Genomic DNA, 288,358 nt, shown 5'->3' on the forward strand with positions numbered 1-288,358 from the left:
TAGCAATAATAATAATAATAATAACAATTATTGTTGTTATTATTATCATTATTTAATATTGACATATTATTATTGCCATAATAATGATAATGATAATAATAACAACAATAATTGTTATTATTATTATTATTATTACTATCATCATCATCATTATTATCATCATAACAATAGTAATATATATATTACTATTGTTATGATGAAGATGATAGTAATAATAATAATAATAATAACAATTATTGTTGTTATTATTATCATTATCATTATTATGGCAATAATAATATGTCAATATTTATATAGATTTTATATAGTTTTTAAAGTTAAATAACATTGATAAGGGACTTCCAATATCGAATTGTTTAGTTGGGATCAGTAGACACTGTATAATAGCGCATGACTATGTGCGCATAGCCTAGTACCCCCACAGTCCTGTAGCTAGTGAGCCGCCATTTATAGGAGCTATTCAAGCATGCTTTTATACCCATTCACCTCATCTGGGTCAAGTGCGGCACAATGTGGATCAATTTCTTGCTGAAGAACAATACACCATCATGACCATGGCTGGGATTTGAATCACGGCCCTTTGTTTCAAAGTCTGGAGACTAACCGTAAAGGATCACAAAGCCCCATTTTTAATTAAAGTTCCTCTCTTTGTATAATGCAGAATATTTCAGGATCAATTTTACATACAGTGTATTCTATAGTACTCTTTTTACTATCTGAAACAAAACAAAACAAGAACATTGGAGTCCATTAGTGGACACATGCACATTTTCTCAATACAGCTACCGGGACAGCTATACACAGGTTTGCTCAGATCCCTTATTTATCATTAATTATCTAATTGGTGTCTGCTCTTGAGGGCATCACACATGAACGTATTCAGATTTTGCCAGGGGGGGGGGGGTTACCCGATCAGTCGTTTAAAGAGCTAAAACCTTGGGTGGGTTGGGAGGAAGGGGAGTCATAAATGCTGACGTTTATTTAGCTTTACAAAACAGATAAGGTAGAGTTATAGTGATGGACCATTCTTGGTCACGTGGGTGACCGAAATTATAACAAAACTTGAATTTGATTAATGATAAATGGGAAAAAATTAGAGAATTAGTAATTTACAAGTTATACAGTATAACATTAACAAGTTTAGTCAGCTATTTTGGAAATATTTATTGCTGTCTCCAATATGCAGGTTCAGGGTCGGTTCAGGGTCAGAGGTCAAAAGAAGTAGGTCACGTGTGTGACTTCACAAAGAAGCATGATTCTGAAAGTTTAATTCATTCAAACATTCAAATTCATCATATTAAGTTATAAATCTCTGAAATTTTTAGATTTATAACTAATTAAAGTCAAGATTCGTCATAACTTTGGTCACACACGTGACCAAGAATGGCCCTGATGCGAGCTGAAATGTGTGATATGGGGCCTAAAGGCATACTAACCCGAAAAGGGACATCTCAAGGACTGTTTTGCAGTGATAAAGACGAGTTTTATAATAAAGGACCGTGAGGTGCATTTATCAGCAAAGAGTAATATAAATGTGAGCGCGAAGCGCAAGGCGAGATTTTTGTTATATTTTTGCTAGAACTCATGACGATAATAAATGCGCAGCATGAGCTGAAAAAAAAAGATATTCAGATCAAAGAACGGGTCGTTTTATGATGCTTACCGACAGATCTATTTGAGAGCATATATTTGTTGTATATTGAATTGAAAACTGGATGTGTAAATAATTCCCATGTAATCCTTTTGAGCGGGATATGATATATGTCATTTATTTCATCAACTTTTTCCTTTCTCCCCCCCCCCCCCTTCCTCTACTTTTGCGCCGCGAACGAGGGTTGGGGGTTGCACGGTCACTTCGACGCTTCGACCCCATCCCCTCTGGACCCGCCTATGAACACATAGCTTTGGGAAATAAACATGTTATCAAACTTTATCGACAACTTTATACACTATACTGGTACAAGTGATATGGCGCCCTCCAAAATTTAATGCGAGATATTCTCCCGGGGAGATTCCCATTTATGATAATCAGAAACTTGAAACCAACACTCTTTAAGGTAACTATTTTGTCAAACATAAAGGTTCTTTAAGAAAAGGGTACTGCATCTTGTCAAAATGTATTTTTAGAGAGTTTTTAACGTGTATTTGTGGATTTAATATGATATAAGTTATAGGGCCTATAAGCCCATCCTTTCATCCCCCCCCCCAAAAAAAAAAGTCTTTAGCTTTTTTGCGTTTTATAGATGGGATGATCAGGTCTATAAGGTCTGTGATACTCGAGTAAACTAAGAGTTCACTTTCTCTAAGAGTATGGAGAAAAATCTAATTATCCGGGCTATCAAGAATGTTTTTAGTGAATTTTTACAAATTTGAAATTTTCACACACATAACTATTGAGGGTGTTGATCTTAGCCTTAGGGACGAGAGAATGGGAGAAAGGTGTTGCATATACAGCTTCCGGGTCTCGGAACTAATGAATTCATTCATCACTTTGTCATCTGGAAAATGAAAACATACAAGAACCAAGATATATGCAAAGATGATAGATCCCCCAAAGATCCGGGCTATCGATCAAACAGCATACTTTAGGAGAAACAGAACGGAGATCTATAGCAAAAGTTATAAAAAGATTCTAGCCTAGAGAAGCGACAGAGAAAATGTTGCTACCTTTGTAATAAAAAGGTTTTTAAAGGGATACTCCGGGCTAAATATATTTATATCTAAATAAATAGACTAAAATTCACAAAGCAAAATACTGACATTTCATCAAAATCGGATATAACAAATAACGAAGTTAATGAAATCATAAAAAATTAGCAATATTTTGTGAAAATAGTTATATGCACGTCATCATGAATATTCATTAGGTGGGCTGATGATGTCACACCCCCACTTTCGCTTTACTTATGTTATTACATGAAATCATAATTGCTTCATTTTTTCATACATGTGCAAATGATGTGTCTCCATTATAATGAAATAAGTTGCAGCAATAAATAACTAATGCACTTAATCAGTTGTCAATCCAATTGTTTTAGTTCTTGGTACAATTTTTTTGAATAAACCTAATTTCATATAATAATATACAAAAGAACAAGAGGGGATATAGGACATCATCAGTTTGCTCATTGAATATTCATTAAGACATGCCTAGAACCTTTTCACCGGAATAATGCATATCTTTAAAAATTCAATAACTTTGTAATTTGTTATCCGATTTTGATCAAATTTCCAACATTTTGCTCTGTGAATTTTGTATTGAGATATGAATATCTTTACCCTGGAGCATCCCTTTTTAATAGATTTTCATTTTGACATTAATTCAGAAAGTGAAATAATATCTCCCTTGATCTTCCCTTTCCTTTTCTTTATTTTTTCCTTTTCTGGGGGCGTAATATATTAGGTCATATCCCGGGGCATATATATAGTCCTATCCCAAACCTAAGTACCTGTCCGCCCCCCCCCCCCCCCCTCCTCCGGCCTGCACACCAATTTTGAAAGAGCTTGCTACGATCATAGAACCTCCATGCTACGATCGACTGGCCAGTGTATAATATACATTATGGTGTAAAAGAAATAGGATAACGCCTACAGAAAGAAACAACATATCGATCGTCCCAGTCGTTTACATGGGATTTTTGAATGAGTCATTTGATCCCAAAGCGAAAAACTTTGTAAAGAATATACCACAACACCTGTTGATGGAACCACATCGTGCTGCGTACGCCGCGGTATTGCATGTACGTATGAACACATCCTGCACAGCTGTTTGTTTATATTTCTCCAATCTGTCACCGACTGATAAATCTAAACATGATGTACATGTAGATGATATTCATTAGGAGGACCAGATGATGGCAATTTTACGGAGAGTACGGGGGCTTTTCTGGATTGTTTTGGTGATTTATATTCCCGCGGTTGTCCAGTCACAGAACTCGTCTACGACATTCACAACTTCCAGTAAGTTTTGCCGTAAATTGTATTAACGTGTGCGGTGTAGAAAAATCACTGATTGTATCACAAATTGTGTATAACCAGTGAATGAGGCCTGAGGAAGGTCTTGGCAATTCTTGGCCAAACTTTCTACGTGGTATCGAGTAGCCAGGCGGCTTCTTGAGAGTAAAAATAATTTACTAACGTAGGCAGTAAGCCTACGTTAGTAAATGATTTTTACTCTAGAGTCTCTAACCCAGAGAGCTCCCGTCCGCGCAGCGGGCGGGAGCCCAGAAGCTCACAGTGTATTCTACCATTGCCACCGGACAAGGGTGATTTATGGTCTAAATATTTCTCCAAATGAATTGTGAAAACAAAAAGTGTACAATTACCACGATTATATGGATGAAGGTCTAGCGAGTGGCAGATTCCTGACATCTGAGCACAGTCTGGAACCTCAAAAAAACGAAAAGTTCTCTGCTTCTACCCCGTCTCGATCGGCCATTTTTGTTAAAAATCGTAACAAAACGGCCGATCGAGACTGGGTAGAAGGAGAGAACTTTTGGTTTTTTTGAGGTTCCAGACTGTGCTCAGATGTCAGGAATCTGCCACTCGCTAGACCTTCATCCATATAATCGTGGTAATTGTACACTTTTTGTTTTCACAATTCATTTGGAGAAATATTTAGACCATAAATCACCCTTGTTCGGTGGCAATGGTAGAATACACTGTGAGCTTCTGGGCTCCCGCCCGCTGCGCGGGCGGGAGCTCTCTGGGTTATAGAGTCTCAAGAAGCCGCCTGGCTAGTATCGAGTACTGTAGACCAAAAGCTTCGGTCTCTGTTATGAGTTATGTTGGTTCTTCCGCTGAACTCCATTGGCATTGGCTCCAGCTCCACTCACCAAATACGAGGAGAAATTAAAAATATAAAAAATGTTAAAAAACTCCTCGAAACAGACGGCTACCAGCTGTCTACGAGTACTGGTCCCTGTAGTACTGCTGCATGTGTAACTTTGATTTGAATTGGACAATATTTCAAACTGAAAAATATAGTAATACACACAAGTATGGAAATTATGCTTTAGCATGGCAGTAGTATTCACAATGCAATAAATGTCTGAACATGATGAGGCTGAGAATGAGAAATGTTTTAATTGGAGGTGACTGAGCTGATTGAGTTTTATTTCTGAACTTTTGTAAACGAGTATTAAAGCTGAAAGAGATATCCATTTTTGTCATAGATTTGACAACTAGGAATATATGATGAAAAATTATGCACTAGCTAGGATTTGTTAGCCAAGAATTCAATATTGTAATTTCCTTCTTTTTTTTTTTTTTTTTTTTTTGGGGGGGGAGGCAATATGTCTCTATTTTGACATCTAAGAAATACACTTTAGGGGTTAATTGCTTTCAATAACCTGGGAGGGGGGCAAGGGGAGAGGAAGGGGGGTTCCAGCCCGAGGGGGGGGGTACTCGACCAAAAAAATAGTAGGTATGTGCCGCGGGGGAGACAAAAAACAGGGGCCTTGGAGTGGGCTTATTGTAAAATGGAGGGTCCTCGGAACGGGCTTCGGAACTACAATGTTTGTGAAAACGGGGTCCTTGGAACGGGTCGCTTGCGTATGCATCGCCATCCCTATGGAACGTGCATGCAGCTAGCCCGGCGGCATGGGCGGCGGGTGCGCTAGCGCAGAGGCGATTGTCGGACAGCGCTTTTGGTCGCTTTTCACCAAAATTGCGGCTCATTGGAACGGCTTATTATATTCACTCGCGTTCGTAATCACTCGCGTCGGGTTGGTAATCACACGCGTTTTTGATTTTTGGCGATTTTTTTTTTTTCGGTGCGATTTTTTTTCTAACGGTGTCTTCAATGAGACAAACGTACTGGAAAAATAAAATGAAATTGAAATTCGAGTTTCGTTTTATTTTAAGCTGGTAAGTGCCTTAAATAAAACGTTCTCGACCACTGTTTTAAGATAACAAGCAAATTTTGACTACTGTTTTAACATAATCACATTCCACATCTTAAATCTTAGAGCCATAGGCGGCGGAAGCGGGGGGGGGCTCCCCCTAAAAAAAGAGAGAGGGGGGGGGGGAGAAAGGAAGGGAAAGAGGGAGAAAAGAGAAAGAAAGAAAAAAGACAGACAGAAAGAAAGAAGCAAGGAAAAAAGGAGAAAGAAAGGAGAAAAGGAATAAAGAAGAAAAAGGAGGAAAGGCTACTCTCGATTTAGCTTTGCCTTTGGAGGATTTTCCTGAAGTCTGTGGTATTCTTTATAAAGCATAGTGAGGTGCTACAATTTCATAATATCACTATTTATTTGCTTCTTCCTTTCTTTGTGAATTATTCTACACTAACGTAAAAATCAGGGAGGAAAAAAGTGCTGAAGAAGAAAAGCAAGAAGGAGGAGGAGAAGTAGAAGAAGAAAAAAGAAGATGGAGGACATAAGGGGGTAAAAATAAAATTAAAAAGAGAAAATTGAGGGGAGGATGTAGAAGAAGAGAAAGAGAAGATAAAATAAGGGGAAGACTGAGAAGAGAAAAGGAAGAAGTGAGAAGGGAGATGAACAATAAGGACAAATACAGAGAAATAAAAAAAAAAGAAATACAGAGAAATTTAAAAGAACAAATAAAGAGAAATTTAAAAAAAAATTAAAAATGTTTGAAAATAACTCCTCAAAACAGACTGCTGCCAGCTGTCTGGGGCGGATCAAGCTTGTTATCTATTCTTGGTACTTAAAACAGTAGTCGAGTACATTTTATTTTAAGGCACTTGATTGCCGGCTTAAAACGAAACTCAAATTTCCCTGCATGTCTGTTTCATTGAAGACACCGTTAAAAAAAAATCGCACCGAAATAAAAAAAATCGCCAAAAATCCAAAACGCGAGTGATTACGAACCAGAACGCGACGCGAGTGATTATAAACTGCCATTGGAACGGCGTAACGGAAAATATGCGAAGCTTCGGGGAGGATTTCTTCTTTTTTCTCGATAAGAAGAAAATGCTATGCTTTGAAGCGGCTTTCTTTGTTCTTTTTCTCAATAAGACAAAAATGCTATGCCTTGGAACGGAAATTTGAGTGTAAAAATGGGGGTCCCCTCCGCTTCACATACCCACTATGCATTATATACTGAGTGCCCCCCCCCCCCCCCCCCGGGTTCCAGCTCATTCAAACTCCCGAAGTCAGCACAGTCTGTCCCCCCTTGTTCCCAACCTCCCTGTTACTGGCCTATATACATGTACACGTAGCTGTCTTATGTGTAGGCTTGTACATGATGTTTTTATTCTTATTTCAGTTTCATTTTCAGTTTTCTTTTTTACCCTGCTAGTTAATTAATTCAAATATTAATTAAGAGTTATACTATGATGTTTGATGTTGTGTGGTGTTTGTTGTGTAAATCTCGGAATACGGATGCAGGATGAATCTATCTTTTTGTAAATTATTGTCCAGTCAATGGGCTTACCCAAGCAATATATTGTACAAGGTGATGATTATTTGTAACATTGGAGGCCATGTGATGTATTCAGATTTGGAGTAATTTCTGATGTATAGTGAGTGATTGTATTACTGACCAGCCTTATATACCGAACGCGTGCATCATACGCATCAGAAAAGAATTCCATACATGTACGCTCAAAACTTCCTTCCAAAGGGAACTTGAATAGAAAGATGATGAAAAATAGTCAAAAACGCATTTTCAAACTCTTTATGTTCTCAAAATGATAATATGGTCAACATAGCTCATAAGTGATTATGTTTGAAATTTGCAAAATGTTGTTTTCTCAACTTTTCCAATAGAAAAGACACGTTCAGTAATACAGTACCTTTTTCAAGTGACCAAAACATTTAACATGCGATGAGGGGTCTGATTGGAAGCTGATATCGTAAAAAAATAAGAATGATTTTGGCCAAATTTTTCAAAATTTATATTTTGTAGGTACTTGTGTAGTTAGGCTATGGTGAAACTTTGGTGAATTTCATGAGAATAATGTGTTTGATATGATTGAATTCATGAAAAGTGTTCAGTAATACGATCCACTACCAGTACCATATACATGTACAGTAATAGTTGACTAATGATGATTGATCATCAGCCGCAAGATCAATTGCAAAGCTTTATATTTCAGGGACCAGGAGAAAAAGTAGATCTCTGTCTCTCTCTAGTATCAGCCATACAGTATTACACATCCTGACCATTTATCATGAACGGTTGGTGCTGTAAGAAACAAGATCGAGATGCACTATTACAGGACAGACTTTTGGGGCTCAATGATAAGATTGGCCTGCAATGTACTAGATGTAATATATCATGAAAATGGAATCCTATTTATTGTATTATAATTTACAAATATTCTCAATTAACAATATAGGCCCCTACTACAAAAGATTAAAGTATTTTATGTGTACATGTATGTCACTGTTGCTCATTCTCTTTGCTGTGTTTTACCTCCAAAATAAAATGTCTCTCGGACACCTCCCACACCATCTGTTAGTAGATCAATACTTTACTATTTGATCACAAATCCGTAGCACTACAGTCTACACGCAGCCTCCAACCTTCAAAGTAAACTGCAAAATTAGTATCCACTGTACTATGTGTATGGCCTTCAAATTCGGAAGGCATCAGCTGTCAAAACAGTTCCGTTCCATGTACAATTTGCCTATTTAGGCCTACATGTACATGGCCCCTCTGAAGTGTAAAGCCTAGCAATATTAATCGTACATTTGATTTATGATAAGTCATTATACACGAAGATCATTACAATCAATTGTACATAGTATGCCAGCCCCAAGATCAACTGACAAGCTTTATATTTCAGGGCTTGGGAGAAAAAAGGTTTGCAACTTTTTGATTGCTTGGGAAATGCATTATGAGTAACTTCTGAGCTAATTCTAGAAATATCTGTCTTATTGATCATCATATTGTTTTGGTTATTTTGATAAATTTTGCCCCCAAATAATAATATCTTGCCACTCCTGGCCTCTTGGGGGAAATTTCACAAAATGCCTTTACACTGTACATCCAAATCCAATTAAATTTCATTACCCCTGTAATCAATCCCTGTTATCATGCACATTTTGCATTGTCATACAAAATAAGAAAATTTATGAAATTTAAAACAAAAATTTTGTAAGAATTACAAAATTAATCTTAGGCCCAAGGGTAGAAATTAAAAATAACAACAACAACAAAAAGAAAAAATGTGATCTAACTTTTATGAGGACCACTTTAAGTCTCTCAGTTAAAATGAAACCTCTCTTAATACCAAAGTCCAAATGATTTGAAAAGTTCAATAGCAGTAGGATTGGATTTAGATTTAATTTCTGCCCAACCTCTATTCAAAAGAAGCTAGGGCATTCACACCCACCCTATTAGAAAAATCCCTGCAAATTACTTTGCTTTTTTGGGGACTCAAAATAACATGTTTTGCACTTGTATCTAAATCAGATAAATTGTTCATAGTGATGAACCTGTACTAAGACTTGCTTTTTAATTTTAGGATTACCATTCGCCTTTCCTTGCATCAAAACTGCAAAAATTCTAATATCCCCAAGATTCCCCCACCCCCACACCCTTTGATAAATAAAAAAAGTTAGAATAAAAAATTTACAAGTGGCCTACCTACTACATTACAGGTACACATGCTTAGGGAATCATGTTATGATTCATTTTTTACTGTCACACTGGAAAAATGTTATTTTTTTGTAGTATTTTTCAGAAAATACCAAGTATTTTTTTCTTAACCAGGCAGTGTGAAAGCACCTACATGTATCTTGAAGAACCATTAGAAAACCTTAAAAGTGTATATATAATAACAAGACATGTTTTAAGTCAACATTGTACAAGTCATTGACATTTACTTGACTCTCAGGAATAACCTATCGTGGAGGAGACTGGTAAACAATAAAACATTTCTTATCTTGGGATAGGGAGATAAGATTTGTTTTAAAATTTAGGCTGGGTGCATTTCGCAATTGATGCTGGTACATATGGTGCATGGTCAAGTGGTATATTGGACTCCAATTATTGGTGAGATTTAAAAACTGATTATACTGTGGGTTAGTTAAATTACTTTGGAATAGTTGGTATGTACCTGTATAATTGTTATTATTAGGCAAGTACATGTTTTTATTCGTACAGAACCTGAGCCAAAGTTGAATTTTGTTTGATGAGTTGGGTATGATTAATTTATTCAAAAGATTGATTTGTAATCATTTAGAAATAGAGAAACGATGTAAAAATGAGAAATTGTGTGGTTTTGAAAACAGCATTGTTGAAGAAAACATCTCATGTTTTGTATGATATTGTTTACATATTCTGTAACTATTTTGACATGTGAACTTATTTATCAATGATTTTTTTAAAGAAAAAAAAAGGTATATGTGTACACATTATGGAGAATGGCAATGATATAGATTTGTGCTATTTGAGGGGGGGGTGCACATGATGTACAGTATGCCCCTAACACTAACTCCCGAGGTTTTTTTTTTTTTTTTTCTTTGGGTTTTTTATGCTACCAGATTTTATTTTGATCAGGTGCATGCAAAGGGGGGACCTTTTATATTTTTAAATACTTTTCAGAATATTCAAAAGCCAAATTTTTGTAGTGATGAACATATAGGGGGTTAAAATAGGGATACCTGAACAATTTTGAGAGATTCCTATATGCCCCCTCTTCTGAGAAATCCATTCAGTTTTAAATCAATTATTATTTTTATTGTGTCATACCATTATAGTGATATCCTGTGTCAGCTCAGAATATAGAAAATTAATACTGCATTTATACATGCAGGATGTAATATTTTTATTTAATGTCATTTCATTTCATTCACAGCTTCCAATGAAACAACGACAGTGCCTCTTCCAAATACATCTCAATATTCAACGGTCGTTACTGAGTTAATGACGGAATTTTTTACGGTCTATGATGACATAAACGCAACAACTCTAGAAACATCCACGGAGCTTGAAAGATCAACACGCACAGCTAGAGATACCGATGAAAGAGCCTGTCGCTATGAACCATGTCTAGGGAATGGGGATTGTATGTTAGCTGATACTGCTAGAGGTTATGTGTGTGATTGCAGACCGGGTTACTCAGGTACATTATGTGTTTCTTTAATAATAAATCACTTCAAAATTTCCAGATATGAAATTTAATGTAATTCGGAGTCATTCTAAAGCTGGGTTTTAAAAATAAGATTATTAAATGGCTTTGTATATCCTTCATTTTTCGTTAAAAACTTTTTTTCTTGTCAAATTTTGCCTCGGGGAATATGTGCCACCCCCTTAGGAAAATCCTGGATCTGCCCCTGTTTACATCAAATCTAATTTTGTCTAAATTGATAAATAATTGTAGCTCAATTGGTAAAGTAATGTACATGTAGAAAATGTAAGTAGCGAGTTAGAATTTATTTGTTTCATACCTCAATTAAAAAAAAATGATCACACAAAGAAAGAATACTTCTTTTCCAGAACTTTTTGCTTTCAGTAAATAAAGTACAGTATAGAAGCAGTAATTACATTTATCATTATTCCAAAATTTTAAATGGATTCAAAGAGAATCTGACAAAATAACCCTTCAAGTGTTCTTAAGTACCGTAGAGATGAAACACGTATGCCAATTGAATCTGGTAGAAAATGATTATTGTTAATTATGTAATATCGGAGTAAGCTATTGTTATTCAAGCAGTTGATATTATCACATCACTTATAAAGCTTTCTCTTCTATATATTTGCTCACTGCAACTGCTTTAGTTCAATTGTTTTTTTGATACACCCTGTTCTTCCTCCCGCAAACTGAATATTTTATTGATTGTGCTTTATTTTGATTTGTTTGTAGGGAGAAGATGTGAGGTGTACACAGATCCATGCTCATTGAATCCATGTTATGAGAATGAAATATGTGAGACTATTATTGACGCAGACTACACATGCACTCCCTACAACATGACTACGCCAGCACCTCCACCACCAGTGAGTAAAAACTTTGTCTAAAGTTTAATTCATTTTAGTGATTGAGTAAAAGAATCCATGGTAATTCACTTTCCTGAATAAAAACATTTTCATAATAAAATAGTGAATACCTATTTTTGATTTGCAGTTAAAACAAAAAGTTTTCATATTTGGTAAAACTTGGCATCAAGTGTGTCACTTTGAACCTTCTTTTGTGAAGTTATTTTCTCTTTGAAAAAAGGAAAACTTTGCCTATTTTTATTCAAATCTAAGTCACATTCAATTTTGGTATAAAATACATGCAGTTTTTTTTTTAAAAGATGTTTACCATTTTGAAAGTTTTTTATCATGCACAAAGTTATTCATGCCTCTATTTTTATACTTTTTATCAATACACTAGTACACATTGCAATACATGGGGCATGGAAGACATCTGCCCCCTCTGATTTTTCAAAAAGTTTAAAAGCAAAAAAAAAAGGAAAAACTAAGTGGATAATGAAAAAGAAAGAGGTTTGGATAGTATACATGTATACAGTGTTCTAGCTAGACCCATTTTAGTGATGGTCACTATTTCACAGCATTACAAAGTTTTTTTTCAGGCTAAGTTAGAGGTCTTAAAGCCAAAAGTGAAGGAACATCAATGTAATAACAATTTGACATTAGCAAATCTTTGAAAATATAAACAAATATTCATCAAATATACAAATGTTTATTGTTAATTACTCAAATAAAACAAGATTAAAGATGGAAATTAATGCAATCTGAGAAATATTTCTCCTCTTTTCTAGGAGTTAGTTTTGAAACAGTTTTCATTTGAAATTAGTGGAAGGAAGCAGTGTTTTTCATGAGTGGTGATCAGAAATCTTAGTGTGCTGGTTGGGCCCGAGCACTTTTATCCACTGTAGCTATAAAACTGCAGGTATACCTCAGTCAACAAACAAAACTGATGCCATTTTTTAGTTGTCTCATCAAACACTCTACATGTATAACGCCACTGCTTGATTCAAGCAGGAAAATATCTTTAGAAAGCTACATGTGGTGGTAAAATGACAGAAATTACACTCAGGGTAGCCAGTTTGTGTTGTACAGATATTTGAAAAATGTGTGTAAAGTTCTTAGTATTACTAGTATATAGTCTGCAGGAAATCTTCAAATGAAATTTAGCTCAGAATATATGAATTGTCACTAGAGATCCCAGTCATGGATTACACAAATATTTACCTACAGTTTAATATCATGTAGAATTTGATTGCATGTACATGTACATCCGTCTGAAATAGAATCACTGCATATTTGGATACCATCCATTTATCTAGATGCAAACATACATTTAATATAACTTTTCATGTGTGTCATCAACAATGGGGTTAGTATCGCTTTTGTGCAAAACCAACCCATTTTGTCTGTCTACGGTGTTTTACCTTCTGCCAAATGTATATTGTGTTATTTTTTGTTTGGTCATTACAGCATTAAATGCAAGAGAGAGTTAGAGAGATGGGAGCTAGAGAGAGAGATAGATTCTGCTTTAAGAATCCCAGAAATCACATCAAGTGATGTTTCAAGTCCTCTAGGAAATAATAAGTTACACCCTCGTATACTTTGGCTGATGTGCTGTGAGTTTTATAGAGAGAGGTGAATTACACAAAATATTTGATATCTACTAATGTCACCACCACCCAGTGGCGGATCCAAGGGGGGCACACCCAGCCCATGCCCCCCCCCCCCCTTTGGGAGCTATAATCAAAATTTGTAATTAAAGTATACCATTTTTACCCAAGTAGGGTGCCCCCTTTTAAAAGTGAGAACTTTTTTTGGGGGGGGGAGGGGTTGCTTGTCAAATTTTCCGAGAAAAATTACCTTCAAGTTTAGGTGAAAACCTTTTTTTTTTTCTTTTCTTTTTTTCGCTTGTCAAATTTTCATCGGGAAAATGTGCCCCCCCCTTTTGGAAAATCCTGGATCTGCCCCTGCCACCACCATTACCATCAACACCAGGCACATTCACCATTATCACCATCACCGCCATCAACACCATCACCACCATTATCACCACCACCATCACCACCACCGTTACTATCATCAACATCACTCCTCATCTACATGTACTATACTAAATGGATACACATTTTGAGCAAAGTAATTGCAGCATTGAGACCTCTTCCATATATTAGAAAGTGGGCATACTGATTGTAAATATTGACAATAAAGTGCATATACTTACCTTTTCGGTACAGCTGGCAACCATTGTGTTTATCTTGTATCGATAGTGTGTATTCCTCAGGTATCAAACACACTGTTTAATTATCATCTCTTTTCCACCTTTTGCTATTTGAGAATAGGACATCCCATAATGTACAATGTACGTACAATAAACAACACTGCATGGCACGATGCATCTATATTCATCAATGACATGTGACGATGATAGACCGAAGGGTCTGTAGATTTATTATTGATCAATTTAATGAAGCATCGATGCATGCATACTAATGAGATTGTCGGCCATTAGGGAGTACATATTTAAATTGCAATCATGTGTCGTATTAATTAGTAGAGTTTCACTATGAATACTTCATCTCTCGTGATTATGCAACTGTGCACACGGATGCATGTGACTTATACAAGCATGGTAAGCTTTGTGATATATTTATATATAGTATAACAGATCAAGCACTTATTAAATAATAATTGATATGACATAATTCACACTGCTATCAGAAAAGAATATCTCAAAAACTCTTTTATTTGTAAGAGTCTTTAAAAATATTTTGGGAAAGATTGTGATTTTGTTTTGCTGTTGATATAATTTTGAATTCTGATCTTTGTAGCTTAAATTAAACAAATCATATAAAATGTAATTGTGGAAAGTGTTTTGCTGATACTTGTTTTGGCCATGCAATACTTCATGTACATGTATTCAAGTGGTATCACATTATAACAGTTATCTTTGTCATGCACGAGGCCTACCATAAGAAGCTTATTCAATATATTCAATTCTTATTTGTTTAATTTTCAATCAAACATAATAAAAGTAATATAAATCTGATACATATTTGTTTGTGCTATTAAAATAATAATAATAATGTAGGATTTGTATAGCGCACGCGTCCACCTTGCTAGGTGCTCAAGGCGCTCCTATATTACCCCGGCTAAGCTAGTCTACCGATTCTGGTGCGCACGGCTTTTTGAGGAATTACTTCCTGCCGGTACCCATTTACCCCACCTGGGTCGAGTGCAGCACAGTGTGGATAAATTTCTTGCTGAAGGAAAACATGCCCCTCTGTTTGAAAGGCGAGAGTCAGAAGCACTAGACCACGACACGCCCACAAAATGATAACATATTGTATTTGAATTGTGTTTAATGGGCCCACTTCATGTTTGAGTGGTGCTTATATAGCTAGTACCAGTAATTGACATGGTGACATAGATTGGTGTAATATTTCATTTTTCCCAATATGTTTGTATTCCAGGTTCAGGTACTGATAGCATTCATCTGTGATATTAAAATGCATTTGTTCACTGATGGGTGTTATCAGTTAAACTACATGTACATGTATCATAACAGGGATTTTGAAGTGTCATTGATATTACTATCTACACGAGTTTGATATCGTATACAGCCTGACAACTTTTATGTAAAAAGTGAGAATGAGATAGGGATAAAAGGGAGAAGGAAGAAGAGAGAGGAAGAAAAGATAGAGAAAGAAATGTTAAATGGAAAAGTAAACCAGTAATATCACATTGAAGTGAAAAGTGAAGGAGGAAGAAGAAACAGTAAAGAAATATGTAATGGAAAAGTGATGTTTTGGTATGCTTAATGTATTTGTGTATTAATTCAAAATCACCCTTCCAATGAAACCTGAATGACCAACCTCTAAAAAAATTCACTTATTTTTTGATAATCTTTGATAACCTTCATGTTTATTTGTACATGTACATGTATGTTGCAGTTGTTTTGTATTTTTTGCTGCTATTATTAACCAAGACATCAGGTTGAAATTACCCATGAACCTGGACCCTGTATCATACAGCTTATAAATTCATCAATGGAGCTGTTTTCTTTGATTTTTTTTCCTTGTGTCAGAGGTTCTTTATTCATTCAATCGACAACATGTACATGTATTAACATCCAGGGTCTTTGAGTCAACATCCGAGATGTCATATCTGAAAGAATTTCATTTTTAAACATATAGAATAATATAGAATAACTATGCCATATGGAATAACTGTTGTATGGTTTACCTTGAAAATAATTAATCATATACATCAAATAGATTGCATATTGAGCATACACTAGGACTGTATTCATATCTGTTGCTTTTTCATGTGTGAAATCAAAACCAGCTATTAATAATTTTTCGTTTAAAATAATTTTTTCTTTAAACATTAAATAAATCAAATCCACAAAACGTTTCCAGAAAGGCTTTACGCTTGGGCATTCTAAAACAACATGAACAAAGAATTCTGTCATTTTACAGAAAATAAGTTGTCTGTTACAATTTTCCACCTCCACAAGTTGTATCTAAACTGTTTTCTTTGATTGATTGCATTGATTATTGTGTATGATCAATTGCTAAAGTAAACTTTATATTGTTTCTCCCAGGTTGAGGTGGGTGGGAAAAAATTATGCCTTTAAATACTTGAGCATTTTCTTTTCTTTTCTTTCCCTTTTTCCAGCCAAAACCACTATCACTTGGTACAATAATCGCATTCATGTTACTGAGCGTGCTTCCAATTCTCTTTCTGCTCTTCACCTTATGGTTATTATGGTTGACAACATGGCGTCACATTCACGACGAGCCGTTATGTTCATCAGGAACGCATCGCTCCAATGGAAAATATAGACAAGATAACGGGGATGTCTACTATGATGTATACAATGTAAGTCATGCACACTATGTCATAGCTCCATCTGGGTTATTCTATTGGGTTGGGCCACAAATTACAATGTGGCTAATTTTGATGTGTAAACATGAGGAAGCTACATGTAGTCTCCTGCCAAAGTAATCCATGTTTGATTATTTTTAAATATATTTTATGGATTTATTGCACTTCATAAACATTTCAACAATAGACATCATCTGTATCTATCATTGGCAGTAGTCTTGGGTCTGAAATTGCAATACATCATGTTGAACACAAATGATTTGCTGAATTGATTATTGGTAGATATTTGCCTAATGTAAATGAGACACAGATTCAAATTTCAAACTTCTATCAAATTTAAAAATTAATGGGAAGAATGTCTATTTATTCCTTTCCACTTGATATGAAATATGTTTCATTGTAAATATAAAATTATATAGATCTATATCTTAAACAAACATTGAAACTCAATAGACAGAACAACAAAAAATAAATTGTTTTATAGTTTTTCTCAAAATTTCTCCCTCTCAGTTAATATACATGTACATTCAACCAAGTCAAACATTTAAAGTAGTTGAAAGTGAGTTGTACTCACAAGTTTACAAATTCATCTTTTTTTTTGGGGGGGGGGATCCACACTCAATATAACCCCTTTTCTTTTTGTGGATAATTTTATATTCTCAAATTTTCTTTGAAAAAAGTTATGTCTTTAGTTATTATTTTCATTGTAACATTATTAAAGGGATGGTCCGGGCTGAAAATATTTAAATCTTAATACATAGAGTAGAATTCACTGAGCAAAATGCCGAAAATTTCATCAAAATCGAATAAGAAATAATAAAGTTATTGGAGTTTAAAGTTAAGCAATATTTTGTGAAAACACTCGTCATGAATATTCATTAGGTGGGCTGATGATGTCACATCTCCACTTTCCGTTTTCTTATGTTATTACATAAAAATCATTTTTTTATCATTATTTCATACTTGTGTGAATAATATGTCTCCATTATAATGAAATAAGTTGCAGCAATAAATATCTAATGCACTAAGTCAGTTGACAATCCAATTTTTCTAGTTCTTGGAGGAAAAAAATTGAAAAATAAACCTATTTTCATATAATAAAATGCAAAGGAACAAGTGGAGATGTGACATCATCAGCCCACCTAATGAATATTCATGACGACTGTTTTCACAAAATATTGCTAAACTTTAAAATTCAATAACTTTGTTATTTGTTATCCGATTTTGATGACATTTTCTGCATTTTGCTCAGTGAATTCTACTCTATTTATTAAGCTATAAATACTTTCAGCCTGGACCATCCTTTTAATGAAAATGATAATCACACTACATGTACTTACAGTAAAAATTTATATAATCCTTCTTTACTGTCAGTTTGTATACATTGTATGCATTGTATTAATGTTTATGGTTTGTATATTGTACTGTGTAATGATTTTATGTTTTTAAATTGAGTTGAGTTGCAAAGATATAAAACCAAACTTAAATGAATCATTGAGCTGTTGATGAGATATGTAGATAAGAGAAATCTCGCTTTGATATTGCAGAAAAGGGCATCAAAGATCTACTTAATCTCCAACGGTAACGCTACGCATCGAACACAACACCTTGAAGATAAATGGATCATTCCAGAGAGCGAGGTGGAGATGGGAAAGCTTCTCTACAGTGGAGAATTCTCATACGTATGCGAGGGAGAGCTCAAGCAAGGCAATGATGACCCAATCAAAGTGGCTCTTAAACTATTAAGGGGTATGTAATCCCAGGACTGTTTTATGAAACAGACAGTGATTTTAGATTACTGTTTTTCGCTAAGCCAATCAGGTACACTTAGCTTATAACAAAAAGTATCTGAAAATCATTGATTGTGTTTTTATGAAATGCTCTACAGAAAGGCCAATGGTAACTCGAAAGATGAAAACTTATACAAAATGTTGGGAGTGATAATAGTCTGCAAAGATGTTGTTTGGGGAAAGTATTTAACATTCATTTTCAGAAATCTTTGAAATTGCTCATTAGTTTTTGTTTATGGGTTATTTTTCTTGAAAAAATGACATGTGCATGCATTTTCTTTTTATTGGGGGTGGGGGCTGAACATGCTCAATAATTCTCTATCATATGGTTACATTTTTGAACAAGGAGGGGCTGAATAAAGGAATAAGAGAAAAGTTATCTTGACAATTTTCATAATACAGATTTATGTTTACTTTGAAGAACAATATTAGCAATAATACAATCTTCAGAATACGGCCAGGGAGAGGTGGGTCATTACTTTCTTCTGTTTTCCCTACTTTTTGCATTTTGAATATTCAAGGGGCTATTCTGCAATTTATCTAGGCCAATCTGGACATATGGGAGCACTATTCTGTATACAGTATGTTTTTGCGCAGTATATGAAGTGCTTGTAGCATTTGTGTTTTGATCGGGTAACCAGCACTAATTGACCTTTTGTTGTCAAATCATACAAAAAAAAGGAAAATTTGTGTTTTTTCATGGGTGCATGGAATTGATCTACTCTTCAAAATGTAATCAATTCAAGTGAAAAGCCTGATTATTTTGCTTGAATAAACAAAGTTATATTTGAATGGGTTTATTGTTGCAAATTATTTTGTCTTGTCGCTTTTCAGATGAATTATATAAAGAGTAAATAACAAAAATGAAGGATTTTCAAAGATTAATTTTGTTTGTTTGCTTTTCAGATGAGAATGATCAAGAGTCCATAACTGAAATGAGGAATGAATTCCAAGTTCTAGCAAACCTTGGCAAACATCCAAACATTCTCATGCTACTGGGACAGTGCAACAGAGTCCTTGAACAATCAGGTAAATCTTTGAACAAACATGCGCCACAAAAAAAATCATTGGATTTGAATTCTAGTTAAATATCTCCTCTCTGAAAGAGGGGATTCTGAGCTTTAAAATTATGTATAATATGCCTCCGTTGGATTATCCTAACCATCTTTACAAAGAGAAGAATTTTCACTACCATTATTAGGTGTTATTTTATAATTATGGCATTAAAAGTTTATTGAAAGTCTATTGAAAACATTTACCTACCGGTACTTATGCATATGTGTGAAGGTGACAAAAAGAGGATTAGAAATCAATACAGTTTTTACACAAGTAATGTAATTCTCAAATTAACCCCAAAGTCAGTGCACGAAAGCACATCATGTTCACTATTATTACCCAGAACTAATTTCAAGGGCTTACCTAGTTTAAAACTTAATGAAAGTTCTAAGCGAGGGGAATATTTCCACTGTATGCAGTCAAAATCCATCTCAATTTTTATTTTTGAAGCCTATATGAACCCCTTTGCTTCTCAAAAAGAATCTTGCTGTGCAACTTGTTATGGGTTATGAGTTTGGTGGTCATGTGTAAATGTTTTTGTATTTTACACAACTCTGTATCTGTATGTTTACCTAAATAGTTCAAACCTGTCTGGTTATGGAGTATGTTGCTCGTGGTGATATGCTTCGAATCCTTCGTCGATGTCGAAGTCGAAAGCGAGATCAACCTCCTCTGGATCCGTTGCCGCAGGATGAATTACTTAACTTTGCCTGTGATATTGCGCAAGGAATGCGACATGTTGCTGCTTTGAGAGTAAGTTACAAAGGAATGCTTACCATGGTTGGTACAAGGGTTGCATAATGAGGACATTTATTAGAATATCAAAACCTCAATGTATCAATTATATTGGTTTACAGTACATCAGTTTGCGCAGTATTGTAAAAAAGCAGGGTGTTGATATCTTTTCGACATCAAAAATTGCCTAAATTGGCTGTATAGTCAGTGAAGGAATGCTGTAAATCCAAGGCATTATCTTTATTACTGCAATCGAGCCCAGTAAGGAAAATGGTGATAACCTAAACCAATTTTCCCCATCCAATACAACAAGCCTATCTTTTTAGATTGTGTCATAAGATGTGTGAGAGCGTGTCAGTGAGCAGCATGGTCAAAAAAATTGCATATCCTAGTGAAGAAAGTTAGGGGAATGATTCAACCCATCCCAAAGTGTTTTAGGATTAGTTGCCGAAGAAAAAAATTTATTTGTGAACATTGTTGAAATTGTTGATATACTGTGCAGTCAATATCACACGGGATATGTCTAAAAACTGTACCTATGTATACATACATATATATAAAGAGGGTCATCTAATTGGTAGAACTCAAAACCAATTTTCTACGGCGAGTCTGCACTAGTCTGAAGAAGCTTGTAGAAACAAGTAGGTGAAAGCTCACAAGGTAAAAACCAAATTGATTTTGAAAAGATGAAAATTTGTTTTATTGTCTTCATGTATCTCAAAACAAATTGCTGTAACTTTTGTTATTTTCTTTTTTTAGTATGTGTACATGAACCTGTGTGCCAAGAACGTCCTTATTACCTTCCACAACAAAGCTAAATTGTGTGATTTCAGCATGGCTACCGAGGTTCAGAAGCCGTTGATACCAATACCATTTTTGGAGCCAAGAAATGTAAGTGATTGTATTCTTTGACTGCTTTCTCTGCGTGTTGAATGGATGATGATTGTATTCTTTGACTGCTTTCTCTGCTTATTGAATGGATGATGATTGTATTCTTTGACTGCTTTCTCTGCTTGTTGAATGGATGATGATTGTATTCTTTGACTGCTTTCTCTGCGTGTTGAATGGATGATGATTGTATTCTTTGACTGCTTTCCCTGCTTGTTGAATGGATGATGATTGTATTCTTTGACTGCTTTCTCTGCTTATTGAATGGATGATGATTGTATTCTTTGACTGCTTTCTCTGCTTGCTGAATGGCTGACTAATAATTACTGTACATCATATTGGATATCTCAGAATGGGACACCAAAAATTCTCTACGAGTTTGGGATGAGTTTAATATTGGCACTGATGAGTGGATTATTTCTGGTATCCCACGAAGAAGAGCTATCCAATATTATTATTATCTTTATTGATACTTATTCCTTAGACCTTGCAATACAGAGCAATCTTAGGTAGACAATACATAAGGCAAGCGAGATTATTCCATAGCGCATCACATAATTGTAATCGAAATCTGTATATTTGCCCTGCTGGTCACCTTCGATAGAAATATTGACCAGCTGGTCCAGTGAATATTTATGGTGCCCTGTCATGGAATAGATGTTACATGGATATAACATATGCGGGACTAAGGTAGCGATCGTTTGCAATTGATCAACACTCGATATCAAGTGGAAACAATTTTCGGACCGCGGATTATAAAAAAGTGCAGTGAGTCCGGTCCCCAGTTAGATTTAACGTTAGATCTACAATACTTCAAAATGGAGCCTGGATTTGTGTTGATGAGCATGCAATGAGGAATTTTGGATGATAAGGTTAGGTGAGTAGATCTAGTCCAATTAGGCCCTCAACCTAACGTAGTAAGTTAACTGCTAGGTCTAGCCCAATAGATGTAGGTCTAACTTTTTAATGTTAAAACTAAGAATAGTGCTAGAGTTGGTCCTAGACCCGGTTCGACAACCACCACGTTTGCCGCCACCTATTCCCGCTTGTCTCATCCCAAGTTAGATCAAAATCTGCACCTGATCAAGGCTCAATGTTCTCAGTCTGCCTTGGGTCCTGGAAATGGACCTTTGGAATGTGATTGAAATACCGGTAAGTAGGGTCTATAGGCTATACCCCGTTGGACAGTTTTCCTTATATTTTATTCAAGGCTGGAATAATCTAGATCTATTATTTCTAGAAATCTAATGACTCTTTATCATTCAAGGCTATGTAATATAAAATATATTGACTGATGGGGTGTGTAAAATAACATTCTTTGCCTTTGGACCGCCAAAGGATTTCTATTTTCCCTCATGATCATATTTTCCCTCAGTCAGTGCTGCGTGCTTGGGAAAATATAAATACTGTGGTCCAAAAGATTGTTATATTACCCACTCCTTCAGTCAATTCTGTATAATATTTAACAACTAGTTTGTAAGTAAAGCCTATATGAATTTTGACACCTGGGCTTGTTGCATAAAACTTTTGCATTTAAAAAAAACTCTGGCAAACTAAATTATGCCATTGACACTTACACATTAAAGAACTCTGGCAAAAAGATTGCCAGAGTTTTTTTCTTTTGTGCACCAGGCCCATAATGAGTAAAGCCCATAAAGCTGTTCGTAGAGCTACCCATGACTTTGTGCACAACTTGAACATGTTCTAGGGTGCTAAGTTAATAATGTAGTCATGGTAGGGATTTATCATTTAGTTCAAGACAGGATGATCAGTTATGTGTAAAAATCATTTACAACTTATGAACAACTTTATGAAATGGTCCCCTGAACCTGAACAATATTTGTTAATATATACTGCTTCTTGAATCTTCTTTATCACATTTTATGTTGTTTACAGCGTGGAATGAAGCGATGGATGGCATACGAGGCTCTATTGGAAGGCCAATACACAATGAAGAGTGACGTGTAAGTTTACCGCATTCCTATAAGGAGATGGGTTCCTAGGAGGAGCTTGGAGGTGGGGGGGGGGAGGGTATTACTGGTTGTTCAGATGAATGACATCAAGCCTTTTTTGAAGGCCAAGAATTGCATTTGAATAATATAGTCTTAAATCAGATGGGGGGAGTGCACAAATATAGAATGATCAGGGGCCCGTTTCATAAAGGCCTTGCAACTGTTGTAACTTTGCCATAATGGAATAATAGACTACCATGGAAACCTTGATTTTGATTGGCTGCTGAGCCCTGTTGCCATGGTAGTTGCCATTATGGCAAAGTTACAACAGTTGCAAGTCCTTTATGAAACAGGCCCCTGATAGTATGGATGGAGTAGGGGTTATGGGGGCGAGGTTGGATGGGTAGCTAGTTTGTTGCAAGACCAATGCACAATTATAGAAGTATTGAAAAGTTCATCCCACCGCTGCCACCACAACATTAATCAAACACAAGATGATAAACTAGTATGAGATGATAAACCAGTGATGAGAGAGTTTATTGAACCAACTTCATCAGGCTTTACCTCACAGAAACAACTGCCGTCCGAAAGGGCAGATATAACAATCATTCACAGAGGGCAGCATTACACAATCGTGAAAACATAAACATATTGGCAATGCACATTCTATTCCACAGTCATCACATTTATGGAGTGTGGGTTGGGTTCAGGGGGAGGTGTATTAGCCTGTTCAGGAGGCATGGTAACTTAGTAGAGTGATTGTCTATATCTATCAATAGAAACATCCATCTATTTATCTATTATTAATGTTATGTTGATTATACTCTTCCTATTTCTCTATTCAGCTGGTCATTTGGCATTGTACTCTGGGAGATAGTAACTTTAGGTGAGTATACAAGGAAAGCACAAGTCTTTCTTGATGACGATGACATACAACACACCAAATCCACCCTAACCACCTTGTATAGTGCCCAAGATGTAATGGAATGTAACTTGTTGTAATAACAAACTTTCAATAACAGTTCAAAACTAGAATCATTCACTTTGATTGTCTGCTAGTAAATTTGTAATAGCAATTTTGCAACTGTACAACAAACCTTTATGAAATAGGGCCTGGTTGGTGTTTCATAAAGCTGTTCGTAAGTTAAGAGCAACTTTAAGAATGGCTGGTGAACCTTTCTTACACGCTAAATGATCAACAATGAACATATAATGGTGAACATCATTTACCACAAGAAAGGATTACCAGCAGCTCTTAAAGCAGCTCTTAAAGCAGCTCTTAAAGTCGCTCTTAACTTACGAACAGCTTCATGAAACAGCCCCTGTGGACCTGTAACACAAAGGTTAGCTATTAATAGTTCAATGAAATGGCCTATCAAGATCAATGTTGTATGTGCATTTTGCTCAGTAGATTCACTAGAAATCCATCAGAATTGTTCTTTCAAATTAAAGATTTATTGCTTTCCTTTGTGTTACAAACCTAGGTCATACAAAGGTAAAGATCTAACATAAAACTTTCAAATTCAGATTCTGATAAAAATCTTTCCTTAGTCATTCAAGCATGATTTTTATTTCAGTTTGATTAGAATAAACAATGCATTTGGTTTTATCCTTTTAGGTGGGGTACCCTATGCTAACAAGCGTGAATCAGATGTCATTAATGAGCTTCGTGATCATAATCGTTTAGAATGGCCTAAGCATTGCTCACCAGAGCTGTATGATATCATGTTAAGATGCTGGCACAGAAGACCTGAGAGCCGACCGACCTTTGATCGGATCCTCAAGGATATTAAAGCACTCAAGAAAAGTGGAACGGTAAGAATCATTCTCTTGCAAACTTGCATAATTCAACCTTCCAATAGTCAAATATTTGCCCAGTTCAAGACACTTTTCAGACCAGATAATGCAAAATATGTCTTATATACCTTTTCGAAGTCATAGTTACCTGGTAATGATTTTGGTTAAAAGTTTGAATGCTTATTCATCATTAATGCAGGGTTGAAGTGACCTTCCCACCTCTTCCCATTGTGTTCTCTTTTTAGTTTTCCCTCTAAAATTCTTCTTCTGCTTCCTTCCTTTTTTCTTCTTCATGACCATCTTCATTGTCATTGTTTTCTTGTTCTTATTTTCTTGTTATTTTCCCTTTGCACTTTCTCCTGATCCTATTTCTCTTACTTTCTCTTTCCTCCCCTTCGTGGTTTTTAATTATTTCTTCCTTCTCCTTCTTCATCCTCCTTTTTCTTCTGCTTCTTGCTCATCTCTTTATCTTACTTCTTCTGTTTTCACTTCCTTCTTCTTTTCTTCTTCCTCTTAATTTTCTGATGATTTTTATTGATTTTGATTAAGATTTTTCATTAACATTATATGCACAATCACGACAAACAAGTTTTTATTTTCTTCACTTTGCTTTTATAGATCTTCTGTATGTACAGCCAAGAATCAAGAATCTCAAAAATATTCTCTTTTCTTTAGTCCATTTTCCTCTGCTCTTCTTTCTATCCCTTTTCACTTTTAAAAGGATTATGACTTTACTTCTTGTTGTTTTGTTTTTACAACCCAAGATCGATTTGAGGAATTGTAGTTCTTCACACCCTCTTTCCATTTGTCCATTTTCTACTGTTCTTTCAATCTCCTTTCACTTTTAAAATGATCATGACTTCACATTTTCTTTATTGTTTTTTTCTGTTCAGCCCCAGATAAATCTGAAGGACTACACATATCAGATGTATGCACCGATCAGACTAGACTTAGAGACAAGCAACGGACTGACAGACTCATTTGTCTAACCAACTCATCATCATCATTTAAGGTCTGAGCTCATGTTTTCAAGCTTGTAAGTCAAGAATTTAGGGGAAATATAACAGTAAGGGAAATGTATATTGTCTTTCATACTTAATCTTAATACATGGTATCTTGAAAATAACAGGAAATTTATGAGAGTTCTTTAAAACATATTTTCTTGTTGATGTTGTAATACATTATTTTGTGTATTGACAATTATATATTCTTAAGAACATTTTGGTAGATCCAGAAGAATTTTGAAATTTGAGAGTATTTATTGGAGATAAAAGTGCCTGATTTTATTGTTTACATTCCACATTGTTTTATGGATGATATGAATGGATGTATGACTGATGTCACAGTGATTAATGGATGGGATGTCTTAATTGGTGATATATGTAGATCTTGAAGAAATTATGTAGAAGTAATGTACTTTAGCTGATCAATAGAAACAATTATAGTATTTTGTTACAACTCAATATTACGTATTTCCATATTTACTGCAATATGGTGATAAGTCCTGTGCATGTGCATTGAGTATTTGTTCGACTGTGTCGTCCTGGTGATTAGACCAATTGATTTGCAATGACCGCTTGTTTACTTGGCCACTATTATCATGGTCATTATCCGAATAATGCTTTGAGCATTTATTTAATTGTGTTGTCATGGTTTTGTGTACGAAACATTCAACAGGAAATCTAATTTCCGGAACAAATAGTATAGAAATCAGTTTGCCAAATTCCAAATTCAAAATTGAAAATAACGAGTAGTTAGCAATGCTGTAAACTTTTTTTTAATATAATGAATGAAGAATTAATGGTAATTACATATATGATGTTGATTGATGAGTTCATTTATTCTAGCCGCTATTTTTTGTTCTAATGTAAAACTGAGCTCCCAATATAATTAAATATTTTTCACATATTCATTATTCAAACATAATGTAGAATATATAAATCATTTAAAAAAAGTAAAAGAGCGATTTTTCTTATGTTGAGTAGCAACTACAGTTTATTCCAAACTTTTGAAAGAAATAGTGAAAATGAAATGGTAATCTTCATGAATTGCTGTAATTAGCAACTTTTAATATCATATGGCCATGAAAAATATATAGTATTCAATGAAATGTGAATTAATTCATTTTCTATTAATTCTTGAAAACACACATGGCATTGTTACATTACACAAATGATATTGTTCTATATATAGTATAGTATTTCACATACTAAAATATACATCTTGAACAGAAAACCTATTTGTTGAAACAGCTTACCATACTAGTGCATTGGCATACAATTTGTACGCTGGCTTAGATGTGATAGCCACTATAGTTCCTGAAAAGTTCCTACTACCATATGAATTTTGATGTGAATGTTGAAATTACATGGGTTACAGCGGTATAGCACCATTTTCATGAACGTAAGTCTAGGGTTCAATAATTTGTTGTGATATTTGAAAGACTTACCGTATACATTGCACATGGATTACACCTTGTTCATTTACTCATTGCGATACCTTGTTTTCCCTATACTTTAATCAGTCTTTTGGCCAGACGATATATGCGTAGTATGCATATATATTTGAAATGCGGGTAAGGAACCTTGTCAAAAGTGAAATCTGTGTCGTTCCCAAAGAAATTCTTCAAGCAACCTTTTATAACCAATCCTAACCATAGACATAATAGTGGGGCATGTGTTTTGGAAAACTGATATGACATTGCATAGTCCCTGTATAGCGAGATTCCTGCTAAGTTTATGGTTACAAGTTTGTTCATGTCTTTTGGCTGGAATCCTGCTTTAAGGATGTTATGCATCTCTTCATTGGGGCTTTTTTGCAGTCACCATTGTTTCGTCTGTGGTAACTGTGATTTGTAATGAAAACCTGCTTGCAGCCGGATTTCTGGGGAAAGATGCAGCTCCGACATATATGAAAAGGTGCCTTCAAGAAACAGTACATACAAGCTGCCTTACAGTAGATTTTTTTACAAAAAGACTAGGGCCCCATTGCTTATAAGTTACTATTATGGTAACTTTGCCATCCAATGATAATTACCATGGTAACAATGCTCATCAACCAATCAAAATCAAGGATTTCATGGAAGTTACCATTGGATGGCAAAGTTACTGTGATAGTAACTTTTATGCAACGGGGCCTTGTTGATATTGCTGAAGTGGTAGCCCTGTGTAAATAAGAGGTTTTACTTTCATTGCTTTTATAATATTTATCATAATTATATTCTTGAAAAGAGGCTGATACTCTTTTTGCATTTACTGGTAAATGTGCTTACTTCCATTGTATGTGCCTTGAAAAAAATATTCAAACCTAGTCTTTCATTCACCTTCAATTCATGTCTGTCTTCCAAATACCATGCCACATTATAGAAAATGAAAACTTCATATTTGTTGGATGATAACGTCATGACATTAATCAGTAGATATATCACAATGGTCTTCCACACAAATTGACTTCCATTATGTTAGAATTTTCTTCCAAACTTTGTATTCAAGCAAACTATTATAACTTCCAAATTTGCTATTATTGGGAAAGACTGACATATATTTTTGTATGTAAAATTTAATTATGTATCAATATATTCAATCTCTATTATATATTCAGTTTTGAATAAATGTGGTATGTGGCAGTACTAATCATTGACCATGATCATTTTCACCATTTATTCTGACAGAAGAGTACCTGTATCAAGGAAAAAACAATTTTTTTATGCATGTTTCAGTACTTACCTTTTTAGTGTAGGGTGTAAAAATATGGCCTGTGCCAAAGATGAAAGAAATTGACACTTAATCCATTGTAAACTAATGGGGTGTTGCAAGAAACTTGCGATCAATTGCAAGCCAATTTTTGGTCCCCAACTCAATCATATGTTTTGCAATTAATTGCAAATTAGTGATTGATTGCTAAATTGCTCCTTGAAACAAGAAGTTTAATCTGATTTGCTACAGCTAACGTTGGTCTATCAGTTGTGAATTTGCAACAGAATATTTGCAATTGATCGCAAATATTTTCTTGCAACACCCCCTAAGAGGATAGGAGTGAAAAAAGTTCTGTACATTATCTTATAAAACCCCCAAGCTGTTATACCATGAAAGCTGATCTTCTAAGTTTGTCTACAAAATATGATGTACAATTCATAAGAAAAAGGTTGCAAGAAGCAATTATAGTAACTAGTATCAGTAACCAGTGCAACTGTAATTAAAAGGTGAAGTATTAAAACAGTTTGATTTTATAATATTCCTTTCAATAAGTTTCTCTTTGTTCACCACGTAGCATGATAATATTGAATTATATTATTTCTACTTTAATTGAATTAATGTTTAAAGGGATGGTCCGGGCTAAAAATATTTATATCTTAATGCATAGAGTAGAATTCACTGAGCAAAATGCTGAAAATTTCATCAAAATCGGATAACAAATAATAAATTATTGAAGTTTAAAGTTGAGCAATATTTTGTAAAAACAGTCGTCATGAATATTCATTAGGTGGGCTGATGGTGTCACATCCCCACTTTCCGTTTTCTTATGTTATTACATAAAATCATATTTTTTTCATTATTTCATACTTGTGTGAATAATATGTCTCCCTTATAATGAAATAAGTTGCAGCAATAAATATCTAATGCACGAAATTAGTTGCCAATCAAATTTTTCTAGTTCTTGGAGGAAAAATTTGAATAAACCTAATTTCATATAATAAAATACAAAAGAACAAGTGGAGATGTGACATCATCAGCCCACCTAATGAATATTCGTGACGACTGTTTTCACAAAATATTGCTAAACTTTAAAATTCAATAACTTTGTTATTAACTTATTTGTTATCCGATTTTGATGAAATTTTCGGCATTTTGCTCAGTGAATTCTACTCTATTTATTAAGCTATAAATACTTTCAGCCCGGACCATCCGTTTAACATAGATTCTTGCTTGCTTATTTGCAACATTGGGGAATAGATAATATACTATCTCAGAAATGTTTTAACCAACATATTGATGAACCAACCAAACCTTGTTTAAAATATCTCTATTCGATTTACATTACACTTAACTTTCTATTAAACAACATGATAGTTTGTTCTGGCCCAACTGAATAATGTTTTTTAGATTAGATTGACCTATCAATGTCATTAATAGTATTATGATTATTAATACTGAATGTAATTATTTTTCAAGCCTTGAATGAAGCCTGTATGTAGCTTAAGTGGTTGAAGCAAGTACTATCTCACCTTATACAATGCTATACTAATTTATCGGTCAATAAATATATTTTGGTGATACTGGAACTGAAATGTTAAGATGTGTTTTGTTGCTTTGTATATTTATATCTGAAAAGCTTGCTTGCATACCAACTTAGTAATATAATAGCTTCATTGATAAAGGTCACACACCTCTAATTAGGTCCAGTCATATTCCAGGATTCCCTTTGACCTGTAGCTAGATTGATATGGTAGTCTGGTATTAGAATTCACCCTGGGGTTTGAATATAACACCAAAGAGTGTCCATAACAAACAGAATAACACTATAAAATAAAGACTGGTGTAAAGTGCTGCCCTCTCTGAGTGGTGTTGTGTTAACTCTGCTGTTTGTGCAGTGTATACAGATGAATAATTACAGGTGTGCAGCATGCAGAGTGTAAAATGAAAGCATCTTGTCAGTGATTTTTAGTGTCAAATTTGCTCTCAGCCAATCAGATGCATGGATTTCAGTAGCTTATAACAAATAGTGAACACTACCGACCACAATCGTCTCATGATATATTCCCCAAGAGTTAGAAAAATGGTGATACAATTCTGAGACGTAAATGTACACTCGGCAGAAACCAAGAGGTTTGAATACCAATAATCTCAAAGATAATAATCATGAAGCATGAGTACTCGGAGGTCAAAGGTGAGCAATAAAGGTCACTTTGCCTTTGACCTCGTGTGATGAGGAAAAGTTCATTGATGTGAGATTTGTGTTTGCTGATGGTGCTGATAGTTGAAGATACCATAGGTGTCATTGTAGCTGGTATTCGCCACCAAGTTTCTTCATCTGATTATTCTAAGCAAGAAGAAAAAAACGTATTTCTTGTCAGGTTGTTTGTCATCGTTGTCTTTGAAATTAAATTGCCAAGTGTGTTCAAATCATAAAGATATTTCAATAAAATATTGTAACTGGTATGCATTTCTTAAGTAAGGATCAAGTGCAGTAGTTAATATACAGGATCATATAACTTCCAAATTTGAAGAATGTCACTTCCATCTCAATAGGCATACTTGCTTTTTATTCCTTTTTTAGGGGGAGAGGGGAACCTTGTAATGAGATGTCCCTAAAATTGCAATACTCTGCATGAGTGGTGATTCCAGCAATAAACATGTTGGTGATATATATGTATATACTTTTTTTTTTTGGGGGGGAGGGTGATCTACCCTTGTCCCTTGAAAGGAATGATATCTCAATTCTTCATTCATGATACTTGGAATCCAGTTTTGTTGCTATGACTGACAAAACTCTGACAATCTATCATGTTGTCATTTTTTAAATTTTGTTTTAAAGGTACTTGAAGTACAGTATGTGGATACTATTTGAACACGATACAAAAACAGTCTTTAGCAAAACTTTGTAAACATACTGTGATATACATAACTCTGAAACCTATTTTTAACATTGAACAAAAGCTTGTGTTCTGTATCAAAATCCACATGAAAATTACTATAATTACCATTTGATGAATAAGATGTTTTGGATACCATAAACCTTTCTCTTTCTCTGCCTGTTGGTAGATATGTCGCCCTCTATCGCCGGGTATCGGGACAGGATTGGATTCATCCACCTGTTGAAAATCATATTGAAAAATTCAATAGGATACAAATCCTCGGATCCTCATGGGTTTTTTTCGAAAAAAAATGTAGCAACATAATATGTATCAACCCTATCACACTTCATACGTTTAAACTATTCAATAATTCATCTGCTTAAATGTGAGTTGAAATGCACAACCAGGAACCCAATAACCATACTATTCAGAGAAAAATACTATTCATTCCATGAGTTAAAATATCTGTTTTGCTGATAAATGATACATAGCTTAAACAAATCATTGAACTATACATAAGCAAACCACATAGCACAATTGTGTAATAAGGATGTAACAGTAGAAGTAGTAGTAGTAGAAGTAGTAGTAGTAGTGGTGGTGGTGGTGGTGGTGGTAGTAGTAGTAGTGGTAGTAGTGGTAGTAGTAGTAGTAGTAGTAGTAGTAGTAGTAGTAGTAGTAGTAGTAGTAGTAGTAGTAGTAGTAGTAGTAGTAGTAGTAGTAGTAGTAGTAGTAGTAGTAGTAGTAGTAGTACTAGTAGTAGTAGTAGTAGTAGTAGTAGTAGTAGTAGTAGTAGTAGTAGTAGTAGTAGTAGTAGTAGTAGTAGTAGTAGTATAGTAGTAGTAGTAGTAGTAGTAGTAGTAGTAGTATAGTAGTAGTAGTAGTAGTAGTAGTAGTAGTAGTAGTAGTAGTAGTAGTATAGTAGTAGTAGTAGTAGTAGTAGTAGTAGTAGTAGTAGTAGTAGTAGTAGTAGTAGTAGTAGTAGTAGTGGTAGTGGTGGTGGTGGTGGTGGTGGTGGTGGTGGTGGTGGTGGTGGTGGTGCTAAAATATTTTACAGACTATAAACTTTACTTAGGATAATCAGTTCAATTATACTTACAGGTTCTGCGTTGCGGATATAATCCAGTAGATTTTGCAGTCTCTCGGCGAATCCTCCACCAAAATGATGTGGGTCTATAGCAATGAACGTCTGGCCCTGTAGAAATGAGTGAATAAAATGGATCAATGAAAATATCAATGAATGACTGATGAATGAAAGTATCAATCAACCTGTCAGTCAATGAACGAATGAATTAATTTAACAAAATTGTTTAATTAATTAATTGATTAATTATTTAATGGATGAATGAATGAATGAATGAACGAATGAACGAACGAACGAATGAATGAATGAATAAATGAATGAATGAACGAACAAACGAATGAATGAATGAATCATGAATGAAGTGTAGAAAGAGTTTATTACCAAAAATACAAATGATGAAATACCTATTATAGAGCTGATTTGTTGTATATACATTTTTATTTGGTAGAAAAACAAATTCTACTAGCAAAAGAGAAAGTGGAGAGAGAAGAAACAAATTAGACACGAAAATGTAAAGATCGGAGGTTACGCATGGGTGCAGGTTTTTAAATCATTAATTTCACAACTTTTTCAGCATTATTTTGAGGTTCATGAGCAATTTACTTTCCGCTGAAATGTGTAAAAATCGAAGTGAAAGAACTATATTTTGGATGACGAAGCTAACATTCTATGGAATGAAACTACTCACAAAATCTTTGCCAACATACTCCCCAGACTCATTTCTCCATCCCATGTCTGTAGGAAAGGCCGAACCAGCTAGAACACTCGTTAGAACTTCGACTAAAAGAATAAGACCAAAACCTTTGTGACCACCTGTAAGAAAATGAGAAAAAGAAGAGAGAGAGGGGGGAGGTGGGAGAGAGAAGAGAAGATACCGGTAAGAAAAAAAAGAAGAGAGAGAAAAAATCCTAAGTCTTAATAATGGGGTTACTGTAAACTTTAAATAATTTTTTTATGTCATTGACCTTTGTAGGGTAAACATGGCAAACACGATGAAGAAACATTAAAAAAAAAAACACGTTCACACAAGCTGTCTCTCCATCCTTTCAAAGGATGATGTGATTTTATTCGGAGCTTAATATTGGTTCGAAAGAGAAACTTACTCTTCAGCTATTCATTGATACCAGTAGTTTTGGTACAGTTACACTCCTGCATGTCCCAAATAAAACGAATTGATAAGACAACAGATGGGTCGTTCAGAAAATACCCGAGCTTTCAAAATAGCACCAGGGTCCCGTAACACAAAGGTTAGCGATTAATCGTACACTTGATTTTCACGATTGATTGTACATTGTAGTCAATGCAATCAATCGTAGAAAAATGTTCTACTATCATTGCTAAGCTTTGTGTTACGGGCCCCAGGGCTCCGTAACACAAAGGTTAGCGATTGATCGCTAAATGAAATAACCTATCAAGATCACCATTGCATGCGCATTTTGCTAAGGAGACTGACTAGGAACCAATCAGAATTGTTCTTTCAAATTAGTGATCAAACGCTAATCTTTGTGTTACGGGGCCCAGATCACTTATAATACCGGTATATCGAATTAACTCGGTTCATACCTGTAGCAGGGCTTATTCCTCCAATAGGCAAGAGAGCTCCATTATTCACGATTCTAGCTCCATCTGTTGTTGATTTTCCGTCTTGGTCAACTCCCCAGCCCTCAGGAATTGTACCGTCTCCATCTTTAGTCTTCTCCATAACCTTAACTCGAAAAAAGAGAAATTACCTAGGCCTTTAACAGTTATTTTTCTCTTTAACTCTTTCTATTTATTTTATAATACAAAAATTCGATAGCTTGTCAATACTATTGTGTTCAATCAAGGGCAGAAATCTCTCCCCAAAAGTAAGGTCATCTAGTCCAAAATACATGTTTTATTTCGATTTTGAATGATGTATTTCTTTCCATCATAAAAGACCAAAAATAGTAGGGGGACATTTGATATTGTGTCCCCCTACTATTTTGTGTAGGGGGGGCGCGTCTCCCTGGGATTTCCGCCCATGTGTTCAATTGAAGATAATGGCACGCTACAGGATGTAGGAGTGGCTACATGGTATGATATTTTAAGGAGTATAAAAGGGGGGTACAAAAAAGAGAGAACGGGGTGCTTTTTCGTTGTAAATTTTGTTGAAGTTTATAAAGTGAAAAAGACTAGACATAATGAATCATAAGACGAGAGGTATATATACATAATGTATTAACATTGCACATTTTGGTTCGTATTATAGTCAGGCGCGGATCCAGGAGGGGGCCGAGCCGGCCCCGGCCCCCCCCCCCCTATTTTTTGACAACCTGCAGAAAAAGTGTACTATATCTTTATAGAAACTACGAAAAACAGAAAGAAAAGTAAGAAAGCGGTATTATACCCACCATGTGTAATTTACAGCCTCGTAACGGCCGGCCCGACCCCGAAAGGAAACAAGAAAAGGTGATGGGAAGAATTGGAAAATAGACTTTATATAAAAAATTTCGCCCGCGCTTCGTGCTCGCATTGGCTGTGTAATGAATCCCATTCAAGAGAATTAAATGACACTTCATATATCCAGTTCTGAAATCAAGTTGCACGCAATATTTTAGCTCGCACATCAAGCTTTCATTATTTTTTTGATTTACACAAATTGTTATATCAAAATGTTCAGCTCGCGCTGCGCGCTCGCATTTTTTGATTTGTGAGATACCTATCCTTTTTGGAAATTCTTTCCAAAATTTGTCAAAATGCTCCTTTATCATGTCAGTATATCAAACAATTAAGCTCGTGCTTCGTGCTCGCATTTAATTGTTTAAGACACACAGATTGCTCTTTATTTAAATAAAAACGCGCTTAGACTGTCCAGTTTTCAGGTCGGAATATCAAAAATTTTGAGCTCGCGCTTCGCACTCTATTTTTTTAATTGGTGATACTTGTATCCTCTTTATTAATCACTAAAAACAGTCCTAATTGAGTCCCTTTTCACGTTACTATAATAAAATTTCGGCTCGCGCTTTGCGCTCGCATTGTTTAGTTGGATACTTATCTTTGTTCATGATTATAAAAACTGCTCAGAATCTTCAGTTCTATAAGGACATAAAATATCAAAGAATTTTAGCTTGTGCTTCGCGCTCGCATTATATATGAAGACCACATGAGATACCTTATCTTGTTTATAACAATAAAAACTAACATATATTTAAAACTTCAGTCTTTAGTTAGGACTACCCCCTGAGAAACAAAAAAAAATCAGATTATAGCGGCCAATCGAGAAAAATGTTGATGAAAATATTTTTCGGCCCCCCCCCCCTATTGGCGAAAGCTGGATCCGCCCCTGATAGTGGATGATTTGACCTTTCAACGAGATTTGATATTAATCGGTTTCCCTTACTCATAAAAATTGAACTATTAAAGTAGATTTTCTATTGCTCCCATTCGAGTGAGTGTATGCTTCAATAGGAAATATTCTTGATCAAAATTATGTAAGAATAGGATTTGTCTTATTGTTGTGATGAATTCAAATGAAACAGAGATTGGTCTACACATCATAAGTATAAGATTTGAATCAATATCGGCTTCAGTTTTATCTATTGCAATTCTTTGTATACAGTGCGTCCCAGAAAAAACGAAACCTAGATTTAGCGATTATTTACCATAACTTAATCACAAATACCATAGTCAAATGACCTATCATTGTAAAGCTTAGAGTCTCTTCTATATGGTATAATATAGCAGAATTTTCATTCACGCATCAGTACGTAAAAAAAATTAGAGAAAGGATACAAAAAAATCATTTGGCGGGCGGTATCTGAGTTTAAAAAAGAAAATCAGAATCCTAAAAGTTCAATATCTACTATTAGTTTGATACCTCAATCACAAAAAATGGTCAAGAAATAACAAAGTTCTGTACCTTCGAAATAATGCTTGTATTTCCATAATTTCATTTAACGCGCTTTCACTGGTTTCCCTTCGAAGCTATCGCACGGTTAACAAAAGCCTCTATCATGTTTATGCATGACTGATCGTCAACAAAACGGAGTGTCGAGGAAGTCTGAAAGCTACCCTGTAAAACCTCTTCGTTTTATGAAATTATTGGAATTCAAATTTCAAATGAACAGTACTTTGTTATTTCTAGACCATTTTCTGTAATTGAGGTTGATATAGAATTTTTTTATGTGATTTTCTTTTTGAAACCCAGATACCCCCCGCAAAGTGAATTTTTGGTATCCTTTCTTAAAATTGTTTTTGCTCACTCATGCGTGAACCAAGACTAATCTAACTTAATTCAGTCGAAAGATGAGACCCTAAGCTTTACAATGATCGATAATTTGTCTATTTTATTTGTGGTTAAAATATGATAAATCGTCGATTAATGTCGGTTTCGTTTTTTGTGGGACGCTCTTTATAGGTTGAGCCATGTAGAAGTTGCGTGCTTCGGAACTGTAGCAGAAAAGGGAAAAGTAAGAAATAGAAGTATTTTTTTTACAGCATAAAGGCTATAAAATGGTTTATTCCGTTTCATTATTATCATGAAGCTTGATTAATCTTTATTTGGTTTATTTAAAAAAACTTTGCAATCAAAGACTAACCTTCCTCATCGCGGACACTGTTAGCGCAGAATCAAAGAGAAGGTAGTCTCCATTCAGACCCGCTGCTGCCAGACAAATCGGGTTGGTTCCCAAAACTCGCTGTTTAGAACCAGTCGCTGCAGTGCCGGGATAGGTGTTGGAAATGCATAGACCCTGAAAATGTACAGGTTTTTAAAGTAAAAACAAGACGTATAAAACGGACGTAGACCAAGGCAAGTTGATGATATACGACAGAAACTAAAAATTATTTCATAATTAGACTTTTATAATGATATTCTGTGAAATGGATTCTTTACTGTTCGCGGTCAAAATTTATTTCCTTCCTCGTTGCCAGGAATGGAATATATTTGCACGCTTGATTTCTGAAATTGTCAATAGCTTTCATGACCTCATTAGATTGTTACTCCAATATACATTCATGAATATTTTTGACAGATAAATGGCGCTATAAAATGCTGTGCATCATCATCATAAAGTTTAATTCTAATTTAACATTTTAAATGCTATCAATTGCGATGCATTTGTTGTGATCATGAGCCATTAACTTTTGATATTTTTTTTCAAAGTGCCCTTATGATTTGATTAGGTAACTATTTTCTTAATTTGAATAGATTGTTCTGGGAGTGCACAGGAATCGTTGCGATCCGATTATCAAACAAATTGTAATAACATTTGATATGAACATTCCAATCAATAGCGGTATTTTTTAGGACTACTGAAACCAAAATTCAGTCTAGTTCGAGCCTCCCTATAGGAATAAAAGCATATTCAATTCCAAATCGCAATGGCGTCATCATCTGCTGCGACTTGAAGAAGCTGATTTGAACTCTACTCCGACAACAGGGCTTGCCTCAAAGCAAAATTATGATTTTAACATAACATTATGCCAAACTTCAATAAAGAATTTTTTCTTCTTGGAATTTCATATTCAATGCAAAATGCGAATCATCAAAAATCGCATCGTATCGGATCGCATAGTGTGCGTTAGGTTTTACGATTTTGTTGCATTCAATCACACAAACGAAACAGACTCGAAAACAACCGATGTTATGTCAATGAAATAAATCTAATAGTTTTGGTTGGTTAGGGTCCCGTTTCACAAAGGCAAACGCACAATTTCTATAAAATATTTACCATCAGCCAATCAGATTGAATTATTTCAGTAGCTTTTAACTGTTCAATTTGTTATTATAATAAGTTTTATGAAACTGGTTGAACAATGTATCACGGGTGTGATTGGGGTATTATGTATCCAAAGGAACTGTTGCTGCTCTTGCGCCTTGGGCGTCTCATTATTATTACTATTATTATCATCATCGTCATCATCATTATTATCATCATCATCATCATCATCATCATCATTATTATTATTATTGTTATTATTATCATTATCATTAACATTATCATTATTATTATTATTATTATTATTATTATTATTATTATTATTATTATTATTATTATTATTATTATTGTTATTATTATTATCATTACTATCATTAATGTGATGATTCTTATTTCAAATTATACTTACGATCATACCTTGTTCAACTGCTTGCATGCAGTACCATCCTAAGGCTCCAAGATGGTATGAACCTAGGAGGGGTGAGCAGGGAGGGTTGCATGAAGCAAGTGAATGTGGAGTGCGAGAATATTGTATCCATTTTTTTTTAAATATACAAATCTTTATTTAATTTTCATTCAAACATAATACAAAGTTTTATGAATTGGACGGATTGAACGGATATAAATTAACGGATTAACATAAACTATTACTGGCGTAGTGAGCAAAACAAAATGATAGAGCGTAACAAAGCATATGGGGTAATATTACTGGAAACTTAAGAGCGAGCCAAGCGAGAGGCGAAAAACTTTACCAGTTTAAAATAAAAATCTCATTTTGTGATGGATTCTGACATAATATCAAGAATATGTAATCATATTTTACCATTTTCATTTTCGTTTCTTTCCTTTTCTCCTTTCTCTTTTTTTTCCGGGGGATGGGGGTCGTGGAACTTTTATGTAGGTCCACGTCCCTGGGAATCGGGGGTGCTGCGTGTGTTATTTTCCATAGGCAGCACCCCCTGGAAATCTAAATACCAGGGCCCGTCTTACAAAGAGATACGATTGATCCGATCAATCGTAACTCTATGGAAATCCAACAGTGTCATAACTTTCTACAGGAAATTTGCAAATTGTCCTTTGTAAACAAAAAAGAACACACCAAATTGTCAAGAAATCCATGAATTTATAAGTATACATCATATCTAGATATTTTTTTAACAAACATGCATTTTATATGTTGACGTTGCTGGCCGTCCATAGTTGCGATTGATCATCATTTTCACTTTATGTCTCTCATTCGTGTATTTCAAACGTTATCATAAAATACATGTTTTAAATATGTAATTCCCAGAACAAATTTCCTCATGGAAATAATAAATTGAATTGAATTAAATTGCATTGCATTGAATTGAATTGAAATAAATGGAGAAAACCACTTCATCTAACAATTTATACTCGTTCATGATTCCTTGTGTAATTTCATGGATATTTTGAGGTAAAATATTGTTTTGTATATTAGTAATTGTAACACATTGATTTAATTTTACAAAACACTACAGCATCGTTAGATTGGTAAATTATTTTTTTACAAAATATTATAGTATCATTATGATTGATAAATTTCACTGCATTAATTGGATAATTGTACAACATATTTCATTATTGTTTGATTGGTAAATTATTAACACATTAATAAGTTAATTTAACAAAATTTTACATTATCGTTTGCTTTGTACTTTATTAAGTGGTTAAATTTTACTAATTTTTACTGAGCACGGTAAACCTTCCCCAGAGCGTTACCCGAGGGAGTTGCATACCTTTCGCCGTGACCCATCCTACACCATTTTTAGATGCTTTCTCGATGGCTTTCTTCATCGCAAAGTTACCTACGACGGCCCCTAGGCATCCCTGTCCGTCTATCCATGCTGATCCTTCAGTCTCGTTCAGAATAACGGGTTCAGAGTCCACCAACGTGCCCTCAGAGATATTCGCTAAAATTATCTCTAAATGGTAGAAAAGAAAAATGATTGTCATTGAAACTCACTCAGTTGGCAATTCATATGTTTATATTGAATAGTCAGTGACTTTAACGCCTTTATTCATAGAATAGTTATGATGCTGGTGGTAAAACGACAAGTCATTAAAAAAGATCACAATTCCCGATAATCATATCGCAATGCGACCATAATACCAAATTCAAGATAAAGATAAGCTGGACACTTAATTTGTACGTCCTCTATGACAATGACAATCAACGTGCTTTATATCGGTGTATAATAATGTTATGGTTTATAATCTACAAATATTAGATTATAAGCCAAATAACCTTTCATTTTATACCCCGACAAAATGTTACGAGACCGTGTAAAGGTAAGAAGCTAGAATTTATAATAAAAAGTGTTTATTACACAATTTTATTTTCATCTTATTGAACAAATATTTTGTAATTAGATTTACTCTAACTCTTGGAGGTTGGTTACGGCACAATTTGGTTTAATTTGTGAAAAGGCCTATCAACCAAAATTCTGTTCGTTTTTTACCTTATTCGTCGGTTAAGCACATATTCATCAACGTATTGGTTATTTTGACCAGTTATTTTTTAACAGGGTATTGTTCCAGAAATTCTAGATAAATTCAGATAAATTTGATATTGTTTTCATTAAGAAATGTTCATATTTATCTTTATATCTATAAATATTTATAATATTTGGATTAAATGGTATACTCACGTAATAATGTAAAACCATGGGAGGTCTTGCCTCTGCAGTCGGCATCCAGAAGTACTTCAGCTTGTAATTCACCATGGCTAGCCTTCAATCCAGATAACACTATAGCATCCTTGATGAACTTTCTCACATTTTCAAAACTTAAAAACACCTTGTCTTCCGTTTTGCTATTACACTGTGATGCGGCCATGACCGAAAGTTTACGATTTGCGACGGTTGTTTGCGGAACGTCGTATATGAAGTTTACGATTTGCGACGGTTGTTTGAGAACTATGGGTGGAAAGCAAAATAGCGCACCTTTCGTGCAGTGTGCATGTTTTTTTTATGTGAGTGCAACTGTTAGCTGATGTATTCTTTATGCTCCGAAAAAAAGGGCAGCGACACTCTATTCATGTTTTGTAAACCATGAACAGGATGAGTAATAGGGGATCTTTCTACATTAATAGTGCGAGCTCAAAGCGCGATTGCTATTCCGATCTAAAAAAAGGGTCAATTTCAGTTCTATATTTCAAGCACTGTAGGAAAATTGTGAGGTGGATATGGATCGCACTTAATAAAGAGCTGATATTTTTCATTATTATTATTTTGAGTTTTGACATAGGATCGGGGCATCCTTAGGACATGTCATCATATGAAAATGATGACTATCTTTCTATTCCTCGATCTTGCTAAGCGCGAGATGAAACAAAAGGGACAATTTCAATATTAAATTGATATCTTATTTATTAATGCACAATGAGAGCAAGGAATTAATGCGAGTGCAAATCGCTAGCCGAAATTGTTGATAAACTGTCATAATAAGGGGATTTTAAGTAGTTTGTTTTATGTGTAATCAATATTGACACATGCATAACTCGCCAATCAAAATGCGAGCGTGCAGCGCTAGCTGATACGTTTTGACCAATCAGACCTAAAAAAGGGATATTTTGAAAACTTTATGGAATACACGAAAATAATAAGTACCTGATAAATCAAAATTTGTGAGTGCGCAGCGCGAGCAAAAAATGTTAATATTCAGACCACAAAACTGACATTTTTACAGAGCACTTTATAACAATTTGTAAATCACACAAAATAATGAAAGTTCGATTTCCGAGGTGAAATATGTTTTGTATATTGACTTCCAAACTTGATATAAGCTCCATATTGAACAAGTTATGTAAATCACCGAACGGGCAATGCGAGCGCGAAGCGCGAGCGAAAATTCTATATAGTGACGTGAAAGTTTCTTTTTATTTTCCAAGTCTTCCCCTCAATTTAATTTTTTTTTTCACTCGTCTTATATATATATATATAGAAATAGTCTGCTTCGGCATATGGAATAAAGTAATCACAAAAGGTTAGTAAATGCCGTGGAAATAAAATCGTAGATTTTAAAAGGAGCATAGCTCTAAAAAATGAAAGGTAAAGTCACACTCTTCGTCAGTGCCCATGATATATATATATGTATATGTATATAAATATATATGTATGTATAAAATCGTTTAAAATTTTTGGGGGCATATCGATATGTTTGCCCCCTTTTTTTCACTAGGGGTGATCGCCCCCCCCCCCCCCGCCCCGGGTCGACGCCTCTGTTCCATGATGTCTGCATGTTTTTATTGTGGGTGGTACATTAATGCCAATTCTCTCCCAAGCCCCCATCGGTTCCACGGCCCCTCAGTATTGAAAGCAGGGCAAAGTGATATTCCATTCAACTATGAAATAGTCCTACTACAACTCATCGGACGCATCCGAAAATGAATCAGCAATGTTAGGTCATTATAAGGTTTGCTATCTGACATGAGAGTTGAAATCATACCTGGACTTTGATCTTCCTTTGTTCATCCAAAAATGGAATGATAATGTGCCCTAAAATAAATAAGATGTATAGATCACCGAATATACTGGGCTTCATGGGTACACGGTCGGGGATATCCCGGTTATCAGTGGCGTACCTGGGATTTTTCACAGGGGGGGCAAACCGTCCGCCAAAAAATTTGACAAGCAAAAAAAAAAAAAAAAAAGGTCTTAAATCACAAACGAAGGATTTCGTACCAGAAAAAAATTTGACAAGCAAAAAAAAAAAAAAAAAAAAAAAAAAAAAAAAGGTCTTCAACCTCGTCAGGGGGGGGCAATAAAGGTCTTCAAGCTTGTCAGGGGGGGCAGGGATACGTTCTTTGCATGGGTTGTAGCTCGTCAGGGGGGACAGACTGCCCTAAAATAAATAAGATGTATAGATCACCGAATATACTGGGCTTCATGGGTACACGGTCGGGGATATCCCGGTTATCAGTGGCGTACCTGGGATTTTTCACAGGGGGGGGCAAACCGTCCGCCAAAAAATTTGACAAGCAAAAAAAAAAAAAAAAAAAAAAAAGGTCTTCAATCACAAATGAAGGATTTTGTACAAGAAAAAAATTAGACAAGCAAAAAAAAAAAAAAAAAAAAAAAAAAAAAAAAGGTCTTCAACCTCGTCAGGGGGGGCAATAAAGATCTTCAAGCTTGTCAGGGGGGGCAGGGATACGTTCTTTGCATGGGTTGTAGCTCGTCAGGGGGGACAGACTGCCCCCTCTGCCCCCCCCCCCCCCCGTAGGTACGCTAGTGCCGGTTATCATTAAAAACTTTATTGTCATCATCATCAACATCATCATCATCTGTGCGGGACTGAAGGTAGAAAGTACAGTGCGGGCGTGGATGTCAGATAATTTCAAAATGTTTGGTTGACCAACTTTTTCTGAAAACAAAATCAACATGGGCTTGGGATTGTACTGAACTCGGAAACAAACATTTTGTACAGAGTATATAAAACTTTGAAAGATAGAATCTTGGAGCTGCTAGCTCCATGGCGAAATATTATTACGGCAAATACAATAGGCATATATAATAGGTTAAAATAATATACATGCCAAATTTTTGACTTTCCTTAAACTTATTGCAGTACTGTATTATTTGAAATAGTGCAGTGATTCAATATTTTTAATGATTGATGTGATATCAATCAAATCTCTCTTGGAAAAGGCCCCGCCTTTTTTCCGGGGGGGGGGGATTTGTTTGGCTTTATGAATAAAACTTCATTTTATAAGTGCATGATATTGTGTGTCTATATCAATATAAGCAATTATATAAAAAAAAACCTGAAGCGACTTTCGATACCACCTGCACATTCCCTCTGCACCCATTTTCTTTTATCATTTTGATCGACAATGTTATTTTTTTTTTAAATGAGAGCGATGATTTGCGAGCCTATGAATAATTTGAACCCCCTGCTTCCTGCCATAATCGACAGTTTCGCGTTGTTGTTGTTTTTCTAATGTGTTTGATCTCGATTGAATTAAGAGAATTCTCATTTTATAGATTCAGTCATCATAAATACTTTGCCTTTTGATATAAATTTTGAGTGTTCGAGTGTTTTTTATTAGTAATTTTAAAATATTATCATTACATAAAATTGCCTTTTCGTTATTGACCTGTCTATTGTGATGATTGCGTTTCATGAAATGACCTGTGAGACGTTTTATCCCACAAGTCCTTTTCTATCCGACAGTTACCATAGTAACAGTGCTTCTCAGCCAATCAGAATGAAGGAAAGTTGTCAGATCTGATAATTGCCGGATGTTATAAATTTAATGAAATGCTCCCTGCTAGCGCTGAATTGCTCGATCGATCAAGGCTGGGGACCGAATAATCATAGCAACCATCTACTGAAAATTAATTTGAGCCGTGAAAACACGTATTGTTGAAATCGCTGTTTGCGTCAACGAACGTAGAGGGCAGCAACACACAAGCGTGTTGCTCTAAGGAAGGTCAACTCCGCTCGAATTTTGTGACCACTTTAAAAAATAAGGTGGGGTTTTGGGAAATTTGTCGAGTTGATTTTTTTTCATTTGTTAATTTCAAATATTTTTTAATGAACAATTATTAGATCGGTTATACTGGGTATAAAAATAAAAAATATTGCTTTTATTTTTAAAGAAAATATTTAGCTTAAATAATCATGATTTTGACATTTTTCCTCATTTTGGAATATTAAGCCTGTGACGAGGATACCTCATATCTCTTATTTTATTCTGCTGAATTTCGCTGCACCACTATAAATGCATAGACAACCACCGTAATAATCGAGGTCATTTTTCTGGCTTGGGTGCGCCGAGTCTGGGCCGGTAGCGCAGCTAGCCAGTGACGTTGATGATGCGCTGGGGCTTCAGGCGACTCGTCATAGATCTAGCAACTTAGACAATGACGTCTAATTTGCCTGGCCTGATTTGAAGTGTAATGGCTTCAGGGCTGATGTTTATCAACGATGATTGTTCAAGGTTAGATTTCAAATTTTAAATGTCATTTGACTTTTAAGTCTATAAATCTGAAATAAAGGCGCTGTATCCCCGAAATCCGGGTCTAAATTTCAACTCTGAGTCCGAGACCATGGCATGGACGGCGAAAAAACAACCCATGCATCGGATGCATTGCATTGGCTGCGCGCTGCGCTGCAGCTGCACTGTGATGATGGGTTCAGCGAAGAGCTCAGAGAAAATAAGGTGGTTATATTCAATCCCGAAATGCTTTGCGAGTGGTCACAAAATCGTCTCGACGCAAATCACCTAATACAGCCGTCTGGTGAAATCGCTGATAACAACAATCACCGATTTGGTAATGATTTTAGTTTCCTGAAACTTATATTTGTAAATTTTTAAATATCAAAGTATGTTTTTATATGTATGTATATTCCTCAACATATTTTTTAAGTTATCTTTGATATTGTTGTAGTCATATTCTTTCATATTCGTTTTTTGATCGCTACTAATTTGTTGTTGTATTGGATCGGCATTTGATTTCGTTGGCATGAACAATAAAATACGCGCGCAGCTCAGCTGCATGCGCGTATCGAGTTGACCTTCCTTATAGCAACACGCTTGTGTGTTGCTGCCCTCTACGTTCGTTGGTTTGCGTCAACAAAAGATTTAGGCGCGCAGTATGCGCAGACGGTCAATTTGCTTGGTATCGAGCTGCGGGTATCGATTTAGCCGCTAAGTTCCCATGACACCGCGCGTTTCAATGCGCGCATGAATTCAAACAAAGGAAAAATACACCCAACGCGCTAAGCCCATCCATGTCCACTGCACTACCTCAAAACAACCAAAACACAGGGGGAAGGAATTGAAGCCAGCCTAGCCATCGATATGGGAATTAAAACATAGAGAATAGCGGAATTAGAATAAGAAGAAAAAAAAACATTTTCTTACAAAGTAACCAACACACCTGTGCATTATGGCACATGCACGTCACCTGTTCCTACTTCTGATCGCCTTTACGATCACGATGGTGACTGCGAGATTGGACTTCAATCCAACCATCATCAACCAAGATCGTGGCAGAACAAAGATTAAAATCGGATTGCTGGCAGAATGGACAGATACAGAAGGAAACCAAGGAGTAAGGGGCTTTCCCGCTCTCGGTGCTTTACCCCTGGCAATATCACTGACTAACCAAGATTCGAACGTATTAGATGGTGAGGGTTTCTTTTTTTTTTTTTTTTTTTTTTAGATTCTACACTTAACGTTATATCTAGGTCTATCTTTGTGTGTTTTGAAACATGTTGTTAGAGTCTATTGGTCTCTTTCGTTTTGACAAAATTAGAGTTAACGTTAGATTATCCTTGATCTACATCTAGATTTAGGCCTAGATCTAGATCTAAATCTAGATTCAAAGTGAATCGAAACTCGCAAGTTTGACCCAAGTTTCCATTTCTTGGCGCGGATCCTGACAAAAACACACGAGGTGACGATGTCGATGTGCACCCCTTTCTCCTTTCCCTATCTTTACTTTATCAAACATTGACGTTCTCTCTCTAACGCTCTAATTGCCTGAATTTGAAGTGCCACAGGTCTGCCTTAGGCCTATTGGGAAAAATATGAATCTGAAGCAAATAACCAAGTATTAATATTTCCAGGTTAAAGAGAAATCCATCAATGTCATAATTTTTTCCTAGAGTCTAGATCTAGATCTAGCCTACAGGAATTTTGCACAATACAGTCTTTTTTTTTAATAAAGAGAAGCACACCGAATTGTCGAGACAACGATGATTGTATGAATTCAATATGCATCATAAACATTTAGGCCCTATATTAATCGTTTGTCTTTCTAATTAAGACCGGGGGCCGTTTCATAAAGCTGTTCGTAAGTTTAGAGTTATGTTATCATTATCATTTTTTATGAACGACTGGTTATCCTTTCTTGTGGTAAATGACATTCATCATTGGGGATTATTTAGCGCGTAAGAAAGGTTCACCAGTCGTTCTAAAGTCACCCTTAGCCTTACTTACGAACAGTTTTATGAAACACCCACAGGGCCCATGTATTGTTTAGATTAAATTTTGCTTTGAATTTTATATATCAATTTCGAATATTTATTTTTCAAAAGTTGAACAATATACTGAATAGGCCTACTGTTTATATTTTTTTTATACATTCCAAGTATAAAATTAAAGTACAATTATAAATTCATATCAATTTGTTAAACCAGATTGTTTAACTTTTATGCATTATAATAATAATTATTATAATGGTCTTTTTTAGGCATCAAGACATTTTTGGCAGCCAAAGGCTGAATTGTAAATGTTTGTACACAGTAAAAAGATTCACATATAAATTTAACAGAACAGTATACAAAATATACAAAATACAGAATGTACATATCTGAAATAAATTATGATTAATCAATATACAGAAGAAAGGGCGGACTCCATCCAATCTTGCAAAGATAACTAGAGAAAAGGGGAAACATTTGATTGGTGGGACAGTATGAAGTTGATTAAGCAGTTGTTTAATTTTGTTTATACTGATTATAGTGACTTTTTTTTTTCATTCTCAGGCTATGACGTACAGTTTGAATGGGTCGATACTCACTGTGATGTTAACATCGGAATGCATGCTGTTAGTGATTGGTGGAAACGGGGCTTTGCGGGTGTCATTGGACCGGGTTGTGGTTGTACCTATGAGGGTCGTCTTGCCTCTGCACTCAACTTCCCTATGATTGATTATGTAAGTATTTCAATCTTCCCTTCTCGGACTAACCCGCACTTTCACGACAACTATAATCCTCATATATTTCCCAAAGTTATTTCAGGCTATAGATCTTAAAAATCATAATCAGTGATCATAATTGTGATTGTTCTTTGTAAACTAATATATCTGAACTAACAATAACATTACTTTCAAATGATTTATGAAATATTACTTGCGAAGTTAATGAAATTTCTCCTAAGTCTGAGCAAAAACCGTTCGGACTCAAAATATTCCCACTGGTTCTACTTCTCTAAAGACGTTTGACAGAGTAGGACCCCAAGGAAGAACAGCAGTATTTTGTAAATACAGCTGAATTGGGTGATCCTCCGTTATTGTATATATATCTCTCTTGTATATTGTATATTTTTCTTTTTTTTAATCTGATTTCGGAAATAAAAACAAACAAACAAACAAGCATGAGTAACGTGTCAATTACGCAGGGATGGCAACTGGCACCAGGGGTAGGGATTACCCGAAAAGTGTAAAAGAAAGAAGAAGTAATATTAATAGAATGATAATGATCATTGTGGAAATCCACATGAAAATCATAACAACATATTTGATTTATTCATTAATACATTTCATAACAGCTGTATCAACTTGAAATTTTATTTGCGCTTTGTGAACATGTACCTTGGACATTTTTTCTTTATGTATTTTATAGGTTTGCGACGAAAACCCCGTATCGGACAAAAATATTTATCCAACTTTCCTTCGAACCATACCCCCAAGCATCCAGGTGGTTGAAGCAATTATCCTAACACTTCAAAGATATGAATGGAGTAGGGTAAGTAAGGAGAATCTTTCATAAAACTTATACAGTAGATTTACAATCGAATTTATATGCAAACGACAGAAATATGGCCTGGCCAGCACACGCGTGATATTCCTGAATTAAGTCAGCTACAAAAGTTTCAACGAACAGATTTTAATCAACATTTCTTATGCTAGTATTACATTGGTGTCTGTTTATAACAGCAAAAAAATTGAAATGAAAAAAAAAATGTCAAAACAATAATCAGAATAACACCGATGGGTATTAAATTTTATACAGGTGTCAAATGCTTGGTGCAGTCTTCTCACATCGAAGACGGTTAAATCATGGACCTACTAGGTCCTTGGTTAAATTCAACACGACTAATTTGTAGTGTAACAACTTGAACATGGGCCGTGGAACGGTTTTGAAAATGGGCGGAGGGGGATGACCAAAGACCTTATAATATATTACTAGACCGAAAGCTGCGTGCGCGTTCAGCACAAAACAAATGAGATTAGGCTCCGCCTACCGCGATCATTTGAAGACAAAAATAAGCCCTCATTGACATTCATGAGCATGAAGATATTCATAATCCGGCCTTTTCATTGGCTAAGAGCGTCATTAATACGCGATTTCCCCGATTCTTTGTCATCGATACTAGTGGTATCGTGTTACAGAATTGATTATTCATTTGACCTCATTACGTCATCTAATTTATTCATTCTGAAACTTTTCTTTCTTCACACAAAATGGACCTACGAACACTCCGGTGAGTACGTATAAATTGATATAACCACATGAATTCAGTGGACTATTTACACATTTCACACTGTATTTTGTGATCTTAGGTTATTTCTTTAACAAATTAGAGGGTTTGCTATCATTCTTCTGTAAAAGGAAAGCAGAATTTGGTCTTTGAAATTGAAGTTAGATTGTCATCGTCGCCCAGTGCAGCCTGTATGTTGCTTGCAGTGTTGTGATTATGCCGTTATGCCGCTGTGTTAACCACATGTATTTTGTACGGGCTCCTAGCCGGCCGGCTGGGCATCGAGAGAAAATCGGGGCGGTTTGGACTATGGTTCATCTCCAACAAGGACCAGCCCACGATTGTTTAAAACAAGAAGAATGAAGCTTCTTTTTGTACACTGTAACGTTAGATCTAGATGGAGATCTGCATCTATCTTCAGTAGATCGAGACTCAGTCAGGAATAAACTGTGAATTAAGCTGAGTGTGGATGAAGATAAGCCTGTCATTGAATCAATGTGTCAATTCTCAGTTTCACTTTCAGATATATTTGTTTTGCATAACTTCAGGCTTCTGCATTTAGCACCCACCCATTTTAACTTATTGTCGCCCATTTTAACTTATTGTCATTTTGCCTCCGACGAAGATTCTGCTAGGATCGAAAGCTCAGGCCCCTTTTGACTTTCTAATTTACTCCATTGACTCTCTTTTATTAGATAAGCAGTTTTCAGCAGCTTCTTTTTGCCATTTATGAATATAGTTAGACTCGGTCTTAGAAATAACATGCTGCTCAGCATGTTTGTCTTATTGAGATCTAGGAGTAGGACCTAGATCTAGATAGATCTAATTTCTAACTTGGTTAACAGAGGATCTAGTCTTGCTTCTTAATCCTACTTATTTAGACTTAATTTACTTTTATTCATCGATGCTATCTAGCCATTCTAGGCCTACCTAATTCAAATCTAGTCATCTAACTTATACTTTCCCAACCCTCGAAACTTACCCTCAGGGCTTATGATCTAGGTCTGTATAATTTAGGCCTAGAATAGATCTAGGTACGTCTGGGCCTAAACGACTCCATTTACATGTATGAGTATGACTGTCAGTTTTAGTGGACCAAGGACTAGATCTAGATCTACTCTCGGTCAATAATGGCAATGAAGTTTACTTTTAGCCAGGAATAAAAGTCAGTCAGACATCAAACATTTCTAAATCGATATAGATCTCGGTTTAGAACCGAAGCTTTACTTTCTAGGTCTAGATAGATCAAGAGTCCATCGTTAGTCTAGATCTAGACCTAATTTAGATACATGAATGCTGTCGCACAGCACTGAGTCTCGTTGGACTAGATCTATACTTTCTTACAAATAGATCTAGACCTAGTGCATGAGATTATGAAATTATGTTAAAATCAAATTAAGATTCGGAAATAAAAAGATGCAGATTTTTTTTTTTTTTTTTTGGGGGGGGGGGCAGACGTGAAAAAATTTAGAGAAACCTGAAATTCAGAAAGCGAGGGCCAGAAGCGACCAATATTACCTAGGACCGTTTTGTGCATTTTCTTAAGTAAAATTGAAGGATGTCATGCAATTCTTTTTTTGATGAAGGTTTTCACATTTCAGCTCCCACCCAAACTTCTCCCCCTATACATACGGCCATGAAAAAGATCACTTCTTATTATTGCTCTCTTTTCTTTTACAAACAGGTTGCGTTTGAAGAACACGAAAAACAGTAGAGGTCTACCTATATGGTTAAAGATGATCAGTGCATGCATCATTTTGCAGATTCTCATCCAGGTATAAAAGTTAAACTAATTACCCATACAAAATTACAGATACATTACATGCATTGAATGTTAACCATGTTTACATTAAATAAAGATAACCTGAGCCACAAAGAGGTAGGATCTGTACTGAATATACACTTCTTATATATATAGGCTCTTGAGTCTAAAATAGAACCAATGCCAAAAGTTATGTACCTTGGGTAAATTTATAAAATAAGGTCATGTCCTTGATCTACTAGTAATTAAATGGCCTTTTTATTTCTTATTTGATTATAAACAAAGCAATATTTACTTTTCATGTTTTTATTTCCTATTTGTTTAAAAACAAAGCAATATTTATTTTTCATGTTTTATATTTTATCAAATTCATTTTATTCATTATTTAGTGTGATATTCATATTTCATATTTCTTTTGTAATCTTGTTATTTTACATTTTGTCCAATAGGATGGTGCAGTTTTACAATTTCCATGGAGGTGATTGATGATGATAAATAATTGGTGAAGTAGGCCTAATAGAACAGTGACTGGACCACAAAAAGAAATACAACCTACAGCAGTTATATGAGTGAGTTAATTAGTGATTATTTTTAATAATGGAGGTTTTTCACATTTTTTTTGCAACAAATAGACCTGCCTTTGAAAAACCCATTTCAATTTTGTTTTTAGATTATAGATAGTGTCGTTTTTAATCACAGATCAAAATATTCTGTGCAACAAAACATATCAACTATAATTCTGACTATTTATATAATTTACATATGTTAATTCATATATTCATATTTATGAGAAATCTCTGATATTTGTTCATAGAGTACATGTAGTTATAATGGAGAGTGGTATGTAAATTGCATATAACAGGTTTAAGTAATATTCTTTATAGAAGTACAAGTTTATAATTAGTAGAATAAGATTTCCTATGTTATGTGTTAAAGAAACATATATATGTATAGTCTCACTTTTCTTAAAACATTTATGTTTACAAATCATGACAATTTTAATTTAAATTCATTGATTTTCTTTCTCTATTTTCTAAATCTTTAGGACTGGTATAACAGATGTTTTCATTCAAGAAATCCAACAACTCAAAATTGAAGAGTCTGACTGAGGAACCACTTGATGTAGATGGAAAAGGTTTTTTTTTCAAGTGCAATTAAAAAAATATATATATATTATCACAACCCCAAATTCATGACGAATGAAATTTCAGGTTGATTTTCATTCAAACTGGTTGCAAAAGGAGAAGCTATAAACATACAAATAGGAGCGGCGGAGTGAAGTTGAAAGTGGGGGGGAGGCACAGAGAAAATGCTGTATTATGTGAAATTTTTAAGAAGTTGCGAGCGAGCAAAATTTTGACATTTTTAAAAAGAAAATCCAATTTTGTGATAGATTCGACAAAATATTCAGAATGATATATTTCACCCTTTTCTTTCCTTTTCTCTTTTTTTTTATTGGTCGTGATTTTTCTTGGGGGGGGGGAAGAGTCCTTCAAGCCCCCCCCTCCATCTGTACAAACTGCTTATATACCCCCACTCACATGAATTATTAAACTTAATGCACAAAGGATTTCCTTCATAAGTATATTATAGAAATGAGAATATTGTTTTCTTGTTTCAAAGGGCACTTGACATGGTGACCATAAAATGGGTCCTTCTCAGGTGAAAGGGGCACAGAACAAGTTCTTGAGGAGCACTTTTCTTGGGTAAAAGGGGGCAGTGATTCGAGAAAGAAGGCAAGTGGGCACTTTTTAACACATGAAACGGGCCCTCAGATGAAAGGGCACAGAACACGTTTGGGGGGGGGCATTTTGGGGTAAAAAATTGCATACAAGGAAGAGCACTTGGTAACACCTAAAACAGGTTCTCGTCAGGTGAAAGAACACAGTACACGTTCATGAGGGGGCATTTAATTTTCTTTCATAAAAAGGCACTTTTTCAGTGTTTCAAAAAGTAGGGGGAACTGTGCCCCCCCCCCCCCCCCCCAGGATCGCTGCCCCAGCATACAAAAAAACATTTTCTTTTGGTTCAAAGTATGGACATACGCTTAAGAAAAATGTAAAGCTTAATCCTCTGATAATGTGATATTTTTTTCTGGCTAATTAATAAAATTCACTACTAACCAGAAAATTCTTTATGTCTTTCATTTGTGTTCATATAGTATTTGTACAGAGCTAAAATGAAAGGGATTTGGAATTGGCAAAATTCAAAATGAGATGGAGATCGAGAGAGGGAAAGAGTGATGAGAAGTGGGTTGAAAAGAGATGAGAAAGAAATGGAGGGGCAAATATGAAGAGAATTTAGAGGGGGGGGGGTGGTAAGAGAGCAAGAATGTGAGAAGTAGGAACAAAAGCGGTGGAAGAGAAATAAGACGAGATTTATGGAAACCAGGGGCAGATAACAAGTGGGAAAAGAAGAAGGAAATATATGAAGAGTTTAGTTGCAAAAGGGGTTAGGGGCACTTGTTTTTATTCTCACTTATTGCAATATTCTTATGAGAAACTAAATTGTCATGATGTACTACCCTATCATGTGAACAGTGAACATAAATTGGGTATAAAAAAAATCTACCTGTCTTCAATTTTTTTCTATATTCTTCAAAAAAAAATTATCATTGTGTACCTAACCCCTTTTGCAAGTAAACTGAAATGAATCTAATTTCTTGATTAAATAAGTGATTTTCTTTGCCACTTCCATTCACGCTTTCATTTGAATTTCAAATGTTCTTTGGTATCATCAGAGTGACTAAAAATTTAGAGGTTTAGAGACAGAAAACAATAAAATTTATGAAGAATGGACCTAACCCCTTTTGACAAATGAGTTTTTCAGAAGAGTTTAGTTGCAAAAGGGGTTAGGTCCACTCCAAGAAAATCATTTTTTCAATTCTCCCATATTGCAATATTATTATGCAAAACTGAATTTTCATGATACCCTACCATGAGAACATAAAATTGGGTATAAAAGAAGTCTACCTGTCTTCATATTTTTCACCTGTCTTCATATTTTTTAAGATATTATTTTCCAAAAAAAATCTGTGTGGACCTAATCCCTTTTGCAACAAAACTGAAATGGACCTAACCCTTTTTGAAAAAAGTGATTTTTCTTTGCCATTTTAGTTCACTTTTTAATAAAAACTATACATTAGGACATAAAAATCAAATTTGATGAAAAATGGACCTAACCCCTTTTGAAAGTGAGCTCTTCATATGTAGGAGAAAGGCGGCACAAAAGAACTTGAGTGGGAAAATGATTAAAAAAAACAGAGTAAGAAATGCTGGAGAATAAATGGGACAGGAAACGTATACTGCATGGGGCCCGTTTCATCATGAGGTACCAATCATAATCAAGGTTACCACGGTAATCACAATAATAGCGATGTTTAAATAGCTGTAATTCATTATGAAACGGACGCCAGATGAAGAAAGCAGGCACGGGGGCCATGAAGGAATTTTTTTTTTGCTTCTCGAAATTTGTAACAAGAAATGTACTCTTTTAGTGGTGACAGTTATTTTTTTTCAGTAACCATACTCAACCAGTGAAAATTACCATGAAATTGTAACAACCATGTTTTGCCCCCCCCCCCCAAAAAAAAAAATAAAACTTTTGGGTCAGTACAACAGCCCCCTTTGATCTTTCCGCGGCCTAGCTCTGCCGGCTATTTAGAGTCGAGATTCTTTACATTTGTTAAAAACTAAGATTGCTTTACTTGTATATCTTAACAATAACATATGTGACAATTTGAGAATGGCAACAGCACTGGAGACCTCTTTACCTAATCACGACTTGATCTACTCTTTTCATCTTCCCTTTTAGAATTAGCATAGGCCTATAAGACACAATACAAACGATGCTTTGTTTTTAAGTGATATCGCTTGTGATATCGATACTTTATAGAGCGCAACGTATCGTCTCAGATTTGCGCTTGCTTGATTCGCTGAATCCTTCGCGTCACGAGCGCGTAACAAAATGAATACATTAATGAATTTGCCAAGTTGACCTTTGTCATTGCGCTGATGTGCGTATTGTTTAATACACGTACAAAACCACAGTTGACGAGGGAGCATCGTACGAAATTAATATTAATGAGGGCTTATTTTAGCTTCTAATGGATTAAACAAAATGGCGGTAGCTTCGGGGGCTTGGGGATGACCATGCCAAAAAAAAAAATGAGATTGTCATTTTTACGTTTTCGTACACGGTTTTGAAAAAAAAAATGGGCTGCTGAAGCCCCCCCCCCCCCGGTTCCGCGGCCCCCGTTGAATACACAGATATATTAGCCTATTACCATTTTATCAATTTTTCACATTTTGTTTTCTTTTAAAGGTGTCAGTAGTAGTTGAAAACATCACTAAGTACCTGAACATCTTTGAAACCGTAAAAGAAAAGTTTGAAGAGCGAGACTTTGAGATTCTCCACGAAGAGTATTACCCGGGATTCGATCCATGGGACGAGGAAATGGCTGACCCATTCACTGACATTATCCAACGAACCAAAGTAACATCAAGAAGTAAGTAGGCCCATTAAAAGTATTTGGTCTTTATAAACCTACATGAATAAACGCCAGTTCGTGAAAAAATAATACAACGGGGGGAGGGGCGCTTGCCCTCAGTGCCGCTTTCATTTGTTAGAAGGGGCTGAATAATGACTCCCCACTTACCCTTTCTCTGTTATTTATTGTAATCTTATGTCTTTTACATTTTTTTTGTCTTTGTAGTTTACATTTTCTTGGGCGATGCCAGCGATCTTCGTCAGTTTGCTATGTCTGCATTGGATGATGGGATGTTGGACTCCGGTGATTATGCGATTTTAGGTGCGGTCGTTGATTTAGAAGTGAGAGACAGTCAAGATTATCATAGTCTCGATTGTAAGTCCACAATTTTTTTCATTGTTTTTCTCTGCAAAAATATAACTGTTAATATTCTGATCTGCATTTCCAGACTGCAATAATTTTACTCCACACTTCTAAGGAGTCTAAGGTTGTCATTATTTTAACCTTTTCCATATTATGAAAGATGATGTTCTAACATCTTGATTGACATTCCCATATTTAATTCATCATTTTCGTTCTCATTTCACTTTAATGCATGGTTTCTTTCTTATTCTTTCTTTTATTCTTCGCATTTTTTTATATTCTATTATCCCCCCTTTGTTCTTGTTATTGTTATTTTTTTTTATTCTTATTGTTTTTCTTCATCTTCTTTTTATTCTTTTGTGTCAACCTCCTCTTCCACTCCTGGTTTATCTCGTATTCTTCTCCTCCCTCTTCTTAATAATGCTCTTCTTTTCCTCTATTTTGGATGAGTGTACAGTAATGTCCATAATATATATTTTTATTATTTTATTGTGGTGTGGTAGATATCCTGGATACATCTGAATACCTAAACCAGATAAATCCTGACTATGCACGACTCTATAAGCATCGAGAGTATACAAGAACCGACGACGACCACGCCCTTGAAGCACTAAAGAGCGTTCTCATTGTAACTGGAGCTCCCGTACTCAAAACAAGAAACTGGGATCGATTTTCAACCTTTGTCATTGACAACGCACTCGATGAACCTTTCAATGGCGAATTGCAACTTAGAGCTGAAGTAAGTAACTCAGTTGGTCTGTTGGGTAATTTTTCTTTAAACTCATTAATGTAGCCCATCATATTTTTTTCAAAGGTATTTTTCTAGATTTATTTCTTCCTTATTAATATTTAATCTAAACCGGACTAGCCGATCATTTTTTAAAAACGATTTTCAAGTTGATGATATAGGCCTATACTTTAAATCATTACTCATCTAATTGGCAACAGCTGATGTTTTTAACTTCTTACGAATTTTGTGTAAAAAATCAGATGGAGATACATGTATCATGAGCCAAATAAATTATTACTGCCAAAACAAATATAAATTCCAATCGGTGTTTTAGTAAGTGATTTCCGAAAATTCACTGAATTGTTGAACGTTGAGAGTGAAATAATAAGTTGTTGCGCTCTCCTATTAAGGAAATGGCATCACAAGTTTTTTCTTCATATATTCCTATATATTTTGTGTGATCCTTAGAATGCACTTGTGTTAATCAGGGAGGGAATAGGGACAGAGGCAGAGTGCCCCTGACATTATTTTAATGAACTTTTAAAAACATTTATATCTGTTGAGCAAACTATGGTACTGTTTTTATTTCATAGGCCCTGTATACATTTAACATAATCTCGTTTTAATATTTCTGACAGATTGACTTTGCATCAGTATACATGTTTGATGCTACAATGCAGCTACTCGAGGCATTGGATCGCACATTAGTAGCCGGTGGTGATATTTACGATGGAGAAGAAGTCGTTTCAACTCTCTTCAACACGACCTATCGAAGTAAGACTTCAAAGTTATAATAGTGTGATGATTCAATGATTTTGACAGGAGACAACTCTTGAGAATCATACCAACAAACACGTCAAACAAAGGCTTAAAAAGCGAGACATAATCGCTTTGTAGTTGTAGTAGGCCTATATGTTGGGAAATAACAGTGTTGTAACGGGATATAATTATGTTGATCTTTTAAGGATCATGATTATAATTTATAATAGTAAAAACACTTGAAATTATGAACTTGATACGAATAAGATATAATAAAGTCGTTAATAAAGATGTTCGCATTTTTGTAATTTCATTAATCATCTCTATTTTGACATTTCTAGGTAAAACTGACACTTTCTATCAATTTGATGAGAACGGAGATGGTGTAAAGCCCTATGTTCTTCTTCATCGCATACCTATACCAAAAGGAGATGGCGGGGCGACCGCTGGTTCTCTTGGCATGTACCCGATTGGGACATTTAATAGAGACGATAATGGGCAATGGGTACGTATATTCTTGCAGCATAGCCTACTGAGACTATCTGCAAAATCGTCATTTATACGCGATGGGGTTTTTTCATTTTATTTTATCTTATTTTATTTTGTTTTAGTCGGTCCGATATTATTGATAAAGGCCCTGTCACATCGATCGTTGCGAGCCTTGCGTGTGATTGCCCGCAACTCACCCGCAGAAAATGTTTTTAGCATGTTCAAAACTTTTTTGCGTGCAAATCAGACTTGCGTGTAAAGCCCCTTTCACAATTGACGTACGACCTGTTTACGACCGCCTGCAACAGATTTTTCTTGTTGTTGCACGATCGATCTCTTGGTGTCTTGCGAGCACTCGCAGTGGTTGTAGACGAACGCACGAATTTGAGGTGGTCGGAGGTGGTCGTGACTGGTCGCATCTGAATCTGAACATGTTCAAAATCCAAACGCGATCAAATACGATTGGTTTACTCGCATCAGGTCGTACCATCGGTCGGGCGATCATCGTGTGAGTGTTGTTCAACGTTGTACGACTTGGTGCGAGAGGTGACACAACTACGTATAGTCGCATTTAGTCGACTGGAGGTCGTACAACACTTGCACATGCGCTAGATACCTACAGAGACCAGTCTTGCGACTGGTTGCGATAATATAAGACTGTTGCAAGACCGATCGAAATTACGGCTTACAACATTCCACTACCGTTGCATTCGCATGTATGCGACCGTACAGCCCCTTTCACAATTGACATCCGACCAGTTTACGACCGCCTGCAACAGTTTTTTTCTGCTGTTGCACGATCGATCTCTTGGTGACTTGCGAGCACTCGCAGTCGTTGTAGACGGTCGCACGAACTCGAGGTGGTCGTGACTGGTCACATCTGAACTTTGAACATGTTCAAAATCCGAACGCGATCAAATACGACCGATTCACTCGCATCAGCTCGTATCCGGGGTCGTACCATCGGTCGGGCGATCATCGTGGGAGTGTTGTTCAACGTTGCACGACTTGGTGCGAGAGGTGGCACAACTAAGTAGTCGCATTTACTCGACTGGAGGTCGTACAACACTTGCACATGTGCTAGCGACCTACATGTACAGAGACCTGTCTTGCGACTGGGTGCGATAATATGATGTGCCATAAGACTGTTGCAAGACCGATCGCAACGGCTTACAACATTGCACTACCGTTGTGTGCGACCGTTCCCCTCGCAATCCCTCGTGCAACACTCGCATGTGATCGCACGAGCACAATAGGATCATAATCGACTTACTCGTGCAACGGGTTTTACTGGTTGTTTTTGTTGTACGACAGCTGTTGCAACTGTGAAAGCCTATGTGCGATATTATGAGATGACTGGCGATTGATGCCTGTTGCAGCCTGTCGCACGACCAAAAGGTCGCAAGTGGTCGTACGTCAATTGTGAAAGGGGCTTAAGATACTGTCAATGCGGCCGACCTGTGGGCCTTAACGAGAATGGCAGTGGCGTAGTACGATGCGAACATTCATCATAACTTTTATAAAAACTTAAATTTAACTATCGATATACATGTATAAGGTCCAAATTATGTGGATTAAATCGATCTTAATGATGAGGTTTAGAAAGAGATCGGTTAGAATTAGACTTAAAAATCGATTTCCATTTTAATCTACCCTGCTTCTTCTGTTCCTCCCATTTTATTTTTTGAAAGCTCTCTAATTGTGACGGCTATAATTTGTTTAGATGGAATTGACAGTCACCTTTATAATTTAATTTTCTTTACAGAGCTTTGAAGAGGCCGTTGATGATGATGATAATGTTTTGAGACCTACTTGGTTCAACCGAGATGAACCTCCTCTTGACAGGCCTGTCTGTGGATTCCATGGAGAACTTTGCACAGGTAAATATTATTTGCAATCAATATTTGCAAGCGTTATTTGAAATCAATGTTCACAATTCGCACTTGATTTTTGTTCCTTTCTTCAAAATAGTTACAACACATTTCACAACGTAGCTTACACGGACCCTCCATTTTGTTGTTTTATTTGGTTGTTTATTCTTTTAATCTCCACGATCACGAAGGAGAGATACAAAACTTACACCGATCCTTTCCTCTACAAAATACAATTTTACAAATTTGGTGTACGGCAATGCACAACCTCTCAAATTTATTTGTTGTGCGAAATCATGTTCTGGCCCCATTCTCTCATAAACATATTAATTTATCACTTTCTTACAAACTTCGTAAAGTAAAAAAAGTGTCTATCGTTAAAAATTTTCTTTTTATCATGTTGATGTAGTGGTTGTGGTGGACCAGTTTAAATCAATATACACCCGCAATTTACATTTATTCACGGTTATTTGATTAAGCTTTCTTCATTGTTCTGTTTTTCTTATACCTTAATTTAAAGATTGGGGACTTTATCTCGGAACGTCGATACCAGCTTTCATCATTGTTTTCGGAGGGTTAATCGGGTTCTTTGTGTACAGGTAATTGAATCCTTCTTAAAGGAGAATGAAACCCTTGAAACCAGCTGAATCCATATCAAAGAGAAAAATCAAAGAAACATATTGTTGGAAGTTTGAGGAAGATTGAATGAATAATAAGAAAGTTATGAGCATTTGAATATTGAGATCACTAATGCCATGTAGATCCTCCGATTGGCAATGCGACCAAGATATGTGATGTCACACACGTACAACTCCCTCATTACTTTAGTACTTATTACACCTATATTCTCACTTTTATATAGAGTCTATAACAAGGTGATGTGTTCTCTTTATGAGAGGACAAGTACAGAGGTTTCACAACATTATATCATTGATGAATCGTTTGTCATATGATTAGAATGAGCAAAAAGAGATGTTTTGGGGTATATTTTCAGTGTCCAAAAGGGGAGAGTTGTTCTTCTGTGACATCATAGATCTTGGTCGCATTGCCAATGGGAGGATCTCCATAGCATTAGTGATCTCGACATTCAAATGCTCTTAACTCTTTTATTGCTAGTCCTATTTTACTCAAACTTTTGTTGATCTTATTCTTTGATTTTTCTGCTTTCACAAAAGCTAACTTGCTCCAAGAGTTTCATTCTCCTTTAACTTATTCTTTGATGGCTGCATGTCATTCATCCAGAAGCAGATATAGCTACGATCAGATGAATATTTGAATATAGAGCAACACAAGTTCACATTGCTCATCTTGTACGCAATTCTTGGGGTGTAATTCATATCTCGGATTTCTCAAAACATGAATTAAAATTAAGATCATATATTTATTTGCCTTTTTAAAGGAAACGTGCATACGAAGCAGCACTCGACAGTTTGGTCTGGAAGGTTGACTGGTCGGAAGTTCAAACTAAATCAAACGAAACTAATTCTCAAGGGTTCTCTATGAAGAGCATGGTAGTCAGTGCTATTTCGGTCATATCGAATGCTGAAAAGCAACAGATCTTCGCCACCATTGGAACATACAGGGTACGTCATGAATCAATATTACCTTTTTCTGATAAAAGTTATTTTGTTTGGGGGTTTAGTCCAATAAATTTGCAAAGTCAACTTAATATTATTCAAAATGGGCCTAAAAGAGACGAAAAAGTAAAGTGATATATGTATACCTAATTTGGCAAATTCTAGACTTAAGACTCGGCCAATAATTTTCACTTGTTTATAAATATTTCATGTATTAAAGCACGGTAAAACGTAGTTTTGTTCGAAGCGTCTATAGGTGTTTTTTATTAATAAAAAAAAACAGGGGTGGTATTCTGGAACACTCATAACTTTTGTCATAAATTTTGTAATTTCTCTCCGAGATGTGACACCGCTATGATTGTCACAAATCGGTATTCTGAACATTGTCTTTTCCCTGTCATATCTCTCAAAGTTCCCGCCCATCTTTTCGGAAGCAATCCAATCAAAATCATCGTTAGTTTCCTGTGGGAGCCATTCTAGCCAATAGGAAGGCCCCCTTAACAGATTGGGCGTATCCCCAATACAGTTGCTGGCATCGCGCAACTACGCGAATATTGATGCGCTTCATTACAAATACCGTGTTTACACTTAATCGGCGTTTGGTTCAGAACCAAAAGCCGATGCAGAATCGGCTTTTGGTTTGCGTTTACACGTTGTTACAGCTCGCGGTTCAGAACCGCGAGCCGATGCAAGTTACTCGCGTTTACACGCTATGAAAAAGCCGATGCTGCATCGGCTCGCGGTTCAGAACCGCGAGCCGATTCAAATGCCGATTAAGTGTAAACATGGTAAAAGAGAGACAGGGAGCTGTGAAGGATTTTAGAGAAGTAGAAAAAGAAGAAAAAACAGAGGAAAAAAAGGAGGAATTAATATGTGGGGCCTAACTAATTGTAGCATGAAAAAATATTTAGAAAATTGTCATGGATGACGAGTGAAAATAATACCACAATCTAATCTAAATAATATCATTATATGCTTGACTTCAGTCGGCAGGGCATCGACATATTTGGTACTAAATGATATGACAAAATTTACGACTGCTACCCCCCTGTCATAACTTTTGTCATATCTTTTCCTTGTAAAAAAGGATTACGCGCATTTAAAGCCGCGTATTTTTGGTGCGCGCTAAAGAGAAGAGACGAAATTTGTGACATTTTTTGTGACAAAAGTTATGACATCCACCAGAATACCGATTTGTCATATCTCTGAGATAAGATAAAATATGGAGAAAAGACAATGTTCAGAATACCGCCCCAGGACGATTGGAATGAATGTGAAATTTTATGTATTACCACAATGAGCAACGTTTGATTATAAACTTGCATTTGTAATGAAACTATTTGTGATGTACATGTATCTGTGTGCTATAGGGTACGGTCTGTGCTATCCACGCTGTTCATAAAAACCACGTCGATTTGACAAGGGATGTACGAACTGAACTGAAAATAGTAAGTAACTCTCTCTATAAAAAAAGGAAAGATAAAGATGTGATTTATTACGCTAGTAATAAGATGACAATGAAGTGACGTGAAGTGACCTTGTTTTGTGTGATGGGCGAAAAGAAAAAATGGTTTGACGGCTTGGTTTTAAATTCAAATCCGATTGGGACATATACACATACCCCTGATTATTTTCTTTCTTTTTCTTTTGTCAGGGATATAGTTAGATGCAAATTGAGAAGAAGTAGCCATTTGTAAATTCAATTAAGGACTACGATGTGAGATTATGCAGTGGAAATAAGGACACGGTTCTCCACAAGGAAGCAATGCAGTACGCCAATATCAGGGTCCAGAGTAATCATGGCTCTTCTTGTTACCCTATTTGAACGTATAGATCACGCTTTGATTAGCTTCCTTCTCACAAAGAGGGTGTAATTATCAATATAAATTTGCATGCCAAATTTTTTTTTGCAAGCAACTCACGTTTACTGGCAAATAAAGCGTATATGGAAGTTCCAAAACAAATTACCTTGTGATCAAACGAATTGACACTTGATTTTTGGACGTACGCTTAAATTGGACGTAAGTTTCTTACGATGCCAATTAGTGTATTTTCCATTTTAGTATAATACCGGCGTTCCTAACAAGAAAGTCTTCAATAAACATATTTGTCTTCCGGTTTTTTTCAGATGCGTGATATGAGACACGATAACATTTGTCCATTCATCGGAGCCTGTATTGACCGCCCCCATATCTGTATCATGATGCATTACTGTGCAAAGGGAAGCTTACAGGTGAGCACAACTCAATATTGTTGTGGGTACCCGATTTTTGTCTCACCTGCATAGCAGAGTGAGACTATAGGCGCCGCTTTTCCGACGGCGGCGGCGACGGCGGCGGCGGCGTCAACACCAAATCTTAACCTGAGGTTAAGTTTTTGAAATGACAGCATAACTTAGAAGTATATGGACCTAGTTCATGAAACTTGGCCATAAGGTTAATCAAGTATTACTGAACATCCTGCCTGAGTTTCATGTCACATGACCAAGGTCAAAGGTCATTTAGGGTCAATGAACTTAGACCATGTTGGGGGAATCAACATCAAAATCTTAACCTAAGGTTAAGTTTTTGAAATGTCATCATAACTTAGAAAATATATGGACCTAGTTCATGAAACTTATACATAAGATTAATCAAGTATCACTGAACATCCTGCATGAGTTTCACATCACATGACCAAGGTCAAAGGTAATTTAGGGTCAATGAACTTTGGCCGAATTGGGGGTATCTGTTGAATTACCATCATAACTTTGAAAGTTTATGGATCTGATTCATGAAACTTGGACATAATAGTAATCAAGTATCACTGAACATCCTGCATGAGTTTCACATCACATGACCAAGGTCAAAGGTAATTTAGGGTCAATGAACTTTGGCCAAATTGGGGTATTTGTTGAATTACAGCCATAAATTTGAAAGTGTGTTGGTCTAGTTCATAGAACTTGGACATAATAGTAATCAAGTATCACTGAACATCCTGTGCGAGTTTCAGGTCACATGATCAAGGTCAAAGGTCATGTAAGGTCAAAGAACTTTGGCCACGTTGGGGGTATTTGTTGAATTGCCATCATATCTCTATAAGTGTATTGGTCTAGTTCATAAAACATGGAAATAAGAGTAACCAAGTATCACTGAACATCTTGTGCGAGTTATAGTAGTTTTCAAAATCAGCACTGCTGCTATATTGAATCGCGTGATGCAGGTGAGACGGCCAGAGGCATTCCACTTGTTTTTAATTAAAATTGTTTTATTTAATTTGTGCATTCAGTATTATTATATCATGCTCATCAAAATCATAGGCCACAACTTTAGAGTGATGGTTTCGATTGAAACTATACATTACATGAATTAAACGTTTTTATGTAATGCTTACACGGTGAACGGAAATTACTTACAATGCAACCGCGGCGCCAGGGAATTTTGATGTCTAAGGGGAAGAGGGAGTGGAGGGCAAGAGGACCTCATGATTATGTATTAATTCAAAATACGAAACTTATCTATTTTCACGACCCATCCCTCAGGTTACAATACTCTATTTATTTAGGTCTACATAGTATACTCACTTCACATCTACTCTAGATCTTGAATTCTATGAAAAACGAAGGGGTAGGAAAGTTGTAATATCATCATGAAATAACACAAGTTTCTATAATAAAATGCTAAAAATAATTTGTTACCTCCCATTGGGCGTTAAAAGTTACATGTATGAAAGTAATCCCGAATGTGCTTCTAACGCCGAACTTGAAATCACCCAATGGTCATTCAGAGTCCTTATGGAGTGCGACATTGGTATTTGGTTCGAATCATTGATCCAATTTTAGGATATTCTTGAAAATGAAGACATCAAGCTGGACAGCATGTTCCTCTCTTCCCTGATTGCTGACCTGGTCAAAGGCATCGTATATCTCCACAGCTCCGAGATCAAATCACATGGTCATCTCAAATCAAGCAACTGTGTGGTGGATAACCGCTGGGTGCTTCAGATCACCGACTATGGTCTCCACGAATTCAAGAAAGGACAAAAACAAGATGTTGATCTCGGCGAACATGCGATTCTAGCCCGTAAGTCGAGCTGTTTTTTGTTCTTTTGCTGTTTTCACATTATACGTACATCGCAATATTTTTCCATTTTCCTCACACTTCATGTACTTACTAATATTACTAGTAAGCTTTCGAATGGAGTAACATTGTATGTTATAATTCCTAGATGGAATGCTCCCTGTGGCCCAAGGAGTGGAGATGGTGCACCCATGTCTGAAACAGTAATGTGATCCAAAAGAAGTGCTAAATAAGTTTACATAACTACAGTATGTTTTCTTAAAGAATAAAGATTATTGTTGTCAAGAATAAAGATCCATTCAAGAATTTAGGTCAAATATTGACAGCATCATCAAACTTGGTAAAATAATATTCTTTAGGTCAACTATGGACAGCACCCGAGCATCTGGTACAAGGAAAGAGCATGCCTCCAGGAGGTTCGCCTGCAGGAGATATATATTCATTTGCTATCCTCCTGACTGAGCTCTACTCAAGACAAGAACCATTCCATGAGAACGATCTAGACCTACCAGGTAAAGATAATCTTTTCGACTTAGAGAACGCATGACAACAAAGAAAAACAAAACGTTGTTCTGAGCACGGTCAGACTTAAAGAAGATAACCGAGCATGCTCAGATTTTACATCGTTCGTCCTTTATACCTTCTTTACTGTTTTGGAAATATCCACTATTGATCATCAGTCTAAGCACAAGACTCATTAAAATTCGGTGCTGTGGAGAGGTGTCAAAACGAGAAAAAGAGTTTGGAGGGGCAAGACATTATTTTGTTGCACGCAATGGCTTGTTCGGGGCTTGTCCCTCCCTTCTCTTGTCTCTTCAGAGCGAGCTATCCGGCGCCAATGGTGCTGTAGCTATCGTACCAATCAACCTGACGCCAACATCAGCTGTCACCACCAAACTTGAAATATACAAAATGGTTTTGACGACAGAGGTCTATACTTTATATCTATGCTCACATTGATTCAGAGTCTAATTATACTTTGAGACCTATGAAGAGAAAGGGAACAAATCTCAATGTCAAACATTTTATTTTTGAAATTATTGTGACTGGGTATAGTATTTGGAAACAACAGAATAGAACAGCAATATGATAAAAGTTTGCCCCAGGTGAATACTGACAATTCAAATCAATTCTACCCGTGAAATGTGTATGCATATAAATATAACTGACTTTATTATTTTTCATTAAAGATATTTTCATTACCGAAACACATCGTAATCGTTATAAAAACATTTACAAAGAAGTTAGTTGAGGTGTAGTAACATTTTCTTCATTCCTCAGTTATACTTGATCGAGTGAAGAAAAGGGAAGTGCCTCCATATCGCCCGATTCTAAACGCAGTAAATGCTGCTGCACCAGACTGTGTGCTCAGCGCTATCCGTGCATGCTGGGCTGATACTCCTGAAGAACGACCAAACATCATCGAAGTTCGTTCCATGCTAGCACCGCTACAGAAAGGATTGTAAGTGATCCACTAAGAATGAAAAAAAATTGCCAGTCTATCCTCTTCATGGGTACAAATATGTGAAATCACGATGTTAAAGTGTTTAAGAGTGTAAGGAGGACAGAACATAAGACTCCGCTGCTCGAATATACCAGTGGTCCTTATCCTTCTCTTTTTTTAATCCAAAATATATCCTGGATATTCTGTGTCTCCATTTCTTTTAATCTATACGTATTACCATACAACCTTTGTTTTTGATGGGCTAATGGGCCTTTCTACTACGTTGTACATTCACCATACTCGTAACCTTTAATTCTAATCTAAAGACCTACACTGACAAAATTATGTACCAGATTCCCTTATTGAATGATTGTGCTGACAGAAATCAAGATATATCGTTCATAAAGGAAGTTGATATATGCATTCCTTTCTAACTTTCTCTTTTAGGAAACCTAATATTCTTGACAACATGATTGCGATCATGGAACGGTATACCAACAACTTAGAAGAGCTGGTAGATGAACGAACACACGAACTTCAGAAGGAAAAGGCAAAGACCGAGCAACTACTACATCGTATGCTTCCACCGTAAGTCGTTCGTTTATTTTCGTCATTCGTAAACCCATGGCATGATATGATCAGGGTCTCTTTAAAGTCAGTGTTGATTTAGGTAAATGGTGTTCAACTCTTTTGGTCATTGTGCTAAAATTGTATGTTCTTTATTGATTTAATTTCTTGCGAACATATCCCGTTCCTGAATTTCCGTTTTATGGTTAGGCTTAAAAAGGCCCGAGTATCACGTCAAGTATTGCATTGTGCAGTTTAGAGACGTTATTTTTGTATATACTTTTCTATGTTTCGACATTTTTTTTATGTGTGTCTGTTAACTAGATCGATTGCCTCACAGCTGATCAAGGGTATTGCTGTCTTACCGGAAACCTTTGATATGGTGTCCATCTTCTTTTCTGATATTGTTGGTTTTACTGCCCTGTCTGCTGCTAGTTCACCTATCCAGGTAAGTAACACTCTTCTCCCTTCTATCTGATATTGAAAATGATGCTATCTCTTCTTTTGATAATACATGGAAAGGTGATGAACACTTGAATACTTATAAACAAACTTCATTATAATTAATTAAAAGTAAGTATAAGGCAGTGAGCTATACATGAATATCTACCATATTTTGTGCATGAATTATTTATTCGTTTGAAAAAAAGCGAACCATATTTTAATTTCGAGACCCATTGTCTAAGCCTACTTGAATTCCATCTATTTATCAGAAATTATAGGTTGCAGAGGATAACAGTTGGTGAGAATAATAAAGTGGACGAACATATAAATATTATCATTACTTCTCTCCTCAGGTTGTGAACTTGCTGAACGATTTATACACTCTTTTCGATGCCATTATTGCCAACTACGACGTTTACAAGGTATTTATAATTTGGTGATTGATTACTTTGTACTTTTAATTTCTGAAGTAAATCAAATTTTTGTATTAAACATTATTATAAAGCGAGAAGTCAATAAAACTATTTGTAGATTTCCATTCGAGTTCAGGAATATCCGTTGCTACGAATTAAAAAGCGTGAAATCAAGGAAATGACAAATCTAATTGATCGATGAATGATGAAGAACGTTAGAATAGGACGTTGCCAAGTTATTTAAGTTTCTAAAAAATGTGACAGAACCTTAAGGCGATGTCCTCAAAATGATGACTGAGTTTTGTCTATTTTTAATTTCCGCTGAAAACGATGCAAGTTTATATGTAATTATAAATTAAATTTAAATTATGTAAAGGTTGAGACCATTGGTGATGCTTACATGCTTGTATCTGGATTGCCAATCCGTAATGGAGATCGTCATGCTGGCCAAATTGCCTCTACCGCCCACCATCTCCTAGAAGCCGTCAAGGGATTCATTGTACCTCATCGACCTGACGTGTTCCTCAAGCTTCGTATTGGTATCCATTCCGGTAAGCTTTACTCTATCATCTCGGAGGGACTAGGCCACACTGGCATAATTAGCAAGTTGCTCTGGTGTTAGGGCAAAATACACACCAGGCATGAAAACCCTCAATCTAAAATGGGACTAGAGTTGAGATCTCTGAACTCAGTGTTCAGCCATTAATATAAAATGATTGGAATATATGTAGTTCGTAGAAACGCGCAGACAGTCGTTTAGCTTGTGCGGAAGCCTGTTACTCCAATATATACAATATATTTTTCTTTTTTCTTCCCAAATCCAATGAAGTTGGTATAGTATCAGCAATTAGTGTGTAACAGGTCAATGAAAACTATCCAAATATATAAGTTTGAAATGATACATAATTACGGTAACAAGTGATTAAACTCAGATTCTTTGTTTATAACGTGATATTTATGGGTTTTTTGTTGTTCTTTGTTGTATAGGTTCTTGCGTGGCTGGCGTTGTTGGTCTGACTATGCCAAGGTATTGTCTCTTTGGAGATACCGTCAACACTGCCTCCCGAATGGAATCAAATGGACTGGGTCAGTGAACACTTCGATTAAAAAAAAAATCATTTTAGCTTGGATTTCATATTGATTTGAAAAAATATTCGATTCTTTTGCACCTAATTATGAAACGATAATCTTATCAAACATACTCTTATTAAAGTCCTATAAGTTCTCTTCAAAGATAAATGCCTATATTATGCTTGTTGACCGTTCAAAGGAAATTGAATAATAAAATTTGAGTTATTGAATTGATGTCACATCAGCCCCAAAACTCACTTCCTATAAATTTTCCCAAGACCTCGTGAACTCATTTTATGTTATGTATACATTTCGTGGTATCCCCCTATTTTCTCTGAAAGCTGGCATGTATTAACGCCAACGAAATGCTCAAATCGACTTGATTTTTTTTAATAGCTCTGAAAATCCATGTCAGTCCATGGTGCAAGGAGGTTCTGGATAAACTTGGTGGTTATGAACTTGAAGATCGAGGTCTTGTCCCCATGAAAGTAAGTACGCTGTTCTCTAATATTATTAGAGAACATTTAACGATGTAAAACTTGTAGACGAAGTAGGAGTAGACCAATTGTTAATTAACCCTCTCAAACCAGTATTAGATTAAATGAAATGGGATGACATTATAAGTAGGCGACTCAAATGATGAAAGTATCTCCCATAATATGTATTGATGCGCAATATGAACATTGAATGCTGTGTAAAAAGAAATTTAGATCAATAATTTAAAGATGAACAACATGGGCGGTATTCTGAAAACCGTGTTAGCAAAAGAACGGTGTTTGCTATAAACACGATTGGTATTCTGAAAATAGTAGAGCATTGTTTGTTGTGAAAAAAAAAACCGAAATAAAGTAAGGGTTAACTTGAAAAAAAAAGGCAATAATGGGAAACATTTGTTGGGAAAATAATATAACTGACCTTGGAAGAAAACGAAGAGTGTAAAGAAAGAATAGACGTACTTTGAAACCGTTTACCTTTTATTTTTAACTTTTTAACTTCACCAATGTTTGAGGTTGGTCGAAACCGGTAACTTCGTTTACTTTTTATGTATCAATGAATGTAAGTTCTTTCCTCTTAAGAATCATCATTTTAAAATTGATCTTCTTGAATTTTCATTAATGCTAGCCATTTCGATACTACAAAATTATTTTTTGTGGATAAAATAAATAAAAATTAGGAACAGGTATTAAATACATACAAATTCATCTTTCAGGTATGTTTTTGGAAGATTTATCATAGAAGAACTTTCGCAGTTGTGGCTTTGATATCAGTACAGATCTCGAACTAAATGTTTTGTTCCTCTTTATTCGCAGGGTAAAGGAGAAATCCATACCTACTGGTTGTTAGGACAGGATCCTAGCTACAAGATTACCAAGGTTAAACCACCAGCACAAAAACTTCCCCAGGAGGTCATAGAAGCTGCCGCTAATCGGGTCATACCTGACGATGCCTAACCGAAATACCCGGTTGAAATACCAACTAGAAAAAAAATGAAATAGCAAGGGAAAATACGAAGGAACATTGCCCCCAAATCGTTTCATACCCAACGACAGCTAGAAAGTTGATCAAGATTTCATTGCAAAATTGGTATCCATGGAGATTTAACATAAGAATGGCGGTTTTTTTTTCACTCTTGATTCTTTCATACCAATTCTAATAATGATTGGGTTTTTCGGAGTCTTTAAAATCTGTAGAATTCATATGACATTAACGATAAATTTTGAATTGAGAATTCACAAAATATAATAATAAGTTACAGATTATAGAATTCAATATATATTAACGATAATTAAACAATTAGTATTACAATTTTATTAAAGATAAATATAAATTTAAGAACGCAAATGATAATATTGATAAATTTACTTGAGAATATTCTGGAAATATGAAGACTGAAATATTCAATTGGTTTCTTAAAATTGTGAATTGAAGCAGAGTTTTAACTATTACAAGATTACTTTCCAATTAGCAATTATTTGATGAAACATTGTTAACGAGAATTCCTTTTTAAAATAATATTATTGAAATTATAATAAACCTCTTCCTTATTAGCATCCAAGTACCAATCATGCTTCATCATGACGTATAGATTCATGTGTCTTAATTTTGGCCAATTTATTCATTTTTATCTCGTTAATTTTTCGGAATATATTTATTTACAAATGATTAGATATTAAATTTTAATCGAAAAGTAAAAAATCAGTATGTTGAAAGTCCCGGGTTGTTGTTCATGAAATGTGTGAAGTGAATAAAATGGAGAGTTCTTCAGCTATGGATACTTAAACCTAACCTTACTCCCATGTGTGTTTCCTAGTTTATCGTACCATATATTTCTACCCGATGTATGAACAAAAATTTAGAGCACATTTACACATAACTTTATGGTCTCCCATGTGCACTGAGACGGTGTTAAACGATTTAAATAACTAAGTGAAACCTTGGTCTTGGTAGGCTCGACAAAAATGTGAAAAAATATGGACAATCAAGGTTGTCTAACAAATTACACAAAATTCACTTCATCAAAATTTGTGTGGATGATTCTAATCTTATGGGGTGTTGGAAAAAGATATTTCCAATAAATTGCACATCACTCATTGCACAGCAAATTTACAATTGAGAGATCGATTTTAACTACAGCAAATCAATTTGAACTTCTTTTTACAAATCGGAGACCTGCAATTGTGTGCTAGTTCGAAATTGATTGCAAGACTAATGATTGATCTGTTGACCCGATATTGAATTACCATTAATTGCAAATTTCTTGAAAAGCTCAATTATGATAAACGCACACAAAATGAATATACATTCAGACGTCGAGTTGATAAAAACATCTGCAGTTTGATCTTTATTTATTTTTTTAATTTATTTCCGTTTTATTTCAACAGGGTAGCCCTTTCAGTTACAAAACTGCTCTACCAAGGGGCCCTTTAAATTTATTGATATGATACAAACAGAAAATATAAACATAGTGTTCGTGAACGAGGAGGGGTCTGTTACAGGAAGAAATGTAATTAAACATAACTACAGAAATCAAACGCGACCTGATTGTCAACCAATCAGATGAACATAATGGTGTTTTGGTTTGTGAGTTAAGTTTAATCGCAACTCTTTCTGTAACCAGCCCCAGTACTGATCGGAAGATAAAAATAAACGAGAAACACAATTAAGCTAAATATAATTATAAAATTTGATATAACGTGACTATATTTCAGTATTTTTATAGTTAAAGTATATATTGATGCTGCGAATAGAATATCCTGTTTGGTATTACGTATCGTAAGATATATTTCAGCGGGCCTACTTACCTATTTATATTTTTATAAATATAAAAATAGTACGAATACAAAATCCAATCTTTGACAAAGTAATGCACACGCGTAACATTTCTGTGTATAAAACTCTGATAAAGATGAATACACGCAGTATATACAGTTTAGCAACATGAAATATAGGCAAAAATATGACAACCGATAGACATAATAAAAGTTATGCATATAGCTCCATCAAATTGAAATATTTCATCGATAATTGAATAAGGCTATTTCTCGATGTATTCATATAAATGCAAATATTTAACAGTTGTAAATATAAAGAGAAAACGCCCAATCGTTCTGGTTGTTGTGAAAGAAGTTAAGTTTTAAAGAGTTTATATTTGGTTGAACATATTGATTAAACAATTCAAAATAGTATGCTTCATAAAGCTAGTCATACTTGCAGACTAATATTATATTATTTCAGTGCAATAAACTTATTTCAGTACGAACAAGATCAAATCCCATTTAAGATCCCATTATTCTACACGGATAATGAAATGATTACATATTCACATCATACTTCATTATTTATTAAGGAAATAAACATTTTTCTGCCGCGTGTAATTCAAAAAGATCTATAAAAATAATAATAAGTGCACTTTTGGCATAATATGAAATTATAAATGAATGACTTCTATTGTTTGTTAAAATATACGGAACTTACTGGTTAATATGTTATGTACTTAAGTTGTATGAATAAAATTTCCAATATAATTCCATTTATAAATCTTAATGCAATTGAATCTAAAGGAAATATTGAAATGTCAATTTCAGATTTCACGAAAATGTTTTGATTACATTCCTGTTTAAATGAATCTGCTACAGTGGTACCCTGTGTAAACGTTCGAACCCTGATAAATAAATCCATCTTATATTTCACCATTGAATATCAAAATCATTCATAGCAACATTACAGAAAATATCAATAATTAAAAAAGAAATAAATCTACATCAAATTTCTCAAAAATATTATACAAAAACACTCTTAGACATGTGAAGAAGTTGAAAGTATTCTTTAAAAAAGGATCTTGATATAATCTGAGAATATCACAATTTAAGGCTTTTCAAACAGAAATATAACTAGATAGTCAGAAATGACATAATCTGATTGGTTATAAACGTTTTAGGAGGAGGGGGCTGGGAGGCGACCCTCTCTACAAAATTAGTTATTCGAGGGGTGACACTTCCCCTTTACCTGTTCCCTGGAATGCTACTCATTGACCAAACACAACCGAACGTTTAATGAGACTATAGAAATGCTAATTTACCTCCTGATTTTTCTCGAGCTCATTCAAAACAAAAATGTTAAGGCGATGTGTTTCAAGTGTAACGTTTTTCATGTACTTTTCAAGAGCTTAAAACAAACAATCATAAAAGAGGTGAAAATTATCAACCAAAGAATTCCAAATGCATTAAACTCGACACAGAACAGTGATGTTTTGAATAAAAATAGTTCGATATGGTCATAGGTTAGTGTTAACTTAGGGCCATTTTCTCTCTTCAAAATGAATTTAGATTTTCAAAATAACACACCGTTTTTATTTGGGCACAATAGTGAAGAATAATTTGATCTTAGGAGGAATATAATCATATAGGGTATTGAAATGGAGTACATGTAATATTCATAGACAAGATGCCTATTTAAAGGTTACTAATGTAGGGAACATTAAAGTCTTCATTTGGAAGGAAGTTACTATAAATGGAAATAAAATATTTGAACAAGGCTTTTCAAACGGTTAATAATTTGCGTAAAGTTTTGGAACGCGCAGTCTCTTTTTCATAAGAATCATAATCAAACCAGGGGCCGTGGAATGGTTTTGAAAGGGGCTGAACCAAAAGTGGGGGGGGGGGCTGACCATGCAAAAAATCACAATCAGATGGTCATTTATACGTTTTTTTGTACACCGTTTTAGAAAAAAAAGTGGGGGGCTGAAGCCCGCCCATCCCCCCGTCCCTGTATCCAAGGCCCCCTTCAAATGTGACTTATTTTAGTACAAGACTATTTTTAAAAATGGAGTAATTCCTGCTCGGAAGGGGATGCTTAATTTTTCGGAAAAAACATATTTCAAAGGGGATATTAGAGGTTTGTAAAAAAAAACATTGGGTAATGGATTTTCGTGAATTTCTTCCAAGGGAAACCTAATTTGTTGAATACGAAGGAGGTTGTAGAGGCACTTCGTCCAACGTTGCCACGAAATGATCGTCAGTTCCGACCGATGGACTGCCATTGGTTGTACCATCACCTTCAGGTAAGGCTTCCTTTCTTGGTAAGGTATCTGCTGAAGTGTAGCTTGGATCATTTGAGAAATTCATGTAGCTTGGATTACTCACCCCACCATCTTCAAAATGAACCTATCAAGGAAATGATTTGTAAAAACACCATTATTTATAATTGTCGTTTATGAATTACGATCGATACTTGCAGAAGGCTTTAATTGTTGTCTTACGGGCAGTTTCATAAAATTGATCGTAAGTAACGATATAGCCCTATGTTTTAGACTTCACATCTCGGAACATGTTTTCGTCACGTGTACAGACATGCATAACTTGTACAATACGCTTTATGAAAAAAGACCCAATTGAAGTATTCACACTGGTGGCTTTTAATATTTGCTAGATACTTATACAGTGCGTATAAAAAAAGTTTACACTTTGAAAAAGCTCGGGGAATTAGAAATATACAACATGTGGGTAATTTTTTCACATATAATCTTGTGTTTGGGTCTCATCTATCCAATGAAAGTAAAAGTTTTGACAGAATGTTACACTAAAGTGAGCACTGTCCATTTTTGTAAAGCTCGGAGAAATTTGTTTGCTCAGAAATGCTCGTTTTCACGCTGTGTCAAGGGGAAAGGGCGAAATCAAACTAACCCTGCGAAACATTTCTCATACACTTTGCACTTTTAGTCATTTGAAATAAAACGGATACATTCAAGCATTTTGTAACAATTTTGCCAACCAAGTTGAAATTTCAACACCTAGTAAGCACAATTTTTATACTTTTTGTGCCAGCTGGATCTAAATGACATAACTGAATCTGAACAAAAGTTTATACCAGACATCTCCAGCATTTTTTCACTAAGTTTTTATCATTCAAAGTGGGTTTTTATTTCATTTTTCATTTAAAACTTGTTTCTCCACACATTTCCCAAGCTTGACAATGATTAACAAAATGAAAATCAAGCCAAAGCCATTATATGTAAGTCACAGCTCAGTGTAAAGCAAATGTCGTCACGATGGCCTCGGTGTGTGGGGTGGGTGGGGCGCAATGCACTCTTCGAAGTGTTTTGGGCACGGAAACAATTTTAAAAAGGTAAAAGATATCTTCAAATCAATTTTACTAGCTAATTTCCACGTATTCTTCGTGATAAAGGTCTACTTTATTCGCATAATTATTTCAAAGTTCTGCGCAAATAATTTTTCACTCACTTTTTAAAAGTAAGTGGGGCTCACTCAAGCGGAAATATTTTTCGACAGTTATATCGTCATTTGCTTAAATGGATCTGTACCAGTGTTAAAATGTGGAAAAATATTCAGGATATTACAAATGTATAATTGTAAAGGATTTTTTGTAAGTGTAAACTTTTTTTGATACGCACTGTAGAATTATGGCATGTAGAGGTCTAAATGCTCATAGTACTACTAGTACCACTACTATTACTACTACTACTACTACTACTACTACTACTACTACTACTACTACTACTACTAGTAGAGGTAGAATTATACATGCAGTAATAGTAGTAGTAGTAGTAGTGGTAGTAGTGGTAGTAGTGGTAGTGGTAGTAGTAGTAGTAGTAGTAGTAGTAGTAGTAGTAGTAGTAGTAGTAGTAGTGGTGGTGGTGGTGGTGGTGGTGGTGGTGGTGGTGGTGGTGGTGGTAGTGGTGGTTTTGGTGGTGGTAGTAGTAGTAGTAGTAGTAGTAGTGGTAGTGGTAGTGGTAGTGGTAGTAGTAGTAGTAGTAGTAGTAGTAGTAGTAGTAGAAGTAGTAGTTGTAGTAGTAGTAGTAGTAGTAGTAGTAGTAGTAGTAGTAGTAGTAGTAGTAGTAGTAGAAGTAGTAGTAGTAGTAGTAGTAGTAGTAGTAGTAGCAGCAGCAGCAGCAGCAGTAGTAGTAGTAGTAGTAGTAGTAGTAGTAGTAGTAGTAGTAGTAGTAGTAGTAGTAGTAGTAGAATATCTGACAGAAGGGCTAATCATAACACAAATCCTGTATATTAATCAATATAGTCTAGATAATGTAAATACCTGTCCACCAGTCATTCGAACTGAATTGGAGCCAGAATTATTCATCTTCACAGAACCAGATCGATGACGGCATCTAAAAACAACAATTATTAATATCATTACCCTGAATCATATTTCTGAGGACAGTGACTGTATTTTTGAAAAATATTAGGGTCTAATCCATGGCCGAAAACCGGGCTAAATAGTTTTCGACTTAGTTTGGTTTTCACCTGTATTAATAAATAACTTTATAATACACAAATGGGCTTATAAACATACGATATAGTACCTCAACGACACAGTGGGTTTCATAATAAATACTCTGGTCCATATTTAGATTTTTTTAAAAATCGTTGGGTATCTCAATTCAAAGATAACTTTCTGTACACAGATATCATATAAAGTAATTGACTACTAGCTAGTTATTTCAATTTAACTAGAATAAAATGTTTATTCTTGTTTGAACCTCATAAGCAATACTTACACGATGGATAAAGCACACATGATGATGGAGAAAGCTAGAAGTACACCAAGTATTGCAGCAATGACAACCAGGGCTAAATAAATGACAAGAAAAAATAATACTTGTTTAGTGCATGAAAGAGGTTATGAACCGCGAACGCATGAATGGTAGCATTTTCAAAGATCGGTTTTCAACTGTAGCTGATTGGGAATCAAAATTATTTGACAATCTTTTAAAATGTTTTTCTAATTTTCGTTAAATCCAGATTTATCGATTTGATTTGGAGAGCTGCAAAACATTTTGAATATAAATTTGCTTACTCTGTTTAGATGAGTCTGAGGTACAGACAAGCTCATGTTTCTTCCAATTATTTGAACCGAGACAGATCCAAAGGGTTGATGCCGATGTACCACGACATGAAACAGACAAGGCGTCACCGTAATAGAATAAATTTTCTGGACTGTCGAACACTGTTCCTTCTGGTTCCTCGCTTGGACGGGTACACATGAGCTCTGTATGAAAGCAGTGAAAGCACTGATCATTCTTTGCAAAACAAAATAATTGATATTGTCACATTCAATCATAATGGGCGTTTAGAGAGACATTGTAATATCCGGTATTGTTTACTTTTACAACATTAATTTTATTCATCATTTCTTTAAAAAATAGGATACAATGTCATGGCCAAAATTGTAAATGTTTCTGGTTCATGGACCTATGAAAATTCATTTCTATCTGCATTTTAGAACATCAAAGCAATAGCTGCTGTTGTCTACTCACACAAAATGAATCATGTATATCTACTGATGATGATAATGATGAAAATTATGTGATAATGAGTCTAAGAGATTTGAGAAATAGTTATCTTTTTAACAAAAACTGACACGCCTCAGGTGACGCTCCCTGAGTGATAAATGACATAATGCCGGAACATTCTTAAACCGAAAAAAAGGAATCATTTTTTACAGATAATTTTAACCCAGAATGTCAAAGAACTGACAATAGTTATTGTGATCGCTTCAAAAGTTTCACTAGATAGTCCATACATGCTTACAGTCACACGTCTCCAAGCCTACCAATGGTTTGTCTTCAATAATCACCAAATAGATTTTGTCGGTCAAGGCCCTGTAACACAAAGGTTAAAGATCGATCACTAATTTGAAAGAACAATTCCTATTGGTTCCTAGTCAGTCTTATGAGCGAAATGCGCATGCAAGGATGATCGTGATAGGCCATTTCATTTAGCGATTAATCGCTAGACTTTGTGTTACGGGGCCCAGGGGTCGGTTTCATAAGTGTGACCGTAGCGTAAAATGTTTCGTACTTACTGATATGGCAGTTGCTTCCAGTGTAACCAGTACTACAGATACATGTGTATGAGTTCACCCCATCAACACACACACCATTATCACCACATGGTGAATTGCTGACGCCGACGCTACTGATGCTACAATCATCTATATCTGTAAATAGATAATAATTTGAATTTATTGTGTATAATAATGCTACACGTTTCAAAGGGATACACCTATTGAACTCGGAATATATGAGTAATACTTCTTATGACCACCCCTCCCCCTTCTCATAAGCCTTCGTTAATTAGAAAGCCCTAAAACCATTGATAATTAATTCGTGGGGGTTAGCAACATTACCGTAATTTATGATATCTTGGTTTATGATTAGTTTCTAATAAATTTATATTCATTCATTTGTTCATTCATCAATCCATTCATCTATCCATTCATTCATTCATTCATTCATTCATTCATCCATTCATTAACTCATCCATCTATTCATTAATTCATTCATTAATCTATTCATTTTCATTCATGTATTCATTAATTAATAATTCATTTATTCATTCATTCATCCACCTATCCATTCATTTATCTATTCATTCATTCACTCATTCATTTATTCATCCATTAATTTATTTATTTATTAATTCATGAATGTATTCATTAATTTATTCATTCATTCACCCATCTGTTCATTCAGTCATGCACTCACTCCCATACACATACTTGTCTCATGACAACTAAATTATTCTTACCTGTGTCGCACACAAACCCAGTATAACCCTCATTGCATCGACAAGAATAACTATTATGACGTTCAACACACCGACCATGAATACATGGGTTGCTGTTGCATTCCTTACTACCTGAAAGATTATAACAAGAAAACATCATAAGCAAAATACATTAAATATTTTAATATTCATTCATAAAATGCTTTCACAATCAATGTAGAGGTTTTATGGTAAAGCATGTGCCTTTTGGGGCATTTTATTTGACCTGAAAACCCCTACACAAGCACGGTTCTCCTGAAGATTGCAATAAAATAATTTTCATACCATCGAACATACATGTAAGTGTAACTTACAGGATAAGTCAAGTGTAACTTGACTGGATATTGTAATTGCACATGGAAACAAACACTCTTTATTATTAGGTTTTTTGTTTTGATAAGTAATGCATCTAAACATATATTGCCATTTTATACCGAATTTATTTTCGTATATTTGTAAACCCCGACTAGTGAGGAGAGCTTCATAACAGAAAATAGTTTTTCTTTTAGTCATCCTCAGGCACCAGTCGGTGGTAATTTCTTCCTCTTGTATATATTCTTGTTGTCTTTTGCCTGAAAATAACATAAATAAATAAATAAACGGTCACGATGATCCCATTTAAAGATTTTTTTCTCAACAACCAAGAAATAAACCCCTTAGCGGGGGACCTATATGAGGGGGTGCTAAAATAGTCCAAATAACACAGATGCCCTCTAATTTAGAAGAATGTCTTCAAGCATAATATATTTAATATCATTAATGCTGGTAGAAAAACATGAGAAAGAAAAAGAAATTTAAACTCGCCTCCGAAAGGAGATAATCCACTCGGTATAACCATCCCCCCCCAAAAAAAAAAAAAAAAAAATGAAATAAATATCTGCACCAATTTGCATCCACTTCTCAGTCTCTAACTAAGGTAGCTACTTGAAAAAGGGATTTTGATAAGACAGTTGAAACTTATCATACTTTCATCAGTGTTTGTAATAATGGTCTCTTGTAAATAAACAAGCTATAAATATACAAAAATTAAATCTACAAATTAACCTAAAATCACCCAATGCGAAAGTTACAGGTAATGGTTACATTCTAAATTTGAGAGGTAAACATAACATTAAAACTGTCTTAATGTTTACGATATTTTTTTATTACTACCAAATAGGTGACACGACATTTGCTCCTGCGAAAATTGCTCCGGGCTTAATTTCGTCTTAAGATTGCAATATGATTTTATGTTAGGTATGGTATAGTGTTAAACCTAGGGTTAAAGTTGGACATTCGATTAGTGCGTGGAATTTAGAGCGGACCAAATGTCGCCGAAGCAAATGTCTTGATGGAACCACAAATAATCTTACTTTGTTCACAGTTTTTTCCTACGAATCCCTCAGCGCATAGACACGAGTAGCCACCTACTAGATCGTTACATGTTCCTCCGTTTAGACAAGGATCACCAGAACAATCGTTAATATCTGGAGAAAGGGTAAAAAACAAAAAAACAAATTTATAACTTTGTTTGATTCCTTGTATGCTCGAGCGCTCGATCAGAGTACATAGCTGTGCTAAAACACTGATAAAAGTATGCAGAAACATAAATTCTACATTATTATTTTTTTCATTATTGTAATTATTATTGTTATTATCATTGTCATTACTTTCACATTTTTGGTCTCGCTTTCAAGTCAGGGGTGGTACCTTACGGGTGCAATTACCCAGTGATTTTACAAGTGACAATAGATATCTGGGGTGGTATTCTGAGATCCATTTTATCTCAGATAAAATAAAATATTTTATCTCCGTTAAAATCAGTGAGATAAAATACCCTTAAAATCTCTCCGAATTGGTATTCTGAGAACAATTTTATCTTCATTTTATATCTGTAAGACACACCTATTTTTTAATCAATATCCAATTAGAAACGCGCTTTTATAGCTCTCTCATATCACTCAACCAATGGAAATCCATTCCGCTAGGAGGTGTGGCGAATGAGTGAGATTGCGTCAATTTATTGACTTCAATACGCTTGCACTATACGCTTGTGCGTCTTTACAGAGATTTCTTTTTAACAAAAATGGCAATACTCTCATCTTTTTTTCGAAGTCTATATCGCATCTTTTCAAGCATCATTTCAAAGACAATATTAGTCAAGAAAAGTCTTATGAAATGCTTCCTGATTGTACAGGAATAACTTTAAGGTGTTGTTCTCAATGAAGATATCATTTTTCTTACTTTTCATGCCAACATTTGGAGTTAATTCACTTAGAAATATTGACGAAATGAACGTCGCGGAGATAAAATAGCCCCTACCCTCTTTTAAGTTTATTTTATTTTTTCTTCAAAGTAACTTGGGCGCAAGCACATCACCCGCGTTGCAATGGCCAGATACGCGATGGGTATGTCTACGCAGCCACTGCTCTGTTGCGTATCATCATAAATACGCAAGATAAAATTTATACGCAAGATGAAATTTTAAATTTTATCTGAAAGATAAAATGTCATCTCAGAATACCAATTTCATTTTAAGAGATAAAATAAAATATTTTAAAGATAAAATGACCTCAGAATACCGCCCCTGCTATCTATTGTAAGCACTGATAACTTTTGAAACTGCGCTTATATCATTTGTAAATGTGGAGAAGTTCTTGCTTTGAGTTTCTAAGCATAAGAATTATAAGAGAAAAACAGCTTTACTTACTTGTTTCACAATTGACTCCAAAATACCCTGGAAAACAGTGACAGGTGTATCTATTGATTTCGTCTTGACAAATGCCCTGTCCGGCCGTGCAAGGATTACTTGAACACTCATCGATATCTGTAAATACGTTTTCAGAAACGTAACATATTACTATCATTTAAATTCTAGAGTTTACAACATAGTATGATGGTGGGCCCCAAGTCTGCGCACCTAACAATTTGAGTTAAGATTTAACATGAATTTCTTCTTATTACACAAAATCTTTCAATTAATAATGTTGCTTACATTATTAAGAGTAAGTGTACCAAATTTCTCATTAAAAATGAAAGAAAATATAGGATTTTCTTGAAAAAACCTCGGGCAGTCATTTTCAGATTGAAAAAAAAAATGATACCCCATGTCTGCGCACGCATTCACTTTGCACACGATTCGGGGATTTTGATGAGAAAGGCTGCATTTTGAGGCCGTCACATGAAATGCCCTAAATTCATTATTTTCCACCATTTTGAGTCGTTTTTTTTTTAATGAATACCTGTCTATGTATTGCATGTTTAAAGTTCGTGCTCGTTGCGTATCTTCTTTTATTAGGATCGCGCAGATACGCGTGTGCGCAGACAAGGGGGACTGCGCAGACTTGGGGGAACTTGCCATACTAGTATAACTGAACAACTTAAAAACAAAGAAAAAGAACTTGATTAGCACAGTACAGAAAAATGTGTATATGCTCGGCAAATTGAGAGGGTAGAAAGTATACAGAAGGTCAATTAATGAAAAGAATGGTAGAGTGTACTGATGCAGGAACATCAACGAACCCGGCTCCTCGCCGACAGACGGTATGTCAATAGTTTTTATTGTTGTTTTTGTTGTTTTTGTCTGTTTGTTTGTTTGTTTTTAGTTGTTAGTAATAACATAACTTTGATTGGCCTGGTATCGGAACCACTACGTTTGATAATGTCAACATTAGTCATGAATGCTGGGAAATAGAAACTGCTGACTGTATATCGGTACCGTTTGATGAAAAATTTCTGCACTGACAAACTATCATTATCCGACAGTTACCATAGTAACAATCAGACATCTGTGTTTATCAGCTAATCAAACCCTATTATCACTTGTCAGCCTACATAAGAAATGGCTTCAGGGTTACGCGAATTGCTTCGCGGTATGCCTGAAATCAAGTTTAGAGGGGCTTTTCGTGAACGTAATTTTGGGATGTTTTAGCCGAAAAAAGTATGTTTCGTCCGACAGCTACCATAGGAATTGTGCTCCTCAGCCAATCAAACTCAAAGAAATTTGTTTAATATGTTGCAGAAAGAGTTTCGTTTAAACGCAAGTCAAAAAATAAATCGCAAGTCCCAAATGCGCGCTGGTGATTGGTTGAAAATCAAGTTGCGCGTGATTTTTAGAGTTGCGATTGATTGCAACTCTTTCTGCCACGTGCCCCTGGTAAATTGGCTGGAACTGATAGCAAAGTGTCACAAAATGTTAGACAATCTCCAAGAAAAGACGGTTATTCCTGTCTAGATTATCGATTGCAAGCTGATTTAAACCCACCTGTTATACAACGTGGTCCAGTAAACCCAGGTTGACAGGTACATGAAAATCCATTCTGGATATTACTACACGATCCACCGTTAAAACATGGATTGATACTGCACTCATTGATATCTAGAAAATATAAAGAGTCGTATAATAAACACATTCATTTGTCCTTTATGGAAAGAAATTCCTTTTCTATTGGTTACTAAAATTTCATAACTTATACAATACAAAGAATCCGGTGAATGAATCATTGACCGGGATTATATGAATGTATTTCACATCAATCAAAAACCAATCAATCACTCTAAATGAATCTGACGTAACTTTGAAACCAACGTATTTGGAACAAGGTATCCTGATCAAAATTTTCATTCACCTCTTGAATAATTCCTGTGTATTAAGTGATCAATCTAGGTCATGCATGTGCATGTAAGTGCACAGATTGAATGCAAAATTGTTATTTTTCGAAAATCAAGGGTAATTTTTTAATTTATTTTATGAGCTTTTCTGATGAACTTTTGCTTTATTTCTATGTCACTCATCGCTAGACCAAGTTGGACCTACCCTAATTAAGAAATTGCTTGATAATGATGATGATAGTGTAAAAAAGTGAACTTACAGAGCACGCGCTCCGTTCAAACACGCTTATAACACTAGCTCAGCAACAGTTATAAAACATGTATTTATTCTGCCAAACAGTCTAGCAGCTACATGTATATTCGTCATTTAGCCTTCTTATTTAACTTTTGTGTAAGATATCCATAAGCTCAATGAATGTTTTATATTTACATATCTTGTCACCAAAACAATTATAAAGTAAATTCTGATAATAACTGAAAAAATAAATATTGATAATCATCGAATAAATATGCTTAGAATATGTATAAGTATTATGCTTTTTGTTTCGTATGTAAAAGGCACCTTAAAACGAAAAAACTCATAAGGTCGGCACTTCTATTAGCAAAATTTAATCACAGCGTCTTTCACAGCGGCTTTTCTCGCATTTCAAGTCAATTTGGAAGTTGAAGGATTATCAAGGAAAAGCCATAAAGAGGAATTTTCTCAGAAGGACGATGATTTGACTTTTGAAAAAGCGATTATTCACATTATCTTTATTAGACTTCGCATTCCCTTGTCGAAACTCTCATCTGCTGAAAAACGTTTGCAGTATCAGTTGCTAAGACTTGGTTGGAATGCTAACCCTCTCCCAAGAATAACAGCTTCCAATGTGTTTGGTTTCAAATTCCCCTTGAAACTTTCACTTTTCCTTTAGTACCCACAATTTTCTATGATATTCTTGAACGACTAATTTGGATTATCATTGATACTTTGTATTTGTGCGCGCTTTGGTACTATTTTGCTTTTGAGTATTCATAATTATAGATTATTATCATTATCACTATCATTATTATTGTTATTATCATTTCCATTGTCCACAACTTGATGTTCTGTTGGTATATTAAACAGTAACCGGACTTCTTCCAGAAATCTAGGGTTATTGTTCTATATTCTATCAAATGGGTCCTCTTCTCATTGTTCACTTCTCTTTCTAATTCAAGACCTTCCGTAATATATGAGCTGTTCCAAGCAAGCTTGCCTTCTGTATCGTTTCAAAGGACACCTCGACTCCTAGAACAGCCAGAAAGCTTCTGTGTCTTGTTGTCACTGTTCCTAAGGCTCCGATGACTATTGGTACCACCTTCGTCTTCACCTTCCATATCCTTCTCAGCTTCCATGCCAGATCGTTATACTTCTGTATCTTTTCCTCCTCCTTACGCCAAGCTCTGCAGTCTCCCGGAATCGCAATATCTATGATGAGACATTCCTTTTCCTTCTTCTTTAAGAGAACGATGTCTGGTCGTCTAGCTTCAATGACCTTGTCTGTCTGGATATTAAAATCCCATAAAAAATTTACATCGTCGTTCTCTACTACAGGCTCTGCCCGATGTTCGTACCATTTTTTCCGCATGAGGTAAATGGTACTTCTTGGCCAGACCCCAATGAACTGCAGCTGCTACTCTGTCGTGCCTTCCTTTGTACTCTGTCTGTGCCATTTTGCTGCATTCACTCACCAGATGAGACACCGTTTCGTCTTTGTCATGACACATTCTACATGAGGGAGATGTATGCTCCTTTTCAACTTTGGCTCTTCGGTAATTTGTTCTAATTGCTTGGTCCTGAGCAGCAACTAGCATACTTTCCGTCTCCTTCTTTAAACTTCCTCGTTTCAGCCACTGCCAACTCTCTGGTCCAGCAAACTCCTCTGTCTGTCTTAAATGCTGCCCGTGCATCACCTTCTCTTTCCATCCTTCCAGTCTCATTTTCCTTTGATCAGCCTTCAGCTGTTTCGCTGTCACATCCTTTCCTTTCCTCATCGACTCTTTGACTGCCGCCATGATGCTATCTATCTGGCCTTCAATATAGCAGTATAGGCTTTGTTCCTCATATCTTACAGTCTCCTCTATTCCAGCCAGACCACGTCCTCCCTTCTCTCTTGACACATAAAGTCTATCTACATCAGACTTTGGGTGAAACATCCCATGCATAGTTAGCAACTTCCTTGTCTTCCTGTCCAGGGTTTCGAGTTCAAGCTTGTTCCATTCAACTATGCCAGCATCATATCTCACTAGGGCTACTGCCCAAGTGTTAACAGCCTTCACCATGTTTCCAGCATTTAGTTTGGATTTGAGCACCTTCCGAATTCTCCTGATATACTCTGCCTCAATCTTCTTCTTCTTCATTTCTTGATGTTTCAACTGATCTGCCTCTAATATTCCGAGATATTTATAGCTACCACCGTCTTCGATTGATCTGATCTCTTCTCCGTTCGGCATCTGGAAGTTGTTGTCATTGGCTGGCTTACCTCTCATGAGAGTAATCATTGCACATTTATCCATCCCAAACTGCATACCGATGTCTTCGCTGAAGATCCGCACAGTGTTGATGAGAGACTCCAAGTCACTTTGTGTCTTACCAAACAGCTTCAAATCGTCCATGTATAATAGATGGTTGATTTTTGCCTTGCTCTTGAACTCATATCCTAGCCTGGATCTTCTGAGTACCTTAGTTAATGGTGTCATTGCCATCACAAACAGCAATGGAGATAGACTATCTCCCTGAAAGATTCCTCTCTTGATACCAACCTCTCCAAGCACTTCACCATTACTTTCCAACTTAGTTCTCCATCTCGTCATACTTGTAATGAGGAACCTTCTGATATTGTCTGCTACCCCTAACATTTCCATAGACTCGATGATCCAAGAGTGTGGAACCATGTCGTATGCTTTCTTGTAGTCAATCCATGCCATTGCGAGGTTCGTTTTTCTTTTCTTGCTGTCTTTCATAATTCCTTTGTCGATGCTTAGTTATTATCATTATTATTGTTATCATTATTATCATTATTACTATTATTATTATCATTATTATCATTATTATTATTATCATTATTATTATTATTATTATTATTATCATTATTATTATTGTTACCCTCGTCGCAATTATGACCGGTGAAACCAGGTGTGCACTCGCATGTATATGACTCGATGCCATCAGTACAGTCTCCATTGATACATGGATTTGATTGACAATAATCGTAATCTGAAAGGAAAATAAAGAGTGTACGGTGGCTGATATTAGACAAAAGTATATGGAATTTCTGGGACGGATCTTCAAATGTCAATACTTTGTTTCTTATCAAGACATGGTGGTAAGAATTTATATTATTCGGCAGGTATTCGATTCTCTTTATAGGCATCAGTTGAATAACAGGGCATTGGGGTGGACTTCCAGAATTATAGGCATAGAAACTAATTGTATATAAAAACCGATACAAGGAAGAATAAGAAAGCGATAGATGGAGGGCGACATACATCGATAGTACAATTTGGGACACTGGACTTGAGAATTAATCTGACTTAAAAAGCAAAATGTAACATAGGGCAGCTTGGAGACATTTTGTTTATGACTCCTGAGTTAGCACAAGTAACTTCTATGGTAGATGAAGTACTAGAAGTAGTTATCGATGACAGTATATTTCTAAAGTAAATTCCACACGTTTGACAGGTACGCCCTTGAAAGTATCCCATTAAGTTTACACAAGTTGGTAAGCAAGTGAGTAATTGCCGCATTTTTTACATTCATGAGACTTAGTTTGGTGTATGAAGAAAATTAGTAATTCAAAAAGTAATAATAATCACTTATATAATATGTACCTGTTTCGCACAGTATTCCAACATAACCAGGAAAGCATGCACAGGTGAATTCATTGACTCCATCTACACAAACGCCTTGGTTATGCTGACAGGGATTACTAGAACACTCGTTGATTTCTGTGAACGAAAAGTGTTATAAGAATAATAATACAGTCGTTTATATATCTGTTCATATATATACTCCGCTTCGCTTAATAGAGGTTATTATTAACCCGGCTGTAGACAAGCCGCGATATTGGCTCTTTAGCATTCAAAGAAATAAATCCTTCGGGGTACCGATTCACCCCACCTGGGTCAAGTGCGGCATAGTAATAATAATAATAATAACATAGGTATATTTACACAGGGAAGCCATTTCAGTTCCGAAAACTGAAAACGATTCTCCCTGGGCCAGCGGGCCCTGCTGCTATTATTATTACCCCGGCTTTAGCTGGGCTGCCTAGGCGCTCAAAGCATTCAAGGAATTTCTTCCTACCGGGTACCCATTCACCTCACCTGGGTTGAGTACAGCACAGTGTGGATAGTTTGGACAATTTTCTTGCCGGATGGGAATTACGCATGGAGTAGGATCTGAACCCATGATCCTCTGATTGAAAGGCAAATTCAGAACCACTACACCACTGACGAATCCACATCTCCGTTATTATCAACTGGCTAACAGTGATATTATTTTATGAATACAGGTGTCCACTACTTTTTTTCTTTTTTTTCTTTTTTTTGCATACCACCGATCCACTATACTTATGATAACAGTATTTTGTATAGCAAAAGATGCCTGCGATAAATTTTTAAAAAGAAAAATGCACGGTAAGGTACAAATTAGCGTATATTTCGTCATTGTAGTGGCAGTGAAGTACATTTTTTTAGATCATGTGACCCAAATGCACCAATTATCGAACATGATTTCCTCAGTCGATCAATAATATTGACTATTCACTGTCTAGAAAGGTAGATATACCTGTTTGACATCTGTTTCCTCCATAGCCAGGAGTGCAATCGCAGCTCCACTCATTTATTGAATCCATACAGGTTCCATACCAGCACGGGTTACTAGCACACTCGTTAATATCTATTGACATTTGAAAAGAAGGAAACCAAACATGTACAGAGCTTCATAGTGTATTGATAGACAATATGACAAGTTAGCGCCTACAAAGTACGTTTGCAATTGGTCTAATTATTATCGAAATTGTGCTATGATTACAAAGGTATACACTAAAGTATTTTCTCAGAAAGGTTTCATTTTGGATTTTAACTCATTTGATTCGATTTAATCTGTACATCAAATACTAGTAAAATAGAAAGACTATGCATACATGGTATAGTTGACAGGGTATTTCATAAAACATAGACAGTTTATTACAATGGTCCCTAACGGAACGAAACGATTGGTGTAATGGATATGAAACATAATAATACTAAAAATAATAATAACTGTATTTACAAGCACCGTTTGCCTGAGGATACAAAGCGCTGCTATTATTACCCCAGTTTTAGCTCGAGCTACCATCATCGGCGGTCAGTGCATGCAAAGAATTAATCTTGCCGGGTACCCATTCACCTCACCTGGGTCGAGTGCAGCACAGTGCGGATAAATTTCTTGCTGAAGGAAAACACGCCATGGTTAGGATTCTAACACACGACCCTCTGTTTGAAAGGCGAGAGACAGAACCACTAGACCATGACGCGCCTGCATATTCAAGGCACATATTAAAATTCTGAGAATAACACCACAAGGTAGATAGTACTCATAAATATATTTCAGGGGTGGAATGTGAATATGAAATATAATTTAAAAATCATTGTAGGGTAATGTAAGGTGAAGGTGACTTTCACTGAAATCATATTGGTATTGATTCCAATCTAACTCCTGTGATGATACACCCCTCCCCCTTCCTCTGCCATCAGGCATATGTATGGAGCATATATCACTATCTTATGCTCGAGTCATAACGGCGAAAGCGACTCCAGACAGACCGAATCTATCATGTTATTTTCAATTTCAAACCATCGGTCGGTTTTATTCATGTGACTGTAGCACAACAGATTGTCCCCAGAATCCTCAGATGATTGAAAGATGAATAAAAACGATAAGAACTAACCAGTTTCACAATTAATTCCTCCATATCCGGATAGGCAAATGCATGTGTATTGTTGATGCCCATCCACACAATTTCCGTTCACACATGGGTTACTGATACAGTCATCTTCAGCTGGAAAGCAAAAGGAAGTCGAAAATGATAGATTTATTGATGGGCATTTGCGTTTATTTTGGCTCTATTATTTAATAACCACTTATCTCTCAATGAAGAGGTGATTCGTGCTTTTTGGATGAGCGTGGTAAAATGCACTTTGAAGGGATTGGGGAAATGGGGTTGTATATTTGGTCCTAGGAAGACGCTTCGGGTGAGTCGAGAATGAGTGGCCTTTCATTCATCTGACAAAAAGTTTATAATAGATTGCAGAGGGGATTTGATAGTACTGAAAAATCTCTAGAAACTGATTGACTGCAGGGTTCGTGAAAAATGAGACATATGTGTGGATGTTTGAGTGACGAATGGGCCATCAAGTAGGGTGTGAAATGGTCATTCACTTAGGGTGACGAATGAGCTACCAGGTAGGGTGACGAATGGGCTATCAAGTAGGGTGACGAATTGGCTATCAGGTAGGGTGACGAATAGGCCATTAGGTAGGGTGACGAATGGACCATCAGTTAGGGTGAGGAGTTGGTTATCAGGTGGGGTGACGAATGGGTCAACAGGTAGGGTGACGAATAGGCCAACAGGTAGGGTGACGAATAGGCCATCAGGTAGGGTGACGAATGAGCCATCAGGTAGGGTGACGAATGGGTCATCAGGTAGGGTGACGAATGGGCTATCAGGTAGGGTGACGAATGGACCATCAGGTAGGGTGACGAATGGGTCATCAGGTAGGGTGACGAATTGGCTATCAGGTAGGGTGACGAATGGGTCATCAGGTAGGGTGACGAATAGGCCATTAGGTAGGGTGACGAATGGGCAATCAGTTAGGGTGAGGAGTTGGTTATCAGGTGGGGTGACGAATTGGCTATCAGGTAGGGTGACGAATGGGTCATCAGGTAGGGTAACGAAATGGCTATCAGGTAGGGTGACGAATGGGTCATCAGGTAGGGTGACGAATGTGTCATCAGGTAGGGTGACGAATGGGCAAACGGGTATGGTGGCAAATGTGCCAACAGGTAGGGTGACGAATGGGCATTAGGTTAGGGTGACGAATGGGCCATCAGGTAGGGTGACGAAAAAGTTCAGGTAGGATGACGAATGAGCCATAAATTAGGGTGACGAAAAGGACAATAGAAAGAGTCGCCAAACAGGTAAGCTGATGTATAGTCAACAGGTAGTGCGATGAATGCGGAGTCAGAGTGACAAATGGGCCACCAGGTAGGGTGACGAATTTGCTACCATTTCGGGTGATGAATGGACCATCGGGTAGGGTGACGAATGGACCATCAGGTAGGGTGACGAATGGGTAAACAGGTAGGGTGACGAATGGGTCAACAGGTAGGGTGAAGAATGGACCATCAGGTAGGGTGACGAATGGGTCAACAGGAAGGGTGACGAATGGACCATCAGGTAGGGTGACGAATGGGTCAACAGGTAGGGTGACGAATGGGTCAACAGGTAGGGTGACGAATGGGTCAACAGGTAGGGTGAAGAATGGACCATCAGGTAGGGTGACGAATGGGTCAACAGGAAGGGTGACGAATGGACCATCAAATAGGGTGACGAATGGGTCAACAGGAAGGGTGACGAATGGGTCAACAGGTAGGGTGGCGAATTGGGTCATAACGAGGGGTGAAGATTGGGTCAACAGGTTAGGGTGACGAATGGGCCATTAGGTAGGGTGACGAAAAATATTTGGTAGGGTGACGAATGAGCCATAAAGTAGGGTGACGAATGGGTCATTAGGTAGGGTGACAAATGGGCCATCGAGTAGGGTGACGAATGGGTCAACAGGTAGGGTGACGAATGGGTCAACAGGTAGGGTGACGAATGGGTCAACAGGTAGGGTGACGAATGGGTCAACAGGTAGGGTGAAGAATGGACCATCAGGTAGGGTGACGAATGGGTCAACAGGAAGGGTGACGAATGGACCATCAGGTAGGGTGACGAATGGGTCAACAGGAAGGGTGACGAATGGGTCAACAGGTAGGGTGGCGAATTGGGTCATAACGAGGGGTGAAGATTGGGTCAACAGGTTAGGGTGACGAATGGGCCATTAGGTAGGGTGACGAAAAATATTTGGTAGGGTGACGAATGAGCCATAAAGTAGGGTGACGAATGGGTCATTAGGTAGGGTGACAAATGGGCCATCGAGTAGGGTGACGAATGGGTCAACAGGTACGGTGGCGAATGGCCCATCAGGTAGGGTGACGATTGGACCTACATGTAAGGTGATGAATGGGCCATCAGGTAGGGTGACGAATGGGCTATCAGCTAGAATTGCCAAATTGGTGGGATGACAAGCTTTCGCCAAATTGACTATTTTTTTAAAATAAAATCTTATACAAAGCTATTGATTAATAGAATGCAAGAAGGAAACATTTGACTCTTAATACCGCACCAGTCTTTATCAAAATACTTACATATTTCACAGTGCATTCCCTCAAATCCCTCTGGACAAATGCACTCGTAATCGTATATATCGTCGATACATGTTCCACCGTTTAGACAAGGAGTCGGTTCACATTGATTGATCTCTATAAATGAGAATAATCAGAAGTTCAAGAATCATGATATGTCGAGTATAAAAACATGAGGGCCCAGGAAAACAAAAGTGTGAAATCGATTGTAAAATGGAATTGGCCAATGAAGAACATTATTGTATACGCATGTTGTTCAACGTAAGACTATCCACCATTCAGGATCGTTGTTACATTCATGGAATGTACCACTTTGTATTTCGATGCTACGAGCAATATTAAAATTGGTATACTCGACTCTAATATTTACCTTAAGTTCACGAAAAATTTTGAAAAAATACCGTCTTCTAATATTCTATTCCGGAAACGTAAGTATAATATTTGGTAACCCAATTTTGCGAAAGAGTCCCTGGAGTAATATAAGTTCATTCATTACCTTTAAGAAATCAGCTTTGTATTATATATTCTTGTTATCCCTTATATGAGCTTTGTGGCGATTTGTTAGAGGTCCTAAAACAATTAAATTTTAAATAATAAAGACCCGGTATTTTTATTATGGTTTTCATGTAGCCTTCTCTTTTCCCCTGGCTGCTATTATTTCAAGCTTTCAGCTTACGATAGCTGGCCTCTGCATTTAAATTTATTTGTTATTGTTTACATGAATTATGTCTATATCTACTTAACTACTATACAATTGTCACCTTTGTAACTTGATCATTATGTATGTTTGATTTTATATCATTGTTATAAGTTTGTAATTTTGATTTATTAATAAATGCAGAAATACCTGCTTATAAAAAGAAATATTATTTATATCAACGTCACAGGCAGGTTATTTTCCCGGGAGTCAAAAAGGATCATATTTAGTCTTCCTTTATGATGGGTATCAACGATCAAATCGTATGAAAATGACAGAAAATGAAAATTTAAAAGATATTTCTAAAAGATATCTTTAAAAAATTATGAAGGTTGATTAAAAAAACCGAAATATCTTTACAAGACTTTTAAAGTCTGATTATTATCACATTACATGACTTTTTACTTTAAGAATCTCTGAAACAATTTTAATCAGAGATCAAACTGAGATAATGATATTGAAGAGTTTGAGAGATACCAATATTGTAAAATATTTATGATATTGTAGTATTTTTTAAGTTGAAAATTGATCTAGTTATTTTATAAAGCGTTATTCGTGAGATTTACTTCTTTAAGAGAAAATGACCTAGTTCGTACCTTCATTGCAGAAGATTCCACCGTGGCTAGGGAGACACTCACAGGTAAAGGCATTGATAAGATCAACACAGGTCCCGTTATGACACGGGGACGAGTTGCATTCATTTAGCTCTGCAATAAAAAATATGAAACACAGACCACGAATCATGAGATGAAAGAAACACATTACTTCACTTCATTGTTGATGTTGAGATAACAACATTGATGATGATGATGATAATAAAAATAATAACAACAATAATAATAATGATAATAGATATGATAATAATAATAATTCGGATAACACTACTACTACTACTACTATTAGTACTACTAATAAAACTACGACTACTGCTACTATACTACTACTTCTACCTCCACTACTACTACTACGACTACTACTACTACTTCTACTACTACTACTACTACGACTACTACTACTACTACTACTAATACTACTACTACTGCCACTGCAACTGCTACTACTGCTTCCACTGCTGCTACTACTACTACTACAGTTACTACTATACTACTACTACAACATCTATACTACTATTACTACTACTACAACTGCTACTACTGCTACTACTGCTACCACTGCTACCACTACTACAGTTACAACTACTACTATACTACTACTACTACTACTACTACTGCTGCTGCTGCTGCTGCTGCTGCTGCTGCTACTACCACTGTAACTACTACTACTACAGTTACTATTACTACTATACTACTACTACTACTACTACTACTACTACTACTACTCTACTACTACTACTCCTACATCTATACTACTACTACGACTACTACTACTACTACTAATACCAATAAAACTACGACTTCTGCTACTGCTACTACGCTACTACTTCTACTTCCACTACTACTACTACTACTACTACTACTCCTACTACTGCTGCTGCTGCTGCTACTTCTACTACTACTACTACTACTACTACTACTACTACTACTACTATTACTATTACTACTACTACTATCAATACTACTGCTGCTACTGCTACTACTACTTCTACTTCTATACTACTATTACTAGTACTACGACAACAGCTCGAAAGAAGGCATAGGAAATACATCGTTGAAGGGTTGTAGTCTATTCTAATTATTTATCCCTTTTAGCTAAAAACACGATTTTCACCAAGTCTCCTATGTACATTTAGACGGTGTTTAACCATTGACTTGGTTAAACCCAACATCGTGCAGTGTCACTGTTGAATCGGCACCACCACGAACCCTGATTTCATATTCAACACGTCGTAGTGTAAATGTGACACATACATTTTTACTTGTAACACTACACCGGTAATGTTTCAAATGTGCTTAATACTGAGTTGTGTGAGATTAAACACCAGTGGTATTTAATATGAAACCACTCCCTTTGCAGTGTAAATTGTTTTAGTAATGATGAAACGTACATAACAATAATGATACATAGGTTCTGTACAGTTCATTGACGCAAGTTGTCATAAATTATGCCATATAAAATAAAAATTCAAGTATAGTGTTATACATCATTATTTTGCCTGTCTGGTATTCACAATGGTTTTAAAGGCCATTAATTGTAGGTTTATTTTGATTTTTTTTAAAGAAATTCGCTGCGATATCTCATTCAGAACATCGATTTTGCTGCGTCACCTGCCACGTTTATTGTATTTTTATTATAAATACTGTGAAAACTATTATTGAGACAAATCGTTGATACATCAATACAATGATACGAAACTGATACATGAACGTACATAAAATAGTAAGAACTAGAATGTCTACATTTTAAACGGAAATCAGAATATAAATATTATAATACTATCAGATTATTTTATTTATACTGAATACTTTACAGCGATTTTTTATTGAACCGTTAATTGGATTGCGTGACAACATGCATTGAAATTGATTTCAAAGTTTGCTGATATACTACCTTAATTAACATGCACTCTGAAAATAGGTTGCTGAGTCATTTGCATCATTGGTTTACTCTTCGACATCCACGAGAGAAAAAACCATCACATTTAGGGGAATTTTATTTATTTTATAGCAAGATGTAAACATACTGCCTAATTAAGTGAATATCATCTCTGTTTAGCCAATTGTGGCAATCCAAGAAGAACGATTTGGATCTTATAAATATTTATACTTGGTTCATCCCTTTACAACTACAAAATTATCCAAAATGAAACCAAAGTTGAAGTTTAATCCCGTGACCTGTGTGATGCTGTTCCGTGAGACAAGTCACGTGATTATTTAATAGCCGTCAATAAGTTCACTTCAACATCAGAGGGATAAATTGAGTACTATTTTACTGTCCGTTAAATCAAACCGTGCTCATTTTCGGAGTAGCACCGTAAGACCATCATTTCCCCATGTTGAGAGATCGCTTTATCAGAATGGATCCTCTTAATACGATGCCGACGTCTTACGATCAACCTGATGATGTCAGAGGGTATCATGAGTCGACATCGTTGGTGGTTGTCATTGAGGGTATCACTATTTCCACCATCTTCCTGGGAGCGTTGGCCGCTAACCTACTAGCAATGACAGCGATTCTTCGAGACAAGCTACAGCGAAGAAATCTTCATAACTGGCTCATTTTGAATTTGATTATAAATGATCTCGGCGTTACAATAAAGATAGCTACGGTAATGGTATCCGTGTTCGATCGCGGATACTTTCTGCTTCACAACAAGTTTATGTGCTTGGTGAGTAATACATTTTGCTCAGTCGCTGTGGAAAATATTAAGAATATAAAAGCATCTGGGGTACAAAATTGACATTTAAAACTGACTCTGAAATAATCAAATGCATTCATAAATATTTGAACAGAATGCTATATACTGTACATGCACAGTAACCACGCACCATTTGGTTGAACCCAAAACTCTTATTTCTGATTTTTTTTTTTACATTCCGAAACCGTGGTTACATGTTTTATTACGTTAAGGGGTGATACCGGGGTGATATCAACGATTTTTTTCGCATCTCTACTGAATCAGATGTCCTTTTATGATCCTTTGGAATACGTGATAGTGTCATCATTCAAAAAGCTTGAACAAAACAGGCGAATATATAATTTACGTCTCATTAACCGGATTCACGTAAATGTCCAGAATAACATATCAAAACATTGCCTTCTGTTTGATAGAATAATAACTTCTGTCTTGCTTGTGTTTGTACGCAGGTAAGCGGAAACGTTCTCTTTGTATTCGGTAACTTTGCGACAGTCATGGTCATCTCTGTTGATCGGTATTTGTCCGTCGTCTGGTCAGACCGGTTCCCTCCTTCCAAGCCAAGAACCATTGTTTTCATTGTCATCACCTGGGTGATCGCCATTGGATCTTCATTTCCCTCTTTGTTCGAAGTAGTTTCTGAGATTAGCTACACAATAGACGTCCCACAGCTGCGCGCCTGATTGGAAGGAAAACTGTTCCTACTACACCATCTTGAACATCATCATTTATGCCGTAATCGTACCTGCAATGGTGTTCTGCTATGTTGGTGTGTTCCTGAAAGTGTGGCGTCAACAAGAGTTGATCCGGTCCAATGCCGGCAAGAAGCCAAGCGTCGTAAACACATCCATACTTGAACGACCCGTAGAAGGCAATAACGACAACAGCGATGACTAGGGCAAGGATATACCAACGGATGGAAATGACAGGCGGAACGAAGGCACTACTTCGTTAATTCTTACGCCAGAAAATTCCTTTGATTGTTCTAAATCTTCAAGCACAGATAAACCCGTGGCGAAGCACGTTAAAGGACATACAAAAAAAGGTACGCATCAGGAAATCATGACTAGGGTGATAAAAAATAAAAATCACAGGACCTTGCAGAAGAAACTCAACATTGAGAAAAGGGTTGCCCTAACAGGTAAATGTTCTTTCTTTACTTCCTGATATCAGTTAGCTTTGTTTAACTAGACTGTGTTACCTCGATTTTTGCGGAATAGGTCATAGTGCATTCTTATCACTATACCATTAAGTTATGAATAAATGGATTCTATTACCCAAATTAACAACTAATAGATACATTCATCGTGTATCAAAGTTGATTGTATCTGATAAACACAGCAAAAACTGTTTTCAAATACTGCATTTTTTTCGATGGGATATTATGAAACTGTTAAATAGCAATTACATAATGATATCACAGATATTTTCTTCTTTCCTTTGCTTTCCCTTTTCAGGAACCTTACTGGTGTTAACGATGCTGGTTTGTTGGGCACCGTATTGCATCGTTAGGTCTTGTGTGCTTTCCATCCGCGTTCCACATTGGTTGGTGGTGGTCGTAGTGTGGCTGGGATACTCCAACTCATTACTTGATCCTCTAATCTACACCTTTATGAATAGACGGACTGGACCACTCTGTCGCTTCAAGAGGCGTTGAACAATACGACTAAACTCGATGCTTTGATCGGTGAAGTAGCCAAGGCCAGGAGCCATCATTCCACGACGGAAGAGACCATTTGTTTCCATTAATAATGAATAAATGAAGAAAAGGTTCTTCTTTTCACAATCATAAAAGGTCTAACTATTAATAAAATATTTGTTGAATTACCATCATAACTCTTAAGTATATTGGTCTAGTTCATAAAACGTGGACATAAGAGTCATCAAGTATCACTGAACATCTCATGCGAGTTTCAGGTCACATGACCAAAGTCAGAGGTCATTTAAGGTCATTGAACTTTGGCCATTTTAGAGGTAATGATTAGATTGCTGTCAAAGTTTATAGATATAGTGTATAAAATGTGGATATAGGGGTACTCAAGTATCACTGACAAGTTTTAGGTCACATGATCAAGGTCAAATGTCAATGAACGTAGTATTGTATCATTATATGTATGATGTTTTTTTTTATGAATAATTATTTTATAGTAGTTTTCAAAGTCAGCACTGCTGCTATATTGAATCGCGTGATGCAGGTGAGACTGTCAGAGGCGCTCCACTTGTTGTTGTTAGATGATCGGGTATGTTCAACATGATGTCTGTGTAACTATCCTTATCGTTTTCACATGAGAACGTATTGGGGCAAAGTTTTTACCCACAAGCTGTTCATGAAATGTAGCATATTAACCGGATGGATAAGACATTTGTTTTCCCTTGCACTATGTAAATACTATGAGCAATAATCTATCTGATTAACATGCAGGAATTTTAATAAAAATCTACAAATTAAGAGTAGTGTTAAGCATTTGATGATTGTAAATAATTATCATTTCTGCCTTGAAAATTGGGGGGATTATTGTAAGGCCATCCCCTTCTCCGAAATGTGGGAGGGGGATAATATCCCACATTCCCCTCTAACCGGATTTACGCCATTGCCTTGACATACCGAACCTGGTTTCCTTTTCGGACAAAAAAGAACGAATCCCCACACGAACCTTCGCTATAACGAACGTTACCAGTCTCGATCTCGATACGTCAAGAACGTAACTGATGATCGAAGTCAAAGTTTTCTCAATCTGCATGCAAAGTTACAGTCACAAGAACAATACTGGCCCCAGACCGATCAAAACGATATATTTTGCAATGACATAGCGGTCGGATTAGAGTCTGTTTCATTGGCGGGAATGTAACAGCAGAGGGCGGTTTTTTTTACTAGTCCTTATTCAGACTTACCATCTGAGCATGTCGCTCCGGTGTAGCCAGGGAAACAGAGACATTCCATTGTACCGTTGTTATCATTGCATACTCCATTAAAACATGGCTCAGTCCCATCAGCTTCACAAGCACTACCTTGACGATCTTTGAAAACAAAACAATGCGATTCCATTTATTCGTTATCATTTCTATATAATCATTGATTTCATTATTTATTCATAGGGTCATTTATATCACGTTTTTGTACTTATCTATGATTTCATTTTGGGCCTAAAATTTGATTTTCCATGTCGGAAGCCTCACTTTCAAACTTCTTTAATGTTTCATCATCACTCATTTACATGACATATTATATATTCTTTAATATCGTTTGAAATGGAGAATGCCTTTGTAAAAAAAAAATGGTTGAATTAATCGAATTGAATTGATCTGAATCCATGTACATATTCCAATGTATTTCAGAGCAGAAAAAAAATCGCAATGATTTCAGTCATGGACCAGATTTATTTCATAAAAGATGAATTAGTTGATGCGAGGAACAACTTCTAAAGTTGAAATTATGGTTAATTTCTAACATGGTTATAGACACGACGATTAGATCATGATTATACATGTATATATATATTTCTATGTAATATAATATATTTAAACTATTTCTAAAACTGGCCCAGGTGGGTGTTTTATAAAGCTGTTCGTAAGTTTATTTACGACTGACTGGAACATGTTTTTAGGTGCTTGGTCGGCTACATAGGGATATATCAATTAGCACAATAAAGGGTCACCAGTCGTACATAACATTATTCATAACCTATGAACAGCTTTATGAAACATCCACGGAGGGGGGCGTTTCATGAAAGTTGTTGGCACCGACTAAATTGTCTGCGCAGATTATTTCACCGAAGATCCTTGGTTTTGATTGGCTCAGAAGCTCTGGCCCCTGACTGTTACCATGGTAACTGTCAGAGAAAGTAAACGTTCATGGAACTATCCTCAGGGGGCGCTCACCTTGATTAATCACGATACCAGTTGGGCCTTCAAAAGAACCGATGAACTCAAACTTATTATGTGAACGATCAAGCGCAATCACACGTTGATAGTTAGCATCGGTGAAATATATATCATTATCACTTCCACGGAGTGCTATACCGAATGGATGGATGTCGACACTAGCGGAAGTATAGATTTGAAGTCGACGATCGCTCCCATCGAAGAAAACAGATTCGATCTGGTCAACACTAGCATCACACCAGTACAAACGTGAATCTATTATTGAAACAGATGGACAAAACGATTTTTAATATACTTTTCATAATGATAATCATAATAGTGGCTAATTTTACAAAGCGCACAGCGACACATGTCCCCCTTTTGGTATTCATGGCGCTTCAGTATAGAGTTGAGACTTGAATAACAATTTTCTTTATTTGTAATGCTTAATAACATTACTGTCGGCAAAAAATAGGCTTGGTGGAAACATTCAACGAGCAAAAATGGAATTGATAAAACGACAGAAAGAAAGCTAAAAATTAGCTCTTTTCTTTCAAAGTTTCACAAAGAAACAAAGTATTTTTTCAAGTATTCTTTTGATCTGTTTAAATGCGGGCATGTATTATATTCAAAAGGAGGCGTATTCCAGAAATCTTCATATTCTATAAAAAGTTGATGATATCTAAAGTATTTGTGTTTGTAAGTGATCCTCCATACCCTTGGCTTGAGGGCCAGTAGCGTAGTAAGCCAAATATATTTATATTTTTGGGGGGGTGGGGGGAGTACTGACATGGCGTATGGTGCAAAATTGCTCCAAAGCGAGAAATCTGATTTCGTGATAGATTTAAACATAACATCCATAGAATAATATTTCACCCTTTTTCATTTCCTTATCCTTTTCTCCTATCGTGAAATGATGGGGGTCGTGGGACTCCCCGACCCCCCCCCCCTCCAGTACGCCATTATGTGGAGCATGAAAATGATTTTCAGGCCCTGCCGGTCATCATGAGATGACCGACACTCTATCGTTTAGAACACGAATTATTGATTACCCGAGCCATCGATCGCGACTCCGTTCGGCCAAGTGAGATTTTGAGAGACAATGACTGACCGATTCGTCCCGTCAATGTTCGCTCTCTCGATTTTAGGATTTTCGCCCCAGTCAGTCCAAAACAGCAGTCTAAAATGAAGGATAGATGGATATAAACAACGAGCTGTCTTATAAAAACAAATAATCACAGATAAAGCTCGTCCCAAATATTAATTTAGGTTGGTTGAAGCTTAAAAATTATTTAATAACAGATAATGCATTTTGAGACTTACAACTTAACTTACCTTGAGGCTTTAAAACTGTTTAAGATAATTATGATGTTCGTAATTCAGCAAATCATTCTGTATGCTGAATAAGGCATACTTGAATGCTTGCCAATTTTAATAATTATTATTGACTTTTACCCATGATCCAATACTTCAATTTTAGTCTTATTAAATGTACATCCTTCTTGAATGATGAATAACCTACCCCTATATTGTTTATAAAATTATATTACAATATTTACAAAGCAAACAAAATATCAACACATATCAACACATGTCGTATATAACAGAACAATTTCTGAAAAGTATATGAGGTCGTCCTGAACCCCCCCCCCCCCCTGACGACGCCCCTAGAAAAAAAAACCTAATGGATATAATTTCTAAATGATCCGGTTAATGATTTAATATACATACCCTTGTCTTACGGACAGTGCGATGCCACGCGGTTTATCATGTCCGGTCTCTGCGATAACCGTTCGGTTTGAACCGTCTAAATTGGCGGATTCCACCTTATCCATACCGGAATCGGTCCAATACATGCGATCATTATCAATATCTATCACCAAACCTTGTGGTGCTGCATGGAAAGAAAAAAATATGTATTTTACTCTTTCTAAAACTTTTTTTAATAATCCAAATTGTTTTGAATCATGTTTTGGAAAAAGAAAGCACAAACTTTGATATTGTTTGTTCCGAACGTGGAACGTCTATAAAAGAACAGAAAAAAACCCAGATGTTGTCTTGAAGACAGAATTTTGAAATGATAGCAACCAAAATCATCCTTCAAATTTTTATTCATTTTCACCTAAAATAATGTAGATCGAGATTAAAGAACACCCTTAAATCAAAGCACATAACATACAACATTCTACACTGCAATGCGCAAGTTATTCAAAGGCAAAATCATCCTCAACAAGTTGACCTGAAACTTAAAAATATAAATAAATTGTTTGATAATAAAATTTTTTTTTTCTTTTTTTATGAAACATACATACACACTTGTTATATACGTGTCTACACATTAATGCAATATGGACCAAAACATCGTACAATTTCACATATTGGCTTCATACAGTGATAGCAAAACAAATCTGAAAGTTTACGCTCTTTTGCAAATAAAAAGTTTATTTAAAGTTACTCATATTTTCGAGGTTCCCTACATATTCATCAGGAGTAACATGCACATCAATCATAATCAGAGGGCGCATCCTTTTGGGTCCCAGTAGGTCCCAGAGGTGAGCCCTATATATAATAGCATATACTTAGAGAGAGTGAGATAGATATAGAGGGAAATAATGAAAAAATGTAATTCATGTATGTGTATCTGTAGTTAAAGAACAATAAACTACTTACAACTCAAATCAGATACGACCTGTTCGTTTTGTGATCCATCGATATTAGATCGAAAGATACCATCTAAAGCTACGTCAGTCCAGTATAACGTCCGAGATCGTAAGTCATACTGGATGGCGATAGGAGTCGATACATTTGCTAGAGGAAGCAAGTTGAATTTTGCCCCTTCAAAGCTGCTATCATCATCTACATACGCCATGTAGATACCTTTAGTCGTGTAGTCACAGACAAACATCTCGTCTGAGTGAAAGAAATAGACAAAATGAAATTGCAAGAATCGAATTTACTAATGAATGAGAGATGAGTGCATTTGCTTTGTATATAGACCTACATAAAAGCTACCAATTAATTAAAAAAACACACTTAAAAGTAATAAGGTCAATGGAGTGCGATATTAATTACTTTATTAATGGCAAATTATAGTTATATTATCTGTAAAAGTAATAGGAACTGAATATTTACAAGAATAGTAAGTGTAATTTTGATGGTCACTGTAATGGTAATAATGTTATCTAATAGTTAGTACTGACTGTAAAGATTATATAAAAGTAATATGAACAGGAGTGTCAACTTTACTGGTAAATACAATGGTAACTGATAGTAATACCAACTGTTACAGTGTATAATACGAATTTGGCGGGAACATGAATAGTAACCATGGTAACTGAGGGAGTAAGCCTAATGGGAACTATGACGGTTAATAATAATAATAACAACTAATGATAATACACTGTGAAATATATTGGGTAAAAGTATAACCAGCACGAGGGGAATTATGTGTCCAACCAATTTGGGACAGTATTTTACCCAATGCGGGAAGCATATTATCCAGTAAGGTCAATAAATAAGAAGCTATTACCTTAGCATGGGCAAAATTTTCATCACACTGGATAAATAAAAATGCGCAAAAGAAATGCCCAATGTTGGTTGGACACATAATTACCCTTATGGAGCATTTTTACCCATTTTTTAGAGTGTATCTGTTCAAGTAATGGGAATGCAATGTTAACATGGATAGTAACTGTGATACTGCAATGGTAATAATGATAGTAATTCGTAGTAATAATGATTGTAAAAGTAATAGGAATGCAGTATTAACAAGAAATACAACTGCAATACCAAAAGTAGCTACAATGTAACACTCTTAATATAGTTGGGCAAAAAATGCCCAACTTTTAAGCAACCCTGGGCAACATACTGTCCACACAACTATTGATTAAAATCTGCCCAAATTGGGTAATAAAAAAGTGATTACTAGGTAATAAATTTGCCCAATTGGATAATAATTGCCCAGAATATATATATATATTTTACTAACATACATTATCCAACAGTGGACAGTATGTTGCCTATTTTAAGTGTGTAATAATAACAAATGATAATTATATGAACTGTAAATATAATGGGAACATAATATATACAGGAATGGGAACGTAATTTATACAGGAATAGTAACTGCAATAATAAAGGTAACGACCATGGTAATTATAATGTCAACTAATACAAACGGTGTTTATATTGTAATCATAATGGTACCAATAGTAATACTGACAGTAGAAATAATAGGAATGGAATGTATTGACTTGAATAGTAACTAAAATAGTCATTGTAACTGCATGGCAATAACGATGATAACTTATAGTATTAATAAATACAACGGTAAAAATGTGATAAGAACAGCAATAGCAATTTAATTCTAACTGCAAATGTAATAGGAATATGACAGTTAATGGAATAGTAATAAGTAACTAAAATAGTTTTTTTTCTTATTATCTTTTGAAATTGTATTGATCATAAACTATTGGTGTACATTGTAGCAACATGATCAAATATCAATCAAATACGAACGGTATAATACACCGTCACATTACATACAATGATATATGGTGTGAATGAAGGCAATTATCATAAAAATCATTCCAAATTAGATCTTCAAGTGGGTACCCTTTCTTATAATAAATTTGTTGACCTTGTTGAAGTCTACTATAATTCATTTCTTATCAAGGTCATCTTGTTTTAGGGCGATTCCATACGTGTCGTACAGCATTTTGAGAATAGTCTCTCAGCTGAATGCTTGAGCAATAAAAATTTGTTGGTTTTTTTTTCAATGATAAAGATAAAGTTGGTAGTCACGTGAAAAACTGATAACCAACAAAAAAAATGTTCGATATTGGGTGAACTAAAGGTGTAAATGTTGCGTGTCGTATACGGGACTCAGAAATGTCCCGTACGACACGCAACATTTTCATATCTAATCACCCATGGACAACACATTTTGTTGGTTGTCATTTGTTATATGACTACCCAGTAGTACTTTATCATTACCACAAAGCAAAATTAATGAAAGTTCCTTTTTTTGTTTGACAGCAGATTGAAAAAATGTGGTGACAATTGCTGATTTTTCTAGCATGGAATCACCCTTTTGGATCAAATATGTTGACAAGTCTTTCAACAATTTGCCTGCCTGAATTTCGATGTGATATCGCATTCATAAATACAATAGTCATGTAATATGAATAGTAATGGGTCTTACCAGCGTAAATAAGATGTATTCCTCCTATTGTTAGTAGGATACGGATTGCGATATTCATCATGATCCAAAGTGATGCCATCCTCTCTCAACTAGAATGGTAAATAAACAAGATCAAAATTTTTCATTCGATACTTTTATTTAAATTGATTTCAATTTGCTTATTTCCCTTTACAGCAGTATGAATCATGAAATTGAGATACATTTATCTAATTCACCTATTTATTCAGAAAAGTCTGATTCTGTAATACATAGACCTACAATAAATATGGTATCACACAGACACGACAAAGCCCTGACTTTTATAATACAATTTCACAAATTGATTTTAAAAAAATAATACCGTGTTTATAAGAGTCTAAAAGTAGACTGACCTTTTCAAGATTGCAACCTCGTTTAACTAAAAAACATTATTGAAGAATAGAGTAAAATTATTGAAGAATAGAATATCATTGAATTAAATATAAAAACTGAAAATAATCAGCATACACGCACTAATACACGCTTAGATAGATAGGCCTAGGTTTCAGGTCAAGCAAAGTCCAGTTTCATTCAATAAGAAAGAAACTTTTCACGGAAACTTATACAATAGTCTAGATGATTGGTGAAAAAAACGTTCAGAAAATGGTACAAGCATGAAAGTCGGCACAAAGGTAGAGTAAATTATTCTAATTTATTTTAGCAGGGGGTGCCAACGTGAGTTCACCAAACATAGCAACGGTTGCTAGGTAACATATTTACCTTCGTAACTGAGCTTTATTGGGCTTGAGTAACATTTTCACAAGCGATATGTCATACGAATTTTAATCTAAAGCATGTTCCTTTGTATCACAACAGTTTTTATCCATTTATTCATTGTAACGGTTGCTAAGTTACCCTCTTCCGTAGCAACTAATTCTTTATCTTAGCTCAGATCATTACAATTTACTCAGAATAGCTCAGAAATTAAATCTGGGCCCATAGATTCCTCATGTGATGAATGTTTCCATAGGTAGACCCAATGAGCACCATAGCAACCGTTGCTAAGTAACATTTTCAACGGTAACCAATCATAATAGGGTATCTTTTTTATCATAATTTCTATAAATCGCATCTTTTCTATTAAAGCATTAATCACAACAACCCAAGAACAATTATACAATGTATACAAGCCCATGCGAAGTACTAGTTGCTAAGTAATTATGTTTCTGTAGCAACCAATGGTTAAAGGCCGTAAGGTAAGATTATTGATGTGTGTAAATCATAGAGGTACTAATAGATGCTTATAAAGTAAAACCTTGCACAAATTAAACTAAATCATGATATGGTTCATATTTCCAAAGACGATGTCTATGCGTTCCATATTATTGGTATAATAATACTTATTGCATGTTAAAAGAACCTCACCTTAACACCAATCTTAATCCATTTAGAAACCATAATTATTATGGAATAACCTAAACATAAGTAAAAGACCGACCCTGGGAAAGAATTCCATAATATCAACATTAAGCAAGAGGTCACTCTTGTAGAAGAACGGTTGCAAGAGCTCCCCAGGAGGTCATGGGTACTTACAACCTAAATATCTCTGATCTTGGAGAGATAAAAGAATGATCACCAAGAATCGATTGAGTCAAATAAGTTTAGAATTATTCCTAACATCAAAATCTCGCCAGAAGTTAATTTTCGAATGAGTACTCGGATAACACTTTATCCCTTGTTAACAATAATTTATTTATTTATTGGTATATATGCACATAAAAATTGACCAGCAGCACAAGCTGAAAGGGTCAATTTACAAAAATTCATGAAGTAGAATATACAAATATAACAAAGCAAATGAATAAAAACGTAATTAAAGTATTCTACGTCAAAACTTATCTCCAATTAAAAGATGTATCTCATAAATAAAAGTTTGAGAAAGAGAGAAATAAGCAAAAGGGAGGAGGGAGAGAGAAGAAAAGAGAGAGAAATGAGAGTAATGGAAAGAGAGAGAGGGAGTATGTCTTCCAAATAGAAAGAGAAAATTGAGTGAGGTAGAGAGAAAAACAAAAAGTGGTGAAGAAGTGGAGAGTGACATGGAGAACATAGAAGCCAAAATACTGTCAATTATGATTGACACTACATAAAAATATGAATATCCTATATGAGATACAAAATGATTTATATATATAAATAGATTCAACATAAGAATAAGTAGTATAATACATTTTAGCAAGACAATAACTGTAATCATTTCAAATTTTCCATGTACGTAGGCCTAACCTACAAAAACCGATAGAAAGCTAAAGAAAGGATTAAAGAAAGAAAGAGGGACATACAAGAAAATAAAAAGAGAAAAGTGTAAGGGATAGGACTCAAATAGGTAAGGAAAATAGTACTATAGGAAAGGGAAAGAAAGAGGAAAGAGGGGGAAAAAAAATAAGGTAAGAGAGTAAGTTTACATTGTAACAACACTAACAAAAAAGGAGACAGAAGGATTGTGGGCTGAAATGGTGACAAGGAATGGCTATATAATCAAAATACAGGAATTGCGGAAAACTACTTCAAAATCTTTGCAATGTGAGGAATGGTGGATTTACGGTATCTTTCAGTATTGCATTTGATTGTGGGGAAACCAGTCATGTTGCGTAATTGTCTAGTACAAGAAATGGACCTTGGTGTTGGAAGTAGGTGTTTATGATGATCAGAGTTCATCAATTTCTGTCCAAAGTTTAATAAAAGTGAATCCCTTCTGGAAGATAGTGAAGTGAGTTTGCTAATTACCAGAGCATCAGAGTAATGAATGTCATATCCTACAATTATTTTGAGTGCCCGCTTTTGAACAAATTCCAGTTTATCAGATTCTTTGATTGTGATAGAAGTGTGCCAGACAGGGGAAGCATATTCGAGAATTGGCCTAATATATGTAGTGTATACAGTCACCATATCAGCCAAACTTGCCTTCGATCTCCTTAGAATACAGAGGGTGTACAACCTACGTGATGCTTTGGAAACGATTTCTTCAATGTGTAGGTTCCATTTGAGATCGTTTTGAAGTGTAACTCCTAGAAGTTTGATACTTTCGACAACATTGAGTGGGGTTAAGTTAAGGTGGAAATCAATACGGGGTACAAAGTTTCTGAGGAAGGATATTGGCATAAGGTTACATTTAGATGGTTTGGGGAGAACATCATTATCAGTACACCATTTTGAGAGACAATCAAGTGACGATTGTAAAGAGGGATTTCCGTTACGTTTAACTATTTCTCCCAATGTTAAATCGTCAACGTACTTCCATCTGGAATCCCACTCGCATACAGCATCATTTACAAGTATAAGAAATAAAACGGGACCTAACCTGGTACCCTGCGGTACCCCACAGGATACTTCTACCAGAGGGGAGTAACACTTATTAACCTTGGTACACTGGGTTCGATTAGTCAGAAAACTGCAAATAGTTGGAATGATCGACCTACGAACATTTAAAAGAATAAGCTTTCGTATTACAATGGAATGATTTACTCTGTCGAAGGCCTTGGTAAAATCAATAGTTGTTAAATAGGCGTAATGGCCAGGTTTGTCAAGGCCTTCAAGGACAAATTTTAGTAAGTGAACAAGATAGTGTGCAGTAGAGCAGCCCTTCACATTTCCAAATTGTCTCTTATCAATATGGGTTGATATATCTTCTACTACCCACTTTGCCACAAATGACTCAAGTGTTCTCGAAAATAACGGGGTAAGGGATATCGGTCTCAGCTGATCATAGGAACTTATCACTTTCTCTTTCGGTATGGGGGTTATACATGACGTTTTCCAGTCATTCGGGAAAGTGCCTTCCTGCAGGCACTGATTGAATATATATGTTAGCGGTTCAGCAAGTTCCACTGCAAACTCTTTGACTAGACGAATTGGTAAGTCATTGAAATGGGATGCTTTGTTTGCCTTTAGTTTCCTCAGAGCAGATAGAACCTGCCCCTGGTAAATAATTGGTGGAGGGGAATCTGCAGGTAAATAAGCTGGAAGAAGGTTTAAGTCAAGGGGAGGTAATTGGTTACAAATTGCAGCAAAGTGGGTATTGATGGAGACTGCCGTATCAACAGGGTCATCGTCAGAACCAGGGATGTCAACTTTTTTAGTACTTAGCTTACACAATTTCTTTATGTGTTTGTGCCATTTTCCGGGCTGTGAATTCTTAAGATCATGTACGGTTTGCGCATAATACTTTACTTTTGACTTTCTTATTTCCCATTGTACTTGGTCACGCAAAGAAACCCACTTATCATGATCCTGTTTTCTATAGGCCTTATTCCTATCCTTCAAGAGCTGTTTAATTCTACACGTCATCCAAGGTTTATCATTCTTCTTTAACAAAGATCTAGTCAAGGGAAAGAACTTAATGTAAGCATCATGTAAGGAACTATTGAATACACTGGTAGCTTTGTTACCTGATGATTCATTATAAACATTATTCCAGCTATGATTAACAATCCATTGGCCAAATTCTCTAATTGATGAATCTTTCAGTGGACGGGTAAGTATAGTTCTTTTGTCTTTATTAGATAGTTCATGAACTGGCTTGAGCAAGATGGAACAGTGATCACTGAGTCCTAGGGGAGCCAGTCTCAGTGGTGAGTTGAAATGGTAGGGAAAGTTCGTAAATACTTTATCTAGGATCGCGTTACCTCGAGTTGGAAATTCTATAAGTTGAGTAAGATCCAAATCGCATGATAAGGATCCAGTCTGTAAATCATTAAAATCACCAAGGAGAATGATGGATGCAGAGATATCAACAGTCCTTATATGATCAATAACGTGTTGGATATGTTCCAGGAGTTGTACGCTGTAAGGTGCGGCAGGAGGGTAATATACAACTCCAACGTAGAGACTTCTAATACTGCTTCTGGTTTTCCCTAGATCAATATAAAGCCAGAAACATTCATACGGACAGTTATGGATCGATAGGGGACAGGTTGTCAAGCTATCAGAGGTGTAAACTGCCACGCCACCGCCACATTTATCAGTTCTATTTTTGCAGTGCAGTTGGTACCCGGTTACATCTGCTGCTCCTAGGGAGGAGTCACTGAGCCAGGTTTCAGTGATTACTGCGATGTCAGCTGCATGATGCCTGATGGTTAGCTCAAATTCATCCATTTTGTTGTTGAGAGAACGAGCATTACTTAGGAAGATGGTAGGCAATAGGGGTTTGTCTTGATTAGGTGGCTTTTCTTGAGAACAAACAGGGGTAATTGATTTTAGTACTTTCAGACCACTTCTTTCCTTATTACTATGAAATAACAGTAGTCGTTCGCTTGTAATCCAACACATTTTTCCTTAGTTTACCAACTTTCTTCCGTAGCCTGCAATGAAGATCATATTAGTTCTCCATGTCGTTCCCAAACCAAATGCCACGGGCAGGGGTTGATTTTGACCAGGCATTTGAATTAGATCAATCATGCGCAGCTACGGGATCTATCATGACGTGAACATGGTGAAAGATCTGTTAAAATTGATTTGGACAATTCAGTTCCGTTTCCTGGCCTGTTGTCCTGAATCCTACAGCTCCACGATCTATCATGACGTGACAGATCTTGCTAGAGTTGATTTGGACCCGTCAGTTCCGTTACTATATAGGCATGCTGGCCTGGATCCTGGAGCTAAATGACTTGATCCTACTGAAGTTGATTTGGACCTGTCCATTCTTTTTCCAAGTGTTCATTGACCTGGAACAATTCTGCAGCTCCAGGATTTGTCAACACGTGAAAGATTTCGCAACAGTTGATTTGGACCAGCCAGTTCTGTTTTCAGGCGTGCTGGCCTGGATCCTGCAGCTCAAGGGTCTATCATGAGTTGAAAGCTTGTGCAGAAATTGATTTGGACCTGTCCGTTAATTTTCTAGGTGTTTTGACCTGGATCAATCTTGCAGCTCCAGGACTTAGCATCACTTGAAAGATCTGATAGATTCTATTTGGACCATTTAGTTCCGTTTCCAGGCATGTTGGTCTGGATCCTGCAGCTACATGATCCATTGTGACTTCTGCAGCTACATGATCCATTGTGACTTCTGCAGAGGTTGATTTGGACCTGTCAGTTCCCATTCCAAGTGTTTTGACCTGGATTAATAATGTAGCTCTGGAATCTATCATGACGTGAAAGATCTTGCTAGAGTTGATATGGACCTGTCAGTTCCGTTTCTATGCATGTTGGCCTGGATCCTGCAGCTATGTGATTGATCTATCATGACTCGATCCTGCGGAAGTTGATTTTCCAGGTGTTTCGACCTGGATCAATCATGCAGCTCCAGGATCCATGACTTGAAAGCTTCTGCAGAAGTTGATTTGACCTGTCAGTTCCAATTGCAGGTATTTTGGCCGGGATCCTGCAGCTTCAAGATCGATCATGACTTGAAAGATCTTGCAGGACTATGCGCATCTGACTTTGTCACCTACGTATGTGAAGCACTTGTGATATCAGGTTGGCTTGACGCGATCCACACTCTTCCACAGAACAGTAGCATGAAGTTCTGATATGCTTCTTCCTTCCATATACCTCTAATACTTGTTGGCATGTCCAACTCAGATGAAAATGATTCTGTTGATGGCACTACCACCTTGTCTCGCAATCTAATTTCCTTATGGAGAGAAATGTTTCTTACACTTTGATTGATGAACAATTAATTGTCCCACTGAAGAGGATGATGACTGTAACTTTCTTGATGTATTCCTCTGTTGCCTCTGATATTCTTTGTCGAGCATACTGCATGCTTCACAGTGGTCATGCTTTCCCGTACTTATGATTAACCCAGACAGTCTTAACTTAAAGTTTGGACTAAATATATGCCCTACTTTGAGAAGTCATGTGCGACACATATAATGTACGTTCGATTAATTCGTTAGAATTGTACCCGAAGTCCCAAGCTATTGGAAACTTACCGTGTAAATATAAATCATTTATTTTCCTTCATCATCTAGAAACTATTGCAAAATATCCTGTAAATTATGTTAATGACTCAAGTGCCCAGCATTATGATCAAATAAAAGAGATACATACAATGGCAATTGCGTCTAGTAAACTTGGGATTAGAATCATTTTTTTAAGATGCTCAAATACCCGGTATAATGGGCAAGAATGATGAAAGAAGTCATTCCAAGCAGGTTGGAAAGCTCTGTACCAACACCTTGACACTGCTTTCCATTTTCCAACCATACTTTTTGATGACCTGGGGGGCGTTTCATCAATATTTTCGTCCGACAAGTTGTCAGATCTGACAACTTTCCTGGATTCTGATTGGTTGAGAAGCACTGTTACCATAGTAACTGTCGGATAAAACAGGACTTGTCGGATAAAACGTCCGACAAGTCCTTTCATGAAACGCTCCCCTGATACGACATACAATATCTTGCACATTACCGCTTCATTTTCATGATTTATAGGATGCGGCGTTAATGATTAGTGTCAATTACAGAGAAAACAATTTCTCTTGAAAGATTTTGTTGTATAATCGACACATTAATGTATGCTTTGTGACATACTCACAAGTGGTACATGTACAATCGATGATTTAAGCTGTTTCAGGTCTACTGTCAATGCTATGCATTGAACATATCCAGTCAACGATGCTTGAGGCTGTTTCAGGTCTACTGTGCATGTTATGTACAGTGCACATACAGTTAATGAAGCTTGAGACTGTTTCATTTCTATTGTATATGATATACAGTGAACATACAGTCAATGATGCTTCAGGCCGTTTCAGGTCTACTGTACATGCTTTCCAAGTCAGTCAATGATATCATAACTTTCCTGACAAGTAAGTGTGTGGGCATTAATCGCCATTGCTTCCCAATGAAGCTTTGTCATTTGGGAGCGATTTCAGCTTCCCTTTGCCCTAAAATTTCAGTGTCTTTCCCAGTGTTCCGTGTACATCCACTACAGTACCCTGTCTCATTTTCATTACAAGCGAGATCCTATATAATTATTAAATAGTAAGCACATTCAATGACCCAGTAATGATTTTGTCGGTGTGTTAGCCGTGTGATGTATGACAAAAATAATAAAATCATGTATATCAAAATTAGGTTTGTTACCTATATACGATTATTATGCAGATATTATAATTATTTGGATTGCTTCTGAATTTTTCAGACTTATGAGACATTTTAAACTCCCAGGTTTCATACTTTGACCAATTTTCTAACCATTTTCATTCAAATATTATGACCAGATGGTGTATTCAGGAATATTATCTATAGTTCCCATGGAAAATGTGTTGCTTAGCAAATGTTGCTGTACTTAGTTGGAACGTTGCTTGATATGTGATTGTAAAATTGGCGCTTAGAAGTCAAAATATAGTTTTTTAAATGTAGATAACACCCCAAAATGGTGGTTGCTAAGGTAAATATGTTACCTAGCAACTGTTGCTACACGAGGAGAGATCATGTTGACACCCCCTGCTAAAAATGTTCAGCACTGTTTACTCTACCTATCAGCCAAAGTTCATGTTTGTACCATAATCTGAACAATTCTTGCTATTTTTTGCACCGATCATCCAGACTACAATGGTTTACATCGCTTAACTGAAACGTATTTGTTGGCGGGGTGATCTCTAACAAAAAAAAAGAAAGAAATCATACGGAGGAGAGAGAAATAGAGAGAGAACAAATATACATATAAAATAAACAATGATACAAAATTACAATGGTATTAACCTTGGTATAAGATTTAAAAGCGCTGGGCAAATAAACAACCACGTCGTGGTGATTTATATATGAATTACTGCTGGGGATCTTTGCAAATTTGGCCTGCTTTATGAAAAGTGAGAAAAAAAATGCAGACTCTTTATGAAATTACCCACTCCCGAGTCCATTGTAACTTGTCAATTATTATCAAAGCGACAATAAAGGAATGACACTTCACTCACAATAGTTGAATAATTGTACCTTAATTTATTAGGCAGCTCATGACTTCAACCGCGGCGTCGTCAAGGGGCGAATTACAGTCGTTGCATTGACACTGAAACCAATCCACCACAAGGTGGCGCTATAGCACAAACAACAAACATTGGCGTGACCACTTTGTCTTTTTTCCTTCCCACTGTTAAGACTGTATATGGATTAATGATTACAAATCATTAGCAAAGTAGCAAAGTATTGAACTTCCAATTCCATGTAAACAGGTACTACCTTACAAAAAGTTAAAAACAATGCCATATCCCTACAGAATACATATCTACCAACCTCTAAAAGGTATAGAAATTCCGTATAACAACAAATAATGCTTATTAAAAACCAACCATTGTAATTATTCTTGATACTACAAATATCAAACCCTTACAGTACTAATGTAAAAAACGTTAAATAATTACTATCAAACTAAAATCAAAACCTCTCATCTTTACCTATCAGCAAGGCTATAACATGGAAATATAAATATCACAACCACATATATGCACTCTCCTAAAGATATAAACACATAACATTGCATAAAATGTGTAACATACTGTTAGGGGCACTAACAAGCTTTCTTAACCAAAACCATAAGATGAAACAATTTACATCACAATGCATAAACATGTGTATCTTCAACATCCCCATAAAATCAAGCATTCTAAACAGGCGATAAATAAACATTAACACCAAGTCACAAGCTAAACTAAACCAAAAACAAAACCAAGTCAAATGTCATTTCAAGTCAACCATTAAAAAATGTTATGCAAAACAATAAACCTGCCAACGCTTGTCCCTTAAAAGAAAACCTAACAATCAATGCCTTTAAGTATAACTCATACTTAAGGAAGAAAACCAGCCCAGTTGTGCTAAGGAAATAAAACCAAGTAAGGGCAAACCAAAAACAGCAATACCATACACTACGCCAAGATAATGTAAATAAAGACATTAGTGGCTCAAAATATATCCTGTAAATGAAAACAAATAAAATGACTTAGCTATTAAACTTGACAGCACACATACAGGAAAGGAAACCATAAACAAAGTAAATGCATATTAATCTCAAACACTACTATCAAGTCCCATGTCATCTAAGTTATCTGACCTAAAAACAATAAACTAAACAAATTATAAAATTGCCAAACTATGCAATAAATAAATAATGTTCTTATTAAATAAAGACATCACAATTCATAACCAAAATAGATGCATTGATGAACCTATTACTGTAGAACCATTCCATAAAGAAACAGGGACACTTTGTAATAAAACATCTGCAAAACAAAAAGCCATTAACTTCACAAGCATTAAAATGGACCCTTCCACAACCATCAAAATAACAAAAAGGATTCCATACATAGTTATATACACAAGTGCACAGTCAGGTGAACTGTTGTCACACTGGGTACCACATAGTCACGCTGATTAAATTAAAAATAACACCGTTATCTTGCAGAAATCAATCAAAAGCTAAGGTACAAGGCATACATATACATCCATAAAAAGTGTGTGGTGGAAATAATTATGTGAAATACAGCAAATGTGGAAATATTGAAACACATCCTGGAAAAATCATGTTAGGCACATCAAATACGAATCAATTAAAAAATGGATACTTGTATATGATTTACACGTCACCTCCCCTAAACAAACAAATAAAAGTAGCACACACACACAGCCAGCAAACATTAAAATGTCTAAGCACACAACAAACTTCAGTATAGGAAATCAAATTTAATGACAGACCAGTAGGCATAACATGCACATCAAAATATTAACACAATCAGCTGTACAACTCCAACCCAATGAAAGGCGAATAAAAAGAAATGGAAAAAACATCATTCTTTAAACAAAATAAAGGCATAAGCATCACAACAAAAGGAGCAGTATACAGTGATTAGTACAAAAAGAAAACATATCTTGCATAAAATGTGCAAAAAAAAAACAATCGTACTGTATATTCTAAAACAATACATTATGTATGCAATAAAAATAATCAATTATGCAATAAAAATGTGAAGGGAAGAAAATAATCATAAACATACATAATAAGAACAATACATCATACATGCAATTAGCAGTGTCCATAGTATGCGTCATTGTCCGTGAACAAAAAGGTAAAACAATAGCAGTCAATATAGGATGTTTATCCCAGATTTCACTTTAAAAAGTGCAAATGTCCATCTCTCAGAATCAAAGGGAGGATACAACAGTTCATTGGTACCTTGTATCAATGTCTGGTGGACGACCAGGAGGGGGTCCTATGGACAACCAAAATGTTGAGAGGCCTGGCCGTTGTTCTGAAGGTGGAGCGATGTTCGCGGGCGACGTCCTATGAACAAGGTGACGAAAAGCCAAAGGAACAGTTCCATGGGATGGGTTGTAAAGACCAGTCACAGGAACAAAGGGAGCATACAGTCTATTGCCAACATCCGGCGGGGGACCTGGTTGGCCTATAACCTCCGTGGTGAGGTCATCACGAGTAGGGATACTGCGTCCTTTGCGAAAATCCGGGGGGCGACCTGGCGGGTCCATAACCTCTGTGGTAAGGCCTTCACGAGTAGGGATACTGCATCCTTTGCGAACATCCGGGGGGTGACCTGGTGGGTCCATCACCTCTGTGGTAAGGCCTTCACGAGTAGGGATACTGCATCCTTTGCGAACATCCGGGGGGCGACCTGGTGGGTCCATAACCTCTGTGGTGAGGCCATCACAAGTTGGGTCACAGTGTTGGTAGCAAGGGATCAAGCACTCACCAATGAGAGGAGAATCCATCACTACAGGACTAGAATTAGTAGCCAGTGAAAGCTTGTCAAAATCAGTATTCTGTAGACATCCTGCTTTACTAAGCAGGTTGGCGTGTGTAAGGTTAGGTTGGGTGTCTATACCAATATCCACAGCGGGACCAGATGTTGTGAGCTTCACGTCATAGTCAGGAACTGAAACTAGCTCGGATTGAAGTTGCTGGCATGCAGCGACATCGTTCTGGGTAGCAGTGACTAGGTCAACCGACGAGCTGTTAATGACTTTGATAAAAGCAGTGCCTGATGGTGAAGGGTCACACAAGGGCGTTATAATGGAAAGCACGTATTGCAGTGTCTCAGTGCCACCGGACATATGCGGAACGACTGGAGGTACGTGTGGCAATTCGTCGGTGCCACCGGACATACGTGGAACGATAGAGAGCGTAAGTGGCAATTTCTCGTCGCAACCGGATATGAGTGGAACGCTAGGCGCATGTTGCAATTTCTCAGTGCCACTGGGCATATCGGACATATGGTCATGTGAATTGATATCGCGTATCGACAGCGAAGCGTCAGGACCATAAGTGTACGACGGTCCATCACCTATGGTGATGCGGTGCTTAGCAGGACGGATGGTAATGTCATGTAACTCTATGAATGGAATTCCTGCATGAATTTGAATAAGCGGTGAGTCTACGACATACGCTTCGAAAAGCAAGTGTTCCCCATTCCTACTTAAGGTAAGACTTGTCGTACCAATAACTGGAAGGCGCGAGGAACGGTTAGCATAACACACCGACCGAAGGGTATCTGTAGGCCTGATGACAGCACCAAGACTTTGAACGCTGGAAAGACCAATGAGGTTCTGTGGTGAACCACTGACAAGTTTGACCTGGACGAGCTTTTGACCATGAAAAAGATTGACACTTGGAGACGGAGAGGAAAGGCTGGCCACTGAAAACTGTGGCGAATGTGTAACCTTGGAGTGGTACTCACCTAACTCCGATGAGTCACTCATATCATCGCCGAGAGAATCTCCATGGATTTCATGCGGTCTGCCTGACTCTGGCAAGACCTCGGCACGACCGAAAGAACTATCTGTTAAGCCTGTTCTAACAGGCAAAGCATCCTCACTATCCGAAATAGAACAATCATAATCATCATAGCGGCATTCATCACTCTCAGATAAATCAGAGACAGAGTCAGCATATAGAAGTTGACAATCATCTTGATAATCATCACTTACATCCAAATACTCTGACCAAACTGATTTGGAAGAAGTCAAGCAATTTTGTGTACTGATACTTCTTTCAGACTTTTTCAAGAATGAGCACTCACTTTTGTTACGACTACAATTATATTTAGATGCTGAATAGTAGGGATTGTCACAAGTAGGTCCAACGTTTGAGTAAGAACTAGATCTGTATCCAACACTATTTGTGTTATGTGTACTAGCTTTATGACTGTCTTGATTATGTTCTGTACAATGTAAAACCCTACTTGCTCTAGGAAAGGAATGAGAATGGTCTTCAATGACAGACTCATCATGATCAAAACAATATTCATCATCATATGCATAATCATCATTGTTTAAATCATACAAATCAAGATTGTCACAATCACTCACAATCATATCATTTTCTTTCTCTCTTCCGATTTGGATTAATGTTGAATTATCATTAACAATTTGTTCATGTTGGTTATGTTTAGTGTAGTAGCCTCTATCTTGGGCATGATACTGGCGGCCGCTCTCTCGGGCCTGTGGAAGGTACCGGTACATGTACCGGGGATAAGCCATCGTAAAAGGCTATGTGTGGGGATGAGTGTTAGCCGTGGCGTGAGAAGACATGATTAACAACGAACTACAACTACCTATCACGAAAAATGATGCTTTTCGACCGAATGAACGCTAGGGTAGCAGTGGCCATCCTATTGTGTGGATAGACAGGGATCGAACCTGCTGCCACCACGACAATAAAGGAATGACACTTCACTCACAATAGTTGAATAATTGTACCTTAATGTATTAGGCAGCTCATGACTTCAACCGCGGCGCCGTCAAGGGGCGAATTACAGTCGTTGCATTGACACTGAAACCAATCCACCACAAGGTGGCGCTATAGCACAAACAACAAACATTGGCGAAGGACATATCTACCCCAGCCAATAGTTTATTCGATAGAAAAGAGAAAACGATTATCTCACAGAACAGTTAAACGGGCAAGTGTGGATCCGGGGAGTGACAAAAGGGCCACGTGCCACTTCTCCTTTTGAGGACATGTACATTCTGCTCGATATGCAAATACTGCGGTTAACCAATGGCGTCACCCACTCACTACTCTTGTATTTATTGTACAAAACATATATTTTCCACATTACATTGTAAAACGGGGTTTGATCCCCCTTAGAAATTTGAGACTACCATTGCGGCAACCTAATGTGATTCTTAAGCAGGCTTCCTTGCTATATTGTATTGACAATCATTTTCTTTAAAGAAAAGTGTCCCCTCTTTATTCTAACTTTAATTTTATTTATCTTCCTTTTGCTCCGTGTGAGTGACGACCCCCCCCCCCCCCCCCCTCACCACCCCTTGTTGCCTTTGAGGAAAGAGTTGGGTCAACTTCCTGCCCCCTTCTTTGAAGAAATCCTTGCTCCTTCCCTTTTTGAGAGAATAGCAATATAACACCCCTGAGCCACTAGCGTACCTACAGGGGGGCAGAGGGGCAGACTGTCCCCCTCCCCCCTGACGAGTCACAACCCATGCAAGGGACATATCCCTGCCCCCTGACGAGTCTTGAAGACCTTTTTTTTTTTTTTTTTTTGCTTGTCAATTTTTTTTGCCGACGAATTTGCCTTTGCCCCCCCTGTACGCCACTGCCCTGAGCACAGACATAATGATTGTAGAACTTGGTGTAGAGTGTTCTATATAGACACAAGCGAGCAAGGCAAGCAAAGAAAAAAACGACCCTTTGAAAATGAACATCTAATTTTGTGATAGATTTAAACATAATATTAAGGAAATTATTTCATATTTTGCAGTTTCCTTTTCATTGCCATTCTTTCTTCTTGTCTTTTCTATTTCTTCTCGCTCGTGGAAACTTTTGGGGGCAACGACCCCCCCCCCCCCCTTTTGTCCGCCGGTGCTCAAGGGTAACATGTATACATGATGGTTGAAATGAAACCGGGAATAATGTCAACATAATTGGCATATCAGATCATGTATCAACACAATGATAAGTGCATGCGTGTGCCTGTCACGGTAGTAAACAGTGTGTAGAACAAAAAAAAAAGATACATGTTTTTTTTAAAGAAATATGTCAAGATTATGTTTCTAAACATGAAGAGATTTCTATTACATTGGTAAATGTTTTAGTGTCTCGTTTGTCAGAATGGCACCAGAAAGACATATTTTTCACACTGAATACTAAGCATTTTGTCAATTATTTCAAAACAAAATTAGTTGAATAGCTTACTCCTATTTAAACGAACCTTTCTTTGCATTCCTGTAAGATTGTGTTTTATTTATGTACGATTAATCATTTCCATACTCATAAATGCATGTATATTCTTCAATTGTTTGAAGCAAGATTGAGGAGTACTGAAATATTATATCTTTATTTCTTCAGTAAGAATTTAACAAGATATTTCATTCAAACAAAGTGCAGCAAAAGGAAGAATTAATCAGACATGGAATTTAATGTCAGTCATTCAGTTAAGAAAATAAGTACCAATTAATCAATTATTTTCATTTCAATAATTGTCAATAAAAAATCTGCCAACAAAGGTCGATATAATTTCATTTTTCTGCCCCTTTTAAGAGATATAGGCCCGTATTCTGAAGTCAGGTTGAACTTAGACCGTGGTCTAACCGTGGCCAAAAGTGTCAAAAATTTTATTAAGTTGTATGTTTCTTATGTTTACTGTGCTCTTTCCTGATTCATCGATGGTGCAGACAATAATCTATTTATACTTCCTACACAAATATTAATGATTTGACAGCCAAATGAGGTGAATATTATATCTCTACTATTAGTGATTTATGTAACAATTGGCTATCCATACTTAAACCACAACTTTAAACTTGAGTTTAAAGTTAAACCCGACTTCAGAATACGGGCCATATACTCTAAAAGACTCTCACTAAAAGAAATAAGTTGATAGCCTAACTTTATTCAATTTCATGTTCATTGTCTCTATTCCTTTTCATGCGAACTATAATTCCCAGCCAAACGGAAAGCCAACAAACAATTAAGGCTTAATGGAAAAAAAAGGAATCGAAAGAGAAAATCATTTTCATTAGAAGTACTGCTGACTTGCTTCATTTTGGCACGAAGGGACGTGTGAAACTCCGGAAAAATGAAACAGTGTTTGCTCAAGTATATGAATTCATTATTTTACTTGCTCTATCTGATATAAGAGGCTTAAGAGCGTCAATCGACACCAAAATATTTTTTTCAAGATTTTGATGTTTAAGTTTGACAATTCTTTAAAGTACATGTATGATATTTTGTATACACACTGTAGTGCTATAAATCTGCTAACGATTGTTTATCTTCTGGAATGCACGTGAAGCTGACACGTGATCATGATGAGGAATGTGTTTCATTAAACATGTTTATATATACATGTATATATATATATATATGCAACAAAAAAGTAAGTCCCCCCTTAAACAAACATCAATAATTTCCGAACCAATGCGAGTTTTTAATATATTTTTACATGAGCCTGTAGGTAATTTTATAAGATAGCCTATGAGTAAATGTTATGGACGTATTTTACGTCATGCATGCTTCATTGAGCACCGTCAGAAGGCAAAAAAATTCACTTTTTAATGTGAAAATGTGAACATAAGAAGGTTTTTTTTTGTAATAAACGAGATGCGTATTGACCAAACAATCAATGCGATCCCACTTCTTTTCCCCCGTTCTCCCTTTCTTTATATTCTTTATCTGGCTCTTCCCCTCTTACTCCCTCTCCCTCTCTGTCTTTCTCTGTCTAATCTTTCACAGAGATGGTAAGCGAATTTGCAATACTAATATTACAGAATAACATTCCTCATTATTATAAATGAAACGTCATAAGTGTGTCGCAATATCATCAGCAACACATTCAAAATAAAGAGTGTTTGTAACCCGGGGTTTGTAATCTAACAAAGTGCAACATGAGATAATCAGTGAGACCATACAACGCCTCAAATGTCAAATGACTGGTGAAAATCTATTAGAAAATGTAAATATCAAGAAATAACTTACGAACAAGATCTGCACCTCGTAATGGACACAGCTTAAGGTAGATGCTAATGAATGCAGAAGCGCACCCCAATCACGAACAAAATATGGCCGAGCTATATGATATGGATGGTGGACATCATTGTTTGTCTGCCATTTATACCAGGTCGAGAGATTTGTACCAGGCACCGGTGAATAATATTTGGGGATATACACCGCTGAACGCCAACAAAAGATTTCCCTATTTCATATTTGCAATAGAGAACAGCTCGATCGAATTTCAAAGTAATCATAATGCATTGTGATGTGTGCATTACTATAATAGATCGAGAGCAGAGCAATGGTGGCTGGGGTGGGTCAGGAGCAACATTCACCTGTATTAATAATGATAATCTGAGCATAATGCATTGTCACTCCGATCGTGAAATCGCAATGGTAGACTGCTTTCGGTCATATTGTGCTATAAGAGCAGAATAAAACTAGACCTCATGCATAGCATGCAGGATTAATTTTATAGGAGAGAGAATAAGATGTGCAGGGTGAAATGTTATTGATTAAAACGGTACTGGAAAAGGGAAAGGGGGTTAAACTGATGTAAATATAAGTACAAATATAAGAAGACTTTTTCATGCTTTGTATTCAATGTTCATTAAAAAAAGAAGCGTAAAGATTTTTTTTTAAGAATTCAATAAATAATTTCATGATCAGTGAGTCACCAAAAAAATATCAGACATGTCGGAGTAACTTAAAAAACCAATGTTCTATTCCATGGTAACTAATTTTATAGTGTGTGCCTCAAATTATACACCGTGTACCACAAATATTGCTAATGACACTCTAGATTGGCATGATATTAAAATGACAGTATTACATTGTTTATATCTTCACACCAGTAAACTGCAATTCATTTTCTACAAATGAATGAATTAATGTGATATGGTCCAATAATCACAAAAGTATGATCCTTTTTTCATTACACATCAGGAATTAACCTGTCAATCCAATGTTTGTATTAAGTAGTATGTGTAGCCAGGTTCAGCTAACAAGTTTTTTTATCTATTCAAAACAAACAGGGCGTGGATGAAGCATTTCTAGATTTTATTTTAAAAATATTCTTTTTTACACAATAATTTATTTTTGTTTATGAAAAGAATAAATTTGAATAATGTAAATACGGAATTATTCAAGATGAGATCATGGATTTAAAAAACGCGTTAATTAATTTCCTTGTAGTTATTGTTGATTAAACATATCGTGACAATTTTTCTTAAACCTTCATTTTTATATTCAGTTTGAGTATGGGCCCACAAGTTGTGGGCTCAAAATCTAAAAAAAAATGAAATAAATGAGTGAATGAAGACGTAATTAAACTACGTATTTTTATTCAACGTAATAACAAAAGTTGGATTGAGAGGTATCCTGATCAGTGTTGAAAGAAGGCTCATAGCTCTGTGTTTAATGAATCATATCCCATGAAATTCAAGCCAGTTGTATGAAATGAATGCTAGCTGAAGATGATAGAGTTATGTAAAATATGTTTAGGTAATTTTCATTAAGAGTGCCATTGTGGGACACGATGCATAACATATTAGGCATTCGTGGAATTGCTGTGAATTGTGTTCTATATAATATAATGCTCATTAACTAATTAAACGAAATGGATAACGAAATATATAATTACACAGTAAATTTTATCAACGCTCTCTCCAAATCATCTTAGTTATTCCAATACAATATGTCATGTCATTTTTTTTCCAAGGTCCCATAGAAGATCACTGGCGCAAGGGGAATCCAGCCCAAACAAAGGTTTTTTTTAATAGAGAAAAATAAAAAATCAGACAAGTAGATAGGTCAGAGTTTGAACTATATCAGACAACCAATGAGAAAGTTCTGAATTTTTAAAAGTTGTAAAAATTAGTAATCACTAATTTGAAGTCACCTTGGAGACTTCAAATTGGCCGCATAGGTGATGCCATGGTGATCTGTATAAGCAAAGGACTATATTTTTGTCCAATGACATGAAATGGATAAAATGCATTTTCCAAAAAGTTTACTTAAAATCATACTTTCTTTCATGAGAACATAAAAATAATATACTTCCAGTGTAATATTTTGATCACTGCCCCGGGTGAATAAGTTAGGTGGACTCTGCTGACAAAAGATTAGAAATAGATCTGTTTGCAGACAGTACCAGTGTATTCATGTCGTACTGCCGTGTATTTTTAGTTTCAACAATAAACAGCCAGGACGATGGTCGTTTCGTTTTTTATACCCCGCCCTTTATCGCAGTTTCTTCATTCTCTGCCTCAATCAATATATCTATCTTGCTCTATTTCTCTGGCTTTACCCCTCCCCGTTTCTCTTCCCCTTTCTCAATATCTCGCTCCCTCTCTCTCTCTTGCTGTATATCTTCTCTTTCTCTCTTCACCCTCTTTATCATGACATGTTTATGAATAACTCGAGAAAATATAGTTGTTATGCATTCATGTAAGTGATGAAATAAATGACAGTTTAGGCTGATTCTTCTTGAAATAGTTCAATATATATTCATCAATAACCATGATAACAATCACATCTGATGTGATATTACAGGTTCAAATGTCATTATCAAAATACATCTCTACAGCCAAACCAATACAATTCCATTTCTATCACAGGGTATCAAAGCGACCCTTTAATTGAGATGGTTTGGTCATAATAAGGCTAATAACTACAGTAGCCTTTATAACTAGTCACGCTGGCTCTGAACATGTACACGAATATTTATATTCAGGTGGCAATTCAAGACAAGTTGGCAATTTGCATGTATTCATTTTTTTTGCAAGAATATTCGAGCATAAATACCAATTAACCAATGATGGATCCCGAAGTAACCAGTATGAGGGGACACAGGGGCCAACATATTCATCCAAAATGCTGTGGTGGGCAAACAGTGTTATCACTATCACCCCTCTTGACACAAGGGGTGGGGCCACCAAAAAAATGTTCTGCACATTTTCTATTGTCTTTTCCCAAAATTTTCAAATATACTCCTCAAAGGGCGAGGCAACAGACCTTCCCTACCTGCCTCCCCCCCCCCCCCCCGATTCGCCACTATGTTTAATATTACAAATCACAAATCTTAGATTTTTCTGTGCTAATTTATACATATATTGATACATTTAAAACGCGATTCAGTGGGTTTTGTTTATGTTAAGTGTCCAGACACCAACTCAATCAACAATTACAACATGCAAAACGCAAGTTGGAGTATATCTTACTAATCTATTGCTGCATTGGCATTCATATCAAGATACCAAATATAATTTTGATGAGAGCTTACACAAATTACCCAATACAGGCCCGTATCCTGAAGTCGGGTTTCATTTAAACTCAGGTTTAAAGTTGTGGTTTAAGTATGGAAAGCTAATTGTGACTTAAATCACTAACAGTAGAGATAAAATATTGCAGCTCATTTGACTCTCAAATCATTCTCAATTGTCTAGGAATTATGAATAGATAATTGTCTTCACCATTGAAGAATCAGGAAAGAGCGCAGTTAATGTAAGAAACATACAATGCAATACACATTTTGACACTTTTGGCTTCCCATAATTTTAGACCATTTTAGACCATGGTCTAAGTTAAACCTGACTTCAGAATACAGAGTTTACATTAGACATTTACATGGTACATACTTTTACAAAATACACAAATACTCCAAACATATGACAGCATGTAATTTACACATAAAGGAGTTCACATCAACATCATTCTTCCATTCAGTGCACAGAATGACAGAAATATCTTGTACATCCATTTCTGAGCAAGAGATGTGATGGTTGGATGTTAAAGGCCCGGGGGGGCCAGTCAAATATATTGATGTACACACCCGTGACCAAGTAATTTCCAAACACACCCTAAACGAGTTTTTTTCTGTGTGCAAAATAACCCCCTAAAAACAAGTTTTTCGCGGGCTTTATTTACACATTTTGGCCCCTAAACAAGTTGTCGCCAAAATATGACCTCGGGGAAAAAACATACCCTGAACACGTTTGGCTTGCCTTTAAAAAAAAAAGCTTTGGGGAAAAATATATACCCTAAGTAAGTTTGAACCCACGGTTGACCATTGACCAGTCTTTCAAAACCACCCTTTTTCTTGAAATTGGTGTTTTTGACACCCTTAACGAGTCCACGCGCGGACCGCGTCCAAAACTGAAAAAAACACCCCTTTAAACGCGTTTTTTTTGTGACGCGTGTGTACAGCAATATATTTGACTTGCCCCCCCGGGGTTAAAGGTGATTATCAAACACTAAATATATCAAGATGTACATAAATTGCCTTTTAGAAAGGACATTCTCATTTAACAATTATAAACTATGTATTTATAAACAAAACACAGCAGGAAACAAACACATTAACACAAGCTTAAAATAATTAACATGAATAATCTTTGATCTTATCATTAAGATTTTTAAAGTGAATTTCAGTAAAAGTCAATCATTGGATTCTAGTTACACTAGAGTGAATAATAATTAGAATTCATTCACTATATTGCAACCAATCATAAATATTATATAACAGCTAATAATCACCTCCTATTATGGATAATTACTTAATCTAAAATGTGATAATTTTTGGTCTATAATATTTTGTTTTATATTTAAGAAATACTATTATATCCACTACGTCAAGAAATTCAACATTTTGAACATACAATGTAGTACTTCTACGATACAACTACTAGTAAAAGTCAATTGTTAATTCTATTTTCTATTACCACACTATGAAGTCCTGGATATGAAAAAAATTACAAGTAAAAAAATATGGGTCTATGTATTCTAATGAATTGCCAGTGAATTTCAACATATTGATCCAAATTTGTCAAAAAATGGAACACTTCATATTTGATTTTATGTTATTGTTTCTTCTGCATTCATATTCGTATAATACATTTTTCCATAATTTAACAAACGTATACATTAATAACAAACTGTTTTTGGCATGCATCATAGAGAAAAAATATATCATTCTAAACAAAATATGATCTACTTCCAAATTATTATAATAATTTGGTGATTTTTGGGTTAAGCCACAGTCACAGCAGTGAAACTGACTACAAAGGTTAGTGATTGATCGTATGTTAGATTTTCATGACTGATTGTAAATTGTAGTCAATGGAATCAATCATAGAAAAACGTTTTACGATCATTGCTAAGCTCTGTGTTACGGGTCCAAGACCTTACTTTTATTTTAAATAGCATATTATGAGTTGGTTTCCTTGGTGTGTCTTGAGCATAATCATTCATCTTCAACTCTGGTGGGAGTTTCATAAAGCTGTTTGTAAGTTACGAGCGACTTTACGAACGACTAGTGATCCTTCCTTGTGGTAAGTGTTACCCACAAAATTTACATTGGCATTGATTAAGTACCTAAGAAAGGGTCACAAGTCGTTTGTAAAGTCCCTCTTATCTTACGAACAGCTTTATGAAACACTCATCTGGCACATTTGCTCCAATACCAGTCCTGGTGGGAGTTTCATAAAGTTGTTCGTAAGTTAAGAACGACTCTAAGAACGACTGGTGATCCTTTCTTGTGGTAAATGGTATTCATTGGCGATGGTGTAGCGCGTAAGAAAGAATCACCAGTCATCCTTAAAGTAGCTCTTAACTTACGAACAGCTTTATGAAGCGGCCCCCTGTTACACAATAACTAGTAATTGATCGCATTATTGGCTTTCATGATTGATTGGACATATCAGCAATATCATAAATATCAGTCCTACAGGTATTAGCAATCACTAAACTTTGTACTATGGGGCCCCAGGGGGCTGTTTCATAATGCTGTTTGTAAGTTATGCATGATTTTAGCATGACTGGTGACCCATACTACATATAGGACATATCCTAGGTAGCTGTTTTACCATCTCAGAACATGTTCCAATGCTGCTTAATGTCATGTATAAGCCATAGGTTTACCAACATAATATATATATATATGATTATGATAAATTATCTCGGGTACGTTTCATAAAACATTTAATAATACAAAATTTACAATAACGGTAAAAGTTACTGAAATCCTTCAATCTGATTGGCTGATAGTACATTTGTTGTAGAAATTGTGCACTTGGGCCCCTGGATCAGTATTTCAGAAGAGCACTTGTATGCTTGCATCTTAGGTAGGTATTAGGTGAGATTTAGTCCTGTTTTGATGCCTTAGTCCTGGCTGCTTCGATATCCTCAAAGGTTGGAAGACCATTGGGTAGTGATAGGATAGAAGGTTCTTCGTTCAAGATGCATTCAGCTTCATCTGTTGAAACAAAAAAAAAGCAATCATGATGGGGATCCAGAGTGATGCCAGTGTATTTTGTTATGGGTGGGATGACTTACAAGTGACATCGTTTTTTAAATCAGTTGAAAAAATTGAAATAATCAGTGTATCACAGAGTCACACCACCTAGACTTTTTTAACTCTTTTTCATCCTTTTTCTCTATCTCTTTTCCAAATTTGTTCTTTCATATTTCTCTTTTTTTGGTGAATTATTTTGGTATTATTACTACTTGCAAAAAAAAATCATGGGGGTTACCCCTCCCCCTCCCAATCAAGCACTTCCCTAGATGAGTGTGATGATGAATAATGATAGACAGCATATATATCAAGTCAGCTGCAAAGTGTAATTCCGCAACAACAGCCTCATTATGATTAAAATTAGGAAGATTAAATGAGAACTTACCTGTTTGAAATTTAATCTTTATTTTATAAGTAAGTCGTAGAGAAGAGACTACATGTCTCATCGGGAATAATATGAGATCCCGCTGATCACGTGCGTGTCAATCTTAAAAGCAGTACAAGGCTACAGGTGAATTATAGGAAGATGAAGATGTTGAGAACTTGCCTAAATAAAACTATGTAAGTCGCAGAGTGGGAGAGGAGGGATGTAGTCTCTTCTCTACGACTTACTTATAAAATAAAGATTAAATTTCAAACAGGTAAGTTCTCATTTAATCTTCCTATTTTACTACGTAAGCCTCCGATTGAGACTACATGTCTCATCGGGAATAATATGAGATTTCAAAGCCCTGTAGACTTGTACGTAGTAATACCTCTGTAAGCCTATCAAGGCATCCAACAACAGAAAAACTCCCCAAAAAGTATGGGCCTACATGTACCTGTACAAATGTAGTTCAAGACTAATTCACCTTGTGAAGTCAATGTTTCAAAACTGCCTGCGAAAATTGACCAGTATTCTGCAAAGGTTTGCAATAAAAAGTTTGGAATGTCTTCTCTGACACCCAACCTGCTCTAGACATAATCTCTGATACAGGTACCTCACTTCGTTGTGCTGCCGAAGTAGAAGCTGCTCTCGTAGAGTGAGCATGAAATAACTCTGTGTCGATACCTGCCTCATGCATGACAGTCTTGATCCAACGTGCTATTGTTTGCTTTGTAGCACGATGATGGGGCTTCTTACATGTTACTAACAAGTGTCTCTCCATGCCCCGCAGATTCTTTGTCCGTTGCACATATTCTTTCATATAGTTCATTATGCACAATCTCCTATCAGGAGGGTAAGCTTTAAGTGTTACATTGAGTCCTGTATTTCCAGGCTTATTTTGCTTCAGTGTATTTTCAAACGCAATCTCAACTGACGATTTATTCCACCTCATCCTGTCCAGGTGAATGACATGTAGAGACTGCACTCTTTGTGCAGAAACAAGTGCTATCAACATAGTCAATTTCTGCTTTAGTTGCTTCAGATTAAGTGCCTTAGCTGGAGATAGCTTCCTGAGATAGTTCATTACCACTTTGACATCCCATATAGAAGAGTAACGGGGTGCAGGCGGACTCAGATGGAAGACTCCTTTCATAAATCTGTTAACAAGAGGATGCGACCCAAGAGGTTGGCATCCATCTAGGGCACTTCTAGCTGTATTTAGGCTGCTATAACCAACCTTCTCTTCGTCCAACATAAATGTGAGAAAGGCAAGAACATCACAAACTTTGACTTGTAAATAATTAATGTGTCTCTTGGCACAAAACTTTTTCCATTTCCTTATGTACACCTGGTACTGTGACTTGGTGGATCCTTTCCACGAAGCTGCTATAACATCTATTGTCCTTTGTGTGAGGCCTTGTTTGGCATAGAGTCCGCTCCAAGCCTGCAACATAAAAGTGATAAGTGATTATTCAAAGGATGTGGGGTACCTGTGACTGGCTGACATAATAATGTTTTATTCTTTCGAACCAGCATGGGTTCCTCTACCAGCATACTGTTAAGAACAGGGAACCAAACTTGTGTTGGCCAGTTTGGTACAACCAATATCCCACATGCCTTATCCTTCTGAATCTTTTGCAAACACAAAGGTATCATACTAAAAGGAGGGAAAGCATAAAATTCCCATTGGCCCCAATCAACAGTGAAGGCATCTACGGCCAAGGCCTCTGGATCAGGCCTCCAAGAAATGTACCTGTTAACCTGTTTATTCAGGCGGGAGGCAAACAAATCGATTTCTGGTATGCCAAATCTCTCTACTATTTTTTGGAATATCCTCTTATTCAACATCCATTCTGTACTATCAGAGAATTTCCGTGACATACGATCTGCCTCAATATTCAATCTTCCAGGTAAATGAGCAGCTGTAAGCCAGATGTCATTATTGATACACCATTTCCAAATATTAATGGCTGCTCTATTACATTCCGGCGACTTTGTGCCACCCATATTATTCAAGTATGCTACAGCTGTGGTATTGTCTGTCCTTACCAGTACATGAATGTTCTTTTTCTCTGAGCAAAAGGCTTTCAGCCCATGGCTAACAGCTATTGTTTCTAGCACATTAATTTTATTTTGATTGGCCAGTGCCATTTCTTCACTGTTCCATCTACCACCTGTTGAAAAGGAGAGATCTGTTGCCCCCCAACCTTTTCCACTAGCATCTGTATGAATTTCCACATCTGGTTTTGCCCTCTGCATGGGGTTGAATTGCGAATCAATGTTAAATATCCACCACTGCAATTCATAGATGCTTTCTCTTGATAGTGTCATTTGCCTATCAAAATGTCCCTTGTTCTTTGCAAGGGCAAATATCTTGTCTTTCTCCAACGCTCTGTAAAAGAGAGGACCATATTGTACAGCTGGACAAGATGCTACTAATTGTCCAATTACCCTTGCAACTTTCCTAGTCTGCGGATTCTGATTACCCATCAATTCACGACAAGATTGTTTAATGTTTTCTTGCTTCTCCCTTGGAAGCCTGACACTCATGTCTCGGGTGTTCAGATTGAACCCCAGAAAGGTGATTTCACAAGTAGGATCTAAAACAGACTTTTCAGGGTGAATAATAAAACCCAACTCTGAAAGCAATGTAGTAGTTGCTTTAACTGCTGCCTCTGATTTCTTAGCAGTTTTGGCTATAATAAGAGTGTCATCTAGATATCCAATTACAATATGGCCTTTCTCCCTGAGCGACGCAAAGACAGGTTTAAGCAGTTTTGTAAAAAGCCTTGGTGCCGAGCTAAGCCCATTGGGTAATGCTTGAAATTGCCATAATTTTCCCTGCCATACAAATCTCAGATATTTTCTAGACTCAGGGTGAATAGGTACCGTGAAATATGCATCTCGAAGGTCGACTGAAGCTAAATAATCATCTTGAGAAATGAGGGGTAGAGCTGTTCTAATATTGTCCATCTTAAAATGGCAATATGAAATGCTTTTGTTCAATTCTGACAGATCTAATATGATCCGCAGGCCGCCATTTTTCTTTGGCCTTGTGAAAATATTCGATATAAATTCCCCTTTTATATGATCACATGATTCTATAACATTTTTCTCCAGCAGTTTATTTATCTCTTCTGTAATCACTGCTGTTTCCTCTGAATTTCTTTTAAACTCATGAAGGGGTTTTTCCCTTCTAGGGGGAAATTTTAGTGGATCAAATTCAAGCTTGTAACCCTGTACAGCTTGTAAAATAAATGAATCAGATGTAAGCTCTCCCCATTTATGAGCATAAAGCTTCAGTCGACCTCCGACTGGAAAATCATAATTCTGTGTAGATCTAGGTAGATTGGAAGTCTTTCCTACCTTGTCAAAATCTGGTAGTTTCTCTACTTTCTGCCCTGCCCTTGGCTGGACTCTCTGAACTGTGGGGCTTGATGTCCCTCCCGAGCTGCTGTCGGTGTGAATGTGTGAGGGACCTGTGGAGCTCTTCTCCTCCACTGGGTTCGCTGGCCTAAAAAAGGTCTTGACGCACTGCCTGGTGAGTCAGAGTAGGATGTCCGCGACGTCCAACCAGCTTCTTTATATCTACGTTCATGCCCTTGGCTTGGATAAGGTCTATATGATGGTTTCGGTTTTTTATAACCACCTTTCATAACTCCAGCTGCCGCTTTATGCTGGTCTTGCAAGTCTTTCACCTGCTTGCCCAGATCATCTCCGAATAGGTACTTTGTTACTGGATTTGTGGGCTTGCAAAGATGAGTAAACTTTGTGTTAAGATCTGGCTTTATCAGTTCTTTGCGGAGGGCATTCATCTCAAAATTAGCATTGCATAACAATGCCAAAACGTCCTGTTGTTCAGAGGACATGTTATTTGGATCAAGAAGACTGACGTAAGCCGAGATGCCCCTCGTAAGAGATTTTTGGACCCTCTGAAGTTTGACATCCTTGGTACGGACAGAGGCAGACAAATTGTCCCAAATTGTCTGATTAACTTTCGGAGTGTCAATGACTCTGCAGTTTGACGGGCATGGATATTTGCTGCTGGTCTCATCCAGCACTTTTTCCTCCAAGTGATGGCTCATTAAGTAATTCACAGAGTTAGCCAATTCTTCCTCAAGAGGTTGCCCAATGTCTGATGCTACCGCAAATTTAGCAGCAAAAGCTGGAACTTTTAGTGATTCAGTCATCTCCGTGCAAGACTCCAACTCTGCACTTGTGCTCTCATCTTCAACTTCCATAATTCCCTCTGTATGACTTGCGGTGGAGGCTGTTTCACTGCGACCAAGATCAAAATGTCGCTCTGGCTGTGCATGTCCCATGCCTGCCATATCATCTTGTTTATTGGGAAGAGCCTCCATAAATTGGCAAAGTAAGCCTTCGAGTCTGTCGAGACGATTGTTCACCATTCCAATTTCATCCTTCGACTTACACGTTTTCGGCCGAGCCGTCGCGACCGCCGAGCGATCGCTAGACTTCTGCACCGCCGGAACTCCCCGGGTGCGCTCCGATCCTGTCGTCCCCTTGGCCGCCGCAGCACGGTCAGCCAGACTCACGTTTTCCAACTCCATACTCGAAATTTCCGCCGCTACGCGGTCGGAATTCTTGTCCTTTTCCTTTTCCACGGCCACGCCTGCGGAACGTTTATCCTTTAAATCCTTCATAATAAGTTTGATTATTCCAAGTTTTAGAATTTCTGCGAAATTCTATGGATTTTTCTACGCTGTGAAAAATCTTTTCCGCTCAATCACAACACGCGCCAATGAATTGACACGCACGTGATCAGCGGGATCTCATATTATTCCCGATGAGACATGTAGTCTCAATCGGAGGCTTACGTAGTAAAACAACATATATGTACACGAAGAGAAAAGGGGAAGGGGGGATGATCATTCATGTCAGTTCAAGAGACTAGTTACACCCCACATGCAGCATGGTGTTCTATGCCCACATAACATAACTCTACACCTTAAAGGGGAAGCGAACTGACCAACCCTGTGTTGTGTTCGGTCTCACAATGGCAGATTGTGTGTTATGCATAGCTAGTCTTAAAATATACCTTTTGACATAACCATTAATAAAACATAAGAAATTTGAGATAACCTCTAATAAAACTTTTAAGAAATTAGCCCATGATTTTATTTGTATAGAAAAATTAGAATGTTTTGAGGAAACAAGTGCAAGTACTTTGTTTGCTACAAAGTTTGGTAAAATCGTTGCGGTGTGAATATATCGAGTTGTGAATCAGTGTTTTATCATTCAAGTGGGCCTATATCACAAGACTGCATTGCTATGAATGTTGCATTATGGGTTAGAAACCTGGCCAGATTTGAGTAGCTAAGGACTTCAGATGATGCTTTATGAAGTTGCTGGTTCGCATTTGATTAAAAGCTTATGGAAGATAAAGGTAATTAGAGTTTAATAAATGTACAATAAAGGGTTTATTGAACTTACTTCTTATTCTCTCTACCTTGGTATTAAAGCAGTAGTCCCACTGGTAACCGACTAGGAAGGTAAGAGGTATCAGCGGAACAAGAGCCGCCTTGCTACCTTTAGCAGCGCTGTGTAATTAGCAAATAATAAGAAATTGTCCATGTCATTGAATTATGGATGAAACTACCTCAAACATCAAAGTGATTGGATTTTTTTACATACATAAATACAATACCCAATTAATATGTCCAAGTTTTATGAACTTGACCAATATACTTTCAAAGTTATGACGGTAATTCAACAAATACCCCCTTATTTGGCCAAATTTCATTGACCCTAACTGACCTTTGACCTTAATCATGTGACCTGAAACTTGCACAGGATGTTCAGTGATACTTGATTACTATTATGTCCAGGTTTCATGAATCAGATCCATAAACTTTCAAAGTTATGACGGTAATTCAACAAATACCCCCTATTTGGCCAAAGTTCATTGAACCTAACTGACCTTTGACCTTAATCATGTGACCTGAAACTTGCACAGGATGTTCAGTGATACTTGATTACTATTATGTCCAGGTTTCATGAATCAGATCCATAAACTTTCAAAGTTATGATGGTAATTCAACAGATACCCCCAATTTGGCCAAAATTCAATGATCCTAAATGACCTTTGACCTTGGTCATGTGACATGAAACTCATGCAGGATGTTTAGTAATACTTGATTAACTTTATGTCCAAGTTTCATGAACTAGGTCCATATACTTTCTAAGTTGTGATGACATTTCAAAAACTTAACCTTAGGTTAAGATTTTGATGTTGATTCCCCCAACATGGTCTAAGTTCATTGACCCCAAATGACCTTTGACATTGGTCATATGACATGGAACTCAGGCAGGAAGTTTAGTAATACTTGATTAACCTTATGGCTAAGTTTCATGAACTAGGTCCATATACTTTCTAAGTTATGCTGTCATTTCAAAAACTTAACCTTTGGTTAAGATTTGGTGTTGACGCCGCCGCTGTCGGAAAAGCGGCGCCTATAGTCTCACTCTGCTATGCAGGTGAGACAAAAACAGCACCTCAGTGTTGAACATTAATTCACTGCTTATTGAGTTACATTAAAAATCATTATTCACGAGGTCCAATTTCACAAAAACTAATTCTGTAACCATCATTTTGAATTCACATTTATAAATTGAGGGCAATTTGTCTTACCCAGCCAAGCCTGCTACTGCAACGACACCGTAGAATGAAGCTAACCAATTAAAGAGTTCTCTCGACCCTGCAAGCTGCATCGCCATACCACGTTCTCTCATCTTATTCTGCATCTGAATTTGACGTTGGACCTGGAAAATAAACAAATAATACAACAATTCAATGCATCCAGATCACAGAGTGATATTGGAGTTGTGAGATAAAATAATTGAGAATAATTTTTTCCATATTTAGAGAGTATCATACAAAACGGTCCATTCAAAAGGGTGACTCTTCAAATGCACTTATAGTTAAAAATCATGATGAAAAAGACCACACAGACAGGTCAATTTTTTGTGTAGTCCAATACATTCATTTAGGCTTGCAGTGCATGAGACTCCAGCTGAATTGTGCCAAATCATTATCATTGTAGTGGTTTAATCTAATTTAATATTTGACAGAAATATTCAGGATTATGAATTCTTGAAAGGATGAACCCAAATAGACTCTGCCCGCAAGAGCCTTGTTTCATTCTACATCTAATGTTATAACTTACAGTGGTAACTTGCATTTCCGTCATGAATTCCTTGTTCTTCTTGAAACTCTCATCCATTGATTTAGCCATAAGCGACCCCATTGTGAAGTCTTAGCGGGTTTACAAGCTAAAAGAAAAAAAAAGATAAGTACAAGTTAGTATATAAGGCACTCATTGAATGAACAAGGTTATGATATAACCTTGTTCTCTGTTGTATCTCCATGTGTGGCAAAATAAGGGTGGCAATGTTTGGCTTATTTTCTCTTTTTCTTTGGGATATTTTAATGATTTTTTAAAGTGTGTGCTCTGTACAGCATTGGCATACCATATTCCTACCTGTAGATTCCCCACAGGCAGGATGGTTGCAGTGAGCTAGTGGTATAAGGCTACTTGTTTTCTGAAAACACCCTGTCTGTTTATGTTAAGTCTGGGGAACACACAAGGACACACACAACAATATAGGCCTTTATATCTTAGATAGAAAAATAAATGCGCCACATAAAAACGGTCATTGCATATATACAAAGGTCTTTAAAGGAGAAGGAAACTCTTGGAGCAAGTTAGCTTTTGTGAAAGCAGAAAAATCAAAGAATAAGATCAACAAAAGTTTGAGTAAAATAGGACTAGCAATAGAAGAGTTATGAGCATTTGAATGTCGAGATCACTAATGCTATGGAGATCTTCCCATTGGCAACGCGACCAAGATCTATGATGTCACAGATGAACAACTCTCCCCTTTTGGACACTGAAAATATACCCCAAAACATCTCTTTTTGCTCATTCTAATCATATAACAAACGATTCATCAATGATATAATGTTGTGAAACCTCTGTACTTGTCCTCTCATAAAGAGAACACCTCACCTTGTGATAGACTCTATAAAAGTGAGAATATAAGTGAAATAAGTACTAAAGTAATGAGGGAGTTGTACGTGTGTGACATCACAGATCTTGGTCGCATTGCCAATGGGAGGAACTACATGGCATTAGTGATCTCAATATCAAATGCTCATAACTTTCTTATTATTCATTCAATCTTCCTCAAACTTTCAACAATATGTTTCTTTGATTTTTCTCTTTGATATGGATTCAGCTGGTTTCAAGGGTTTCATTCTCCTTTAATTATAATCTTGACTGCAATTTCTCTTTATTTACAACTAGTGCATTAAAATTATCTTACCTTTGGTAAATTTTTGGGGAGGGCCTTTATTGGTGTAATATATAGAAATGAATTGTGTAATGTTTTTTTTTTCAAATTCAAAAACATAGAATAAGGAATTTTAAAAAAATGGCCAAGGTATATGATAAATATCTGGACTAGGAAGTGACAGAATAAATAAGGATGGATACACCAGAATTCTATTCCGGAAAGAAGTTGCGATCAAACGCAAATCTAAAAAATTACGCAACTTGATTTTTCCTCCAAGCAAAAGAGCGCATTTGGGAATTGGGACTAGCATTTGATATCTTGTCTTGCATTTAAACACAACTCTCTGCAATGGGCCATGGATAAAAGTGGTTAGTATACAAGTAAGTGTAGATTGGATGATTGATCAAGTTCTAGCCCCTGAGGTTATTAAAATGAAGAGGAATTATTATCAAACGCTAATCATTTGATTTATAAACAAAAGAGATCTTTTTTTAAACTTTCATATCAATGCATAAATTTGCATCACAGATGTTCACATTTCTAAGGTAGTCAACTTTAACTGCATTGTTTGGTTAAAAAAATGTTCTTCTCCTTTGTTGTTCAGCCCCCGGGGGGGCCACTTACATTGACGAGTGGATACCATGCGCGACCAAAAAAACACGCAAAAAGGATGTCTTTTTCAAGATAGGGCACGTTACTTACGTAACGTGATAACTGATAAGGGTGTCAAAAACACTAAAATAATGAAAAAAGGGTATCTATTTTCGCTAGGGAAGCTACGTGTTTAGGGTCAAATTTGCGAGGGTGTAAAAAATTAAGACTAAAATGTTTTATAAAGGATGTACTTTTTCCCCAAGAGTCAACACTACGTGTTTAGAGTATGATTTGGGCGAGATGTGGGATGTGGGGCTGTACTAAACCAAATGATGTGGGTGAAGGTAGGCCGACGACCGACGTCCGTGACATAACAATGAAAATATCGCTGTACTTGCTTAGGGGGTCAATTCAGGGAACTTGACAAGAGTATCGTTTTGTTTCCAATACTTGTTAAGGGTATGGTTTCACACGCCAATACTTGTTAAGGGGTGCATTTCCAGAAAATGGAAAATACGTGTTTAGCCTTTAGGGTGCTTTTAGAGACCCCATGGTCGCGCATGGTATCCACTCGTCAATGGAAGTGGCCCCCCGGGGTTCAGCCTTCAGGGCCTGGAGAGAGGAGAGAGTTTTAGCTTTGCCTTGTGAAGTTTCTGTGTTCTTTATTTTGATGGTCAAATGCAAGAGATTTTTTAGTAAGTATTTGTCTACAAACTACAGTCTACTGAGCTGAGATTGTAATAAAATTTAATTAAAGCGCAGAATGTTCCAGAGAAGCAGGGCCACAGAAAATCCAAACATGATTGATAATGGGATTTTTGCTAGTACCCTGCATGATTAGTTTTGCAATAGCATCAAACATTTCATTTTCATTTGTCTCTTTAAAAGAGTTTTGAGTTTCATTTCACTTGGTCTTGACTTGGGCCTGGCATTCCATTTCTAATTTCTTTTTCTATCATTTTTCAAGTTCAATTTAAGTTACAAGTTTGAGTCAAAGCTGGGTTAATAGCCATAACCTCACACAACAGATGTGACAAAGAAAGGGCTTTGGTAATACCTGAAGATCTAGATCTCTCCACATGAGGATACATATCACGGAAACGTGTCGTCTCTCATTTATTTGCGTGCAAAAGAAATCGCATGCACCGGGAATGGAAATAGCCTCCACAGCAGCATTGCCATTAGACAACTTGTTCATTGACATTGGATGTTATTTTACACACTAAAATAAGTCAGTCACTAAATCGAATTATACAGTTTATCTTCTCACGAAAATGAAAATTATCAGTGCCATTCATTTTAAATATCAATTCAATTTACTTTAAAGGAAAACTGCGTTTATCTAAACTTACTTCGAATCTCAAAAATGCTGCAATCTGACTCTCGACTTCGTGAATTAGTTGTTTGACTGCGTAGTCTATCAATAACATCTGCGACAAAGATACTTTGTCCAAACTGCTAAAGTAAACGGCTAAAAAACGTATAACTATCGATGTGTATAAAGCAATAGACTGCACAAAAATCCAAAATATTTCATTTTAAATGAAATGACACATAGATCGCAAATTTTCCGCTGTTAGATCTATTTTATTTTTCAAGTAGATAAATACGATTGAATTTTAGACTAATACATGATGAGTAGGCGTGGCCAATAATTGATGCAGTGCATGATATGCATGCGAGATCGAGATTGAGATAGCCCTAATGATCAACAATAATGATAACAACAATAACAAAAACATCATCATCACTAATCAATAACGGCTATCAGATATTTGTTTTCGGTAATTCAATTTTATGTATTTTCCAATCCATTTTTTCTTATTTCTATGTACTTATGTAATTGTTTATATATAATAAAAAATGTCATCAGTAGGCCTAGTTATTTTCATCGATATCAGACAGCATTATTATTATTATTATTATTTTCATTATTATTATCATTATTATTTTTATTATTAGTAGTAGTAGTATTATTATCATTATTATTATTATTATTATTATTATTATTATTATTGTTATTATCATCATCATCATTATTATTATTATTAGTTCGGTATCTCTCTTAAAAAATATAAAAACAGAGCTATAATATTTAGAATAAGAAATGAGATTATAAAGATCAAATGGGACTATATTAGATTTTAAAGGACAAGTCCTCCCCCAACATATTTGAATAAAAAGAGAAAAATCCAACAAGCACAACACACACAAAATTTCATCGAAATCAAATGTAAAATAAGAAAGTTATGACATTTTTAAGTTTTGCTTAATTTCACAAAACAGTTATATGCACATCCTGGTCGGTATGCAAATGAGGAGACTGATGACGTCATCCACTCACTATTTCTTTTGTATTTTATTATATGAAATATGAAATATTCTAATTTTCTTCTCATTATCAAGTGAACAACATTAATTCCTTCCTGAACATGTGGAATTAGCATTGTTTAATACTATATGGTTCAGTCAAGTTGGTCCTTGTTAGCAAATCTGTAAAAAATGAAATATTGTATAAATCAAACAATAAAAAACAAAATAAATAGTGAGTGAGGGACATCATCGACTGTCTCATTTGCATGTCACTGAGTTGTGCATATCACTGTTTTGTGAAAAACAAGCGAAACTTTAAAATTTCATAATTTTCTTATTTTATGTCCGATTTTGATGAAATTTTCGGCGTTATGCTAGTTTGATTTTTCTTTATTATTCAAATCTACATTTTCTGGGGTGGACTTGACCATTAAAAATGAAATAGTAGCTTATGATAACTTGCAAGGTCAATCGTCACACTTTTTAGTACACACACACACACTCCCTCTCTCTCTCTAATTTCTTTCTTTCTTTATTTATTTTTTTATTTATCTATTTATTCATTCATTACTTTCTTTGATATTCATAGTTTTCTGCAGTCAAATGACTTTTATAAGCCGTTGGCAGTGGCACTTTCACATTTATGTTACATTATCATTACCATTATCGTCATCAGTGTCATCATAATAACTGTCATTATCATCATCACCACCACCATGCATCATCAACATAATTACCATCATCACTATCATCATCAGCAGCAGCAGCAACATCATTACCTTCATCATCATCATCATCATCATCATCATCATCATCATCATCAACATCTTACCTTCATCATCATCATCATCATCAACATCTTACCTTCATCATCATCATCATCATCAACATCATCATCACCACCAGCATCGTCAACATTATTACCATCATCGTTATCATCATCATCATCATTACCTTCATCATCATCAACATCATTACCTTCGTCATCATGATAATAATAATAATCATCATCATCACTATTATCACCATCATCACTTTCATCACCATCACCATCATCATCAACATAATTACCTTCATCACCATTACCATCATCACCCCACCATCACTATCATCACCATCATCATCATCACTATCACAATCATCACTATCATCATCACCATCATCATCACTACCACCATCATCACCATCATTACCATGGTCATCATCATCAACACTGTCAATACCTTCATCACCATCATCATCATCACCCCACCATCACTATCATCATCATCAACAACATCAACATAGACAACACTACCACCAATATTTATTTTCATCGTCATTGTCGTCTTCGTCCAGTCTTTGCTTTTACATTATCATCATCTTTATTTCATCAATAACACCCATCTCCATTGTATTCATGTTTATCACAATCGCCGTCATCGTTTTCGATCTCCTTGTCACCATCTTCATCAATAAATGTATAGCATTATTGTACAGTAGGCCTATTGAAACACTGAGAATAAAAAGTCCAACCAAACGAATGCATTAAATTTCTTGTACAAAACTCATGTTTATTTAAAAAGCATTATCATTATAAGTAGTATACGATCAATCAGTTAATTTTTTTATCATGTCATTATGACGATTGTGTTTTATAAATGGAAATGACTAATTGCGCTTTATCTCTCCTCTTTTTCAGATTAAGCTAACAGTAGAGAAAGGGCAAGTCGTGAAACAGAGGCGTCGATCCTGGGGGGCAGGGGGGCGATCGCCCCACCAATGAAAATATTGGGGAGGCAAACATCGTTTTGCCCCTCCCCCCAATAATTCCGCATGTGCAAAAAATAAAACAAGTAATGTTATACAGAAATCAGCAAGCGAGATTGAGATACACAACTCGTTCTTTATTTAAAATCGTGCTCAAAATGTCTGCTTTTCAGATTGGAATATAAAAATTTTCAGCTCGCGCTTCGCGCTCGCATCATTTCTGTAGCAAAAACCAATACTTTTCATGATTAAATAGGTGAATAGAATGTCCCGTTTCAGTTTTAAACCTCAAAAGAACTCCCGCTTCGATTTGCAATAATCTTTTGTTGGATATATATCTTGTTCTTGATTAAAAATGTCCATTGAACTCATTTACATGTATTTTCAGATCGAAATATCAAAATTTTCAGCTCGCGCTTTGCGCTCGCATCTATTGTTTTTTTTTAGATACCCATCTTAATCATTGGTACCAAAAATGCTTAGAATGTCAAGCTTTCAGGTCAGAATATAAAGAAAATTTCAGCTCGCTCTCAGCACTCGCATTATCTGTGTAGTGAGATATGTATCCTCCTCATGAGTTACCACAAACAGTCCTAAACAGGCACCTTTTTCCTGTTATCAGGTCAGGTCAGTATACTAAAAAATTTCAGCTCGCACTTCGCGCTCGCATTAATTTGTTGTTGAGATATGTGTCTCTATATCTCATGAGTCATATACATGTATATATATATATATATATATATATATATATATATATATATATATATATATATATATATATATATACGTATATAGGCTTATGTATGTGTATGAGTTTGTTTTGTGTGATCGAGCGCCTTTGGAAAGTTGATTCATGATTTTGCCTCCCCCCCCCAATCTGAAAAATAGATCGACGCCCCTGTCATGAAAATGTTACGAAGCGAAACAAGTTAGTATCTACAGATAACTTTCCACTTATTGTCGGTTCTTATTTTCACCAATCAATCTATTTAACTGATCAAGATAGTAATTAATCATATCATATTTGCGAATAGTTCTGAATAATTGCATGAAAGACTTATGATATTGCACTTGGGTAAATTATTTGTTCTATTTTTGCGCGAATACACTGAATGTCCCGTGAAACCTATCCCTCACCGCCAATCATCTTAGGCTATACGGTATATGGGTGCCGGTTTGACAGTCTCTCGAACCGGTGGTTGCATGGTTGTTTGTACTGCTGGCAGAGTTGCAGTGGTTGGTGGAAGCGTTTTTGGTCCTGCACCTGGTTTAGCCTTGCAGGTTGATGGACGAATCTTGCCCAGCTTGTAGCGAGACTGAACTTGGTTTTTACTGAAGCAGATGGCGGCATCCCTGTCGCATTGGCACTTTGCCTCTGCGCATTGAGTCTTCCCGAAAACAAGCGTCCTCTCAATGTCATTGTAACTAGCTGATGCCTCTGTAATTAATGGAATGTTATTAAAAAAAATAATGAAGAATACAATTTTTTATTTATTTTTTCAACGATGGTACATACTTAAACAGACAATAAAGAAAAACAATGTAGTAAATAGTAAAACAAAACGAGAACAGCAAACCGTCAAGGACAACAAAAACAAATGTCAGCTAATTTTAACGCTAAAATGTAAAAAGCAAAAATATGATAATCCAGTAAGTACCGCGGATGGGGGGTGGTCGTGAGGCAGTGGTATCTAAACTGTTATATAATTAAAATGCTTTATTTTTTCATAGAATGACTGGGGTATCATAATAGCTTGCTCATGCAGTCCTTTCTTTTTAACTACTAATACTCATCTTGTTTAATTCTCTCTTCCCTATTACCCTTTTCACTTTTTCCCTCTCGTTTTTCACAGTCTCACCACTTTGAAAATCATGGGGCGTCACCCCTTCCCCAGTGGCGTTACCATGACCCGTAGATCGATGAAACACCGAAAACTTACCTTGACGTTAAATTGTACTGTCTCGTTATATTTTGGAATGAAATTAGCAGTTACCTTTACCTGTTATTTTTTTAATAAAACAACTGGCCGCAAGTTTCACGTCATCAAACTAGTGAAGCAGGGGGTAACGCAAGCCAGGCCTTTTTTATGGGAAGGCGACCTGTCTTTTCTTAATTTATTTACATGGGGAACAAAGAAACACATGATCAATTCCTCTCTTTCATGCTCTTCTTTCTTTATCTTCCATTTTCTTCTCCCGTTTTCCTCCTTTTTTCACTACTCTTGAAAAATGAAAGGGGCGCTTTCCCCTGTCTCACCAAGTAGCAACGCCCCCACGGAAAGGGGCATCGAATGAGATTAATATAATAGCATAGTACTTACTGCAAGTTATATTTGCAGACTGTTTCTTCCCACATCCCTTCATGTCCACGGTGTAGGGGTACATGAAAGCGAGTTTAGTACAGAGACCGGATGTTTCAAGCCTCTCAAGACATACATCGTGATCTTTGCAGCACCTGGAAAATAATTACAGGATAATTAAAACAAACTTTAAACATTATAGTGTTAATGAGTATTGTCGATAGCTCAGTCGGGAGAGCGTTGGTTTCGCCGGGTGACACTCCACTTGGTGTGCTGTAGCACCATGTAGTAAAACATTTGCCCTCACTGCCTAGTCCCTCGGAGAGGACATTAAGCCTTTGGTTCTCTGTTTGCTTGCTTACAAGCAACGCATAGGGACGCTATGGCATAATGTGATATGCGCTGTACAAAAACTGCGTTATTATTATTACTATTTCTTAGTAATCATGTAAAAGTCACCATCATCATAATCACCAAAATATTGAAGTTGCTACTTTCTGGAAGTATTTTATAAGGATTTGTTGGATGTTGTATCCGGCAACGTCTATTTATCCGAAAGTTACCATAGTAACAGCAAGGCATCTGTACTTCTCAGCCAATCAAAATCAAGGAAAGTTTGAGGACCTAACAACTTTTCAGATGACGCTTGCTAAACACTAAAGCATGACATACAACGACACGGAGCATTTATTTTGAAAATATTTAGTCTTTAATTTAGTAATTATCATTGATATTGCCTCATGTGTCACTGTTATCGTCGCTATCATGATTTATTAATTTAAAAAACCGTTCAATGAAATTTATATTATGCACATTTATAATCATGCTTGGGGACCTAAATAATTGTTTTTATTATTATATCTTGTTTGTTATTATTAGTTGTTTTATCGTTACCAAACAGGATGATATTACACACCCTGTAGGGATATAAATAACAGAAATAAATGAATTAATAATAAATGAATCAATTAATTAATTAATAGAATAATAAATCAATTATTAATTGATTACGGAATTAAGTAAAAGTTGAACTTTTGATTAATGAATTAAGTAAAAGTTTAACTTTTGATTAATGAATCAATAAATACATTAATCAATCCATTGATTAATTAATACAAATGTATGATAATTCTTACTGATCCACGCTATCAAGAACAGGTCTGCCTTCTCCTCCGTTGAACAGGCCACAGTGGCATCCGTATCCATGGTAACGAAGAGGATTCTTCTTGGTTGTGCATTTGATCATAAGCCCAAAGTGAACAAACAGGTCACTGGGCGCCAGAGAGCCACCATCGACAAGCTCCCCTGTTTGATGAGCAAAAGAAAGTTATAAAGTATAATTGTTAATTTGAACGTTTACATATAGGTACAAGGTCGTACGATTTTTCTTCGGAATTGATTCTCGTTAAAAGGTAATATGATAGTTTTCCTTTTATGCATTTCACCCTTCTCTCTTTCCTTTCTACTTTCATTCTTTTTTTCTTTGTCGTGATTTGGTTAGGGGTTTTTTTTTGGGGGGGAACAGGCGCCCCAAGCCCCTATCTGTACGCAACTGTACGTATGTACGCCACTTTACGTCAACCACCAAATGGGCATATTTCATAATAAAGAAAGCACGAGTAGGATTAAATTGGATTGGGGTCAATTTCCCTATTATGATCGCTGTCATGCTTGTTCAAGGGGCAGCGACATATTGTGAGTAGGTGCGAGCGAACGCCCCACATCCCGCCCACCCTCAGTGCCTTTTTCAAGTAGTGAAAGTTAAACCAAGAGGAGAAATATGAAGGGAAAATGGAAGAAAGGATGGCTATTTCAGCGAAAATACCAAGAAATTATCAAATTGGCATAAATCCTACTTGTTTTCTTTTATTTTTTCAAGTCATGAATGTACAATCTTGGTTATACTTTTGTTTGATCGAGATTTTTTATATTCTTTCTTGTTAGCCAATGCTTACGAGGTACCCTTTACCTGTTCATATTTGGAATCTACTGAGCACGTTAGGCTTAATTATCTGGCAGAGTCTGACAATTAATATTTCAGGTATTGTCAAGAACAACTTTTATTTCATAAGAGGTGTTAAAAAGAAGATTCAAGGAATTTGAAACATTAAGTAATAGGTCTATAGCAAGTAAAAGGATTTCAAAATAAAAGCTCCGGAACTCAGCCATCACCGACATAGCAACGATGTAGTAACCTTCTCTCTACTACTATGCAATGAGCCAGATGCTTTCCTATTTCAGCACATGGAATTGTCCTTTAGGGCAAATGAGGCAAATCTGTTCTAAATTGATTACTTATTTACAAATTTATGCATGCTTTCTAACAAAGATTTTCTTTATAACATTAACGCTTATTATCCGACATAGCAACAATAAAATGCAGGCAGGTGGTATCTGGATACCAGGTATACGTACAAATTGTTACATGTTATAGCTTGGTTCTGGGAAAGAAAAAACGGTGCATCACAGAAAACATGCTTAAGAAATTGAAGTGCTTATGACTGAATCTACCTATTGTTTGATAGACTGTATTCATACTGGTGAGATATTTTTCCTAATAGAGACCTGTCAGAATAAGACACATTTAGGGGTCTCGGGAGTAAGGAGGGGGTAGAGGGGTAACCATCCCCTATAGTTCTTCAAGTAACAGAAAGGATGAGATGAAGGAAGAAAGAATGTAAGCATAAAGAGGATAGGTCTTGGTCACGTAAGTCTATAGTATACATTCATTCTATTGATAACAAATATGGCGCTACCTGTAAACGTCCTGTACCCCACCGCCTCCCGAATAAAATTATCCTGGTGACGCTCGTTGTCACGCTTTACCAGACATACACATTCCAGACATTGGACCCATTGGTCCTGGGGTGGTTTTGAAAAGAATGCTCAATCCGGTTTCAACATGTTCAATGGGTTACCAACTTTGCGCATAATGCTTTGTTAGGCAAGCCCAAATCAAAAGAAATTGTGGCATGTTGGTAACCCATTCAAACTGGGTTGGCCGAAGTCTCTCGTGAGCCATTTCGTAGTTTCCATTCTGCGCATGATCGTAAGAAGGTAATTGGCTCTAAAGTTTCATGGTGGTTTAATATCTAATGAGATAAGCACCAACTTTGATCTCTTGATTATTCATTTATTCTTCTGAAATGTGTTTTTCATTAGATCCACAAAAAACAACAATACGTCCACTAGCGACGGGTATTTCACAGTTGGCCAAGTACATTGTTATAAGAACATGCCAATGTATTCAAAGTTGAAATGTAACAAATACCTTCATAGAAAGTTCATTGGTGTACTATTCTAGTCACCTGGTCTATTCAATTTCTTCATCCTGCTATGTTAAGGCATGCTTACCTAAAGTCGCGCCTTGAAATCAGCCTATCATAATGAAAGAAATGAAAGGTCATTTGACCAAAACTGCCCATGAAGTAACTGGAAATGGTATATTAATGGCTCGGGGAGGGGGGTACTGAGCCCACTAAAGTAAAGTGGGGAGCAAAAATTGCAATTTCATGGTATTTTTTTTACGTTTCTGTACAGTTTATCGAACGAAAGGGGGTGTATCCCCCCCCCCCCCCCCCCGCCACGGTTCCGCAAAACCTGGTATATAGGCCTACATAACTGCATGATTTTTTTTCTTTACTTTTGGCATGCTTCGTTACTAGGTGCGAAGACAAGAAATATTCTTAACAGGTCTCCTAAAGTACTTGATGAAAAGATTGAAGTATATGCATTGATCCTAATACCTCGGTCACATTTGCTCTGCGACGGCCGTACGGCAAGTCGACAACAGCCGTTTTAACATTTTTTGCACCAGCTACATATACATGATATAGGCTGTTTGAAAAAAAAATGAATAAAACGGCTCTTTTCGACTCACCGTACGGCCACCGTAGAACAAATGTGACCGAGGTATTAGAAGAATCGATTGGAATGTTTTAGTACAGTATAGGCATATGCATGAGGTTCGAGACGGAAGCGAGGGTATAAATACAGGAGATTTTCTTCTTGTCGGCACACCTTGTCACAACGCCTGGCTTGCCGAACGTCTCTCTGCGTCTCGCCCTGCACCTCCAAGCATCCAGTCATGAAGTCTTTCGTCGTATTCTTGGCCGTTCTCGTCGGAACAGCAGTCGCCAAGCCGAAGACGACATCTTCCGATGACCTGAAGCAACGGAACAAAGATATCTCGTCCAAGGAGTACCTGAAACGAATCTTCCAGCAATCTGTGGTCTCTTTCGTCGGAAATGACGCCAAAGACATTGTCGAGAATCTACATGACCTAGGGCTTCACGAGGCAGCGGCCATCGCCAAGCAGGTGGAACTGAAGCAGATACTTCGAGACAGTGACCTTCGTAAGTTAACCCCTGAAATAATTTTCCCAATAAATCGCCTTAAAACGCGTACTCTGGAAATGTTTTTGAATATAGATGAAGAAAAATCATCAAAATCGGACAAGGTGTAACGAAGTATATATACTGTCAATGATTTGCATTATTTCGGTGCAGTCTTAGGCATGTCTTCATGAAAATGTGATAAGCAAACTGATGTCATATCTTCAAATTTTTAATTTTTATGAAGATATGCAGGGCTCAAACTTTCTCACATTTGTTGAATAATTATATTCATTTAAATTTTGCCCTACCAAGAATAAAGAAATGGACTAACAATTTGAAATTTTATTATCCCACGAACTTGGTATGGTGTGCCATTGCTTGCCTAACATTTCGGTCATTTTTCTCACTTTTACACTACAGCATCTGTCACATTGTGCATGCCCAGTGACGAGGCTGTCCAGAAGTGGAGGCAGGAGCTCCCCGGAAGACTGATGCCAGAGAGGGAGATCTTGAAGAACCTGGTCAAGGCTTGGATCGTTCCACAAAGTGTCAGGCCATCAGAGGTCACTAATAACCAGAAGGTGCAAAGCTTGAATGGCGCCAAACTGAGATTCAATATCTACAGTGATGTTGAGAGGGAAAAGGTAATTATGAAGAAACTGAACTTTGATCGTTCAAAATTTACTCTGCTTAAAACCCGAGAAAGGTCTGAAGATCTTAACTATCTTCTAAACATAATACCACTTACAGGGGTATATTCCGGGCTGAAATATATCTAAAGTAAAATTCAATAGAATTGTAGTTTAGCAATGATTTGTGAAAACATGTTGGGCACACCGTCATGAATATTCATTAGGTGGGCTGATATGTCCCCACTTATGTTATTACATGAAGTCGCAATTAACATATTTTCATACACGTTAGCATAGTGGTGTAATAGTCAAAAATTAAGGGGGCCAGATAAAGCGAGCAAGAAAAAAAAATATTTAAAAGTGACATTTTGTGATTTAAAGAATTATATTCGGAAAATGAGATCATATTTCACGCTTCTTCCTTTCGTGAATCTTGGGTGAAGCCCCCGCCCCCATCGGTACGCCACTGCATGATGTCTCCCTTTTGATAAAATAAGTTGTGAATATCTAATCGAGTATATTAGTTGCGAATCCATTTTTATTCTTGGACAGTTGGAATAAACAATTTAATGTGAAATTACAAAAAAGTGGGAATGACACCCGCCATCAAGACATGCCATGCATAGACAAAAATTTTGTTCGTTATCCGAATTTGATTTAATTTTCACCGCTTTTTCAGCGATTATACTGATGTCATCATCAAAATGGTGTGTATGCGACTTTGTTTAGCCAATTTTTTTATCAATGTTTTTACAGGTCATCACCGTCAACGGTGCTCGAGTCACTCAAGCCATTCTGTGTCCCGGAAATGAAATCGTCCAGATCGTCGACAAGGTCATCTATCCACTTCCAGTTGGTAATGTCATCGAGACCTTGGAAGATAACGAAGCCTTCTCCATCATCGTCGATCTCGTTAGGCAGATCGACCTGAGAGAACTTGGTAAGTTTGCATCCAATGAATGGGCACTTATCGTTTTGTAAAACCCCTCTTAACAGTTTAACAATTTGAAGAACTTGGTTTACTTTGTATTATACAAAAGTTCTCACTGTTCTCAAAATTTTACATTCGTTTATATAAAATGACCTACATAATCTAAATTGCTCAAATCGGGTAAAGCATAAAGAGAAAAAATTAAAAGCAAAAGTTCAACCCTACTTTGGATAGTGAAATAAGTAACGCCCAATTTTTTTTTCGATTTCAGAATATGATCCCATAACGGTTATCGTACCCACCAACGACGCCTTCAAAGCCCTCCCATCTGGTGTCCTCGACGACCTAAAACGCGACAACGACAAACTCCGCAACGTTCTCAAATACCACGTGATCTCTGACGTCAGATATTCTGTTTCTTTGTCGTCTGGACAGCGCATCCTTACAGAACAGGGAGATGAGATTTCGGTTACCCGCGATAATCAAGGTATGCATCGATCAACCTAGACTCCTCCCCCCCCAAAAAAAAAAAAAATAATAATAATAAAATAAAAAATAACTGAATATATATATATATAATAAAAAGGACTAATAAATCAAAAAAAATTGTGCAAATTCAAAATTGTTATAGAATATTCTAATCGACCATTTCCTATATAAGAAACTTCAAGTGTATTGTATTCAAGGAAAAGACTGCCACCGAGTTAAGACTAATTAAATGAATGTATAATTGTTTAAAAATTTCATTTCGACCCTACTTAGCATGTATAACGTATTTTCTCCAAGCTCGTCTTTTGAAAAATAATCGTGATAAATTTTTGTTTTCTGTTTTTTCAGATCAAATTATCCTGAACGAGCAGAGCAAGCAGACGGAACCTCCACGAGTGATCTTACGTGATATCCCTACCACCAACGGAGTCATCCAGGTAGTCGATCGGGTCCTTCTCCCACCTCAAAGACACTTCGTTCTCGTCTAAAACCGGACCAGATTGGTGATCAACACTATACATTGATCGTTATCACATAGTCACCATTTATTTCAAATTTTATTTACAGAGCAATTATTGAATAATTCTGTTTTTTTACAGAAATAAAACTACCACTATTGTATATTGCAAAACCTTTTCTATTTTCTGATTTTTCTTATTGTGTACGTGAGAGGTTACTAAAAGGCATTGGTGTTGTAGCAGGGGTCTGGGAACGGTTTAGATTTTCACTCCAAGACTATTTTGGGCCAGAAAGAAGACAGCTAATTTTCAATGAAGATTTCAAATCGAATCTCTGCAATAACATGCCAATCCGATTTTCAGGGGGTGCTGCCTATGGTGTATAACATACGCAGCACCCCCAGAAAAGAATCTTGGTGCCTTTTTAACACCACCGCCTCCCAGAGCCATGCTGTTTCGTTTTGTGTGATTTGAGCTCATGAGGTCCAATTCCCATTTGGAGTTGAAGATAAAAGTGGGGAATGAACTTACCATTTGACTGTCCGGTATTTCTAAACACTGCGATAGGCACAACTATAGCTATCACTGTAGAAAGAAGGAAAGAAAAGTTTAAAAAAAGGAAATCTGTTTAAATCTGTCATTGTGATATTGTGGAATTCTAAATTCGAGAGGGGGATAAATTGGGGTTCACCTGGCAGTTTTCGCAACCACTTCGCAGACGCCTTCTGGAATGTTGAGATTCCTTTTTTTATTAAAGCCCTTCATATGAAAAGGCAGCCCCTTTAAAAACATTTCGTCCGATCTCTCAATCTGTTCAATATAATGCAACGTTCTAGAAAGCGTCCGCGTAGTGCTTGCGAACACTCACTACTGCTGGTTCACCGAACGTGAAATATATTCTGAGGTAGTATAATATGTATATTGCGTGCCAAAGGAAGAACACCAGTACCTGGGATTATGTAATATTACGCTAATGAAGGATAAAGTGTGTCATCATTCAACGCCCCATTTTTCTCAGTTTCCCAAGAGACGTTACTTTATTTACCCTCCCCGGCCCCTTCTTCTCTCCCACGGACTCTTCTTCCACTATTTCAGCACTACCCCCCCCCCCCCCATTTCAGCACTATGATTCAAAGCTCATGACTAATAAATCATAGTAAAAATCAGCAAATGTTTCTCTGTTGCTAATAGGGGTTATGGAGAATGATCAACATTGAAAGGAATAACAATTTAATAATTAAAATTTTGAATCTTGGTTCAATTGGCTATTTGAACCTTAACAGCCCCTGGAATCCCCAAATAGAAGTCCAATGTGGATTCGTCACAATTACATGTATTACACCCTTCAATATACGCATAAATCGAGAAAAAAAAAAACGCCTTAGAAATCATAAAACACTAAGGGTGCCGTATAACGAATATGAAAGGGTGAAATTGGAGGCTATACATTCATAATCTGTGGTCATTTTTACATATTTGCACATGGTAACCAATACCACCCCTCCCGTTCCACGACGGTCTGTTACATCCTGATGTTAACTGATGATTAGCCGGAAGTTATCTAATCTTTCATTTATATCTTTTGATAATTCAACATTATCCAGTGAGTCAAATTAATATCTATAGCCAATCGGTTTAAAATTTGTAATTTGAAACGGTGTTTCATCCACAGCTTTTTATTATTTTTTTAGTTCAACAAATCCAGCGAGTCGAAATGATATTTTAGTATCTATAGCCAATCAGTTTAAAATTGGTAATTCGAAACGGTGTTTCATCAAGAGCTTTTGTTTTCATTTGCACTAGTTTTACTTCATTTCGTCGCATAGATATTAAAAAACAACCCTAACCCTACATTAAAGATGAAAATGTATTTTGACATTTTATTTATTTACAGATCCTTCCTACTGCAAAATGGAATGCCCGAATGTTGTATTTTACAAAACGGGAGAAATCTATGTATTATCGTATCGAATTTTTCTCTTAGATAATTGTTGAGAATTTCAAATTACAAAGATCAGATTCAAACTTTGTGGTCCGTATTCTGTCCGGTGAAACTTAGGTCATGGATTAACTCTGTGCTAAAATTATATGAAGCCGGAAAAGTCATAACTTTGTATAGCATTCAGTCTTTTTATATCCACTGTGCTCTTTCACAATGGCGATGAATTCACTATAAGTTATTCCCGACAGTTATGAAAAAAATGACTGAATGAGCTGGTAAATTAAACATGTAGAGTTATAGATTTCTGTCACTATCGATTATCCATAATTAAACCACAATTTTAGATAAGAGATTGATTCAAACCAGTGTTCATAATAGGCGCTGAGGTGATGGGAATCAACATGATTTAATCCGAGTCATTATGAATCCTTGGTTACCATGGGAACAGACCCTGGATGTCTCTTGTAAAACAGCACATACAGTGATCAATCAAACAATCTATTGTTAAAGGGTACCCAATCATGCCAATGTCGAGTAACAATTGTGACAAAAACCGTAAGGAAGTCATTCATCAAAACTTTCCTGGCCCCTGCGAGGCCCTTGATCAAGTTTATATTTTGGCACACAGAAAATATATAACCTGAAACTATAAATAGAAGTTAAAAGAATCTTTTTTTGCTTATAGCACTTATTTAGGAGAAGGTCACCCTGATATAAAATTAGCTTTAATATGAGTATAGAAAACAAAAGAAACGCGAAGATATGGCAAAAATCCATCAAAGATTAAAGGAATTATGAATATGTAAATTTTGATTTTGAAACGTCATATGCGAGCATCTCTCCTATATAATAGTTGAAAAAAATATATTTTCTAAAGAAAATATAGAAAATTGTTTTAGCTTTGCATTCATTATACCACCAGAGAAATAATTTCATAATCGTTTTTACAAGTTAAATCAGTAATCACCAACTATTTAAAAAAAATGCTCGTATATGACGTCACATAATTCAAAATTTTGTAAGCAATCGATCTCTTTCTTACTACTCGATTGGTAATCGTCAAAATTGACTTAACCAATATTTTCTCGAATTGTTTTGCTGTTATTAAAACACCTCTATAAATGTTCGTTTAGAATGAACATCCCCTGTAATGGTCAGTCTCACTTAAACATAAACTAGATTTGAATAAATAGAGAAACCAAAGAAGAATAAATCTGACAGTTTTCATCAACTTCTGACGAAGTGTAAGAAAGCATATGAAAATAGTAATATGCACACTACCTGAATTTTTTTTTATACTTTTGATCTGTCGTATAACAGTACAAAAAAGATGAGTTTGGGAATGTCTCGTACTTTGACAAAAAGGCCCATGCAAATTTAAAGGTCAATTCCACCTCAGAAATGTTGATTTGAATCAATAGAGAAAAATCAGACAAGCATAATGCTGAAAATTTCATCAAAATTGGATGTAAAATAAGAAAGTTATGACATTTTAAAGTTTCGCTTATTTTTCACAAAATAGTTATATGCACAATTTGGTCACACACAAATGAGAGAATCGATGATGTCCCTCACTCACTATTTCTTTTGGTTTTTATTGTTTGAATTATACAATATTTCATTTTTTACAAATTTGACAATAAGGACCAAATTGACTGAACCATAAAATGTCAAACAATGGTAATTCCACATGTTCAGGGAGAAATAAAACTTTATTTCACAGGACAATGCGGAGAAAATTAGAATATTTCACATTTCATATAAAAGAATACATAAGAAATAGTGAGTGAGGGATGTCATCAGTTCCCTCATTAGCATACTGACCAGGATGTGCATATAACTGTTTATGAACTTAAGCGAATCTTAAAAATGTCATAACTTTCTCATTTTACATCCGATTTTGATGAAATTTTCAATGTTATGTTTGTTGGATTTTTCTCTTTTTATTCAAATCAACTTTTTGTTGGGGTGGACTTGTCCTTTAATATCAAAATTTGGTCGTCATACATTCAATATTCTTTTTAAATTGTTATTTTTGTATATTTTGATAATAAGGGAGTTCATGAACTGATGTGAAACAGTAGAAAAAAAAACGTTCATTACTTTGACATTTGGGGCGTTGCACGAATACGTTCAATTCAAGATAAAAAAAAAGTCCCCTAATCAATCGAAAGTTCTTTGATTAAAAGCAAATATGTAATGCATCAACTTTCTTGCAACGCCCAATTAAGTTTGATTTTAATTTTACCATGTTACGCTTGATTTGAAAATAAATGTGTTTTTTTTCTCGCAACGCGCCCCAACTGTAGTTTAAATATTTGAACCAATTATAACAAAATGGGAAACGAAATTTCTGATGAAGTATAACTTCAAATAATACTCACCCACGATGAAAGATACGAAAACGGCAAAAATTGCCCATTTCTTGTCACAAGCCATGGTTGTTTGTCCTCTTCACTCTCGTCATGAAATGAAAATTATAGAATGTCTTGTATCACTTAAACGTACCTTCATTTATATATACCTCCAAACTAGAGCCCCACTCACACCAACGAAACCGAATCCAAACCGACCGATTGTATTCCATTCCAAGTAACGTAATATCTGTGATCGGTTTAGGGTCGACCACGGTGGTGGGACTGGACATGACTCATTAGAAGTTGGGAAAGTTGGTAATTGAATGAGTGACTAGATAGGGGGCACAGTCGTGATGTCATCCATGATTGGTCGCTGGTTGCTAGGCAACCAGAGGCTGTAATACTAATTCGGAAATGTAGGGGAAAAGCTGACGTGCAGGGGCTCGGTTTTTCTAGGGGGGGGGTTACATTAATAGTCGTCCAAATTTAGAGTTTTCGGTATGTTTAGAAATAAATGACGTAAAAGGCAGACCTTAATTTATCAAAATTAAAACTTTTAACTTAATATTTTGATGAGAAGTTTATATCATATTTGGAATATAATAGTTTTTTGTTGTGTCTGCTTAAAATGTTATGTTTTAACTTTGTCTACTCTATCTAGTAACTACATGTTTGTATTGTTGTGTTTTTATCATCATAAGTAGTATTATGATTATTAATTCTTTTTTATTATTATTATTATTGTTATAATTGTATCATTATTATTATTATTATTATTATTGATGTTATTATTATTATTATTATTTATTATTATTATTAAATAATTCATTATCATCATCTTCATCATTCTCATCATCTTCATCATTATCATCATCTTCATCATTCTCATCATCTTCATCATTATCATCATCTTCATCATCATCATTATCTTCATCATCATCATCATTAACTTTGTTGAACGGTTAATAGAAGTAAAAATACCCGAATGATTTGAGAGATTGTATTGTTTCATAGAAAGATATTTACCTTAATGACTTCTCTTTTCTGTGTGAGGGTACTTTGATGTGGGTGTGCATGTGTCGAGTTGAAATTCATTGCTTTTATTACAAGTTTATACTCCAAGTTGTATCGCATAAGAGTTCAATATGGATGTCTTCCTTATCACGATTCTCTTAAAAAAACTACCCCTTTTCGGGTCCTCTAATTTCCTCTTTACCCCTCTTCCCGATTAACGATGAAATTATGATTCATTAATTACGATGTAGCCTTCGTATTACCTCCTGCGATGATCCCTCTACCCACGTATAAACTACCATGTACACCCACTCCCTACCCCCCCCCTCATATCTCCCTCCCTCCCTTCCTTTACCTCTTCTTTCTTCTCTCACTGTCCCGCCTCTCTTCCTTCTCGTCATGTTTCTCCGTAAAGCTTCTTTTCATTTCTCATTTCCTCCTCCGCGTTCATAATTTCCTGGTTTTTTTCCTTTCCTATTCCACTGTATTTTCTTTCCTCAGTCCTCCCCCCCTACACTCCCCACGCACCCCCCCCCCCCTTCTCTCTCTCTCAATATTTCACACTCCTCTCTCTCTATCGCTCTCACTTTCTACTTCTCTTCTGTTCTTTCTCTCCCTCTTCCTTTCTTCAATCTCATAGGTAAATGAATAAATATCTCTCTATCACGCGACAGGAAAAAAAGTATTCGATGACTCGCATTATTCAATTACAACTTCTAATTTACAAAAGAAATAAATTTTAATCAAAAGTATTTCAAAATATGACATTAAAAAAAAAAGTATTATTTTGGCATAGCTGTCTACCAACATTAAGGCCTAGTGATTACTACAACATACTTTATTTCACTGTGTGATAAATTTTGGGGTTCTCTTCTAACAAAATCTGGTTTATCCTCTTTGATTTATAACTTTCTCATTTCGATATTATTCTGCCATTTTCACTGCTTTCTTTAATTCTTTCTATTTCATCGAAACCCGTCATTTTGCATTCATAATTGTACATTTAATAGACGCCTGTTTCAATACTTTCCGGAAGCCTTTTATTGTATGTTTTATATTTATATCCACACTTCATTTTGATTATTGTAACAGTGCCCACAGGGCTAAAATCACACAAATTAACATGTATATACAATTATGATGGTATCACTCATCCAATACTATTTTCAGGAATATTCAAAACCTTTTGGAGGGAGTTACATGAGCTTTATATTTGATTGGAATCGCAGTTCTTTTTCTGATTTCTATTTCTATTAACAGGAACCCCAAATCAAGATAAAATGATGAGACATTCTCGAAAAGATTTTAAAAATAGGAGTTTCTCTTGATTGTCGAAAATCTAATAATATATATCGATTTTTATAAATATAAAGCACACAGATTGGATGTAAATGATAGCGGCATAAGTCACATTTGTGACAAAAGTTACACAAATTACTGATGACCCTATTACTTTAAAGCTAGTTGCATAGTTAGAATGTAATTCAGTAAAAGAAAAGTATCATACCGCCCTTTCACACGGTAAAAAAAATCTTAATTTGAAAGATGATTCCAGTGAAAAGTAAGGCTAATTACGAATTTTAGCACGTGTGAAACCAAACTAGAATCACGAACGCTAATCACAATCACGAATTCAAATTCTACTTGGAGGTCAATTCCAGTTAAGTTTCACTCAAATTACAATATTTTCCGTGTGAAAGGTCCGATGATTCTAAAGACGAATTGCAATCATCATTACAATGTCTGATGATTCAAGATTCACGTGTGAAAAGGCCCATAGTTATTCCGCATGTAGCCACCGTTTTCCGTACTAATTATAAACATCAAATTGACTATAAAAAAAAATCGACATTGTCTAATTGAGGCTCTATTCAAGGCTCTATCGTATACAATGATTATTAATCTTTTCTAAAAATGGGTGATTTTTTTTTTTTAATAAGTAATTTTGAGGCATCGGTGAGTGTTTTTCGGGGTGTTTTTACTTTCCTGTAGGTACGCATGATGATTTACTCACACTCTTATGTTCTTTGTGATATTCATTAATACCAAAACAATGGGCCACTTCGGCGTCGCATTTACACAGTCTGTACTTGCAATCATCCGAGTGCGATGCTGTAATATAAAACAAGAGGAAAAATTGGATTTTGTAATAAGTGACCAGAAAATGACTCACTAATAAAACACATCAACTGATATAATAATGAAAAAATAAAACAATAATTGTCATCACATGGTCTGCTTTTCAAGTAGACTCAAGGGAGCATCATAATCATATATTTCTTAATTTTGAGTGCCTGTAGCTATAATGAAAAAGGAGGCATTATATATTTTTTGTATGACTCGTTAGGGTATCCCAAAACCTCCCGTTCATGAGAAAGGAGTCCCAGCACTGAATACTCATGACTAGAGTGGCTTAGGGGGGACTTCAGCCCCGTCCAACTTTTAAAAAATGTACAAAATCGTAAAAATTACCATCTGATTGTGTGTTGTTTTTTTTGCATGTTCAGCCCCCCCCCCCCCCCACTTTCAAAACCTTTCCCAGCCCCTGGATGAAATGGGGCTCAATTATTGGTCCCAACACATTTCTGTAGTAATGATCACCAAGTCCACAAACACTTTCCTGAGGAATTCACTTGCAGAGACGAAGAATGAAATACAAGGACTACAGAGTATTAAAATCCAAATAGATATTTCTCCCAAAAAAATCTAAAAATGCACTCTTTGCCTTTGAATGAATAATGTTATTCCCGCTTGAATGTACCCCCTCTATAGTTTTGTCTCAGAAATACTGTAACAGGTCAGGGTGCTCTCAGAGGAGAGGGGAATAGGGGGAATAGATGAAGTAAAAATAGGAAAAGGTTTATTCTTTCGAAGGTTATTCTTAATTAATCAAGAATCTCTGTAGTAAAGTTTTGGAACCCCCCCCCCTTTCATCTGTTATAAGTTATAGTACCTACTTTACAGAATAAAAAAACGTAAAAACAATTTGAAGAAATGATCCAAAATAATTTGGCGAGCCAGTATCTGAATTTCAAAAAGAAAATTACATTGCTTAAAAGGTTATCGTTTATTCGCATGTTTTACTAAAATGAATCAACATGATAACATATTTACAAAATTAGAAATTAGCTCTTTAATATTTTGAAACCTGAACGAAAGAAAATGATCAAGGAATAACAAAGCCCTGTTCATTTATATTGATGCTTGCATTCCGTAAATGTATCAAAAACAAGACATTAAAGAGGTTAAAATAGATCTTGGACCTATTAAAAACTCAATTTTTGTTGACAATCATTGCTCAAAACTCTGTTTTGTTGACGATTATGAGGTAATCCGTGAAAATGCACTTGTTTAATGAAATTATGGAAATGCAACCATCATATCTTAAAGAAACAGGGCTTAGTTATTCCTTGGTCAAGCATATATCCCATTTACACATACCTGGATGTATTTCTTGTACATTGTAGATATTTTATCGATGTCCCAAACAAAAACAAAAAAATAAATATCGGAATACTAAATAGGTTCATTATTGCGGACTAGAGGGTATTCATTTGTCTCGCAATCTACTATCGGAATACCAAGAAGTATTTTTGTTTCTATAAAACTTATCACTTTGCCACTTCCCTTTCCCTGTTACTTCTTGTGTTTATGTGATTTGCAATCATTTATTAATCCCTTGTAAATTTTGTAATTGATTTTTTTTTTTAAAGTAATAAGAATCATACTTACTGCACTTGATGAGTTTAACACCATTCTCTGTGACCTTCTCATATCCGTAACTCTGATGAAGCTTGTTACGTGGGCAGTGATTATCCCTTACCAGATTCTCATAACACTGGTTGTGCCTCATACAGCACCTACAAATAGATAAGCAATCGAGAAGTACATTCAAAAGACCGTCTAAATCCTTGACAAAATAACATGTAAAGTGAATACATATCATTTTAATCCCATGATTCATGAATATATCATTTTAATGTTATTTTTCCTCGAGCGCCATCTACGTATAAATATCATATGATATTAAACAAATTGTCGTCCCGTTCCATTCTTGAGCAGTGGCTTATTTTAAAAAAAGAGAGTACAAAAAGTGATATTTTATTTTGATTGAGTGGTCGGGGTCGGACATGCAATCAGAATAGATTTACATGTAAAACAGTATCCAATGAATTATAATTGTATATACCTTCCAAACCGTTACTGTTTTAGGGCAAGCACTTTTATTGTGGAGGTTCTTGAGTTATAGTCTATAAATATTATGAATGTGAATAGTAAAATGCCCTTTTTTTTGGGGGGGGGCTTTGGTTTCAGGTCTGCTCTGCGGCTGAGAAGGGGGGGTATTGTCCCATAATGATTCATCATGAGGAGAACTTCCACCACCACCCCTCCCCCATAAAAAGCAACAAACAGAAAAGCCCAAAAATATACATCAAGACAACAGAGGAAACCTCGGTTATACCTCGCCTGATCTTAAGATTATTAAACTATTATTCGGATGCGGCGGCTTTGAACCACCCCCCGTGCTCATGGTTTTGCAAGTCATAAATCAACAAGTTTATAAAATTTCGAAGATTTGGCGTAGGGTGAAATGATCAGTTATACTCGAGACATAATGGACTCCTGATCGACAAAGGTTATTTCTTTATTCCAGTGACATGACATCGGTCAATTTGGAGTCGGGGTTCGTTCGTTTGACAGAAGCATTCAAACCTTTCTAGATCATGACCGTACACAGCGTCGCAGCGAAATGGGGGGGGGGGGACAAGGGGGGAGTAACTGTCTCCCCCCCCCCCCGAAATTATGAACACTTACTCAGTATTTTACTCAAAATTTTCACAAAATTCACTTAAAGTATGCATTGAATCCTTCAATTTCACTTCACAAGATGTAAAATGCCCTACTGACAAGCTCGGTAACTTTGCTCCCTCGCTTTTTAGTTACTTTTCGAAAAAATTAACACGTCCTGCTCCCCCCCCCCCCCCCCCAGCAAGAAATTTCTGCATACGGCCATGGTAGATACTGCAATTTGTTGCTTTGGTGCACTGTTGGCATGAATTTATTATCGGTGAACTTGAATGGGAATGCCAGTGACCTAGCATGGCAACAAAACTGAATCTGAATACAATAAGTTCATGTGAGTATTGAATGGGTAAGCGATCACCAGAGGCATGAAAGTTCAACAAACTTTAGGTGAAAAAAAAATCAAGTGACTTCCTGTTATTGAATCCTAAAGCCCCTTTCACAATTGGTGGTGCGACTGCTTACAACCGTTGCGATTGTGTGCAACATATATTGTGACCAAGTGATCGCAAACGGTCGCACGAGCAATTGTGAAAGCCCCTTAACAAACAGCGATCAAGTAATATCATTTGTTTGAGTTCTGTCGGGAATTTCCATTTATGGTAACTTAACACGAGTGTCTGTCTGGGATACACTGACATATTTTAGAACAAACGTAAAAAAAAATAGCAATCTTAATAATCAAGAAGAAGAAAAAACTTTAGGTGAAACGTAATGCATATAGTATGGTATTGAGTGCAACAACTATCAAGGAATATCATAATTGTATCATGTTGGAATTCCATCCGACAGACGAGGAATTGTTTTAGAATAAACCTTAGGAATGGCAATCTAAATAAGGAAAAAACACTTTAGGTGAAACATAATCAAGTACATACAATATGTTATTGAGTGCAATAACTATAATTTTGTTTCCTGTTGGAAATCCCCATCTATGGAATTTATCCATCTAATAGGCGAGGAAGGATAAAGAATTGCGATTCAAATCAATAATCATCAAGAAAAAAATTATGACGCGCAGACAACATACAAAACGGGTAATTGTCGAGATTTCCATTCAGCTTCCATTGGTAAAGCGATAATTGCCGCTTTGGTCTGCTCTTTTATTGGTTTAATCTATTTTAATTCTCATTAAGTCTAATGGCCAGATGGTCTAACTTCGTCTATGATTTATTTACTTTGTCAAATGGAAATTTGGTTCAAAAGCAGTTCATTTTATCATAATGGACTAAGTGGTGATAAACCAAGTACAAGCATCAGATATGGGTACAGCCTAACTGGATAGGGACAGTCCCACCGGGGAGGGGGCACCCTACAGCACCCCCCCCCCTGAAGATGAAGTAATTCGACAAAAGCCCAGATCGTCATCAATGCAAGATTATGATATTATTATTGATCACCCATGAAAACAGGATATACACACCCCTGTATGGCGCGAACGTTATATCAAATTTAAACTTTCTACATTTTCCGGGCCATGCAGGTATGTCATTTAATATAGAGAAGGTATTTTGTTTCTCAATATTGAAAAACCGATGGTTTTTAGACACTACATGCATCATCTACCATATGGAATGCATGGTGATTGCTTTCGATGTACTCTATAAAGTCCATGGATCAGGGGTATTCATAAATAATGAATTAAAAAATACCAGCGCCTATATGACAAGAACAAAAATATGCCGTTTCTTTCCCCTACCATAATTAAGATTCAGGGGTAGCCATGTTTTTATCATCATTATCGTTATTATTCCTCATTATAGTTTCAAAGTAATCATTACCTTACTTTTGCTTTTAAAAAAACTTCGCTGTTTTATGATCTCTGAACAAAAGTGCCCCTTGCCGCCCCATCTCCTGATACGCGCGCCCCTGCCCTTATTATGTTTCAATACGTTTAAGCCTTAAGTTTGCTAAAAATCGACCTTTCTTCGGGTATAGCACGACCTTCAACTGTATGTAGTCATCATTCATGTTTGTTATAGATATCTCCATACTTAATCACACTCAACGTAACTAGTATCATTGTCCTTCTGTATTTTAAATGATATTTAATCATGATTGTAGGGTGGTGGGGAGGATGGACAGCCCCCCCAAAAAAATTTTTAAAAAAATCATGATAATAATGATAACAAATAAATATTTTCTACATATTGCCCTAAATTATTTTACCTCATCAGTGATCTTTGCTCACATATAGATATGAAAAACAATCAAATTCCAACATATCATAAAAAATAATAAATAAAAATGATAATAGTAACTAGTCAGATAAATAAATAAATGAAGTATATAAATAAGAACAAAATCTTTCAAATTTTCGTAAAGCGTCAAAGCTTCTGCGCTCTTGCGGGATGGGGAAGTACCCCCCCCCCCCCTTCCAACCCGCTCATGCGACAATTTCTGCACATACTTCTAGAGCTCAGTCCATCTCGACACATAATACCACTCAGGTACTCAACCCCTTGAAATAAATTCCTGGTTAAAATACTGTCCTTTAACATATTTATTAATCAGTTAGTTTAAGTTACGAACAATGGATTGGACTTTGACTTATCATTTGAGATTTAATTAGGGGTTGGTTTAAATCTCGACATCAAAGACTCCGTCACGTGCGTGATTAAACTGTACTAATTTCACGTAGATATAGCCTTTCTTTCGTACCTAGAAGTAAACTTATCATCACACTATATATATATATATATATATATATATATATATATATATGTATGTATAGTACGGATAAACCCTGTTCTCAACTTTTCAAATAAATATTGCATTAAAAGAATAATTTTCTTAAGAATATTTTTAAACCAATTTTCACGCTGTGGAAGGAGAAGGGGAAGAAGATTGGGTCTGTATTGTTGCTATTTGTGAGTTTCTGGTCGAACTCCGTCATCTCAAGCATCAACTTCACAATTTTCGTCACCATATCATCATCATCATCATGACCTTGGTGGTGATTATGACGAAGATGAGGATAGGAATAACGATGATGATGTTGATGATGATAATGATGATGTTGTTGTTGTTGTTGATGATGATGTTGATGATAATGATGTTGATGATAATGATGTTGATGATACTGATGATGATGATAATGATGATGATAATGATGATGATGATGATAATTATGATGATGATGATGGTGGTGATGATGGTGGTGATGATGGTGGTGATAATGATCATGATGATGATGAGACCATCCATTACCCCTATACCTACTCATCAATCTTGTCTACGGGCTCCATTCCTTCAGTAGGAAACTTTTCATTGCAGTAGCATCCATAATTTTGGAACTTTCGAGCACCGACGATCCACCCTACACTTCGAACCGTCCACGTAATCATATGTCCGATGTCCATATTACTGCTTTCCACTGAAAAGAGAAGGATTCAATTTGATAATATACTCTAAAAATAGGGTTGAGTTAAGACGTACCTTATATTGAATTACTAGGGGAAACATGCATGTTTGTTGGGTACACATTAGATTTTAAAAAATAATTTACACACCATCGAGTCATTTGTATATCACGTGTGTGGTACACAATTATTTTACGAAATTAAGCAATATTTTTAAAATACATTGATGTTTTTATATTACATCATTATGTTAGTACAATAAATGCAATAATAATAATTGTCTGATTTCCTCTATTTATTCTGAATTTCTAATCAACGAAATCTCTCGATATTTTCCTTACCTGTTGAAAGGCATGTCAATGACAGCACAACGAAGACCAATAGCCCCAATCGTTCCATTGTGATCTATAAGGGGGGGTACAAAAATATGGAAAAATATAAAAAACACATTTGGGCATTTTCACGGTAACTGACGTTACACGTCACAATTTTACACACTTTTCATTGTGTGTATGATTATCTCTAAAACAACAAATGATGGGAATTTTTTTTTTTTAATTCGTCGGTTGAAAAATCTTATGGGCGGTACCCTTGTCCCCCTCCTCCTACATTGCGTACAAATATATAGGCTGGCCGACCTATGAACAAGGAATAAAAGAAAATTACATAAATCATCAATTGCTTTCAACCTAGTTGGTAGGCTCATAGTTAAATTTGTCAACAGATGATGATAAGCTGGTTAAAATATATCGCTATTGCGTCTCTGTAATATCGAAATAGAGCTTATTAAAAGACATAGCTTTGATTATAGTTGGAAACACATGGCTGCAGAATTATAGGAGGGAAATGCGGAAGAAAAGACACATATTTTAGTTCTGATCATCAATGCTCGTATATACAGTAGATCTCGTAGGTCTAGTTTGGCTTCGTCTCAGCTCATGAAGCAGGTGGCATCTTTCCGTTTCAACTGGTTCCTATGACAACCAAAATATCATAAATTCATAACTGAGAACTGAAACGGATTAACATAAAGGCATACGTGTATAGTGTTGACTCGTTTACACTTGGCGTAATAAAAATGTCGAAGAGGCAAGAGTAAGTTCTATAATTCACAATTCGCCTTCGTCAGCCAAAAGGAAATTTATTACATATAACCACTTAAATAATGCTGTTTCATAATTTATACACGATATAGCGTTATACGTGATAAAACAGATCATTTACAAAGCGGACAATATCATGTTTTTGGATCCTTTGCTCATACATGCCCAAAGATGAGTAGCTTTTTTTCCAAATTGAATCTCTTTAGACTCTTCTCGACATTTCTCTATAGGCCTACTTATTAACGCAGAGTACTAAAATTGAGAAGTCTACATATTTCGCGCTTAATAAGTCATAATGTGATTATCATTCATTACATTCGGATAGTGTCTTTCAATAATGGATACAAGAAAAACACGAGTCATACAACAACAACAACAATAATAATACTAATAATCATAATAATGATGATAATAATGATAATAATAATAATAAAATAATAATAAATAATAATAATAATGATAATAATAATAACAATAGTAATAATGATAAAAATTATCCAATGGCATTATGAATGTCTGAATAAATGTTCCGATGTCTCATTCAGCTGCAAACCATATGAATTTTAAGTTAAAGGACAAGTCCATCCCAACAAAAAGTTTATTTGAAAAAAAGGAGAAATTCCAACAAGCAAAACACTGGAAATTTCATCAAAATCGGATGTAAAATAAGAAAGTTATGACATTTTAAAGTTTCGCTTAATTTCACAAAACAGTAATATGCACATCCTGGTCGGTATGCAAATTGGCAGACTGATGACGTCACCCACTCACTATTTCTTTTGTATTTTATTATATGAAATATTCTAATTTTCTCCTCCTTGTCAAGTGAAACAAAGTGTTATCTATCCCTGAACATTTGGAATTACCATTATTTTAGCTGTTTATGGTTAAGTTAAGTTGGTCCTTATTGTCAAATCTGTAAAAATTGAAATATTGTATTATTCAAATAATAAAAAACAAAAGAAATAGTGAGTGATGGACATCATCGACTCTCTCATTTGCATATCGCTGAGTTGTGCATTGAACTGTTTTGTGAAAAATAAGCGAAACTTGAAAATGTCATACATTTCTTATTTTACATCTGATTTCGATGAAATTTGCAGCGTTATGTTTGTTTGATTTTTCTCTATCGATTCAAATCAACAATTTTCTGGGGTGGACTTGACCTTTAACAATCTTATGTGTCCATAAACAGACGATAAGATATCATTTCTATGTTTTATCACTTCATTACAAGAACATTGAACCATCATGTTGACATACACAGTCGGTTTAGGTCATTTTAATTCGATCTCGGGAAGATCTAAAGTCTATCTATAATTAAAAAAAAAATAGATATTCTTCGTGCGTGAATATGACACGTTATCGTATCCGTGACTGCATGATGGTTTGTTTTGTGAAGATAATTTCGTTATAAATATTCATCGAACTTCTCCCCCCCCCCCCTACTCTTCTATTATATCTTTTATATTTAAGTGTACAGGCACAGGAAGTTTCAGAGTTGCAAAAAAAAAGAAACACAAACTGCATTGCGGCATACGCTTAGTCATCAAAATGCAAGGCAATTTACGTTAAACATATCTACATCATTAATCATAGTGATCCTACATATATCACAATAACATATCCGGGTTATAATGTTAAAAATATTCACACTAAAAACAAATACACGTAGGAGCTTACGTATACTGGCCAATAACCATGAGAATATGATTATAGTCATTACCTTAATGATCGGTGATCAAATTGTTAATCGTTGAAAAAAATAATTGAAATGGTAATCATCTATATCTACGGTGACGCCATTTTAGTGCTTCACTCCGCCATAAACACTCAACAACTCTCGCATATAGAAACCGAAACATACAAAAACCCGACGTCATAAGAGGTGAACTTACCAATAGCCGTTCTCCCGCAGCGCTGATGAGTTGTGTGTGGACGCAGTGAGGCAGAGACAGGACAATGGACTGCCTCAGATGAATGCAAATTGGCTCAGCTCTCCAGCTCTCTGCTCAGCTATCGATAGATTACAGTGTGACCTTCGAAGACGAACTCTAACCAGTTTCGGTTTAACAATGAAAACAGCAAATATGAAATTGTTGCTAAGTGGCTGAGTTTTCGAGTTTAGAGCAATTATCACGCCTATGGCAAATGGTGTGTCCAGGAGGAAATGTTGGCGAGGGCGAGGGGGTGCGTTTTCTATTTATTCATTTCCCTACAAAAATGACCCCCAAATTAAGAAAAATAATAGTAGTAATAATAAATAATAATCAAACTTCAGCAATGTATGCCAACATGTCCATGGGCTGACACTTCTCTTTGCATGATGCTAATGAATTAACGCTGGACCAAAATAAGGGGACACATGGCCCTTACCCCATTCTACGCCGGTTTGTCGATGACAATTAAAAGAACACTCTAAAAATAGAAATGGAATGAATGCCATCTGCTGGTCGAGATAAGCAGGACAATGTTGTGGGGCCTTTTGTAGAATGGGCATATATAGGTCGAGTTTTTTTTTCAATTCTGCGCGGAGGGCCCAATTGTTTGTAGATTTAAAGGAGCTCATTTTAATCTTTTTTCCAGTTTTTTTTTTTTTGATGTGGCAATAATTGCTTCTACGATGGTGACCTTTGCTCGACATAATTGTTGTGTACACCACTGGACCCCACTAGTCAACACTTGATCCGTCTCACTGAGGTGGGTTATGTACCCCCATCCCTGGCCCCCTCCCTTTCCATTCGGCACACCGAATGCGACAATGTCACATTCCGCCCCTATATACAAACACACAAAATATTTTTTCAGGATATTGGGTGCATGCATATGAGGTTGAAAGTTATTATACTACTAGGGTTATCCCCAGTGGCGAAAGGAGTCAAAAATTTAATTTGAGGGGGCTAGATATGTATCACGTAAAATATATAAGAAGTTGCGAGCAAGCGAAGTGAGCGAGCAAAAATTTCAACATTTTGTTACGAAAATCCAATTTTGTGACAGATTTTGACATATTCAGAAAATAATATCATTTATTTCACCTCTTTTTTCCTTTTCTTTCCATTTCTCCTTTTTTTTCTTGGTCGTGAACCCCCCCCCCCCCCCAGTTCGTATTCCGTGGATATAGCATGAACAATAAAACAATTATTGATTTTGAGGTCATTTTTCCGTTGGCCTACATACACTATCAAAGGTCATGGAAGCCTATTTATCATGATAGAAGAGCATTTGGATAGATTAAATGTCTTGCGCATAATGCTATCGACTCATAGATTGTTTTATATCCCGGGGGCACTTCCATTGACGAGTGGATACCATGCGCGACAATAGGGTCTCGAAAAGCACCCTAAACACGGGCCTAAACAAGTATTTTCCATATTCTGAAAATGCACCCCTTAACAAGTATTGGCGTGTGAAACCCTACTCTTTATTGGAAACAAAACGGTACCCTTGACAAGTATTTCCTGCATTGAACCTCTAAACAAGTACAGCGATATTTTTATTATGTCACGAACGTCGGTTTTACCTTTACCTATACATCATTGGGTGAAACCATGGACATAGTAAAGTCATGGACCTACTAGTACTAGTAGGTCCATGGTAAACTAAGTCAATGCTAAACATCTCGGATACATAGGTCCATGGCTACCTGTGCCTGTCAGATAAAGGGATCATACGATAACCTATACTGTCAGATAATATTCTTATCATTTTGAGCAGACGATGCCCTCTTCACAACCCTACTGTTCAAATATACTTCAGAACTATTGTCAATTCATTAGAAGATAACTAGTATTTGATAGACGACATCGGGATGTCATATGATAAATCATCAACAACTCCACGATGAAAGTTTATTGACCTCAGTGAAAGTTTCTTCACACCGGTAGCCCGTCCAAGGGATGTTCACCTGTTTTGCAAGTGATCAGAAAAAAGAAAAGTTTGATGGAAGGGGTTATCAAACATTAACTCTAATTTGTAGGCCTATTCAAATTGTTGCATTAACTAAATTCTCATTACCACAATAATGAAAACAAAACTGTTGTATTTCATTTGTATATAACATTTCTATAAGATAATGATTAACAACTAATCTAACATTATTTATTGATATACACCCAGCAAGGTGTAGGAGTTTTTAAATATATATATAATATATTTGTATGGTTTATTGAAACAAAAAGTCATATTCAAGGTAAAATCACAATATTCACAACTTATTATGACAGATCAGAGTTATTGTGACAGAAAAGGGCAATAACAATAACAAAACCTTAGCAAACAAAATAACAAAACAATAAAGGTGTACAAAATAGTCTTAAAGGTGTGGTTAAACATTGGGAAGAAAAAAAATAAGCCTACATGTGGCGGTTTTTCCTTCTCTGTCTCCTTTCCTTCTCTTTCTTTAACAATATTGAAATCATAGGGGGTGGTCATCCCTGCCCCCACCTGTAGCACCATCTTTGTTTAGAAGAGTGTTGAGAATGAATCCCCTTCAAGAGAAAAGTCAATAAATCTTTTTGTAAAATTTCCCTGGATTTAAACAGATATAAATCACTTTTATTTCACATTACTGACATGACTAATAAACATGTCGGCAGAAGAGAACAATCCATTACGAATTGTTTACTATACACTCATATGAAACGAAGACACCGATAATGTTGATATAATCTCAAAGTGGAATTCACTCTAACCCTTGACGTTTTTAAGTTTATTTCGGTTGGCATTTCACGTCTGACATATTCCCCTCTGAACCCTTTAATGCATATTTTCCTACACTCGTCTGACATATATATGATATAGGCTTACAACTAATATTTGTACTATATAATCCTCTTAACAGGAAACAGTCGGTTATTCTGTGCAGTAGCCAAAGGATAAAACAAAATTGAGGGGGGCTAGATATGGCGTATAAATAAATTAATATGAATGTGGCGTATGGGGTAAAATTCATTTAAAATTTGTGAGCGAGCAAAATTTTTGACAATTTCATCACAGATATCATATTTTGTGATAGGTTTTGATATAGTTTTCAGAAAATAATATCGCATTTCACCCTTTTCTCTTTCCTTTTTTTTTTCTTTGTCGTGAAAAATTGGGGGCAGGCCCCCCCCCCCCATCTGTACGCCACTGATTCGGTGTACCGTGCTTTTTTACCACTGTTTCTTTTTTCTAATGAAAAGGATGGAATTCACATTCAAAACACATTATCAGTCACGCATTGGGCCGAAGGACAACAAACAAGACACATATAGAAAGAACGAAGGACTATACTAGCTTATTGATATTTCTGTGGATCAGGGACAGTGGCAGCATCAGGATGCTTAAAATAGGGGGAGGGGCAAGTAGGAGTAAAGAAAATTTTGGGAGCAATAGCGGGCAAGAAATTTTGACATACATTTTTTTCTTCAGTTTTCCAAAGTTCTGGGGGCAACTTGGGAAGCAACGCTCCTGACTGGTGTGAAAGTCACATCGATAATTAGAAACAAAGATACAATAGGAATCCATGTAATGCATATACTTTTTGATGAAACAAAGAAAAATAAGTTTAATTTGAAATGAAATCATGAAACAATATATACACTCAGAAAAACCATGGTTAAAATATAAGATATAAATGACGCTCTCAACAATCATAAAAATATACATATATGATAGTGCTCGTAATAACGGTGATATGATGGTGACAAATAAATAATGATATCATTTAATAGTATTGATAACAATAATGAAAGTAATAATAATAACAACAAAATCATGATAATAATAATAATAATGATTATCATTTAAAAACAAAGATGATGATAATAATATGACAATAAATGTTCCTATTTCGTATGATAGTGAATTCCGTACAAACTAATACATTTCACGACTAAAATGTATATCCATCTAACGAATAACTGTGCAAATTTTTCCATGAACATAATCTTAAAATAACCGAGAATATCCGATCAGTGTAATAGGCTGAGTAGCTATTTGAACTACTATTTGAAATTGCTATAATAATTTAAAAAAATCGATTAGACCAGTTCAATGTATGAATACATAATTAATTATGGGGTGTCGCCATAATGAAGGGCAGAAGAACCGACCCCTAGGTTTTTAAAACTTCAATATTAAAGATAGAAAAGGGTGAGCTGTGACCTTTTTTTCATTGAGAAGAAATGACCAAATTCCACCCTCTTGTCCCCATCCCATATCAAACTATACCCTTACACTGAACCTTGCATAATCATAAAAATAATGGCGATTTTGTTTTTAATCAGTAACTATCAATAATTTTAATATCAAGCTCTTGATTAAGAATAATCTCTACGAACTGTTTTATTGCAGTAAAGGGTTCAGTTTCACTCTGCATACAACTACAACTCGAATGTTTGGCTTATTTTCAATTGGTTTAATGCCATTTTGTCCAATTACCAACTCGTCTACGATCATTCGGTCTACCATCAGTTCGTCCACTATCCACATGGTCTGTTATTCATCCACTCATCATTTCGTTTAATAATAAGTTGGTCCGTCCAATAACATTTGGTCTAATTGGACTAAGTGTTAATTGGGCGAGATGAATGAAAATAAAAATGGGTTTCAGACCAACTATATAGTTATGATACGAAATGGTCACAGACGAACTGGTGATTAGGCGAAGTGATTATTGGACCAAATTGTTATTAGACCTAATGGTTGTTATACGAAATGTTGATGAAAGGAATTTCAATAAGACTAAATGAATATAAACCACGTGATGAGTGGACGAGTTGGCAATAGACGAATTGGTAATTTATTGAATGTTATACAGTTACACCAACGAAATCTACTTCAACCGATCGACAGTATGTGTTGGTAACAATTTAATAGCTTTGATCGGTCTGGAGTCGGTTTCATTTGTGTGACTAATGCATAAAGCACACAGTGTCAGTTTCAAGAAGATGTAAGTACTTCAAACATCAGTTTTACTGATTTGAGTTCTTGCGTAAGTAGAGGTATAATACAAAAATATTTCATATCTTTAAATGAAATATAGAGTACTGTATATAGCATCTTTAAAGTCATCATATTGTATTCATATACTCTTGTGAGGTAAATATATTTATTCAATTTACAGCAAATTATAAGAGATCATAACTGAAATAAAATAAAAACGATGAGATAGCAGATAATTCATGTTCTCTTTGAACTCAAAATACAAGATCCCGCTTTATCATCTGTTTGATTTTGTTTTATCCATGCTAATAAAATCTCAATAGCAGTTACTTTGAGTTGTACTATATTGTTTTTATGTTAGTCTCTTCGTCATTTCCAATGTTTTCTGCTTTCGCCTCAGAGGTTTGAAACAATTTGCCTTGGTGTTTAAGTAATCGGACGAAGCCAGGAAATATTTCAGAAATAAAAAGGTAACAAATTGAAATCTAACTACGCTAATGAAAAAAAAAATCGTTTATCGCGTTGTATTCAGGGCCGGCCTCGGTCTCGAGACCGGACTCAAGGACGATTGTATGACCCCGGCCTCGGACGTCTAGTCCTTGGTCTTAGCCTTGGTCCCGGCCTTTGGTCCTTACGGGCAGACTGTCATCGGGCTCGGCTTGACATCACATGTTCTTCTGTTATATTTCTTATTATCCTTGTCGTAATAGCTGTCAGTCTTTGCAAAGCATTCTGCTAGTGCCTTGTCGCATTTACATACCCCCTCTGAACACTTATCCGAACTGGAACCTATAGGGGAAAAAGAATGAAGATCAAGGTGATGGTGAAGGTGAAGGTGCACTGTAAAAAATGAAGTGCTAATTTAGCACTTACAGTGCTTGTATAGTGACCCCGGGATAGTGACTGCACTACGAGTGCTGATTTTCTAGTTCAATTTAAAACTAGAAAATCAGCACTCGTAGTGCAGTCACTATACAAGCACTGTAAGTGCTAAATTAGCACTTCATTTTTTTACAGTGTGTCAGGAAGATGATGATTATGATGATGATGATGATTATAGTGGTTGTGGTAGTAGTGGTGTGGCCGTAATGATGATGATGATGCAGGCTTGCATTTGATAGAACATGTAGCATGTTATATCATTTAAATATAGCCTACTCTTCAGACGAAAAGGAATAAAAAAATAGGATTCAAGTCATGATAGTAATGTCGAAGTATGGCATGCAATGTCATTGAAAATAATAATCAGTCTGGATGCAGTTTCGTTGGAGTGCCTGCGACATTATTCTCAGACTATTTTCTTCATTACGGGATTTCTTACTAATCAGAGAAAGAAAATAATAATTTAAAAAATGGAATGGAATATGAAAAAGCCAGCCAGGGGAAAAAATAAAAATACCTACCACACTGTATAGTATGCTTTCCATCGGCACTAGTCCTGGTGTACTTGTATGCCTTGCTGACCCCTGATTCGTCTTTTTTACAAGCTGCTCTTTCCCCATCTTTGGATGCATGTAAGTCATCATAACATTTATCGTGTACTTGACAACAGCTGAAACAAACAAGCAAATATTACATACATGTACCATTGTTATTACTGTTTTTCTTGTTTTTGCTGTTATAATGATGATTACTATAATGTCCTGACTAATCATCATAATTGTTATGATTATTATTAGTAGTATAGACATAAAGTACGTAGTGGTAGTAGTAGCAGCAGCAGCAGCAGCAGCAGCAGTAGTAGTAGTAGTAGTAGTAGTAGTAGTAGTAGTAGTAGTAGTAGTGGAAGTAATAGTTATAGGAGCAGCAGTAGTAGCTCTTGTTGTTGTAAAAAGAAAGAGTAGTGCTTCTAGTAGTAGTGGTAGTTATCATTATTATTATTATCATTATTATTGTATTATTATTATTATTATTATTGTTTTGTTATTATTATTATTATCATCATTTTAATTACCATTTTATGATCTTCATTATTATTTCATGATTTAAAAAAATGAATGTATCACTGTCGTTCGACTTACCAATCAACCTTGTCGACCGGGAAACCGGAACCACCGAGTCCACAGAAGCAACCATATCCATTGTATTGATTGAAGACTTCAAAAATAGAATGCATATTTTCATTTTCCCATTCAATCAACGTCCCCAAGCCGAACACGTCACTTTTAACTAGAAAAGAAAAAGAAAAGAAAATAATATGTAATGCACCATTTTTTTAAATTTTTATCGCGTTGATATTCTTTTTTTTCGGATGTAAGATAAGAAAGTAATTTTAGAAGTTCTCACCTCCATATCGGGAGTTTATTTTCTCAACATTACAATACTACATCTTTTTGATGACAATCAAATTCGTAATGTCCTACAACACGAAATGTAAAAGGAAAGTATATTTTGAACGGTCTTATCTATACATTATTCATGTAGTTTGCGAAGTTTTCTTACTTTAAAAATTGTTTAGATATTTGTTAAACCACAAGTCGCATTTTTTTTAATAAACAAAGATTTAAATAAAATTGATATAGATAAAAAGCATACTTCTACATGTATATACACCAAGTGACCAAACATGATACCATGGTGTCATGTTTGGTCACTTGGTGTATATACATGTAGAACAGGAAATTGATATAGCTCTATGGTCCAACCATAAGCTTCAACAACTCAACAGTTGTAACACATATAAGAAACACAGGTGTTTCAAAATGACATGGTCATGTTTTGCTACATGTCATCATGATAGTATAAATTCACTTAGGGTTTCATATTGTCAGCATATACCTATTTTGTTGCATACTATTTTTGTATAATATCTTTAACCTCATACGAAGTTAAATCTTAGATTTCTTATCCAAGAAAGTTTTTTTTTCAATTTCCGCGTGGGTTATATAACGCGAAGAATATGATACGAAATGAAGTATTGTTTCTAATATTATAATAGTGTTTTCTTGGTTGATTGCCAATCAATACACGGTAAACCATCTTTGTTCAGTCTGGGGATAAGTAAACCTGTGTGTGTCCATCCAGCTGTCAGCAATTGTATGCTTATGTGATATTTGATAGCTATTTTGTTAATAAGCTGCATCCACAGATGGATGGATGAATGGATGGATAGCTGGATGGATGGACAGATGGATAGATGGATGGATGAATAGAAAGATGGATGGATGAATAGCTAGCTAGATAGATAGATATAGATAGATAGATAGATAGATAGATAGATAGATAGATAGATAGATAGATACAGTGGCGTAATGAGCCCAAAAAATGGTGGGGGCTCGATCTTGCGTATCGCGTAATTTTTTTTTGAGGGGGGGGTCAAGAGCCCCCAAGCCCCCATCGATAGACGATAGATAGAGTGTAACTAATGACTAATTGTTCATTATCAAGGCAGGCTTTCACCTTACTTCTCTTATTTTCACTGCTTTACCTTTTACATTTTGTAATTGCATTTTCAAGTGATACTTAACGCTTAAAAGTCGAGGAGGTATATTTCTTTTAAAAAGTCCTTAACTTAAGGAAAAAGTACACAGTAAAAATTAAAAAAAAAAAGTTGTATAATTTCCTTTTAATCTGGTTTTCTACAGAACTGTCTATTGTTCTTAGAGAGTTTAAAGAAGAGCGTTAAAATAAATATATATTTTTTTGGGGAAATTCCTGATCGGTATATAATAGCAATCCAGTTTTAAGTGTGTTAACACTGTAATGAGTGTTGTATTTAAGAACGATTACATGACGAGGTAAATCGATATTAGTACAAGCCATTTCAGTCGTGTTTAAGTTGTTTTCTATCTTAAATAAGCTGTATGAATTATCTAAATCTAAATTTATAAAGAAGTAATTGAACTATAGTATAATAGAAGACAAAGATAATGACACCACATCTTATGTAACGAAGATGGTTAATGCAGACAGAGTTTTATCAAATTGTATCGAGACAAGATTGGCAAATTCAATCGAACTGAAATTGAGAGAAAGATGCTCACCGAGTGACACGGAGACGGACAGAAGAAAGACGATGCTTAAAATTACACCCGACTTATCCATTTTCCTTTCTGGTCTAGATACCTGTTAGAAAGACAAAATGAACAATTTAGATTATACTAATTGTTATTTATTTATTTATTGATATATTCATATTCCACAATCATCAAAGTCCATTTCGTAATAAATCATTTTTACAATGAAAAAATGGATTGAAACGTAGCAATGAAAAAAAAAAAGTGGAGGGGCCTACTAAAAAGCAAAGCTTGTAAAATGTAGACCCCCCTATCAAAATTTTATACAAGGGTAATATGATATTAAGTAGAGTAAAATAATCAGCAAAATTCTATAAAATTAGATAGATATAAAACACTGTAACACAAATGTATATACACTATATACAAAATTAAATATTGACTTTAAAATAATCAATACTACCGTGGATAAGTATGAAGTTCACAAAATATTTCATTGAATCAATAAGAATTCAGAAGAAATTTTTTGATGAGTAATTTAAATCGGTTAAGATTAGCTGCCTCTTTTATTACTCTGTCCAGAGAATTCCAGAGTTTTGGTCCTGTAGTTGAAATAATAATCAATGATGATAATAAAGTAAAACTCTTCAAATATGACGTACATTCTCTCTATAGATGGCGTGTTAGGCTAGTGTTAACCATAAATGATGACTCCCAAGTCTCAACTAATACGTTCGAAACAATGCCGTAGCTTGATGTGAATTAGGGCACTCCTCTATCAAGGCCTCAAACTCAAAGGGAATAATCATAAGCCTTTGAAAGGTGTAGTCCGAACACTTGGAAATGAACCTAGAGAATAATGTTTCTTTCTTATTAATGTCAACCCTTCGGACTTATGAATAAGGAGTCTGCAGGAACAGACAACTAAATGAAATATTACAAAGGACAGGTCTGGAACATCGAGTAGTAAACAAAGAAACTAGACGAACTAATGATGGGGAGAAGATTTTGACTGAGTCTATAGTTTGTGACTATAGATGATGTTTTTTTTTATCAGGCTAAGGTATTGTAAAATCGTTTTGTTTATATAATTGGTCTATATAGTGATATATAATTTAACCTACCAGATTATATTTGAATGAACAGTTTACTCTTCTATTAAGATAGCAATTATGTAATAAAAACAACAATATTGTTAATGATGATGATGATAATGATAATTATAATAATGTCAACACCAACAAAAGACAACGACAACAATAATAACACTATATTATTTAAAAAAAATAATGATTATTATAACAAACTTTTCTTATCATTAATATGAGCGACAAAAACCCAATATATCGCAAAATCTGCATATAATTTATCTTCAAAAAGAAGATAAGATTCTTCGTCCATTTTATCAATATTTTGGCATTTTATTGAGTAGATCCTAGACATGTAAATTGTCTGTATTGGAAAACGCCGCATAAAATCATTAAACATGCACGCATACCAATCAGTTTGCCTTTAGCCTTTAACGTGTATATACAGACATCCTTTCGAAGAATCTCGATTAGATGTATGATACAGAAACAATAAAAAATTTTATTACATGGTTATGAATAAACAAGAAACTGGAACAAATTATGAAAATGTAAATGCCATGAAAGCAAACTAGCAAGGAGTAGGCAACATCCAATATTCATTTTTGTTCAACCATTGCATATACACCGGCCTGATAACTAGGAAGAATGCCTGCATGCACTGATTTCGAAATATAGTCGGGAAAAATACACATAGGAAAACAAAATGCATCATACCTTATGTGTTTATCGAATCGGAGTTGTAGATGAAATACCAAAGCAATCTTTTTGAGTGAATGGTTGATGAATCTCGAACAGGTCTTCTCAGTGCGACGCCATTTTGCTTGTTGGTAATTCATTCATGACGCCATTTTTAGTTGTATTGAAAGGACGTCGGACAGTTTCGGCTGTATATATATCCCCGTTTGGCTTCGGAGCTTGTATTGATTGTGTTTATTGATCGTGTGTTATGGAATATCGGTGAAGTTCGTCATAAAGCGATTGTGTTTGATCATGGTCTCTCGCGCTGCACCGAAACGAGTACTTTATTCCATAAATCATATATCCTGGTGTGTGGTTACTTTATTTGTAAGTAAAAAAAGGAAGGTATCGATCGGATTTCAGTATCGATAGTGCCAGAAAGAGAAGAGATAATACAATGAAAAAGCGAGAGAGAATGAAAGAGAGATAATGGGGGCCTCGTAGAATGGCATGGAGATAGGAGGAAGTGGAGAAAAGGATTGGTTCGAAAGAGAAGGGGTTAACAGAAAGAAAAGGAAATCAGAGAAATAAAGGAAATGATATAGAAATGTACGAGTGTTAATAGAGGAAAATTATGAGAAGGAGTCAGAGAGCGAGAAAGAATAGATGAGAGAGCCTAGGAAGAGAAGAGGAGAAGAGATAGATGAACAGAGAGAGAAGAATATTAAGGGAGAGAGAAAAAGAAAGAGAGAAGGAGAGGGGAGGGGAAAAAGAGAAGAAAGGAGCTGTGTTGAGGAGGAGAACGACCTTGGTTAATTTTAATGCGAATTAATAGAATGAAAACCAGCATATTTTACGCAGTCAAGTGTATGGGTCAAGTGTAATTCCCACTTCACTGTCAAGCTTAGGAAACAAACTCCATGTGAGCATTTCATAAAACAAATCATCGATAAGCAACTGCAATACTTGCTCCTGATTGGCTCAGAGAAAATTTGTCAGTTAAAATCATTGGCAATTAAGCATGGGCGGAAATCTGTCCCCCAAGGTAGGGGGAACCAGGGGCTGGAAAATTCGGCAAGCCCCCCCCCCCTCCCCCCAAAAAAAAGACAAAAAATAGTAGGGGGACATTTGATATTGTGTCCCCCTACTATTTTTGGTAGGGGGACGCGTCCCCCTGGGATTTCCGCCCATGCTGGCAAGATGTTCCATAAAACACTCCCTGTGTTTAACTTTGCATTATCTGATTACTCCTGAAATATATAGGACCTACCTGCATCACGCACTCATTCATTCATGTATGATTATGCCAATCTATAATTATATTCATATCTTTATTCACTGATTATTAACATAACTTCAACACATCCGCTCCATAAATAATAATAATAACTTCTTCTTCGTCTTCTTTTTTTTTTGATTCAGTAATAAGAGACACACACAATACAATGAAGATGGTATCTTTGCCCTAGTGTCATCTGCCTTCCATTATGTATCCCCGCCCCTCTCTCTTCCACCCCCCCTCTCTCTCTCCCTCTCTTCTCTGTCGGTCTGCCCCCTATCTCCCCATCCTCTTGCTCTCCCCAGCCTCCTTCTATATACCTGTATTTCTCATGTGTTGTATTAATCTACTCAATATTTATTTTATTTTGTATATTTTACTCAACATTGCAAATTTTTCAAATCTGCGTGCATGAAGACAAAAAAAATCACTCTGAATCTGAACCACTTTCTCATTCTTCTTCTCCCTATGCACTCCCATCCCTTTCCTAATTCCCGTTCTCTCACTTTTCAACTCTCCTGTCTTTCTCGCATCTACCCCCCCCCCCCCACCAATCCACACTCCACCTGTAAATAGTCGGGTGATAGTTGAGGAGGAGAACGACCTTGGTTAATTTTAATGCGAATGAATAGAATGAAAACCAGCATATTTTACGTAGTCAAGTGTATGGGTCAAGTGTAATTCCCACTTCACTGTCAAGCTTAGGAAACAAACTCCATGTGAGCATTTCATAAAACAAATCATCGATAAGGAACTGCCATACTTGTTCCTGATTGGCTCAGAGAAAATTTGTCAGCTAAAATCATTGGCAATTAAGCATGGGTTGAAATCTGTCCCCCAAGATAGGGGGACCAGGGGCTGGAAAATTCGGCAAGCCCCCCCCCCCCTAAAAAAAAAAAAAAAAAAAGTTTTTTACCCAAAATGTAAGGTCATTTAGTAAAAAATACAGGTATTATTTCGGTTTTGAATAATGTTTTTTCTCCATCATAAAAGACCAAAACTAGTAGGGGGACATTTATTGTGCCCCCCTACTATTTTTGGTAGGGGGACGCGTCCCCCCTGGGATTTCCGCCCCATGCTGGCAAGATGTTCCATAAAACACGCCTTGTGTTTAACTTTGCATTATCTGATTACTCCTGAAATATATAGGACCTACCTGCATCACGCACTCATTCATTCATGTATGATTATGCCAATCTATAATTATATTCATATCTTTATTCACTGATTATTAACATAACTTCAACACATCCGCTCCATAAATAATAATAATAACTTCTTCTTCGTCTTCTTTTTTTTTTGATTCAGTAATAAGAGACACACACAATACAATGAAGATGGTATCTTTGCCCTAGTGTCATCTGCCTTCCATTATGTATCCCCGCCCCTCTCTCTTCCAACCCCCCCTCTCTCTCTCTCTCCCTCTTTCTTTCTCTCTCCCTCTCTTCTCTGTCGGTCTGCCCCCTATCTCCCCATCCTCTTGCTCTCCCCAGCCTCCTTCTATATACCTATATTTTTCATGTGTTGTAATCTACTCAATATTTATTTTATCTTGTATATTTTACTCAACATTGCAAATTTTTCAAATCTGCATGCATGAAGACAAAAGAAATCACTCTGAATCTGAACCACTTTCTCATTCTTCTTCTCCCTATGCACTCCCATCCCTTTCCTAATTCCCGTTCTCTCACTTTTCAACTCTCCTGTCTTTCTCACATCTACCCCCCCCCCCCCATCCACACTCCACATGTAAATAGTCGGGTGATAGTTGAGGAGGAGAACGACCTTGGTTAATTTTAATGCGAATTAATAGAATGAAAACCAGCATATTTTACGCAGTCAAGTGTATGGGTCAAGTGTAATTCCAACTTCACTGTCAAGCTTAGGAAACAAACTCCATGTGAGCATTTCATAAAAGAAATTATCGATAAGCAACTGCAATACTTGCTCCTGATTGGCTCAGAGAAAATTTGTCAGTTAAAATCATTGGCAATTAAGCATGGGCGGAAATCTGTCCCCCAAGGTAGGGGAGACCAGGGGCTGGAAAATTCGGCAAGCCCCCACCCAAAAAAAAAAAAAAAAAAAAAAAAAAAAGTTTTTTACCCAAAATGTAAGGTCATTTAGTAAAAAATACAGGTATTATTTCGGTTTTGAATAATGTTTTTTCTCCATCATGAAAGACCAAAAATAGTAGGGGGGCATTTGATATTGTGTCCCCTACTCTTTCTGGTAGGGGGACGCGTCCCCCTGGGATTTCCGACCATGCTGGCAAGTTGTTCCTTAAAACACGCCCTGTGTTTAACTTTGCCGCATTATCCGACTTCTCGTAAAATAAATATGACCTACCTGCATCACGCACTCATTCATTCATGTATGATTATGCCAATCTTTAATTATATTCATATCTTTATTCACTGATTATTATCATAACTTCAACACATCTGCTCCATAAATAATGATAATAATAACTTCTTCGTCTTCTTCTTCTTCTTCTCTTTTCTCTTTTTTTTTTCTTCTTCTTTATTCAGTAATAAGAGGCACATAACACAATGAAAATGGTATCTTTGCCCTAGTGTCATCTGCCTTCCATCATGTATCCCCCGCCCCTCTCTCTTCCATTCTCTCCCCTCTCCACCTCTCTTTCTCCCTCTCTCCTTCTCTTGTCTGACGGTCTGCCCCCCCCCCCTCTCCCCCAGCCTCCTTCTATACCTATATTTTTCATGTGCTGTAATCTACTCAATATTTATTTTATTTTGTATATTTTACTCAACATTGCACATTTGTCAAATCTTGATAAAATGGACGATCTGAATCTGAACCACTTTCTCATTCTTCTTCTCCCTATGCACTCCCACCCCTTTCATAATTCCCGTTCTCCCACTTTTCAACTCTCCTGTCTTTCTCGCATCTACCCCCCCCCCCCCACCCTCCACACTCCACCTATAAATAGTCAGTTGGTAGTACATACATATAAACGACCAAATATCAAACTTGAAAGTTGTTTACAACAAAATATTAATTTACATATACATTTTTTACAATTCTTTTATACAATTTAAATTACAACATGATTCTCATAATACATGTATATGTACAGACATAAGGTGACGCTATCCTTTGTCAAATTAAACACAGAGGGAAAAATAGTGCTATATAAAACTAATACTTTTATTGTTTATACTCCCTAATTTCTGTTTTTACTTCTCTTTTTCCTTCCCTTCCCTTTTAACCTGTCAACATAATTATTTGCATAAACTTGTGAATGGGTATAATAAGGTGGCTGAAAAACCAAAGGTGTTAACTACTGGAATTCTCAGAATACACCAATGATTTTGAGAAAAGTTGTGTTTGATGATCCAAGTAAAATGTTGTAAATCATATGTGCGACTGCGTGTTTTAGTAACAAAATATTTACTTCATTAACATGACTGAGATGTGATGAAATCTTTGTCGTTGTTGTTTTGTTATGCAATATGAATATGGATTGAATTTAAGACTTTAGAGTCTTAATTTTAAAAGAATTTGAAGGCTTTATCATTTCCAGTAAGTCCATGGTGCTATATACTGATTAGTTGATGCGATTTCTCAAAATGCCATAAGCAGTGAGTTATGTCCTTCTGTGCCCCGACTTCCGTAAATTACACAATGGTTAGGATTAATCACTAATTTTGAAAGAACAATTCTGATTGCTTCCTAGTCAGTCCACTGAGCAAAATGCTCATGCAACGATGATCTTGATAGGCCATTTCATTTAGCGATTAATCGCTAATCTTTGTGTTACGGGACCCAGACGGCCGATCAAAGCTAGGACGTTATTTCCACCAATGGTATCCACAACCGGTCGATTTGGAGTGTGTTTCAGAGTGGCTGTAGCAACATACTCAAATGTATGAAATTGTCGAACAGATAGGTGGATCGGTGGTATTCATGTTGGAAAGTTTATTGACTGCATATTAGGGGCGGCGCTTAAGGGCGCCTCTATTGTTTTCCAAATAGTAAAAACAAAGTAGAAGAAAGACGAGAAAGACCATAACAGATAAAGAAAGGGAGAATAGAAGACAAAAGAGAATAAAAAAGAGTTTTTGATCGTGTATTGAACTCTTTATTACCACTGTAATTAAAAGAATATATATTATCTGCCCCCCCTCCCTTAAAAAAGTCAAAATACGCTGGTGCCGCTCCTTCTTATTCTAGTGGACAAAAGTCAGCTTGCATCCACTTCCGTCTCTCACATTTTGTCTTCCGGTTGTAATTCTTATACTGAATATCGTATTTGGATTCATGTTTAGATAGACAAATAGCAGCCGATCGATCGCATTGGCAGAGTTCGTAGGCACATGGGTCGTTAGATTCCGCTAAAGAAAAAAAAAGGTAAACAGACAAACTTATTACTTAGTTATAACAATTATATCTCTTAATAAAATAGATTCATTCTTATTACCATTAATTCCCTTTGTTTATTTTTTAGAATAAACTCCTATTGGATAATGAACTATATGGTATCACAATTTAAAATGGTTTGATTGCTTTTATAAATATTATGCAATCGGGAAAAGGGTTTAGAAAATAATGTATAATAATGTATAAAAACCTAAGCATACAAGATATTGCAATTTTCTTGCTAAAATTGTAGATTCAGTGCCACATTATAATTAATAAGGTACAAAAAAAATCATGGGTATAAATATTTTAAACCGGTGGTCATGGGTATATTGTATAGGGGAGAAGAAAGAAGTTAAGTTTTATTTTAAAATATAATAAATTGTTGTGTATTTGCATTTGCAAGTCCACCTGTTTAATATTCTTTCACTTCTTCACTATATATTACTTGGGCGCCCCCCCCCTCCACTTACACCTCCATGCCTGTACTCGATCTGCACTGGATCTTTCCACTCAAATAAGAGAAAATAGAATAATTGATTTTTAAGGAGTTTAAATGATAGATTTGAGTGAATTATTATTCTGAGGATTTTTTTTATGACAATAAGGTAAATTAATATCATCAATCCATGTTAGCTAGGAATTGAAATTTGTTGACCTTACAGACTCAAACACATCTCTTTTTCACTAGGTAAAAACCACCTTCTTTGAAGAAATGGAATAAATAACATACGTTATCAATATAATGTGGATAAAACTATCAATGTGTGTTATTATACCAGATATTACAAACCAAATATTTATCTCATGAATTTCCATTTTGTAGAGTAAATCATCTTTGAGCTCAGTTTAAGTTCGTTTTTATTCTATGCAAAAGCCGAAGTACATTGTAAGAAAAAAAGAAGTCTATATTAAGGAATTTAGAATTTGTTTTACTCACTGCATTTGATGTGAGGTCTTCCATCCTTTGTGTATTTAGTGAATGGATAAAGATGACTGAATGTTCCTTTGTTTGTACACGATCCTTCGTCTGATAAACTCTGATAACAGGCATCGTGCTGCTGACAACAACTAAAAAATAGAATAATATAAATATGGAAATGTCTATAATAATAATAGTAATAATAATAATGATAATAATAATAATAATAATAATAATAATAATAATAATAATAATAATAATAATAATAATAATAATAATAATACCTGATATACTGACGAGTATATCCCTCGATTATGATAAATGTCAGGCAATATACTCCATTAACAAGCAAGCATCTATCTTATTGGCACAACATCGACTGACACTACCCTACGGTGAAAAAGAGAAGGCAAGACTTAAATGCTCCTTTCACAAGAAACTTCAAGAGCAACTTAAATCCAAGCGACTTCATGGCCACCATGAAAAACAGACGCATCGGGAGTTCGTAGACCAGAAAGACACACATCAATGGCTTAAGTCGGCGGGACTAAGAGGTGAAACTGAAGGGTTCGTCTATGCTATTCAGGACCAGGTGGTGAGGACCCGTGCCTACGAAAAATCTATCCTCAGAAGAGACACAGACGACACTTGCAGGATGTGTGGAAAAGAGACCGAAACAATCATGCATTTGGTATCAGCATGTTCGACTCTTGCTGGAACTGAGTACATCACAAGACATGACAATATTGCCAAAGTTATCCATTGGCAACTACTGAAGGATCGCGGTAAAATGACTTGTGATCACGCTTGGGAACATCAGCCACAAACGATCACCACGATCAATAACAGCACCATATATTGGAACTGTGGCATACTAACGGATAGAACCATCAACTGCAACAAGCCGGACATCATCGTCAGAGACAACAACGTAGTAAATATCATTGAGGTCTCTGTTCCCCATGATATCAACATTGCTGTAAAGGAAAGAGACAAACGGCTCAAGTATCAAGACCTAAGGATTGAGATCGAGAGGATGTGGAACGTGAAAGCAGAGGTCACACCAGTCATCATTGGTCACTCAGGAATGGTGAAGAAGGGAATGGAAGCCTGCATAACCAAGATCTCTCCTCACCTTCGGATGTACGACATTCAGAAGGCAGCTATCTTGGGTACAACCAGATTGATAAGAAAGACTCTCGGACATTAGTAGTGTAAAGTTCCTAGTTGCACTTGAAATTACTTGGTGCTTTTTGTTAGAGCAAAGTTATTCAAGAAAAAAATACGGACTTGATCCTGTTTAGAGGAATAATAATAATAATAATAATAATAATAATAATAATAATAATAATAATAATAATGATGATAATGATAATAATAAATTGGAACTGTGGCATACTAACGGATAGAACCATCAACTGCAACAAGCCGGACATCATCGTCAGAGACAACAACGTAGTAAATATCATTGAGGTCTCTGTTCCCCACGATATCAACATTGCTGTAAAGGAAAGAGACAAACGGCTCAAGTATCAAGACCTAAGGATTGAGATCGAGAGGATGTGGAACGTGAAAGCAGAGGTCACACCAGTCATAATTGGTCACTCAGGAATGGTGAAGAAGGGAATGGAAGCCTGCATAACCAAGATCTCTCCTCACCTTCGGATGTACGACATTCAGAAGGCAGCTATCTTGGGTACAACCAGATTGATAAGAAAGACTCTCGGACATTAGTAGTGTAAAGTTCCTAGTTGCACTTGAAATTACTTGGTGCTTTTTGTTAGAGCAAAGTTATTCAAGAAAAAAATACGGACTTGATCCTGTTTAGAGGAATAATAATAATAATAATAATAATAATAATAATAATAATAATAATAATAATAATAATAATAATAAATGGCTTAAGTCGGCGGGACTAAGAGGTGAAACTGAAGGGTTCGTCTATGCTATTCAGGACCAGGTGGTGAGGACCCGTGCCTACGAAAAATCTATCCTCAGAAGAGACACAGACGACACTTGCAGGATGTGTGGAAAAGAGACCGAAACAATCATGCATTTGGTATCAGCATGTTCGACTCTTGCTGGAACTGAGTACATCACAAGACATGACAATATTGCCAAAGTTATCCATTGGCAACTACTGAAGGATCGCGGTAAAATGACTTGTGATCACGCTTGGGAACATCAGCCACAAACGATCACCACGATCAATAACAGCACCATATATTGGAACTGTGGCATACTAACGGATAGAACCATCAACTGCAACAAGCCGGACATCATCGTCAGAGACAACAACGTAGTAAATATCATTGAGGTCTCTGTTCCCCATGATATCAACATTGCTGTAAAGGAAAGAGACAAACGGCTCAAGTATCAAGACCTAAGGATTGAGATCGAGAGGATGTGGAACGTGAAAGCAGAGGTCACACCAGTCATCATTGGTCACTCAGGAATGGTGAAGAAGGGAATGGAAGCCTGCATAACCAAGATCTCTCCTCACCTTCGGATGTACGACATTCAGAAGGCAGCTATCTTGGGTACAACCAGATTGATAAGAAAGACTCTCGGACATTAGTAGTGTAAAGTTCCTAGTTGCACTTGAAATTACTTGGTGCTTTTTGTTAGAGCAAAGTTATTCAAGAAAAAAATACGGACTTGATCCTGTTTAGAGGAATAATAATAATAATAATAATGATGATGATGATGATGATGATGATGATGATGATGATGATGATGATGATGATGATAATAATAATAATAATAATAACAACAATAATAATTATAATAATAATGATAACAATAATAATTATAATAATAATGATAATGATGATGATGATGATGATGATAATAATAATAATAATAAACACAGCATGCATCATCCAGCAAACTATTCTGATACATAAATAGAGAGAAAGATGTAAGTTTAAAGGAGAAAGGCATTACAAAGTCATCCAGCAATATCTTACAAAAATAAGATGAAAAAAATAGGATTCAATTATGTTTTGAAGTGATTTTTTTAAGTTTCGAGCGGTTACGCTGATCAAATTCAAATTCATTTATTTTCACATCTCTAACAAAACAAACAAAATACAGTACATCGTGATCGAAAAAATCAAAATAATGATTCCATAATGATAGAGTAAAATAACAATGAAAATTGCAAAATTTGGACAAAATAACAAAATACCTAAGGTACTGAATGGGATGCGAGGAAGTAGCAAAACGGCAATATATGCCTATCTAGGCAACTCCCTGATTAGCATTCATTACTGATAATAATCAGATGATAGCAATGAAAATTTACTTTGACGACTTTTACTGTAATATTACATTATTTCATTTCTACAATATATATGATTTGATAATAATAACACTGCGCCTCGAAATAGAAAAGGGATATTTACCAGTCTATTTCATCTTTAGGCAATCCTGTCCCACCAATTCCACAGTAACAACCATATCCATTGAATCTTCCATAAGCTCCAAATATAGAATGAAGCTTCGGATCTAGCCATCCGAGCATGCTTCCCAGACTTATTACATTTCCTTCCACTGTAAAAACAAACATATATTAAAATTTTGTGTGAATAATCACTCAATATTTTGGTTAAAAGGATGGAAAATCGATGTTTATTGGGTAAAATTTACTTCATCAGAACCAAAAAAAAAATGAACTATCACTTTCGAATCCATTGTTTGAAAAAAGTTGTGTCAATATTAACCTAATGTTGGGTTAAAGCATGTATGCATGTTTCTTAGGTAATTTATTTCAATATAAACGAGAATAAAAGCAAGCTTATCACATTTCATTCCATTGGGGAAAAGGGAAGAAAAATTAGAGTAATGGTTGTGTCAAAATTGAGTCAATATTGGGTAAATAAGAGGTCATATATGCTCCTATTTTCTGAAAACGTAAATTAACTTAATTTTACAACCTCTCCCCCAAACAATCATGCTGAGCTTTGAACCACATCTTACCACCTTTACCTCCTTTTACCACCCCCTTTACCACTCCTCCCCCCCCAAAAAAAAAATCATATGCATGATCATTGTAATGCAGTATTGTGTAAATTCTAGACCCAAGTAGCAGCAGAAGCAGTAGTAGTAGCAGCAGTAGTAGTAGTATAGTAGTAGTAGTAGTAGTAGTAGTAGTAGTAGTAGTAGTAGTAGTAGTAGTAGTAGTAGTAGTAGTAGTAGTAGTAGTAGTAGTTCATTTATTTTAGATTTATCAATATTATTTAAAAAATGTAATTTCATCTAATCACGTCAACTAGATTTAATTTTCTCTAACTTCCAGTTAACAATGCATGGTTTAAAAACATGCAGTATATATGAGAGAGTTTATGAGGCGGACGCATAATTGTTTAATAGTTGATTAATTTTGTTTTAAACAAGATGTTGACTTACCTATATACAAAAGAGAAAGCCCGATTATAACGAAGATCAGTCCTGAAGATTTCATGTTTATTTCTAGGAATAAAAAGGGCATAAAATATCAACATGAATAGTTAATTTGAATTCCGTTTAGATTAAGTTTCATTAAGAGTTTTGTGTCTTACTCTTCAAATCGCCCCTCAAAACTCACTTATTTCAGCTACACAACCATGACAACGGTGCAGTCTCATCCAATAAGTTCATTACTATAGTAATTAACTTATTGGATGAGACGTACTGTACCTATGGGTGTTTTAACAGAAATATGTTTCAGTGTAAATGTTGTAGATCATCATCATCATATCCAATCACTTGGATTATTTCTTTTTTATAATTAGATGAATGCGAGATATAGGCCTACATATCTCAAGATAATCAACTAGAGCCAAAATATTTCATATATGTTTTGCCATTCTTAAAAAATAAAGGACACATTTATCTAAAATTCTCCACTCCTATTTTTTTTTAATCTAGAATAACATTATATTATGATATTTAGTAGGCCTACCTGAAGCCACGATATAAGTTATGGCTGATCCCCGTTCCATTATTCATTTGCTCATTATTGAGGAGTACAGTTACTTTACTTAGCTTGGTCCTTGCATTAAAACAATGATCAATACATATAAAGTGATCACGAACAAAGTAAAGAAGAAAAATGACATAAAGACCAGACCAACATGGAAACATATTATAATTGCATATATATAGCATAACATTATATGCACAAACTGGAATTGTTGTGCCACATTGAATCTTTCGGTTATTTGTAGGCACATCAAAACACTAAATTTTGTTTAAGTTATTCACTGTCGAATTCAACTCGAGATTTCAATTTATTAGTCTCTTATATAAACATTGAAACGTTTTCTCCACTTATTTTTACATGATAATTTAACCCCCAAAATGCATGACGGTTACTAATTATACATATAAGAAATTGTCGAGTTCTTCAACCATGAAAATACAATAAAATGTAATATAGATGTCATCAAAGCAAAAGGTGGACTATGCCTATATACCCTTTAAAACCGAAACTTGTTTGCACAGTGGCCACACAAGAATGTATCCTAACAAAATAATCTTGATATATTCCTATTAAAGTTCCTGATAAAAAATATCAGAAGTGAAAAATATTACCTATTTTGCACACGATTATACACGACAGCTGCTCGTCATGGCGTTGCAGGTTACAGTGCGATACGTATCTATGCAGGCGCCATCTTAATTAAGGACGCCAAAACCACCCCAAAACATAAAATGATGCGAAGAATATGCACCTGTGTATGGCACTGAGTGGTGTGAGTGCAAATATTGTGTTGGGGATCGGACAATAGGTTAACTTTCTATGACGATTTGTTTAGTTTGGACACTGGCAGGACAATCATCTCTCTACATAACGAGAGAGGTGGGGAAACTGGACATGTATCGATTTTGTGCAGGGTAAAGGGGGGAGGGGGTAAAGAGCCATCTCCATGGGCTTGAAAAGCTGAAGTTCGTGTTTGTAACTCTACATTTTGGTAGTAGAAGAGACGTATCCGCGACAGTCTCCGAGAAATTGCAAGAATTTTTTAGATTTCTTCTTCTTCCGTTGAGTAGGTCCTCTTTAAAGAGTATAGTCGTACTTTACTGAGGCCGCAATCACAAAAACACATGACATTTGGTGCAGTTGAACATAACTAAACTATAGTGCAAGTAAGAAGATGCATCTCAACTGGAGAGCTAAGGGTGAGTGGTTCAAGGTGGCTCCTGAAAGACTCAGTTGAAGGAGCCAAAACCACTTTTATTATCTTATGGGATCTTAAGAGAGTTCCAAGCGGTGACGATTCCATCATCAGTTGCGGAAACTTGTATTCTTTTTCGAACAATTATTTGGCTTAGGGTCAGACTATTTTTGTTTATCATCATTAAAGCAGATGTCTGAGAGACGCCCCCATGACTAAGGAAACTTCTCTCTGATAACCCAAGGAGATATCCCCGTGACATTCAAGCAAATTTATTGATATCTAGCTCCTTATAGAAAATCGAAGAGGTTGGAAAGAACAAAAGGAAGAAGAATCACGACAAAAAGACGAACAATAAGGAGGAGGAGGAGGGAAGTGATGTGGAAGAGCAAGATGAATGAGATGAATAAAAAGAAGAAGTAATGAGAGAGAAGGGGACAAAGAAGAAAGTGGAGAAGAAGACAGAGCAAAAGACAAGGAGGCAGATGAGGAGATAGGAAAGGGAGAAGAAAGGGATGAACAAGAAAAAAAAACGATGGAGAAGATGAAGATTGAGGAGAAAGAGAGAAAGAAAGTAGTCTATTCAATACCTCCACTTCACTTGTGTGGCAAATGTTACATGAAATTCACCCCTCCCTCCACCTTTTCTCCCTCTCTCTCTCTACTTATGTGTATATATCTCTCTCGCCCTTTCTCCGGCCTTGTCCCCAGGATAGCCCCAGCTCTTTTCTCTTTCCTTCCCCCAGATCTCGCCCTCTATCATAAAGATACTGATCGCAGGCTACATGGTTAACCCTGCTTAAGCAAATTGAAGTAAGAAAAAAATTGACGATAGATACAGATTTATCATTAAGATTTGATTTTAAAAGTAGATAATAATTGCATGATATTAATTTTTGTATTTAAATAAATATATCTATATTTATCAAATACTTAATTCATTACACTTGATATTTCCACAAAACTCCACATAAGATAAAACTAATTGAAAATGTGAAATATAATCAGACTAGCATACAATGATTTTTCTTTTCAGCCATTTTTAATTTACATAAATTTGCATGTAAAATATATAATATCTATATTTACAAATGACTATCTTTATACAGAAAGCCAAGGTTTATTACAGAAATTGGTGTCCAAGACCAATATCGATATTATTATTCAACAAACAGACAAATACATAAATGTATGAGGATTGGCAGAGACTTTGCATCTAGACTTCTAGTTCGGCATATTTTTCCCCTTTTGCTCCTATTAGTCATATCCCCCCTTCCCACACAACATCCTCAAACTTTTATAAATATGGATCCATCAGTGTGACATATTAAATATTATAAACTATGAATATATTCAGACTAAAACTCTATGCCAAATTGCATGTTTTGCAGACTTAGAAATAAAAGATATGCACCATACAACTTTTCATAATAAATTTAAGTACACTGTGTTCAAAATATAAGAGTCATAAGAAAACACAGATAGGCACTGCACAGAAAACAGGCAGCAAGTATGACATTCTAGAAAAATATAGATTATATTATATTAATAACTTTAAAATAACAAATCTATCACCATGATTCTTCATAGCTTAAGACCTATCAAAAAATTTTTTTTTTTGAAGAACGCTGATGAAAACAATCAATTTTATATTATTTTCTTGAGGATCTTAAGGTAAAAGGTCATCTAGGGGTCAAAAGATCTTATTGCATCTTTATTGATCGCAAAATAAGGCGAGACTCGTGGTTCATGAGTCAATCTTGTTACTATTATTATAATTATCAGTTTTTATCATTATCATCATCGTTACCATCATTATCATTATTATTATTACTATTATCATTATCGCTTTATTCATCATCATCGTCGTTATCATCATCATCATTACCATTACTATCATTATCACTATTTTCTTTATCTTCATTTCCCTCATTATAATATTAATAATGAAAATGTATTTGACCGGAATACATAAACCAAACACATGATGAAAAATGTGATAAAGGGTTTCAAGATTTGCTATGAAACCCCCAGCTGCCTAAAACGAACAACCTATTACACAATGACTATCATAACAATTACAAGAAAATTATACGACTTGTCAACCTGCAAATGGGCAAACCTGTACTATATGGCACCTTGTCCAAATTCTGTGCCACACTTTTATCAGGGATCCCACTGTACTGGCACTATGGCTTGTATTCGTAACTCTGGTTTAATTTAAACCTCCTGGTCTAAAGTTGGTTTTAACTATGTATAGATAATGGGGACATAAATCTTTTAACATTACAGGTTCGGTTTACAAGCTCATCTCTTACACAGGTGATTCATAACAGTCTGGGATTAGTACTTTAACTGAACCAGATTTATTTGCCATTGTATCATGATGAAAGAGTATTGAGGACACAAGAAACATACAATGCTCACAAGATTTTGACATTTTTGGCTTTCCATAATTTCAACACAGAGTTAGACCATGGCCTAGGTTAAACCAGACTTCAGACTTTTTATGGCACCTCACATCACCCAATGTTTTTCCTATGATGAAATGTGGGCAGATTATGGGTTCCCTGAGAGCAAGAGAGACACAACTTTTACCTTCACAGAGTTGCTTAATAATCAAATTTCTGCTGAGATCTCTTCATATATAACTTAATATTGCACATGACCACTCAATTCTGTTGGAATGTGGACCATTTGTATTAGGGGCAAATTTAAAGATGGGTAGTTTTTATCAATTCATTGATTCACACAGATAACATGGAGGAACGTACATCAAAGATGTCTCAATGAGCCAAGGAAACGGCTGAAAATTTGAAATTCTACATGATTCCAATCAAATTTCTAATCATTTATACATAATTTGTAACATATAAACAAAATAGCATTTTGAAACTTTCACTTACTATCATCGTTTTATGCACAATACATCTTTATAGCATTTAAAATTTTCACTTATCTTTACATTAATGCAGAAATGCAGGATTATGCAAATGAGAGATGACATCACACACAAACACACTATTTCTTTTGTATTCCATTACATGAAAATAGAAACATCAAGTTTTCCCTCCTTCAATGTAAGGCATGGTCAAATAGTCCACCTTTAAAGTAGCCTTAAAGTTATAAAGAAATATTTGCCCCTTTGCAACCATCAAGATGATGAAGTTCTATATCATCAAATGCTCTGTGCCGCTAAAGAACATAGGCAGTTGACAACTTCTTCTGGGTCAAGTTTACTTTTCTTACTTGACCAATGTTTCCTCAGATTGGTTTTAAATGAGTTTGTAGTTGAACTCCCTCCTAACTGAAAGGTCAAAGAGATTCCTCCCTGCTGTTGCCGAGTAACCAATCAACATCAAGATGATCTAGAAGGGGTTCTAGGGTTCCTTACATTTTCGGCGCTGATCCAACGAGCCAATCAACCCCCTCTGAAAGGCCACTCAGAGTAGATATGTCACAGTCAACAACCTGAAGGAGAAAAAAGAAATGTCAGAAACTAAATATTAATGAAAGTACCTGTAGTAAATAAAGATTTTATGAAAAAGTCTGTAAAACCAAGGTTAACTTTAACTATATCATCTTAGATCTAGATCTGGTGCAGTTCCATTAACTGAACTCATGAAATCTAAGGTGAAAAAGAATTACACTGTAGATCGCCAACATAGATAAGATGTGGGGCAGTGTATTATTGCTTGGAAAAAGACCCGACATCTGGTTGGAACATCATTAGGGACAGTGATTTTCCGTTTCTAAAAATTGCCTTTTCCGTTTCAGAAAATCTCAAATTCCGTTTCAGCATGTCTGAAAACGGAAATTCCGTTTCCCCATAGACTTTGTGTACATGAAAAAGTGACAATTTCGTTTACATAGAAAACCAATACGCAATGAGTAGCGCGATGTCAAAATGCTAGCGCTGGTCAAAATTTGCATCTACCAATGTACCAACATCGCTTTAAAATCCATTTCAATCGAAGAGATTCGAGCTCAAAAACTATTTAGAGAAACATAATCAACATTAATACATCCTCACCTTTCATATTATTTTATGGTTACATGGGATTTTATTGCTGATTTGGGGACTTTTTGGACATCGTTTTGAGCAGTCGACGACTTCCGACCTATCCGCCCTTTTGGATTTGTTGAATCACCGTGATCATTGTATTATGACCGAACGCAGAGGGCAGCAACACACGGCCGTATTCTACTTTATATGCGGACGTCAGTGTAAACTAATTTAGATACGATCGAGTGATGGAGGGGCTTGAGTGTAGTTACGATGTGTTGATTGTCATGATTGTTGTTGCAAAGTGAGATCATGTTTTTTTCAGTTGATATTCGTATTTTGTTGAGGATTTGGGATTAATTTCTGTTGATATTTTGTGCATTTTGAGAAAAAACAAGTTTTCTGTGATTTTCCGTTTGAAAAGCCACTTTCCGTTTCAAAAGGCCGATTCCGTGAATTCCGTCCGTTTTCCGCGATCGCGGAAAATCACTGTCCCTACATCATGCTTTTTTTGCTTATTTTCTCAGAATTCCAGAATCCTTTGGCACATAGTTGTGTTCATACCTATAGACACTTGGGTAGTTATGTTACTGGATTCTTAATGAACTCATTTTGAATTCACTACCACAACTGGCATTTATCTACAATCACCATATTATCAACTGCCCCAAAGTTAAGCATCCCAATAATAATCAACTCCCTCAAAAAAAATGTGCACAATATGATTGTACAAGCAGAAAGGCTCACGCAAGTTTTATTTCAGGCTGTATCAAACCCTATTTAAACAATAAATTAATCATATATTTCATAAGGCTACTTTTTTGGTCTTGGGCTATCTGATAATTGGACTATTCTTTAAATCATCGGGGCTAACTTTTGGAAGAAAAATACTCAAATACTTTCATCGTTTACATCTATCACCTGTAAAAAAGTTTTCTCAATGGCAACAAGCAAAACTTACCTTCCAAGGTCGTTGTAGCTTGTCCAGAGAAAGTTGATCCGCTACTCTCACGCAAGGTATTCTGGGTACATCTGGGTTGGCTATGCTGGAAAGAACAAGGAGGGGCTTCCGTTCAGGCGTCCATCTTGAATCCATAAAGGCAAATAGTTCCGGTCTCCCTGAGCTACAAGAACCTGATTTTACAACAAAAAATGAGTTTGATTGTTTAGAAAAAGCTAATGTATACTGATTGGAGTGGTGTTTCATGAAGCTATTTGTATAAGTTAATCTACACATGACTCTGAGCATGACTGGTGACCCTTTCTTGGGCCTAAATCAGACCCTAAATCTTTCTGATTTATCAGCTCAAGATGAAATCTAATGTGTAGATTACATATGTACTGTTTTATTACAAGCATCTGAAAGCAAAGAATTCAATTTGTCAAAATATTATCTGGGATGTAAGAAATTCATCCCACTATGTCAAGCCGGGATAAACTTGGGGTACACCAGATTGGTGCCGAGGTTACGTTTAATTCTTAAGTCGACAATTTTTGTATTCAATTAATAAAATTTGTGTTTTATCTCAGATTTTAAACACCTCTCCAGGAGACATGAAAAACCAGAAAAAAATCTTATTGACTGGTAAAATTTCTTCGCAATTAAAATTGATATATCATTCATAAATCAGTATATGATACTGATTGCAAATTAATATCTTGCAACGTGTCTTATCCTGTCAAAATAGAGTCTTTTACCTTGGTTTAATTGCTGTGCTGCATCAACCACAAATATAAATCCTCCAACCACACGACACATAGACTTAACATGATCATTGGGTTCAAAGTTCAAATAATCTTCATCCACCGTCAAACGACTGGCTGGAGCATCATTCCCATGATCCTCTCCATCGTTAGGACTAGCACCCTCTTCAGCGCCTTGGTTGGGAGGTGAAGTTCGTTTGATGAGTTTGCTCATTCTGGGCTGATTGGAGTCCCGTGCTTCACGTTCCTTCCTGTTGAAGTAATTACATGGAATTTATACAATGGTTGAAAAATAATAACCATCACCTCTATAGTATATTCACAAAGTTTATTTGTACTCTACAACTGAACCCATAAACCAGGATTCATTTAAAAAGGACACAATCCTGATTGTTAATTTCATAGAAATCGGATAAAAGATAAAAACAATAAATATCCGAAAAGGAGCCCTATGACACGACACTTCAGAAAAATGTGTCTAGCTCATGCTAATTCCAACACTAATGTGTTTACCAAGTATTATATTGCTTTGGGGTTTAATTCACAAGATTTGCCACTCTAAAGAACACCAGTCAATGCTAAAAAATGCCTGATATAATTTTGTAAAAATGATCTTCAACCAATTTGTGAAATATTTTATGTAAATTTCTTTAAAGTGCTATTACATCTGTCCTAAAGGCAATTAATATCTGGGTATACACAATATGCAATATGCAAATGCAATAATTGCTGTTGCATCTCTCATGAAAAAACATTTAAAAAAAAGCTTTATTACACTATATCTGAGTAACTATTTACAAGTGATACCAACCTAGTAGCCGAGTACAGGACTACCAGTCTCATTCTGTTCTTGTCATTCACCGTCACTTCAAAACCGGTACCAACACCTGTAGAGATATGATAACAATCTCCATTATTATTCATCATTCACTGACTTACTATTAAAAACTCTATGAACTATATTTAAATTTTACTACCCTTTTTATCTGAAACTTTAATATAGAAAATTGATTTCTTGAAAATTTTCATGAGCAGAATTGGTGCTCAGTATTGTGGTATATGCTGTGTTGCTTTTATTTCCATGGAAACAAGACAAGGGTGGATCCACGATTTATTTGTGCCTAAACTCTTTGGTTAAAGTAATTAACCAAACTTCATAATGCCATATTTTTCTTATTTCATATCCAATTAAGATTAAACCCTAATTCAGGTTTAATTTTTCTACATCCATTATCCACACTTTGTGGGGAAAGATTCCCAGATTTTTTTTTTTTTTTTCACTGACAACTGTTACAACCTACTGAAATACTTGATTGGCTGAGTAAATTTAGCAGTGAATTCACAGATGAGATGCTCTGTGACACACTTCAGTACATAAATTGGGTTTTAAAACTCAAAATTTGGTCTGAAGTTGTGGTCTACTTTCCATTAACCAATTGTGAGACTAATCTTTAACAGTAGAGGTTCAATTCGTCAATATATTTGACTTTTATTCATCATTTTAAAGCATGGGGAAAGAACATAAGCAACATATAATGTAAACACAATTTGGCTTCCAATAATTTAAGCACAGAGTTAGACACTGACCGAGGTGAAACTGGACTAACGAATATACACCTCCCATTCACTTTAATGTAAATTTCCTTCAGCAAAAAATTGATTAAAATTGTGAAGCACTCAAACCAGGTTTATAGGTATTATGGGTACCTGGCTACCTGGAAGGAGTTAATTCTTAGATATATTTGTGTATAGTAAACGGCTGCTAAAGCCTTGGTAATAATATCCAAGTCTTTTGGAAGTGCATAGACGTAGTCATAATGTGACAAATGTGATCTGCGCTTCACAAGAACTATTTATTTTACCCAGTATTATCATTATTATTGAATTGGGCTTAACTACAAGCTACCTGGATACATTGCCGGAAAGACACCGTTCACTTTGATGATGTTGGAGCCATGACCGGTGATGAACTTTCGGACGATGGTAGAGGTGTCGGTCTCTAGGCCGGGGCCGAACATGACGATGATGGGGGTGCGATGCGGAAGGAAAGACCAAAGAAGTCGCGGAATGGATGCAAGGTTGAAGGCTGGATCTTGCTGCAATTCTGGATGACATCTCATGTAGCTAAAAGGCAGAAAAAAAGAGAGAAAATGAAACAGAATTCAACAAAAAATAAATGCTTAAATCTTATTCCTTGAGCCCACTGTTGGCATTTCCATAAATGTACTAATGAAAGAGCATTTTTAATCCATTTGCCTTGCTCATGGGCATAGGTGCTAAGGGAAGGAGATCAAACCTCAAGACTTTTTAAAGCTGGCTTATTAATGCAGTAACTTAACAATCATGAATCAGGCAATCCCCTAAAGATAATTCTGATAAATATAGTACCATAATATATGAATTCTGTTACTGTATAAACCATGGTTACAACCAATGAATCAAAACCACCTTGAAAATTCACCTTCCTTTCATCATACAACCATTTCTACATAAAGAAGACTACACATTTAAAAGTAGCAATCGGGTTTACTCAGGCACAGTACTATCAATTCTCGCTACCCCAAATAGGAACAAAAATCTCATAATGCGCGAGACGAGATAATTTTCACTCCGTCGGGTCGTCATCACCACTTCCGGTTCAGAGTCATGCATGTTCGCGATACTGAGTTTTCCACCACGCTGAAATCGATGCCAATCAGCGTAATATGTACAGATTATCATACTTTTTATTTAATTTGGTCAGTTTTGATTCCATTTGAATTATAAATTAAAATAGAAAATATATTTCACGTGAAAATAATTTTTATTCATGTTTTTATTTGGTTATAAAAAATAAAACAAAAAATGAATATCTTAAAATTTTGCATTTAGTGACCGGCCTGACATCACGATCGTATTCGACTAGACGCTAAATATATACACTACAGCATTCATTCCGTTCAATTTTTCGTCGACCACAAAATGGATAAAAAATCAGTTTCGGAACTTAAAAAATCTTAACTGACAGAGGGATATGGAAAGCGTCGGGCAGAATTAGTGACTTTAGCAGAAAAGGCTGTTACACTGTATCGTGAAAGAAAGGGTTGTGATCACGAACTTTCCGAGCGAAAACGACGTTGTGTTGTTGTGGATGACGGCACTGTTGATCTGAATGGCAAAACAGTGCATTGGACTTCCGAACAGGAAGTTGTAATACCGAAAAGCTATCCCATAATGCAATGCGCGTTACAGGGATTTTTCCCGGATCTCGGCGAAATCGCTATTAGGGGTAGCGAGAATTGATTGTCATGATTGTCCTTTAAATGTGAGAAGATTTGTAGGTTGGCATATGAGGAAATTGGGTGTCACAACATATCCAACTTGACAAGTAGTAGATTTTTATTAAAATGCTCCCATACTCTCCACTTTGCAACTTACATTGATCAGGGGGGTAGTAGAAAGAAAGTAAGGGGATACCTCTTCTTTCCCGGTTTCTCTCCCTCTCAGTTACTCCCCTGGCTTGATCCCCTAAAAGTACATGCACTTACATGTAGGCTAGCTGGTGCCCATAATTCAATAAGGGTTAGAAATTAATATACACTTATTTCATAATTGTTTTGAGCGATCTTTTTAAAGATCATTTCTTCCATCTGTTAAGTGTAAATAACTTACACATCTTTATAATCCACATCCTGTGAAGCAGTGAGGTTTGTGGGATAGGTTCCATGGCTGACCTCTGACCACTTGACCATGTCCTTGTTGAGAACGGACTTCCAGAGATGTTGATCACTGCAGAAGCTATTGCACTGTCTACAGGTAGAACTGAGACTGCAGATGTCTTTGGCATCAAGGTATTGGAGAATGTGAAGAAATGCTTGGACCTAGACAGAGAAGAGGAACAACAACAATTGGACATTGCCCTTCCACATTGTTTTTTTCGTACTGCTTAATAAAATGATAGTTGAATGTAATCTGAAAAAAAATCAAGTTTATTTGGAAAATTTCACAGCAGTCAACTTAGGCAAGCATGCAACAACGAACCTCATCATTTCCAACATCAGGGCAGAGTGGGGGATGACAATCATAGATAATTGTATTGATACTATTACTATGGTAAATAAGCAAAACAATTTTAAGAAAATATTTTTCAATTCACAAGAGAAAAATTAGATCAAATCGTGAATAATGGACAATGACTAATGAAAATTAACAATAACAAATGAATATATAAGAATGATGAATAACAAATAATTTAAAATGAGTAAAGAATGATAAATAATGAAGAATAATAAACACATGAATACAGAATAAAGAAGTATCACAAGGAACAAAAATAGAAAAACAAAAAAGAAAAGAACAAGCTATTGCAGATTGAGATGAGAGTAAAAAAAACAACAACAATAAGTGAGAGCTCAAGTTTTCTCCCTTGAACTAAACCAAAGCAGCTGGAGATATACTCACAGGAATGTTCAGAAGACCAACTTCATCATCATCACCATAGCAACAGCCTCCTTCTTGGGAGCGAGCACCACCAGAATCCTTCATCTCCATCGTGCTCATTCCACCATCACCTAATTCTGCTCCTGGACTTGATGGCTCCATGGTGAAGAAGGACTTGCACTGTTGGGGTAAAACAGATACATCTAGGTTCATCTTTAAGGTCTGGACTTGCTGTGCAAGCTGGTCCAGGTCTAAGAAACTGCCGAGGCCAAATCCAGCTGGTTGACAGGCGTGCCTCGCCAACGCTTCTTCCACTTCACGAACGTTATTCTGGTCCCCGAACATGATGGATCAATATCAATTTAAATAAGCTTGAATTTAAAGCAATTGATACTCGATTAAAAAGTTGAATTGTCGGATTGTTATGCCTTATGCTCTTTTCAGATATAGTCAATCAGTTACTTTTGCCATCCATTCCAACTGGTTATCCGGGCTGGTTATTCACGGGGTTATTCACAAATTCACAAATGGCACAATGTATTTAATTTATTTTAACTTTTGTTACTCAGCTCAGCTCAGTGCAGTGACAGTGTGCAATTTTTTTATTACCGGTAATTCAACTTTAAACAGCCAAGGTAATTTAAAGGTCTATGTGAATTCTGAGAGCTAAATGATTGGATCTTACCGTCGAGATGTCGACTGGTTGATATTTTTCCTGCCTGTTGTATGTCGTGTTGACATTGATTCGTCACTTGCTCGCTCGTTGTAAACAATTACACGTTGGAAGCTATTGCGTAATCGATGTCAAAGCCGATACACTGTACTTCGCACAGACACCGTCGAACTGAAGTTCGACGGCCCGGCGCCGGGCCCGGCGCGCGCTCCCCCGACTCGGCATGGCAGGCCCAGCGAGCTAGCTTCCGGGTAGACACGCTAGCTGCTTTGGAATTGGAGTTTGGACATCGACGACACTGTTGCAATCCGGATTTCGGAAACCACCTGCGGTTTGGTGTAGACTTGACTTTGAAAAATGGCTGCCGCTGCTGGAGATGGACTGATTGTGGAGAACTCCATTAAAGTTTTAACTCAAAATGGAGTTTGTCAGATTGACCTGTGCCTGGGTGATATTACTAAGCTGAAAAAGGAGGATAGTGTTGACGTCCTTATCGTTTCAGCCTTCAGAGGTATTGTGCCATTTGTGGGTTGTGTTTGCATTTTGCAGAGTTTGAAACTGGATTTGGAATTGGAGATTGACTCAATTCTAAATATAAGTTTGAGCAAATTCAAAATAAGAAGAGGTTAATGTTGTTGTTTGTTGGAAATTAATGGCGACCAGTCATATTTGACTATTATCGCCAACTTGTTTGGTCAACTATTATTTTCTTTCTTTTCTTTGACGTGTCCTTTATAATCGTTCCTCTCCTTTCTTTGTTTGTTTTTGTTTCTTGTTTTTTAATAATAATTTTTATTATTATAAAGGCTATCGTATCTTACAGGTTACCGCATGATCCCGTCCCTTCTAACGACACCGTCCAGACATCGTCCTGTCTCTCCGGTGTAGACAGGGGGCTCCCTTTGGGATACTCTATAGTCTTGAAACTCGGAAAAGAAATAGAGCAATAAACTGTTAAAGAGTCTTTTCCCGTGAAATGATCTCGCATATAATTACCAATCAAATACATGTATGTTTGTTTTGTTTTGTAAAGAGAAAATATAAAATTTGATATGGGGAGGTTCGGATTATTCGAAATTTATGGGGGCATCCAAAATGAGGGCTTTAATAAATGAAATGGTGCATTGTTAAATCAAGGTTGTAAGTTAGATGGATATGATCGAGTTAGTAAAAAAAAAAAAATATGTATATACACACACATGCATATACATTTTTTTTTTCCATTTCTTCATCTTTATTCTTTTTCCTTTCATTTCTTCTCCTCTTCCTTCCATTTTCTTTTTTTTCTTTTCTTTTTTCCTCCTTCCTTTCCTTTTCCTTTCTTTTCCTTTCTTTTCCCTTTTATTTTCTCTTTATTTCCTTTGTCTTTCTCAGTTTTTTCTCTTTTCTCTTCTTTTTTTTTTCTCTTTTTCTCTTTTTTCAAAATGATAATGAGCTCTACTGAATACAAGGAATATAACCCAGAGAGAAGAGAGATACATCTTATTCTAAAACAAACAGAACAATAACCATCATCTCATGTGGTCATCATACTCATATAAATGACTGTTGCTGCGACGCAATGCGCGCATTAATTGTTACGTAATCAGTGTCATTTTAATCTTGATTGCTGCGTCATGGTTGCCATGTATATTTGCGCATAATAATAATAATAATCATAATAGTTGCGCGCGTGTTATTAATATTTGTCATGGTTTCAGTATTAACGTTAAAAGGAAAAAGGCTGTGTCAAGTATACAGAAAGAAACAGAAAGCCATATTTGGTAAGTTCGATTACTTTTATTGGATTATTAATTGCACTCTGTTATTACCAAATATTTATTATGAGATTAATGATGAATCGATGTTGTTTTAATGTGAATGATGATGATTAACTAAATTATGTAAATATGAATCTAATGTGTAAACGAGAAGATAATATGTCTGTGTATTTATGATTCTTGTATATCTGTTCTATAATTTTCAGAATGTTATCTGCAACGCTTAATCTACAAAATAATTCTTCTGATCAAAATCGACAATCATCTATTATTAAAGAGTTTTTGTAAATCGTATATGAAACTCGTCCTGTCATTCGTCGTATATTATTGGAAACTCCTCTTGTATAGAGGCAGCCACAATAACATTCAAATTAAGCATCAAGCTGAATAACATTCAAAAAGCTGACAATGGGCATGATGGAGAGAAAAGATAAGCATGATAAGGAAGAATGCGGATCTCTCAAGTCAAAGTGCAGTTCCACGAGGACCGGAGTAAGTCTAGCGGTCTCTGTAGAGCTGGAAATGTTGGAGTTAAAAAAGAAGGCCGCCGCCATGCAAGCAAAATTGTCTTTCAAAGAAAAGGAAAAGAAAGTAAAGGAAATGGAAAGAAAAGCCAAGATGGCACAAGAAGCATACGAAGAGATGCAAGATGCATTAGTCTGCGAGATAGAACTCGCAGAAAACGAAGCTAAGTTAGAAGTGCTGGAAGAATTTGGAAAGGAGAATGGATTGGAGAAATCATCCCTATTGGAAACACTTGGTGTCAATAAAGAAGCTGATATGGAGAGATTTCTGAAGTCATCCGAGGCAGATGTAACGCCTCCTCCAAATCTTGTAGCGGGGCAGTCGCTGCAGAATTTCCAAGTACCTTCTACCCAACAGTCAGGATGGGAGCAGATTGCCAAATCACTGGAAAGATGTGTTACTCAGCTCGGCAACGTAAGTCTCCAACAATGTGCCGCTAATCAGGAAATGTCGGCATCTCTTCAGCTACCTAAGATAGACATTCCCATCTTTAATGGAGACCCCATGACCTACCCAATGTGGAAGCATGCATTCATAAGTATGATAGATGGCAAGCCAATGGGATCTACCACCAAGTTGATGTACCTGAATAATTATGTAACAGGAAAACCAAAGGATGTCGTCCAGCATTTCATGCTGATAGGAAGTGAAGATGGCTATGAAAGAGCGATGAGTCTCATAAGTGAGAGATATGGAAATCCAAGCATCGTTAGCACAGCCTACATGAATAAACTTGTCGCCTGGCCAAAGATAGGACCAAAGGATTGCAACGGTTTGATGGAGTTCGCAGATTTCCTAGGAAAAGTAAAGGCAGCAAAGCAATCAGTAAAATCTCTTGGAATCTTAGATTATCCACAGGAGAATGCCAAACTTCTAGAGAAATTGCCTGTATATCTCGAAGGAAGATGGAGAGATGAGATTGACCGTCAGAGAGAAAACATAGACCAACAAGAATATCCATCATTCTCAAAGTTTGAAGAGTTTGTGAGAAGGGCAGCTAATAAGGCCAACATCCCTGAACTTGCAGGCCTCAGAGAAACCTCGAGAAGTCTTGGAGCATTGGGTCCTAAAGCAAGAACCTTCGCTACAGATGGAAGGAGGGTAAAATCGGAATGGTCGAAAAATGGAAGCTATGCGAAATGTCCTTGGTGTAAGGAAGACCATACCCTAGATGAATGTGATGATTTCGTCACCAAGCCTATGTATGACCGGAAGGCATTTTTCTTCAAGCGGAGACTCTGCATGGGATGTGGGATGACAGATAGTCATCGTATCAAGGAGTGCCAAGATCGACGATCGTGCAAGGAATGTGGCGGTAGCCATCTGTCCTGTCTACACTATGCTACCAAGAAGACTGAGCATGCAGGGTTTGCCAACTGTACTACAGTATGCTCAATCCAAGATCAAAACGGCAGAGATCATAGTATGATTGTTCCAGTCTGGGTGAGACATCAAGAAAATCCAAGTAAAGAGTGCCTTGTGTATGCAGTGCTTGATGATCAGTCAAATGTAAGCTTCATGTCAGAGAAACTGCGTGACAAACTGGGCGTAAAGGGAGCTTTAACAAATCTGCAGCTGACAACAATGCATGGAAGTTCTAACATCGAAAGTAAGAAAATCAAGGGTCTGGAGATACAAGACTATAATAAGGAGCATGTAATTCCACTACCAGTGGCCTTTGCAAGACAGGAAATACCAGCCAGCAGGTCACAAATACCCAAGAAGGAGGTGGTAAATCACTGGCCTCATCTTCGTCAAGTTGCGGATGAAATGATACCCTATGATAGAAACATTGATGTGTCACTCTTGATCGGAAGCGATTGCCCAAGAGCTATCCGGCCTCGACAAGTAATCACTGGAGGGGAGGATGATCCCTATGCTCAAAAATCTCTCCTAGGTTGGGGAATTATTGGAAAAGTCTGCCTGACATCTGAAAGTTCAGGTGCTGTTGTTTGCAACAAAGCTACAAGTTGTGAGAGCGTAAAGTTTGCAGTCCCGTCAACAGCGAAAGAAATCCTCTGCCCGCAGAGTGTCATTGCGATTCTCGAGAAGGACTTTGCTGATGAAAACATGGGAGGGCAGTCTTTCTCAATGGAGGACAAGAAGTTCCTGCGAATCATGGAGAAAGGAATAAGGAAACGACCAGACGGACATTATGAGATGCCCCTCCCTCTCAAGACGCCTAACACATCGCTACCATACAATCGCAAAGTAGCAGAGAACCGATGGAAACAACTAAATGCCAGGTTTAGAAGGAACCCAAAGTTTATGGAAGACTACATAGAATTCATGAAAGATGTGCTTGAAACATGTGCTGAAAGGGCTCCCTCTAACTACAAACAAGGAAAGGTAAACTATGTACCCCATACTGGTGTCTACCATCCCAAAAAGCCAGGGAAAATACGTGTGGTCTTTGATTGCTCAGCAAAGTGTGAAGGAATCTCACTCAATGACAACCTCCTACAAGGACCAGACTTGACCAATGGCTTACTTGGAGTACTGTGCAGGTTCCGCCAAGAAGAAGTTGCTGTCGTTGGAGACATCAAAGGAATGTTTCACCAATTCTTCGTATCGGAGGAAGATCGGGACCTTCTCCGTTTCTTGTGGTGGGAAGATGGTGACCCAAACAAAGACGTGATCGAATACAGGATGAAGGTTCACCTATTCGGCGCTACTAGCTCACCTGGATGTGCTAACTATGGTTTCAAGAAAGCAGCAGATGATGGCGAAGCTGAGTTTGGGTCTGATGCAGCTTCATATATTCGAGATGACTTCTATGTCGACGACGGACTTAAGTCAGTTGCAACCCCAGATGAAGCCGTGAGTGTCATGAAAGCAAGCCAAGCAATCTGCAGTAAAGCTGGACTGAGATTACACAAGATAATGTCTAACAATAAGGAGGTTCTGCAGAGTTTTCCCATCGAAGACAGAGCTAAGGGTATTGCTGACTTGGACCTAGAAGTTGATCCACTACCAATAGAGAGAGCATTAGGTGTATTCTGGTGCGTGGAAAGTGATACATTGCAGTTCCGAATTGAGCTTAAAGATCGCCCTCTTACTAGACGGGGAGTTCTATCTACTGTTGGCTCAATTTATGACCCTATCGGCCTTGCAAGTCCAGTGACTCTGAGAGGAAAGCAGATTCTCCAGGACCTCTGCAGAAGGAAACTTGATTGGGACAGCCCCTTACCCGATGACGTCAGACCACAGTGGGAGAAATGGAGATCTGAAATAAGTGAACTCGAGAAACTTAACGTCCCAAGATGTTACAAGCCTCCAAACTTCGGCAAGGTAAAGTGTACAGAGTTACATCACTTTTCAGATGCAAGTTTTGATGGTTACGGACAGTGCTCTTATCTTCGCCTGGTGAATGAAGAGGACAAAGTGTGTTGCTCTCTTGTGACAGCCAAATCAAGAGTAACCCCACTCAGACAAATGACTATTCCTAGACTCGAACTGACGGCTGCCACTGTATCAGCAAAGATGAGTACATTTATAAGGAAAGAATTGACAGTGGCTAAACCTCAAGAATTCTTCTGGACAGATAGTCAAGTGGTCTTGGGTTACATTCGTAACGAAGCAAGGAGATTCCATGTCTTCGTGGCAAATAGGGTGCAACAGATACATGACGATTCAAACCCCAAAAGATGGTTCTATGTGAACACAGAAGACAACCCTGCTGATGAGGCGTCTCGAGGGATGACAGCAAAGGAGCTCGTTGAAAGTAGCCGCTGGCTGGTTGGACCGAAGTTTCTTCATGAGAAAGGAGAATTCAAGATTCCTATAGAGCAGTATAAAGCCAGCTGTGAGAAAGATGACCCAGAAGTTAGACATGTGTCGACTTTGTCTACATTGACTGCTAGAGCCAACCACTTCGAGATTAGTCGCCTCCAGCATATCTCAAGCTGGCAACGTGCCAAGAGAGTGGTAGCACTATGTATGATGTTCAAAAGTAAACTACGAAAGAGAGAAGTGAAGAGGAAGACAAGCCCTAAATTGAACCGTCCACTCAAACGTGTTATCTTGACGGTTGCAGAAGTCGATGCAGCAGAAACTGAAATAATCCGAAACTTGCAGATAGAACATTTTCGTGACGAATTGATGATACTTCGCAACTTAGGCTCTGGTGAGCAAAAGGACAGACAGACAGCAAGGAAGAGAAACAGTGAAATCAAGCCAATCAGTTCTCTATATCGTCTAGATCCATATATTGGCAGTGATGGTATCATGCGAGTTGGTGGACGAATTGACAAAGCTGCCGTACCTGACGAAATCAAGCATCCCGTCATCATGCCGAGAAATTCTCATATGACGACATTGCTCATAAGACACAAGCATGAGCAGGTTAACCACATGGGAAGAGGAATCACACATAATCAACTGAGACAAAATGGATACTGGGTGATTGGTGGTTCTTCTGTAGTTTCCAGTATCATATCAAAGTGTGTCTTGTGCAGAAAAATGAGAGGACCATTGCAGCAACAGAAGATGGCAGATCTGCCAAAAGATCGCCTAGAACCGGCACCCCCATTCACATATTGTGCTGTGGATTACTTTGGACCTTTCAACATCAAAGAAAAAAGAAGTATTGTGAAAAGATATGGAGTACTTTTCACTTGTATGGCATCAAGAGCCATTCATCTAGAAGCAGCAAATAGTCTCACAAGCAGTAGCTTCATCAACTGCCTCCGGCGGTTCCTCACTCGTCGTGGACCAGTCAGACAGATCAGATCTGATAGAGGGACGGCTTTCGTTGGCGCTAGAAACGAGTTGCGGGAAGCAATGAGAGAGTTGGACCAGGAATCTATCCAGACGTATCTACTAGAGAATGGAGTTGATTGGATACCCTTCCAGATGAACACGCCGAGTGCATCTCACATGGGAGGAGTTTGGGAGCGCCAGATTGGTACAGTACGCAGAGTCCTTGAACCCCTCCTCATGAATTCAGGGTCACAACTAGATGATGAATCCTTCCAGACGTTCCTTACTGAAGTGGAGTCAGTTGTCAATTCCAGACCACTGTCTACAGCTAATCTATGTGCAGGAGATGCCCCTGAACCGTTGACTCCGAACCATCTTCTAACCATGAAGGCAAAAGTTGTGATGCCTCCCCCAGGCAAGTTTCAGCGAGAAGACGTGTATGCTCGGAAGTGGTGGCGTCGTGTGCAGTATCTAGCGAACGAATTCTGGAGTAGATGGAAGCGTGAATATCTCCAAGACATCCAAACAAGACAGAAGTGGGTCCATCCAAAGCGTGACCTCGCGATAGGCGACATTGTCATTGTAAAAGACTGCAGCGATACTCGAAGTCAGTGGCCACTAGGAAGAGTGACAGAAGCCTACAAATGTGATGACGGCCGAGTTCGTAAAGTGAAACTGATCATGGCTGATCGCGATCTTCGAAAAGACGGTAAACGTAAGCATGAGCCTAGATTTTTGGAAAGACCCATACATAAGCTCGTTTTGATCCTAGCAGATGACTAGATTTGTTCTTAATGTGATACTGACACTATAACAGAAAGAGACTGCTTTTCACATGGGCAAGTATAATCCACGCGAAAGACATTTAGGGATTCCCCCGCAAGGAGCCAAACACAAGAACAATTAGACTGTTATATTATTATCGTTTATTTCTATATCAATAGGCAATGAGCAGATTGATATGCAAAGTTATTGATAGCTTGGAAAATTGTTTCTGTGCTATTTGAATATGTGATCTTTTATTTTGTCTTGTTCAACCAAATGAGCGAAACATTGCTTATATTGCAGTGTGCATTTTTTGGCATTATACATATACAAATTTAATATATTATCTTCTTGATGTTTCAAGAATCAAATTGGATCAAAAGAAATGCATTTGAAAAGAAAAAAAAGGCTTGCTATATTTTCAGATATCGTTCAAAATATTGTATTATGCATTCTTTTATTTATCATTTTATGATTTGATCGTATAGTTTTGACCTGAATTTGCTTTCGAACGCTTGAAACTTCGATAATATATTAAAATTATTCACTTATCAAACTGTGATGAGAGCATGCAAGCATAATATTAAAGCATGAATACTTTATTGTTTATTGATATTTTTAATAGTGGTTTATAGTGTTATTCTTTTTATGCAAGCGCTATATATATTTCTAATTGAAGTTTATAAGTATATATAAGTAACTGTTTTGGATAATCAGTTAAAGGAGCCATGTTGCTGCGACGCAATGCGCGCATTAATTGTTACGTAATCAGTGTCATTTTAATCTTGATTGCTGCGTCATGGTTGCCATGTATATTTGCGCATAATAATAATAATAATCATAATAGTTGCTGCGTGTTATTAATATTTGTCATGGTTTCAGTATTAACGTTAAAAGGAAAAAGGCTGTGTCAAGTATACAGAAAGAAACAGAAAGCCATATTTGGTAAGTTCGATTACTTTTATTGGATTATTAATTGCACTCTGTTATTACCAAATATTTATTATGAGAATAATGATGAATCGATGTTGTTTTAATGTGAATGATGATGATTAACTAAATTATGTAAATATGAATCTAATGTGTAAACGAGAAGATAATATGTCTGTGTATTTATGATTCTTGTATATCTGTTCTATAATTTTCAGAATGTTATCTGCAACGCTTAATCTACAAAATAATTCTTCTGATCAAAATCGACAATCATCTATTATTAAAGAGTTTTTGTAAATCGTATATGAAACTCGTCCTGTCATTCGTCGTATATTATTGGAAACTCCTCTTGTATAGAGGCAGCCACAATGACATATATATATATACACAAATACACACATATGTACCTATATGAACAAATAAGTAATTACATACTAATCAAATAGATATATTTCTCCCTTTCCTTCACGGATTTAAAAAAAAAAAAAAACTTTCCTGCTATCGAATTATTCTTTTTGGAAGCGTTTCGTTCTTTGAACGAAACGAACCAGTGCATTTTGGACACCTGGGTCCCAAGAATTCAGGAGCCTAAGAATTTCCTCGGGATCGGCGATGTCTGCCTCGACAAGAAGCATCGACCTTTCAATTATATACTTAGGGCATTTTACAATGTAGTGTTCAATTGTTTCTTTCTCCGGACATGAATTGCACTGTCCCGTTGGGTGTATTTTCATTCGCCAGAGATCTTCATTTAGTCCTATATGACCTAATCGGAGTCGACGAAATATCTTTTCTCTTGCTCGTTCTAATGAGCAAGTCGGTGTTTGTAAGACCGACCTTTGGATTACTTTATAGTGGGTATTAGGGGAGTTTTGCCATCTGGACTGCCATTGATTAAAATAAATTATCTTGAAAATGTTATTCACTTCGGACGTACATAAGTGATTTGTTATTTCTATGGGTTTATTGAGAGCTGCTTTGGCGTGAAAATCGGCACGTTCATTACCCATTATTCCACAGTGGGAGGGGATCCATTCAAAACTAACATCAATATTTTTAAATTTTAGATGGGACAAACTTAATAGTATTTCCGAAATGCACTGATATTTTAGACTAATGATATAACATTTCACATGCGGTGAAAGAAGACACTATTCAACTCGGCTACACCTCGACGTGACCTTGTTGAAGAGAGCATCTTTCACCTATTCAGTATTTGCTATCTGTATATTGAACTAAGTATCATGAATGGTATAGAGTCTACCATCAATTTCTTTGTAGTAAATTAGTTTCAGTGGTATGACTGCAACAAAGGAGTTGCTTTACAATTAACTGTAGTTTTGGTCTAAAATTGTTAGGGCAGTATACGTGTATACAATGTATTTGCTCTCTATCAAAGCAAATTAAGATATCAATAAATATCAATCAATATTCTTGTTAATATCCTGTTTTGTATCAACCAGTTGAAACACTTATATTACGCATGAGTTCCTGTTCATAACAGGCCTTATCGTCATTTTTAGGGCAAGGCCAGTTTGGCCTTGAAATACCTCATATTTTGGAGGGCACCAAGGCCAAAATCTTTTCCAAGAAGGGCATCGAAGGCCATTTTTTTTCGGTATCCTTTTTTTTATGTCAAATGTACTTAGGCATACTCTTGTACAAATTGCTACATAACTTTTTTGAAGCACTTGCCCAATTGGGCAAGTGAATTTCAAAATAGGTGGAAAATACTTGCCCGAATATATATTTCTCTTGCCCCCAAAAAATCATTCAAAACAAGATTTTACCGCTTCAAAAGAAAGTAATGCTGTTATATATGTACCATTGCCCTTTTCCTCTCCTTTTAACATTAACTGACGTACCTTTGTAAAATGGTATTTTTTTTCCAGTAATTTTATCTTTCCTGCCATGACTGAAATTAGTGTGTTGATATGCCATTTGAAAGATTTCCTCTCATATATTTCATGTACATGTACTTTTGTGACCATGGCACAAAATAAAAAAGGGAATCACTGAAAATAATTATAAAGAAAGAAAGAAAAAAAAAGAGAGAAGGAAGGGAAGAGAAGATGAATGGATTTTTGTTTAAAAAAAGAGAGAAAGGAAAAAAGAGAGTAAGAAAAAAAAGGAGGTTGAAAGAATGAATGATGGAAAGAAAATGTTTCCTTCATTCTTTGAAAGAAAGAAGAAAAACAGGTAGGAAGTGAATAGCAAAAAAGTATTAAAAAAAGAAAACAGAATGAAAGAAAGGATGAAAGAGAGGGAGGAAAGAATAAAGGGAGGATCGAGAATGAAAAAAAGAAAGAAAATAATGGAAGGAGAGAAAGAACGAAAAGAAAAGGGAGAGGGAGAGAGAAGGAAGCAAAAAAAAAATAAGGAAAGAAAGAATTAAAGGAAATTAAAAAAAAGAAATAAAAAAAGAAAATAAGAGAAAGAAGGAAAGAAAAAAAACACAATGAGGGACTTAAAAAAGGAAAGAATGAAGAAAATAAATGAATACAGAGGAATGCTAGAAATTGATTATAAAGATAGATAGAATGGAAAAGGGAATTCAGGAAGGATAGGATGAAGAAATGGAAAAGTATTCTTTCATTGAAACAGTGCACTACCAGTCTTCATTGAATTTAGTTCAAGTATTTTCCTGTGTCTTCTGAGTTCTTGCTCTGTGATTCTCCGCTTCCTGTTTTGATTGACGAGTGTGTTTGATTTTCTCCCCCCCCCCCTAAAAATTTTAGCCCAAAATAGGAAAAGTTCACCAGAGTCTCATTTAATTCCTTTTCAGATTTATATTGTTATACTTGAGCACTTAGAGTCGAGAAAGTGGGGAAGGGCTTCTATCTATAGGAGAGCTAGGCCCAAGACAAAGTTAATCAAAGTCTTGTTTTATTCATGCTATTTTCAGGTAGTTATGTCGAGTCTAGGACATCAGTGATTGGGGCGCTCAGCCAGAGTCTCAATGTCTCAGTTGCCAGCCTAGCTCAAGATAAGGAAGAAGACCTCCGTTCTCTTTACTCTTGTTGGTGGTCCAAACCGCTACCCGACCATCTAGCATTCAAGAGAGTATTATGCTTTGAAACCAGAGGGTAGGTACTCTTTATTTTTACCGGGGGGGGGGGGGAGCAGGTTGCACCAAGATTTAAGTCTAACTAACAATCACACTGCAATTCCCTGTTTGGTTGGTACATATGGGCATTATTACCACATAGGTAAGGCTGTGTTCATGAATGAGAATGGTCTACTGCATATTAATCATTGAGATTACGTGTTGTTAGTTATCATGTGAGCATTGGCACATACACATGACTTTGGTTAGTTAACTCTTTCATAATTTCATTGCTCTTGTAGGGATTGATTTTGTACTTTTCTTTCTTTCCACTCTTATTCAGGAATCATCTCTTTCTTCTAATTGAACTTCCCTCATTTATATTCACCCTTTTCATCCTAACTTCCTATTCTTCATCAGGGTGCTACATAACTTTTTAGAAGCACTTGCCCAGTCGGGCAAGTGAATTTCTAAATAGTTGGAAAATACTTGCCCGAAAATACATTTCACTTGCCCGAAAAAAAAATCCTTCAAAATAATGTTTTACCGCTTCGAAAAAAGTACTATGTTTTTATATACCATTGCCCCTTTCCTCTGATTTTAACGTGAACTATTGTACCTTGTAGTATTTTTTTTCAAAGTTATTTTACCTCCTAGGACCGAAATTGGTGTCAATACACCATTTGATTAATTTTTTCTCTCATATATTTTCATGTGCTTTTGTATATGATCGTGACACAAAATAAAAAGGGGAATCACTGAAAATAACTAAAGAAGAAAAAGGAAAGGAAAGGAAAGGAAGGAAGGAAGGAATGAAGGAAGGAAAGAAAGAAAGAAAGAAAGAAAAAGAAAGAAAGAAAGAAAGAAAGAGGGAAGGTGAATGAATGGGTGAAGGAAAGGATGAAGGAGAGAAAGAAAAAAGGAAAGGAAAGAGATGAATGGAGAAGAAAGAAATAATAAAGGAAAAAAAAAGGTTCCTTCATTCTTTGAAATTAATAAAGAAAAAGGGAAAGAAAAGCACATGAAAGGAAGGGAAAATTAATTAATCGGTGAAAGAAAGGATGGAAAGAAATTTAAAAAGGGGGAAAAGAAAGTAAGAAAAAGGGAAGAAAGAGAGAATGAAGAAAAAAGATTTCCTGCATTTTTTTTAAGAAATAAAGGGGAAAAATAGGAAGGAAGGAAATGAGCAAAAAAGGAAAGAAAGAATAAGGAAAAAGAGAAGGAAAGAAGAAAATAAAGAATGAAAGAAAGGATGAAACTTTAGTGGAAGGAAAGAATGAAGTTAAGAGAGAATAAAAAAAGAAAATGATGGAAGGAAAAGAAAGAAAGAACAAACAAAAAAGGAAGGAAGCAAAGAAAAATTAGAGGAAGAAAAAATGAAGAAATTTAAAGAAAGAAGGTACATGTAAGAAAGGAAAGGAAACAAAGAAAAATGAACAGAGAGAGAAAAAAAGATCAGGAAAGAAAGCTAGGAAAATTTGAAAAGATAGATGGAACAAAAAAAGGCAAGCGGGAAAGATAGAAGAAAGGATAGAAAAGAAAAAAAGAAAGAAAGGAAGGAAGGTAGCAAGTAAAGATTAAGGAAGAAAAAGAAAGAGGAAGAAAGCTCAAATTTAAAACAAAACAAAAAATGCAATCATTTAACAAAAATCTTGCTATTTGTTTAAAATATATTTTAAAAATTGTTGGAAAAATTAACGTTTGAGAAATAAATAAAAATTTCACAGAGAAACATTGACAAACTGAAAAATCAAATAATCATCGCGGCATCGTGGACTTGCACGCATCTTTCTTCCCACTACACCGATCACAACACCAAATCAAAACAACGCCTGAAACGAGTTATGAAAACTGAATAACTTGTTCCTCCGATCACATCACCAAATCAGTAATCTGAGAATCCTTATAAGTATAACAATTTCCCGCCGATTTTGTGATTATTTTGTTGGAAAAACGATTTTTCATGTGAGCTTGTTTTTTTTCTTTACTTCAAAACACTTGCCCAACTCTAACTTTTGCTTGCCCCAGGCAATCGGGCAAGCGCTTATGTCGCACCCTGCTTCATGTACAGCTCTCTCTCATTAACTGCTGTACACTCCTCACACAAGGTTCTTTTACTATTAAATCACTCCACCATCCTTCATACAGCTTTCTTCACTCCTCTCTCTCTCTCTCTCTCTCTTACTCTCCCTCTCCTTCCACCTCTCTCCTGATTGGTTATAAAGTTGATGCACTCAAACTTAGATAATAATTTGCATATACATGTAGTTTGAATAGTCAATATATATCTTTTGTTTGTATATTTGAATATTCAGTTATCTTTGTGATACATTATGTTAATTTACATTTATATGAATATTGATGTGCCTTAACTAATTTGCATGAAATGTCACCAAGAATGCAGCAAGGCTTTGAGTCATTAAAAAAACTGGGAGTTGGCCAGTAAGTTCTCAACCTGACAACATGTCTGCTGGGCTGCCTCTGTGTTAAGAGTACTAGGAGTAGGAATATGAAATTGTCAGAACCCCGTACTACACTCTTCAAATCTGTAAAGTGTTTACTAATGTTGTCAATAAATGGCAGTTTAATGTTTTTAATTTTACAGAAAATTTCATGATGGACGCCCTCAAGAGTTGGTTGCAAACGTATTCCGTTGCTTAGTGTCTATACTGAAGAATGAGGATGGATCTGTTATCACCCCGCTTCTCAATACTGGCGATCAGGTGAGAAAACTGATAGAAAGAGCCAATGTGTAGTTTGAGTGATTCATGAATAGAATATTAGGCTTTTTAAAAATAGATATTCGTTTGATGACATACAAGTATCTCTATATATCATAGGGTTTAGATTAATCCAAGACGATCCATGATATAGGCCTAATTGATTTTTTATAATGATGTTATTCTCAGTGGCCACCAGTCTAAAAATTGTGCATCCTTCAAGGGTAATTTCCTGAAATGCTTTCATTTATCGTTTTACATGTAAACCTAATTATACATAAATTTTCACAAGTTGTGATCTTGGCATGTTTTGAGACTTTTATAACTACAAAGTCTGTTTTATCTGAAAGTAACAATAGTTAGAGTCAGACAACTTTGTTTTTCAGTCTTTTAAAAATCAACGAAATTTGTGAGATGTGACAACTTGTCAGATTAACAATTTTGATGAAATGGTGTTTTATATGTAGCATTAATGGTATAATGTTAGATTCATATTTTCTTTTTTAATAATGTTTTTTGAGGTTTTGAAATATAAGATTCCTTCATTCATGCACAGGGATACGGGGAGGTGAGCATGTTAAAAGGAATGGTCCAAGGAGCAGTGAGCTGGATGAAAGCCGGTCTTCCTCTACGGCTCATGAAGCTTGTCCTCTATTGCCGGATCCAGGACGGGAAAATGCAGAAGCACTCGCTGAGAAACTTTGATAGAGTTATTGCAACTTTCAGCGAGCTCAAGGAGCGTTATGAGATGCAACTCCTTCTTCCGAAGGTATATTTCTGGATAATTTCCACTTTACTCTACCCCATAACCAATAAACCACATTTTATTATTATTAAAGATATTTTAGTGGTTTCAAATCAATTATTTTGCTGCCGACAGTGGGATAAGTCAAAAGTATTAGACCCCTCTGGGTTTTTTTTCGGTCATGTAAGTCATTTTATTCTTTTCCAAGTCAAAACTATTTCCTCAGTCCCAGCATATTTGACATGGCAAGTTTGAGATGGATTGATAAAAGTTGTATCATTATCAATTATTTTATTTGTGTAGGAAATACCCCTGGAATTTGACATCTATCTCTCATTCAGTGAGGAGGATGAGGCAGTTGCCAAGGTGATTAAGGAGAAACTGAGTGTAGCCAATGATGGCATCCGTATCTATGACAGCTCCCAGCAGACCTTGGACCGAGACAGCGTCTTCCAGCAAGATATGTACTCCGTCATGATGAAGAGTGCTCGGGTAGTCACAGGTGAGGCGAAAGACAGAATTTGATCGAAAATGGTGCAGCTCACTATAATGCGAAATGGTTCACAGTGCAACACTCTTGATTGCTAGATAGTTCACAGCGCAGCACACTTGAATGCTAGATAGTTCACAGTGCAACACTCTTGAATGCTAGATAGTTCACAGTGCAACACACTTGAATGCTAGATAGTTCACAGTGCAACACACTTTCATGCTAGGTTGCATGTTCACAGTATAAAATACCTTAATGTTATACAATCTTTGCAGTGTAGGTCAACTCTCATTTCACTTATCCTACCAATTTTGTTGATGTATTGTGTAGCTCTAAGGATAAGAACTATTGATTTTGGAGATTACAGTATCTAAGCATGAGGCTTCACCTTGCTAGTGATGGACCGGACTATAATTTGTCACATGACTGACTTTCAACCAATGGGACATTTGTGGTGTATAATTGGTTTATTACATTGGTTCTTTTCTTTTCTCAAAAAGTAACTTCATCCTCCTCACTCCTTTCATATTTTTCTTGCCTCTAGTATTGACACCCAACTATCTTCGGAACAAGGCTTGCATTGACCAATACAACATCGCCCTCTGTTGTAATCGTAGAGCCAAGCGAGATGTTCTAGCTCCAGTCTATGTGCACTCTGTTGATATTATGCCAACTTACATGGGTCTTGTGCAGTATGTGGACTGTAGGTAAGTTGGATTGGTCTCACACACATTTTTGTGTGCTTTTCTTTGGTTTATTGCCATTTTGTCTAATGCCTGTTGATCTAATTCCAACTTTGGTGAAAGCAATTGCAAGCCCATACAAGCCTTCTTTTTTTTTGGAAGAGGGGGGGGGGGGGTCAATATGTCAAAATTTGTTTCTTGTCTATTTAGGTAAGATGAATAGACTTAAGCTGATGCCCAATTGACATTAAAAAAAAAGGTTTTTAACTTACAAATCAGTTGATATGGTTCTCTATGGACTTTCACTGGTCTGTCAGATTCTTCACTAATCTCTCAGTGATTTCCAAAAATGTTTACAGAGAGCGTAGAAAGATCATTGAAAGATTTGTAATAACTTTGACAGTTCCTTGAGAGACCTCTGAAAGATCGCAGAAATAGTCCAGGATAGAAGAGGCATGACTTTGTTTTTTTATATATACAATATTTTTTTATGGTTTCTTGTCAATTCAAGGGTGCTGATTCCGAATCTGAATGATGCCACTCGTGTAACCTTGAGCATTTTCCGCAAATTGGCAAAATCCAATATGGCCGCCAAAATATGCAAATTATCCATGAAAATCCTAAAACTGTCCACACATTGGCAATGAAATGCATGAAATTGTGTGGAAGGAGCAAAATACTCTCTAAAAAAATAACTTTTGACAAAATATTTATTTTCCTGATATTCAAAATGGCCGCCAAAGGCCCTTGTATACTCTATTATGTACAATATGAATAGGGAAAATTAATTTTCACCAAAGTTAGCACTAAAGTGCAAAAAATCGCGATGTATGAACGAAGTAGTATATGCAAATCATCATTACTAACAAGATATATCATTTATTATGTCATATTTGGGAACATTTCTGAATTTTGATATCTAAAATAGCCGCCACTGGCCCAAACAGTATTGCATACAATGGCAATGGGGGCCAAAAAATTCACAAGAGTGATCACTAAAATGCATATTATTAAGATTAAAGGAGTGGAATACTGACTAAAAACATAATTGTTAACGAAATATATTATTATTATGCCATGTATGTGATGAATGTTTTATTTTGATATTCAAAATGGCTGCCAAAGGCCCTAAAAAGTATTATGCACGATGAGAAAGAGGAGCAAAGAAATCACAAGAGAGAGCACTAAAATGCATATATATGTGATAAATTAATGGGATACTGTCTAAAAACATATTTTCTAACGAAATATATCAGTCAGGTTTCAAGTTTGTGTTAAATACTGTATTTTGACTTTCAAAATGGCCGCCATAGACATTAACAGTATCATGTACAATGCAAGGTGGGAAACCAATATTCACAGGAGTGAGCACCATAAATGCACGTAATAGTGATCAATGAGTAAAATATTGTCTGAAAGCATAATTTCTATTAAGATAGTTAGGTGCCAGTTAGGTGATTAATACTGTTATTGGAAAGTCAAAATGGCCGCTACAGGCCCTTATGGTATAATGCACAATGTGAATGGGAACAATTTATATTGATCAACAGAATTTGGCTTTGCTTGGCCAAATGGTGATGTATGAGTGAAATATTGTCTGAAAACATGATTTATAACAAAATATATCATATCTTATGTAATTTCAACATTCAAAATGGCTGCCATATGCCCATTTTGTGAACATTGTTTATCTCCACTCAAATTGTATATGTGGGCCATCCTGGGAAAATGGGTATTATAGGTGAAATTTTGGATTTTGGTTTTTTTATGTTTTCTGGTACATGGACACATGTACAATGTGTATACAAAATATTAGAGTCTAATTCATATCTAAATTAGAGATATGGCCAATTGAATCAGGGGTAACCCCCCCCCCCCCCTGCCTGGCTGTATGGGTCGTCATGGTAGTCGGGCTTATTATTCATCTTTTCATGATAGGGAAATGTTGGTTCTTTTGTAACGCCCAACATACCTGGCATAGGCGAGGTGATCTTTTGTAGTGCAGACATAATTTGTATATATACACAGCTAGGCGAATACAATAAAACAAATTATTCTACATATTCAACCACACCCACACTAGAACCCACACCCACACACTCACATTACATGCAAAAAAAACCTTATGGAGACTATTTGTCATACTATATATAGTTTTAACATGAGAGGAGGTTCCCAGATCCAATGACCAGGGGAAGATGGGATTGGGTTATTCATCTGATTTTTGTTGTTGTTGGGGGGGGGGGGGAGGGGCAGCTTATCATTTTTTGGGGGGGTGCCCACCCCCACTGGCACCGCAGAACATTTTTTGAAAATGGGAGGGGCTGTCCATGCAAAAAAAAAATCACAATCAAATGGTAATTTTTTACATGTTTATACATGCGTTCTGGGGAAAAAAGTGGGGCCAAAGCCCCTGCCCACCTCCATCCTAGATTTGTCCCCGCCCTTAACCCCCCCCCCAAAAAAAAAAAAAAAAGACACCACCATGCTGTTTGTCCATACTTCACTTTCTCGCAAAGTAAAATCTAAAAAAAATCATGCTTAAGCTTTGGAAAATAACCACAAACAAAATTCAATTTTGCAAAACCAAGTTTTTTCGGTGGCAATACACAATAGTGAAAAGCTGATGCGAGCTACATTTCATAAAGATTTAATATGACAGCAACTCTTGATGAAATATCAACTTTCATTGAACTAGCGAATCAGGAAGCAGAAGGTTCACTGTTTTCATGGTAGTTTTCATTCGAGCAAGGGATCATATCCATATTTAATTAAATGGGCCACATTTGGTTTCTTTTTAGGGATGGGGTAGTCATGAAAATATATTTCACAAATTGCTGCCAAATTATCTGGATCACTGAAGGATTTTTTTTAGGTCACTTCGTTTGAAAAGAAGAATAAAACTGTGCATAAAAACTTGGCTCCACATATTAATACGACAGGTATTATAACTAACAAATACTCACAAATACATAGGCCCGTATTCTGAAGTCGGGTTTAACTTAAACTCAGGTTTAAAGTTGTGGTTTAAGTATGGGAAGCCAAAAGTATCAACAATTTTATTAAGTTGTATGTTTCTTATGCTTACTGTGCTCTTTCCTGATTCATCGATGGTGAAGACAATCATCTATTTATACTTCCTATACGATTATGAATGATTTGAGAGCCGAATGAGCTGAACTATGATATCTCTACTGTTAGTGATTATGTAACAATTGGCGGTCCATACTTAAACCACAACTTTAAACCTGAGTTTAAGTTAAACCCGACTTCAGAATACGGGCCATAGTCATCTTTTCTCTGCTACACTCTGTACACGTGTGTAATGATATGCGTTGTAAACATCTTATGCTTGAATAAAAAAATTATATCAGAGTTTAATTCTTGATATGGAAGAGACTACATACATTTACTCTCTTCTATGCAGCAGTATTAGCAAAACTCAGGAATGTGCATCGCTCTCCACTGTCCAAATTTGCACTAAAAATGATATAAAACACGATAATCTCTCCTTAGTGTGTGTGTTTAACATTATCACAAACTTCTTAATACAGCAGCAAACTTACCACATTTCAATTTTCTACAATGACATCCTTCTAATGGGTTAGCAAACGTTACAAATTAAGTTTATTTTTTTTATCGAAAACCTTCAGAGTTTGTTCATTCAAAGTAAAACATGTATTCGTTGTTCAATTTCCTCTCCTACCGGGGAGGCCGCGAGGTGCCTTGTCCTCATCTAAGATCTTTCCATATATCATATTCCCTCTATTTGGAAAATCCAGATAGCTTATCTGGGAGTATCTGAGAGACTATGTCAGCAGGGTTCACCAAAGGGGATAATTTTCTTCCTCTGCATTGTTTGCTTTCTTCATGTTCCAGTCTTAAAAATGCCACGTTCCGATGACTCAAATCTACATGTTTGATGAATGCAATTGAAAAGTTCACCGATATTAATGTGTTATAAAAACAGTCACATTACACTCTCATTTCTTCATGATTCATGGACATTTATCAACAACATGATATTTAAAATACATTAACTTTTCACTCTTTGGCTTTGTGTAAATGTTACTTGTATTTCTAATAAAGGTGGAAGTACTCCCTGATGTCATATTTTTCTACCAAAAATAATAAGATTTAACTATTGTTGGGTAAAAAAATCCCTCCAAAATTCATGAGATGTTCATATTTAAATGTTTAATTTGATATATCACTTGCAAAAAGCTTTCTCTGCATGAGCCTTTATCCAAATTCTATATTTTTTTTCATTTTTTATTGTTTTTATAATTGTATATTTGTTTATATTTTCCATAATTCTAGATTTCATGTATGTACTAATAGTGGTAAAATAAATTTTAAAACAATATCTTATAAAACGGCAATTAATTCGTGGAAAAATCGGTTACAACTGACATGACAAAGTCAAAACTGGCACACTATTTCCATATAGAATATGGATAAAGCATGAAAAGCTACCTGAAGCTGTGGTAATGGTGAATCCCATACTTGAAGGGCTGCTGTCAGCTGTATGTTGGTTCTGAGATGTCTTGTCCTCACTGCACTAATACAGTTGCTCTGTAGAGCCCGTGCCTTTAACATGTTTAACACAACGAAAGAAAACAAGGCCAATTAGTTAACAAATTTAAATAAAAAAACAATTAAAACTATAATTTTTTTTATTTTCAAAAATATGTCTTTTCATTTTTTTTAAATAATATTGAATGATTTTGTGTAGAAAGTTGGCGAACCTCATGTAATGTAGCTCGACCAGATTGTAGAAAAAATAAGAAACACCCCCCACACCCGCCCCCAAAATAAATTGTTATTTTTGAATAAATTGTTTTCTAGTTATAATTTCGATATCATTTCCACAGCTTTGGTGAAGGTCATACCAAATAGACCCCACCCCCTCCGAAAAAAAAAACAAATTTGAAATCAGAAGTCCGACAAATAAGAATTTGTTAGAAGAGGGGATTTGAAAAATGTCCATAATTAACCGATTTAAAAGGGTACTCCGAGCTGAAAATAATTTCATCAAATGTAAGCAAGTGCTGCAAATTTCATTAAAATCTGATAACAACTAGATCTAAAAGGGTTTTTCATGCATTATAAAAACAGTTATATGCACGTCTTAATAAATATTCGTTAGATGGGCTGATGATGACACCCCACTTTAACTTTTCTTATAACAAAACATGAAATCATACTTATTTTATTTGGTCATACGTGTGTGAATGATATGTCACCTTTTTGCATTAATTAATATCTAGTCTTGGGGGGGGGGGGGGATAGAACAAACATAATTTCACGTAACAAGGTGAGACATCTTTGCATCAGTTTGTCAAGTAACTTCATAAAAACATGCATAGAACTGTTTCACCGAAATCCATATCTAAATTATCATAGCTCTTTTACTCCTTGTCCAATTTTGATTTTTTTTTTATATACATTTTTTACAAACTTGTTGCATGTGATAGATTTAACTTAAATGGTTACAAGTATGTAACGAAGGCCTATCTAAGTACGTGCAGATCTAGATCTAGTTGATAGCCTAGGCATACATAAGTTAGATCTTAAAAAGGCCGTCAAAGTCCCGGACAAATACCGCGAATCGCTGCAGCAGTCGCATGTAATTTGACGTTTAAAGTCGTTCCTAAAAAAGCTCTCTCTCGATCGATCCACATAAACACGCAATACAAAATTCACATTCACGTGTTTAGTTGCCATGTTCCTCGCATCGCAATTATCATTGAATTTAACAAAACAACTGAATCTGCAACATAATTTAACTTACCTTCATGGATTTCAGCCAAGGGAATTAAATTCAATCAACATGTATCCGAACCCGCCACCAAATATATCGAGCCGATATCCACAGTTCTGAAAAATAAAAATGCGCCTGACATTTTTTTTTATTTCCCGCGGGTTGTTTGTTTTGTTTTTCCTCGCGACGCGCGCCAGACAAAAGTTTGATGACACGCGTATTTAAATGACGTCTTAGCGCATTTATTGTCTCTCACCAATAGTCTGGTTTTTGCGCGACGCCACACATATTATACAATAAGGGCCTATGGTGGCCATTTTCAATTTAAAAATGCAGCATTTATCAACTTAATTACACATGATATGTATCTCGGTAGAAACCATGGTTTTAGACAATATTTCACCCTTTCACAATTCACAATTATATTATTTAAAGTCAAGCAAAGCCAAATTCTGTCAAAATTATATGTCCCATGTTACAATATACACAATACTTTTAGGACCTATGGCAGCCACTTTGGATTTCAAAGTACAGCATTTATTACCTCCACGACCAATATGTGATGTATTTAGTTAGAAATCATGTTTAAGACAATATTTTTACTCTTATATCACAGTTATGTGCATTTTATGATTCTCACTCTTGTAAAAATTAGTTCCATTCGCATTGTACATGATAAATACCGTAAGTAACGGTGTATTAACCGCACCCGTGTATTAACCGCACCCCCAACTTTGGACTAAAAAAAAAAAAAAAAAAAAAAAAAAAAATCCTTCTCACATTTACTTGCATATTTGAGGTACGAAGAAACAAAAACTAAGTTAAAGATTTCAAAGTATTCAAAGAGATTACCGGTATGCGGAAATCTGCTGTTCTTGATCAATTCATCTACAAAATAAAGAAATTGGCATTTTTTCCAGTTGTTTTACGGCTTCGTGCCGTCTCTCTCTCATGCATGGTGCACGATGTACATGGTATCTTATGAAAAGCAAACAGGAAAGAAAAAAATAAGCTGGCGCGAAACGGGACTTTGAGGGGTTAAAATGAATAGCGCCAGCTCAAGTCGCACTAAAACCACAATACAACGCAAGCTAGCTCTCGGCTCTTGCTCAGCTGTGACAAATTATTACCGAGAATGCTTTGCGTCTCTTTGAACTTAGCCAGCGAACTTCGCTGCTTTGAATCGAGAATAAAGTCGAAATTAGTGTCATGAAGGAGGGTGCATCTGTTATGGACACTATTTGATTCGCTTCCCATTACCCGCGGCTCATACCCCTCTATACGACATTGCCCTGGGCGGCTACGCCCGGCCACTCGATGTGTTGTGAACTGGCAGACTCCTTACATGTTCGGGAGGGTTTACGCGGGTGGGCTCAGACCCGTCACCGTGGATAAACCGCACCCCCGACTTTTGCTTATATCCCGCCGAGAAAAAGGTGCGGTTAATACACCGTTACTTACGGTATAGGGCCTATAGCTGGCGGCCATTTTGAATGTCAAAATACAGCATTTATCACATAAATGGCATATTAATTGCAATGGTGGCAATGATGTTTTTGGCCAGCATTCCACTCGTTTATCTTAATAATATGCATTTTAGTGCTCACTCTTGTCATTTTTTGGGGCCCCGGCCATTGCCATTGTACATACTCTTTGGGCCAGTGGCGGCTATTTTAGATATCAAAATACAGCAATATCCCCATATATGACATAATATACGATATATATCCCGTTAGTAATGATGATTTGCATATATTACTTCGTTCATACATCGCGATTTTTTGCACTTTAGTGCTAATTTTTGTGAAAATTAGTTGTTCCTATTCATATTGTACATACAGTAATCGAGTAAACAATGGCCTATGGCGGCCATTTTTGAATATCAGGAAAATAAATATTTTGTCAAAAATATTTTTCAGAGAGTATTTCACTCCTGCCACACGATTTCATGCATTTCATAGCCAATGTGCGGAAAATTTTAGGATTTTCATGGGTAATTTGCATATTTTGGCGGCCATATTGGATTTTGCCAATTTGCAGAAACTGCTCAAGGTTACACGAGTGGCATCATCCAGATTCGTAATCAGCACCCTCGAATTGACAAGAAACCATAAAAAAATATTGTATATATAAAAAAACAAGGTTTGGTCAGGTTTCTATGGAGCCTATCCTGGACTAAAAGGCTGCCGAAAGACCGTTTCAATAAGTTTTGGAGACCACAAAGACCAAAGCTTCAGTCAAGAACAAACAGGATTATTGATGGCATTGACCACAATGTACTATCGTCCCTTCTAACGATTGTACGATCAATCACTAAGTTCTGTGTTATGGAATGCTGATCCAAGTCAACATTTTCTTCTCCTTCAGGCCTGCTGATTATATGAAGATCCAGGAAGCATGCTCCCAGGTGGGCCTTTCCCTCTCGGTTAAGCTCCACAAGGAGCTATCGGTAGCAGACTTTGATCCACTCCATTACGACGTCTTCCTATCATACTCCCACTGCGACAGTGAGAAGGCCAATCGGTTTGTGGAAACCCTCAAGAACATTGAACCGGAGATGAAGATCTTCTTCGATGTACAGGAATTAAAGACTGGTGAGTTGTACATTGATATTTGTACAGGTATCTTACTGGTGTATTTTTCATACAAGTAGACCAGGGGGTGTTTCACAAAGATTTAAGTATGACTTAAATCGCACTTGACGCGTACATATGCGATGCGCAATCTTATTGATCAATACGCAGTAGTGCCCGTCCTATTGGCATGATCTGACCAGTGCGGTCATGCCTTTTATACCGCACGCAACTACGCATTTAAGTGCGACTCTAAGTCATACTTAAATCTTTGTGAACACCCCCTGGTGGGTGTCTGATGTTCAGAGTTCCACACTTTACATATGACTAGAATATTTTCTCAAGTCTGCTACATAGGGATACATCATTTAGCACAAGAAAGGGTCACCAGTCGTGAAATAAGTCCTTTTTAACTTACCAACATTTTTATAAATCACCAACCAGGGCTCTGGGACCATTAGCGGATCCAGGGGGATGGGCACATCCGGCCCATGCCCCCCCCCCCCTCCTTTGAGAGCCACAGCCAACATTTTCAATGTAAATATGCCATTCTTACACAAGTGTGCCCCCCTCCCGTTTGAAAGTTACATCATATGTTTTTAATTGGATTATGTCGTTCATACACACGTTAAGACCTTATTTTTGCTTGTCAAATTTTACGTGGACGGAATGACCTTAATTTTTTTTTTTTTTTTTTTTTTTGAGCTTGTCAAATTTTCCTTTGGAAGTTGCTCAGCTTTATGTGACTGGTATTGGTAATGGATTTTGTTGTGTTGTGGTTTTTCATGTGCTGGGCAATTAAAGTAAAAGCTTGACTGATCATGTATATGAGGCCTCTGATGGATGTATAAAACTTCAATGTCTTTGAGCATTTTAGATTTTGTTTGTTTGTAACATAATATAACACACACAATGACTTTAAAAACAACAACAATAATACAGGGATGCCACTTTTCCGTATTTATACGGAATTCCGGCTTTTTTCCTGCTATCTGTCTTATTTCCGTATTTCCGACTTTTCCTGTTTTCTGTGTATTAAGAAATACGGAAAGTCCTCCTTTTTTCCCCCCTATTTCTTCCGATTGCGATGCATGTCGATCGACCGAGTGAGAGATATTTCCCCGAGATATTTGCTTTATACAGTACATAAATTATAAACGCGCGCACTGCCTACTACGTTCATTGGGTTATGCTTTTATCAAGGCTTTCTGATTAGAATTATCGATATCCTGGCCAATCAATGCGAGCGACAAGTTCCAAACGCACGCACATAGACGAGCGCAAAGTAGCGGCACGAATCGCGGTATAATAGCGACTGGTAAATACGTCTGTACAGATGATGACGTCATCCAAGATGGCAACTTACGATGACCAACGAAGGAATCGAGGATGACTAAGTTTTGATCATCATTTGAAAGAAATTAGCGGTTACTGCGGTCTAAGGTACGATGTTTCTGAATTTCATATATTTTCTCGTAAGTTTGCATGTAAGTATTTTTTTATAATGTGACATTTTATGTACCAAAAACGATCCGAAAATCGGGTTTCCGCCGAGTGTTAGATCTAACGTTACTGCTGCATGCTGATAAGCTGAAAGCGGGCCTGAGCTCCTTGGGTTACGTATCAGCTAGCCCCGGCCGCGCGCTTTGCGGGCCGGAGCTCCCTTGGTTAGCTGATACGTTGTCTTTATGTACGGGCCAACAACTCTTCAGTCTATGTATTGGTGAGTGGAGCCAACGCGGTTCAGCTAAACAACCAAAATACAGAGACTGAAGCTTTTGGTCTAGCGTTCTATGAGAAACACACAACTAAATGCCATCAGTTTTTCAAACCTAATTGGTCCTCCCCCCTCCCCTAAATTTGAGGTGGGGGCGGACCCCCCCCCCCTCCTAATGACACCTAGTGGCATCCCTGATAATAATAAGACATGATTGGATAGCCCATTTCAGAGCTGTTCAGCATAAAGCTCTGTTCTTCCATGGGGTCCAATATAATGATAATAATATACATGAACAATGGTATAACAAAACAGTTATGACATAACATACAGTATCAAACTTAATCTAAATTTATCATTCTATGGTTGAATAAAAAATATCCCACAGAGCTATTGTAAAGTGACCACTCCCTTTAACCCACCCATCTAAAACTGTTAATTACATAAACACCCAATTTAGTCTCTTATTGCACTGATTAATGTTTATAGCAAAAATAAGAGATTGCAGGTTTCAAATATCAAAATAATCAAAGAATTCCTGAACAAGTTTATGAAGCGTGTCTAGCTGGCAAAGCTTACATGTACATGTAAGTGGTAGTTCATTGTATAATACAGATCCACGATATAAGAATGTACGTTAACATTGATTTGTTCTTGGTTTGGGAAGCATTAGGTTTGAATTAGATCTTGGCCCATAACACTTTTCATTAAAAACAAAAGAGTCGGTCATAAATCGGGTGTTGACATATAGAATGTTTTACACAATGCATATATGTGTCTCTTACGACAAGACTTTATTAAAGTTTAGAATTAAAGACTTTAGAACTTTAGCATGCATAGCTAAAATTGCAATCCAGGAAGAGCATGGAAATTATTATAGAGTTTGAAATATTAAATGAACTTGAGAAAAAATCATTTGAGTGTCGTACTTTTTTCATGATATCATTGAACATCATGCTTGTAAATACATGAAGTATTTGCAGTGTATCCTAAATCACTCCCATCAATTTTTTCCAGTGTATTACATTCTAGATTTTTACGTGCATTGCTAAATTGCAATACAGGAAGAGCATTTTATAGAGATGAGAACATCAAATTATGATGAAAGAAACTAGGAAAACAGAGGGGGTATTTTCTTGGTTCATGCTCTGATCACATTGGATGTGCTTGCCATTACAGGAAAATCTTGGCAACGTACCCTATATCACTCTATCGACGGTTCCCAGTGTATGATAGCCCTTATATCTACACCATACATCAAGTCGGCCGTCTGTCAGGAAGAGTTTGCTTTGGCCCAGGCTAAACACTTCTCAAAAGTGAGGCATGGTTATCTTTACGCATGACAGCATGCCTACGGTCACACTCTGTGTTAGCATGGTCAACCTGGGCCCCGTTGAGGATTGCGATAAATTCTTATTAAAATCCAGCTTAAATTGAGTGATCCAATCTCGTAGATCATTGACTTTTATATCATTCTCAGTTTGAGTTGGATGTGAATATATCGCCTCTCTTTGTCAGATGGGCCTGGACAGCATTTGGTAGTTAAGACTAACCCACTCACTACTAACTCTTGATGTCTACTCTAGCTACCTGCGGATCAGCTGAACATATGCATGGCCTGGGAAAGGGCTCACTCCCCCCCCCCCTCCAAAGAAAAAAAAAATGAATAAAAAATAGTAAATAAACAAACAACAAGAAAAATATCATAACCCTTTAAAATATAAGCAAGCCCTCATAAATTACTTTTGGGCTCAATACAAATTCAACTTAAGAAAAACAAAGGATATCCCCATTCAGAAACTGCTAACTTTGTCCTTTGTAGACCTACCTGATACAGGTATTTGTAGAGAATTCTCAATTCTTGTGAAAAGGAAAGATATATTTTGATTCTCTATCATTATTACTGTAACAGTTTTATCGAGGCTACTGATATGTACTAGTAGTCCAGGATAGGCCCCATAGAAACTTGACCAAACCTTGTTTTTTTATATATACAATATTTTTTTATGGTTTCTTGTCAATTCGAGGGTGCTGATTACGAATCTGGATGATGCCACTCGTGTAACCTTGAGCATTTTCCGCAAATTGGCAAAATCCAATATGGCCGCCAAAATGCAGATTACCCATGAAAATCCTAAAATTGTCCGCACATTGGCTATGAAATGCATGAAATCGTGTGGCAGGAGTGAAATACTCTCTGAAAAAATAACTTTTGACAAAATATCTATTTTCCTGATATTAAAAATGGCCGTCATAGGCCATTGTTTACTCTATTATGTACAATATGAATAGGGAAAACTAATTTTCACAAAAATTAGCACTAAACCGCAAAAAATCGCGATGTATGAAAGAAGTAATATATGCAAATCATCATGACTAACAAGATATATCATTTATTATGTCATATATGGGGATATTGCTGTATTTTGATATCTAAAATAGCCGCCACTGGCCCAAAGAGTATGTATAATGGCAATGGCCGGGGCCAAAAAAATGACAAGAGTGAGCACTAAAATGCATATTATTAAGATAAACGAGTGGAATGCTGACTAAAAACATCATTGCCATCATTACCATTAATATGCCATGTATGTGATAAATGCAGTATTTTGACATTCAAAATGGCCGCCAGCCATAGGCCCTATATTTATCATGTACAATGCGAATGGACAAACTAATTTTCACAAGAGTGAGAATTATAAAATACATATTACTGTGATATACGAGTAAAAATATTGTCTTAAACATGATTTCTAACTAAATACATCACATATTGGTCGTGGAGGTAATAAATGCTGTACTTTGAAATACAAAATGGCTGCCATATGTCCTAAAAGTATTGTGTACATTGTAACATGGGACATATAACTTTGACAGAATTTGGCTTTGCTTGACTCTAAATATTGCATATAATTGTGAATTGTGAATTGTGAAAGGGTGAAATATTGTCTAAAACCATGGTTTCTACCGAGATTTATCATATCATGTGTAATTAAGGTGATAAATGCTGCATTTTTAAAATGAAAAGGGCCACCATAGGCCCTTATCGTAAAATATACAATTTGAGTGGAGATAAACAATGTTCACAAAATGGGCATATGGCAGCCATTTTGAATGTTGAAATACAGTTTTTATCACCTAAATTGCATAAGATATGATATATTTTGTTATAAGTCATGTTTTCAGACAATATTTCACTCATACATCACCATTTGGCCAAGCAAAGCCAAATTCTGTTGAAATAATTTGTTCCCATTCACATTGTGCATAATACCATAAGGGCCTGTAGCGGCCATTTTGACTTTCCAATAACAGTATTTATCACCTAACTGGCAGATTAAATGATATATCTTAATAGAAATTATGCTTTCAGACAATATTTTACTCATTGATCACTATTATGTGCATTTATGGTGCTCACTCCTGTGAATATTGGTTTCCCACTTTGCATTGTACATAATACTGTTAATGTCTATGGCGGCCATTTTGAAAGTCAAAATACAGTTTTTAACACAAACTTGAAACCTGAATGATATATTTCGTTAGAAAATATGTTTTTAGACAGTATCCCATTAATTTATCACTTATATATGCATTTTAGTGCTCTCTCTTGTGATTTCTTTGCTCCTCTTTCTCACTGTGCATAATACTTTTAGGGCCTTTGGCAGCCATTTTGAATATCAAAGTAAAACATTCATCACATACATGGCATATTAATAATATATTTCGTTAACAATTATGTTTTTAGTCAGTATTCCACTCGTTTAATCTTAATAATATGCATTTTAGTGATCACTCTTGTGAATTTTTAGGCCCCCATTGCCATTGCACGCAATACTGTTTGGGCCAGTGGCGGCTATTTTAGATATCAAAATACAGAAATGTTCCCATATATGATATAATAAATGATATATCTCGTTAGTAATGATGATTTGCATATATTACTTCGTTCATACATCGCGATTTTTGCACTTTAGTGCTAATTTTTTGTGAAAATTAGTTTTCCCTATTCATATTGTACATAATAGAGTATACAAGGGTCTTTGGCGGCCATTTTGAATATCAGGAAAATAGATATTTTGTCAAAAGTTATTTTTTCAGAGACTATTTCACTCCTGCCACACAATTTCATGCATTTCATAGCCAATGTGGGGACAATTTTAGGATTTTCATGGGTAATTTGCATATTTTGGCGGCCATATTGGATTTTGCCAATTTGCGGAAAATGCTCAAGGTTACACGAGTGGCATCATTCAGATTCGGAATCAGCACCCTCGAATTGACAAGAAGCCATCAAAAAATATTGTATATATAAAAAAAACAAGGTTATGCCTCTTCTATCCTGGACTATAGGTAGCTTTGTCAAGAATTTAAAAACACATGTATTGCAAAGTATATATATACACATACCTCTATGATTTTTCACCTTTTCTTGGTTTTGAGGGGTAGCATTCAATTCAATTCAATTCAATTCGGCATGACCTGGTATATTAGGTGGAGATATTGATGCTTGACCTGATTCTCATATTATTCTCCTAGTATATTCTACATTTGCATCAACATTGCAGTACTTTCATTTTTTTTATTGTTGGTATTACAATGTACCAGCCATTGCATGTCATATTATTTTCTTCAAATTACATCATTATGATTTTGTCAGGCAGCGTTTACTGCCCCGTTAGGTTACTCCTTAATCACATGTGGAGAGTGTTTTATGAAGCTGTGATTTTCATTCACAAATTGCTCTGAGCCAATCGGATGCTAAGATTTCAGTAGCTTGTAACAAATAGTAAAACCCACTGACCATTTGCGTCATGAAATGCTCATTGCATGAATATGTTATCAGCTTGTTGCAATAAAGTGTGAACATCAACCACTTCTTTGTTTCTTATCAATGCCTTTGAGAATGTGGTGCACACACACAATGGTATGGATGGCATTTCCGTCACAGGTGATTTTCAACACATTGCCTATGGAAATCATATGATCAAGTTGATGTATAAAGCCTATGGTGAAAATTGAAGCCATTTCATCTGTCTTTTTACTCTTTTAAAAGTCTTTCTGTGTATGTTTTAATTTGATTATAATATGATTTTATTTTATTTTAAACATGGTATTAATGGCCCTCGATCAGCCAAGAGATATTTTGTCATAGTAATATTTAAATATCAGCCATGTTATAGATCAATCAAGATAAAGTATGTAATCCGACCCCCAGCGGAACCTAACTGAGATACACAATGTTCAATCTGTCCATTGTGACGTTGCACACTCAGTGAATCATTCAAGCTTTTTTTTATCATCTTAATTCTTCCGCAGGGGAAACAGCACCTTCAACTGATACCCATTACCCTTGAAAACTTGGACACCATGCAACCAGAGTTCACCCACATCCCGATGGTTAAGGGGACACCCGATGTCTTTGAGGATGTCGTCAAGGTTGTTTGTCCAGCAGTTTGCCGGTGGATCAAGAAAGGGGAGCTGGATGACGTAGGTGCGAAGATTGCTTCACTCTTTGACAAAGAGAAGGTATGGAAATTCTTTGAGTTCAAAGGATGCACTTCCTGTAGATAATAATTGATTGGTTTAACACTAGGATAAGACCTGTTCCCTGTAACTCATAGCTTTGCACTTGATGACATAGATCAATATATACAGTCAAGAGTACAAATTAAGTGTACTGTCAATCATCATGCTTTGTGTTATAGGCTGCTTGTAAGTCCATTTTTTTTTGGGGGGGGGGTTGGGGGGGATCTATTTAATAACTAAATAATCTGTCAAGTGGGACACTGTCCAAGTCCCAGGGCTTAATAGCTAAAAAAGGTAACTTTGTCATCTCAAAGAGACTGTGACATTGCATTTGATGGAAATATGGGGGTTTTTTTTCCCCCTCTTTTAAACTTTTTACTTTTTAAAAACATACAAGGCTATGTCTGTCCTTCCAGCAGTGATATGTCACTTTTAAACTCCTCTAGCATAGTATGTAAGAATTCTTATTTCCTCCCTTCAGATTCCTAGTATGTCACCAGATGTTGAGATGGAGGGTCTCAGAAGAGCTCGGTTCCAGAAGGAGTTTGGCGGAACTGACATCCCTCCAGGGGAAGCAACCCCATTTCCACCAACTCTGACTGACATCCTCAAGCCTTCTTATGCACACTCTCCGGAAGACCTTATCTTCAGCTATCACAGCGAGGATGAGAAATATGTTTACTTCCTTGGACAGATCCTCAAGAAGACAGCCCCAGGGTTGCAGTTCAGCGCTGTTCCAAGTAACTTGGAGGACAAGCTGGAAGCCTTGGAGAAGGCCAAATGCATCGTAACAATCCTGTCTCCTCACTACCTTGAGAGTCCTGAATGTGTGCAGGAGTTCCATGTTGCCATCTGGAGACAGAGGATCGCCAATCCAGACGTCCTTCTGATGCTCCCCATCCGGGTCTCCGAGATCCCTCAGAAACCTACCTACTTCCATCTGGTGCGTTGTGACGTGAGTGTGACTGATGCTTTCTGGGCTGAGCTAGCTGAAACCCTTGGTCGGAGGGTGCCTGATATCCTGAAGAAGATTTTATCGACTGATGATCGCCTAGTGCTACCCCATGCAGTTAACTCGTCTCTTGTGATGGCTGCGTACAAGATCTTGCAGAGATTTGCCATAGACAGGTAAGCTCTTACAGTCATTCATCACAGAGCAGTAGAAGCCCCTTTTAACTCTTTCTTATTGATTCAGTTTCATTGAGCATGTCTTTGCAACAACATTTTACCCTTTGATGTTTTGTGGCGTGTTTTTTTTTAAGTCCAGTCTTATTGAAAGTCATGCCAACAGGAATTTTCAGTCTGTCTTAAATTTTTGTGAAATAATACTAAGCCTTAGATCTCAATATATAGAGGGCAATGTCACTTTTCAAAAAGGGCACATTTTTATATTACAGCACAAATGGGAAACATTGAAAGGGCACCGAAAATCTCCAAGGCCAATGAGAGGCATTGAGGTCAATAAAAAGGGTATCCAATACCTTGGCCTTAGTCGTGGAGTAATTCAAGCCCTGAACACCCACCCTTTAAAGAATAGCAAGCAATTATTTATCATTCTAGTGTTTATATATATATATATATATGTATCATGAGACTGTGCATGTACGTGACCAGACTGTTGCATCCTGGGTAATAATACAGGAACTACTTAAGTGAGAAGTTTAAGGTCTTGAGCTGGTGCTGTTCAAATTGGCTGTGACATACATCATGCAATAGCTTTAAACAAAGTGGACTGTAATGGTTATTGCCTTTTCATTAACTTGCAGTCCATCAAACTGTGAGGATTACCCCGCCCAACCTGCCTTGGTCAATATGATGCGACTGAGAGAAGAGACGAAGCAGGTCAACCAAGTAGAATACAGAGATAACATCACGCAGGTGAATAAAGCCGTCTTTAAAGGTCAAGTCCACCCCAACAAAAAGTTGATTTGACTAAAAAGAGAAAAATCCAACAAGGATAACACTGAAAATTTCATCAAAATCGGATGTAAGATAAGAAAGTTATGACATTTTAAAGTTTCGCTTAATTTCACATAATAGTTATATACACATCCTGGTCAGTATGCAAATGAGGGAACTGATGACATCACTCACTCACATTTTAATTTTCTCCTCATTGTCCTGTGAAATAAAGTTTTATTTCTCACTGAACATGTGGAGTTACCATTGCTTAACATTATATGGTTCAGTCAAGTTGGTCCTTATTGTCAAATCTGTAAAAATTGAAATATTGTATAATTCAAACAATAAAAATCAAAAGAAATAGTGAGTGAGGGACATCATTGATTCTCTCATATGCATGTGGGTAAATTGTGCATATAACTATTTTGTGAAAAATAAGCGAAATTTCAAAATGTCATAACTATCTTATTTTACATCCGATTTTGATGAAATTTTCAACATTATGCTTGTCTGATTTTTTTCTGTTGATTCAAAACAACTTTTTTCTGTGGTGGACTGGACCTTTAATAATGGGTTCTGTTGCATTCTCACCAGCCTAAATTTCCCCCAAGGTGTATGGTTACTTGGTCCACAAGAAATTTGTCTCCTTCTCAGAGAGTCAAATACTACATGGACTAAACCCATTTGGTCTACTCTCAATTTGGTCAAATTGCTGTTTGGTCTACACTACACTTCCCTAATTTCCACTTACCTGTAGTCTCATGCATTTCCACTTCATGTACTCAGTATTTTGCACTTTATCAACAAAAAAATTGTTTCATAAACAGTTCATCACATCGTGTAGACTAAAGCAGTATTAGACCAAGTGGATATTAGACAAAATGTGTGTAGCCTAACTAGATATACAAAAAAGACTTGTGGGAAGAAGACCAAATGGTTAGTAGATGAACGTGGATGAGACCATATGGGAAGAAGACCAAATGGTTAGTAGATGAACGTGGATGAGACCATATGGGAAGAGACCAAATGGTTAGTAGATGAACGTGGATGAGACCATATGGGAAGAGACCAAATGGTTAGTAGATGAACGTGGATGAGACCATATGGGAAGAAGACCAAATGGTTAGTAGATGAACGTGGATGAGACCATATGGGAAGAAGACCAAATGGTTAGTAGATGAACGTGGATGAGACCATATGGGAAGAAGACCAAATGGTTAGTAGATGAACGTGGATGAGACCATATGGGAAAAAGACCAAATGGTTAGTAGATGAACGTGGATGAGACCATATGGGAAGAAGACCAAATGGTTAGTAGATGAACGTGGATGAGACCATATGGGAAGAAGACCAAATGGTTAGTAGATGAACGTGGATGAGACCATATGGGAAGAGACCAAATGGTTAGTAGATGAACGTGGATGAGACCATATGGGAAGAAGACCAAATGGTTAGTAGATGAACGTGGATGAGACCATATGGGAAGAGACCAAATGGTTAGTAGATGAACGTGGATGAGACCATATGGGAAGAAGACCAAATGGTTAGTAGATGAACGTGGATGAGACCATATGGGAAGAAGACCAAATGGTTAGTAGATGAACGTGGATGAGACCATATGGGAAGAAGACCAAATGGTTAGTAGATGAACGTGGATGAGACCATATGGGAAGAAGACCAAATGGTTAGTAGATGAACGTGGATGAGACCATATGGGAAGAAGACCAAATGGTTAGTAGATGAACGTGGATGAGACCATATGGGAAGAAGACCAAATGGTTAGTAGATGAACGTGGATGAGACCATATGGGAAGAAGACCAAATGGTTAGTAGATGAACGTGGATGAGACCATATGGGAAGAGACCAAATGGTTAGTAGATGAACGTGGATGAGACCATATGGGAAGAAGACCAAATGGTTAGTAGATGAACGTGGATGAGACCATATGGGAAGAGACCAAATGGTTAGTAGATGAACGTGGATGAGACCATATGGGAAGAAGACCAAATGGTTAGTAGATGAACGTGGATGAGACCATATGGGAAGAAGACCAAATGGTTAGTAGATGAACGTGGATGAGACCATATGGGAAGAAGACCAAATGGTTAGTAGATGAACGTGGATGAGACCATATGGGAAGAAGACCAAATGGTTAGTAGATGAACGTGGATGAGACCATATGGGAAGAAGACCAAATGGTTAGTAGATGAACGTGGATGAGACCATATGGGAAGAAGACCAAATGGTTAGTAGATGAACGTGGATGAGACCATATGGGAAGAGACCAAATGGTTAGTAAATGAACGTGGATGAGACCATATTGGAAGAGACCAAATGGAAAGTTGACAAAGCAGATGTAAGTGGCAGTTTATACATTTTCTGATGGCCTGAAAGTTCTTCCACAAAAGTTTTACTGGGGAAAATGAAACTTGGGTTATTCCCCAGTAAAAATTTTGTGGAAGAACTTTCAGGCCATCAGAAAATGTATAAACTGCCACTTACATCTGCTTTGTCAACTTTCCATTTGGTCTCTTCCAATATGGTCTCATCCACGTTCATTTACTAACCATTTTTTTAACAGAGAATCTTTAGATATAATCCACATGTGTCAAGGATTTGGTAGTCTTGACTTGCCATGTTGCATCAAAATGAAACATGTAATTTTGTGCTATTTATGGCCATTGTAACATAGCAACATTGTTCACAGACCAGTCAAAATCATATTTCATTAAAGCTTGATACCAACATTATCTCTGCCTGTCATTTTCTTATTTTTATTTTTCATGTTGCTTTTACAGAAATTTGTGGAGCTCACAGTAGAAGACAAGGTCTAGTTGACAAGACAACCATCATGGACACAATAACAAAGATTGTGGTGAAAGTTGCGGTTAATATCATCACATTACAGTTTTAATTGAAACTTAAATATAAACATATATGTGTAACTTCATGTTGTAAGATGGAAATGTGGAAGGGGCGTTTTCAAAGTGATTAGAAAATGTTGATTTTACCTCTGCATTACAACCTTGTATATGCTGTAAGGTTTTGTAACCACCAAAATAGTTGTGAATTAACTCTGATTTGCTGTGAGTCCTCTGCATGTTATATGAAAATCCATTTATGGGACTGCACATTAATTTTTGGTCTGAACATTTCAGCTATTTTTATGTAGTATCTTTCAGGTCAGAGCGTCTGAAGAGCATTCACTTGCAGACATTTTTACTCAAATATTCTTCTTAAATAACATGAATAGAATTTGAAAACTCACAATGATTGCCTTCACATTCTCGATAGGAGTCCAGAGTTTCCCTTTAAACTATTAGAGAAGGTTAATTTCGGTGCAATTTTCCAACTAAATGTTTACAAAAGAAAACATTTGATTTTGTTATGTGAAATTTCGAAACAGATTAGCCCAAAAGGTAATTAACAATTACCAGTAATACATTTAATACATTTATTACAAGCTTACTAAATCTTAGATAATGTAGGTATCTAATTTGATGAACAGACTTTGGAGATCAACTTTGAATTTTACCATACATTTCCATATAATATGAATAATGATACTCTCCAGTTCAGTGTTTGTAGTTGGAGACATTCCAAGTACATGCATGTACAGTATGTCCAAATATTCCTAGTGCAATTTAATGTTACTTTCTTTGTCCAATTCCTATCTGTCATTCCAAGGTTCTCTGGTCAGATTAACAATGGAGGGGTTCACAAAGAGTAAAGTCTAACTAAAAGTCCTGCTTATGTGCCAATATACACATAATATTGAACATGTTTGTGAATCACCAGTTTGTAACACAGTCAATTGGTGATTTCAAGTCCGGTGTTGGCCTTGGTGTTTAGGTTTTGATTGCTTCCCCTAGCTCCAAAACTTATTCAGAGTTTGCAAAACTGATCCAGATCACATTATTGACATCTCAACAACTAGTAAGTGACTTTTCGGGGCCATCTTCGTTAAATTATGTTTGGTGTTATAATTGTGTAAAAATTGACCTAACACCAACACCAAAAGGTCAACACTGAACTTGAAACCACCCAATATATAATTATTACTTGGTTACTTGGTTATTGAGACTTGAAGCATAAACCTTATGAGCCCATCTTGACAATCGTGATGTTATTTGCGTTGATAAGGGGTATTTGAGAGGACGGTGATGCCGATAGTTTTCAAAGAGAAATTAGAAATTATCAACAGATGTTGCTTGTACTGCTGCAGGTGGTAGCCTGTTTTGATTATTAATGGACGGAAAAGCAAGGGACCTATGTGGTTTATCAACTTTGAAGATATGACCTCTCGTTCAGCTTTCCTTACTCATAGAAAATAAGCTTTCCTTGTGATTATCTTCTCTTTCACTCATCTAATAGAGAGTTGAATTTGATCAGCTGTTTGTGTCTGATACTCCAGTGTTGGTAGTTTAAGTGCTTGGAGCATCTCAAGATGACTGAGTTGTTTAACCTCTTGGATGAGTTTCATTCAGATTTACAGTCAACTTGGGAATCGGTGGGACATGTTTTGTTGGTTACTGTGCTTTTGTTTATGTGACCATATGATGTCTTCATGTGCATCATACATCGTTTTGAGGAGGTCGCGGAGTGTGTGCGTTCTTCTGAAGGCAACCATGGGGGATATTGGAAAGTTTGGGATAGTGTGAAGTTGTTTTTCTGATTGATATGTGGGATTTCTGCTGTGGTGAGATCATACGTGACCACTAGGGGTGTTCGGAGGAAGGGAGACGTTTAGAGTGCAGTTTTTTTCACTTGGAATTTGGCACATGCTTGGTTTGTTCTTGGGTGGGTTTCAGATCTTATTGTGAAGTTGGAGTTCATTGAGATGGGAGTCGCGTGGTTGGGTTGTAAGCAATTACGGTTATACGGAGGGCCTGGCTGTATGGTATACTTTTGAAGATATGAGGGGGTGGCAGGAGAATGGGAGGAGGTAGGCATGGGAGTCTGTGGGTTTTGTGTACATGTCGGTTTCAATTCTGTTATTTTCCATTTTTACAGTGGTATCTAGGAAGTGGACCTCAGAACGGGATGCGTCGAAAGTGAATTTAATTGTAGGGTGGAGGGAGTTGACTTCATTTTTGAATTTTGTAAGATATCTGGGAGATGTTTTTCAGATGAAAAATGTATCATCAATGTATCTTTGCCAAAAGCTCTTTAGGATAGGTTTTTGCCCATGAAAAGATTCGCTTATGAGGGAGCTCCAAGGGGGTCCATGACGGTGCCTTGAATTTGTAGGTATAAAAAGCAATGAATAGATAACTATACCAATATAAAAGATTGATTTAAATTTATTAGGCAACAATAATCCTAAAAATTAAAAAGATGAGTTTTCAGTTTCATTTAAAATTGGCAGAGATTGTGATTGTTTTATTTCCGATGGCATGTTATTCCAAAGTAATCTTTTTCCTCAAGCTATTCTTTTAAGGCACCAGCCTGAGTTGGTCTACCCTTGAACTTATGCAGTGTAAGTGGACGGGCAGTTAAAAGATAAAAAACAAAAGATCAAACTTAAGACAAAAGACAGTTGGATAACCCATATTCAGCTGCACCAATTATATGTGCAGCTGGTCTTCCATGGGGACCAAATAAAAGAGAGAGTCATAGGGAGAGGAACATGAGAACAGAAAAGAAAAGACAAATGAGGGAAAGTAAGGAAGGAAGAAAGAAAAAAAAGGTAGAAAAAAAACGAAGGAAAGGAAAGGAGAAGAAAAAAATTAACTATCAGTTTGTTTACTCTCACCAAACTACCCCTTCCCCAGAAAAAATAATCATGGTCTCAAATGTGACAACGCTGATCTAAAAGAATTTAAGGTCATAACATTACGAATATTATCTGGGATACTGTTAAACAACTTAGTCCCCTTATAGAAAAATGTGCGTTTGCAATAATTAGTTCTGGGTTTGGGAGGCACAAATTATTTTTTCTAAAATGGTAAGGTCTTGAGATGTAAAATTTGTATTTTGTTAGATAATTGGGAGCCAAATCATGGAGGATCTTAAACATTGTTTGAATGTGAAAGTTTTGCCTAGACTTCAGGGATTGCCATTCCATTATTTCATGAATTGAGTCAGTAGAAACATGTGACCGATTATTAATATTGAGGATAATTCTACCAGCTCTATTTTGCAACTTTTGTAGCTGATCTGTGTATTTGTCATAGGAAGATTGCCATATTACATCAGCATAATCCAAGTTGGGCAGTATAACACTCTGATAGATAATTTTTAAATTATTCCTATTGATAAAGATTCTTATTCTACGGAGGAACGAAATCATACGACCCACCTTTTCACTTAAGTGGTTAACATGAACATCCCATTTCAGTTCTGAATCAATACACACACCCAAGTATTTCAGTGAAGATACTTGTTTGATGGTATGACCATCTATTCTTAAATCTCGTCCATTGTGTTTTTTAGCCTATTTTTAGTCTATTTCCAAAAAGCATGCACATTGTTTTGTCATAATTAATTTTAAGTCTATTCGTGTCCATCCATCTATCGAGAATTAGCAACTCTCTATTTAACGTTGATTGAACTATGTGGGGATCTTTAGGGGAAAAGTAAATCAGTGTCATCTGCATAGAGATGGATGTTGCATGAATTGAAAATAGTAGGTAAATCATTAATAAAAATTATAAAAAGCAGCGGACCTAAAATCGATCCTTGAGAAACCCCTTGCCTGATTGGTAATTCTTCAGAGTTGCAGTTATGAATACATGTTACAATTTTTCTATCTGGAAGGTAGCTTTGAAACCAGTTCAAATTTGTTTTTTAATCCCAGCTCTTGAGTTTTTCAAGCAGACATTGAATGTTAACCAAATCAAAAGCTTTTTGGAGGTAAACGAAGATCGCACCCGTGTATTTTCCATCATCAAGGTCTCTTAACCAATCATCCGTGACTTTGATTAGGGCAGTTGAGGTAGAATGTTTAGGATGGAAGCCTGATTGGTCCAAACTCCAAAGTGATAACGTTATTACAATTTAAATGTTGTACGAGCTGTTTATGGATTAATCTTTCAAGAACCTTCGATAAGCAAGAAAGAATAGAAATCGGTCTGTAGTTATTTGGATTTGATCGATCACCTTTTTTGTGTAACGGAATAACTTAAAGGAGAATGAAACCCTTGAAACCAGCTGAATCCATATCAAAGAGAAAAATCAAAGAAACATATTGTTGAAAGTTTGAGGAAGATTGAATGAATAATAAGAGAGTTATGAGCATTTTAATATTAAGATCACTAATGCCATGTAGTTCCTCCTATTGGCAATGCGACCAAGATCTGTGATGTCACACACGTACAACTCCCTCATTACTTTAGTACTTATTTCACTTATATTCTCCCTTTTATAGAGTCTATCACAAGGTGAGGTGTTCTCTTTATGAGAGGACAAGTACAGAGCAGAGGTTTCACAACATTATATCATTGATGAATCGTTTGTCATATGATTAGAATGAGCAAAAAGAGATGTTTTGGGGTATATTTTCAGTGTCCAAAAGGGGAGAGTTGTTCATCTGTGACATCATAGATCTTGGTCGCATTACCAATGGGAGGATCTCCATAGCATTAGTGATCTCGACATTCAAATGCTCATAACTCTTCTATTGCTAGTCCTATTTTACTCAAACTTTTGTTGATCTTATTCTTTGATTTTTCTGCTTTCACAAAAGCTAACTTGCTCGAAGAGTTTCATTCTCCTTTAAGCAATTTTCCATTTCTTTGGAAAGACACCTTGAACGATGGATTCATTCATAAGATAGCTGACTGGACGTATAATTTCATTTATGGACATCTTTAGGATATGAATGGGTATTCCTTCTTAACCCACGGATATCTAATTTTTCTGTTGTCTTCTTTCAATATATCATTTTGACTTACAGTATAAAGTTTCAATGGATTTTCAACTGCCATACCAGTAAAATTTTCATCATGTACTAAGTAATTTTCTGTCGAAGAGGCCAGGTTCAACCAATTACCTATATTTGGAAAATATTGATTAAATTGGTTGGCCATGGTTTGACTTTTACTAGATTGAGGTTGAGACGAAGAAATGTTCTTGGGTAACAAAGAAGATAGTGTTTTCCATGAATTAGAATTTTTATCTTTGGTTAGTTCTGTATAATAATCTTTCTTAGATTTTTTTATCAGAGATGTTACTTTATTCTTTAATACACAATAATCTTTCCAAAAATTCTAATTTTTTGGTTTTGATAGCCTTTGTATTAGCCATGTCTCTTTTCTTCATTGCTTGAAATATACTTTCATTTATCCATGGTGATTAAATTTTTCGAACCCTCTTTGTCTTAAGAGGCATATGTGTATTTACAACTTTTAGGAATAGCTTTTCAAATTTATCAGTGGCTTTATCGATATCATTTTCCGACTAAACCTCAATCCAGTTTTGCTGAGTTAAATCAGATTTGTACTTACTGATATCAACATCTTTCAATTTCCTGTACGTACACCAGAACCAAAAAGTGTTTAAACAATGGTAATTCCACATTTTCAGGGAGGAATAAAATTTGGTTTCATGGGACAACCAGGAAAAAATGATATTTTATATTTCATATAATAAAATACAAAAGAAATAGTGATTGAGTGACGTCATCAGTCCCCTCATTTGCATACCGACCAGGTTGTGCATATAACTGTTTTGTGAAACTTTACAAATGTCGCAACTTATTTTACATACAATTTTGATGAAATTTTCAGTGTTATGCTTGCTGTATTTTTCTCTTTTTATTTAAATCAATTTTTTTGTTGGGGGTGGACTTATCCTTTAAAATGTTGTTGTTAATTTCCTGTAGCTTCTTTTATCCAAAACCAAACTGCCAGAGGTAATGAAAATTTTGTAAGATGATTTATCAGAAAGCAAACTTTTCTCTACTGGTAGTGTATGGATTATGTGATATGCAAAGATCCTGGCTTCAGCTCAATTTTCATGAAAGTAACTAAAATTGCAAGATACTGTTGTCAGCAAATGGCTGAAATTGTGTCATTTGATTTTATCCAACCTGTCCATACAGCTAGTCCATCCGCTCATAAAGACTATTTTTTATATATCCCTTGGATGGTATAGGTTTTGAATTACCACTTATCTTTGGTATATGGCATTTAAGGATATTTCTTCATTTTATCTGACTGTGATGAGAAATAGTCTTTGAGAAACTATCAAAACTTATGTTGGCTTACCGGTAACCTTTAAGGCATAGTCATCCCCATTTTACTTTCTTTGATATTTAAGAATATTTTTTAAGTAATTCTGTTCCATGATGAACAGTTTGGAGAAGGTACTTTTGTGCCACATGTTAGAGAGTTGATTATTCATTGATTTTTTTTCTGTTGTGTTTTCGTTAGAAATAATTACTGTGCAATAGGATCTATGCAATTTCATTTTTTTACCCAAAGAAAACAAAAGTATTTTGTTCTCACATGAAGATTACGATTGAGAACTCCAGCATATATGTATGCATGTTATATGCCTCATATCTAGTTTAGTAGTGAATTTTTAGAGGAGGTAATTAACGATTTTCATCTCAAGAGGTTGATATTATATTGACAAGTGTGATGTACGTAGAGTTCCAATGTCTGTATGTATGTGATTTATATCTTATGACTTTTGTAATATATTATTTTTTATTAAAAATATGATTATTTGTGTCATGTCTTTGTAATAGATTTTTTTGTAAAACATAGTATAATTTCAGAATATAATTTGTTGGTTGATTAAAGAATAAAGACTGACAAGAAAGAAAAAAAAAACATACCGCATCAGCTCTGTCTTGTGTTTCTCTGTAAATATACACCAGGGGTGATCTGCTAGCAGCAAATATCAATTTATAAAAAAATGTTTTAAGAAATCAAATCTAGATATTTTGTAATAGTGGTAAAAATTGATGTCAGCTGCTGGTGTGAATGGTTGTTGGGGTGTTAAGAGTTAAATTGGACTTTAAATAAAAAATTTGTAAATTCCTAGTTGTGGGGGTTCGATCGTCTCTGCTTTTACAGGTCAGATCATACTCTGTTCATGCTTCCCCCTTGGGGGTTCTCAGTGGGGAAGGGATAAGATAGGGAGGGGGAAGGGGGAGCATGAAAGGGGCATGAAGGGAGAGACAGGGCACAGAGCCATAGATCTTGTGTGAGAGGGGGTATGGCTGAGGCCGTTTCATAAAGCTGTTCGTAAGTTAAGAGTGACTTTAAGAACAACTGCCAATCCTTTTTTGTGGTAAATAATATTTACCATTGGTGATCATTGAGCACATATTAAGAAAGGTTCACCAGTCATTCTTAAAGTTGCTCTAAACTTTCGAACAGCTTCATGAAAAAAAAAAACCCAGAAAGGGGGAAAGAGATGGCAAGAAAAAGAGGAAAAATTAGATTTAGTTATATGAGAATGCTGGAGAGTCAGGAGAGAAAAAAGGAGAGATTGACGGAACCTAATGCTGTTCCCTCAACTTTTTTAAATATGTATTGTAAAGCATGTTAACCAGACTACTAAAAGTCAAAAGTTTGTAAATTCATGTGGGGAAATGGGGTTTTCACACAATCATCTTCTTTGCTTTACCGATTACCTCATTCTGTGGTTATGCATCCCCCTTGGTGGTTCTCGATGGGGATTGGACAAGAGGGGCGTGGCCCTGGAAAGCAGGGGTGCTGCATGTGTGTATTATTCTCCTTATGCAGCACCCCATTTATTATGTGTGCAAATGTAACCAAAATGATCTTCATTTTGTAGGGAAACCCTTTTTTGTGCTTGTCAAATTTCTTTGGACCCTAATGACTTCGATTTTGTAGCAAAAACTTTTTCTTTTCTTTTCAAATTTACATCAGCTGCACCCCCAGTAATAAATCGTTACCAGGGCCCTGTAGAGGGGAGGGGATAAGGGGGGACAGGAAGGGAGGGAGAGAAACGTGATAGAGTACAGAGAGAGTTGGACATTGAAGAGAGGGGCCAGGGGGAAAGATGACAAGAAAAAGAGGAAGGGGAAGTGAGAGAGAGGGAGAGAGAACATGTAAACATATGCCTGAAATCGTATTAAGAGAGATGGAAGAGAGATCGAGAGAGAGAATATATAAACATGACTAAAATCGTATCAAGAAAGATGGAAGAGAGGGAGAGAGAGAGAGAATATATTTATGCCTGAAATCATATTAACAGAGATGGAAGAGGGTAGAGAAAATATATATAAATAATATATGCTTGAAATCCTATTAACAGAGATGGAAGAGAGAACGAGAGAGAGAATATACAAACATAAAGTCTGAAATCATATTGAGAGAGATAATACATTATAATGATATCGTATTAAGAAGGGGGGGTTAGAGCTAGAGGATGAGTATTCAGGCAGGTACAGGAGCCAGTGAGTTGACCCAACTTGAATTGAAAATTTGGGGAAAATAATTCAGACATTTAATGAACATAATTATAGAGATCCGGGCGGAGAAAGGGCTATATAGATTAGGATTAAAAAAATAAATAAACATAAAAGTAGAAAGATGGAAAAGAGTTTATAGCCAGGAAGGGGCAATAAAGCCTGCAGTGATGGACAAGAAACAAAGTGGAGTAATCAAAAAGAAATTGAGAGGGTCTTATTTCACAATTCATGCTTTCTTCGTCCATACATTTTCCTACAGGTAACACACTTTTGAATTCCAATTTAATTCCTCCAGGCCAACGTAGGCCTAATTATTCAAGTCATAATTATGATGATACCGGCACTATTAGATTGAATGATAAACTTTAACCGAAGTAGAAAAACAAACAAAACATAATTGATTTACAAATACAAAGAACAAAGGGACAGCCAATATACTATATAAAGATTTTTCTCGTATATTCATCATTAGATACTAGTCATAATTACGATCTTATCTGATGTATTCTGAAGTTTGAACTTGAGCAGTTTAAAAAAGGAAACTATTGTTTGTTAACCACACTTGGAGATTGGTAAACTTGTTTATATATAGAAACAATTCAAATATTTCAGTCTATCATCCTTATGATAAAGAAAAGGAAATGGATGACCCATATCCAATTATTTGAAATGTGTTGCAATGCAATCATCACCTCCCTCCCACCTCTTGTTCGGAGAGGCCCCGAGAGAGGCCCAGTTATTTACATTCTATACTAGTGATAGTACCCTTTTATCCCTTAGAGGTCCACCCCAGAAAATGATTGATTGGAATTAATAGAGAAAAATCAAACAAGCAGAACACTGAAAATTTCATCAAATTCGGATGCAAATTATTAAAAGGAAATTTAGCCTATTTTTCACAAAACGGTGATCATGCACGATTCAGTGACATGCAAATGAGACAGTCGATGATGTCCTTCACTCACTATTTCTGGCTTGTTTGAATGATACAATATTTCATTTTTTACATATTTTACAATAAGGACCAACTTGACTGAACCATATAGCATTAACAATGCCAATTCCACATATTCAGGGAGGTATCAATCTTAGTTTCACTTGACAATGAGGAGAAAAAGAATATTTCATTTTTCATATTATACAAAAGAAATAGTGAGTGGATGACGTCATCAGTCTCCTCATTTGCATACCGACCATGATGTGTATATTACTGTTTTGTGATCGAAATTAACATAAACTTTAAACTGTCATAACTTTCTTTATATCACATCCAATTTGATGAAATTTTCAGTGTTATATGCTTGTTGGATTTTTTCTGTTTTTATATATATATATATATTCAAACCAATTAACTTTTTTTTGGGTGGATTTGTCATGTTTTTAATATTGATAATAACAAAAATTGACTATAATATAGGCCTAGTTTGAATGTTAATAAAAAATAAAGCCCACCAATTGCGACAACTAGCACCTACTTCAGGTTCCTATAATCACCCCCCCCCCCCCCCCCCCCCCCCAGCTATGTACGTCTGCTGTGAACCCTTCCCTCAGGGAAAGTGGTCTGAATACGTACAAGCCTTATGTCAATGACTTGTGTACAGAAGGTCCATTTGTGCTGGTCTTGTGCGAAGACCCACTTGTTGACCAATGTTTCATCAGGGTCGTCTGGGGGTCGTCTGTGCATATGTGCCTGCAGATTACCCCCCCCCCCCTTCACGTTGCAACCGCTAGCTAGCTAGCGCGCTAGCGACGACTGAGAACAAGACTACCACAATGTGCAACTGTGCAAGCCGCAACTGAATTGAACTCTGTTTTTCGTGGACTTGCTCAACTTATTATCTGGGAATCTCAATCAAAAAGGAAACTTTGTTTGAATTTTGTGTTCATTATTGAAAATTCACATGAATACGTAGTTGTAAACCGAACTGCGTGGTCAAACATGGCAAGCCTGCCTTGTTTTCAAGCCAAACTACATCTACCGAGAGGGCAGCTGGTTTGGACAAAGTTTCAGCGGTTGCACGTATTGGAAGCCGCCAGAAGTACAGGGGTCGGAGCTTCTACCTACCCGCTGGTGGCGATAATTACACGGAGTACAGCAACATCGACTACGTGCGATTTAGGGAGTAGAACAAAGGCAAAGCCACATCAAAATGACAGCCGTTTAATGATTTTTCGTGAGTTCAAACAAAATTTTAGGAGACAGAGCATTAGATCGTACTCATCTTCCAATAAATTTCATGTTTCAAAGGTTCTTGTTGTTCCCAAAACGACAAGATACATGTTTGAGAAACAGCGCTTCGGTGGAGTTGAGACAGAAGAACGAATCAGACAAAGGGTAATGACAAAAAAAGCTTTTAATAAATTTCAAAGTGTTATCCTATGTGGAATATATTGATATCAAGTTTGTTAGAGTTAGACATGGAAGAGAGAGGTATGTCTATCATGTTTCATTAGCCCGAGATCAGGGGGTGTGAGTGGTCACAAATAAAAAGATCTGAAAAAAGCTGAAACTTGTAGAAAAAGTCTGAAATAGAAAGAGCTCCCATACTTTTTGTACAGAGGAAAGCCAAAAATGAGCTGAAATTAAGCTGAAAATCAAAACGAAAAAAATCTGAAATCAGATAAAAATCTGAACTCTCACACCCCTGATCTAAATTTATCGTAAAAATTAATAACATATCATTTTGAAAAACATGCATTATAAAAAATGGCCTCGATCTATATGTCTATCTATGTTTACGTTAGGTAATTATCTCATCCATTTTTTTTTTCTTTCAATAGGTTGAATAGTTTTGTAGAATATAAAACTCTAGTCTAGAGAATCCAGAGAGTAAAAAGTTCTTACAATGTATTTAAACTACATGTATATGATTATGACCCACAACTTTTTCTTTGGAAGAGATGTGCATACAATTACCAGAAGGGGCTTAAAGCTTGTCTTAATTTTATGCACAGCTCTTCCAAAGGAAAAGGATATGAATTGAATTGAATGTACGTGTAGGCTGGTGTGGTAAAATGTACCACAGTCTGGGGCACGCGCGACTGCTCCCTACATACATGTAGTACTGTGGGATGGGTTGGAGCAACTGCCTCCTTGGTTGGAGCATAGAATACACATGTACTATGGGCTAGAGGCTGTGTGCACACAACAATAGACCCAAACCCCCAAGCCCTGTGCATTCATCCATGCTTGGGTGCACAACTCAGGTCTCAGCATAGCTGCATAGTCAGGCCAGCCAAGGGATCTGATCATCACTTGATAGTCGACCGGTGCGAGACGAGGACGTCTGTGTTTACACAAATCTACCTTTGCTTCGCCCTTTCGCCCTTCGAGTTCCAACTAGCTGCGGCAACTATACATCACACCAATAGCCATCTACATCAAGAATACTTCACACCAGTAATATCTACAAGTTACTTTGGGCCTGCTTTTTGGTTATCTTTATTTTCACCGTGCCTTGCACCAACTTTCGTCTGGTGAGTATCTCTAAAGTTTCCTTCTGTTAATCCCACTTTCCACCCTTTCCCTCACAGGTGATATATACTTATTACACCTAAAATTACCACAGTGGCGCTGCGAGCAGGGTTCAAGGCAGGCTGGACCGCCAAGCAGCGAATTAATAATTTATATTTGTGTTTGAAGGGGCAAGCTGCTGAACTTTGCGCGGCTATATTTGAATGCGACCCCAAAATTGATTACTTGTAAATTTGCAATTGATTGCAAATACTTTCTAGCAACACCCCATTAAAAAGGTGCATGTAGAACTATTCAGGCTAAACTGTATATACATATAGCTCAAAACAATCCACTGTTGAGATAACAAATGTCAGTTATTCCAAAAATATCAAAGAATTGATTTCCAACTTCCAAACTCTGTTTTGTCACCAGAATTAATCAAGAGTGCCATATACATGTACATGTATAGGAACACTTGTACGATTATCCATTCATTCCTTTTTTTTTGTTCAATCCATATTTCATTGTTCGAAATACAAATCCTCAGAAAATTTATTTTGCCTCATTGATTGTGGGCCCAGAAGCCACTGTGCAGCGCCAGATCGATGTTGCTCTGTCCCTTAAATTATTGAACGCCAAACAGGGCAGCAGCAACTCCCATCTTTTAACATCTTTTGGTCTGAAGCATGCTTGTGGCAAGGGTGCTAAATTCATGTTTGAATGAAGTGTGCTAAATCAAGAAATATTCATAATCCATGAGCGCGACAGTAGATTAATATATGCGTTCTTACCTTATTTGGAATCATTGCGACCCGTACAAGGGCCATGATCAAATTTTTGGATACTACCCGCTTGAGGGTTTATTTTTCTATCCTTAAATTAAAAGGCGACAACGCTGTCCTAAAGTCGGGGGGAGTGTGGTAAAATGTACCACAGTCTGGGGCACGCGCGACTGCTCCCTACATACATGTAGTACTGTGGGATGGGTTGGAGCAACTGCCTCCTTGGTTGGAGCATAGAATACACATGTACTATGGGCTAGAGGCTGTGTGCACACAACAATAGACCCAAACCCCCAAGCCCTGTGCATTCATCCATGCTTGGGTGCACAACTCAGGTCTCAGCATAGCTGCATAGTCAGGCCAGCCAAGGGATCTGATCATCACTTGATAGTCGACCGGTGCGAGACGAGGACGTCTGTGTTTACACAAATCTACCTTTGCTTCGCCCTTTCGCCCTTCGAGTTCCAACTAGCTGCGGCAACTATACATCACACCAATAGCCATCTACATCAAGAATACTTCACACCAGTAATATCTACAAGTTACTTTGGGCCTGCTTTTTGGTTATCTTTATTTTCACCGTGCCTTGCACCAACTTTCGTCTGGTGAGTATCTCTAAAGTTTCCTTCTGTTAATCCCACTTTCCACCCTTTCCCTCACAGGTGATATATACTTATTACACCTAAAATTACCACAGTGGCGCTTGCGAACCTTACTTTGCGCGAATTGGTATCCCATTGGATTTCAATTCATTTTCATTTTGATTTATTTTGAGTGTGTTTTGGGAGTGTTCTGCTTCCTTCATAAATTTTTGGAAGGGGGTAGATATTGGATATATTTTGAGTGTTTAAAAGATCAAAAATACATTGTGCTTTTGATTTTGTATTGCTTGTGATATGATAGTGATATTCTGATTATATTTCTGAATGCCTATTGTGTTGCATGGGAGTGAGACTCCACAAATAAATTTGTATTTTTGACATTTTGCAAAGCATTACTTTTACATTGGCTTTGAACGTGGTATCTTGAGTTGAGTTAGATGGTCAGTCCATCTTCCTTTTACAGCATTTGTACAACACGTCACAAGTCTTTTATACGCAATTTGTTTGTTTTTTATTCAAAACTTGAATTAATTTTACTGTCCAACTTTAGTGGGATAATTATATCAAATTTGTTTCCAGATTATCCCAGCTATCAATTTTGTAATATTTCCCAAATTGAGCGAAATTGCGATTTTTAGAATAGATTTTCTAGTCTCTTTCCCATGTTTTGTTTGTGTCATTTTTGAGTGACTCTGAGTGCTGAATTTTCATGCTCTTTGCTGTGTTTTGTTTTTTAACTTTTGCCTCGGGCGTGGCTCAGTTAGTGAATGGACCAAGCTGAATTGTGCTTGTTTTCTTTCACTTGTTAATAGTTGAGCATTAATTCAATAGTTTGGTGATTGTTATATTTTATGTATAGTCACCACATTTTCCAATGTGAAATAATTCTGTTTTCTGGATTAAAATAAAATACCCGGTAGGTGGATACAATATTTTCAACCATTTTTCAAGGAAGTTCCTTAAAACAAAGATATAACTGTTTGGATACTTTGCTTGATTTTAGGAATTGAAACTGGATAGAGTCATAGACTATATTTGATTTGCTTGCTATTGAATCTCAAGGTGGGATTAGGAATTTAATTTTCCGCTTTGAATTTTATATTATTCCACGTACAATTTCAAATTGTTCTGTGCTGAATGCAATTTCATAATAGGAAGGCATTTTCTACCTAGAATTTTATATTCTGGAATATATTTCTTGCTTTTGAGCGGTTTGAGTTTTAGAACCAAGCAATTTTGCAAAGAATTTTCTGTTAGGTCAAATTGGGTTTTATGTTTCTGAATTATGGTTGTTTGAAATCAAATGTTACCTTTTGATCAATCTGTGGAGATACCACATGTACTTTAGAAGTCATTGGCAATCGTCATCATCTTGGTTTACTGGGCAGAGAAGTTCAAAACCATCAACTTCACTTATTTATGATGGCATTAATGGGAGCTGGAAGGTTTTCTTTCAACAATTTTCTCGCGATGCAGATAAGGCAGGCTGGACCGCCAAGCAGCGAATTAATAATTTATATTTGTGTTTGAAGGGGCAAGCTGCTGAACTTTGCGCGGCTATATTTGAATGCGACCCCAAAATTGATTACTTTGATTTAGTTTTTGAATTGGGACAAAGGTTTGGACTTGATCCACCCAATACATTCTCTCAAAATGTTCAAACCCATCAAAGAGGGCATAGTTCTTTTGTTAGCCAGTCTTATTCATACTATTTTCCCAACCCCAGAACACAATCTCCAGTTCAGGTTACCCCTAATATTTTGCGGGATTCTACCACAAAGTCCTGTAGCTCTTCAAGGGACTCTGATGGAGTTGGAAAGTCTCAATGGAAGACTGAGATGGCCTCTATCAATAACATGTTAGACAATCTAATTAGCACCCTTGCTACATGTAAACTTTCAAAATCTAATAACCACCCAAACTGGGAAGGGTTGAAGATAGAGGCCGACCTTCAACCTTAATAACAGAAGGCCAGGGTTCCATATCAAGCAAAAAGAAATTAGATCCACCCAAATCTGGTAGTCTGATCTCTGGCAATGGGGAGGGCTTTGACCCAACAGTTGAAATAGGTGTGGCTTTGACCACATCTCTTGAAACTGAGGGCTCCCAATCCAGTGGGGAGGGTTTTGACCCGAAAGTCGAATCAGATGTGGCTTTGACCACATCTCTTGAAACTAAGGGCTTTGACCCTAAAGTTGAATCAGATGTGGCTTTGACCACGTCTCTTGAAACTGAGGGCTCCCAATCCATACCTGACCAGGGATTGACTTCAACCGTAAGGGTGAAGCTTGATCTGAGCAACAAATTAGATGAAGGTGTTTCCTCATTTTCTAGTGAGGGTCCATGCTTAATTGTTAATGCACCTATTATTTCTGAATCTGCAAAGGAGCAGTGCAAAGATATTATTTCTGATCCTTTATTTCTTAGTACTAAAGTGGTAGAAAGAGAAGCCACTCCAGCCAAAACAGAATTGTCAGCTGACGTAAATAAAATGACTGTCAATTCTAACATTTCTGATAGTTCAGAAATTGTCTTTCAATCCAAGTCTAATTTGTTTGATGTAGATACTTGTAAGACTGAGTTGAATCTGTTAACGGGATTGAATCCTAACATGCATAACCGTACAATCCACACCAATGGTGTTGCAGTTACTCAGCATCTCAATCTCAGGCGGAATGACCAGCCAGTGCATCTTGGTTTTGCGCGAGATCACCGTTGCTATCCATTTAGGTTGTACGGTACCACCTTGGTACCACCGTGGAATTGCGTAGATCTATGCTTTATTTTGCTCGCATACATTCAAGAAAATGTATTTTGGCATTGATCATTTTATGTTGCTATAATATGATTTTCCCAAGTTCGATTAGGGATTTGAATGCTGGAGAGAATTCTCGTAACATTCCTTTTACAGTTATTACTTAGAGACAAATTGTTTTGTAATCATTGATCAATTTTTGACTATTAAAGGAATTTACACCATTGCTTGATATTCATATTTTTTACCAAAATTGATTTAAATTTAAAAGCATGGTGTTCTAAATATCCAAACCTGAAGATTGACTTCCAGTTGTGATTAGGAATCAAGAGCTGAGAAGCAGAGAAAAGCATTTCTTTTGCTCAATGACTCTAACCCTAATCATGATTTGATTTTAACTTTATAAAAAGATTTCAAGGGGAAAATATCCTGAAGTGTATTATTTTCATTTTTCGCATCTAGAATGACCATTCATTCTTTTTATGATGCACTAAAACAAGTGAGTGACAACCATTGCTCTGATATTTTATTATTCAAAGCATATTTTTCTGGGAGTATTACCCCTGAATCCTCAAAAATAAAAAGGAGGGGGTAGGGGATAATGAAAATTTCATTAAATATTATTCAGTGATTTTATTAATTTAATGTAAACCGTGTCTGTGAACATTGTTACTTTATCCCTTTAAATTTTAAATGATTATATTGAGGAATGCTTTTAAAGTCAAGTTTCTTCCATCCAAGCTTAACATGCGCATATAACATACAGCACACCCTTTAGGTTTTATCAAAAGGGGTAAAAGGCTTTTGAATTCAAAATGATTCAAAGTTATTTCCATTGATAATGTTTGTAAGCAGATTCCTCAGGTAATTGTGTTCAAAGCTTTTGTACAAAACTATTCCCCTTTTAATTAAGCAGATGCTAGATAATTTCATTCAGTGCTTTCTGTAGAAAGTTATTTCCATTGATCAACAGGAACTTCAATGAATGAAGATCTGCAGAAATCATTCCAAGATAAGCTATTGATCAATTTCCATCAAATAATACAAATGTATTTCTTTTGTTTCTTAAGCAGACCCTCTGAATATTTGAGAGCAGACTTGAGAAACATCCAAATTTATTGTCTTCAACCCTGGTATTGCTTCCATTTAATTGCAGAACATAAATAATAGGTTGGAATTGCTATTGTCTATAGAAAGGTAGGGCAATCTAATTAAAGGTGACCCCAACTTTTCAGACTAAAGGTGAAAGCTTGTAAATAGCTCACCTTTGGAGCAATTCCTCTTCCAGGGCAATGAGTTATGTAATTTGCATTCTTTCTCTTAAGAATCTTCCAGGGCTACAGTAGATACAATAGTTCATAGGAAGCCAAGTCTATCCGAATTAATCTTAATTGTTAATCAGGGGTGTTACCAGGGAGTTCAAATTCAGTTGGTTTATTCAGCACATATTTATTTTGAAAGTACTTGTTATTTCCCATGTGCTTGTCCATGGTCAAAATACATGTAGTTACCTTGGAATATTTTTTGTGCTGATGAACTAACAATGTCTTTGTTAGAGTAGCTGCAAAATTGACATTCATTTTCTAAAATCTGACATTTTTACTATCACTCAGAATGTCATTGAATACAATCAAACTTTTCAAGTAAAACTACATATGTATCTAGAATAAGATGGAATTAGTGTCATAGGACCTTTAACTTGAAAAGCTGACACTGTTATAATATTTTCATGTAATTGGAGACAAGAATTACACGAATGTAAACACTTGTCAATCTATATATCTTTTTGATAGATGGGGGTTTAATTTGTGGTCTTTTATTAAATTAGTTAATGAATAGAACTTATAACTTGAGCAAATGAGTTTCCAGTCCATTGCTTCCAAAATGTTTGAGTAATTTACATATCAGGTGAAAAATATTATGCTACTTAACATTTGGGCGCAATATTCTCGGGATTATTTTAGTACTAGATTATTTAATGTAGGTTAGATGTGTGTGAGGTCTTGAATTTTATGACTTCAGACTTCATCATTTTGCAGGGTTATTCATTTTTAAACTTCACGACCAGAATGTCTTTTTCTTTATTCTGGTTATAGCCTCCTTGGGAATCTGTTAACTTATGGATTTCTGCAAGGAAGATATAAGAATCGTTGAAACTAAGCAAATTGATAGAGTTCAATGAGGTCCTCTTTTTACTGGATAGATGACAAATATTAACAGATTCTCCTAAATCTGATTGTTCGTCTCTTGGCAATGAGGGCGGAGATCCATCGAAGGACTCCAGACCCAATCCTGGCCGAGGACAAGCCCCAGAAATTGGGATTTGTATTTATTCAGTAATATTAATCAAGCCCCAAATCTAAATGTCTAAGAATTTATCTTTATGGAAGGGATTAAGACTAAAACAAATTTTATAGAAATTTTGTCAGACCTTTGGGTCAACTATTTTGCTGGCTGCTGCAAGCATGCGTTCATATGTACATTACAAATTGTAGACATTCCAGTATTCCTGGGATGAGGTTAAGCTTGTCAAGTGAAGTGTTTAACAATCAAAGGATCCTTTCATAAATTCACATTGATGAGCTACCCCATTAACTGTCTGCTCAGAAAGCTTAAACTTTTTCACAAGAATTATTTTTCTGGTTTAAAATTAAATGTACACATCGGCTTTTGTAAACAATTGTTAGGGTGTCTTTCCCTTACAGGAGTAAAGATTTCTAGATCTTGACTTGTGTAGGGTGATAGTACGCCAACAAAGTCATTCTCCCTAGATTTCTTATTTACATTGGTCAACTTCTTTACAATTGACCACGTTTTCATCTTATGAATATGAGATATCATTCCTGGGATTTCCTCTTGGAAGTCAAGTTCCAATAATGATGGGATTAAGACTTGCAACAATTGTTGTAGCAAATCCAGTCGTTTGGCTAGAACTTGCAGTGAAAGTTGAGTCTAGAACCTGCAGAGAAACTCGTGGTCTAGAACTTGCAGGGAAAGTCAGGTCTAGAACTTGCAGAGAAACTTGTGGTCTAGAACTTGCAGGGAAGTCAAGTCTAGCAGTACAATCGGTTGCAGACAATCTAGTACAGAACTAGAGTCAAGACACAGCTATGACTTGTGCTAGACTTCAAATCTCGTACTACATAGTGTTTTTTTAAAACTGGTCAGTTTCTGACCTGTCGCAATACTTCGGCAGCAACATCTGTATTTGACGCAATTGCGTGGAAGCATTAAGTAAGTCTTCCCAAGCATTTTAGAAAATATGCATTTCATGTATTCTTTATATCCCTTGCGGGCGAAAGGCTTGACCTTCGCTCTTCTTGCAGTCCATTTTGATATTAATATTTTTGCAAAACTTTAGAAACTCCCTTGTAGTCTCGGTATTAGCATCAAGCTTATCATGTGGCAGCGTATGTTTGATTGAAATACTTGTATTAAAAAGTCACATTGATAAGTCTCCCCTTGACCTTTTACCTGAGAAGTTGGATAGTTCTTTTATTTAAAATAAATTTGGGCATATAAATATACTGACTAAATGGCATGTTCATCCTCTGACCCTTGCGACTCCAGACAGTTTCTTACAAACATCTGAGAGCGGCAGTGGATTAACATTTATCGTTCCCTCCTTTCACTGAGGACTGCTTAGATCCACATGTGTACATATGACATATGGCCGGACAGTCCAAAAATAGAGGAAGTAACGATGTCCTAAAGTCGGGGGGAGTGTGGTAAAATGTACCACAGTCTGGGGCACGCGCGACTGCTCCCTACATACATGTAGTACTGTGGGATGGGTTGGAGCAACTGCCTCCTTGGTTGGAGCATAGAATACACATGTACTATGGGCTAGAGGCTGTGTGCACACAACAATAGACCCAAACCCCCAAGCCCTGTGCATTCATCCATGCTTGGGTGCACAACTCAGGTCTCAGCATAGCTGCATAGTCAGGCCAGCCAAGGGATCTGATCATCACTTGATAGTCGACCGGTGCGAGACGAGGACGTCTGTGTTTACACAAATCTACCTTTGCTTCGCCCTTTCGCCCTTCGAGTTCCAACTAGCTGCGGCAACTATACATCACACCAATAGCCATCTACATCAAGAATACTTCACACCAGTAATATCTACAAGTTACTTTGGGCCTGCTTTTTGGTTATCTTTATTTTCACCGTGCCTTGCACCAACTTTCGTCTGGTGAGTATCTCTAAAGTTTCCTTCTGTTAATCCCACTTTCCACCCTTTCCCTCACAGGTGATATATACTTATTACACCTAAAATTACCACACTGGTATGGTTAGATTATGTAGCTTGTGTACAATATTTTTAAGTGCATGACTTCAGAAGGAAGTGGCATGAAATAATAAATAAATATTGGTGGGATCATCGCTTTGATCTTCCATGACTACCACTCCTCTGCATGCATACAGTAATAAATTCACCAGACTAAAAGTAAAACCATAGATGGAGTGACCGGGAATTAGAGGCCACCGCCTTCTTCCTGTATCAGATGATGATGATGAAATTCTGAAGTCTTTAGTGTACTCAATCTTGTCAAATCAAGGTGAAGGTAATTACCTTCATTTTGGACTGGCCTAAAAACAGTACCCATGCTTCATTTCTTTTTCTTTTATAAAAGGTATGAGAATGTTATGCCTTTAACAAGATGAGTTGATGTTGAGGGTGGTTTTATCATTTTGTTTGTAAATGTATTTATTTTAGCTGATGGAGAGAGGATCAGACCTTGATTTTCTGAAGGATCGTCATAGAGTTCACACAGACAATACAGAGAGGTGCACAGACATTCTAAAGTAAGTGTTTTCTTGAAGAAATGATAATCCCTTTTGCAGCTCATTCTGGAAGCTAAACTGGGATGGGTGCATGTGCAGTCAATAGCCAACAGTGACGTTGGAGGTTATTTACAATAAAAAGTGGAGGGTGCAATTAAAAACATGGCCATATGAAGTCCAGCAGCAAACTTCTGATAATTGGGAAGGCAACCGCCTTGAAGTAGTGAGGGAAGGTGTGTTGATACATGTAGCTACATTGGGAAGTCTGTTCCAGATTCTCACAGTACGAGGATAGAAGAAATATTTGTAAGCGTCTACGGAAGCATCAGGTATGGTGAGCTTGATAAGAGGATGATCTTGTCTGCATATGTAGTGAGCTGAACTTTATATTGATAGGGAGTGGAATATCCACAATTTTATCATAGATTTTGAAGAACATTGTTGATTGTGCAAAAAGATGCCGAGAGTGGAGTTATATCAAGATTGAGGGTGGAGACTAGTTCAGTTGTGGTGAAGATGAGCTCTTCCTGTAATCTCGGTGCAGCAGCCTTCTGTACCCTTTCCAGATCTTCAACACTGGTGGTTGTGTGAGGGTTCCAGACCTCAGCTCCTTATTTTAGCTGGGGTCTCACAAGTGCTTGGTAGGCTCTGGTCCTTATTTCTGTGGAGCAAGGTGATAGATATGCATTAGTGATAGAGTCCTCCTGAGAAAGCCCAGTGTGCGACTTGCTTGGTTTTTTATTTGCTGACAGTGTGTATTCCAGCATAGATCCCTTGATATTGTCACACCCAAGTACTTGTAGTGATCAACTCTAGGGACGCATTGCTTAATGAGGTGATACTTGCAGATGCTTGTTTTTCTTTTTCTTTTTTGTAACTGAGAACTGCACATTTCCCGATATTGAAACCCAAAAGCCAGGTTTCCTACCATTGAAAGAGGGTGTCAAGATCTTCTTGAAGGGTCTTGTGATTTACTTGGGTCTTTATTTCAAGGTAAACAATTCCATCATCTGTGAATAGGCGAGTAGTGGATTCGATATTTGTGTGAATGTCATTTATGTATAGCAGGAAAAGGGCAGGACCAATGACAGAGCCCTGTGGAACGCCTGATGTGACGTCTTTCCAACTTGATTGTGATCCATTCACTACTACTGCCTGTTGTCTGTTCGATAGAAGTGCCATGATCCAGTGCAGAGTATCTCCACTTATCCCATAGTAGTCGAGTTTGATTTCCAAAAGTTGATGGGGTACTCGATCGAATGCTTTCTGAAAATCCAGAAAGATTAGATCGATTGGGCCTTTCAAATGGAGGTGTGAGCCTGATGGTGTCTTCTTAGTATTTTCAATCAGCGAGTAAATGAACCAGCCATTTCTATTAATTTTTATATTTTATCACCAATTAAAGTGGAATTTATTTGTGATTTAATAGGTTTTTTTGTATGTTTGTTTTTTGTCTTGTCTTGATCATTTTCTTTGCAAAATGTGAGATTTAAAGTAATTTTCCATAAATTCTGGCCATGTTGAAAGGGTTCTCTTAGAAAATGGAAACATTGTATAGTATTACACAGAGTCCCAGGCTCCCAGGTTTATTTTAGTAATATTGTTTGCTCTATCATTTAAATTCAAGGCATAGACAATGTTACATCACACTATTCAAGGGGAGGGGGGCACAAAAGATCAATTCCCCAGCCCCCCCCCCCCCCACCCCTGAACAATAGCTTCAGTGTCCGGATCTATGCCATATATTTTTACCAATTTGAAGAAAATGTGTGTTGAATGGGTTTAGTGTCCAGGTCTATGCCAGTCATTGAGAACAATATATAGTTTTACCAATTTGAAGAAAATGTGTGTTTAATGGGTTCACTGCCTGGATCTATGCCAGTCATTTGCAATTCGAAGGTAATTTGTGTTCAGCTCTGATGCCGGGGGGGGGGGGGGGGGGAGGCCACTTACATTGACGAGTGAATACCATGCGCGACCCAAAAAACATGTAAAAAGGATGTCTTTTTCAAGATAGGGCACAATACGTACGTAACGTAATAAGGGTGTCAAAAACACTAAAATAATGAGAAAAGGGTATCTATTTTCGCCAGGATAGCTACGTGTTTAGGGTCAAATTTGTGAGGGTGTAAAAAAATTAAGGCTAAAATGTTTTATAAAGGATGTACTTTTTGCCCCAAGAGTCAACACTACACGTGATTAGAGTACGATTTGCGCGAGATGTGGGAGGTGGTACTAAACCCAATGATGTAGGTACCGACGACCGACGTCCGTGACATAACAATAAACATATTGCTGTACTTGCTTAGGGGGTCAATTCAGGGAATACTTGCCAAGAGTATCGCTTTGTTTCCAATACTTGTTAAGGGTAGGGTTTCACACTCCTTGAAAATACGTGTTTAGGGTGCTTTTCGAGACCCCATGGTCGCGCATGGTATCCACTTGTCAATGGAAGTGCCCCCCCCCCCCCCCCCCGGGCTCTGATGTTATATTACTTTGTTTTCATTTAATTCATTTTTTATTTATCCAATTCAGAAAACTTGGTTTAGAGACAAGAACAGTTGATCGCTACCACTTCAATGATGATGCGGTCAGGTGGGCGGACCTCATCGTGTCGATGGGAGGAGATGGAACATTCCTCCTTGCTGCAAGTAAAGTTTTGGACCAGACGCCGGTGATAGGGGTCAATACTGACCCTCAGGGATCAGAGGGTCACTTGTGTCTTCCTAACAGATATACCTTTCTATTTGAAGATGCATTGAAGAGGATACTGTCTGGTGATTTCAGGTAATACAGTACTCCCCAAGGAGTGTAGAAAGTGTGCACCTCATGTACATGAAAGCCAGAATATGATAACCAGGACAATACCTGTAAAGCGCTGAGAAACAAATAAATAAATAGATTAATTTACTGATTTTCTACTTAAGTTATTAATAAATGAATAAATAAATAACTAAATGAAAAGATGAATAAATAAACAAACAAACAGATAATGATAATAATAGCTGGATTAGTGCTTTTTGCAAGATAATACAAAGCGCAACTACTTGTACAGTGGCTTTAGCTCAAATTTCCAATAATAAGATAAGATAGTAGTTACTTTTGTTTTCTCTTATTCTTACATGGGGATCCTGAACTCATGAATATGGTGAATATGTATGTAAATTAAGTCATCATACTATCACAAACTATATTTCTTATCAGTGTTGCAGTTTCTGTAATATGATAGGCCCCCAAACCCCTTTCACATTTGAAACAACATGGAAAACCTGTTTGATTTTGTTCACTATTTGTTGAAGAGACAACAAAGTACAGTTTTGTTGTTTCTCTGAATGAAGCGAGCTCCGGAAGCCCCTGTACTTTAAAAACAAAGCTGAAACTCCCTGTATGCTTTGTATACTATACATTGTAGGTGGATGAGACGTCAGAGGATACGAGTGACCGTTGATGGCTGCATGGTGAACAAAGATCCCATTGATCTCCATGAGCTTGAGCTTAGTTTCCCAGAGCACTATCATACCCACTGCCAGCAGGAGAGGCGCATGCATCAGGGACTTGATTGCATGGTCAAGGGACCACGAGTACTGCCTGTTAGAGCACTCAACGAGATCTTCATTGGAGAGTCATTGTCTTCCAGGTATGTTTTCCAATGTGATGTTAAAGGGATGGTCCGGGCTGAAAATATTTATATCTTAATACATAGAGTAGAATTCACTGAGCAAAATGCCGAAAATTTCATCAAAATCGGATAACGAATAATAAAGTTATTGAAGTTTAAAGTTTAGCAATATTTGTGAAAACAGTCGTCATGAATATTCATTAGGTGGGCTGATGACGTCACATCCCCACTTTCCGTTTTCTTATGTTATTACATAAAATCATAATTTTTTCATTATTTCATACTTGTGTGAATAATATGTCTCCCTGATAATGAAATAAGTTGCAGCAATAAATATCTAATGCACTAAATCAGTTGTCAATCCAATTTTTCTAGTTCTTGGAGGAAAAAATTGAATAAACCTAATTTCATATAATAAAATACAAAAGAACAAGTGGGGATGTGACATCATCATCCCACCTAATGAATATTCATGACGACTGTTTTCACAAAATATTGCTAAACTTTAAAATTCAATAACTTTGTTATTTGTTATCTGATTTTGATGAAATTTTTGGCATTTTGCTCAGTGAATTCTACTCTTGTTTATTAAGCTATAAATACTTTCAGCCCGGACCATCCCTTTAAGGCCCTGTCATATCGTTCTGTGCAAGCCTAAGAGTGCCTTACATATCAAAGGGGTGACACGACATTGCTCCTGCGACATTTGCTCTGGTCTTAATATCTCAGAGGTCATAGGGTTGGGGTGAGGATTGTAATTGAATTTTGGCTTAGAATAATGTAAAGATACGGATTAGGGTTCATTTAGTTTTGGAGTTTATGTCATGGAACCATTCAAGGGCATACAAACCAACATCCTAATAGACTCCCTCAAGTCCTCAACCACTCATATCTGGCCATATAATAATTGTGTTACGAAAAAGCAAAACGGCTACCTTTCCTCTCAAAAACATTTAGTTTCTTTCCAGGAATAAAATCATATACAAATTTATTCTCTGTATTAATTTATCGCAGATCAAGATGTGTATTTTATGAGTAGCTTTTTACAACACACAGTCAATAAGAATCACATGCAGTGTTGGTCAGCTCAACCCCCCCCCCCTTTAAGATTCATGATAATGATTCCCCCTCAATTAACATCTTCTGTGAGGATAGTTGAGAGATAGTGTGTGCTTGCACATTCTCTCTGGATCATAGTGCTACACTTTACTGATTTTGAATGTCGTGAACAGAAAGCAGACCATCAATTTAAAGTAGTTAATTAATTTATTAATTCAGTCATTAATTGTTATGATTACCAAATCTGTACAATTTTATTCAGAATGTCTTACTATGAGATGTCAGTGGATGATGGTCCGATGGAGAAACAGAAGAGTTCAGGGGTGACCGTTTCAACAGGAACAGGATCATCGTCATGGTAAGTACGCTCGTAGGGCTGCTACGCCTGCACAATATAGCCAGTGTATTTCAACGTACTTATGACAGGCCATTTCCTCATACTTTTTCTTCCAAGAAACCTTCATTCAAGTCATGATTTCCAGATATCAAATTCTAGATATCAAGAACTTATTTATTGATATCAAGAAATAATTTTGAGTTTTATATATTCAGGGTTAATTTCTTGATATCAAGAAAATAATGAAATAGACAAATATGTTACTTTTCGCTGGCTATACTGTCCAGGGTCCCATTTCATTATTAAAAACATTTTATAATGACAAGTGCACAATTTCTGTAACAAATTTACTATCAGCCAATCAGACTGGAGGATTTTAGTAGCTTTTAACTGTAATTGCAATTTGTTAGCATAACAAGTTTTATGAAATAGACCTCAGGTGTGACAGCCCTTTTAAATGCCTCACCACGCAAGGCTCTGTTTTCTTCAGTATCATTATAGCATAGGCCTTTTGTAATTCTCAATTGGACAAGAAATGATAGCAAAAACTTACTTTACACATGTGATCTTACCAGATATCCAAGACCTAAACATTTCTAAATCATCACAGTTGAGTGATGTAATGCGTATATGCAGATCTGCGTATATGTATTCTGTCTGAAGAATTTTATTTATTTTATATTTATATTTTTTTCCTTCTAATTGTCATTTCAGGTCTTTCAACATCAACAAGCTTTCTTGCCAAAGTGTTAAAGATATTCTAAAAATCAGTAAGTATTGTTTACTTTATAACTAATCATTATTTAAAAAGGTGGCAATATATGCCCAGAGCCCTGTCTTACACAGAGTTACGATTAATCCAATCAAACACAACTATGGACAGCCAGCAACGTTAACATCTAAAATGCTAATTTCAAGGTATGATGTATGCTCATACAACCGTCAATGTCTTGCCAGTTCAGTGTGCTTCTCTTTGTTTACAAAGGACATTGTGCAAATTTCCTGCAGAAAAAAATGATGTGGATGGATTTCCATAAAGTTGAGGTTGATCGGATCAATCGTAACTCTTTTGTAAGATGGGGCCCTGGTGTGAGCATTGATATCCTTCAGGGCCATGTAACATAAAGCTTAGCGATTGATCGTCCAGCTGATTGCTAAGATTTATTGCAAAAGTCTGCTCTATGATCAATCACTAAACTTTATGTTATTTGACCCCAGAAGTAAAGAATTTGCATTCATTTTTCTTGTCTATCACTGCTATTACTTCTGCTTTCAAGTCAAGATTCTCTTTTTTATTATTTTCCTATTTTTCAAATCTTCTTTCTTATTTTACTGTTTGAAGTTTTCGATATTTCCCAATCGTTTCACCCACAATTTGATCTTATGACAAAAACAAAGCAAGTGCCTTCCATGACTCCTTTGTTTCAATGCAACCATATTTGATGGGAATAAACTCCCTGCAGACATAGTAAGCTCATTGTCCTACACACCTTCAAAAACAAATAAAATTTCAATTAATAATACCATGAGCCACTCCACACGTAGCATGCTCTTCAAGTTAGCGTGATGTGTGAAGATCAGACATTTTGCTGACTCAGCAATACAGGTACAGAAGAATATAACTTTGTCTTTTATATTGTAATTATATTTACATTTACATCTGTGAACGTACAGGTACTAGAAGATGATTCCATTTCTTTTGTTGATATATTTCTGATTTTCAGCTAATGAAGAAATGGGCAGCAATCTAGCCACAGAGGATAGCACAGTGGAGAGGATAGCAGACCGGTTCAATTCCTCTCTCTTGTTTGATGGTGCCGACCCTCGTATGGCATACACTGTCAGAGATCCGGTAACAAACAGAGTCTACCAGTCTGACATGCCTAGGGGCTTTGCAAGGAAGTAAGTGATCTTTGATTCTATTCATATCCACAGTCCAGCCTTAAAAAAAAACTGTCAATATTTTAGCTATGTATTATCTGTTCAATGGCATATGTGTTATTCCATGGGGTCGGGGCAAAAATTGTGACATCAGGGTCGAAAAATAGAAGTGTTATAAATGAAATGTTTTATTTATTCTAAGTTTCATGGGACAATTCTTCAACTAAATCCACTCCAGGCGCTTCATACCACCCTGCATATTTGAGTAAACTGAGAAACAAGATTTGACAAAATACCACCGTTACACAGACATCATTTATCATCCTTGCTAAGACTAAATTCTCCCACTGTCAAAAGGGAGTTGATCTCTATTACTCTTAATAAACATTTTGCTAACAACATTGCTAGTCACATTATTCCCTTCCCAAGATGGTATGTATATTTTGAAAGATTTCGCATCAATAAATGGAACTTGATGCTCTGTGTGTATACCAGTGCTGTTCTGTGTTCTCTTTTCTCACCAGTCATGAAAATTCAATTTATGATGGCATGTAGAACAAGGTAGTTGAGAGAAATTGTGCCTCTACAGAATGGAATATTTCTCTTTGGAAATATTCAAGTACTTTTACTGGCCTAACCTTGCATTTTTGGTGTTACCACCATTACATGGACATCATGTCTCTGTAACAGAGGTATAATTTGGAGCATTATGGCCCGAATTCACAAAGGTGGTTTTGAAAACCCACGGTTGAGTCCATGGTTTATGCAGATTTCCTGTATAAATTACGCTTAATTTAGCACGTATATAAAAATTTCCAATGCTGATGCATGCTTTTGTCACAGAGCGCCAAATTGACGCCTGTTACCATGGTTAGATACGCTAATTTATACATGAGTCCACTGTTTGAAGAGTGGACTCATCAATTCAAAACAGTGGACTAATTAATAAAATAGCGTGGATAACCACGGCAACAGACATCAATTTTGCACACTGTGACAAAAGCATGCATCAGCATTAGACATTTTTTAATATACGCAGTAAAAGAAGCGTAATTTATACAGGAAATCTGCATAAACCATGGACTCAACCTAGGTTTTTCAAAACCACCTTTGTGAATTTCGGCCTATCAGTTAAGGTCCATCAATGGTCATTACATACCAAATTACACTTTCTGTCTTAGAATATTTGCACAAGACTAATTCTAAAGATTCCACTTCAGTCTGTCTCTGGAAACATTTCTGTTTCTGTCTAAAGACAACAAAAAAACTGCTATCTTATGATCTCCAAATCTTTGATTACTTTAAAATGTGAATATCTACTTCAAGATATTACTTTGAAATGTACATACCTCTGTTACAGGACATCATGTCCCCGAAATGGTGGTATAATAGTGCAGAACTGTCTAATAATGATATATAAACATTCTGATACATGAATATACAATATTGTATGTACATATATTGTAAGGAAAGATGCGTCAAGGTGGGTGAAAACATGAATAAATGTATTAATGGCTATTTTTTGCATAACTTACACATTTTCTTTGCTCTCTTTAACTATAACCTGCTATCTTGATAGACTCTGAGAGAATTTCCTAATGTCAGTATACATATTAAACTTTAATTCTTACGAGTTGAAGTAGTTTTTAACATGGAAAATAAAATAGAGTAGTAACAGATGGCAGCAGAACACTCTATGATGAAGTTATGCAAAATTTGCTTGTTCAACGTGATTCTTCAATGTGTATTACCACCGTTTCATGGACATCATGTCTTTATAATGAAGGTATAAACAGCACAGAACCCACTTTCTTTCGGTAAGTTGAAAAAGACAGTTTATATATTAAATAATTTATTACACATTAAGAGCAAAACACATCAAATGAAACACGAACTAATGCATAGTGAATAGGTTACTTTTCGCCACTATATCTTTTCTTATGATATCTGTAGACATCTAGATTGATTTCATGGCTTTGTCTGAGCAGTATATTAGATGTGTACAGCAATTTACTATAATTCTCTTTCACATCGCTGTTTTCGACATGGAAAACAAAGGAGAGTAAGAACACACAACAATAGAGTAGGCCTACTCGATGATTGGTGTTTGACAAAAATAACCTGTTCAACTTAACTTTTCAATTTTACTTTTCAATTTTTATACCACCGTTACACAGACATCATGTCCTTGTAATGGTCATATCGAATAGTATTACCAACACACCTAATGCAAGTTTACTCAACTTACTCAAGTGTAGAAATACAATATCTACATGAAAGCTTCTGAAATGCATAGCAATGAACAGGTAAAAGGTGTTTTTCCATACACAATTATAATTTTGATACCTTTGATACATTTCCCAAGTGAAAAAGATGTAGGAAAAAGCTACTAGTTAAGTTCTAAGCTAAGGTATTTCAAGGCAAAACAAGACAAGTGGCATGCAAGACATGGGCAGCACATGGTTAATACCTTACATAAATAACTTGTTCAATTTGATTACTCTATTAGACCAGTTCGTAGTTACTTCATGGACAATTTCATTTCTTGCATTAAGATTTCAAAGCAAGATATTACGTATGCATGCCTTACATAGCGGGATGAAGAAATTGAATAGACCTGGGCCCGTATTCCATAAACGAGATAAGCTTTTTGCTTAAGTTTTAGCAATTTGTCTTAGCATTTTGCTTGTCTAAGAAATCTTCCTTAACGATATTCTATAAACTTTAAGACATTTGTCTCAAGTCAGAGGATATGGCTAAGCCAAAGTCTCAAATTCTATGACATCATGAGAAAATTGCAACGTCGCGCAACTTTTGTCGCGAACCTAACAGCTGCTCCGCAGTAAAAAGTCTATGCATTTTGTGTGTTAAAGCAAAAATCGCATCATAAGAAATATCAAGATGGAGGCTGAGAAAAAAGGAAGGCAAATTTCACTGAAGGAGAGAAAATTACGCTAATAGCAGAAATAAGAGAAAGGGAAGAGATCTTGAGACCCACGCATAATTCACGTATCACGTTTCAGGATAAAGAAAAGGCTTGGGTCGAAATTGCCTTGAAACTAAATCAATTAAGACAGCTCACAACTGTCTTAAAGTTAGGGCAAAATTCTTAGCCATGTTAAATTTATGGAATACAGACTCTGCAGTTATAAGAAAAGTTGCTTAGCCATTCATCCTATATCTGTCTTAGTCACGCAAAAACTCTTAGCCAAATTCTAGGACAAAATTCTTTATGGAATACGCATCTTGGCAAAGAATTTTGTCTATGACAGAAAATAAGACAAAATGCTTAGATTTTTTATTTAAGCATGCTTATCTCGTTTATGGAATACGGGCCCAGGTGACTAGAATAGCACATCAATGAACACTCTATGAAGGTATTTGTCGCATTTCTACTTTGAATGCATATTAGAGGATGTTGTGCAATGTACTTGGCAATCTGTGAAATATATACCAGTCATTCGTGGATGCATTGTTTTTTTGTGGATGTGAATGAAAAACACAATTCAAAAGAATATATGAATAATCAAGACATCGAAGTTGGTGCTTATCTCATTAAATTTTAAACCACCATGTCACTTTAGTACAAATGACCTTCCTCTGATCATGAGCAGAATCTTCTGATCATGCGCAGAGTGGAACTACGAACTGGCTTATATGTTTTACCTCAGTTTATACATGGACATCATGTTCTAGAAATGGAAGTGTAGAAGTGAACATTAATTGAAATATAATCATGTCACTGGAACTTCTATACATTGGATAAAATATTAAGTGTGAACATGCAAAAGACAATTGTATAGTACTTATTGGCACAAATGAATACAAAAAAAAACTTACCACCTTAATATATATCTAATTTTTTCAAGATAAGAAAGAAAGTAATTGTACTAGGCTATTCTAATAAATATTCAAGAATAAAACTGCAAACATTTCCTTTGGTTGAAAAAACTCTGGTAAACTTCTTACGAGCAAATGCAAAAGAAGTATTACTCTAATTCTGACTGAGAATTAACATGCAATATTTCTCTCTGCATTCAGGTTACAACTCAGTTTATGAACTTCAAGAAGACCGGTGACCCAATGACGACTGTTTCAGGTTGGGGGAAGGATTCTGTCAGTGTCACAAAGTGGATGGGGGTAGAATTGTGCCGCGCCATCGGGCCAGGAGTACAGGTCACCAGATTGCCGCTTCATCTACTGAAGACGCACATTTCCACCTTCAACAGAGGCTACCTGTAGTTATTTGAGAAAAATAATGTTTGGAAATTTGACTATTTATTTTAATAAATTTATTAATAAACAAAACTTCTGGATTGTTTCCATGATATTTTATATATTAAATCATTTCTGTCTTTACTTGTCTTGACATTAATGTAAAATCGATCTAATATTTCTCAGAAGGGGGAAAATTACTTGGGCAATGAACAATGCATCTGATCTGTTCTTCGTTGCACGATACACAGGAACCCTCTCTGTGACAAAGTCTCATGCACTGCAGATCCAGAACACAGGTTTTCTGAAAGATAAAGCATGATGAACATTGTATTTTTTTAAACAGAATTTGTCATTTCATAGTTCATAAATTCAATATAAATATGATTTATACAAGGTTTTAATGAAATTCACATCTGCAATATCATAATTTACCTTCCGATTCAAGGTGATAATTTTTTAACATTCATTTTCCTTGCTTTCAAATACTATGTTCACTTTTGTAAATTTAATAACAAACCCCCAATATTGTGGAATTCAAAGCTTGTTCGAAAGATATTAAATGTTTTTGTCATAGAAAAATGGTAAATTACCTGTACATTTTGAAAAATGGAGATTTGATATTTAATTTGTCTCATGTATCTGTCTCTACACACTTATACCTGCTTAAGTGCTGTTCTGTTTAATCATGTAAAAAGCTTGTTCATTTGTTTGATTTATATTGTAATTTTTACTTTGATCAATAAAGATTGAAAGAAAACAAAAATTTACCTTCTGATACAGCTTCCTCAGCAAGTTCATCTGGTGAGGTTCCCGAGGTGGTAGTACTCACTGATGCCAACTGCGATGTGTCAGCGGTTGATGAGGTCTGCATGGCACCAGGATTGTTCTTTTCACCCACAGCAGAAGGTTTTACTGGTGTGTTGTCTGGGAGTAGAAGCTGAGTTGAGGTCCACTTGCTCACATAATCCTTGTTCAAATCATCTCCATTTGTTGTCATGCAAGGAATACAAAAGCATGACAATGTCCTGTGGAACAACTCTAATGGACCTCCACCATTCTTCACACAGGCAATTTTCCGTGTGTCTTTGACAGCTTTGACTGGGCCTGGTCTTTCATGGTTGATGTCACTCAAAGGAATGTAGAATTCTCTCCTAAACGGCATGCAAGGGCCATCATTGCGAGTTAGTTCCTCTTTGGCAAATTTATATAGTAACAAAGCATTGGGTATTCTTGCAGTTGAAGTACAAACTGCCATTGAGGCTTTCTGTTTCACTACAGCACTTTCTCCATCGGAAGGCCCCTTTCCGTGCCTTGCACCAAAGAAATGGTGATCTGTTGGGAGCTCTGCATGGGCGATATCTAAGAAGGCATTGATCGTGATCACTTTGAAGTGTGTGTTTTGACACCATTCACACAAGCAGCCCCTCAATGTGTTCAACCGCATGGGCTTAATGTGCTTTGGGCGTAGCATGAACTAGACGTCTTTATTTTAACTTCTGGATTAGCCTGCTGGAATTATTTGAACAATGATGAGATAGGCCTCTGTAACACAGCAGTTGATCGCATGGACTTTTTGCTGACATATTTCTTGTCGGGTAATTGGGTTGCCTCATCTTCATAAAATGATCTAACCATGACCTTCACCTCATTGGGTATGCTGAATGGATTGCTGTACTTCTCTTGTTTCTTCAAGTTTGCCAACAGCTTCGGCGTAGCACTGAATGTATTTTTTGCAAGATGCTGCTTTTTTAGCATTTTCAGACTCTGTAGTGATGAAGCCAACCTACGTCTTGCAAGTCTTGGTTTTTTTTTGCGTTTATTACGATCCTTCTTCAATTCCAGAGCCACATTTGTTGTGATGATGCTGTCTGTGTCTGTCTTGCTAAGCTTGATGCCTTTATCTTGAAGGGCTTTCCGTCTTCTAGGGGTGGAGTGAATGACAAAATCACATATGGTGTCAGAGAAGATGGTGGCATTTGGTGACAGTTTTTTGCAAGTCCGAGAGAGATATTTCCGCTTGGCTTCATGAGAGTGATGAGGTGTGTCATTTTTTTTTTTTTTTTTTGCATTTGCTGCCATTCTTCCTCTTGCAGTGTTTTCTCAGCGTCTGCAGCTTGTTGCTTTCTTTTTTCAAGTCTGTCCTCCTCTTATCTCTGTTCTTTTTCTTTCTTTTCTTCCTTGATTTTCTTTGTCTGTTCTTCAAGCATCTTCTTTCTGGAAAATTCTTGCAGTTCTTTGTCTTTGATTCTATTTGTCCTTTGCTTCATATTGTACTCTTTCCTCTTCTCTGCGGACCATGTCTCCCTTTGTTTTCTCTTTTCCATTCTCCACTTTTCTTGCTGCCTTTTCTCTTTTGCTTTCTGACTCTTTGATTTTGGTTTGTTGTTGTTTTTTGCTATGGCACGTTCCGCTCTCTGCCTCTCCCTGAACCGCCTCACTCGTTCTCTTGTTAGCTCCCTTTCCCTTTCCAGCTTCTCCCCTTCCAAGGTGGCATCTCGATGACGTTTGTATATCTGCTCATGTTTTCTCAACTCTGCATATTTCTCGTGCTTGCGTTCTCTCATGTGAGTTCTCCAATGCACTTTTTTCTCCTTTGAGCGAACGGTGGCAGTCGAACTAGAAGCCTCATCATTTGTACTCCCTCTTGACTGCAACTTTATCCGAAGAGGTGGAAGAGGTCCCATGCTTATCTGAATTATGAAAATTGAAAAATCAATTCTTAAAATCTATATATATTGCAATAAAAATTGACACTGAAAATAATCACACATGATTTTGCTTTCTGATAAAACAAACACCCACCCCCTATCCTAACATATAAATATATCAAAATTTTAAACACACACAAAAATGGGGGGAAAAAATAAGAGAATAAAAAAGAAAAATAAGTGCTGAAAAGTTTATCAACATTCAACACCATAAGAAAAGTTTTGGGAAGGTAACCAGAACTACAGCTTAGAATTAAAGATAATTGGAATAAGGCCATGCATCATCATGCACAAAGCACACCTACTATGTGTGTTGTGTGTGGGGGGGGTAGTAACAGAAATTATTTTGGGGGCCTCGTCTCCAAGATAAGCTGACAAGCAAAAAAAAGGAAGAAATTGCCCCCTGGGTGCTGCCACTGGTTCTAAAGTCTCAGTTTTTATTGCAAATTCAAAACCGATGACAAGCAAAATATAAAGGGGGGGGGGGCAATTGCCCGCCTCCCTCATGCCGCCACTGGTTTTAAATTTTCAGTTTTTATTGCAAATTCAAATTTGCTTTCTGACTCTTTGATTTTGTTTGGTCTTTTTGTTTTTGTTTTTACCGTGGCATGTTCCGCTCTCTGCCTCTCCCTGAACCGCCTCACTCGTTCTCGTGTTAGCTCCCTTTCCCTTTCCAGCTTCTCCCCTTCCAAGGTGGCATCTCGATGACGTTTGTATATCTGCTCATGTTTTCTCAACTCTGCATATTTCTCTGGCTTGCATTCTCTCATATGAGTTCTCCAATGCACTTTTTTCTCTGTTGAGCGAGCTGTGGCAGTCGAGCTAGAAGCCTCATCATTAGTACTCCCTCTTAACCGCAACTTTATCCGAAGAGGTCCCATGCTTTATATCTAAATTATGAAAATTGAAAAGTAAATTCTTATGAAAAAAACTTGATTGTGTTACATTTTCTTTTGTTCACTTGTAATGTGTATACATGTTTTTAAAATTTCTATATAAATTGCAATAAAAATTGGCATTGAAAATATGTAGGGGGCCTAATCACACACGCTTTTGTTTTCAGATAAAAAAACACCTACCCCCTATCCCAACAAATAAATATATAAAAACTTAAAACAATGAGAGAAAAATAAGTGCTGAAAAGTTTATCAACATTCAACACCGTAGGAAGTTTTGGGAAGGTTACCATAACTACAGCTTAGAATTACCGGTAATTGGAATATGGCCATGCATCATCATACCATGTGTGGGGGGGGGGGTAGTAACGGAAATTATTTTGGGGCCTCCCCTCCAAGATCTGACGAGCAAAAAAAGGGGGCAATTGCCCTCCCCCTGGCCATGGCGCTGCCACTGCCTGGTTTCTAAATTATCAGTTTATACTGCAAATTCAAATTGGATCATCATATGTGTAAGTTTGATACCCATATTACTGAGATATAACTCTGAATCAGTAGAAGTAAGTCCCAGATTAGGTACACATTTCAAAAAGGATAAATTTTGTGCCAAAGTTGAGATGTCATATAGGCTACATCAGACATATTAGGGCCTTAGGCTTAGCCTAGCTAGAGGCTAGAGTAGAGCAGTTTCTGAGTCGTCTCGGTCCATATCAAATTTTTGGTGTAAACAAAATGAACTAAATTGCGATTGAAACATGTTAGCTAGCATTCAAAACATGCCTGCACGGAATTCCAGTAATAAAAACATTATTTTCATTGGGGCCGTTCAGCAAATCTGGAACGAAAACGGCGATGTCTCGATTACATTTTTCTTTAATTACACGGAAAGATATATGTGGGACTGTAGTAAAAGATTTTGGAATGTTACTAATTGATAGCGATTTTTTCTTTTTTAAACTTAAAAACACTTTCTGCATGATAATACTTTAATAGTGCCACATTTTAAAGATAAGATTCAACTGATTTCATAATTGAATCTCCTTACTTACGTCGCTTTAAAAGGAAAACTTCTTAGAAATCCAATCCACCGTTACACTTAATCTTCGCTGGAAGATCGGCCATCGGAAAAGTCGTTCATGTGCACGTGGCCGTGGGTACCCGGGTGGTGTCGGCTTACGTTTACATCGCGACGCGTCCGATCCGGCGTATCCGGTACGCGATGAAATGTGATCCACCGTTACAAAATTGTCCCGGACATCGCCCAAAACATCGGCGACCCTCGATCTGGGCCCTCGATTAATTTACATGACATTATCATGGGTTTTCAAAGCTAATCTTTTGATGAGAAGTTGCTTACTGCCTGCCCTTTATTTCTGACATATAACTATGGAAAGAATGATTTCTGACTTTTAGTTAATATTAACCACCAATTCAGGAAAAAAAACGGACATCGCATGTAGCGGTGGCCATGCTGAGGTGTAGGAATTATGATTCATGATATGAAGTCTCTATTCATTTGCTATCCCATTACTGTTTTATTGTCTAGCTCGCCTGCATGCATAGCAGAGCGAGACTAGCTAGCCTAGGCGCCGCTTTTCCGGCGGCGGCGGCGTCGTTAACGTCGTCAACATTGACTATGCAAAGTTAAGTTTTTAAAATGTCTTCATAACTAAGAAAGTATATGGATCGACCTAGTTCATGAAACTTAAGGGTATTCAAGTATTACTGAACATTGTGAGTTTCAGGTCACATGAACTAGGTCAAAGGTCATAGGGTCAATGAACTTAGACCATGTTGGGGGAATAGTTTTTGAAATGTCATCATACTAGTAACTTAGAAAGTATATGGACCTAGTTCATGAAACTTAAATATAAGGGTAATGGTGTATCACTGAAGATCATGCCTAGGTTTCAGGTCACATGACCCAATTCAAAGGTGGCTTAGGGTCAATGAACTTTGACCATGTTTGGGGTATTTGTGAAATTGTCATAACTTTAAAAGCTAGCTAATTCATGAAACTTGGACATAGTACATGTATATAAGAGCAACTGCGTGTATCCCTGCAATATCCTGTGCGATTTTCATGTCACATGTCCAAGGTCAAAGGTCACTTAGGGTTAGCAAACTGGTCATGATGGGGGTACTTGTGGAATTGCATAACTTTGAAATTTATGGATCTAATTCATGAAACTGGGACATAAATAAGAGCATTCAAGTATATCCCTGAACAAGTATCCTGTGCGAGTTTCAGGTCACATGACCAAGGTCAAAGGTCATTAAGGGTCAACGAACTTTGGTTATGTTGTGGGCGGTATTTGTGGAATTGTCATAACTTTAAAAGTTTATGGATCTAGTTCATGAAACTTGGACATAAGAGCGACCATGTATCCCTGATGTGCGTTTCAGGAACATATGACAAGATCAAAGGTAATTTAGGTCAATGAACTCTGGCCGTGTTGGGGTATTTGTTGAATTGGCATCGTAACTTAGAAAGTTTATGGATCGCGTTCATAAAGCATAGACATAAGGGTAATCAAGTATAACTGATTGTTTTGCACACATTTTAGGTCACATGTTCTTGGTCAAAGGTCATTTTCAGTCAATGGACATAGTATTTTGTCATCATATGAATGTTTTCTTTTGTGAATAATTATTCAATAGCTGTTTTCAAAATCAGCACTGTTGCTATATTGAATAGCATAATGCAGACGAGACTGCCAGAGGCGTTCCACTTGTGAATAAACAAATGTTGCTTTATCAATCATGGCCATTTAATTGTTTTTAACTAACTTTATCTTTTAAATAGACATCTTCAACTGAAAATTACCATTTTTGATGTCACACTTGGTACCCCCAGAAAGAGTCTGGACTTCATCCGTTACTAATACTTGAGGTTCAATATTTTTATTTCTGCATCAAGCAATGACATAACTGCTTTATAACAAAATCACATAGGAACATCAAAACACCAAACATTTTCAGGATAAAGTTAACAATTCACTGGGAACACAAAAAAGTGCTGTTGCCCCAACCCTGTTTATGCGAACAGTCGTCTATGGATTTTCCAGTATTTTTTCTTTTTTTTTAATGTTTAGTTTGCAAATACTTGGAGTGCCCCAAGACAAAATCTGCATAACTGTAGTGTTGCATGAAGCAAACTCATACCTTTAACGTATATGCCATACCACTAATGTTCATGTTTAATTTAAGAACAAATTATGTGTTTATAAAATCCTTTTGTTATGTGATCATTGGCTCAATACATATTCTAATTTTTTTAATGATATAGGAAAAAATAGCCTACACACTGACTTACATTATCAATGTTTCCCGAAGAGACTGGTACCTTGAGGTCTTCACACATCTTACAACTCGTCCACGATCCAATTTTGGAACAAATCGTATATTGCGTATTTTCTGAAAATGTGAATGAAGAGTATATTTTATTAAAGGTTCATATAAAAGATGAGAGTAGAAATATAAAAATTTTGAAAGATTGCGAGACTTTATTTTGGAGTAGAGGCCAAATTGGTTTTGATTTGTATGCCATGATGTCATTACAGCAAGATGATCAATTTGCTTTTATTCTTATAAGAATTGTAACATAGTCACATATTTTAGCATTTTATAAGTATTTGTATGATCAGTGATTTAAATCTCTCTACAGTAAGATGCTCCATGTCTCAATATTCGCATCCAACTTTGTTTTATTCAAAAATTTGGTCGCAGACCAATCGTAAGATGTGCAGTGGCCTTAATTAAAGTCATGAATTTTCATGCGTTGATGACATCAAATTTTCAGTTTAATTCCTTTCCTGCTTTTTTTTTTTCAGGATTGTCATGAGGTCTCGATGCTGGGATGCCTCTTTGGTCATTGACGCCGGATCTTCTTTCATCTTCAACGACGGTGCAATCGCAACGATGGAAATCAATGAGAAAGATGCTCTGAATACTATTGAGTTAGTTGACTGATGACAGAGAACTACCTGAAGAATATCTGAAGAAGTACCTAAAGATCCTGCCTATAGAATTGTATTGAAGTAAATGCTGATCTGGACAATCAAAGACAGTGAGGTTGGGCTTAAAGATTCGAGAGTTAACTTCCATGGGGAAGCTGACGCCATTATGGTGTTCACCCAGTAGCAGTGGTTGTCCTTCACCCAGAGTGAAATCAAGTTTTGATTGGGACAAAAGGCATTATCTCTCATGAAAATATACTTATGGACAGAGATGTATACTTCACAATTCAATGTTTATAGAGGGATATGGACAAGTTCAGTCAAACCTGCTTTATTGCCTACCTGTATAGAAGAACCACCTTTCTATAAGTAACACCTTTCTATAAGTAACACAAGTTTGGTTTCACTTGAATTATTATTATAGGAACCTGCCCATAAAGATTACTTGCTTTTAGAGACATATTTTCTTGTCTCCCTTATGCAGTCTTTGTGAACAGGTTTCAACATATATCATATTTTTAAGATTTGCAATTCTTCCATCAGTGGCCTTATATTAACTACCATACATCTTGATCAATGTCAGGTACTCCTTATGAACCATATGAGATGCGCTCTATGATCAAATCGATCATAGCTGGAGCCAATGTAACTGCCCGTCCATTAACAGTGCACTAAAAAGTGGATGTATGATGCAATATGTATGGTAGTATTAAGGGGATTTTGTTGTTGCTGTATGTATTTACTGAGATACATGTACATTGATACTATGGGGCCCCATCTTATAAAGTAGTGTGTTGATCCAATTAATCCCAATTATGGAAAGCCAACAGTGCCATAATTCTTTTTCTACAAGCATATGGTGGGCTGATAAAACTTGTATCTCAAAATTTAAATATATTGATGAGAGCTCAGAATAAGCTAGATTTTAGAGATATAATATGGGTATCAACGTTCTTTTGCCTTGAAAGAATTCTCATCAGGAGCAAGGGAGGTATTTCACAAAGATTTAAGTACTGTATGACTTAGAGTCGCACTAAAATGCTGACGCGTACATAACATGCAACGCACAATCTTATTGATCAATACGCAGCGGTGTGCATCCTCATGGCATGATATGACAAATGCGGTCATGCCTTTTATACCGCATGCAACTATGCATTTAAGTGCGACTCTAAATCATACATAAATCTTTGTGAAACACCCCCCTAGTGATGGTTTTCAGACAATATAAGGTTGCCACCATTGTTATATTTCTAAAATATATAGCCTTTTCTAAGCTAAATGAGCACGGAATTCCATCAAATGTCAGGTATTTTTTAAAGCAATATTAATACACTGTCCCACATATGCTTTTCTGTGCTAGTGATCATCAGAATTATTGATTTTGAGTTAAGATTTCATGATTTTACAAAGATAAGTTTCATTAATGTACCAGTTCTAGATACATGATATTTTGACAAATAAACCATGATTTGAAAGACTTTCTCATGAAATAATTGTTTGCTGCAACTACTTTCTTTTACCTTTACAGATGGTGGTGTGGCTGGTTTTCCATAGTTAGTCATGATTGGATCACTCCTACTTCTTTGTAAGCTAGGGCCCTTGTGTCATCAATTGTATGTTTCCATACAGTTGGTTTATGCTTATGCCAAAGTTCAGACTATAATTTCATATCTTATTGTTACATGTACATTTATAAGTTTATTTTTCTCGTCATATGTTTAGTTACTGCTAAATATTGGCTGGCATTCTGTGCTGCAGATTCCCATCAAATGGGATGACAGTTCAAGCAAGAGCAAAGTGACAGCTCGTATTTTTTCTGTTTACTTTGCTCCTTCATTTCCACAAAAGTACTTATGGGGAAAATAAAAAGCTGTTTTTCTTTTCTTTTTAGGAAACAATTGAAACATTTATTTGTTTTGTTATTTTATGTGAATATCTTTTTAAAAATGTACTGTATTTGGAGCACCTCCTCTATTATGGGTCAGCTTTTGAAGAGAGCACATTCAGGATGGGAGGGTTGATGAAAGCTTGATTTTTTATGTAAATTCTGGGAAATAAAAAAATTACCCCATCCAGAACCAAAAAGTCAGTGAATGTAACGACATCTGTTGATATCCAGAGATGCAAACCGTTCCTTATGTGCAGTATTGTATATTCGATCATTTTATTTAAAATACTGCAGGTTTTACGATAGTTATATTTTGCCCCAGATGGTATATACAGGTATTTCCTTGAACCATATTATACATATACATATTTCTGCTGCAGAATGGTTTAAAAATAGTGTCTTTCCGTTCAAAATACATTTTTCATGTCTCACGATGCTGCTTTTCTTTTATCAAGGTTTGCGTCCCTGAATATCTTGTAGGAAATGTATGGAAAACCATGATTTATGATAACTCTCAGATAGCATATTCACGCTTGGACCATAGCCATTTGTGTATGGCACTCAGATCAATTTGGAAGTTTTGTGAATCAACATGTCATCGTTACTGGCCCGTTTTCACAAAGTGACAGATGAGCCCATTACTGTGGAATGAAGTTCAATGGCTTCCATTTACATAATATCTGTACAAATAACGCATACAATGTAGTTATGAATGTGTAATAGTGGCCATGGAGCACACTATTAAAGATTATACCGGTATACAAGCATGAGGTGCTTTCACCAAGTGTTAATGCATTATGAATACCTGAGATGCCTGCATCGCCACTTACATCACAAATTTAAACCTGTGCATTATTTGTTAGGCAAAACAGCTTGGCAGTATGAATTGTATTAGAATCTTTATGAAAATCCCTTGCACAGGTGAAGAGGCAACATCTTTCTATTTTTACATCATTATACCATAGCCAGTATGTTGCACGCCTGAGTAATAGATCATATTCTCTTTGAAAGAATATTATTTCATGCAGTCTAGGTTTTTATGCGCCAAAATAAAGCGATGCATCCAAAAAAGTGTCTAGATTTAAACTTCTGAAATCCATCAGTTTGATTAATCGAGTGCAGATTTTTTTCATTGATAAGTTGTGTATCAGAGTTGAGTCCTTGATTTGGTCACATTTTTGCAAATATCCTGCCTTTGGTCTACAAGACTCTAAATATTGTATGTGTATGGTAAGAAATCATGATTTATGTAATATTTTTCTGCATGAAAATAGTCGGATTAAATCATGTTGCAAAAGCATTATTTCTTCTGTCCTGATTTGTCATTTTTATGTGTATGTAACAATTTGCAAATTACACTTGTAAGTCTCAAAAAGTTTAAATTACATGGAAAAACTTGTGACATCTGAATAATCTTATGATGTCACAACTCATGTTTGATGTCATGATTTTATTATGTCACGAGTCATGTTGAATAATATCTTTGGAATTGTCCACACAACTCTAGATAGAACATTTAGTTATTTGATTATTTTGACCTGGGCTAACTTTTTTTTTTTCTTTGCTAAAATTATTTTTTTTTTGCTGAGCATTGTCACACCAGGGTCTGATTACACAAATGTTTGCGATTAATCGCGAATATGAAAGAACCCCACTGATTGGTTCCCGGTCAGTGTCTTAAACAAGTGCGCATGCAACAATGATCTTGATTGGTCATTGGTATTTAGCGATTGATTGCAAACCTTTGTGTTACAGAGCCCAGGTCTTAACAAGTTTTAAATCATAGCATTTTGTTGGACCATACAATGTAAAAGAATGTCATTTAACATCTTCTACATGTGAGTTTTTTGCAATTTGATCAGGAGTCCCATTACAAAAAGTTGAATCAAACTTAACTTTGAAAATTTAAATCATCTTGATTTTTAACAAATCAGAATACATCTCAGGGACTTGTACTTAATTTCTTGAGATATGTTTGCAACAGGGTCTAGTGCACCAATTCATGAAGATTTCATCACTTATTGAGAAAGTCTGGGGCCCCGTTTCATAAAACATAATGAGAAATCTGCAATAACAGTTCAAAGCTACTGAAATTGTTCAATTTGATTGGCTGATAGTAAACTTGTAAAAAAATACGCATTTGTTATAAAGTCTTTGAAGAAACTGGACTCTGGTCTCTGAATATTACTATAGGAACAGACAAAATCAACATGTAAGTGCTGTGACAAGCTCCATCTAATGGTGCCTAGATTGGTATCAGTGGTTTCAAATGATTTAACTTGGGCTCCTTACGAAAAACATAAAATCTTCAAAAATCCCAAACTGATAAGGATAGTTTGCTTGATGTTTTGTGCAATTTTCCCAATCCCCCTCCAATTCTCAGAAGATTTGCAACATTACGTTGTTCGTGGGGAAATTACGCGGGGAGAATTGTCCCCAAATGCCCAAAAGAACCCTTGAAATCTTTTTTTTTAAAGAGCCCTGGAAATATTGATAGGGTGCAATGCAAATATACAATAAATGATGCAATTTTTGGCTACTGGGCTCGAAAAGTTGCCTCAATAAATTTTGAAGCAATTTCTCTTGTGGTTGTTCACATTAAAGCTGCACAGTCTCCACGTATGTTGACTGGCCGTATTCAGCAACAATACAAACAAAAGTTAAATATGTGATAATTTTGACAAACTGCCAGAAAGGTTTACAACTTCACTCTTGCCAGACATTCAGAAAAAATAACAAAATTTGGGACTCTGTCATTTTGTTTTATACTTGCATGCTCTTTCATTTGGGGTTAGATTTCCTTTATTAGTTTTAAAAATTCCAGTTAGTCTTTCTTCTAGTAATTAAAAAATTGATTTGATTCTAACCACCACCACCCCCCCCCCTTTTTTTTTTCCCACTCTCTCTCTCTCTCTCTCTGATATCAAAACTTAATATAATCACATACAAAACAATACTGTGTACTTATCACAATGTCACTTGGGGTTTTATTACAAAATAACACAATATACACAATATCTCTTATGTACAATAATAGGCACCATAATATACAAACGAATGATGAAAATGCAGGTGTATTGACAGTGTGCTGCTATGTCGTCATATGCTTTGCCAGAAGCAGTGCAAAGCATCAGACATAGGCAGACAATACACTCAGGAAATTTCACACAAAATGTATAATTATAAACGTTGGGTAGGTCTTGGGTATGACTTGAACTCCAGATAGACACCCGTTCATAAGGGCATAGTAAAATTCTTCTGTAAAAATACAAAATTAAATCTGAGTAAGAATTCAAACATGTAATACATGTATGTATAAATCTATAAACATAGCAATCAATGCTTTATAAGCATCAAGGCTTGACATTATAAAAAAGTTATATAACGAGGCAAGATAGAAAAATACTCGTCTCAAAACTGTCGAATAAAAATAGCTTGCAGCGATATATGAAATTGGATCCATAAAATATTCAAAGAATATGAGTAAAATCTTTAAGAACCCAGTTGTACATACCAATCCAATTTGGGGGCAGTACCATATATAAAATGGAAATAAAAAGACACCTGTTAGTACAATAAAGACACTTAGGCACTTGTCTGGGATTAGTGGCACTTAATACATATATTTTAAAGGGAATGTCTTCTTATCCATGGCTTAAAAAGTATTATAAACTGAATACAGACTTGGCTGGATTTCTTTACTTGAATGGCTTTACGATTAATCATCTTGCAATGAATATGATTTGAAATCATGTTTTTTAAATCATTTTTTAACCTCTTAGAGCATTATTCTCATGTTTATTTTCATTCAACAAATTCAATTACAAAGACTGGATTAATAAGAAGTTAAAAGGAAAAACAAAAATACATATTCATGTTAACATCCCCCCCCCAAAAAAAAAAAATGAATAAAAATAGTAATTATAAAGGTCTTCATTTGGGCACATTTGGCAGTTATTTTCATGACATGGTTTTATTATTAAGGCAGAAATGTCTCAATGATTTTAATCACACACTTTATAAAATGGGCTTCAAAATATTGCTACATGTAAGGACACACACACATGTTTTAAATCAAGACAAGTTCATCTGTTGTACATGTATTTCATTTAGAACAGATAATTCAGGTACTCTTCAACAGAGTATAAAAATAATTAAGTACTTTTGAGTCATCTAATTTTCAGCATCTATGGCTGATAAATGGTCTTTTATCAAGCTGAAAATAATTAATAATAAAAATTCAAAATATCAGAAATGATATTAAAAGGGAAGGATGACCCCTTCATTTCCTGTAACCTGAAAACACTTGCAATTCTTTGATTAAGTAGATGACTTGAATTTATTTGAGCACAGAATTGTACTCAAAATTAAAAGTATTAAAAACATGACTATCTTTACCATAGTCAATAAAATGGTTAAAAGAAATAATCGTGTTTAAAAATATATCATCTTCCGTTATTTGACCAAACTAGTAGCATCCATGGTGCCATTTGATGTCACGCATCGCATCACATCTCAACAGTTCAAACACAAGGATATAATTCTTTTGGACAATAGAACTTTGTTTGACTGAAATTTACTTAGAAGAGGTATGATTTGCATAATCTGGTTTGAAAACTGCCTTGATTTGGGCAAATATTTAATTTTGGGGGGATCATCAAACTTTGAAACCCTTTGCCAAATGGCTATCTTGTATCCTAATGTATTCAAGAAACAAGAACTTCTAAGATCTCCAAAACGAATATAATCCTGAAGTATCTTTCATACTTTGGGTATTCCCATATAAGAATACATAATCTCCATGATTTTACTTCAGGGACTGAAGCCATCTCGGGTGCTGTCCTTGTTTCATTTTATAGAAAAATGAAACTCCATAGATACAGGATCCACAGGTCTTTCAAGAAAAAAAGATTCTCAATCTCTGTGAATGCAGGATACTTTGGATGTTCCATGATATCCAGCCAAGCGGATGATGTGGCCTCTGGGCAACGAACAGCAATATCAGCAAGGGTGAGACAAAGATTCTCAAACTGAATGAAATATCAAACTCCAGACTGCAAGAATCTCATCTATTGATCTGAGTAAAGGCTGCATGCTTCAAAAGCTCCATGATGCCAGGTCGAGCTTTTGGTGTAGCTTCAAGGCAACGAAGAGCGATATCACGAAGGGCTGGAGACAACGATTCTGGGATTGGAGGAGGTCCATTAGCACTTGCAATCTGAACAAAAAGAGATGGAAACTTAATGAATATCAACCAAAAATGTCACACATGTGTACAGGGAAAGTGACAACAAAGTCTCATATGTTTCATATCTTCATATAATTTATTTTCATTTCTTACAGATCTTTAATATCTCTTATATGAATACCGTAAAAACATCAGTTTAAAAGAAAAAATAAATCAATTTCTTTTGCTTTCTTTGCTTAAATCACGGCTACATTCTATAAAACTCACACTCTAGGAAAGCAATATTAAACATAATTTCTTTTGTGGGGGCAACTTGGAAATCCACCTGTAGTGTTCAGAGATTGCAATGTGCCATGAGCGGAAATAATATTTGATGGTGGCTCATTTTTCAATTTGGGGGGGGGGGGGTAATTGCTGCCCTCAACCCCCAGTTATTTTTGTAATCACAATCAACACTTTCAAACCTCAATGGCCTGTCTCTGGTCAAACAAAGGATGGGGAAAATAGAAGGCATACCTTGAATAGAAGTTGATAATGGTTGGATATTGCTGCATCGTTCCACGGTGGTTTAGTTGTACACATCTCAATGATACAGCACCCGACGCTCCAGATATCACAGCTACGACCATACGGCTCCCCTCTCAATACCTAGCCACAAAACACAACATAATACTTGTTAAAATAGTCCACCAATACCTAAACAAATTTACACTTGAAGAAGACTGTTTCTGCCAACTTGACTGCATGCATGCCACTATGCAGTAATAATAATAATAATAAATAATAATGCTGGACACAAGTAAGTTTTCACAAGTGTGTATCAATATTCATATATGAAGGACATACTCTACTTCACTTTCTACTTGGAATCATATTATTACCCCGGCTGTAGATGTACCACCATGTAGGTGCTAAAGCATTGAATAAAAAAATCCTACCAAGTACCTTTCACCTCAACTAGGTCAAACGCAGTCAATTTGAATTAATTTCTTGATGAAGTTAATTAAAGCCTGGAGAAGAATTCAAACCCATATAAGCAAGAAAATTCATCATTGTTTCATTATCGTTCAGTTTCAAGAGAAAAATGAAATAATTACCTCGGGAGCCATGAAGGAGATGGTGCCTAGGAATTGACCTTTGAATTCATCAGTGCGTGTAATGTCAGCATTCATCTTGGCTGCAGTGCCCAGGTCTGCTATCCTCAGGTGGTGGCCAGTGCTATCCATTAGCAAGTTTGCCCCTGAACCAGAATAAATGAAAAATCATATGTCATTAATAAGATATGTTTTGTGTTATCAGACCCTCTGCAACCTATCTACACCATTGTTTGTGTATGTGTGTAAACAGGTATGGTGATTATATTATCTTTTTTCTTACAATCATTGATTGACTTATTCAATATCTTCATTCATTAGTATGATTTATAAAGTGTAAACAACAAATGTAAGCTAAAATTAAATATTCAAAACAAAACTGCACAAAATGTGAATTACAACATTTAAACATAAAAATGTTTATTAGAAGTACACAGTATATATATTACTAAATGAAGCATCATAAAGTTTATTAAGTTTATTTTCCACATTCGTACATAAAAGATGTCAATGACATCATTACAGTAGAGAATCACAAAACATCAGAATTCAAAGCATGGTATGTAAAATATAAAATATGACACTCACCTTTGAGGTCACGATGGATGACCCTGTTGTCATGGAGATAAGCCAGTCCAAGACAGACTTGATGTATATACTTCACGGTCACGGCATTACTGAAGGCACCGAAGTCCCTAAGTAGTGTAGACACCGCTCCACCAGGCATCCATTCCACAAAGACGTTGAAGTGACCCTCGTGCTGTGTCGCCCCCATGAGGCGAACAATGTGAGGGTGGTCGAAGGTCGCCATGAGCTTGATCTCTTTGATGATCTCCTCCATAGTCTCTTCCTGGTCCTCAGCATTGTTCCGACAGAATGAGATCTGGGAGGAAAGGGGAAAGATATCGGCAAAGAGGGCAGTTAGAACAGGTTTGATGTTAATAGAAAGAATACAAAAAGAATATAGAGAGTTGGGATGAGTGTCAGTGCTACGAACTGATAATAGGCAATTCAATAAAATCATCAACATTTTTGTACATCCAACCCCAATTTTTTGCCTTTCCTTCTTCACTTCACTGACTCGAGCCATGATAATTTGTCAGAATTCCAAGGAAAAGACATCGCCAAAGAGGGTAGTTGGAACAGGATCTTAGGTTTAATAGAAGGGAAATTCCATGAAATACTCAACCCATTTTCCTGCAATCTTACTTCCCTTCATTGAATGCTCAAGCCATGATAATTTGATGGTCCCTAAATTAGATTTTTGTTTTCTTCCCTTTGCACATACCTGTTTTACAGCCATTAATGTTCCTGTCTTGACGTCCCTCGCCATGTAGCATGATGAGAATGCACCTGTACCCAAGATGCTGCCCTTCGTCCAGTTGACAGACTCCATGTATTGCTTTGATCTCGGACTAACAACACCATCAGTCTCCTCTGACGAGTTCTGCACACAAGGGAATAAATAAAAATAACTCTTATTTACCCAGCCATATAAATGCTCAAGCATCTTAGACTACATGTACATCAGAACATCTATCTGACCTGAGATATGATTATAACAACTAACCTTAACTGTGTATTATGTGGTCTCACTACACTTCACTGGCAGTC

The 288,358-nt window shown here is 36.2% G+C and overlaps 15 protein-coding genes across 25 annotated transcripts in view; 4 read left to right on the top strand and 11 right to left on the bottom strand.

Moving 5' to 3' along the window:
- The first annotated feature begins 3,672 nt into the window (after nt 1-3,672).
- Nucleotides 3,673-30,272, top strand: LOC129271118 (fibroblast growth factor receptor 3-like). Its single transcript, XM_064106269.1, has 12 exons — nt 3,673-3,960; nt 10,769-11,035; nt 11,777-11,910; nt 16,564-16,767; nt 18,321-18,522; nt 19,470-19,592; nt 20,200-20,372; nt 21,114-21,245; nt 23,139-23,206; nt 24,040-24,080; nt 24,813-25,009; nt 25,885-30,272. Exons 1-12 carry the CDS (start codon nt 3,852-3,854, stop codon nt 25,978-25,980), a joined length of 1,746 nt encoding a protein of 581 aa, XP_063962339.1. The 5' UTR covers nt 3,673-3,851; the 3' UTR covers nt 25,981-30,272.
- On the bottom strand, nt 29,846-41,291 carry LOC129272078 (uncharacterized oxidoreductase YjmC-like). Its single transcript, XM_054909315.2, has 9 exons — nt 40,997-41,291; nt 40,085-40,270; nt 38,737-38,798; nt 37,206-37,358; nt 34,210-34,351; nt 33,335-33,459; nt 32,662-32,757; nt 31,692-31,802; nt 29,846-31,030 (listed from the first exon to the last, which is right to left on the bottom strand). The coding sequence occupies exons 1-9, from the start codon at nt 41,181-41,183 to the stop codon at nt 30,986-30,988; spliced, it is 1,107 nt and encodes a 368-aa protein (XP_054765290.2). The 5' UTR covers nt 41,184-41,291; the 3' UTR covers nt 29,846-30,985.
- Nucleotides 41,292-47,849: 6,558 nt separating this feature from the next.
- Nucleotides 47,850-71,874, top strand: LOC129271119 (speract receptor). The gene is made up of 22 exons (XM_054908480.2): nt 47,850-48,013; nt 48,702-48,824; nt 55,646-55,829; nt 56,037-56,186; nt 56,678-56,913; nt 57,543-57,678; nt 58,005-58,168; nt 59,918-60,032; nt 60,544-60,622; nt 61,423-61,606; nt 62,971-63,048; nt 63,729-63,833; nt 65,421-65,661; nt 66,018-66,170; nt 66,940-67,120; nt 67,550-67,690; nt 67,994-68,117; nt 68,467-68,535; nt 68,903-69,077; nt 69,514-69,612; nt 69,994-70,085; nt 70,908-71,874. The coding sequence occupies exons 1-22, from the start codon at nt 47,897-47,899 to the stop codon at nt 71,046-71,048; spliced, it is 3,087 nt and encodes a 1,028-aa protein (XP_054764455.2). The 5' UTR covers nt 47,850-47,896; the 3' UTR covers nt 71,049-71,874.
- A 538-nt stretch (nt 71,875-72,412) lies between these two features.
- LOC129271122 (fibropellin-1-like) lies at nt 72,413-122,832 on the bottom strand. The gene is made up of 22 exons (XM_064106271.1): nt 122,695-122,832; nt 105,799-105,887; nt 103,266-103,505; nt 102,327-102,489; nt 101,648-101,775; nt 100,614-100,871; nt 99,627-99,752; nt 94,018-94,128; nt 92,728-92,841; nt 90,206-90,316; nt 89,062-89,172; nt 88,104-88,220; nt 87,379-87,489; nt 83,905-84,018; nt 82,351-82,467; nt 81,014-81,127; nt 79,644-79,754; nt 78,919-79,053; nt 77,911-78,102; nt 77,612-77,684; nt 77,149-77,221; nt 72,413-75,260 (listed from the first exon to the last, which is right to left on the bottom strand). Exons 2-22 carry the CDS (start codon nt 105,875-105,877, stop codon nt 75,048-75,050), a joined length of 2,811 nt encoding a protein of 936 aa, XP_063962341.1. The 5' UTR covers nt 105,878-105,887; nt 122,695-122,832; the 3' UTR covers nt 72,413-75,047.
- A 2,358-nt stretch (nt 122,833-125,190) lies between these two features.
- LOC129271631 (plasminogen receptor (KT)-like) lies at nt 125,191-139,719 on the bottom strand. Its single transcript, XM_054908931.2, has 5 exons — nt 139,631-139,719; nt 136,556-136,661; nt 136,021-136,151; nt 134,823-134,929; nt 125,191-128,962 (listed from the first exon to the last, which is right to left on the bottom strand). The coding sequence occupies exons 2-5, from the start codon at nt 136,634-136,636 to the stop codon at nt 128,850-128,852; spliced, it is 432 nt and encodes a 143-aa protein (XP_054764906.2). The 5' UTR covers nt 136,637-136,661; nt 139,631-139,719; the 3' UTR covers nt 125,191-128,849.
- On the bottom strand, nt 130,575-134,116 carry LOC135155986 (uncharacterized). Its single transcript, XM_064106672.1, has 2 exons — nt 132,735-134,116; nt 130,575-130,812 (listed from the first exon to the last, which is right to left on the bottom strand). Exon 1 carries the CDS (start codon nt 134,030-134,032, stop codon nt 132,758-132,760), a length of 1,275 nt encoding a protein of 424 aa, XP_063962742.1. The 5' UTR covers nt 134,033-134,116; the 3' UTR covers nt 130,575-130,812; nt 132,735-132,757.
- Nucleotides 139,720-143,398: 3,679 nt separating the features above from the next.
- Nucleotides 143,399-155,930, bottom strand: LOC129271124 (phospholipase A2-like). The gene is made up of 5 exons (XM_064106272.1): nt 155,814-155,930; nt 152,019-152,072; nt 145,777-145,945; nt 144,662-144,795; nt 143,399-143,778 (listed from the first exon to the last, which is right to left on the bottom strand). Exons 1-5 carry the CDS (start codon nt 155,866-155,868, stop codon nt 143,489-143,491), a joined length of 702 nt encoding a protein of 233 aa, XP_063962342.1. The 5' UTR covers nt 155,869-155,930; the 3' UTR covers nt 143,399-143,488.
- Nucleotides 148,590-151,660, top strand: LOC129271123 (transforming growth factor-beta-induced protein ig-h3-like). The gene is made up of 5 exons (XM_054908483.2): nt 148,590-148,995; nt 149,398-149,621; nt 150,366-150,549; nt 150,812-151,027; nt 151,378-151,660. Exons 1-5 carry the CDS (start codon nt 148,728-148,730, stop codon nt 151,515-151,517), a joined length of 1,032 nt encoding a protein of 343 aa, XP_054764458.2. The 5' UTR covers nt 148,590-148,727; the 3' UTR covers nt 151,518-151,660.
- Nucleotides 155,931-157,479: 1,549 nt separating the features above from the next.
- Nucleotides 157,480-169,630, bottom strand: LOC129271632 (phospholipase A2-like). 4 transcript variants are annotated; one of them, XM_064106273.1, is made up of 6 exons: nt 169,598-169,630; nt 167,967-168,122; nt 165,307-165,370; nt 164,826-164,979; nt 160,533-160,660; nt 157,480-158,912 (listed from the first exon to the last, which is right to left on the bottom strand). In XM_064106273.1, the coding sequence occupies exons 3-6, from the start codon at nt 165,362-165,364 to the stop codon at nt 158,779-158,781; spliced, it is 474 nt and encodes a 157-aa protein (XP_063962343.1). In that variant the 5' UTR covers nt 165,365-165,370; nt 167,967-168,122; nt 169,598-169,630; the 3' UTR covers nt 157,480-158,778. The 4 variants fall into 4 exon arrangements, with proteins under 4 accessions (XP_063962343.1, XP_063962344.1, XP_054764907.2 ...); XM_064106274.1 differs by lacking the exon at nt 169,598-169,630 and adding an exon at nt 169,514-169,552; XM_054908932.2 differs by lacking the exon at nt 169,598-169,630 and having other exon boundaries at nt 167,967-168,612.
- Nucleotides 169,631-170,194: 564 nt separating this feature from the next.
- Nucleotides 170,195-179,470, bottom strand: LOC129271125 (basic phospholipase A2 nigroxin A-like). 2 transcript variants are annotated; one of them, XM_054908486.2, is made up of 5 exons: nt 178,757-179,470; nt 176,979-177,060; nt 175,017-175,164; nt 174,399-174,547; nt 170,195-173,784 (listed from the first exon to the last, which is right to left on the bottom strand). In XM_054908486.2, the coding sequence occupies exons 2-5, from the start codon at nt 177,037-177,039 to the stop codon at nt 173,627-173,629; spliced, it is 516 nt and encodes a 171-aa protein (XP_054764461.2). In that variant the 5' UTR covers nt 177,040-177,060; nt 178,757-179,470; the 3' UTR covers nt 170,195-173,626. The 2 variants fall into 2 exon arrangements, with proteins under 2 accessions (XP_054764461.2, XP_063962346.1); XM_064106276.1 differs by lacking the exon at nt 178,757-179,470 and adding an exon at nt 177,614-177,889 and having other exon boundaries at nt 172,454-173,784.
- A 3,527-nt stretch (nt 179,471-182,997) lies between these two features.
- Nucleotides 182,998-191,088, bottom strand: LOC129271633 (phospholipase A2-like). Its single transcript, XM_054908935.2, has 5 exons — nt 190,879-191,088; nt 189,712-189,774; nt 188,709-188,856; nt 185,320-185,450; nt 182,998-184,354 (listed from the first exon to the last, which is right to left on the bottom strand). Exons 2-5 carry the CDS (start codon nt 189,764-189,766, stop codon nt 184,185-184,187), a joined length of 504 nt encoding a protein of 167 aa, XP_054764910.2. The 5' UTR covers nt 189,767-189,774; nt 190,879-191,088; the 3' UTR covers nt 182,998-184,184.
- Nucleotides 191,089-192,467: 1,379 nt separating this feature from the next.
- On the bottom strand, nt 192,468-202,735 carry LOC129271634 (F-box only protein 4-like). 4 transcript variants are annotated; one of them, XM_054908937.2, is made up of 8 exons: nt 202,277-202,735; nt 201,613-201,771; nt 200,824-201,032; nt 199,079-199,296; nt 197,984-198,059; nt 197,167-197,423; nt 196,430-196,602; nt 192,468-194,933 (listed from the first exon to the last, which is right to left on the bottom strand). In XM_054908937.2, the coding sequence occupies exons 2-8, from the start codon at nt 201,751-201,753 to the stop codon at nt 194,853-194,855; spliced, it is 1,155 nt and encodes a 384-aa protein (XP_054764912.2). In that variant the 5' UTR covers nt 201,754-201,771; nt 202,277-202,735; the 3' UTR covers nt 192,468-194,852. The 4 variants fall into 4 exon arrangements, with proteins under 4 accessions (XP_054764912.2, XP_063962348.1, XP_063962347.1 ...); XM_064106278.1 differs by having other exon boundaries at nt 192,496-194,933; nt 199,076-199,296; XM_064106277.1 differs by lacking the exon at nt 202,277-202,735 and having other exon boundaries at nt 192,496-194,933; nt 199,076-199,296; nt 201,613-202,005.
- Nucleotides 202,736-249,283: 46,548 nt separating this feature from the next.
- LOC129271635 (NAD kinase 2, mitochondrial-like) lies at nt 249,284-275,529 on the top strand. The gene is made up of 8 exons (XM_064106279.1): nt 249,284-249,845; nt 259,827-259,915; nt 262,430-262,681; nt 263,307-263,531; nt 264,835-264,930; nt 265,624-265,679; nt 266,634-266,811; nt 270,832-275,529. Exons 1-8 carry the CDS (start codon nt 249,450-249,452, stop codon nt 270,848-270,850), a joined length of 1,311 nt encoding a protein of 436 aa, XP_063962349.1. The 5' UTR covers nt 249,284-249,449; the 3' UTR covers nt 270,851-275,529.
- On the bottom strand, nt 266,955-275,771 carry LOC129272079 (uncharacterized). Of its 3 annotated transcripts, none has more exons than XM_064106280.1 (5): nt 275,662-275,771; nt 274,319-274,606; nt 271,777-273,698; nt 271,207-271,309; nt 266,955-271,026 (listed from the first exon to the last, which is right to left on the bottom strand). In XM_064106280.1, the coding sequence occupies exons 3-5, from the start codon at nt 272,477-272,479 to the stop codon at nt 271,023-271,025; spliced, it is 810 nt and encodes a 269-aa protein (XP_063962350.1). In that variant the 5' UTR covers nt 272,480-273,698; nt 274,319-274,606; nt 275,662-275,771; the 3' UTR covers nt 266,955-271,022. The 3 variants fall into 2 exon arrangements, 1 of the variants encoding a protein (XP_063962350.1); XR_010295020.1 differs by lacking the exon at nt 271,207-271,309.
- Nucleotides 275,772-283,423: 7,652 nt separating this feature from the next.
- Nucleotides 283,424-288,358, bottom strand: part of LOC129271130 (mitogen-activated protein kinase kinase kinase 1-like) — a 21,546-nt gene continuing 16,611 nt past the window's right edge. For both annotated transcript variants that reach the window (XM_054908491.2, XM_054908492.2), the window contains exons 14-18: nt 288,033-288,191; nt 287,333-287,627; nt 286,748-286,890; nt 286,167-286,298; nt 283,424-285,680 (exon numbers count right to left, since the gene is read on the bottom strand). In XM_054908491.2, coding sequence (XP_054764466.2) covers nt 285,528-285,680; nt 286,167-286,298; nt 286,748-286,890; nt 287,333-287,627; nt 288,033-288,191 — 882 coding nt within the window. In that variant the 3' untranslated portion in view covers nt 283,424-285,527. The remainder of the gene's footprint in view (nt 285,681-286,166; nt 286,299-286,747; nt 286,891-287,332; nt 287,628-288,032; nt 288,192-288,358) is intronic.

Source organism: Lytechinus pictus, chromosome 11, assembly GCF_037042905.1.
Source record: "Lytechinus pictus isolate F3 Inbred chromosome 11, Lp3.0, whole genome shotgun sequence".
Lineage (NCBI taxonomy): Eukaryota > Metazoa > Echinodermata > Echinoidea > Temnopleuroida > Toxopneustidae > Lytechinus > Lytechinus pictus.

Excerpts from the sequence above, each read along its gene's own strand:
- LOC129271118 (XM_064106269.1), top strand. The coding sequence starts at position 3,852 with ATGATGGCAATTTTACGGAGAGTACGGGGGCTTTTCTGGATTGTTTTG. Across the intron at positions 11,911-16,563 it reads CGCCAGCACCTCCACCACCA|CCAAAACCACTATCACTTGG; the intron begins GTGAGTAAAAAC and ends CCCTTTTTCCAG. Across the intron at positions 24,081-24,812 it reads CTGGGAGATAGTAACTTTAG|GTGGGGTACCCTATGCTAAC; the intron begins GTGAGTATACAA and ends TTATCCTTTTAG.
- LOC129272078 (XM_054909315.2), bottom strand. The coding sequence starts at position 41,183 with ATGGCCGCATCACAGTGTAATAGCAAAACGGAAGACAAGGTGTTTTTA. Across the intron at positions 32,758-33,334 it reads AGTATGTTGGCAAAGATTTT|GGCCAGACGTTCATTGCTAT; the intron begins GTGAGTAGTTTC and ends TCATTTCTACAG. Across the intron at positions 31,031-31,691 it reads AACATCTTATTCATCAAATG|AATAATCAGATGAAGAAACT; the intron begins GTAATTATAGTA and ends CTTCTTGCTTAG.
- LOC129271119 (XM_054908480.2), top strand. The coding sequence starts at position 47,897 with ATGCATGCTGTTAGTGATTGGTGGAAACGGGGCTTTGCGGGTGTCATT. Across the intron at positions 56,187-56,677 it reads AGATTATCATAGTCTCGATT|ATATCCTGGATACATCTGAA; the intron begins GTAAGTCCACAA and ends GTGGTGTGGTAG. Across the intron at positions 70,086-70,907 it reads GAGGTCTTGTCCCCATGAAA|GGTAAAGGAGAAATCCATAC; the intron begins GTAAGTACGCTG and ends CTTTATTCGCAG.
- LOC129271122 (XM_064106271.1), bottom strand. The coding sequence starts at position 105,877 with ATGGCATCACTTTGGATCATGATGAATATCGCAATCCGTATCCTACTA. Across the intron at positions 92,842-94,017 it reads TGGAATCTTCTGCAATGAAG|AGATCAATCAATGTGAACCG; the intron begins GTACGAACTAGG and ends TCTCATTTATAG. Across the intron at positions 82,468-83,904 it reads TGGACCACGTTGTATAACAG|ATATCGATGAGTGTTCAAGT; the intron begins GTGGGTTTAAAT and ends ACGTATTTACAG.
- LOC135155986 (XM_064106672.1), bottom strand. The coding sequence starts at position 134,032 with ATGAAGGATTTAAAGGATAAACGTTCCGCAGGCGTGGCCGTGGAAAAG.
- LOC129271631 (XM_054908931.2), bottom strand. The coding sequence starts at position 136,636 with ATGGGGTCGCTTATGGCTAAATCAATGGATGAGAGTTTCAAGAAGAAC. Across the intron at positions 136,152-136,555 it reads CGGAAATGCAAGTTACCACT|GTCCAACGTCAAATTCAGAT; the intron begins GTAAGTTATAAC and ends TTTATTTTCCAG. Across the intron at positions 134,930-136,020 it reads GCAGTAGCAGGCTTGGCTGG|CGCTGCTAAAGGTAGCAAGG; the intron begins GTAAGACAAATT and ends CTAATTACACAG.
- LOC129271123 (XM_054908483.2), top strand. The coding sequence starts at position 148,728 with ATGAAGTCTTTCGTCGTATTCTTGGCCGTTCTCGTCGGAACAGCAGTC. Across the intron at positions 149,622-150,365 it reads GTGATGTTGAGAGGGAAAAG|GTCATCACCGTCAACGGTGC; the intron begins GTAATTATGAAG and ends ATGTTTTTACAG. Across the intron at positions 151,028-151,377 it reads GGTTACCCGCGATAATCAAG|ATCAAATTATCCTGAACGAG; the intron begins GTATGCATCGAT and ends CTGTTTTTTCAG.
- LOC129271124 (XM_064106272.1), bottom strand. The coding sequence starts at position 155,868 with ATGGCTTGTGACAAGAAATGGGCAATTTTTGCCGTTTTCGTATCTTTC. Across the intron at positions 152,073-155,813 it reads TTTCGTATCTTTCATCGTGG|TGATAGCTATAGTTGTGCCT; the intron begins GTGAGTATTATT and ends TTCTTTCTACAG. Across the intron at positions 144,796-145,776 it reads GTTCTTGATAGCGTGGATCA|GTGCTGCAAAGATCACGATG; the intron begins GTAAGAATTATC and ends ATTATTTTCCAG.
- LOC129271632 (XM_064106273.1), bottom strand. The coding sequence starts at position 165,364 with ATGGAACGATTGGGGCTATTGGTCTTCGTTGTGCTGTCATTGACATGC. Across the intron at positions 164,980-165,306 it reads ATTGACATGCCTTTCAACAG|TGGAAAGCAGTAATATGGAC; the intron begins GTAAGGAAAATA and ends TTCTCTTTTCAG. Across the intron at positions 160,661-164,825 it reads CCCGTAGACAAGATTGATGA|GTGCTGTATGAGGCACAACC; the intron begins GTAGGTATAGGG and ends ATCTATTTGTAG.
- LOC129271125 (XM_054908486.2), bottom strand. The coding sequence starts at position 177,039 with ATGGATAAGTCGGGTGTAATTTTAAGCATCGTCTTTCTTCTGTCCGTC. Across the intron at positions 175,165-176,978 it reads GTCCGTCTCCGTGTCACTCG|TTAAAAGTGACGTGTTCGGC; the intron begins GTGAGCATCTTT and ends TTTCTTTTCTAG. Across the intron at positions 173,785-174,398 it reads AAAGCATACTATACAGTGTG|GTTCCAGTTCGGATAAGTGT; the intron begins GTAGGTATTTTT and ends TTTCCCCTATAG.
- LOC129271633 (XM_054908935.2), bottom strand. The coding sequence starts at position 189,766 with ATGAAATCTTCAGGACTGATCTTCGTTATAATCGGGCTTTCTCTTTTG. Across the intron at positions 188,857-189,711 it reads GCTTTCTCTTTTGTATATAG|TGGAAGGAAATGTAATAAGT; the intron begins GTAAGTCAACAT and ends TTGTTTTTACAG. Across the intron at positions 185,451-188,708 it reads CCTAAAGATGAAATAGACTG|TTGTTGTCAGCAGCACGATG; the intron begins GTAAATATCCCT and ends TCTATTTTTTAG.
- LOC129271634 (XM_064106277.1), bottom strand. The coding sequence starts at position 201,936 with ATGTTCGGGGACCAGAATAACGTTCGTGAAGTGGAAGAAGCGTTGGCG. Across the intron at positions 199,297-200,823 it reads GATGTGGATTATAAAGATGT|CTACATGAGATGTCATCCAG; the intron begins GTAAGTTATTTA and ends TCTGCCTTTTAG. Across the intron at positions 198,060-199,075 it reads TCCGGCAATGTATCCAGGTA|GTGTTGGTACCGGTTTTGAA; the intron begins GCTTGTAGTTAA and ends ATATCTCTACAG.
- LOC129271635 (XM_064106279.1), top strand. The coding sequence starts at position 249,450 with ATGGCAAGCCTGCCTTGTTTTCAAGCCAAACTACATCTACCGAGAGGG. Across the intron at positions 249,846-259,826 it reads AAGAACGAATCAGACAAAGG|CTGATGGAGAGAGGATCAGA; the intron begins GTAATGACAAAA and ends TATTTATTTTAG. Across the intron at positions 262,682-263,306 it reads ATACTGTCTGGTGATTTCAG|GTGGATGAGACGTCAGAGGA; the intron begins GTAATACAGTAC and ends TATACATTGTAG.
- LOC129272079 (XM_064106280.1), bottom strand. The coding sequence starts at position 272,479 with ATGCTACGCCCAAAGCACATTAAGCCCATGCGGTTGAACACATTGAGG. Across the intron at positions 271,310-271,776 it reads TGAGGAAGCTGTATCAGAAG|AAAACCTGTGTTCTGGATCT; the intron begins GTAAATTTTTGT and ends TTTATCTTTCAG.